At 40.9% G+C, this 274,622-nt stretch overlaps 2 protein-coding genes, 1 long non-coding RNA gene and 2 other non-coding genes across 6 annotated transcripts; 3 read left to right on the forward strand and 2 right to left on the reverse strand.

Moving 5' to 3' along the window:
* Nucleotides 1-2,265: 2,265 nt before the first annotated feature.
* NLK (nemo like kinase) lies at nucleotides 2,266-169,388 on the reverse strand. 2 transcript variants are annotated; one of them, XR_015243973.1, is made up of 12 exons: nucleotides 168,171-169,388; nucleotides 72,816-72,945; nucleotides 63,333-63,388; nucleotides 32,602-32,708; nucleotides 31,041-31,126; nucleotides 26,931-27,140; nucleotides 23,311-23,412; nucleotides 14,321-14,407; nucleotides 7,147-7,345; nucleotides 6,133-6,226; nucleotides 3,952-4,078; nucleotides 2,266-2,823 (listed from the first exon to the last, which is right to left on the reverse strand). XR_015243973.1 is itself a non-coding variant. In XM_025916968.2 (11 exons), the coding sequence occupies exons 1-11, from the start codon at nucleotides 168,626-168,628 to the stop codon at nucleotides 4,024-4,026; spliced, it is 1,584 nt and encodes a 527-aa protein (XP_025772753.1). In that variant the 5' UTR covers nucleotides 168,629-169,388; the 3' UTR covers nucleotides 2,266-4,023. The 2 variants fall into 2 exon arrangements, 1 of the variants encoding a protein (XP_025772753.1); XM_025916968.2 differs by having other exon boundaries at nucleotides 2,266-4,078.
* LOC147574176 (small nucleolar RNA SNORD36) lies at nucleotides 14,031-14,103 on the forward strand. Its single transcript, XR_015244388.1, has one exon. It is a non-coding gene; the product is annotated as a small nucleolar RNA SNORD36 (small nucleolar RNA).
* LOC147574177 (uncharacterized) lies at nucleotides 33,583-34,965 on the reverse strand. The gene is made up of 2 exons (XR_015243974.1): nucleotides 34,588-34,965; nucleotides 33,583-34,107 (listed from the first exon to the last, which is right to left on the reverse strand). It is a non-coding gene; the product is annotated as an uncharacterized LOC147574177 (long non-coding RNA).
* Nucleotides 74,759-74,860, forward strand: LOC112855826 (U6 spliceosomal RNA). The gene has a single exon (XR_015244426.1). It is a non-coding gene; the product is annotated as a U6 spliceosomal RNA (small nuclear RNA).
* LOC147574178 (uncharacterized) lies at nucleotides 168,725-170,365 on the forward strand. Its single transcript, XM_086686623.1, has 3 exons — nucleotides 168,725-168,770; nucleotides 169,376-169,927; nucleotides 170,107-170,365. Exons 1-3 carry the CDS (start codon nucleotides 168,725-168,727, stop codon nucleotides 170,247-170,249), a joined length of 741 nt encoding a protein of 246 aa, XP_086542749.1. The 3' UTR covers nucleotides 170,250-170,365.
* The last annotated feature ends 104,257 nt before the right edge of the window (nucleotides 170,366-274,622 follow it).

Genomic DNA, 274,622 nt, shown 5'->3' on the forward strand with positions numbered 1-274,622 from the left:
ATATATAAATATATATTATTATATATAATTATATATATTCTATATTATTATATATAATTATATATATTATATATTTATTATATATTATATATTTATATATATATTTATATATATATGTATGTTTACGTATGTGTGTGTATGTGTATATGTGTATGTATATATATGTATAATATATATATCCCTAAAGAATCCACCAAAAATCTATTAGCACTAATAACTTAATTCAGGACAGCTAGGATGCAAAACAATACAGATCTCTGTGGCATTTTTATACACCAATAACAAGACACCAGAAAGAGAAATGAAAAACAATACTATTTACAATTGCATCAAAAAGAATAAATTACCAAGGAATAAATTTAACCAAGGAAGTGAAAGACTTATATTATAAAAACTAGAAGATGCTGAAGACAGAAATTGAAGAGGACACAAACAGATGCTAAGGTATTCTGTGCTCATGGATTGGAGAATTAATACTGTTAAAATGTCCCTAATACCCAAAACTATCTACAGATTCAATGGAATATCTATCAAAATTCCAATGGTATACTTCACAGAACTAAAACAAATAATTCTAAAATTTGTATGGAACCACAAAAGATCCTGAATACCCAAAGCAATCTTGAGAAATAACAATAAAGCTGGAGGTACCAGGCTCCTTGATTTAAAACTATACTACAAAGTTACTGTAATCAAAACAGTACGGTAATGGTACAAAAACAGACATACAGATCAATGGAACATAATTGAGAGCCCAGAAATAAACCCACACATACATAGACAATTGGTCTATGATGAAGGGGCCAAGAACATACAATAGAGAAAGGATAGTCTCTTCAATAAATGGTGTTGGGAAAATTCGACAGCCACATGCAAGAGGATGAAACTAGACTATCTTACACCATACACAAAAATTAGTTCAAAATGGATTAAAGTCTTGAATAGAAGACCTGAAACCATAAAATTCCAAGAAGAAAACAGGCAGTAAACTTCTTGGCATTGGTTTTAGTGGCATCTTTGTGGATCAGACTCCAAAGACAAGGAAAACTAAAGCCAAAATAAACTAAAAAGCTTCTGCACAGCAATGGAAACCATTATCAAAATAAAAAGGCAACCTACTGAATGGAAGATATTTGTAAGCCATGTATGTGATAAAGGGTTATTATCTGTGATATACAAGGAACTCATACAACTAACTCAACAGAAAAACAAACAATGCAATTAAAAAATTGGCAGAGGATAAGAATAAAACATTTTTCCGAAGAACACATACAGGTGGCCAACAGGCACATGAAAAGATGCCTGTTTGAGAGACAGACAGAGAGAGAGACAGAGAGAGAGATCCCATGACCCTGGGATCATGTCAATATATTCTGTCTAATATTTATCTCTGAAGAATTAGTTTTAAACTGTTACAGGTGCAACTCACAATCCCGTCTGGTAAGTGATAAAAACTAGTTTTCTTATTTAAGCACTATTCTATTAACAAGGCTTCCTTCTAGGTAATTCTTACACTCAGTAGGTATTCAAAAGTTTATTAGATGAACAAACAAATATGTGTGTGTGTATTAGTAGTTGGAACAGTCAACTCCTTCCATGTCAGGAAAAAAATCCATTCATTTTGCTAAATCAAGAAAAGACAGGGGTAAATCTATGTCATCTACAAACTCAACAGTCATGTTGCCTTATCTACCACAGGGAAGGTATTCTGAAGTCAGGCAGTCTGGTGTCAGGTCGTAATTACCCACCACCCGGCTAGGACTTCTTCCTTAGCTGGAATTACGTTTGGGCTGCTGGGGTGGGGGTGGGGGGTGGGGGGAGGGCAGGAGGCAGAAAGGAAGAGGAGGGTGAGGTCAAGTCCTCAGCAGTCTGCTTCATCTAGAGCAGTCCACTTTTATTTATTTAATGTATTGGACTCTCACGTATTGAAATTTGATCTCACATTGAAAATGGGGTTCTTTGTGCAACAAAACAAAACAAAAAAACAAAAGAAAGAAAACCACTGGCTTAGACTCTAAGGTCTGGAAAAGACTTTCAAACGATATGTATTTGACTCACAATGTCTTTAATATTAGTTAATTAAGTTTTTGATATGTTCTTGGCAATGTAAGGTTTCTGGGAAGATTTTTAAAAACCACAACTAATTTCCTCAAAGATCAAAACAGAACTATATATAGCCAATGTCTTCAAACTACAAAATCAGGATAAAAGCTGTACTGAAGAGAAAACAAAGGAAAGGAATCGAAATAAAAAAGATGACACATCTTTTTCAAATGTCACATTTAATGTTTTCACCACTGTACTTCAAATCTACATTGTACAAAGTGACCAGTAAGTGTGCCACGGTAATTGACCAACCTCTGAGATTGTACCTTTCACACCAGTGTCTTCTTGGGCTCTTTTGATACTAAACACGTTTCTCATTCAAGTGAATTGAAATGCTTCAGTTGGGTTGATTCTCAGGAGCCTCATAAAAAAAAAACAAAGATATTGCACCATCTTTGTTTAGTAATTCAATGTTTGTTTCTTTCACAGCAAATAATTACTTCATTGAAGTTAAAACTTCCAAACATAACTTATTAATAGTCTTCAAATTCAGCTCAGATCACTCAAGATGAAAATACTCTGCTAAATACAGATAACTTACAATAACTTTAACAGTTAATTGTCCATAACACACACCAAGGTTTTTTCCTAGACCAATTTTAAGACGATCCATTAGTATTCCTTGTACAGGTGAAAAACGATCTTCAATTTTCTTGTCTTTTTATTTTTAATATAAAAGTTGGAAGGGACATTCAAGTTTCAAGTCTCCACATTGAACTTAAAAAAAAAAAATAGTCATCATCAGCATGTGGAGGTAAACAAGCCAAGTTGTATAACTCCAGGAGGTAGAGGCCTTCAATTTGTATTCATATATACATATGCACAGAAGAATTCAGTGTTCCAACAGAAAAAAGAATTTGTCAAAAAGTAATAAGTTATTTACTACTGTGACATTTCAAGACTCCCACAGCTTTGCCTAAGGACACAAACACATTTGACATAATTCCCTATGTGCCTTTTTTTGTGGCTTTAAAATTTTTAAAAATTTGTTTTTGTCTTTATTTATTTTTTTAACTGTCCAGTGCAGGAAAAGTCTCACAAAATTTCACAGACCTAAAATGTGCAAGCTAGTTCTCTCTCTATACAGCAATGTTGGGATTCTTTTGAAATTAGCCCAGAAATGAATTATTTACACACATGAAAGATGCATGCTTGGGGGTTCTTTTATGTAAGAAAGAGCAGAAAAACTTCTAATAAAAATAGATTAAATATATATATATATATTTATACTGGGTAAGGAAAACAGAAGTTTAGTCTCTCCTAGTCACAAACTCATTCTCTCTACCCACAACATTGGATTTTAGACAGCACACATCACCGTCACGGCTCTAATGAGAAGCTAATTATAGGGCTTGATCATTAGGTGGCATGCCCCACCCCCCACCCCTCCCCCAGGTGCAGCCACGATCAGCTCATGTGGCTCCATGATTGGTCGCAGGCAAGGTTTCTAGATTCTTTCATTTTAGAAAACCCCAAATTTTCAGGAATGGCTCAAATATCAAAATGGACGACTGTCCTTTGTGTGTGTGTGTGTGTGTGTGTGTGTGTGTGTGTGTGTGAACAATCTCACTTCATTTAAAAAAAGAAAAACAAAACAAAACAAAAACACAAAACCCCAAAATCCCAAATTTGGTTCAATTCTCTTTTGTTCTGAGGTGAGCCATAACAGCTGCACTAAATTCATAAAACATGTGCAACTCTGGGTAAAATATTTTTCTTCTAAAAGCACAACCACTTTACAAGATTAAAAGTCTAGTAACATTTCTAAATATTATTCATATCATACAAGTAGTGGTTGTTAATTTAAAACTTCATTAGTAAAATTACAGTACAAGCATGATTAACCTCCAGAATTGCAAATCCCAGACTCCAGTGGAAAGCTACATTACATCTTCAGTAGTACATTATCTTCCACCGTCACTCCCACACCAGAGGAGATGGGGGCATCTCGGACGGCTGGGCAACAGTGGAACTGGAAGAAAATGGAGACACGGTGAAACCAGCTGTGACACCACAAAGGGCAAGAGGGTGAGTCAGTGCTGCGTGTTTCCCTCTCTGCCTTTAAAAAAATCGTAAAGTCCATTTCTGGATTTTTGTTTGTTTAACTTCTCACTGTTCATTCAAGAATCTGCATCTATAAGTGAGGCAACTGTGATGGGCCTGAAAACGATAGGTCACTGACTCGTGGGCCGCCGAGCAAACCCTCTCACCTTTCCTCTTCTGGAAGGGAAGAGGCTACCCGCCTCACTGGCTACTGTGACAAATGCATGAGATAATGTATGCAAAGTGGTTTCACTGCGCCTAGTTCATAATATGAAGCAAGTGGTAGGTACTGTAAATAATAATGTCTATAATCAACCAGGAAAATAACCTTAAAGGATGCAGAATTATCTATTGAAAAGTAGCCTCTCAAAATACAGTGACATTAAGTGGGGATCTATTTTGAATGAGCCTTTAAGCACTCTTTTATCAAGTATTAATTCAGTAGTAATGGATAATCACTTAGCATTTGTTATCCACAGATGGGTTTTTTCAGTTATTTGACATATCTGTCTAATTTGGCTAACTGGATTATAAACTTGTGGGTGTGTTAAGCACTGTGCTTCCTGGGGCCCGGGATAATGAATAACTGGCACCTGAAATGTACTGAAACACGTGATTGGCTGGGTCACTGACTCTTAGGGGGAAATAATAAAACAAAGTAATTTTAAACCACAGAGAAAAGTAAAAAGCAGCCTAATTCTTTCTCTCCATAGACAAATACATGGAAGAATGAAAGTCACCCTGATTTAAAAAATGTTAAATGAAAATTCTTGACTTTGATTCAACAAATTCAATCAAGTTCAACACCATGTCAAGGCCAGTTAAAAGAAAGCACAGGGAAGTGGGAGGAAGGAGGGGCAGAAAGGCAGGTGGGGTAGAAAGGAGAAGAGTGTGGCTTCTCAGATCCAAATCTGTCCTTCTCTGCCCTGCTTTGTGACACCGGAGCCAGACCCTGCTCACATTACCCTTTGACGCCTGGCTTGTGCTGGGAGGGCGCTGCAAGGCCACAGCATCAGGGGCTCTCCTTCCTGGTTCGGGTGGGTTGTTTTTTGTTTTTTTTTGACATGGAAGGCTCAGTTTTGTTCTACCCAAACTTTCTGGCAAGTTTCTCTGCAACCCAACAGGCCTCTCTGATGGACTAGTTCTGCCCACTCCTTTTGCAAAGTTTTCTCACCACCCTCATGCTGTGTGTGTTCCTATGGCAGCCATATCCTCTCCAAAGAAGTCCACATCTTATTAGCCTTGGGTGGAGGGGCCTCCTTCAAATTCTTAATTTCTTCCTTGTTCACTCTTCCCTCAGTCTAGAGGGAGTACCTGCTTTTTGCATCTGCTACTTTGGGAAACTCCAGGATCTTCTTATGCACCATTTTTTCCTAGGTAATGCTTCTCGCTATTAAATCTTCCCTGTTCCCATTACTGGGTGTGGTTTCTTTCTCCTGACTGGACCTTAACTGATGCAAGGAGTGAGGGGAAAAGAGATGGAGAAGGAAAGGACACACAGACAGACAAAGAGAATGAGGCTTGTTGGATTCTGACGTGGCTATAAAGTTCTTTAAACAAAACTCTACACAGGACACACCGGCACTATACCTATAAAGTAATCGTGCTTCCAGTTATTATTAAGGTGGTGGGGACGGTGGCAGGAGCCAAGATGACCACGTCTAACTTGAGGGCAGTGGCCACCACACTGCCACTGCAGGAGGATCCCTAGCTACCCATGCGCGTGATCAGGCAGTACAGTGGTCATCTGGGAACAAAACTGCTAAAGCGCCACCCAATGCAACCACTGTGAATTGGTGTCCGTGTAAAAATGAATGCTGTCATTTTTTAATTTGCTTTTGACTAAAGCCAAACCTCGTAAAAGAAAACCTTCTTTTTATCTATATTATCCAATCTAAATAAAAACAGAAATATGCTGAACAACCAAATCACAATGGCACCCTTTTAATAACAAGAAAGTAAGAATTACATACACATAGTTACCTAATAAAGCTCTTAAAAGCAGCAGACTGCGGGTTGATGCAGAGAGGCACTCTGTTTCCTTTCTGCTGTTCCAAAATGAACTGGTGAATAATTTCTGTGGAGAAAGCAAACATCATACAATCCATGCCGACCTGCAGGCCTGGGAGCAGTGGACTCTCAGCTAACTGGCCAGCATCTGAACAGCATATCCTACTGGTTTCATTAGATCAAACACACATATCACGTATCGGGCAGAATCCAATGGAACTGTCCCGAAACCAAAATGACAGTGGCTGCTAAACACAGGCAACCCCCTTCTCTGCCAAGTGGCATTATATGGGTTGGAAACCCCATCAGTGGGAGGAGTAAAATGGTCTGTAAATTTGAGAGTGATGCCACTTGGGTTGGCATTATGAGTGAATCTTCTCAATTGCTGGTAATTATTGCCTTTTTGAAAATCACTTAAAAAAAACCCCTCAACTGGTGTTTAGGTACATAGTTTTGGGCTGTTTACTTTGAGGACCACTCCTTTCTAGAATGTCCTAAAATGTCTAAAATCATTCAGAATTTTGGATGTCATTAACCTCCAGCGTGGACCACCCCAATAAGAGATCGTGTCAGGGAACTTTAGGAGTAGACTATCAGAAATTCCCCTCTCTTGTGATCATTCAAGGAATGATTCCCTCAGTAGATGTTTATCCTTTTCAAAGTCTGCATGTTTTATGAAAAAGTCCAGTATGTTTCAGTCAATGAAACCACACTGAGTGAATCCATATTAACTACTTTGAGTCACACTCACTAGGTAAGTCATCTTGGGAAGCTCCTCTGCCTGACCTTCCACTCGTACTACTAAATCGGTGTTTTCACACCAAACAGAGCCTTCTTAGCATATACGCCCTGGCCAAGCAGCTATATGCGAGGTTGTAAAATAAACACATGGAGGAACTTTGGTCACCATCCAGACTCAGCTTTTCATGGCTACATAATGAAAGACGTTATTATCTTACCTGGCCGAGGGCCAAGAAAGATACTCACCTTTAACCTGTCGAACAGAACTGAGGTTCTTCTCAAAAGTGTCATCAAATTTGGGATTGGTGATGGGCTCAAAGTCACTGGTATAAACTCTTCCAGTAGAGGTGGAAAAGCAACATTTACACATACACGTGTGATATCGTAGTCGCCCTTCATCTAAGTAGGGGTGGGCTAAGGCATCCTTAGCGGATATTCTTTTGGACTGAAATCAAATTTAGAGACCAGCACATCAACGCTACAGATAAACATGACTGTCCACACAGGATCTTTCGTAAGACACAGTAACTGCTTTTCACAGCCCATCCTTAATTTACGGCACATCTTGCGTAAAAAGGGGTGACTGAATTTAGAGGCGGGTAGTGTAGTGTTAGAGGGAGTATGTCACTTAGGACAACCGACCACCACACACCACCATAAAGCACTTAGAAGTGACTCTGCTAAGATCCTGAAGAGTTCCCACCTTGAAATGGATATATGCATGGCCAAACATGGCAAATACCATGACATTTAAACATGCAATGCTTTGGAGGGGTAAGTTTACATTTTAAATAACAGTTACATTTCTAAATACGTTTCAGCATTCGGTAGAGATGTGATCATGGTGGCAATTTTACAAAGCTGCTTGAAACTTTTATCCTCTCTGAATACCAACTGAGGGCCAAAGCCTATGTGGAAGCTGCTGGCGTTAGGCAGCAGATAACGGTCCGAATGCCACGTTTTGACGGCCGGCTCTGTCTGTATATCAGTGGCCTGTGGTTTTCTAGCACCTCAGACCAGAATACTTAATATAGTAGTTTCAGGTTTATACAAACCATAAATTTGTTTCTCTATTAAAAAAAAAAAATCACTCCTCCTTTCAGCTTAGTAGACACGCAAGTACATTTTCAAGTATTTAAGGATGGACTCAGTACAGAGTAGAACAAAAATGGACAGTGTGCCCTGCTTCCAATACAATCAAGCACTTCACACAACACAATTAAAAATGAAGAAAGCCATTTTGCACTCAAATGAACCAAGAATAACTGGATCATTCCTTGCTGGTTCTGGTCCCCCAAATAACAAAACGTTAAGTATTTCCCATAAACCTGGATTTCCTAAAAACACTTTTATCACTGATTTTTTGCTATGCTGACGTTAAAAGGCATGCCATGACTTTTCAGGATATGAGAATCACAAAAGAAAGCTGTTTACCCACCACGAACAGACAAATGTAAACCTGACAACCTTAGTTTTATTCCTTTCACTACTTGTCTTATGTTGTATTTGGTGATCCAGCCCTTCTGAAGCCTGACTTACTGGTATATCTTAGCAAGTAAGCTTTTTCTTTTTTTCTAAATGGGTCCACTTATTCCTGGAGGTTCCACTGGGATAAAGGTCTATTGTCAGAACCAAAAGAAACAAGCTTGCTGAGAGTTCACTTTGCCCAGGACTGGGCCTCTTGGAGTCCTCAGTGTCTCTTCCTGGTCTCATGTGCGGACTGAGCTCCCTGGCTTTTGCACACTACAGCTGGTTCTTGGGCAAGTCTATTTCCTTTCCTTTTCTCCTTCCTTCCTTCCTTCTTTCCTTCCTTCCTTCCTTCCTTCCTTCCTTCCTTCCTTCCTTCCTTCCTTCCTAATGTTTATTTATTTTGGGGAGACAGACAGAGTGGGGGAGAAGCAGAGAGAGAGGGAGACATGGAATCCGAAGTGGGCTCCAGGCTCCAGGCTGTCAGCACAGAGCCTGATGTGGGGCTTGAACCCACGAAGCGTGCGATCATGACCTGAGCTGAAGTCAGATGCTCAACCGACTGAGCCACCCGGGCGCCCCTACATCTATTTCTTTTTCTGATTGTGCATGGCCAATTGTGAACACATTGGTGGCAACAGTGATTGAATCTGGGTTTTAATTTTATCATCTGACCATTAAGTCATTTCTGTCAGGTGGCAGATGTCAGAAATTGGGTCCCTGTCAGCTGCCACCAGCAGCTGGAATCTGGTTTTCCTGTATTTTTTTTTTAGTCTGTGGATTCTGCTATTTCCTAAAACTTCAGAATGCAGGGTTGAAAAGATTTTGGTGTCATCCCAACTACTGATAGCGTGCTCTATGTTTGTATGTTCTGTGTGCACCAACATGGCATCCTCTAAAGTGTCTTACCTAAGAGAAGTCTTTGAACAAAAAGTAAATCAAATTCCTAGCATGCAATGATCAACTTTTGTTTTTCTAAACAAATTAACGTCTCTTTAGAACTTCTGAAACAAGGCTAAAGAAAGGAGACTCATTATGTAAAGGGTATGAACACTGAAAAGAAAAACTGCCCTACTCAATTGAGAAAGAGATCACAAAATGACTCAGATTTTCAATATGTTCTTTGGAAGGACCTAATGGTACTTAATCATGTCCTGTATATTCTTAATTACATACCATACATATGTTGTTTAACTGACCAACATTTATAATAGATGTGGATGCTTGTTGCCCTAAATTTTGTTGCTTTATCAAAACTGCCTCTTTTATTTTTTTTTTATTTTTTTTTTTTTAAATTTTTTCAACTTTTTTTTTTTTTTATTTATTTTTGGGACAGAGAGAGACAGAGCATGAACGGGGGAGGGTCAGAGAGAGAGGGAGACACAGAATCGGAAACAGGCTCCAGGCTCTGAGCCATCAGCCCAGAGCCCGACGCGGGGCTCGAACTCACGGACCGCGAGATCGTGACCTGGCTGAAGTCGGACGCTTAACCGACTGCGCCACCCAGGCGCCCCAAAACTGCCTCTTTTAGTTTTAAAGAGATGATAAGATTTTTCTTTTTTTTATATTAAAACATTTTTTAATGTTTTATTTATTTTTGGAGAGGGAGAGGGAGGGAAAGGGAGAGGGAGAGGGAGAGGGAGAGGGAGGGAGAGAGAGAGAGAGAGAGAGAGAGAGAGAGAGAGAGAGAGAGAGAATGAGTGGGGGAAGGCAGAGAAAGAGAGAGGGAGACACAGAATCTGAAACAGGCTCCAGGCTCTGAGTACAGAGCCCGACGTGGGGCTCGAACTCATGAACAGGGAGATCATGACCTGAGCTGAAGTCGGATGCTTAACTGACTTTAAGCATCTGACTGATTGAACCACCCAGGCACCCCAGTAAGATTTTCCATTTTACAAACATAAAATATTTCTAAGTGAACATATTGATGTACTTTGTATACTTCTGAGGGGAGTTAATGTATCATGTTAGGAGATCTCTTAAAAAGCAAATGGGGCAAACTCCTATTCCAGCTGGGTTTCAGAAACAATATCAACATATTAAAAACCTATACAAAGAAATGGAAAGATTTCTAAAACATTATTCTTCTTTATGTATTAAATATGTTAGCTCTTTGAAATGTTTTCTTGCTAGAGTTGTAACTCAAAGATTAAATAAAGCTTTAACTATGAATTAAAAGAATACTTTTTAAGTTACTAGGTTATACAGTAAGAAGCAAAATATTTCTCTTAAATAACTTAAAATTTTAATATTTGGTGTGTAATTGTGGAAGATAAATTATGTGATATTCCTATTCAAGCTGACTCTGCACAAATCAGTCTGAGTTAATAGTTATAACATTTTTAAAACATCTCTGTTTTCTTCCTGATTTTACTGCCATGTACAAATAATGCTACCACAACAGTCTACAAGTTTTGGGTTTGTTTTCTCACAAAAAGCCTAATCATTTTGAATTTGATTTTTTTCTACTGATAAACTAATATCACTTTGTCTGAGATTACAGAATAGCAAAATTATGTATTCAACTACATTAGATGAATGATAACAGGTAAAATGTTTATCTCCCTCTCTCTGCCCCTTCCCCGCTCATGCTCTCTCTCTGTCTCTCAAAAATGAATAAACGTTAAAAAAAATTTTTTTAAATAATAAAAAATAAAAAAAAGAAATTGGTTTTTAGAATGCTACAAATCATAAGGACTTAATGTGTCATTAAATTTTAATCTGACTCTTAGTTAACATTAAGACCTTATTAATAATTAATTTGAGTTAATAACCAGTCCTTGGATACCTAGACAACATAATTTTAATATACAAAGGCTCTTCATTAATACGTTATAGAGGAACAAGCAATGGATAGTTAAAAAAGGTGTGCAAATACCTTTAGGTTGAAGTACGTATGTATTTTTTTAAAGCGTATAAGAATATTTGATGATAGGAAATGTTTGCAAGATAATAGATGTGTGTTTGTCAAGAGAAAAAAGTGACTAATGTTGTCTAAATTCCTAACAATTATTGTTGTGCTTTAAAAATACTGTTTGTAGGGCCGCCTGGGCAGCACAGTCAGTTGAGCGTCTGACTTCAGCTCAGGCCATGGTCTCACAATTCGTGGTTTGGAGCCCCATGTTGGGCTCCGTGCTGACAGTTCAAAGCCTGGAACCTGGTTTGGATGCGGTTTCTCCCTCTCCCTGCCCATCCCCTACTCACTTTCTGTGTCTCTCTCTCAAAAATAAACAAACACTAAAAAGTTAAAAAGAATATTGTTTATAACTATTTATTGCATTTAGATAAATTAAGGTCTCTGGAGGTTTGTTTAATGCCTTCACTATTTGAGTTAATAGTTAATCACATCTTTATAAACTGATTATTACACCCCATCCTTTCCAATACTGTTGATACTATAATAATAAAAGAACCAGAGGCCTTTAACCTCATTCACTAGTGGTTTCCGCTTTCTCCTTATATTTGCGTAAAGGCTTGTACTACAAGCTGAAGAATTAAGTTTTCCATGAGAAACACCACAAGAACCTCAGTAAAGGACTGTTATCAGGTACTCCTGACTACTGAATTCAGGATATAAACTCATGGACATAGCTGATATCATCACCACAGACTAAACCATGTAACTGAGCCAGGATTTCCAGGAATGTTTCAGTCCAGGAGCAGACGTGTGGCAAAAGACAGCTTAACTGAAGATCAACAAAGTAATTAATTAATTATCTCAGACTAACTGGACTAAATAAACGGATTTAACTATGGTTAATGTTCTATTTTTAATGGATATTTTTTAAAAACCTCATTTCTTTTTTTTTTTAAGGAGTGTGACTGGGGGAGGGTCAAAGAGAGAGGGAGACACAGAATCTGAAGCAGGCTCCAGGTTCCGAGCTGTCAACACAGAGTCCGGTGCAGGGCTCGAACCCACGAACCACGGGATCGTGACCTGAGCTGAAGTCAGATGCTCAAACGACTGAGCCACCCAGGCGCCCCTAAAGCATCATTTCTTCTTACTGTATTGCTAACCCTCAACTTAACAGGCTAAAATCAGAACAAAACACTCTTTAAAAATGGTATCTATTTCCAACTGAACCCTCAGAACTGGAAACAGAAGAATCCTTAATATCTGTCATAAACTAATAAAGCATCAGGCCAATTTAAAAATAATTCTGTAAAAACGTAACAACATATATTGGTTGGCCTTGTTCTATCAGGCAATGATAAAAGTGGGTAAATATTATGCAGAGTGACTTAATGGAATTCTTTTTTTTCAAGTTTATTTATTTTGAGAGGGAGGGAGGGAGGGAGAGAAAGAGTGAGAGTGAGAGTGAGAGAGAGAGAGAGAGAATCACTGTGCTCTCAGTGCAGAGACTAATGCAGGGCTTGATCTCTCAAACTGAGATCATGACCTGAGCCAAGATCAAGAGTTGGACACTTAACTGACTGAACCACGCTGGTGCCCCTGGAATTCTTTCTTTTTAAATGACCATGTACTTATTTACACAGGTCCATTAAGAATCTATCTTCTTTTTAACCCGATAAATCTTACCTCCTTCTTATAGATAAATCTAATGTGTAACTTATGACCACACTAAAAGTTTTATTTTAATTAGGTGTGACAACCCAACTCTTAAGGAAAAAGGACTACATTTCACATGTAGAACTATCTAAAAGGCCTCCCAGGAAAACATGCTGGGTGTCCACTTGACGGCTTGGGAAATTCTAGCCTTAGGGTTGTAAAGATTATGAGCTCCTGGCAGGTCAGGATCATTAATAAACATGGGATCTCTGAGAAAGAGGACACCTTACAGCTATAAGTATTGTAAGTAAAACCTGGTACTGGTGAATTACACGGTTCTCGGTTCCTGTTCTAAATAGAATAAAGAGAGTAACTTATTTCTGACACATGAAAGTAAAATTTAAGCTCAGGGCCTTTATAAAACACCTCAGAGGCAGGTGTTTTGAAGCCTGAAGTTCATGTGGTTCTAGTTTTGTTAACCACAAAAGATATATAAAAAAATACGTAAGAGGTCTTTATGGATTAATCAACATCACCTGTTGCATACCTAGTTTAGCTATGTAGATAAACTTGCCAAATAAAACAAAAAAATCAAACTAATGACACTAAATCACTACCTCACTGAGCAAGTTATGTGGTTCAAAGTGTCCTTCATGGTGGGAACTTGTCCACAAGGAGGGAGTGTGGGAACGAGAAGCATCACTTTGTCTTTCTTCCCTTATCACGAAGCACCTCACGTGCCAAAGTTAACAAACAAATGGAAACCAAAAAATAAACACCAAATGAACAAAAAATTCACTCTGTATACTAAGAAGTAGCTGTTTTCTCATTATGAACAGGCCAATGTAAACTTAATAAATGGCAGTTTCGTGTTTTCTTCCCTCTTTTAAATACTGTATTCGGTGTCACTGTATTCAGTGACTTTCTTGTACTCTTGGCAAGTAAGATGTTCTTTTCTAAATGCTTTCATTTTTGAGTATTCTTTGGCAATAGTTTTTGGCACAGACATGAATAATAAATATTCTTTGGGTAAATAAATAAATGAAGACCTGAACTTTGTCTCTGAAGAGTCAAGTCTGGAAATGGCATTTGATAAAGCCACCATTTCAACAACCAAAAGAGTAAGCATAAGCAGTTCCTTCTGGGCAGAGTTTTTCAAATCATGTTAAAATTATTCTCTCCTGATTTACCTTGATGTCAAACTCCTTTTTAAAATACTGAGAAAATTAGGATGATAACAGGTCCCTCTCTTCACCCAGATGTTTATGTATTAATAATCCAACTTCTCTGTGATGAGTGAGCATGATGATACACATGAGACCGGGGATTGAAGTTTCTCTTTGAAAAGTCGTTCTTTACATCGCTCATCCATTTACAGTCAGGATGTTTTTCTTAGAACATTTTTCATTCATTAAAAAATATATAAATATAAACACTACTTACTGGATCAAAGACCAACATCCTGCAAAGGAGATGAACAGCTTCATGTGTAGCCTGGCTAGACAGGGTATAAAGTACAGGAAGAGATGGCTGTAAAAAAAAAAATAAAGAGTTGAAATATGTGAGTCTCTGTATGTCGTAGATATGGAATACAGCCAACTTATTAAGAGGTCAGTACCAAGCTCAGAAGATGTGTGCACACAAGTCTACGTTCAAAGGGAATGGGTATTCCCCTCGCTAAGCAGTCTTCAGAAACAACTGTCACTGACTTCCAGTAGCATATTTTACATTGCATGATTACCCATTGTAGGTCAGAACACAAAGGAGCCTACGAAAACTGAAAGCTAACTCTGTGCATATGGTGCTCCTGCTAGCCTTACTGTAAATACTCTGCAAAGTAGGGAAGACTAAACATGCCTAGAAGTGGGAGACAACAAATAGGTAAAACCTTAGACACATGCAAAGTTAAGCATGTAAACTGTGCAAAGGAAGCATGTAAACTAGGTCTTACATGTCTGCCTACTTCCAACAAAGCCACGTAGGAAAATCCAATAAGAACAGCAGCAAGACATCTTAGAATCATCAGGAGATAATTATTCACCTCACAGAAGTTTTCTGCAGGATCAAGGACTAACAGAGAGAAGATAAGATGAGGGTTCTAATTTACTAATTAGATAAATCAACATGTCTGAAGCCCAGGATCCTTAAGCGCAGAATGAGGTTGGACAAATGATGTGAAGCTAACTTTAGCTCTAAAGTTGTATGAAACCCGATAGGATTACAACAGATAAAAAGCATTATGTGAGTAGAACCCATTTATCACCGGCACTCAAATATTTGTAGATCAGCTTATTATTCTTTGTTGCATTTACATGTTTGCAGATAGAGAAGTATTTCTCGTTAAAAACAGGTAAGTCTGTGGTAGCCCTGAAATCAGTTGTATTAGTCAAGATAAGGGGTGGAGTGTGGAGAGTGTGTTTAATTTACAACTTAATTTACATATTTTCCCTAGGAATTTTTTCATTGTGCAAAAGTAAATAATTTGATATTTTTGAAAGATTCGGATTCTTTGACTGCAAATAGCTGGTATTTTTCAGTGGCTTATGCAGGTTGGCAGCCGAATTCCAGCCAATTCTCACTGACCAAAATATCTCACCATAAGAAATTCTCTCCTTGCCACTTTTTTTTTTTTTTTTTTAATTTTTAAGATTTTGTTTTTAAGTAATCTCTACACGCAGAGTGGGGCTCGAACCTACAACCCCGAGATCAAGAGCTGCATGCCCCACTGCCGGAGCCAGCCAGGCAGCCCTCCTAGAGAATCCAGCCCTCATCCTATTTTTGAGCTGGAGGTATGTTCCAGCTTAGGGAATGAAATACGGGAATGAGTAGTAGAACAGGTGGGTTCTTTTTTTTTTTTTTTAATTTTTTTTTCAACATTTATTTATTTTTGGGACAGAGAGAGACAGAGCATGAACGGGGGAGGGGCAGAGACAGAGGGAGACACAGAATTGGAAACAGGCTCCAGGCTCTGAGCCGTCAGCCCAGAGCCCGACGCGGGGGCTCGAACTCACGGACCGCGAGATCGTGACCTGGCTGAAGTCGGACGCTTAACCGACTGCGCCACCCAGGCGCCCCGAACAGGTGGGTTCTAATTCTGCCTTCACTAGGAGTCGGGTAAGTCACTAGAACCTTGGCTTTCTCATCTATTAAACTGGACCAGCACAGACCAGCCTACCAACCCAAAGCATTGCTAATCATCTGCCACCCACCGAATGCCAGGCCCTGGGCTAAGTGCTGGGGCAACAGAGATAAGCATCAGGTCTCAGACGCGCAAGAAAAACATATGAACAAACAGTTCTAGAGGCCACTGAACGGAGAACAAATTACAAGGCAAAATTTGTTAAGACTTGAGAACAACTGGATACAAGATGAGGAGCTTGTGAAAATCAAATGAGTGGATGTGAAGGCGACCTGAAAATTTACACCTTCCCCCATCTCGTTTTTCTTTACAGAATTACACCCAACAAATACACTAAAAATAAAGCTAAATTTCACTTCAGCCTGGAACAGTCATATTAATATGTCTCCTCCTTTTCTGTGTTCAAATGCATGTTAAGAAGGGGTACAGAGGGGCGCCTGGGTGGCGCAGTCGGTTAAGCGTCCGACTTCAGCCAGGTCACGATCTCGCGGTCCGTGAGTTCGAGCCCCGCGTCAGGCTCTGGGCTGATGGCTCGGAGCCTGGAGCCTGTTTCCGATTCTGTGTCTCCCTCTGTCTCTGCCCCTCCCCCGTTCATGCTCTGTCTCTCTCTGTCCCAAAATAAATAAAAAACGTTGAAAAAAAAATTAAAAAAAAAAAAGGAAGGGGTACAGAGATAAAGAAGTCAGTTCAGTTATGCCAACACCTCTCCACAAAGACAACCACTGATAATTTAGTTCCTAGCACTGGCTCCGCAGGAAAGATGCAATACTAGACATACTGAATGTCTAATTCCATTTTCTTCCCCTCTAATTCACCGGCCATTGTGGTTGAAACCAGCTGGGCCAAGGGTAACAGAACTAGACAAGAAGTTTATATTTCTCATCAAGTGCAACAGAACCTATCTGAATAAAAGAAAAAACAGAATGCGTAGAAATACGCCCTAAATATTTCATTTGGGGAAAAGGTTTTGCTAATTCCCCCAACATTCACACACATTACTCTTTCCCCTTTAAAACATACCAGTCCATTTTCTGTTTGTTCTGCAAGTTTATAAGCCACTTAGCAATGTAGGAGTGAGTGGGTGCCAGTGCTGAATCACGGGGACAAGAAGCGTTGTAAAGAGTGCTCTTATTAAGGACTATGATTGTCAGTGAAATGAAGCAAGAATGAGCTTCTGGACCTGGGTAAGGGGCCCTAAATGATGTATGTGGCAGTCATCATAAGCCAAGTGCAGAGTGCTGATCCCCACAATAGAGTTGGCTAGGCTGGCTCAGCTGTGTGAGTCCTGTCCTGCAAGTTTTTAGCTGGCAGCAAAGAAGCTGTGACCATCAGTCAGCAACGTTAATTAAGTGTGTACAACGGGCAGTGCACTATACAGTAAGCACTCTGGGCTTATAGAAAAGAAATCCCGACTTGAAAAAGAAGTTTGAATTGAATGAACTTCTAACATGATCTATTAAATGTAAGATATGGGTACCTGTCAGCAGACAGGGCTATTTTCACTTTTGTGAAAATATTACATGTATTACTGACACAATTAGTTGGGAACAATCTGAGGAAAAAGGAAATTCTAAACCTTGTAAGAGATGAACAGAAGGACTGAAGACTGATAACAGAGACTTTTCAATCCTACCAGTAGGTCAGTGCCTTAAGTATCAACTTTAAAAAATACTTGGGCCATGGCAGCTAAGACTGCATTCATCCAAGATTTTGAGCTGTAGAGGAGAAAACAATAACTAAAAAATACTGAACAGTGTTTTTGTCTGCCCAGCAGACAAAACAGCATTCCTTGACCTTTGGGGAACCACTCCCTTTTCACTCGTGAATCAAATGGCTGAGCTTGACTTCAATCTCTCAACTCGAAGGATGGGCACCTGACCCAGGTCTGGTCATTCAAATGATATATTCGACTGAATGCCACGACAGGCTCTGGGATAGATACATGTTCTAAAATAGGGATGGGACAGGCAACAGACTGGCTAATCCAACCATACCCCCCCAGGCCTCTTCTCCTTTACCTACCTTTATTAGAGGAGATAGAAAATACTCAAATTTTTTTTTTTTTTTAGCTTGTCTGGCATCTGGGAAGTTACATATTACATAGTTCCAGACAATGACATGTAAGCAGAAATTCACTAGGCAGGCTTCTGGGAAAATTTTCTTTCCTGATAAAGGGGACACACACTACTAGCGTTCCCTCTTTCCTCCATTTTCTTGTTTTCAATGTGAATAGGATTTCTGGACAAGCTACAGCCATTTTGTGACCAAGATAAGCAAGAGGGTGTGAAATTGATGTTCTAAAGATGGAAGAGCAGCAAGAAAGAAAAAAACTAGGTCCTTGATGACATAAGCGAGCTGCCAGACCAGCTCCAGACTGCTTACCTTTGGACCTCTTGATATGAGGAAAAAAATGAACCCCTATTTCTTTAAACCACTGTAAGCAAGATTTTCTTTTTTTTTTTTTTTAATTTTTTTTTTAACGTTTATTTATTTTTGAGACAGAGAGAGACAGAGCCTGAAACAGGCTCCAGGCTCTGAGCTGTCAGCACAGAGCCCGACGCGGGGCTCGAACTCACGGACTGTGAGATCATGACCTGAGCCGAAGTCGGACGCTTAACCGACCGAGCCACCCAGGCGCCCCTGTAAGCAAGATTTTCTATTGCTTATAATCAAACATATTCATAAGTGAATCAGTGACCTTCCAAATATTTTTTTCTAGATCTAACCGGGAAAGTTCTTTCCTGAAGGATTGATATGTTAGTAGAATATACACCTGGACTGCTGGTTCCATTTTTATAAACACACAGGGGAAAACAAAACAGAGAAGGGTCAGATTCCTGGCTTGGAACATCACTTGACTACTTGAATCAGCAAGGCCTGAAGTCAGTTGTAGCTCAACAACTTCATATAAAAAGGTGCAGGAGTCACTAAGTTTCCTTTTCCCCTTAAGCCAGTTGTAACTGAGTTTCACTGAAAAGAGTGATTGATACGCTGTATGGAGATAGGTATATTAATCAACCACACAAGCAAATTAATTTGAGACAGTAATCTGTGACTCAAAGAAAACAGCCGATTTGATTCTCCTTTTGTATAGGAATGGTTATATTTTTTAAAAAGTCCCAACAAACAACAGTAAATATTGCTGTTTGTACAAATATATGTAAATAAAAGCATAGAAAAATATGTCTGGGAAGATGTCCTCAAATTAATCCAGGGGTAACTGGGATAGTATAGGGGTAGCTAGGGATGACGAATTCTCCGTAAAATTTGTATTTTACATGTACTCATATATCATTTGCATAAACAAATAAAATTTAAAAAGTCTGCTGTGAAGGTATATGTGCCAGGCAGCGTATACTGGCTAAGAACAGGTTTTAGAATTAGAGAAACCTACTTTTGACACCTGGCTTATGACCTTAAGCACATTGCTTGACCTCTGTAACCCTCCGTCTCCTATTTATAAAAAGGAACGATGAATATGGTACATTACAGTGCTGTGAGGATTTAATGAACTAATGTACAAGAAGTGGTTCGGGCAATGACGTGTGTGTGCGTGTGTGTGTGTATAAAATTATATGTAAGTACTGTTAGCAATGATTATTGTTAGTAAAGAATGGTTAGCTCCATCTAACTTTGAGTAGCTCCTTAAATGGGAATTACCTGAAAAAAAGCTAGGTTTTTCTTTTTGTAATTCAAACTCAAAAACTTGTATCAAAATGTTAGCATCCCTCCCGAGTTTAAATGTGGTTCATCTAACTTCTACATCAGGTAATCAGAAGTACAGTGAGGTATAGCTTTTGCCCTGTGAAGACCTCCAAGAGCCTAAGCAGCTTCACTGAGAATTATGAGTCCTGTCTAAAAGTTAGAGGTTTTTACTGTGTGCATGCACTTTCATCAGAATGAGAATATAGCTCATTCTGCCTCGATCATACACTTAAAAAAGAAATTCTTCTGAAATTATCTATAGGTTTTTGTAAAAAAAGCTTTTATCATGGTAATACATAAAAAGCATGAACCTTATCTAATACCTTTTCTGCATCAATTGAGATAATCATGATTTTTCTCACTTAAAATGTCAAAAAATACATTAATAGATTTTCTGTAGGTGAACCATCTTTGCACTCCTGGGACAAACTCCACTTGATCATACTACGTTACTTCAAAAAAAAACAACACAAGCTGGGGTGCTTGGGTGGCTCAGTCGGTGTCATGACCGACTTCGGCTCAGGTCATGATGTCGTAGTTCGGGAGCTGGAGCCCCACATCGGATTCTGTGCTGATAGCCTGGAGCCTGGAGCCTGCAGCCTGCAGCCTGCTTCACATTCTGGGTCTCCCTCTCTCTGTGTCCCTCCCCCGCTCACGCTCTCTCTCTCAAAAATAAACATTAAAAAAAAAAAACAAACTTAAGAAAAAAAATCACAAGCTATACCTACCATTTTATGGTGAGAATTTTAATTGTTAATATTTATTAAGTGTTCAGAATACCAGACACTATTCTATGCTCTCCTTGCATGTACTATCTATCTCTTTATCATTATAATAATTTAATGAGGTAGGAATCATTTTTATTCTGATTTTATAGATGAATGAATTGAGGCACACAGAAGTTAAGTAATCTGCCTAAGGTCACAAAGTGAGTTACCGGTAGAGGCAGGATTCACAATTCATTCTGTCTGAAAACTGTAGCGTACGACTCCTGGGACACCATCATCATGTTGTGCCCTGTGGTAAGCCTGAGACTGACACCACAGCCTGCACTCTTAATCACTGAAGACCAAAGAAATACAACAGAGTATGTATCTGGTGTGGAACGCTGAGCTAAGAACTATGTCCTTTGCAGAACAGTCTTGATGTACAGAACCACACAAGCTATAGTGTATATACTGGATTTGGAACCCAATTAATTTTTTAAAGTTAAGAAAAAAATCCAAATGGCTACATACCAATATACTTGTGTGTGGGTGTGTATGTGTCTTCCAATCTCAGGTCTAAGTGGCTGTAATGTGAATGGAGATACCTTTAGGCAGTTGCTAACAGGCCAAGAGGCATGAAGGATACGCATCATGGGTCTAAGGGAAGGGGTAGAGAGTGGGAAGGGAAAAGGCAGAGTCTGACTGATGGCTTAAGTGAAGAGCTTCAAGGGTTTGCTAACTTCTCTTGAGGGTAATGGTGGTATAAAGATCTACTAGCAAATGTGGAAAAAACCTGAATTTCCATACTGGGGGAAAAAATGGAACGAAGTAATATGCTAAGTTTATTTACATTCAATTATATATGATATACAAATCTACCTGGATTAGTGTTCAATGCCCATGAACACCTGATTCAGGAGACCATTTCTGGCACTGGTTATAATAGTATCTAAAGATAAAACTTTAAAGTTTTGTATAAAGTGTATCTAGCCTCTGGGCAAAAATGGTCTCCTAGTTTGTTTCCACCCCACTAGTCTCTTCAAAACCAAAATATTCTAACAGCAAGACTAGCCAGGGCTACCCCTAACTTTTACTGTGGAGTTCTCTTAAGACCATCACTAATCTTAATGATAAACAAAATAATAAACTCTAGGAGGCATTACTGTTAAGAGGCCAATTCATGCAAAAATGTATAGGAAAAAAATTCTGCTTAACATCTTAACCTATTTAACTGGTTAAATAAATATAGAACTTTAAATTTTTCTTTCTCCCCTCCTTCATTTTAGACAATAATATATTTATTATTTTTGTATTTAATTGAAATTTCTAGGTTTTTACAACTAACATTTTTATTTTTATTTTTTTAAAGTTTATTTATTTTGAGGTGGGGGTGGAGGGGAGGCAGAGAGAACGAATCCCAAGTAGGCATCATGGCATCAGCAGAGTGGCTTGATCTCACCAACTGTGAGATCACGACCTGAGCTGAAACCAAGGATCAGATGCTTAACTGACTGAGCTACCCAGGCGCCCTGTATAACTAACAGATTTTTAAAATTTCTAGTAGGAAAAGGACTCACTTGCCAGGAATGCTCAAAGGACAGCAGTTGCTTTTGGTGCAGTATGTTACATTTTCCAGCTGTTCTAGAAGGCAGGCAGGAAACTCCTTAGGAAGCCTTGCTCTCTCAGCTGCTGTTTAGCAGCTCTGACAAAGGATTAATTAGCTGGCAACCACTAGCAATAGTTAAAATTCCTCTAGAGTTGGAAGGGTGGCACCAGGGTATGCGATCTTAATCACATTTCATTACTGGCTGCTTTTAGTCAGGAAAGACCTAAAGAGGTCAGTAAAACAGGAAAATTATTTTGCTAGTTCCAAGGGCATATTCACCATGAGGTATTGATAAATTTCTTTAATATTCCTGATGACGGCCAATAAATAGAACATAATAGATCTTTTGGGTTCCTTATATTAATACAGAACCTTTCTCTAGGTTAAGACTTACTGCGTGCTTTTCTAAGAGAATTAGGACCCGAAATTATTTCATAGTTTATAAAGTAAATGCAATAGAGGGATGTAACCGTAATCTGAGAGTCGAAGTCAGTCTGCCATTTGGTCATTCAGATCAATCAGTCCTGATGATCCATCAGATCATCTAAATGCCCAATTTAAAAGAAACCAAGGCAGAGCCCAGGAAAATTAGCTGCTGAATCTTCTTGTTCAAGCCTCCTCTTTTCTGTTTAGTTTGCTGTTCCCGAGAAAAGTATTTTCCTTGCTCACTCTTCACATCATTAAGCTGTTCTGTCCAAAGTGGATTAGGAAAAGTGCTTCTAAAAAATGCTGCTAAACCAACAGGTGGAGATAAAAGCCGTCTTGTCTTCCTCAACAGTGACTTGTCTGGTTATAAGTAATATTGATCAGTACAAATCTGGCAATCTCTCTCCATACTTCTTTTCTAAAAAAGAATTCTGTGTTAGTGGAAAGAGTACAGTAGAAATAGCTTTATCCTCGTAGTTGGAGTAAGAGGTACCGAGTATTTTGGCTCAGTATTTAGAAAAGACATCTTGATGTACATGTACGAGGTATGGCACTGGAGTGAAAGCTCCACCCCCAGTAATTTTCCCAGACATCAAAAACCAGGAGACAAAAAGCCAGGGGTCATTTAGGTGCTACACAGTATTTATTTTCTCCTAAAGCACTGGGGATTATGGTATTTTATTTAGTTTGACAAATATTTTAACATTTTCTTATTTATGACCATGACATAAAAAATAAATAAAACCCGTAAGTAATGTTCTTGTTTAAACAGTCTTAACTCATTATTCTGTCGGAAGAGAAATCCTGCCCAGATGGTTACCAAATACAGATCCCCACCCTATCATGTTACCTGTTTATGAGGACCCCTGAGTATGTGTGCCTTAGCGCCTTCACAAGCCGTCCTCATTGCTTCCAGTGATGGTGTGCCCAAAAGATCCGTGATCAAATCCAACTACAAGGAAATATGAAATACAGATGGATATAGTAAGATCTCATGGAAACAACTTTCCATTACTCTTCAATCACTCAAGGCCAAGGCCCTAATTTGGAGGGAAAAAAACACAACACCACCTTAAGGCAAATTCCAAATTATCTGATAGGAGCCCCTATGTTCACTTTCTGGACTACTTTTAAAAGGCCAGAAAAATATTTTTATTAGGAATCCAGATGACAGAAATGAACTATGTTTCGGCAAGCATGGCATTCTAAGGCTATAGTAGTTTAGGAGTCTGCATCTACCTACCCTGGGTCTTGATATCATGGTATCTATGATCCTTGCAGAGGTGAACTGCTCTTTTGCTCCTGGCTAATGACTGTTCTTTTCAAACAGTTAAAGAATGGATTCTCATGTTTCCAAAGGATTCAGGCTCATCAAGGAGCTAATCCATAAATCAGGCAGCTGTGATTTAGGAACTACTCAGAACATTCACATCTGAAATGAAAGCTAAGTTATTGATGTGTGGGCCAGAACACCTCATTTACATTCTAGGTATGCTAGAAATCTCTTACACTGGCAGAAAACTGCGGTTCTTAGAAAACTATAATACTGAATAAGACCACATTTAGTTAGCAAAGCACAATAAAAAATGGTCTTCTCACAAGTCTTGGTAGGTCAGACACCACCTCCACAATTTTCTGTAGTGCTAAAACTCTTCCAACTTCATAACCTAATTAGCAATAATATGTCATTCGGATTCTTCCAGGACGGAAAATTCCTACCTACAGAATACTTCATTTTCTGGTACTGGGATTGCCAGATATAAAGCACCATTTTATTTCCTTTTTTTTTTTTTTTTTTTAATGTTTATTTGTTTTTGAGAGAGAGAGAGAGCCCAAGCAAGGAGGGGCAGAGAGAGGGAGGGGGACAGAGGATCCAAAGTGGGCTCTGTGCTGACAGCAGTGAGCCCGATGCAGGGCTAGAACTCATGAACTGGAAGATCACAACCTGAGCCAAAGCTGGATGCTTAACTAACGGGCCACCTAGGTGCCCCTAAAGCACCATTTTTCTGCACTTATCGAAACTATGAGATCTATATAAGGATCACTATCCTCCAGGATAATGGGGATGATCAAGTAGCTTGTTTTCCATAAAAGATCTCTACACAAAGCCTTTTGGGAAAAGTGTGTTGGTGATACTTATGGACCTCTAACTACTAACCTAAAGGCAGAAGAAAATAACTGGCTCATGAAAACAAATGGAAACATTCAGAAAGTTGTCTACAATGGGTTAGATCCATGGATGAGAAATATTTTTATGTACTGTAGCACCTAGGGTTTTCATTTCTCAAAGATACAGAGAAAATGCTACAGAAAATGACTACTTCCATTTAGAAGTTAGCCTCTTTTCCTATTTTAGATCTTGACTTCTCATACTAAAATACACTGATGATAGATAGTGTTATCTGTTACTGGCTACATCATACTGGCAAATTCAAGACGCATGCATTTCTCTAGAAAATAAGGTATCTGAATCCCAGGCCAGTTCCTGCATACATTGTTTTACACACACACAACACACAACACACACACACACACACACACACACACAGTCTTTTCAGTAGCAACCGAAGATCCTGGTTCAATATACAGGATTTGAACACCTTAACTTTTATTTAAGCTTTTCTGTATGGCAGCTGCTTATGTGCAGACATGATGGTCTTACAGGTAAGTCCATTAAAATCTACTCTCTAAAAAAATCGAATAGTGAAGTGGGTACTGTCAATAGTACCCAACATTAAAATTATATATGACAATTTTTTATCACTAGGATCAATTTTTAAGATGGAAATTTGATAAAAATAGACTTGGAATGTTTAGCAGAAAAATAACTAAATGCTGATCATAGCATATACAGTTTCTAATGTATCAGTTAATTCTTTGTAGAAACAATTCCATTTTGGGTCAGGTGCATGAATTATTTACAAAGATACTCAGTAGTCAGGGTGATCTCTTACAATGTGATCAATCAAATCTCAATACTCCCTTGCTCAAAACCTTCATACCGCTTTCCATTACAATTTGGACAGAATAAAGTCCAAAGTCCTTATCAGGTCATCACAGTCAGGCGCTCTTTCTCCCTCCGACCTTGTCTCCTACAACCTCCTCCTTGATTGTGCCATCCCCCCAACATGCCACACTTGTTCCTGCCTCAGAGGCGTAATTATGTGGGTTGTCCCTTTTCCTGGAACACTCCCAATATCTCGCTCCCCATTTCACTTGAGTACTCCTCAAATGTCATCCCTTCAGAGAGAGAATCCTTTAGCACTGCTCTGTTCCATTGTCATCCCCTGGTTCAATTTTTCTTCACACAAGTTATCATTATTTAGGTTTATGTTTATTTGTAGACTTTATTTTCTGTCTCATGTGCAAGTTTCACGAAGGCAGGAACTAACCTTGTCTTATTTACTGCTGCATACCTATCATCCTGGCATAGCACCGCTCTCACAGTTGCTAACATTTGCTGAGAGCTCACTGTGTGCCTGGCCGCGTTTCCAGCTTTATTTGATCTGCACAACAGTCCTCAGAACCTTCTAATTTGCCTGAGAATGACTAGACAGTAAGTGGCAGAGCTAGGACTAGAACCCATCGATTTGATTCTGCAGCCTGAGTCCATCATTGTTACATTATTCTAATGCAAAGTTTATGTTTGCATTGTTAGAATTTATGGATAAAAAATACTTAGGAATTATCGCAAGAAAATATGATAATGAATTAGCTCTTAGGGCAGATAAAGTATCATGAATGGGTTCTTTTTTTTTTTTAATTTTTTTTTCCAACGTTTTTTTATTTATTTTTGGGACAGAGAGAGACAGAGCATGAACGGGGGAGGGGCAGAGAGAGAGGGAGACACAGAATCGGAAACAGGCTCCAGGCTCTGAGCCATCAGCCCAGAGCCCGACGCGGGGCTCGAACTCACGGACCGCGAGATCGTGACCTGGCTGAAGTCGGACGCTTAACCGACTGCGCCACCCAGGCGCCCCATGAATGGGTTCTTAAAACTACCTTTTAATAAGCTTCTAATGTTCTCTGCCATATTTAAATATTGTAGCTCCAAAACAAAGGTTAGAAATGTTTCTAAATGTTCAGATTTAAGGAAATCAACACTTAAAATTTATATTCTAAGCATAAAGAGTAAGTACATTAAGCCACCAAATACATTTTCAAGTTGGACGCATTCAGTTAGAAAGAACAGAGACAATCTAACAACTGAAGATTACACCTGTGCAAACGGTTACATGCATCAGCGCAAGTAATAAAGCCAACACTCCCTCTAATAGGCCGGTAAGTTACAAAATGAATCTCTCTGTAATCTTCAACTTCATAACTTTTCTGAATTTTAAGTGAACCTGAATTTGCTAAAAGCAATGCAGACAGTACAACGAATAAGCCCAGGACATGTGTGCAAGGTGGTTTTTTCCTTTAAATCTGTAATAGAATTGAAAGCTACTAAAGCCTAAAGTAAAATCATACCTGCTGAATGGGACTTTGTGCCTGAAACAGTATTCTTCGTCCTAGTAGTTCTGCAAAGATACATCCGACAGACCAGATGTCAATAGCATTGCTGTAATGACGACTGCCCATCAGGATTTCCGGAGCCCGATAATACTGAGTAACAACTTCCTGAGTCATATGACGGGATTCATCTAATTCCTCCACTCTGGCCAATCCAAAATCACAAATCTAAATAGAAAAGATTATCAAAATATTGTTAAAGAGACACATGTATTTACAAATGGTAAAGTAAAACAAAATAGCCAAAAAGTTAAAATCATGATAGATCTCCAAACTCAGAAGTTTTCAATGATACAGGTAGGGTATATTTGTGTCAATGTATAATTTGATCTTATCGGTATAAGAGGGGGGAAAAACGGCTCAAACTTCCTTATTTCTATATAAAATGATGATCTTAAAAATATTCTTCTCACTTTTAATGTCTTTTCAATTGATAACTAAACCAAAAAGACAGCTCAACGCACATTTCTAGGTTTAATGTAGAAACCAAGCTATGTATTTTCAAGGCTTCTTGAGAAGTATTATAAGAAAAAAAAAAAAAAAAAAAAAAGAGCCAATCTTGAAGACTTCCTGAACTATGTTCACTCTCATTACAGAATACACGTAGTAAAATTTCTTTAAATCAAACTGAGCCCTAAACTTCACATGTATCTATTTTTAAAATACTAATTCACACTCAAATGTGTGAATGTGTCAAAATGTGGCACACTGTAGGATACCAGTGCCACTAGGTTCATTCTTTTCTTCGTGCCGTAAATATTTAACTTAATGCCTCTCAAGTTTTGGACAGCATGCTGGAACCTGGCGACACAACAGTAGATGAGGAAGATTGGTTAATTTACATGCAGACCGAAAAACGAATCTTTTCCTGTTACTTCTGTTTACTGAGAGGCTGCAGTTCCAAGATGAGCTGTTAGTGGACAACAGCAGTGCCACCAATGGCAACTTCTGCTTATTTTCAGGAATTAAGACTTTCTCGAAACTGGGCAAACAAAACAGAAAGGGGGAGCACTGAGGCTAAGACAAGAGAGTAACGGTCTTCCAAACTTTAGCATTCTCACTGATTAACTTCATTGAGTCAGTGTTAGAAGCGACAAAATAATACTGTTCTAAGTTGAGGTCCCAGCCTACGATTTTATTTGAAAAAAGGGTCTGACAGCTAAAAAAAAAAAAGTTGGAAAACCATAGCAAAAACAAAACAAAACAAAACAAAACAAAACAAAACAAAACAAAACAAAACAAAACAACAACCAAACTATAAGTTGCTTATCGGGGTGCCTGGGTGGCTCAGTCGGTTAAGCGTCCGACATCAGCTCAGGTCATGATAGCACAGTCCGTGAGTTCAAGCCCCGTGTTGGGCTCTGTGCTGACAGCTCAGAGCCTGGAGCCTGTTTCAGATTCTGTGTCTCCCTCTCTCTGACCCTCCCCTGTTCATGCTCTGTCTCTCTCTGTCTCAAAAATAAATAAAAACATTAAAAAAAAATTAAGTTGCTTATCAAATCCTCCCAAAGGCTAGGGTTCAAATAACACATAATATTTAAAATGCCATGGTGTTTTAGGATATCTTTTAAAACAAAACAAAAACCAAAGAACTTTAATCCATTTTCCTATCATTCTTGTATTTAGAGTAAAAAAAACCCACAAAAAACAAAACAACAACAAAAAACAACCAACCACCCACCGGACAGAAAATATTTTGTTATAAAGCAAGCCCCTTGTTAAAAACATCAGTCTGGAGTCATTTTTGGCAATTTATCTGGAAGACAAGCTAAACCCAAAGTAAGAAGTTTATATGATCAGATAGCCAAAAAGATAATGAGATTTCCAACAAAATTATCCATTTTGTGCTTAATAGGAAATAAAATATATTCATAATATGAAAGGATATAATTTAAAAGAAATGTTTTATCATAATTATTTTTGATGAATTTGTACATTTGAGAAGGCAGAATTAGTTTGTCCATAGCTTGACATTCCATTCTGGGTTTTATTTTTATTTTTTTATTTTAGCGAGAGAGAGAGAGCGAGAGAGAAAGAGAGAGAGAACGAACCTTAAGCAGTTTCCACGCTCAGTGCAGAGCCCAATGTGGGGCTCCATCCCATGACCCTGGGATCATGACCTGAATCGAAATCAAGAGTCTGATGCTCAACTAACTGAGCCACCCCAGAAGCCCCCTAACCATTCTGGGTTTTAAAAGTAGGCGGCTTGGACAAGTCAAAGGAACAGGGCACAATTTCAATTTATCCTGATCTGTGTATTGGTTTATTCATAATTGACATTTTCCTCTAGTTACTCATTTATGTAGCCAGAAGTTACAACACCATTACTAATGATTTTAAAAAACAGACTTCAGGGGGGCCTGGGTGGTGTAGTTGGTTAAGCCCCCGATTCTTGATCCCGCTCTGGTCATGATCTTGTGGTTGGTGAATCTGAGCCTCGCATCAGACTCTGCACGGATGGTGTGGAGCCTGCTTGGGATTCTGTCTCTCCTTCTCTCTGCGTGTCCCTGGCTTGTGTGCTCTCGTGCTCTCTCTCTCAAAAATAAATAAACATTAAAAAACTGTTTTTAACGGATTTCAAGCAGGTAATGGCATCAAGCATTCTACACAAAATGCTTTGTGAAATTCTCCAACCAGAAACCAAAATAAGAAAAAACTGGCATAAATTGTCATAAAACTGATTTGGCCTGAACAGAATAAAGAATTCTTAAGTTTTTTGTTTTTGTTTTGTTTTTGTTTTTAATTACAATGAGGGTTGTGGGAATAGGTTGCAGATCTCTTCAAAAAGGGGAAAGGTAGCAGGGGAATGAACTCAATGACCTATAGAAAGAATATTTACTTCAGTGGACACTGGGGACAATTAATTTCTCTGTGGAAAGAGACTGCACTATGACACCAGTTGTTTTCAGGGAAATTATGAAAAATAGTTAAAAAAAAAATCTTTCCAGAGTTAAATCAGAAACAGTTCTTGAAGGCTATAATGAAGGGAGAATTTTATCCTAAAGCAGTATATCATACCAGCTTTTAAAGAAAATTGGCCCACAGTTTAAAGAAAGCATTTAAAATACAAAATGATATTCATTTATATACTTGCTTTTAATATTTAGTTTAACTGCCATCAAGCTAAGTAACAATGACAGCTTGATTACTTATAAAGCAGGCAACATTTAAAAACCAGTTTTTTTCAAATATATCAGTTGAAACGTTAACAGTATTTACTGCAGAGTGAAGCACCATGTAATACTGTAGCCACTCACAAACTAAACGGAATTTAAATTTGCTTACACAGGATGGCACAGCTCTAGGAAGGCCCTTATCTCTACCTTCTATGATGGGGAAGGTATGGTGGTTCTCTTCCGATCTAGGAGCTCCATGAATACATCTCTCTATTGGAGGCAGGGAGACGCACATATGTGGATTTTGCAATTGGTGAGCCACTCTAACAAAAAACGGGCAGGGGTGAGGGGGTGGGTGGATGGAGACACTGGGGGAAAGTAAAATGGAAACTGATGGCTTGAGATTTTGGAGCTACTAACTATAATTAATCCTGTAATCAATACCCCCTCAGAGGGGGTAGCAGGATTGGCTACTATATTGTCAAATACATTTAACTCTTTCCTGGCTTAGTACTTTCACTTGTGTTTCCACTTCCCTACTTTACTACCTCAGTCACGCAGGGTATAAAAATGCTACAGGTTTCTTAAAAGCCATACTTCGTTCTCATATAAACAGCTTACTGGTTTTCCAATATTCCTTTTGATGTGTACTTCTTTTAACAATGGAACAATTGAAAAAGAAATCACCTTCTCCATCTTCTTTCTGGTCACGTTGTAATTCCAATTTCAGTGTTTCTAAAACATATGCAAGCTATCATGAAGAAACCATGAGTCAAGACTACAAATCAGTTACTGTGGCCATGACTAGTGACATTGCTAGGGAAACCTGGGTTCTTTCATTTTTGGCAAAGCGATGAAAACAAATTTAACTCTTTCACAAAAACACATTGCTCTTAAACCTGCCTTGACATTCTGAATTTTTCTCAGATACTCAAATAAACTGAAAAGCTACCTTTAGAACACAGTTGCTGTTCACAAGGAGATTCCCTGGCTTAATGTCTCGATGTAAAATGCCAGCTGAATGGAGATATTTCAAACCTGAAATAACAAACGGATTTAATTGCAGATATTTAATTCCTTTCACTCAACCAATGATTTGGGGGGAAAACCACAGAAACAGAGAGTACAGGATTTAAGACTGTTCTCTAAATGATGGCCTAATAAACATTATTAAAAGCTAGACTTAGCCCTACCTCAAAAAACCTGTAATTTTGTGACAGTAAAATAAAGTGTCATCAAAGGCTTGCGCAATCTACAGATCATGCCTATAATTCAAAAGATGATTTAGGTTTAAATATAGATAAGCTTTTCAGGCAATGGAATTAAAGCTGACCATACGAACGTCCTCAAATTGCTCCTAGGTGTGGGTTGGCCACTGGAGCTCTGCTGCTGGTACCGTCACCCTGTGATTCCCATTACCCACCAGGGAGCCTTTCCCAGGGCAGATTTTTACTGGGAAGACAAAAGTCAGCAACCTGCCCAGGTCTGTCAGTAGTATTCTCCACCACTGAGATTCGAGAGGGTAATAATTAATTACTTTACAATATTTCTGACACCTTAAAAGACCGAGGGTTGTAGCACTGCTAAAAAAAGGTCACAGCTTCAAGGCTGAGTCTTCTGAACAAAATACAGTAAATCATGTATTTTTTTCAAGTGTAAAAAAAGATCCAGTATCCAGTATCTTTATTCTGTCCCCCACCACAGAATGTCAACAAATCCACAGAAAGTGAACATCGTGGTTTTAACGTTGTGCTTTCATTCTGTTGTTAGATGTTTTTTAACCTCTATAAAGAATGTCTGAATTCTATAAATCCTAGTGAGGGAGGGGCAGGGGGAGGATATTTTACTAGGTAAGGAAGCTGTTTCAGCTTTAAACAATTAATTCTCCATTTGTAACAGCAAAATTCCGAAGGACACACCTGATGGCCAGAAGAAGCTCCATCAATGTCGGCTCAAACTGCCTCTCCATCAGGTTGGTGCTCTCGAGTGAGCCAGCCTGGAGAATTATTTAGCTGGCTGTTTCTCAGTCTCCTTGATGCTCTGGCTTTAAGAGTCATTTTGTTTTTCTAGAATTGGACTCAGGTACACCAGCCAACACTTTGATCAGGCTTATGTACTGCTGGTTTGAAGAATAAATGTCTGGATGACACAAGTTACTTTTTAATTGAGTTATCTGATGCCAGTCACATATCCCTACTAAAGGCTGTTTAGTGGAAACTTTGTGACAGACCACGGGGTTTGAGAAACCCTCTTGCTTATTTACTCCCTAGATTAACCTAGTCATGAATTAGGGCTTTCTCTTCCATCACTGAAAATAAGAACCATTTGGCCACCCTTAAAAAAGCCTCTTATTTAACATCAAGTATAGAGAATATTATATTTGACCTTGGTCAAAAGAAAAAAGTCTTTAGGGAAGAAGAAAGCCTTGGGAGGTCAGATTAAAGTTCAAATGAAAAGCAAAACATTTCACGTATACAGTGACACTACCTTTTTCTTCAGAAAGAAAAGCTTACCTCGCAAAATCTGATAAAGAAAAACTTTGACATGATCTGAGCTGAGTGGTTGAGGAGAGACGATAATTTTATGTAGGTCACTCTGCATCAATTCTGTGACAACATATCTTGAAGTTTTAAGTTAAGGAGAGTTCAGAGAATTCAGCCCCAATCCCCTCAAAGTAGGCGCTAGGTCTAAAGAATAACTTCCACTCTTAAGGCTGGAGAAAGTTTAAGGAAAGAAAGCTACTAAGACAGTATGACAAAGGTGAGAATTCCAGCCCTCAAAAGATAAAAAATTGCCAAAATTAAAGAATTTACCATTTAAAAGTTAGCAGACATAAACTAAGTGACTCCTCTATAATTAGCATTATAAAAGAAAAATAAGGGTAAATGTTTTTTAAATTAAGTTTTTAATTCCAGTGTAGTTAACATACAGTGTTCTATTAGTTTCAGGTGTACAACACAGTGATTCACAGATTCTACACATTACTCAGTGCACATCAGGATAAATGTACTCTTAATCCCCTTTACCAATTTCACCCATCCTCTCCTATAGGTGGGGACAGTTACCTCCTCCTCTGGTAACTGTCCTCTATAGTTAAGACTCTTTTTGCCCCCTTTGTTCATTTGTTTTATTTCTTAAATTCACTATGAATGAAATCATATGGTATTTGTCTTTCTCTGACAGACTCATTTCACTTAGCATTATATTCTCTAGAGCCATCCATGGTTGTTGCAAATGGCAAGATTTCATTCCTTTTTATATTCGATTATATACATTGCATACCCATTTATATTCCATTATATATATCACATCTTCTTTATCCATTGTATATCACATTATATTCCATTGTATATCCATTTATATTCCATTATATATATCACATCTTCTTTATCCATTCATCTATCGATGGACAACTTGAGTTGCTTCCATAATTTGGCTATCGTAAATAATGCTGTTATAAACATAGGGGTGCATGTACACTTTTGAATTAGTGTTTTTCTGTTTTTTTTGGGGGGGGGGGTAAATACCCAGCAGTGCCAATCCTGGATTGTAGGGTACTTCTATTTTTAACTTTTGGAGGAACCTCCATACTGTTTTCTACAGTGGCTGTACGAGTTTGCATTCCCACCAACAGTGCACCAGGGTTCCTTTCTCTCCACACCCTCGCCAATGCTTGTTGTTTTTTTGATTTTAGCCATTCTGACAGGTGTGAGGTGGCATCTCATTGTAGTTTTGATTTGCATTTGCCTGATGATGAGGGATACTGAGCATCTTTTCATGTGTCTGTTGGCCATCTGTATGTCTGTTTATGTCTTCTGCCCATTTTTAATTGGATTATTTATTTTTTGGGTGTGAAGTTACATAAGTTTTTTATATATATTGGATACTAACCCTTTATCAGATAGGTCATTGGCAAATATCTTCTCAATAAGGGTAAACATTTTAAATGACAGCCAGACCAGGAAGAATGTGAAGATCAAAGAGTCTCGGTGTCTATTCAGACATGTTACTGGAGCATCCTGTGAATCCAAACAAGAGAGGGTTGGGGGTCTCACCCTAGGCCACCAAGGTACCAATGGAAAGGATGACAATCTACCCACCAACTGTGGCTTAAGTTACTTTATAAAGTATAATACTCCTAGAAATGTATAAAATGATTAGTTCAAATCCAAGCCTTCCTCCAATCTTAATAATTTGTTTTGTTATTTAACTTTTTTCTTTTTTTACATTTATGCCTCCCTTATTAAATTTTAAGCTTCCTATGCTTTTTAGTCTTATACCTTCAGGGTTTTGTTCGATCAACACATGGTCGATGACCATAGGCTGGAGCATGGGGAGAAATGAAGATGTAGAATTCAACTCTTGTGAATATAACTTTTGCTGTATCTAGAATAGGACAGAATCTAGGTCTTACTCCTACCCACAGTTAATGATTCATTACACATCTGGGTGAATTTTATGATTTAAATTTAACCTTCCTTAAGACAAGGGGTGAGTACCTTTGACTTTGGGAGATTCCTACAGGCTTTAAATTCTTCCGATACCTCGTGAAAGTTAGTTTCATGTTCTGGGTTAAAACACTAAGGCTCCCCTACCCCTGTATAACTGAAAGCAGGAACAGGCAAAGAAAAAAGAAAAAAAAAAAAAAAAAGAAAGAGAAGAAAAGAAAAGAAAAAAAAAAAGCATAGCTGTTACTGGATTGCAGAGTTATTTTGCTTTCTTACATAGTTCTTCAGATCCTACCTTTCTTCTTCCAGAGCGAGATTATGAAATCTTTTTTAAGGGCAACCCATCTGACACCCTGTAAAACACCTTTTGTGCCAGTACTGACTGTCCCACAGCTAGTCCTAGAAGATATAGTCCATCTTAAGGGGCAGCTGTAGGGGCGCCTGGGTGGCGCAGTCGGTTAAGCGTCCGACTTCAGCCAGGTCACGATCTCGCGGTCCGTGAGTTCGAGCCCCGCGTCAGGCTCTGGGCTGATGGCTCGGAGCCTGGAGCCTGTTTCCGATTCTGTGTCTCCCTCTCTCTCTGCCCCTCCCCCGTTCATGCTCTGTCTCTCTCTGTCCCAAAAATAAATAAAAAAACGTTGAAAAAAAAAATTTAAGGGGCAGCTGTAGTCTTAGTGTGCTTAGCATGAGCTATAAAAGAGGGTCCGGGGACTCGTGTTTTAGCATTTACATGCTCACTTTAAGGGTAAATGCTAGGCATAAAAAAATAAAGATGAGAAGGCGTCTGCCTTCAAAACTTACAATAAATTTTTTTAAAAGTGCTATTAGGCTTTGGTTTTTACTTTTATAAACTTTAAAGACTCTTGTAGTAAGTGGTCATTATCTGGGGAGAATGATTTAAAAACACTTCTAATTTAACGTTTTAGCAAAAACAAGTAGTAACAACTTGAGAGTAGGGAGAACTAATTGATAATGCTTTGACACACAATCAAAACACCCTCCTTGAAACATTTAGGTCAAATGGTTTCTAGAACACCTGACTGTTAGCTTTTCTTCTCTCTCACTGGTTGTTCCTTTTCAATCCTCCTTTGTTTTCTTCTCCAATTACTTAATGTTGAAATGTCCCAGGGTTTGGTCCTCTTGTGTTTCCACACGCACTTTCTTGGGCAAGTGGATCCAATCCTAAGACTTTAAATAGCACACTTGCAGATCACTCCCAACGTTGTATTTCTAGTTAATCCTGTTTCCTTAAGTCCAACCCCGTTCATCAAACTGTCTACTCATCATCTCCTCTGGATGTCTAATTGACATCTCAAACTGTCCAAACATGTATTCTCCATCTTTCCCCCACCAAATCACTTTTTCTAGTTGTAGGCTTTCCACAGAAAACTTATTTTTCCAGCAAGCTGCTCACACCACAAACCACAAACCTTGGAGTCATCCTAGATTTCTCTTTCTCTCTCACTCCACCTCCAATCCATCAGAAAATCCTGTTGGTTCTTTCATAATTTAGCCACAGAATTAGACTACTTCTTATCATGTCCACTGTTACCTCCTATGGCCCAAGACCCCTAGATTTCTAACACACAGGAGACAGAATAAACTTTTGACTGTTACATTTTTATTTTGTCTATACATTGAGTTACTTTATTATATAGAAAACATAATTTTTAGGGTTTTTATATTCTTAGGTTACTTTCACCTGAGGTTTTATTAATCAGATTTTTTCCAAAGAATTATATTCTACTCCATAATGAAGATTAGTGAGGAAATGAGATTTAGCATGCAGAATTTCCTAGGAACAGTTTTCAGTGACATGTTAGAATTGTTCTATAAAATGATACATATCAGTTAAATTATGGTATTATTACCAGGTTTAGATTTAGATTTTATTCTTAATAGCTTATAAATTTTTACATTTATTTAATTTTGACAGAGAGAGAGAGAGAGAGAGAGAGAGAGAGAGAACGTGCAAGCAGGGGAGGGGCAGAGAGAGAGACACAGAATCCAAAGCAGGCTCCAGGCTGTCAGCGCAGAGCCTGATGTGGGGCTTGAACCCATGAACCGTGAGATCATGACCCCAGCCGAAGTTGGATGCTTAACCGAGTCACCCAGGCACCCCTTACATTTTTTTCTTTAGTTTTAAACACACAGAAAACTTGGAAGAATTAAACAGTGATCACCCATATATATATACCCACCACCCAGATTCTATACTTAACAATTTGATTTAGTACATGTTTATCCATGGCTCTTTGCATTCATCAATTCACCTTTTTTTTTTTGGGGGGGGGCTGCATTTCACAGGACAATATTTTTGAATGACAGCCAGATTATGTCACTCTTCTGCAAAAGCTTATTTCATTTAGAGTCAAAGCCAAAGTCCTTAAAACGTCCTTACATGGCCAGAAATGATCTGGCGTCTTACTGCTCTGACCTCCTTTCCTACCATTTTTGCTATTTTGTTATTCTCTAAACATGTTAGACACACTCTGACCTTTGCTCTAGCTGTTTCTTCTGCCTGAATGGGCTTTCCCAGACACCCTGGCTAACTTTCTCACCTCCTTTGTGTTTTTGCTCAAATCTGATTTTTTGAATGAGGCCTACCTTGACCACCCTAGTACCGCACCTTGCATGCTTTATACAACAGCTATCCCCCTGCACATCTCTACCTTTTCTTTTTTCCCTTTAGTACTTATCCTCCATAATTTACTTATTATGTTTATTGTTTGTTGGCCTCCCCAGTCCTGCTCCATGAGGACAAGAGTTTTTGTCTGTTTTGTTCACAAGTCCATCCCAAACTGTCAGAAACAAATGCCTGCATTACAGTTAAGTCTCCTATAAACATCTGTTGAGTAAATGAACTAATATATACTGAGCACCCACTAGATAAACAATACTAGTATTTTAAATATATCATCTCATCTAATTTTCATGGCAATCCTACGAGGGAGGTGTTAGTACTTCCAATTACAGATGAGGAAATTGAGGCTACCAGAAGGCAAGTAACCTATCTAAGGTTACATAGTAGTAGAACTCGGTCTTGACTATGTTTAAGATTGTTTCAATGGCTGGGTTTTATCTTCCCTTCTTTTTTTGAGTTATATTTTTAAAAACTGTAATAAAATATACTAAATGTTTACTGTGTTTTTTTAATAGAAGAATTTCAGTTAATGAATGCAGAAGCAATGTTAGATGAGTAAAAAAAATAAAAATTGCCATTTTTCAACATCTATGGTATCACGGATACAGGCATCAATTATCAATGGCTGCTAAAACCATTTGAAAGGGATGAGACTGATCAGCATCACCTCAAATCACCACTCAACCTAGCAACACTTAATGTGGGATAAGATATTGTATCTCTATTAAGATGCACACCACTGCCCAGAAAGTATTCAGGTCTTAAAAAAACACCTTAATACAACGAATCCTCTAGCTCTAATTACTAGTTTACTAGAAACATGGAGAATAAAAGAGCAAGAGACACCATGAAGAAGCAATCAGCTAAACACAACGTGGATCATTCTTCTGAAAAAATTTTTCCAACAAATCAATGACAAAAAAGGTGGGGGGGGGGGGGGGTTGGGTAGGTGAGGGGAAGAGAAGGTAGGAATGTTTGGGATAAAATAGTCTCGAGATGTAATAATGAAACGCAATATATGGACTGTGTTTAGAATCTGATTCAAACAAACCTGACTAAAAAAGTGATCTTTGAGTGGGACGCCTGGGTGGCTTAGTTGGTTAAGCATCTGACTTTGGCTCAGGTCATGATCTCATGGCTCATGAGCTCGAGCCCCGCATCAGGCTCGGTGCTGACAGTTCAGAGCCTGGAGCCTGCTTCGGATTCTGTGTCACCCTCGTCACCCTCTCTCTCTGCCCCTCCCCCATTTGTGCTCTGTCTCTCTCTCAAAAATAAATAAACATTAGAACAAATTTAAAAAAAAAAAAGACCTTGAAGGAAATCAGGGAATAGTATGGAATTAGCTAATTTTATTACGTGTGATAATGACATAATAGGTTTTTAAGGCCCTTATCAGTTAGAAATGCAAATTTAAGTATAGGTAAAATGATTTGAAGCCTAGGATCTACTTAAAAAAAATACATTTATTTATGGTTGAGAGAGAGAGAGAGAGAGGGAAGGGGGGGAGAGAGGGAGAAGAGTAGGGGAGGGGCAGAGAGAGAGGGAGAGAGAGAATCCCAAGCAGGCTCCACGTACAGCACGGAACCTGACTTGGGGCTCAATCCCACGACCAGGAGATCATGGCCTGAGCCGAAATCAAGAGTTGGATGCTTCACCAACTGAGCCACCCAGGTGCCCTTGAGATCTACTTTAAAATACCTTCAGCCTTCTTTTCCCTGCCCTCAATAAAAAGGGAAAGAGGGTGAGATTGGCAAAATGATGAACAACTGCTGAATGTGGGTAGCAGGTAAATAATAGTTATTATACTACTGTCTCTACTTTTCTGTATTTTTGAAAATTTCCAAAAAAGTTTTTAAAGAAAACCTTCACTGTATAAAACTAGAGAAATACAAGAAAGCCAAGGAATAGAAAAATGACCCAGAATCCTACCTCTTTGAATGAACCTATAACATCTTTGTGAAAATGTTGTACATGCATACATGTATGTATATTTAAAATTGGGACTGTAACATAAACGTGGTGTTGCTGCCTGTTTTCTTAATAAAATACAGCATTTTCTCCTGTTATTAAATATTCTTAAAAAATTAAAAAAATTTTTTTTAATGTCTATTTACTTTTGAGACAGAGAGGGACAGAGCGTGAGCGAGGGAGGGGCAGAGAGAGAGGGAGACACACAATTCGAAACAGGCTCCACGCTCTGAGCTGGCAGCACAGAACATGATGCGGGGCTCGAACCCACAAACTGTGAGATGGTGACCTGAGCCGAAGTCAGATGCTCAACCAACTGAGCCGCCCAGGCACACCCCCCGCCCCTGCAAATTTTTTTTGACAGCGTGTGTGCATGTGCATGCAAGTGTGTGGAAGGAGCAGAGGGAGAGGGAGAGGGAGAATCTTAAGCAGGCTCCAAGCCCGGTGCAGAGCCTGACAAAGGGACTGATCTCATGACCGCAAGATCACGACCTGAGATGAAATCAAGAGTCGGGACACTTAACCGCCTGAGCCACCCAGGTGCCTTGTTAAATATTCTGATGAAGCAGAATTTTTATGACCATAAAGTGTTCAAATGAATAAGCAGAATTCATTTAACCAACCTGTCGTTGTTGAAAATCCAAGTTATTTCTAATTATACTTTAAGCAAACCTGAGATAAACATATCTATGTATCTATATCTTTATGTGAATTGGATTATTTCCTAATATATTCCTTTAAGTGGAATTATGGTGTCGAAGCAGAACATATTACATACGCTTCTTTTTCCCATTTAAAATATCTTGTGAACATCTTTTCATGGTAATCCAGTTCTTTAATATAATTTTAGGTGCTTTAAATAGTATTCCATCTTATGGATTATGTCATGACTTAAGCAATCCCTATCACTGGACATTTAGGTTATTACTGTTTGACTGTAATGTGGCTCTGTGGGAGGGCTTAGAGCTTTACAGTTTTGTGTCATAAGGGGTCTTCGATTATGTATATAGATCCTTTCTCTTGGGTTAATCCATTTCTCTAGAGAAGTCTTCCAAATTTCTGTCTTAGAAGGCACAGGCCAGGCTGCCAGGTTCTGTAGGAGTTGGGGAAGGGGCCAAAGACACAACAGCTCAGCTCATGCTGTCTCCGGGGAATAAAGCTTTGGTCTTCTGCAGGATAGGAAAAGAGTATCTGAATCTTACTATTTCCCTCTTGTATGCACTGAAAATATTTTTCCCCACTAGGAAATCTTTTTGTTCTCTATTTCATCATTTCCACCCACTAGGAACTCTTAATCATAGAGACAAGAAAAAAACTTCTATTGGCACCATTAAGCCTTAATCAGAAGTCCCAATATTCTTGAATTGGTTCCAGAAATATCAAGGGGCAAAAACAAAGAAACATTACACATAAAACAACAACAAAACAAAAACAGAGACACGTCATAACTGCTATCACTGTATTAAATGTTGTCAACTTGAGATTTTACTCCAGGAAAAAAAAAATTCCTAAAGACAGTATGAAGCACTTATCTGTATGGGATGTCAGGCACGTCTGCTGAGTTTGACAACTTTTTGTTCCTGCGAGGATTGAAAAGTTCTTGCACGGAAGTGAAGAGCAGGTTATATTCTACTCTGCCTTTCGTATCTACAAAACTGGGAGCCAAGTTGTGATGCCAGAATCTTTACTGTTAGTAGTGACAGTTGGTATGCATGCAAGTAGCAGAGAGAAAACATCTAATTTTCAAGTTATCGGGTTGAATTCATATTGCTGGCACTTGAAAAATCTTGCTTTGACTTATAAAAGGAATAAACGATACAAAAGCCAAAAACAGAGAGTAAGTATGAAATAATGTCATATGCTTTCTTCTAACAGAGACTACATTTTCAAAGAAAGGGGAAAAGGAAAACACTGGCTGGCTGGAATGGGTACTGCTCTATAACCAGATATTTTAGAAATAACTATTCATTTCAGAAAAAAATTCTTACATTTCATTTAGCATTATAAAACATGTATTTCCTGATCAAGGTGTTGTTCACCCTAAATCTACTGGATTTGAACTGACAATACTGGACCACTTTTGACCAAGAAAAACAATTTCATATGGTTTAGCCCTACCTAACACAGAGCAAAGTATTACCAGGTGTCAAAAAGCAAGGCACTCAAAATGAATATAAAGCATGATTTCAAATGGTAAAGTCAATTCTTCTCTACTAAGACCACATGCCTATGTGTATAATTTCTCATAAAATATAAACTAGAGGGTATTCCCCCTGTTAAACACAAATGACTAGATTACCACGTCACTGTCCTCAGGATCTGTGAACCTGAAAACTCTTTCATTCAACTGCCTGTTGTATTTTTTTTTTTTTCAACGTTTATTTATTTTTGGGACAGAGAGAGACAGAGCATGAACGGGGGAGGGGCAGAGAGAGAGGGAGACACAGAATCGGAAACAGGCTCCAGGCTCTGAGCCATCAGCCCAGAGCCCGACGCGGGGCTCGAACTCACGGACCGCGAGATCGTGACCTGGCTGAAGTCGGACGCTTAACCGACTGCGCCACCCAGGCGCCCCTCAACTGCCTGTTGTAATACTTAAGAAAAGAGGGTCGCCTGGGTGACTCAGTCTTCTGGGCGTCTGACTCAGCTCAGGTCACAATCTCATGGTTTGTGGGTTTGAGCCCCGCATTGGGCTCTCTGCTGTCGGCACGGAGCCTGCTTTGGATCCTCTGTCTCCCTCTCTCTCTCTCTCTCTCTCTCTCTCTCTCTCTCTCTCTGCCCCTCCCCTGCTTGCAAGCACACACACTCTCTCTTAAATAAATAAACATTAAAAAAAAAAAAAAAGGAGTATACCTCTGCTGAATATGACAAGCTGACTTAAAAGAAAATGGGGTAGAGCACTGAGTAATGCAGAGAATTGCTGAATCACTATATTGTACACCTGAAACTAACATAACACTCTATGTTACCTACATTTGAATTAAAATAAAAAACTTAATAAAAACAAAAAACCACACAAAGCTCCTGTCCACCTTTACCATTTTGCTTATTACCTCTGTGCAGAGATGCTTTCCTCTCCTCTAAAATCTTTTCTATTTAAAAATTTTTTTATTTATTTTTGAGAGAAAGAGACAGAACACGAGCAGGAGAGGGGCAGAGAGAGAGGGAGACACAGAATCGGAAGCAGGCTCCAAGCTCTGAGCTGTCAGCACAGAGCCCAACGTGGGGCTCGAATCAACGAACCGTGAGATCATGACCTCATGACCTGAGCTGAAGTCGGACGCTTAACTGACTGAGCCACCCAGGCGCCCTTCCTCTAAAATCTTTTTAAACATAAAAGACTGAAAAATTTTAAATGTATTATTTTTATAAAGTGATTAAATAGGCTACTCTGCAGAGAATAAGTTTTATCAAGCTTTAGTTTAGCAAAGTAAATCCTTCAGGGGAAATACATTTTTCACTCCACAAATAAAGGAGTTTTTTCCTCACAGAAAACAAGCCAACAAACAGGCCAACCTTTAAAAATTTGATTTCTCTGTACAATACAATTCCTGAATTTGAAGATTTAACAGTATAGCTTCAGAAATTTAGAAGCAACACACACCACTTTATGATAAGGTTTCTGCTTTGCTCCAGCAGAAATTCTCTGAAGTCTCAATCCCCAGCATAATGTCTCCCAGATGTCTCAACTAGTTGCCATGCCAACTAAAGCAGCTTAAATTAAATGAGGGCCTGAAAAAGCACCTGCATCTCTCCAGGTCTGTTGCGCATTAAATAAAGCTCTCTTGACAGGGACTCAGAGGTGCCATTAACTTGAACAGCAGCTATCTGATTATTGTTTCTGAGTAATTTAATGAGGGTCTCCAAACAAGAGGGAAAACAGGGTACTCTTTCCCTCTCTTGGTCCTTCTAAATGGGACAGCCTCTCCAACAGCTGGTGTACCCCCTGGGTCAATGACTCTGCTATGGCCTCTTAAGTTACCTTTGGGTAAAGATAAAATATAGGATTAACGTTAGCGTTTTCAGGAGAATATTAACAGATTAACCATTTTCCCCTATTAAAACTCATCGTTAAAAACATGATCATAAAAAACACCACACGGTATGCCAACCTCAGAGTGATTTGAACAGCCCTGTTAGAAAATAAATTGCTGCTGATTGCAGCAATTAGTTAACTAGCTCCGCAAAATATGGATTTCAAAATGTACTGATTTGCTTCAGAAAAATGAATGATGCAAATTAACAATTATAAATTCAAGGGTGGGGGGGGATGCTGCTCTGATGCCTCGGGTGCCCAAGGGAAACAACAGTGTTTCCACGCTGTTTTAAAGAGCTTTTTGTTGCCGATGTTGTTACTATTGCTAATGTGGACATTTAGAAGGTGATTTTTAACGGGGTAGAAAACAGTCCTTTTGCTTTCTCAAACGTTATTAGCCACCGGGGTATATTAGTTAATAGAAATAAAAACTTGGCCAGAGAGGTTATGTGATTTACCCAAGGTCACATTCCGGTATGTAAAATGCCAGAACTACCTCTGGTTTCCCAGCTCTTGGTCCAGGGAGTCTCGACCCCACCAACCTGGTTCCCATAGGAGCCTTCCTACTATCATTCCCATGTCTTACCGACGAGTATCATCACAGAATGCAGATTACTTTGAAATAAAGAAAGGCTGACTTTTTTTTTTTTTGGAGAACAAGAGTGAGCAAGAGAGAGCGTAGGCTCTAAATTCCAATAGCTAGAGATTTAGATCTTTAAACATGTGAGGAAACTGGGGCACCTGCCTGGCTCCGTTGGTAGGGCATGCGACTTGATCTCAGGGTTGTGAGTTCGAGCCCCACATTGGGTGTAGAGATTACTTAAAATCTTTAAAAAAAGATAAATGCGAGAAAACCATCAAGATTTCTTTAGCTCCTACTGAATTTCTAAATTAGATGCACATTCTAATTGGCAATTTGCCTCTATCTGTAAAAAACACATACATTTGGTTTCCTTAAAATGGTTTACTTTAAAAAATTATTTTTATTTTTTTTTATTAAAAAAAGGTTTATTTATTTTTGAGAGAGAGAGAGAGAGAGAGAGAGAGCAAGCAGGGGAAGTGCAGAGAGGGAGGGAGACAGAATCCCAAGCAGGCTCTGCATTGTCAGCACTGAGCCTGATGCAGGGCTTGAACCCATGAACCGTGAGATCATGACCTGAGCTGAAACCAAGAGTAAGACACTTAACTCACTGAGCCACCTAGGCGTCCCTAAAAAAATTTTTTTTAAACACATGAGAAACAATAAAAATAAAAGCAATGAACACTTACTGAGTTCTTACTATGTGCCTGGCACGTTCTAAACACTTTGAATTATCTCAAGGAATTCTCACAACACAAGTCACAGGCTATTATTATAAAGAACTAATTGTTCTCTTTGTGATTTTGAGTCTTTCCTTTTGGAAGAACTGAATCCGAAGATGTCTGAAGTAATTGCTCAAATGCACACAAGTACTCTTATTCATTTCTTCTAGCGCCTGAATTAGTCTTAGTTCTGTCGCTAGTAGGCCAGAGCCTCAAGTAAGAAACAACCCTACAATTTGCTGAGGGATTATCTCAGTTTGCTGAGAAGTATTTTGAGTCTCCTGTATGCCACTTTTAACACAGGTCACTTCATTCAATCCTCCTAGCAACCGGGGACTATTCCCATGTAACAGATATAGACTGGGGGTGAGGAATGTCAGGCTGACACGCTAAATAATTACACCCCTTTTGCCAACAGAAAAATAAGACAAAGTTAAAAAATCACAGAGGCAAGTTTTTCTACCTGACATTCTTTGCCTCTCTTTCCACCTCCTGAATATTCCACTTCCTTCAAGTCTTACTCTTCTTACCCTTCTTTAGTCAAGTTATAAAGCTAAAATTGATATTCAATAAATATTTTCCAGCACCTGTGAATCATATATGCTTACTTGAAATAGCTTCTTGAATAGCTTCATGTTCCCTATTAATTTCTTTAAATAGAGGAGAACTTAAATTAGCTTATGTGTATATGTTAGCCTATTATTCATATATATGTTCACATATATATATATATATATATATACACACACACATACATATATATATAAATATAAATATAAGAGGAATCTCTGGCTAACACACTGCGTGTGGGGGCTGGGCTTGCAGCCCTGGACAAGAAATGGGAGGGAAAAAAAAGTCTGCATTAGAGATAGGCCAGGCCTTTGGTGGGCAGGCTAAGTTGAAAAGAGAAGTTTGAGGGGCGGCTGGATGGCTGAGTCAGTTGAGCATCCAACCCTTGATTTTGGCTCTGGTCATGATCTTACAGTTTGTGAGTTCAAGTCCCGCATCGGGTTCTGCACTGACAGTGTGGAGCCTGCTTGGGATTCTCTCTCTATGCCCATCTCCCATCTGTGTGGTCTTTCTCTCTCTTTCTCTCTCTCAAAATAAATATATAAACTTAAAAAAAAAAAGAAAGTGGGGCGCCTGGGTGGCGCAGTCGGTTGGGCCTCCGGCTTCAGCCAGGTCACGATCTCGCGGTCCGTGAGTTCGAGCCCCGCGTCGGGCTCTGGGCTGATGGCTCGGAGCCTGGAGCCTGTTTCCGATTCTGTGTCTCCCTCTCTCTCTGCCCCTCCCCCGTTCATGCTCTGTCTCTCTCTGTCCCAAAGATGAATAAACGTTGAAAAAAAAAATTAAAAAAAAAAAAAAAAAAAAAGAAAGAAAACATACGTTTGGGAATCATTAGATACGGTAAGAAATAATCTGTACTTTCTATTAAATGAAACCTGCCACAGATGAGATACTGATTTTGCTTTTGGTTATAATCTCCCTTTGCATAGCATTTTTCTTTTTCTATTAAAAAACATTTTTTTTTCATTTCTTTCCTTCTTTTATTTAAAAATCCTGGATACTGAAATTATGGAAGTACGTTGCCAAGAGTTGTAAGTTCAACCTCAACATCATGACACTCTTTAGAATAATGCACATCACTGTCATTAGCAGAGTTTTTAGTGCATTGCACCCAAATTTAACACGCAGAACACACTGCTCGACCCGAAAGTTGCTGAGGATGAAAATATGCTCATGAAGGACAGAGACCAAAGCAGGAAAAAAGCAAAAATAAGGAATCTTCTAACATTCCTTAGAAGAAATGAGGTGGGAATATAGAAGAGATACCAGAAAGGCAGACAAAAGAGAAGTATTTACGACTAAAACAAGTTTTAGGGTGCCTGCATGGCTCAGTGGGTTAAGCGTCTGACTTTGGCTCCGGCCATGATCTCATGGTTCATGAGTTCTAGCCCCACATCAGGCTCTCTGCTGTCAGCACGGAGCCTGCTTCAAATCCTGTTTCTCTTTCTCCCTGCCCCTCCCTGGCTGCTTGCATACACACTCTCTCTCTCTCAAAAATAAAAAAACATTAAAAAAAACCCCCACCAAAACCCAATCAGTTTGGGGCACGTGGGTGGCTCAGTCGGTTAAGCATCCAATTTCAGCTCAGGTCACAATCCTGAGGTTTGTGAGTTGGAGCCCCACGTCTGGCTCTGTGCTGACTGCTCAGAGCCTGGAGCCTGCTTCGGATTCTGTGTCTCCCTCCCTCTCTGGCCCTCCCCCACGCGTGCTCTATCTCTCTCTGTCCCCGAAGTAAACAAACATTAAAAACAAAAAAACAGTTTTGCACAATTTTCTTTGATGCAAAAATGATTATGGGCAAGAAGAACAGGAAATTCATCTAGAGCCTGGCAGTCAACTATACCCTCAATGGTAGGACTCCCTGACCCCTTGCTCCAATTAAAACAAATCTGTACCATGATCAGTATTTGCTTGACCCACCCATCTCTATGATCTATTTTAGGAAGTAATTTAAGAATGCATGATAATCAGCCGCATGCCAGAAAACCTGACTACTCCAACTGTCAAAGGTAATTCTGCAGAAAAAGCTACACAATCACCACAGAAACAAATGCTGACACCAAATTCTGACCTTCAATTAGGAGTCAGATGATTGACTCCTTTTCTGTTTTTAGGAGGTCATGATTATTCAAGCAGTCTCAGAGGCTACAGGACTGGTGCCAGCAGCATCTTTGTGTAACCATCATCATTAGCATCAATAAATACCGACTGGGCACCAAGTGGGTGTAGAGAGCTTGCTAACTCCATGACAACACAGAGAAAAAAGATGGACGAATGCAAGGCAACATACAAGAGGTCAGAAGGGACTGAGATGAGCTGTAAACATCAAGTAGAGAAAACAAGGAAGCAAAAAGATTTTTAATGTACTGTACATGGCCACAGAAGCTTGACTGAAAAAGAAAAATACTTATTGAGAAAAAAAAAAGCTCCTATTTGTCGAGAGTTTTCTATGTGCTAAGCCCCCAGCTTTAAATTTACTTAGCCTCATGTACTCTTAATTGCTCTAAGAAAGAAATCCTATCGTGATTCCCATTTTACAAACTAGTGTGCAGCAGAGTGAATACAAGATCCTGGCCTTTGTTCTGAACTTGTACTGTCTTTCAAAAGATAAACTTTGGGGTAAAGGGGAAGGAAATAATTCTACTTCAGAAGAGAGAAGGCCAGGAAGCTGGTTTTTACAACGAGGAGGTAAAGGAATTCAGGCAGTGGGAGGCGGCGTGGTGTAGGTTTTGGGATGAAAGACTAGGTTAGATTGTCAACTGCTACTTACTGGCTTAATAACATCAGGCAAGCTAACGAAATCCTCAGAGTTTGTTTCTGCGTTTATAAAATAGGGACAATGAAATCTACTACACAGGGTTACCGCCAGGGTTTAGATGTTGTATGTGAATCATATATAAATGTCTGGCAACCGAGGGAACAGGGAGATTACTTGGGTAGCTGTTATCACCATCACTGTTACAGGAGGGAGGAAGGATACTGAATTTATTAAATATCAATATGCCAGGCACTGTGCCAAATGTGTTACATACACTAATTTGTTTATTCCTTGCAACAGAACTTTGAAGAAAAAATATTATCTCCATTTATCATTGAGAAAACTGAGGCTCAGGGAAAAGTATCATGTAACTTTTGAAGGTCAAAAAGCTAAAAGAGAGGAGGGGAAATAAGGAGATGAATTCAGGAATGCCCAATATCAAAGTCCATGCCTTTGCCAAAATGTATGACCATGTTCTTATTTTTCCTGACATTTCCCCCTCCCTGAAGAAAAAAAAGCCAAAAGAATGTTAGTACAAAACAACCCAACCAACCAACCAACCAACCAACCAAACAAAAACCACAAAAACACAAAACAGGCAACCGGTTGAAAAAGTTCCTTTAAGCTACTGATCTTAAAAGGAAAGATTAGGCAATCTCTTAAGGATATCAGTGCTGAAGAGGAAAGTTTTATTCACTTATGAAATGGGGTCTGGTGGTTTTCTGGCACCAAAAAATAGTATGTCGATGATAGTCACATTCTTTCATATGAGGACATAAAAACCTTTTAGATCAAGAAAAGTTTTCTACAGGGCATATAATTTTTGAGAGAGACCTAGGGTTGGCTTTGGACAGACTGGAAACTCAAGGGAACAATTATAAGAGTGCTAATCTTTGTTAGACTTTTGAGACCCTCTACGCAGGGACCCTGGTTCTGGTAAAGGGCTTCTAGTAATAGGTTTCTCAGTCTGGAGCTCAGGGTGGTAAAAATTAGTAACTGATCAGTATTCCACATATCCAAAAACAAACAAACAAACAAACAACACATGCACACAAAACAAAACTTCGCTCAGCTCATACATAATATACTTCCTTTGGAAAACAGCCACCTCGACCTAATCCTATTTTCTACCATCTGATTCTCTTGCCACCTTTAAGCGATGTATCAATAAGAGGAAAAGACTATCAATTAAACATGCAATTATTAAGCCCATTACCAACTGTACAAATCAGTGCTCTTAATATTTAATAATGACACCAATAGAGTATGCAGAGAGCAAACGACCACAGTAAGTAGTACATAAAGAAATTGTATCTGGCTAAAATTCAGATTCGTGCTAGTGTGCTGTAGCTCCATTAAGTTCCCTGAAGTACTGCTCTCAAATAAATTGAGCTGGTAGCAGGAGACTCAGCTGGTCTATGAAGTGGCTAAAAGCCCCACTGCTTCCCCATATCCTCCAATTAAGGCAGGTCTGATATATTTAGTGGCCTCTGAAACCTCCGGGTCTCCAGGTAACACATGCCTCCTAGTGTCTACCAACCTTAAAAAATAGAAATAAAGTCAGAACAGTGGGATATACAAAAAGATCAAATAAACAGTCCTGTGAGCCTCCCTAAATTCTCACACCTGAATTAAATACGTCAAGAGGCTAATAATCAGAAGGTTAACCAGAAGGTTAAGCAGTTCAGGAGAACGATAATGGGGTTATGAGGCTTTTCAGTAGCTCAAATTAGGTGTGGCTTTGTTGTCATCCAATATTACCCTCTAAGAGTTGGAAAGCCTGACAGCATTTCATTCCAACCAGCTGGGAAGTTTTAGAGACATATTTATTTTTTGATGGAGAGGTGAAAAGACTAGATTCAACCTTTCTTTTTTTTTTTGCTTCACCTGGAACACAGGTGTTTCAAAAAGAGCTGGTGTGAATAATTTGCTCTATCTATAGTGATTCTCTTCAAAGCAGAGGGAAAAAAAATTCCAACTGTGAGTTGGAACTTTTAACTGTTCTTTAAAACAACCTAAGGATTTGCTAGTACGCTAAAGCCTGAGTAACCTTTATGCAGGCAGGAAGGGACAGACAATACTAGGGGACGTAACTATAGGACATAAAAAAGCGAATAGTTCTTGGGATGGTGGGCTGAAGGAGGAAATGATGTCATTTCTTTCTAATTAATAGGAAAGGTTTGGTAAAGGTACTGAAAAAAGCACTAAGAAAGATAATGTGGATGCAGTCTGGGTGGAAGGCTTGGAGGTGCTGAAGATTTGTATGCTGGGAAGAGGATGCCAGGTAAGGAGACATGAGGTACTGAGGTTAACAACAGTTCACATATTATTATTTTAAAAAAATCCTCTCTAAAAACAGGCTATGCTTGTTATTGATAGGCCATTATCAAAGTCCATTTGTCTGTGATGAGTACTTGCTAATGTCGTCTGTTGGTTGTTGGCAGTCGCTTGACATGCTTTGCTTGTACCAGAAAACTCATAGGAATTCCTACTGTGTGTCAGCTTTAATAAGTTCTCCTCTATAAGGCCTTCCCTTACTACTTTTATAGCGCTTATTAACTTCCAGGCACTATTTTAAGTCAGTCTGTCACTCTATCCCAATCTATCCCAAAATAACTCTCTGAGGTAGGAACCATTATTATTCTCATTTTATTAACCAGGAAATTGAGGCACAGAGAGGTTACAAGGTCACACAGGTAGTAAGAGGCAAAGCCAGAATTCAAATCTAGGTAATCTGGCTCCAGACTCCATGCTCTTTGCCACTACAACAGATTTTCTATTATGTCAAGCTAGCAGAATGCTGACTAGGTAGGCCCTGAACTATCATAAGGGCTTTGAAATAAACAGAGGATGACGACCCTTGTTCTTGTTTCATGATGTGCTAGGAGGCCATTAAACTCAAGACTGCTACTGTCGGGCAACAGAACAAGGGATGATGAAGAGTATGGCAGGAAGAAGGATGGAGAAGGGGGCTGATTTTAGAGTGCTGTTATTTAGGCTCTAGTATCAAGAATATTAATTTAGGCTCTAGTATCTAGTATTGAGAGCTTTGTAGGGAGAAGAAATGGAGACACTCACTAGTCAGTTTCCTAATGTAACAATCTTCTAAGAATATGAGATAAAGGTCAATATTCCACATTCCCATATCCAGGCCTGCCAAGCAGTCTGACTTCACTTGTTCCCACCTCTCAGACAAAAGAGAAAGAATAAAGCCGATTCTTTACACAGCTTCTACTATCAATAAACACTGGGAGAATTTATAAGCTATTAGGAATAAATGCTTACTATAAATGACAAGGTGTTGTGCAAACATGTCATAAAACAGCACTGCTAAACAAGCACTTCAATAACAGAGAGCTAATCATCCTGGACAGCCCAAGTTGTGTATAAATGTGAATACTTGTGATATGGTCTTATGTAAAAAAAAAAAAAAAAAAAAAAAACAACAACAACAAAAAACAAACAAACCCACCTATCAGGTTCAAAAAACTCTTACCATCTGGAGTTCAGAACTATAGCAGTCTGGTCTGCCTGCTCAAGGGAACTGAACTCTGAGAATACATTTAATGCTTTATGTGCAATGAGTAACTGATTTTGTATGAAAAATTATTAATGATATGTTAAAAGCTTTCAGAGAACAAAATAAGGCTATTTAACTGGTTTAGCTGGACTGGGAGAAGAAAACGGAGAACTTGTGTCAAATTATTTCCTACCGACTGAATATGGACAGAAAGCTTTGAAAACACAATTTTAATGCCTAAACAGTCTTTACTGACTTGAGATAATGAAAACTGGATCATTCTTTCTTCCACTGCGTATTGGACAAAACTAACTCTAAGCCAGACCAAAAAGAAATCTTGCAATATTAAATATTCATCAAATAGGTGTCCATGAATTCTATGAAAAGTCCAAGAATGACAGTGAAAACATGCTTAAACCCACATTAAGCACTAATTCTGAAATCCGGTCATTCCTATTTGAAAGAAGGCAATCTCACAACCATAAATATGTGAGACTTAACAGACTCACATTTTTTTCTTCCAAACTCAGGTCCACAGCGGAGGGAAATTTCAACCTAGATCTCAGATATGTAACTGTCTCTGAAATAAAAATGAGGGCATTAAATAGCATGGACAATGAAAATCTGGTTTATGGATATTGTTGATTTCAAACAATGCTTTCCATGTGGAAGAAAAACAGCAATGCATCACAGAGAGAATTGCTTTCTCTTGTAACAAATGGTCAGCCCTAAATCTCATCATCTTCTTTGCAACAAAAAGCATGGGCGCCTTTGCAACTAGAAAAAAAAAAAAAAAATCAGTGTGTGCTTCAATTAGAATCACTGACCTTTTCTGAAGCCTGCCTGTGCTTCTCTATAGAAATCAATGGAATAAAAGGTCACGTTGTTAAAATGTTTGAATACAACATTCTCTTTCCCAGGCAAAGGCAAATTCCTTTTCTTTTTAGGGCAATTAATCTGTTGTATATAGAATGTCAAAAATTAAAACTACCTTTAATTTGCAATTTAAAACTAATTTTAAAAAATCAATTCTATCACCAGAAAAAAGGGAAAATCACAGGAAAGCTACATTCTACATACTTCATTTTACATATTCTGTCATAGCCCCAGAAGGCTCTATTGGCTAAGTCCTTGTCACTAAGGCTATACAATAGCCTTGCAATAAAACACGTGCAATAAAACAGAAAAAGCATCCTAGAGAAAAAGATGTTACTTCAAATCTCAGTTCTCTTCTTTCCAAAGTGCCCTGAAGAAGTCAAAGGCAAGCTCTGTCTGCCAAATGTAGATGGCAAAGCTTGGCAATTACTAATTTTCCACCATCATAACCCTCCAAAGCAAATGCACATTCACACAAAAACAGAGATTAAGAGTCAAGAAACAAACCAAAAGAAATGACTGGAATAGTCATTATTTTTTTCTGAGCTTAAAAAAAAAAAAATCTTTGAAAGAAGTGCCTTTACCTAGATTATAAACATTTTGCTTCTCCAGTTTTTTTAATTCATGAAGAGAAAGGGCAAATTCTTCGATCACCTCTTAATCCATTCAGAGGATAAATACACTGATCAGTCATATAAACTGCATCATGCTTCTTACTGCCACTACAACAAATCTCAAAACTTTCTCTAAGAGACACCAAGCCTTCAAATTAGATCCACCAACCTTTCCTAACGGGTCTAAAAAACTTACTTCTGTGTCCAGACAATCTGGTTTCAAATACCCTCCTGCCCAACAGAATTTGAGAGCAATTTACTCCAGGCTCATCTATTGTAAAGCTGGAAGAATGATGTCATTAAAACCTGAGAGCGGACTGCAATCAGTGGTATAAACCACCACAAGCAGCATTGTGAAGGGAAGAACAAACCTCTCAATATGCCAAGCTACAGATGCTTCCTTACCTACCCAGTGCTACCCATCACCAACGAAATTCACTTCTGGTTAAAGGTTTTAAAAGACAAAGTTATTATAAGGAACTAGTTATGAAGGGTGGGGAGGATTCAAAATATACAGAGAATAAAAATCTATAAGAAGAATCTAGGAGAAGTATATCAGGGAAGTCTGTTTCTCAATACTGTCTATGGCAGTAAGAGATGAAATAAAATGGCGGTCCATTTAAAGGGGGGGGTCTGCTTCTGTGTCAAGATGTAGGATCTGCTATATGTCAATTATATCTCAAAAAAAAAAAGGTGTAAGAAAAAAAGACCTAATATCTGACATAGAGCCTTATCCATTTGTTCCTACTTGTCCCCACTTTCTAACATTTATGTAATGAATGTTCTATTATACACTTAGATGTGACACCTGTTAGCACTACTCCACACTATTTAATTAGAAAAGAAAGAGCTACCTGGACCCACAAACAAAACAGATACTGCCTAAAATTTTGTGAAAAAATAAAAATACAACTGGAAATACTGAAAATATATTTATTAGACTAATAGATCACTGATCTTGTATGGATCCTATAAGAAAGGACTAGAGAAAATGTTTTATTCTATGAAAATTTTAAGTACCAGGTAAGTCTTCCAAACTCTTTTTTTGGGGGAGGCGGGGAGAGAAGGGCAGAGCAGTTTTTTCTGCTCAAGAAAATTTGGTTACGATCTTTAGTGTTAAACTGATTAATATTAAAATTATTTGAAATTCATCAATCATCCCCAATTGAACCATGAACCCCTTAAAGGTAACAGCAATGGCCATTATGCTTTATACTACCTGCTGGTACCTCTTTCCTGAGGGTAAAGGTCTAAAGTTAGGGCATAAAATGAACACTGAGTATCACAAAAAGTCATCTGGGAAGATGCCATGTTGGAAGCCAATACGTCAAACTCACATTAAATCCGACAGTATAGTGTTCTCTGGTATCGAAGCAGAGTGCTGTTTTCTTTGACCGAACCCTGTATGAAACAGCTGGCTCTTGTTAAGGGGTCATACTGTATAAAACTACCTCTCCCAGCACCAGTATCATGCTCAGTTTGGTGAAATTCTCTCACTAGGGGAAGCCTATGGGAGCTGAAATTACCTGAGGGAACAGCACATTCTTGATTCCGAGCTCATGCTCACTCTGAAAAATGAGCTAAATGAATGGAATTGGACATAGACGAATTCTCTCTCTTTTCATCGTGTTTAAAAAGTCAAAGAATGAACAAAGCAGAGATTTTGGGTGACTGATTCAAGGCCTCGAGTCAAAGACTATACACATGGCTTTAAACTTTGATACTTACACTTTAAATTCTGCCCTTTACACCACTGGTGTGTCAGAATGAAAAAAAAGTTAGAATATATTCTATTTGAGGCAAAAAGTTCCAACTTTCTTAAAGCCTAAACAGAGGATGAATTATGTCTTTTGAAGACTGGTAGATCAATCACAGTCAATTTGGTCATCAAAAAGCATTTATGGTCCATACATGAAGAGCAGCGACATGATTCTGTGGAGCAGTCTCCACTTAAAGAACTAACAAGTAGAGACCAAGTAAGCTGCTTCCATCTCGCCTCCCTTTTCTAGGCTATGGTTGGTCCCGCTGCTACTGCTCAAAGACCTCTTCTTTAAAAAAAAAAAAAAACCATACATACCTGAAATTAATTTCACAATTTCTACCCTCATCGTTTCTAGCAGTCTTTACAACAATCCAGATCTTATTAGCCAAATGACACAAACAGCTGTGCTTCACATTTGCATATTTGAAGTCCCTCAGGTAGTCACGGGTAACTTCAGCCTTCATGCTGGTAATTATTCTGGTGCTTTAGCCTAGTGGATCCCAACCCTGAGGGCACATTCAGATCACTGGGGAGAACATCTTCAAAAATACTTACTGATGCCTAGAACCAAACTCAAACCAATTAAATCAGAAGGTAGGGTTTGAACATTTGTATTTCTATAAAAGGCTCCCTAGGTGATTTTAATGTGCAACCAGAGAGAATCTCTACCTCTCAGTTTCTCAACCATCTGAATTCTGAGGATTTCTGTTATTATTCTACTTCATCTACCTTCGAGCATGGCTCTACTTTCTATCTAGAAGAGGCTATAACCTGTCCTAACTACAAATCCCTTTCTTGGAACACAATCTCCATATTCTAACCACACTACTACTGCTACTGAACCTGCTGCTTGCTATCAGCCCAGCATCTGTCTTTGAATCTTGCCTCTCCTTTCTTGGAGGACGCCAAGTCCTCTTTTGATGTCAACTGCTTCTCTATCAATGTGGCCAGCTATCCTGTGAAGTTCTAGGGCTCTAGGGAGCCCCCTCCCTAATTCTTTCACTTCCTTGTCCTGCCTCTGTGAATCCCCAACCAGCCATCAAAATCAAAGCGCAGGCTGCTGAGTACATGGCTAAAGAGGTGCCAGTAAATTGCCAAGAATCCTTCTGTTCTCCTTTCCCAGTCTGCAACAGTCATTGCCTCTCAGCCCTAAGAGTTGGGTCCTTTTCTTAAGGTTAAAATATACATAATGTGGTGTCCCACTCAACTGGATGGGGGCCCCCAAATGTGGAGCGATGACTGGGGGCGGGGGAGCCGGTAGCGTGGGCAGTGAAAGGATTCACCCAAGTCAGAACAAGGAAGACAGAAGTTTATTGAATACACTGCAAGGGAGCAGTGGGGAAGGATAGAAAAGGAGAGTCTGTCTGCAGTAAGGCAGTGGGTGGGAGCCATATTTAAAGAGGGAAGGTGAGAAGGTATGGGGACTATGGAATTTTCCTTTTGGGTAACTGTGCCTGGTTGTTAGTAATCCATTGGTCAGTGCCTTTGGGTATTTGGAGGTGGGTTGCCTGATGGGCCTGCCTGTATTCAGGCAGGCAGTCGCTGTCAGCCCTTCTGCCTTGATCAAGTTTCCAATGCTCAAGCCTGTTGTCTAAAAGTGGCCTCTACACACAAAATTTACCATTTTAACCATTTTTACACGCACAATTCCATGGCATTACATTCACAATGTTGTGCAACTATCACCACTATCTAATTCTAGAACTTTCTCATGATCCCAAACAGAAACTCTTTGTTAAGTTTATAAAGAGCACTTCTGATTCTGTCATTCCGCATCACAAAAATCTTTCATTGTGCCGTCCAAATGCCTACTGAATACAGATGAATTTTCTTAGTTCAACATTCAAGGCCCTCCATGATTTGCCCCAACTAGCTTAGTTTTTCATTATTTATGCATGCTAAACTCTAGCCAGCTGGATTTGCCATTCCCTAAATGATACTCCTGAACTTAGTCTCTCCATCTGGAATATCCATCCATCTCAATGCTACCTGTCCAAATCCTCATCTTTCAAAATTTGTCTGAAATGTCATTTTCTCCATTAAGTCTTACTGTTTTTTTCTGCCTGAAGCAATCTCTTCTTTTACAGTTCCACACCACCTATCCATATTCTTTTGGCACTTTCTACCACATCTGATGGTTATTTCTTTATATCTTATCTCACTCCACAGACTATATTTCCTTTTAAGGAAAGTGCTAGGAGGCAGCACTGAGTTAAGAGCACTCCCAGCCCACTAAGACCAGTCAGTATGGGTTCAAATCCCAGCTCCGTCATTTCTAAGTGAACCTGGATGAGTTATTTACCTCTCTGAGCTACGGTTTCTTCATCTGTAAAATGGAGATAAGGGTCAAGTATTTAGAACAGTGCCTGGTACACTAAATAAAAAAAAAATTAAACAAATACACGATTCATCTTTGCACCTTCCACAGAGATTGGTACAATGTTATTATGTAAAAGGTAGTGCTAGGGGTGCCTGGGTGGCTCAGTTAGCTGGGCATCTGACTTCGACTCAGGTCATGATCTTGTGGTTTGTGGGCTGGAGGCCCACACTGGGCTCCGAGCTGTCAGCACAGGAGCCTGCTTCGGATTCTTGTCTCCCTCTCTCTCTGGCCCTCCCTTGCTCACACTGTATCTCTCTCTCTCTCAAAAATAAATAAACATTAAAATTTTTTTCTTAAAAAACCAAAGTAGTGTTAATTATTTGGCTGAATGAATAAATAAGGCTGACTAGATACTAAGTGGCAATTAAAGTCAGGAATTCAGCTGGATTGTTCTGCTAACTTTTCCTTTATTTTCCCTTTTGGGCTTCAGAGGTAAGGAGCCAGAATTGGTGACAGTGGGTAAAAGCATCAGGTTTTGTTTTTGTTTTAAATCATTAAATGCTTTTCAAGCAATTCAGCTTGGGAACTTTTTAGTTTCCACTAAGAGACTATTTTATTCGTTCAATTAACAAACACTTATTTAGCACCTACTATATGTCAGGCATTGTTCTAAGAGCTGGGAACACAATAGTGAGCAAAACAGAAAAAAAATTTCTGGTTCTAGGCACATAGTTGATGCTTTTGTTTACGGAATAAATGAAGAGGGAATTCTAACCATATGAGAATCTTCAAAGCTCCTAGGATGCAGATTTCTGTTCCTTGCTGGTACTGTCTGATGCAGAGTAAGAGTGCACTTACATATGCAAATACATATTTCATTTTGTTTGTTCTTAGCTCTTCACAGACTCCTAGGATTCTCTGAGGGTTATAGAGCTGTTTCACAGCACCAAGCAATCATGTATTGTGTATTCTTTAAATTACAAAATGTTCCTATAAAATACAGTATACAAATACTGTCAGTTAAAATTGAATGGCTGCATCTGGGAGCCCAAAACTACATTACTCCTACCAAGGGTTCTCAACTGGTCAAATGGGCATGTAGGCTCCCTCGCTGCATTTATGACAAGAGATTCCTGTTTAAACAATGCCTGCATAAGCCAAACCTATTATCCAAATAGGGACACTTGTGAAAGTAAAAGGAGGAACTTGTTAATTAATAATTATACGAGGACATCAGGTAAAATCCGGGAATCCTTGCAAACCAGGACACATGGACACCCTATTAGACTGCTCCTTTCCACTGGTTTTAGGCCGAAATTGCTTCTAATGCAGATAACCTGCTCTGCCCATATTCTCCTCCGTAAAACACTAAGATAATGTTTCACTATGTGTCAAGTTCAAAATAAACTTTTCCCAAAGCAAGCCAAATTTTTGTTTCCAATCCAGCAGGCATCCAGTACTTTCTAGGAAAGGGCATGTTTATGTATACAATTCAGATTCCTGACTGAAGGACGATAAATAATGATTTTCAATCAAATAATTACAACTGGTTTCTCTTGGGTTAAATTTCAGTAGGCTCAAAGTAATTAAGTGCCGAAGTGTTTTCATACAGGTTTCCAAATAGAAACTCAAAGTGCAAAAGGAATAATGCAATCCTTTAACGGCTAAAAGTTCAGTTAAAAAAATACAGAACTTTTCTTAATTATTAGATTTTAAAAATACGAAAACAGAAAAGCTACAAGATGCAGAGATCATGGTAGAATTTATTGTTCCTTCCATATATGATTCATGCTAAATCTGTTGCATCCTGTAGGTAGATTTGTAAACAGTTATAGTCCAGACATTGTCTTTTTCAAAGTTGCTTAAGGAGCTATCTAAAGATGCACGGTCTTTGAAAACTCAGGCCAAATTTTTGGTGGGCACTGATGTAATCACTTTTTCACAGTTTCAGGAAAAAACAGGATTAACTGCGTAACAGTATATGCTTATACTCTTATTATATATCTGATTACATCAAAATGTTCATAGACCTCAGATTTTCTAAAATGATATGAACTATTCAATCAAAGAGATCTTCTAATTTAAAATGTTTCTGTACTAACAGTTACATATGCAACGTAACATCCCAAGTTTTTAATCTTAGAAAAAAGTGCAATGATGTGGCTCTGTATGTACAGTGGAAGATTAAATTATAATATGATAAATATATACTTCTGACTCTATGAACTGATTCCTTTATCAACTTTAAATATTAAAACATCCATTAGATGCATAGCAACATACTAAGAACTTACCTAAAATGACAGAGCCTCAAACAGACCTCAAAAAGTATCTTCAAAGCACAATTCCATGATCATACATTTAAAACTCAAAATATTATCCATTCTAAAATCTGCAAAGACACAATCCTCCAATTAAAAAAAAAATGTCTAAAACCATGTGTAATGCGTATGCCATGTTTTTCAGATACTACAGAGGGAGCTGCTGACACAGATGAATAATACATTAAGCTGAAATCAAATACTAGCTTGAGATATTATTAATCTTCAATATTTTTGTGTTTTGGTAGTAAGGTTTCTTATTTTTCAGAGGGAAACAGAAGGAATTTTTTTTTGCTTTGGCTACAACAAAAACTTCATATTGATATTAAAAGAGTCACCGAAAGTAGAGCTTATATATAATTAAGGCATTTCTTATATTTCCATTTACTAGCTCTTCTAAAACACAGATTTTTAGTATCCTGTACTCCAGGCTAAGTCATGCCTTCCTAAGAGTCTTTATAATCCTGGGGCAGCTACAGGAATGACTCCTTTTTATGTAAAAGGATTCAGTGTTTTCCAAATAGCACCACCACTGGAAAACACCTATATTCTGTGCATGATTCTACATATAGCTAAAAATTAAACAGGAAACAAGAATAAGTGAGGTTTAGGTTTGAAAGATTCTTCTGTAGCCAACTAATGACAATGAAAGCAACAGGTGTCAATTGTTTAACTTGAAGGTAAAAAATTAAATAAAAAAGTAAAACTTTTAGGAGCACCTGGCTGGCTCAGTTGGGGGTATGTGACTCTTGATTTCAGGGTTGTGAGTTCAAGCCCCACATGGGGTGTAGAGATTACTAAAAACAACAAAAAAAAAAACCTTAAAAAAATAAATTAAAACATTTAAGTAAATGGTACACCAGATGGTTCTGCAAATATTTTACAGCAAAGACTTTTAAACATTCATGAACAATTCCGGAGAGCGAAATTTCACAGAAACATTCTGCCAACTAATGAAATGGGCTGAAATTAGCCACCAACAGGTACTATACTATCTATGTCACTCATAGTTTAGAAAAAAAATTTTTTAACATTTATTTATTATATTATTGAGAGAGAGAGAGAGAGAGAGAGAGACAGAGAGAGAGGCAGAGCATGATTGCGGGAGGGACAGAGAAAGAGGGAGACACAGAATCCGAAGGAGGCTCCAGGCTCTGAGCTGTCAGCACAGAGCCTGACGCGGGCGGGGCTCAAACTCACAAACCTGGAGATCATGACCTGAGCCAAAGTCAGACGCTCAACCAACTGAGCCACCCAGGCACCCCATGTCACTCATGGTTTTAAACCATAACTATGCTAACTTTTCCTCTGCTCTGCAAGGATCTTAAATAATAATGATTCAAGGATCTCCCAGAGTCCAATTATGGTCAATAATGATGAATGATTGAGAACCACTAGCTTACAGAAGCACACAGAAGGTTTTTAAAAGAATGACAAACCCAAGTACAAAAAAAATTAATGCCTGATATAAACAATTCATGCTTAAACTGTAAGACACAAAATGAATATTATGAACTAGCTAAATGTTCAGTGAAGAGAATCTAATATATCTGGCATTTTATTAAATATATCCATACATGCCAATTATCTTATTTGAACACATTCTTTCCCCACAGATGGCTTATGTGCAATAAAGGGTTAACTCAGCAGAGATCTGGGGTGCCCAAATCCTATACGTCCCAAAAGTCTTTAGGACTAGCTCATGACCAGCTCCTGGGAAATAACCTTTGAGGTCTTGCAATATCCTGCCTCATAAGAGCATCTTAGTATACCTGGGGCTTTGGTCACACCAGATAGTTTATGCTAACAATGTGATTTATGGTGACACCTGTTTTTGTTTGCCTGGAGCCTTGGGGCGGCGGTATTAGTTTAACCTCTGGGTGGGGGAAAAAGGAAGAGGGCTGGAGACTGAGCAGCTATGGTCAGCCCTGTGCCTGCTCTGGGCCAACCTGACTGACCTCCAATAAAAGCCCTGGACACTAAGGATCTGGTGAGCTTCTCTGGTTGACAACATTTGCCTGTATTGTCATTCATTGTTGCTGGGAGAATTAAGCAAGATCTGTACAATTCTACTGGGAGGACAACTGGAACTTTGTGCCTGGTTTCTCCTGGACTCTGCCTGTATACCTTTCTCCTTTGCTGATTTAATCTGTATCATTTTGCTGTAATAAACTGTAGCCAAGTAGATCCTTCCTGGATCCTGTGAGTTCTTTCAGCAAATCACGGAACCTGAGGGTGATCTGGGGACCCATGACACAACCTGTAATACAATAAAATTCTTATTTAATAAAGATTTCTTCTAATTTCAAGGTTTGTTGTCAGCAACCTCATTTCCAAACAGGCAGAAATAGCATTACACATTCATAGGAATGCCTTCTAATAAGTAGGCTCCTTTCCCGCTAACTAAAAGGATAAAGTAGGTGACTCCTGACCAGGTACAGAAGTTACTTCTGATGAATGACACAAGTATGGCCCCACTCCCACTAGTTCCCTTCTTCAGCGAGGAGCTGGGTAATTTCAGGAAGTCTATGAAATGGAATCATCAACGCTTTCTCCACAGTTGCTACTACTGATCTGTAGCTGAGGAAGAAAGAACATACATTCTCAAGTCATCTATCCTTAGGATAATTCTGTACTTTTTAAAAAAGCGTATGTCAGAACCATCCAACCTGGCCCAAGATCTCAGGTATACAAGGACACTCTTATCAGCCAGGAGCTGGTCAAGACCCAGTCCTTTCTTTGGAGTGTTCAGGGTTGGAGCACCCCAAGTCCACTGAGTTAAGCCTTTGTTAGTTCCATAAAAGATCTGTGGGTTGAAGCAACACCGAAGATTACAGCATTCAAGAGCTTTTGGTTTATCAGATCAAAACATCCCAGCAGTGGTGATCGATGACAATTCTATCACTTCATAATGTTTCCCAATTCCCCAGTCAGCTCAGCCATTCTCTTTCCCTTAGGGAAGTTCTTAACTGGTCCCAGTTACTAAGGAAATTATCAAAGACAATTGTCTAGTACAGAATTACCTGCCACCTGTGTAAGAATGACATTTTTATCTCACTGCTAAGTCAGAAAAAGTATCATGCTTTTATACTGGTTTCCATTCTAAGTCATAGACCTGGTGTTAATTAAAAGCCTAAAGTGAATAAATTGCACTATCACAAGCTCACCGAATTCAAGGATTTAGGATTCCCTGTCTTTCACTTAAAGTTTTACCAAGTTACATGCAGAATGGTAAATGGTGATGCTTTGCCTAGGGCTAACCTATGTCCCAATTTTTTTTTTTTCCATGCACAGTCCCCGGAGCTATAACTAGGCATTATTTTACAGTTTATTATTATCCATGATACCTGACATACTATTTTTACACGTTAACAGTAGTAATATAATGTTAATGCCTCTATCCTGAGAGTATCATATAGGTAGGAGTTGAAATAAAGACCACAGAGTCAGACTGTCTGGAATTGAACCTCAGTCTCAATATTTACTAGCTCTGTGATCTTGGTCAAGTTTTTTTTTGTTTGTTTTGTTTTGTTTTTAAATCTTTGGTGCCTCAATTTCCTTTTCTGTAAAGTGGGAAGAATCCTATCTTTCCCAGATGGTTGTCATAGGGATTAAATAAACTCATATGATAAAAACTTTTGTAAGTTATGACTATCACCATTGCCACCACCACCACATTCCAAAGAACTTGGGACATCGGACTTACATTATCTCTTTAATTTTCACCTTATCCCAAGTTGCAGAAAAAAAGGGCAGTAGTATCTTCTTAACTGACAGGCAGTTGTTATATAGCAACAAGAGCACTTTCTTGAGTTCCACACAACACAGCTGCCTCACTGGTTTCATCTGCAAAATGGGGATGGTAATAACCTATCTCATAAGGCTGTGTGGAGATTAAGTACTGTTTTATGGTATCACCGTTCAGGATATATTGATAATACTGCTCTCTGCCAGATACTTGGGATTTCAAAATTACCTGGTTCCAGGTACTCAACCACCTTTGCAAGGATGAGATTTTATACGCCTTAAAGCATGAACCCCAAAAGGTGCTAGAAGAACAAATTAATAAAAAATTGTCCCCTTCTTTCACATTCCCTGGTTAGGATACATTTCTTCAAAATAGTCAATGTGTGGAGGTTGGAGTATGTCAAGGGCAGAGAGTACCTAAGAAAAGGGAAAAAAAAAAAAAAGTCAAATTTAGAGAACTAAAAAGGAAGCAAAATGACATAAATGCAAGTAAATACTATTAACTCTTTAATGACTTAAGACTTAGTTACAATTGTCCACTGAGATTAACTAAATTTGCCAGTCAAGAAACAGTCCTGAATATTAAGATGGGTTTGTAAACTTATCATGTAAAAGATACTTCAATCTCAACTAAAATGAGCTACCAGACCCCTTCACGGAGAGTGTGTTGAAAAGAAATGCCCTATTTTTAACAACCAGTGTTGCTCTAAGAGCATGAGGAGCCATACCTACCATTCATTTCTTTATTCCTCTGTTCAAAAAAATGTTTACTAAGTACATTCTACCTGGCAGGCATAGGGGTAGGCCCTCCAGTTATACTGACTATCATCCCTGCTCTCATGATAAGTGGAGAGGAAAGCATTAAACAAACAAGCAAGCAAGCAAACAGTTACACAACTATGTAATTATGACATCTATTATTTGAAGAGAAAAAGTCCAGAGGAATGGGGAGAAAAAGTTTCCCTTGAGTTTAACGCTAAGAGTTGAAGGCTGAATAGGAGTTGGTCAGGCAATGAGTAGGTAATATAAAGGCACTGAATTCAGCAAGAAGGAAGCAGACAAATTCTAGAAACAGAAATGCCAGTGCTTATGGAACATAGAGGGTGGGAGGAAAATAGACTAGGATAAAACAGAAGAGGAAGGCAGGGGATATATCATATAGAATCGCTTTAAATTTTGTTAAGCATTTTGGATTTTATTCCAAGTACAAAAAAAGAAGACACCAGGGTGGAAAAAAGACTTGAAGGCATCTGAAATTCAAGTCCTTTATAAAAGCAGCATACTACCAATGTCACTTCTGCCTTTGAAACATAACAAATAGGCTTTCTTCCCCTACCAGCTGTCCAGCTATTCTTGTAAGTCCCATCTATGATGTCACACTTAAGAATCTGAACCTATCTAACTAATGAGAAATACCAGGCTCAAAGGATGTAGAAGTTATTTAACAGGAAATAAATTGTCACTGCCTAAAAGGTTTGTACAGATGCATGCCACAGTAGATGTCCACAAAATAAAATTCATGGTTACCAATACAAAAAAAAAACAAAACCCAAAAAACGGGAAATAAATTGCGTGGTACAAATTTTTTAAGAAAAACAATTTTTTTATTATGGAGAATTTCAAATATTTAAAACTGCACAGTATAGTATCAAGAATGCTCATGGAATCAATACCCGGCCTTAGTTTCTACATATGGCCATTCTTGTTTCATCTGTCTTTATCTTCTACTCTCCCTACATAATTCTGATGCAAATACCAGACCTATTTCAGCCATACATCAGTACCACTAAAAGACAAAAACTTTTATTTTATTTTTTTAGATTAAAAAAACAATTTTTTTTAATGCTTATTTTTGAGAGAGAGAGAGAGCGAGCGAGCACGTGCGAGCACGAGTGGGGGAGGGGCAGATAAGGAGACACACAATCTGAAACAGGCTCCAGGTTCCAAGCCATCAGTACAGAGCCTGATGTGGGGCTCAAACTCAAGAACCATGAGATCATGCTCTGAGCTGAAGTCTGATGCTTAACTGACTGAGCCACCCAGGCACCCCTATTTTTTTAGATTTCTAAAAAATGTTTATTTTGAGAGAGAGATAAAGTGCACGTGAGAGTTGGGGGAGTGCAGAGAGACCAATGTGGGGCTCAAACTCACAAACTGGGAGATCGTGACCTGAGCTGAAGTTGGGCGCTTAACCAACTGAGCCACCCAGGTGCCCCAAAGACAAAAACTTTTCAAAAATACAATTATCAGATCTAAAAATGTTATGCTTTTTAATACCACCAAACATCCAGTCCTCAAATTTCTAATTTTCTTTTCTTTCTTAAAGTTTTCTAGTCTAAATCAGGAGCTAAATAAGATTTACATATGATGGTTGATTTGTGTTTTAAGTTTTAACCTACAGATTTCTCCTCTTTTTCTTTTCCCCTTGCAATTTATATGTGGAAGAAACTCTGCTCATTGGTTTTTTTTCTCAGCCAAGCATTTGTCACTTTAAAATTCTAAATGTAAACTAAAACCTCCTGTAATGAAAAAGTCTTTACTCACACTTTAAAGCCAGTTACACTTAAAAGTTTGAAAATAGTTAATATGTTTTATAAAGAATCTTGATCTTTCCTTTCTGAATTAAAATGTTTATACTTAGAATCTTGGTACAGATGAAAGATAACAGATTTTCCAGTTTCTTCAAAACATAATTTTTATCATATGAAAGATAAATTATTTCATTCCTATAAGTTTAAAACCCTATAATTAGCTAGTGTCACAAATTCACGCAAATTCATTTCTCATTATGTGATAGAACAATTTTTAACATGAATATTTGATGATGCTTGAAGACGACAGTTAGAAATTAGTGTTTTACCTGACATCTTTCGGACTCTCAGCTCTGTATCTGAACAAATACATTCTGTCTTGGGGGAAAGCAGAATGCAATGAGTGACAGCGTCCATTAGACAAAGCTATTTTACACTTCAAATCTATCTGCTATAATTAGAGGTTATCTAGAGAAAGTGACAACCATACATTTTAAAGCCTGATGGAGAAGAATGAGGCTTTCTTATTCCAGATTTGATGAGGCTTTTTGTAGAAAAGCCATATAAAACAGGGTTAGACATTTGCACTAAAGCATTTAGCTGGGATTGTTAGCTTCAAAGATACAATATTTTAAACTCTGCTTGGAATTTTTTAAACTCCTGTTTTTTATATTATCGTTATTTTATCTCAAAATGCTTATCAGAAAACGGCATCCACTGTTATTTCCAGGGGTCAAAAACAATGCTTAAATAAGCAGAAATGATCCAGGAATCTCAGAAGTGATGTAAATAAGTGAGAAGGAATAGTAGCAGTTTCAAACTCCAGACTTCATGCCTGACTCCCTATATAAATAGCCTGAGTCCCTCTATAACCCCACTATTATTTGTGGGAATAAAGTGTGTGGGATTAGCCTTATGATGTAAATAGGAGGACGCTTGTAAAGACTTTGACTTGTAAAGAGTCAAAGTATCCCAAAATACCACCAACTCTTCAAAGGATTTCAAATACAAAAAAAAAAAAAAAAAAAGGTAAGCAGACTTGTCTAATTAAAAAATGAACTAAAATACATCCTTAAATAATGGGCATTACCAAACAGTGTCTCAGCACATTTCTCAGATCTTTTAAGAACTCGACAAAAGCCCGTTATAGTGGCTGTTTTTTAGAATTTTAACCTGTGATGTTAAGATTTACTATACATTGGTTACATGAGGTGTACATGGCTTCTTTTTCTTAGTCCTTTATCAATAAAACTGCTATAAATAATCCTAATCTAGTTAAGATCACAAAAACTAGATATTTAACTCTTCATTAAATCCCATGTTTAAGCAAAAGAATTTTCCCTTCCCCATTCTCACCCCCAGCAGATTTTAAGTTCTTTAAGGTAGTGACTATGTAATTACTATTATTTTTAATAGAGTTATAATATAAAGTATGAAAATCCTAAGTGTATAATTTGATTAATTTTACACAAAGTATGTAATATGATGAATTTCTACTCCACGGTTAAAATTTGATCAAGAAGTTAAGCATTTCAACATCTCAGAAGGTCCCCTTGTTCCTTTCTAGTCAAAACCCACCCCTGCTCAGAGGTCACCACCATTTTCGTTTCCATCACCACAGACTCGTTTTGCCTATCCTTGAACTTTTATACAAATTAAATCATAAAGAATGACTCAAATCTCAGTTCTCCTTTCCAAAGTGCCCTGAAGATGGCAAAGGCAAGCTCTACGTCTGTCAAATGTAGATGGCAGAGCTTGGCGATCACTAATTTTCCACCATCATGTTTCCACTTTTGTTTATGACTTTTGTCATTTACTGTTATGCCTATGAAATTCATCCCTGTTGATGTGTGGATCAACGGTTCGTCCTTTTTATTGATGTGTAGTACACCATTGTGTGAGTGGAATATAACACAATGTACTTATCCAGAGTACTGCCAGCAGACATTTGGGTTGTTTCCAATTTCTCGGTATTATGAAAAAGCAGCCATGAATACTCTCGTACATGTCTTTTGGTGGACATGTGGTTTGTCCTGAGTATACCAAGGAGTATAACTGCTGGATCACTGGGTAGATGTGTGTTTAGCTTTAGTAGAAACTGCCAGTTTTCCCAAGTGGTTTTACAAATTTATACTCTTAGCAGCAATGTTAAGAAGTTCAGCTGATTTACATTCTTGTCAACACTAGGTATTTTCAGTCTTTTTGATTTTAGCCAATCTGGTGGGTATATTAATATCTCACCATGGTTTAATTTACCTTTCTCTGATGACTAACGACTTTGAACACTTTGTCATATGCTTATTAGCCACTGCTTATTCTCTTTTGTGAAATTCTTAAGTCTTTTACTAATGGGCAAAAATTCTTGATCTGTAGAAGCTCTTTTTAAGAGATGTGATGTTTATGGGGCGCCTGGGTGGCTCAGTTGGTTAAGCATCCAACTTCGGCTCAGGTCATGATCTCGCGATTTTTGAGTTCAAGCCCCATGTCAGGCTCTGTGTTGACAGCTCAGAGCCTGGAGCCTACTTCTGATTCTGTGTCTCCCCTTCTCTCTACCCCTCCCCTGCTCATGCTCTGTTTCTCAATAATAAATAAACATTAAAAAAATTAAAAAAAAAGAAATTTATAAGATATGTGATGTTTAGATACAGAATTTGCAGTCCAAAAATGTCAAGTAAAATATTTATTTCTAATGGTCTTCTCAAATTCTAAATATTTATAGTTGTCTATTACATAATATATTCTGAAAACAAGTTTTTTGTTGAATATATGTCTGAGGTCTGTCTTTTCATTCTCTTCAACTTTTGATGAGCATTAATTTTTAAGGTCAATGGTGTCCAGTTTAGCCATTTTTTTTTAAATGGTTAATGCTTTACTTGCCTCATTAAGAAATCTTTATCTCAAAGTCTTGAGAAGATATTTTCCTGTTTTATTACAGAAACTTTATTATTTTACCTTTCACATGTAAGTCTACAATTTACTTTTAATTAATTTACATATTTGTTGTGGAACAGACTTTGTTCAACTTCTTCAAGACGATCTTGAGTATTTTAGGCCTTTTCAATCTCTATAAACTTTAGAATATTTGTCAATTTCCTCACACTCATACATACAAACCCTGCTGGGTTTTTGACTGGGATTACATTGAATATATAGTCAGTGTCGGGAGAACATGCAGATTAACCAAACTGAGTTTTCTAATTCATGGACACAAGAGAATGTGTTATTTTAAATACATTAAGAATCTGCCCAGAACCACAAATTTTAGGCAGACAGCAAACAAAATTTTCCAAATCCACTGCAAAGTAATCCAGTCTACAGCATGCTTTGGCTTTTCACTCCTCAGTAACAGAAATACTAGCATTAATAATGTCTACAGCTAAACAGCATGTCTACATTTAGAGAAGGGTCCTACTGGTCCCACACTGGTATGATTCTTTACCCTACTTATGAACCCGAGGCCCTGTCTGAGTTAGATCAGATTATACAAAGAAAAACAAATCATTCTTCTTCGCCTCCACTACCTCCTCTTTGTCTTTTCTATCCCTCAAGAATACTCCAGAATTAAAAGACTGGGAAAAAGTAACTCCAAGAGAGAGATCACTGAGGTTATCATTCCAGACTCAGAGATTTCTTTTTTTGCTGTCACTTTCACTTACTCATTCTTCAAAGAGACTGCCTGTCTACTGCATACTTAGTGGTATTGCCTAAGGACAAGAAAAAGCCCCAGATCTGTATTGCTGGGGATCTTCCCAGGAATCAATGGACCCTAAGGGGGCTCTGAATGGGCTTTAGAGGACTAGTGAAAGCCTCAAATTACATAAATATTCTGTGTATGTGCATTCTTCCAAAAGAGGATTCACAGTTTTCATCAGATTCTCAAAGGAGTACAAAATTGAAAAACTCAATCATGCCCTTTCCATGATGGTAATATGACAATTATGTCATTCACGTACATGCGCACCAGTGCATAGGTGGGTGAAATAGAGAATATTTTTGCCAGATTTTATAACAGTTCAGATTCTGCCTAGACTCTAGTGATAAGCCTAAACAACAATCTTTAGAAAGTTAAACCCATTAATGTTTCCCTAAGTTGCTACATCAAGGTGAATCTATCTTTAAGACGATGAACCACCTGTCCTTTAAGAAAAAAAGTGTGTGTGTGTGTGTGTGTGTGTGTGTGTGTGTGTGTGTGTGCGTGTGTGTATCTCAATCAGATCACCTAAAATCAATGAATTTCATATGTGACTTTTTTTTTTTTTTAAAGTAAGCTCTATGCCCAACGTGGGGCTTGAACTCACAACCCCGAGATCAAGAGTTGCATGCTCTTCTGACTGAGCCAGCCAGGCATCCCTGATATAGTGACTTTGAAGGTTCTGTTCAAAAGAAAATCCAAAGCCTCCAGGGCTTTGTAGCTAGTCCCTGACACATTAAAAGACACACAAATTAAAATCCAACCTTCCTACAGTGGCCAGGTTAATCTTTCTAAATGCCATTTTCATCATGGCATTCCTTTCCTCTTCTTTCAATCAAATCTTAATCTCAAAAGGCTCATCTTAAAGTTTACCTCCACCACGTTTAAAGCATATTTGAGCTTCTAAGCTCACAACAATTTCTCTTTTTCTTAATATTATGGTAGCATAATGCTGTGTGGCAGCATTCACACGAGCTTTAAAAACTGCAGCTCCTTGGGCCTCAACCCCAGAGATTCTAATTTAGTGGGTCTGGGATGAGACCCATGAATCTGCTTTTTAAGGATCACCTTGGTGATTATAATATACTTCTAGGTCTGGTTGCCTAGCTTTTTGCCACTCACAGAACACAGACTGTCTTGCATTAATGCTTAACCACGCAGGCAGTCCTCCCAAAGCACTGTAATCATAGTATTTATCACATTACTAAACTCCTTAAGGGTAGAAAGCCCTAGAAGCTAAAGCAGTTTAGGAATATAGGATATGCAGAATAAATGTTTGTTGAATTAATGAACATGGGCTCTGAAGCAAGACAAACTTCGACTCCAATCTTGTGTCACCCTGACCTTGAGCAAGTTATTTAACTCTAAACTTTGGTTTCCTCCTCTGCAAAGTAGGGATAACAAGCACTCTCTGACAAGATTGTTAAGGATTAAATGAATTAATGTATGGAAAGCATCTAGCATACATCCTGACACATAGCAACAAGTGTTAAATACCTGATCCCTCAAAAAAGGGTATTTTAAACTTTTTCTGTATCCTCCATGTGACCTAGTACTGCCTCTATACAGGACACAACTAATAAACATTTGTTGCCTTAACTACATCAAACACCAGTTGCCTCTCAGACTGGCATTCCACACATACCAGGTGTGTGGCCCTGAGATGCTTCTGGAGATAGATCTTGGAGTGTAGCATAAATTCATGTAGAAAATAGTGGTGCCATGCCATCTTCAGCTCCAATTATCTGTCTCACTTTTGAATATTCCTACAGAAGTCACGAGCACTCTCTTATCATAGAGCTCAGGAGCTCCAATTGGTTGCTATGTTTTAATAGGTATGATTTTCAAGAATTCAGTTTGTTTTGGGGTGCCTGGCTGGCTCAGTCAGTTAAACGACTGACTGTGAATTTCAGCTCAGGTCATAATCTCACAGTTGTGAGAGTGAGCCCCATGTTGGGCTCTGCTGACAGGGTGGAGCCTGCTTGGGATTCTTTTTCTCTCTCTCTCTCTCCCTCTCTCTCTGCCTCTCCCTGTGCTCACACTCTCTCAAAATAAACATTTAAAAAAATGAAAAAAGTCAGCACACACACAAAAAGTTTTTTAAAATTTAGTTTCTTTTCTTACACGACTCCCTAACACTACCTTTGACTCTATAGCAATGAGTCATGCGTGAGCAAAGATACCAATATATATAGATAGGAAACTATGCGTCATCCTTCCTTTGTAAAAGAAGCTAAGATAGGTCTGAGTGTAATAACCCATTGAAATCCTTAGTAAGCAAATTCCTAATGCCTCCTTCAAAAAATTTCTTCACCACGGATACCTTTACTTGAGTTTCTAGCAATGTAAATAAGGGTTTGTACTCTTTGATGTTGGGGTGGGACTCAAAGTCGAGAAATAAATAAGCAAGCACTAGACATAATTCTAAATTACTTACAAAATTTGAGGAACAAGTCATAAAAGTGGTATTTTGAAAGTCACTGAAACAAACACATTTTTAGGCAGTTCCAACTGACTGAAAGACAGCAATAACTTTTTTAAAAAGTTTAAGGAAAACGGATTTCAAGAGAAGTCATCAACAAAATGAAATATGCCCAAGCAAGGAGTTTCAAATAAATATATTTGTTTGATATTCCTAGTTTTACCACACACCTCAAACTTTTAAACATTTTCCTCTTAAAATGAGACCTACACTTTGGCCAAAGTTCTAAAGGTTCCTGTGCAAACGAGCAGTCAGACTCACAAGAAATTATTATATTTCTGATAAAGTTTTTCTGTTAGCAATTAAAATAACGTAAGCTGAAAACCAAATGCAGAATGTAAGGCAGTTTTTTTCACGTGAAATTGAAAACTTAAAAGTCCAATGCTAATATCCCCAGGTAAATTTTACATGTATCAAATGTTTAATTCAGGATTAGTTGAGGAGAAGCGATCTCTCAAACCACAATGATTCTATTCACTCGTGAGTCTTGACATTTTTAAATATAGCCATAAATAAGCTAACCTATGTTACTTTAACAGCTATATGGTTTTTTAAGAGAAGAAACTTTTCCTACATCTTTAAGTTAATCTGATTAAAAATATTAAAGGTTAAAAATAAAGTATTTAAAGGGCTGCCTGGGTGGCTCAGTCAGCTAAGCATCCGGCTTTGGCTCAGGTCATGATCTTGTGGCTCCTGAGTTCGAGCCCCGTGTCGGGCTCTGTGCTGACAGCCCAGAGCGCTTCAGACTCTGTGTCTCCCTCTTTCTCTGCCCCTCACCTGCTTGTGCTCTCTCACAAATAAATAAATATTAAAAACAAATAAAGCATTTAAAATCAGGGGCCAATTATTTCCACTTACATCAGTCAGACTACATATTACACTCTCTTTGATGTTAAATATTAGTACAGTTCCTCAGCTAAATAGTAACATTTGCTTTACATTAATTAATATTTATCTGTAGGTCAATACATCTTAGAATTCACTTAAACTTGGTCGTTGTTTACAAATAGGGTCTAAGTTTTCTCAGGTTTCCAAACTCCTTAATAACTTGCACGTTCCCTTTTAACTCTCTTTTGCTCTCTATTAACACAATTAAGCATGCGTAGGAAATAGTTTATTCCAAAGAGGAATTTCACTTACATTATCATGTTTAAAAAAACACAACATCTTCAATTCCCGGAAGACCCTTTTGCAAGAGACCAGATTCTGGAAGACGTTGGGCATCTTTTTGAGTGCTACTCTCTTTCCATCTCTTGGATCTGTTACTGACCTAAAGAAGCAATATTTGGGGAGAGGAAGAGAAGAGAAATCAATTCCAAACTTTGTTCTTCAATGTTTCAGAGCATGACAATTATCTTGATCTTAAACTACTCAATCCACTCAACAATGTTTAAGATATCAGTGAGAAAGAAGATTTTTAAAAAGTACACACCTATAATCAAAGAGAATGTTTAGCCCACCCAATTCATCTGCCATATTTGTTTTTTTTTAATCCTTCTCTAAAGTTATAAACACTTTTTCTGAGAGATCGCTTAGCAATACATCTCCGGTAGGAGGGCTAATTAGTGGTAAAGCCATTTTAAAAATGGGGGCGGGTACAGATTAACAAAACCAAAGTCAAATTAGTTTTATGCTTTATTTTCAGAACCAAATTCAAGATGGAAGAGATGTTAATTCACATGTTAATCACATTTAGTTCAACATAAAGAACACAATCTAATTATTTTGGCTTCTTATATAAATGGACATCTTTTAGTAATATGGATTTCAGTAGCTGGACAATAGCCGAACAGTGTCCTCTCTTCAGAAGTCTGAGTGCCAGCTTAGGCTGTAGCTTCTAGGTTACATAGCTTCCCTTTTGCCCCTTAAAAGGCTCTTAGTATGGTAGCTGCTTCCTGTAGCTTCTTTTAATCGCTCAGTGTCTCCCTTTTTTACCCTTTAGTCTTCTAACACCTATAAAATCAATTCCCTAAATTACATTTCCTTATGTTTGACAGACTAGTATGGTTTCCATTTTTCTGACTGAACCCAAATGATACACATTAAATCAAATTAGTTAAAGGAAACAAAGCACTGAATTTGTTAAAATATGTCCAATTGGCCATTTTGCAAGTGATTTTCTGTGAATTATCTTTTTTTTTTAATGGTTCAGTAAAGGATTCTAAACTCTTTTTTTAATTTATTTTTGAGAAAGAGAGAGAGAAAGAGCAAGTGTGGGAGGGGCAGAAAGAGAGGGAAAGAGAGAGAGAATCCCAAATAGGCTCCACACTCAGCACAGAGCCTGACTTGGGGCTTGAACTCAGGAACCTGCGAGATCATGACCTGAGCCAAAATCAAGAGTCAGATGTTTAACCGACTGAGCCACCTAGGCGCCCCCATGAATTATCTTAAAAAGCTTTTTCTCCTACTACCCATCACCTACGACTGGCTATCCCTGTAGAATTTATTCCTGTCAGATTTATTTTGCCGATTCCTACCTGTCATTCTTGGCGACCATTATCTTTCAGTTCCTGTTTCAGCCATCAATGCTTTGGCTGTCTCTCCCAGACTTGTTTCATTTAAAAGTCTGATCTATAGGTTATCAATGCCTTTATCCAGGTTATTCAATTAAAGTTCAGAACAGGACAGAACAGATCTGCAACAGATACAATACTAGAAACCACCTACGAGACCAGTATCCAATTATTCTTCAAAATTAATTACTTATTTAATTACCCATAATCACTCAGTTTATTTCTTCCTATTGTCCACAAGAAATCAGATACTCATCAAACTGCCTTCCTGAAAATGAAGCATTCCTATTATCTACCAACCTGTCTAAAAACTATACAAACTTCTTTATGAACACCATGACTTTATAAATTAATCTTAGTGATCACTACTTCTTTTCCTATGTGCTCATGGAAACTCTTATATCACGCATTCTAGTATTGTTAAACAGCATGAGGACTCTACTTTCTCCCAATGACTGAAAATTTGGTAAAATAATGAAGAGTTATAATTTTTAAGTCTTCAATAGCTTCAACTGTAATTCAACTAAGAGACGTAACATTCTTGACTATTGCTTAAAAAATACCAACCCAATGCTTGCTTTGGCAGCACATAGACTAAAATTGGAATGTAAGAGATTAGCATGGCCCCTGTGCAAGGATGACATGAAAATTAGGCATATGTCCCATATTAAAAAAAAAAAAAACAAAACAAAAAAAACACAAAAAACCCAGTCCATAACACTCCTAAAAATCCACATAAACCTGGTGAGTAAAATAGGAAGGAAACTGAATATAATATTACATATATTCAGACTGTTAAAAATAATTTTTTCCTTTTAACACACCACTTCTTCTATTTTTAAGTTTTAAGTTCTTTGTTTTTTCAACCTTTATTTATTTTGAGAGAGAGAGCACGCGCGCGAGAGCGAGCACGCAAGCAGAAGAGGGGCAGAGAGAAGAGAATCCCAAGCAGGCTCCATGCTGCCAGCGCAGAGCCCAACGCAGGCCTCGATCTTGCGAACCATAGGATCATGACCTGAGCCGAAATCAAGAGTCAGAAGCTTAGGCACCCCCTACACCACTTCTATAACTAGATACTAGAAGATAAAAATGTCAATGATATAGCAAGGAAGGAAAATTTTGGACCACACATTGCATTTAGTTGTCAATTTCTTTTGAGACTTCTTTAATGTAGAATAGTTACTTAGCATTCCTTTGTCTTTCATGACACTGCCATTTTTGAAGAGGACAGTCCCGTTTTTTTTTGCAGACTGCTCCTCAATTTGGGTTTGTGTAGTGTTTTCTCATGATGAGATTCAGGTTATTTATTTTTAACAGGAATAACTCAGAAGTGATGTCTTCTCAGTGCATCACACTAGGAGGCACATGATGTCAGTTTCCCCCATTTCTGGTGATCTTTGATCACTGGGATGAGGTGTCTGTCAGGTTGCTACACTGCAAAATGACTATGTTTTCCCTTTCTAATTGTGTCACTGTTCTACTCCTCATCAAACTTTGACCCGTTTAGTATCCATTGGCAACTTGTGCCTGAATCAACTAATACTACAGTGGTTGCCAAATGGTACCTTAATAATTGTAGTGTCTTTCTAAATAGCTAGCCTACACAACAATTATTAGTTTTAAAGAATGAGGGAACTCATTTAATACATTGCCCTTTCCAGAGAGGCCTCAGACAGCAATACTTCTTTCCAACGCTGGCCTTCTTATTGGTCCTGACTCTACTGTGGTAAGGAAAGCTGCTCTAAGATAAACCCACTCTTGGCTCAAGGTTAGTACTGTGCCTTGCAATGTTTTAAGGCAAAATTCACAAAGCAGCGTTTTATTTTATTATTCATGCAAAAGCCAGTCATGCTTGTGGCTGGTAACAATATAACTCTAATGAATGTGAATGGCTGTGCAGTAATTTCACGCCATGTTGAGTTTGTTCTCTCTTAACTTGAGGTAGCAGATGCTTTAGTTCAGCACAAACAGTACCACAGAACACAGATAAGTGTGGAAGCCTGTTACACAGGAATTCTTTTATTTTCTTTGTTACTGAAAGGCTTGCTGTGCTTAGTTTCTCTGCTGCTGCAATACCCTGGTTATTCCAACTGTACTTGTTAATGAAGCCCCAGCTGTAGAGATAATGAACTAACATTTAGGGCAACTTTCCTCAGTTCAGAAAAAAAGGAGGCATCCTTTGATCTACAATTCACTTACTGGTCAGTTATTTTCTCTACTGAATACTGGATGCCCTAAATAAAACGGTGCATCTGTCATTTCACCTGATTATCTTCATGAGCAGTCATGTTACACTAAAACAGGTATTTCTTTCCTATGTTTTAAATCAACATGTGATTCTGCAAACAGTGTATTAAAGATACAGTTTTAAGGGTTGTGAAAAAATAATTCTTTCTTATATCTGTCCAGAGTATATATATCAGTCCTTCTCCTACGTTTGGAATACAAGTTCAACTTTTTTAAACAGCCAGAAGAATCCACAAGCCATTCTTCAGAGAAATATAGTTAGCCAAAAGAGTACAAAACCTAAATAGGAAGCTTTTTGGATCTGGTGTGGTTGTTTTGTTCTAGAGCTCCCTTAATCCCAGGAAACTCTGACCACTGCCTCAAATATGCTTAAATTATGGAAAAGTAGAAGGGCTGGAATGAAACAAGAGTGAAACTTATTGGGGACACATTTTGAGACACTAGAACCTTACATTACAACATCTTTAAATCACTATCGCTACACTAAGCAAGAATCTTCAAGAAATTATACGCTCCTCATTTATTTTATGTGAAGAATTTTTTCCCCACATGGGCTAGCAGTTTTAAAGTTCATGTTTCTGATACAGGTTTGTTTTTTTTTCTCTGATACAGGTTTTTAACTATTCAAAGCAAATAAATAATTTATAATGAAAATGTTTCACTAAGATTGAGAAAATCAGGCTCTTCTAATTCTATTCACATAAACTTGTAATCAGCAATCTTCTATTTTTGCTATGCACACTACAATTACTACGTCAACTGTAGCAATAAAGAACGTATCTCAATAACAGAACCTAACCAGACTCTAAATATTTAGATTATTGCCTTTGCATTCACTTTGAAATTCATTTCCTTAAAAGTTATTTTTACTCGTATTTAGATTAAGTCTGCTTGAGAAAACAATAGCAAACTATGAGGTAAAATTTCTGACAACAAATACCTCTAAATAATGTATCTTATTTGTACCTTAGTCCTTATATGTTCAACGACACTGTAAGTTAGGGAATAAGGAATTTATTTTTACATCTCTTTGGTCTTTCTAACCAAAATTTTAACAGGCTACAGTTTGTGTGTACTTTGGCATAATTTACAGAATTGCACACTATTTAGAGGAATAAACTTTCTAGGCTTCCCTGTCTCCACCTAAAAACTCATGAAGAAAGATTCTCATATTTAGGTAATTTGTTCCACTGGCTGGAGTTTTCTGATGTTTGGTTATTGGTTTTTCTTTTATGTTTATTCAAATTTGGTATTTGCTGAGTTGGCGCTCTAGAAGAAATCCTTTTCCTTTTTTTCAAGATCCTCCTAAAGTGATCCCAAATTTGTGAATCTGATATTACAAGGTAAAAAGGCCTTATACAATAGCTAAACCAAAGCAGTGAAATGGTTCGTTCTTTTTCTCATACCCTAACATAGCACTATTAATCAGAAGAAGCAAAATACCTACATTTAACTGAAAGTGTTAAATATGAACTGAAACATCCCCTAACTCTGTGTTTAAACAAGTATATATAGCAATGGCCCCAGCAGGTGAGATATCCCTGGACCATTCTGACCAATAGGGAGATCCCCAGGGGTGCTGATAAGGGAGGAGAAATAAGGAACAGGCACATCATTCAATATTAGGCTGTCATATTTATTTTCAAATACTTGTTACCAGTGAAAAAGATCTAACTTTTAGGACCCCAATTCCCCACCAATAATCATTGGCTAAGTTAAAATATAGGTGGAAAATCCTTTTATACTAATTATTATTGACTTAAGAACATTTTATTGTTCTTCAGACCATGAATTAATTATAATTAGCTCCATCCTTAGTGCAGACGCTGGCAAAGACACAGAGACCTCTCAGTTGCTGTCAAATATCTTTGTGAGGAGTATGACTTGCCTGCAAGAAAGTTGCCACACTGTCTTTTCAATAGGGATTTTCTCATGTTAGAGGGTGAACATGACACAGCCTAGCCTGCCAAGTCTAGGAAGTTTTCATGGCCCACTAGCCACAGTCCTCTCCTAGAAACAGACCCATGAATATTGTATGGGAAAGAGAACCACCTGCAATGAAAAAAAGGTTTCTGTTCAAAGCCACCACAAAGGGAAAAAATCCACAACTGCATCTTCTTCTTACATTTTAATAGTTTATGACAAAAAGAAGTTATAAAAGATAACCCAAACTCAACCTATGTCACACAAAAATGTGCTTGCTTTTAATCCCACTGATGACTTCTTAAAAGATATGTGTTCAGTAATAGGAATACTGAGGAATATAAAGAATTTTTTAATAAAGAATTTTTTTAAATTAAAGAATGGCAATTTTGTTGCTCATTAGGTTTATAAATGTAGAAGACACCAAATGAAAGAAAAGAATGGTTTCATTCACACAGTCGGTTTTTAACAGTATGGTTTTGTTGATGTCAAAAAATTATAATGAATTTAGAAACACAAAGTTCACGTCATTGGAAGAAATGTCATTTTTAATTATTTTTAAATTTTAGTGGCTAAGCTAATATTTTAATAATTTCTTAACATAAAATGTAAGTCCCAATATGCTGTTAGTTAAAAGCAAACTGAACATACCAACCAATATACCAATAAAATGTAATTTTTGAAATAAAAAGGAACATAAGGTTTGGAATTATGGTTATAAATAAAATGTTCCTATTTTTCTAGGAATGTATACTTAAGTATATATAGGTGAAGTGACATGAGATTTAAGATTTGTTTTAAAATATTTCATTAAAAAGCATTGTTGAAATAAATTAAGCAAATGTTGATAATTACTGAATCTAGTGGTTGGTAAAATGGGGTTAAACCATTCAAAAATAAAGAAAATATATGTTTGAAAAAATTTCTAAGTAAAAGCACTGAAATTTTAAAAAATGTTTAAATATTCTTTACAATGTAAAAAATATCCATTATCTTTGATTAAAGCTAACAAAAGCTAAGTAAGCAAGACTTCTACATAAAAAGACTAAAAAAACATTGAAATTAAAGACATAAATAATGGAGAGACATACCATATTCATGGACTAGAAAACTCAATATTATAAAAATTTCAATTCTCCCCAACCTGATTTATAGATGCACTGAAATTCCAATCAAAGCCCCAAAAGGTTTTCTTTTGTGGAACTAGACAAATTAGTTCTAAAGTCTTTATGGAAATGTACATATGCCACAGACTGCTAAGACAGTCCTGAAGAATAAGGTGGGAAAAATTGCTCTACCACATATGAAAAGTTATCATAAAGCTACAACAGCATAGATAGTGTAATTTTGGTGCAATGGACCAATGAAACAGAAATATGACCCATAAACAGATTCTTCAGCTTCAAACCCATCCGTCTAAACACAAATATGTAATACCAGGGCTATGACTGCAAACCACATTTTGGTTTTGCCAACTAGCTCCATGTTAGGCTCTGCCAAAAGGGGGCTTTGTAGGAGACTACAAGGCTGGAGGAAGAAAAGGGGACTTACCCCTTCCTATGGGCTTCCTGTCTGTCTCTTGTTTCTGTGTCAACCTAGCAACACTTCTTCACTCCCAGCAGTGGCAGTGTCTTTCTATAACTTTGTGGCTGAACCCAGTTTATAGTTTCCTCACTTGCAGAACCAGCCTCACTGCCTCTTCTACCCCCAGATACCAGCACTAGTGAGTTAGTATCCTCTGCTTTAGATGTCTGAATTTCTGCTGCATGGGGTTCCAAGTCCTAATAATTCTGACCTCTTCCATGATATTCCTCTAGCCATAGCTAGAGGTGGCTGTTACTTCCATGATACCTTAGTGTTCTCTTATCTTTTTAATTACCTACAACTTTACAAACAACTTTATAGCTAATTAGCATCTCTCCCCACTTTAAACTGTTTAAACAACTGGTGTGGTTTCTTTCTCCTGACTGGACCCTGACAGATACAACATTCTTTCCAATGTATGGTACTAGAATAAGGAGATATCACGTGGAAAAACAGAATGAATCTTCATCTCTACCTCACTTCATACACAAAAATAAATTCCAGGTGGAATGCAGATACAAATGTGAAAAGCAATATCATACAGCTTTTAGAAGATAACATATAGAAGATCTTCAAGATACTGGGAAAGGGAAAGATTTCTTCAATAGGACACAAAAAGCACAAATCATAATGCAGAAGAAAAATTCATTTTTTTTGACTACTTTAAAATCAAGAACTTTTCATTATCTGTACATTAAGAGTAAAAATGCAAGTCATACAGAAGACGCTTGAACACATATATAAGGAACAAAGCATTTATCCAGATACGTGCAGAACTCCTACAAATCAATTTTTAAAAAGGGCTTGAAAGGGCATTTTACAAAATACAATAATCCAAATAGGCAATAAACATATGAAAAGGATATTAGCCTTATTAGTCATTTTGGAAATGAAAATTAAAACCACAGCGAGCAAGTACTATAAAACTACCAAAATGGCCAGTAATAAAAAGATGATACCAAAGCTTTGGTGATATGTGGTGCAATGGCAATTCTTACAGAGTGCTAGTAGGAATTTAAATTGGTACAATCGCTATGGGAAACAGATGGGCTTTATATACTAAAATGAAGACATGAATACACTGTGACCCAGCAATCTGACTCCAAGGTATATACCCCAAAGGAATGTGCACACCTATCACTAAACATACAAGTGTGTTCATGGTAACATTTTTAGTACCCTTAAAACTGGAAACAATCCATATATCCATGAACAGTAGGATAGAGTAACAAAGTGTTGTGTATTCATAAGAAAACTCTACAGTAACTAAAATGAATTACTGCTACATACAACAACACAAACTTTGTACACATAATTTTGAACAAAAAAAAAACCAGTCACAAATAATAATGTAAGATTTCATTTCCATAATATTAAAAATAAAAGCAAATTTGAACTCGAATGTTTAGGGATGTATACTTAGGAGACAGAAACTATTAAAAAAGGAAGCCGTTACCATGAAAACCAGGACAGTGGTTATCTTGGGGGAGGAGACAATGATGGGGAGGGTACAGAGGAGACTTCTGGGTGTTAGCAATGTCTTATATTTCTCACATGACTCATGGCTATAGAGGTGTATACTTTGTGATAAATAAAAAAGTTGTATATTTTGTACACACTTCTGTATTTGTGTTATTATGTAACCGAAAAAGTAAAGATAAGCTTCTCAGTTAAAAATTTAACATGAAAAGGTACTTTAGGTTGAAATTTGTACAATGAGTAATTTTTAAAGGGGACAATTCTGGGGCGCCTGGGTGGCTCAGTTGGTTAAGTGTCCAATTCTTGACTTCGGCTCTGGTCATGATCTCATGGTTCGTGAGCTCGAGCCTCATGTTGGGCTCTGCACCGACAGTGGGGAGGCTGCTTGGGATTCTCTTTCTCTCTCTCTGCCCTTTCCCTGCTTGTGATGTCTCTCTCAAAATTAAAAAAAAAAAAAAAAAAAAAAAAAAAAAAGAGGACAATTATCTTCATAAGGATACACATCTATACAAGCCCAATGAATTTTGTCATATATTTTCTTATACCACTGATTTATTCTGTAGAGAGGAGTATATGTAACATCTTTCATAGGTTTTGGTAGAATTCCAAAGGAACTTACTTTAAAAAATAAACGTTTTCTTCATCATTACACAAGAATATGCTATTAAGAAACATTCCACAGGAGAGTGCTATCAGCAGTATTATAGCAGAACTAAGTCCCACCCCTAATCTAGTCATAATCTCCTAACTTCTTCCATTGTTAAGCAAAATGCTGAAGCAGCTACAATACATAGATGTGCTTCAGGTTTTTAATTAGTGAGCCCTTTAAAAATAACCAAAACCAAAAATATTGCAAATACAAAGCAGGAGGCAAGATTTCCAGCTGTGGCAAACTGAAGAGGTCAGCAAATCCTTTCCCCTCAAAACAGCTATAAAACTGGACAAAAATGTCAAAAACAACCATTTCAGGACTCCAGAAAATAACCAAAGTCAAACAACCAATTCAAAAGTGTTTATTTATGAAAAACTGTGGAACTTTGGGTAAGAACAATGAAAGTCAAGTGGTGTTATTGCTTGGGCTGCTCCTTACTCACCCCCACCCCCCACCCAAGCACAGTCCAGGCTGTTGGCCATGAAAACCAGCAGCTTCACTGCGTGAAGTTGCTGATGTGATCTGAAGTGGAGTATTAAACTCAACTGGAAAAGAAAAGAGAAAGCCTACGGCTCTGCAAGTCTAGGTTGTTATCCCAGCTGGGAAATGAAATAGACTAACATGAATCCAGAAATTTAACAAGGGGATTCTGGAAATGATAGTCACAGTGGGCTAGGTAAACTCTCCACACGTCCCTGGAGAACTGAAGGCTGCTTATGTACTCAGAGGTGACCTGAGAAGGCCTCTGCTCTGCACATACCCATGGCCGACTGAGAGGCTTTCCACAGGTAAAGGGAAGAATGGAGAGGCTCAACAGAAAATAAAAGCTGGAGCATATTTGGAAACTGGATGAGCTCCCTAACACACTCGCAATGGAAAGAAGCCTTACTGGCTCAAGATGTTTGAGCACAACCTTTAACTCATCACCGGCTGACCACTGAGTTACAAAGACACAAAGGGCACCCCAAGAGGGCCAGGCTAACAATTAAAAAAAACCTAAGCAGATTTAAGTGGCTGCACCCCACAGGGGAGGAAGGTTGTGCACCTTAAGTCCTGCCAAATTACTTAAATATAAGCAAACATACACAATAATAGCAATATGTCAATAATGACAACCCTCAGGTGGAAGGGGGACTGGGGAAGAATCAGATCCAGAGTTGTTATAATATATTATCAAATATGTCCAGTTTTTAACAAAAAAAATTACAAGATATGTAAACAAACAGTAAAATGTGACCCATACTCAGGGGAAAAAGCAGTCAATAGAAATACTTTCTGAGTGAGCCCAGATATCGCTTTCAGTAACACTTCAAAAGCAACTACTATAAATATATTCAAAGGATTAAAGGAAATCATGTTTAAAGAATTAAAAAAAATATGGTGACAATGACTCAACAAATAGGACAGCTCAATATAAAAACAAATTAAAAAAACATAAGACCCAAATCAAATTCAAGAGTTGAAAAGTACAATATTAGAAATGAAAAATTCAGTAGATTGGCCCAATAGTGGATATGAAATAGCATAAGAAAGAATCAGTAAACTTAAAAGATAGGTCAACAGAAATTAACAAGAACAGAGAAGAAAAAGTTTGAAAAAGAATGAAGACAGCCTCAGAGACCTACGCAGTAACACAGAGTACACCAACATATACCTAATGGGAGTTCCAGAAGAACAGAGAGAAAAGGGCAGAAAAAAATATTTGAAGAAATAATGGTTTAAAAGTTTCCAAATCTGATAAAAGTCTATAGATCCAAAAAGCTCAAACATCCCATACAGGATAAACACAAGAGTTCTGCACCTAGAGATGTCAGAATCAAAGATATTTCAAGTCCAAGAAACTTGAAAATAATGAGGAAAAACAATACAATTGCGGACTGACTTTTCATCAGATATCATTGAGGTCAGAAGGCAGTGGAATGCCATGTTTGCAGTGGTGGTGGTGGGCAGGCAAAAATTCTATATCCAATGAAAAAAGACCTTGTCCTTCAAAAATAAATGCAAAATGAAAACATTCCAAAATAAGTAATGATGGAACAGAATGTGTTGCCAGATGTGCCTTACAGGTAATAATCTCAGATGGTAACTCAAATCCACAGGAAGAAATGAAAAGCTAGAAATGGCAAATACGTAGGTAAATAGAAGAATATTTTAATTTTATTTTTGTATTAAGTTTTTATGTTAATTCCGATATAGTTAACATACAGTGTTACATTAGTTTCAGGTGCACAATATAGTGATTCAAACTCTACACATTACTCAGTGCTCACTATAAAAAGAATCCTTATCACCTATTTCACCCATCCCCACCCCAACCACCACCTCCCCTCTGGTAACCAACAGTTTGTTCTCTACAGTCAAGAGTCTGTTTCTTGGTTTGTTTCTCTCTCCTTCCCCGACCCCCGACTTTGCTTGTTTTCTTAAATTCCACATGAGTGAAATCATATGGTATTTGTTTCTCCAACTGACTTATTTCCTTAGCATTATACTTCCTAGATCCACCCCTCTTGTTGCAAATGGCAAATTTTAATTAGTCTCTCTCTCTCTCACACACACACACACGTGCGCGCGCGCACACACACACACACACACACACGGGCTGCTTTCATTATTTGGCTATTGTAAATAATGCTGCTGTAAACATAGAATGCATGTATCATTTTGAATTTGTGTTTTTGTATTTTGGGGGTAAATGCTCAGCAGTGTGATTACTAGATCGCAGGGCAGTTCCATTTTTAAATTTTGAGGAACCTCCATACTGTTTTCCACAGTGGCTGCACAAGTTTGCATTCCCACCAACAGTGCAAGAGAGTTCCTTTTTCTACACATCCTCTCCAATACCTGTTGTTCTTGTGGTTTTGGTTTTGGCCATTCTAACAGGTATGAGCTGATTATCTCATTGTAGCTTTGATTTGCATTTCCCTGATGATGAGTGATGTTGAGCATCTCTTCATGTCTCTGTTGGCCATCTGCATGTCTTCATTGGAGAAATACCTGTTCATGTCTTCTTCCCATTTTTAACTGGATTATTTGTTTTTTGGGTATTGAGCTGTATAAGTTCATTTTATATTTTGGATACTAATCCTTTACCAGAGATGTCATTTGCCAATATCTTCTCCCATTCAGTAGGTTGTCTTTTAGTTTTGTTGACTGTTTCCTTTGCTGTGCAGACGCTTTTTATTTTGATACAGTCCCAATAGTTTATCTTTGCTTTTGTTTTCCTTCCCTCAGGAGACATATCTAGAAAAAAAGTTGATACATCCAATGTCAGAGAAATTACTGCCTATGCTCTATTATAGGTCTCATATTTAGGTCTTTAATCCATTTAGAATTTATTTTTGGGTATGGCATAACTCAGGGGTCCAATTTCATTCTTTTGCATGTAGTTGTCCAGTTCTCTCAACACCATTTGTTGAAAAGACTGTCTTTTCCTCATTGCATATTCTTTCCTCCTTTGTCAAAGATTACTTGATCATAAACATGGAGTTATTTCTGGGCTTTCTATTCTATTCCACTGGTCTGTGTGCCTGTTTGGATGCCAGTACCATACTGTTTTGATTACTACAGCTTTGTAGTATAACTTGAAAGTTGGAATTGCGATACCTCCAACTTTGTTTTTTTTTCAAGATTGTTTTGGCTATTCGGGGTTTTCTGTGGTTCCATACACATTTTAGGATTGTTTGCTCTAGTTCTGTGAAAAATGTTGCTGGTATTTTGATAGGGATTGCATTGTATCTGTAGACTCTTTTGGGTAGTATAGACATTTTAACAATACTTGTTCCTCCAATTCATGAGTATGGACTATCTTTCCACTTGTTTGTGCTGTCTCCAATACCTTTCATCAAAATTTTATAGTTTTCAGAATACAGGTCTTTCACCTCCTTGGTTAAGTTTATTCTGAGATATTTAATTATCTTTGATAAAACTGTAAATGGGACTGCTTTCTTAATTTCTCTTTCTGTTGCTTCATTATTGGTATATAAAAATCCCACAGATTTATATACATTGATTTTGTATACTGCTACCTTACAGAACTCATTTATCAGTTTATCATTTATCAGTTTGTGGTAGGGTCTTTAGAGTTTTCTATATGTAATATCATGTTGTCTGCAAATAGTGAAAGTTTTACTTTTTCCTTACAATTTGGATGCCTTTTGTTTCCTCCTCTTGTCTTACTGTTGTAGCTATGACTTTCAGTAGTATTTTAAATAACAGTGGTGAGAGTGGATATCCCTTATTCCTGACCTTAGGGGAAATGCCCTTAGATTTTCACCATTATGATGTTGGTGGTTTTTTCTTTATATATGGCTATTATGTTGAGGTATGTTCCCTCTAATCTTACTTTGTTGAGAGGGTTATTTTTTTTTTTTATCATGAATGGATACTGTACTTTGTCAAATGCTTTTGCTCCATCTATTGAAATGAAAATGTTTTTTATCTCTCCTTTTATCGATGTGACGTATAACACTGATTGCAAATATTGAACCACCCTTGCATCCCAGGAATAAATCCCACTTGATTGTGGTGAATGATTTTTTTAATGTATTGTTGGATTTGGTTTGTTAATATTTTGTTAAGGATTTCTGCATCTATGTTCATCACAGATATCGGCCTGTAATTCTCTTTTTTGTAGTGTCTTTATCTGGTTTTTGTATCAGGGTAATGCTGGCTTCATAGAATGAACTAGGAAGTTTTCCTCTCTCTTTCATTTTTTGGAATAATTTGAGAAGAACAGGTTCAAATATTTGGTAGAATTCACCTCTGAAGCTGTTTGGCCTTGGACTTCTGCTTGCTGGGAGTTTTTAAATTACTGATTCAATTTCATTGCTGGTAATCAGTCTGTTCAAACTTTCTATTTCTTCCTAATTCAGTTTTGGGAGGTTATATGTTTATAGGAATTTATTCATTTCTTCTGGGATGTCCAATTTGTTGGCACATAACTTTGCAAAATATTCTCTTACAAACTTTTGTATTTCTGTGGTATCAGTTGTTAGCTTTCCTCCTTCACTTCTGATTTTGAGTCCTTGCTCTCTCCCTCTCTTTTTTCTTGGATGAGTCTGACTAAAGGTTTATAGATTTTGTTGATCTTTTCAAAAAACCAGTTCCTGGTTTCATTGACTTGTTGTGTGTGTATGTGTATGTGTGTGTGTGTGTGTGTGTATACATATATATATATATATCTTCCTTAATCCAGGTTTTGGATTTTGCCTATTGTTCTTTTTCTAGTTCCTTTAGATACAATGTTATGTTGTTTATTTGGGATTTTTCTTGCTTACTGAGGTAGACCTGTATGGCTATAAACTTACCTCTTAGAATAGCTTTTGCTGTATCTCGAAGATATTTGGACTACCATGTTTTCCTTTTCATTTGTATTTTTTTTTTATTTCATCTTTGATTTCTTGGTTGACTTATTCATTGTTTAGTAGCATGTTATTTAACCTCCGTGTATTTGTGTGCTTTCCAGGTTTTTTCTTGCCATTGATTTCTAGTTTCATAGTGTGGTCAGAAAAGATGCATGGTAGGACTTCAGTCTTTTATTTAAAAAAAAAAATTTTTTTTAATGTTTATTTATTTTTGAGACAGAGAGAGACAGAACATGAACGGGGGAGGATCAGAGAGGGAGATACAGAATCTGAAGCAGGCTCCAGGTTCCAAGCTGTCAGCACAGAGCCTGACGCCGGGTTCGAACTCACGGCCCATGAGATCATGACCTGAGCCGAAGTCAGATGCTCAACCGACTGAGCCACCCAGGTGTCCCAGGACTTCAGTCTTTTTGAATTTGTTGAGATTTGTTTGTGGCTTAATATATGATCCATTCTGGAGAATGATCCATGTGTATTTGAATGTGTATTCTGGGATGAATGTTGTGAAAATACCTGTTAGGTCCATCTGGTCCAATGTATCATTCAAAGCTACTCTTTCCTTGTTGATTTTCTGCTTGAATGATCTATCCATTGGTGTAAGTGGGTGTTAAAGTCCCCTACTATTATTGTATTACAATTGATTATTTCTTTTATGTTTGTTATTAACTGCTTTACATATCTGGGTGCTTCCACGTTGACTGCAGATATATTTATAATTGTTAGATATTTTTGTTGGACTATACCATTTATGATTATATAGTGTCCTTCTTTGTCCCTTGTTACAGCCTCTGTTTCAAAGTTTATTTTGTCTGATATTATGTATTGTTACTCCAGCTTTCTTTTCACTTCTATTTGCATGACAGAGGATTCTCCATCCATTCATCTTCAGTCTACATGTGTTTTTAGATCTGAAACAAGTGTTTTGTAGGCAAGAATATATTGTTGGGTTTATAACATATATAGAGTATATATTTATATATATATTTATACATATTTCATTATATTATTTTGTAGAAGTTTATGTACATATGTCTTATTACATATATATATATATGTATATATGACACAAAAGGGGAAGGAAATTGAGCTATATTAGAATGAAATTACTGAATTTTATCAGAATTAAGATAGTACTGGGGCACCTGGATGGCTCCGTTGGTTAAGTGACTCTTGGTTTGGGCTCGGGTATGATTCACTGTTTGTAGGTTCAAGCCCCACGTGGAGCTCTGTGCTAGCAGTGCAGTGACTGCTTGGGCTTTTCTCTCTCTCCCCCTCTTCCTTTGCCCATCCCCTGCTCATGTGCATGTTCTCTCTCAAAATAAATACAATTTACTTAAGAAAAATCAAGATAGTATTAATCTGAAATAGATTGTTCAGAAGCAAAGATGCAGGGGCGCCTGGGTGGCACAGTCGGTTAAGCGTCCGACTTCAGCCAGGTCACGATCTCGCGGTCCGTGAGTTCGAGCCCCGCGTCGGGCTCTGGGCTGATGGCTCAGAGCCTGGAGCCTGTTTCCGATTCTGTGTCTCCCTCTCTCTCTCTCTGCCCCTCCCCCGTTCATGCTGTCTCTCTCTGTCCCAAAAATAAATAAACGTTGAAAAAAAAAAAAGAAGTAAAGATGCATACTACAATCCTTAGATCAATAAAAAAAGTAATAAAAAGCCAAGAGGATTAAAAAAAAAAACAGATGAATTAATCAACTAAAAAAGTTTAACATAAAAGAAGTACAATTTTGAAGCACAAATTTAACAAAAAGAAATAAAGAATGTAAAAATTAAAAAAAGTGAGATATATAGAAAGCAAACAGAAAAATGGCAAATGTAAATTCAGTTATATTAATAATTACACTAAATGTGAATGGATCTAAACACTTCAAATCAAAAGGCAGAGATTGTCTGACCTTAATTTTTAAAAAATTCAACTATGGGTGCCTGGATGGCTTAGTCAGTTAAGTGTCTGACTTCGTCTCAGGTCACCATCTCACGGTTTGTGAATTTGAGCCCCACATCAGGCTCTGTGCTGACAGCTCAGAGCCTGGAGCTTGCTTTGGATTCTGTGTCTCCCTCTCTCTCTGCCCCTCCCTTGCTTGTGCGCTGTCTGTCTCTCTCTCAAAAAATAAACATTAAAAATTTTTTTTTAAATTTAACTACATGCTATCTACAAAAAACACATCTTATATGCCATATAAATAGTGATTATAAGAGAGTTAGAGAGGTATATTAATATAAAGATTTATTTACATATATATAAATCCTGTCTTTATATCACACACACACACACACACACACACACACACACACACAGTGTGCTCTTGGTATTGGGGGTAGATTCCCATGATGCATCACTTACATACAACACCCAATTCTCATCCCAACAAGTGCCCTCCTCAATGCCAATCACCCATTTTTCCCTCTCCCCCACCCCCCATCCACCCTCAGTTTGTTCTCTATATTTAAGAGTCTCTTATGCATAGCCTCCCTCTCTGTTTGAAACTATTTTTTCCCCTTCCCTTTCCTCATGGTCTTCTGTTAAGTTTCTCATGTTCCACACATGAGTGAAAACATGGTATCTTTCTCTGACTGACTTATTTCACTTAACAAAATATCCTCCAGATTTATCCACATTGTTGCAAGGACAGGATAGATTTTAAGATAAAAAATGTTACTGTAGACAATAAGGGATATTTAATAATGGTAACAAAGTTAATATACTGGAAGACACAACAATTATTAGCATATACATATTTAAAAACAGGGCCCCAAAATTCACAAAGCAAAAATTGACAGAAAAGAAAAAAAGACAATTCTATATTGGACAATTGTCTCCAGTCAATTGTATTTGCGGGTTTTAATACTCCACTCTCAAAAACAGAACAACTAAACACAAATTAAGCAAGGATAGAAAAGATTTAAATAACAACATTAACTAACTTGACCTGAGTGACATTTACAGAACACTGTACCTAATGAGGACGGAATACATATTTTTCTCCAAGCACCTTTAGAACCTTTTCTAGAAAAGTCTAAATGCTATGTCATAAAACATGTTTTGATAAATGGAAAGGACTGAAATCAGTCAAAGTATGTTTTCTCAGCCCACAACAGAATTAAATTACAAATAACAGAAATACATTTTGGAAATCCTCACATATTAGGACATTAAACAAAACATTTCTAAATAATCCATGGGTCAAAAAAGAAATCAAAAGGGAAATTAGAAAATATTTCAAATTGAATGAAAACTAAAACATAATATCTAAGAATTTACTGGATGCAGTTAAAGCAGTGCTTAGAGGGAAAAATTACACCTTTAAACAGCTATATAGGAAATAAAAGACTCCAGTCAGTAATTAATACATATATATATCAAATTAAACCCAAAGCAAGCAAAAGGAAATAATAAAATCAGAATGGAAATAGTAAAATAACAAATCAATAAAATCAATGAAATAAAAAGTTAATTCTTTGAAAAGATAAAAAAAAAAAAACCCTGATAAACCTTTAGCTTAACTATTTTAAGGACAAAGATACAAACTGACAAAATCAGGAATATAAAAGGGGACATCACTGCTGACCCTACACAAATTAAAAGGATCATAAGGGAATGTGAAGAACAACTTTGTGCCAACAAATCAGGAAATTTATATATCATAGAAAAAGTACAAGAAATATATATTACTGAAAAAGTCTCAAGAAGAATAGAAAATCTAAATAAACCTAGAACAAAAAGTGAATTAGTAATTCAAAAAATTCTCTCAATAAATACCCTAGGTCCAGATGGCATCATTTGTCAATTACATCAAACATTTAAAGAAGAAACAGTACCAGTATTTCACAAATTTTTCCAGAAATTAAAAGGAGACAACTTCCCAATTCATTCTGAGTCCAAAGTCAGACAATGACATCACAAAGGATGAAAACTAAAACTCAGTATCTTTCATGAATATAGATGAAAAATCCATAAGCAAATGAGGAGGAAATCAAATCCAACAACATGAAAACAACATCAAATCCAACCTATGACAAAAACATTCAACAGGGGCACCTGGGTGGCTCAGTGTCTGACTCTTGATTTTAGCTCTTGATTTTGGCTCAGGTCATCATCTCAAGGACAGGCCGACAGTGTAGAGCCTGCTTGGGCTTCTCCTCCTTCTCTCTCTGCCCCTCCCTCATTCACGCTCTCCCTCTTTCAAAATAAATAAATAAACTTAAAAACAACAGCAACAGGGGCACCTGGGTGGCTCAGACAGTTAAGGGTCTGACTTCAGCTCAGGTCATGATCTCACAGTTCGTGAGTTCGAGCCCCGCATCAGGCTCTGTGCAGACAGCTCAGAGCCTGGAGCCTGCTTCAGACTCTGTGTCTCCCTTTTTCTCTCTGCCCCTCCGCCACTCACAGTCTGTCTGTCTCTGTCCCTCTCAAAAATAAACATTAGGGGCGCCTGGGTGGCGCAGTCGGTTAAGCGTCCGACTTCAGCCAGGTCACGATCTCGCGGTCCGTGAGTTCGAGCCCCGCGTCGGGCTCTGGGCTGATGGCTCAGAGCCTGGAGCCTGTTTCCGATTCTGTGTCTCCCTCTCTCTCTGCCCCTCCCCCGTTCATGCTCTGTCTCTCTCTGTCCCAAAAATAAATAAACGTTGAAAAAAAATTAAAAAAAAAAAAACATTAAAAAAATTTAAACAACAATAACAACAAAACACATTCAACAAACCAGAAATAGAAGGAAACTTCTTCAACCAAAGGGCATCTATGAAAACCACAGAGCTAATGAACATCTTACTTCATAATAAAAGACTGACTGTTTTCCCCTAAGATCAGAAACAAGGTAAAGAGGTCTACTGTGGTCATGTCTATTTAAATTTTACTGGAGGTCCTGTCAGTGGAAAAATGCCAAAAAAAGAAAGAAAAAAAGGTATCTAAACTGAAGAAAAAAATAAAACTGATTTTATTTGTAGATAACATGATCCTCTATATAGAAAATCCTAAGGAATACACAAAATACTACTGGAACTAATACTCAGGTTTATCAGGGTTGTAAGATACCTGATCGTTACACAAAAACTCATTGCCTTTCTATATACCAGCAATGAACAATCTGAAGATGTAATTAAGAATTCATTCACAACAGAATCAAAAAAGAATAAAATATATGGAGAATACATTTAATGGAACTGTAAGATGTATAGACTGCAAACTACTAAAAACAATGCTGAGATAAATTAGAGAAGGTTTAAACAGATGAACATTTCATACCATTAACTAGAAAACTCACAATTCTTCCCATAGTGACCTAGAGATTCAATGCAATCCCAATGAAAACTAGGATCTTCATATATCACTGACGGGAATGTAAAATGGAACAAACACTTTGGAAAAACATTTTGGCTGTTTCTTAAAAGGTTAAAATAAATGTACCATATGACTCAGCATCTCCATCCTTACATATTCATTTTTTAATTTTTTTAAATTTATTTTTGAGAGAGAGAGAGAGAGAGAGAGAGAGAACATGAGGGGGTAAGGGGCAGAGAGAGAGGGAGACAGAAAATCTCAAGCAGGCTCTGCACAGTCAGCTCAGAGCCCAACGTGGGGCTCAAACCCACAAACCTGTGAGATCATGACTTGAGCTGAAATCAAGAGTCAGACGCTTAACCGACTGAGCCACCCAGGCGCCCCTCTTATGTGTTTACACAAGGGAAATGAAAACATTTCTTCACACAAAGACTTACATGTCAATATTCATAGCAGTATTATACCCCAAAACTGGGGCCAAATCCACCAACCAGTGAGTGGAGAAACAAACTGTGGTCCACCTATGCAACAGAATAAAAAGGAACAAACTACTACTTTATTAAGCATGGATAAACCTCAAAAGCATTATGCTAAGGGAAAGATGCCAGATACAAAAGACCACATAATGTATGACACCATTTATAAAAAATTTTGGAAAAGACAAATTTACAGAGACTGAAAGCACCGCAGTGCAGTGGCTGCTCAGGTTTGGGAGAGGAATGCGGGATTGACTGTAAACAGTGAAATCTCTCTTGAGGTGACAAGATGTCCTGAAATCGGGTTGTGGTGATGAATGCACAACAGTGAAATTTACTAAAAACTCACTGAATTACATATAGTAGTTCCCTTTTATCCACAGTTTCACGTACCTGCGGTCAGCTGCTGTCTGGAAGCAGATGACCCTTCTTCTGACATAATGTCAAAAGGTCAATATAGTAGCCTAAAGCTACATCACAATGCCTACCTTTGTCGTTTGCCTAGCTCCATGTCACCACGTAGGCATTTTATCATCACAAGAAGGATAAATACAGTGCAATATTTTGAGAGAAAGGGAGAGACCACATTTACATAAAGTTTTATTACAGTATAATTATTCTATTTTTATTATTAGTTGTTGTTAATCTCTTGCTATGCTTAATTTATAACTGAAACCCTATACCTGAAACTAATATTACATTATTTGTTAACTAACTGGAATTTAAATAAAAACTTTTAAAAAGCTGAAAAAATTTAAACATAAACCTTATCCTAGGTGTGTATGTACAGGAAAAAATAATATATACAAGGCTTGGTACTATCTACAGTTTCAGGCATCTACTGGGGTCTTGGAACATACCACACCCCCTGTGGATAATGGGGGACTACTGTACTCATCATGGGTGAATTTTATGGTATATAAACCATGCCTCACTGCAGCTGTTAAAACAAACTGTCACCTCAGAATATAAGCAGTTTATAATATTCTGATTTTATGTTGTCTACTTTCTTCCCTTGATATTTAGCTTTCCATTTATCCACACAGATCGCATATTAACCACTTCTTCAAAGAAATACAGAAAAATTGACATTTCTTTCTCCCTTTTTCTTTTTATATCGGTGTTTTGTTTAACTTTAATTCGTTTGGAAATTCCTATAATGTATGCAATGAGGTATTGGCTTATAACAATAAACCATGAAACAATTTTTGGAACTGCTACTTTGTTCTGTGGTTTACTTGTTTATTTTTCAACCAATACTATGTGATAATTACCACTTAATAGGTCTTACAACTTTTTCATATATACTTTACTGCTGTTTTATCAAATTCTTTCAAGCAGCTACCGTCAAATTTAGCATATTAGAATCAACTGGTGGGCTTTAGGAAAAGAAACACAAAAACCAAAGTAATTCTATTTCATTAAACTTGTGTCAAGGCCTAAAACTTTGTATTTTTAAGAGCTCCCAGCTGAGTCTGACTTTTATCAAGATTCAAGAACTACTGCTTTAAACAGTGCATTTATAATTTTAATGTACATAAGAATCACCTGGGATTCTTAAAATCTTAAACTGTAGATTGAGTCACTATGTCTGGGGTGAGGAATTGAGATTCTGCATTTATAACAAACTCCCAGGTGATCCTCGTGGCAAGGCTTTAAGATATGTCAGTATCTTGGGGCGCTTGGGTGGCTCAGTCAGTGAAGCAGCAGACTTTGGCTCAGATCATGATCTTGCAGTTTGTGGGTTCAAGCCCCATGTCAGGCTCTGTGCTCACAGCTCAGAGCCTGGAGCCTGCTTTGGATGCTATGTCTCCCTCTCTCTCTGCCCCTCCCGTGATCATGCTCTCTCTCTCTCTCTCTCTCTCTCTCTCTCTCTTAAAAAAATGAATAAAAACATTAAAAAAAATATGTCAGTATCTTACTTGGCTAAATATTAAATATACTAATATACATCCAAAAAACAAATAATCCAGTGAAGAAATAGGCAAAAGACATGAATAGACACTTCTCCAAAGACATCCAGATGGCCAACCGACACATGAAAACATGCTCAACATCACTCATCATCAGGGAAATACAAATCAAAACCACAATAAGACACCACCTCACACCTGTCAGAATGGCTAACATTAACAACTCAGGCAACAACAGATGTTGACAAGGATGTGGAGAGAGATCTCTTCTGCACTGCTAGTGGGAATGCAAACTGGTGCAGCCACTCTGGAAAACTATGGAGGTTCCTCAAAAAGTTAAAAATAGAAGTACCCTATGACCCAGCAATTGCACTACTAGGTATTTATCCAAGGGGTACAGGTGAGGTTTCAAAGGGGCACATGCACCCTAATGTTTACTTACAGTAGCTCTACTGACAATAGCCCAAGTATAGAAAGAGTCCAAATGTCCATCTGTGGATGAATGGATAAAGATGATGTGATACACACACACACACACACACACACACACACACACACACACACACACACACACACACACACACACACACACACTGGAATATTACTCGGCAATCAAAAAGAATGGAATCTTGCCATTTGCAACTAAATGGATGGAACTGGAGGGTGTTATGCTAAGTGAAATTAGTCAGAGAAAGACAAACATCACATGACTTCACTCATATGAGGAATTTAAGATACAAAACAGATGACCATAAGGAAAGGGAAGCAAAAATGATATAAAAGCAGGGAGGGGGACAAAACATAAGAGACTCTTAAATATGGAGAACAAACAAGAGGGTTGCTGGACAGGTTGTGGGAGGGGGGATGGGCTAAATGGGTAAGGGTTAGCATTAAGGAATCTACTCCTGAAATCATTGTTGCATTATATGCTAACTGGGGTGTAAATTTAAAAAATAATTAATTAAAAAAATAAAGATATGTCTATCTTAAAATAAACAAACAAACATAGTGAACAGGGGATTTTACTACATTTGGCTTTCCCATTAGCCAAGGTATAACTTTCCATTTATTCAAACTTCTTTTTTCGCTTGCCACTGAAGTTTTATTTTCCACATACACATACAATAACCTACTTAATGTGTACCACTGTAAATACACGCACACTGTTATATATCATTAAAATACAGTAACATACTTTTAATTTAAAATTTGCAACTTCCCTAGATTCAACTGTTATGCTGTTGAATTCTTTAAGTTTTCTAGGTATATAACTATCATTTAGATTGTTATAATTTAATTTGCTTCTTGCATATATCTGTACCTTGTTTTGTCTTACATTTATACATTGGCTGATATTTGATAACAGACAGCATTTGCTTCATTTATTTTTGTAATAGAAGATGCCTTTACTTTTTAGCTTTGGTTAATGTTGACTTTCAGTTACAAATATATATAGAAAAATGATTTCCCTTTATACTTTTTAGAGTTGTCAGAAATGGGTGTTGATTTTTATAAACTATTTTTAGAATATTTAAAAATATTGTGGGGACATCATGATGTCCACTAAATTTCTTTTGAAATTTACTACATTATAAATCCTTAGGAGCAAAGACTCTACTATATGTATCTTTAAAACTTTCCAATGCCTAGAACAATACTTTCTCTATCCTAGGTCAATGAATGTTGGTTTAATTGATTTTACTGTTTCTCTTAATAATGAAAAGAATTATGTTAATAGTTTTCCTTACATAGAAGCAATCTTGAATTTCTACACTAAATTTCACTCAGTCATGGTGCATATTTTTTTTAAATGTTAAATACCTTTTATGTCCCATTTCATTATTTTATTTATAGTTTTTTCATCTATGTTCATCAATAAGATTAGTCTTCATTTTTATGTTTGGCCTTATCAAACACCATATCTAACTGCCTTACAAAATAAACCAGTATCCTTCAGTATTTAATAACTATTTATATGATATAGGTATTATATGTTGAAAAATATTCACCAGTGATCTGGGAAAATTTTCTTGGGTTTCCTATTGCAACTGACTTATCTAGTGTAGTGTTTAAAATTTTTATAGTCTAGGGGCGCCTGGGTGGCGCAGTCGGTTAAGCGTCCGACTTCAGCCGGGTCACGATCTCGCGGTCCGTGAGTTCGAGCCCCGCGTCAGGCTCTGGGCTGATTGCTCAGAGCCTGGAGCCTGTTTCTGATTCTGTGTCTCCCTCTCTCTCTGCCCCTCCCCCGTTCATGCTCTGTCTCTCTCTGTCCCAAAAATAAATAACGTTCAAAAAAAAAAAAAAAAGAAAATTTAAAATTTTTATAGTCTAGTTTCTAAGTTTTTATAAAAAAATTATTCATCTCAGTAGTTCTCATCTTAATTTTATCTACATTATTACTGTTTTCTTAGGTCTTTTTGAGATTAACTAGTCTATTGTATATATTTATATAATATATGCATATATATTTTTTTCCTGTTGAAATAACCATATAGAGTTGAATAAAACTCTTAAGCTTAGCTTCGCCAGGCTTATGACCTGAATAATTGATAATGGGGTTTTTAAATGTCTTTCAAGTAGTGTAGGTGTGTCTTTCCCTTTTTCATCTAGTTGAAAACATGCTATGTTTTGCTACTCATTTCTAATATTATTGCAACCATAATCTGAGGATGCTGTATATAAAATTTGGGCTGAAAATGTTTATGAAGAAATGGTGTGTATTCAAATTTGTGCATTTAAAATAAAGCATATTTCATTATTTCAAAAACTTATTTTATTAGAGAGCAGTTAATTGTTGGTTCATGTGAACTGAAATTCTGATGGTGAGATATTGTCTCCTACTCAAGTATTCTTGGTATATAGCTGTTATATTTATTAGGTTTTGCTTTCCTGTTATGTAATCTGGAACACATCTGCTGGCATAGAAGCAGCACACTGTGTAAGATGTATCCCAATTTTGCAAATGAAATTTTGGGATAAATACTATATATATATTTTTTCCTTATATATGAACTAGAAATTATTTTAAAATGATAATGTATAGGAAAACGGTATTTCACCCATAAACATAAAGCATTCTATTTTATTTTTTAAAATTTTTATTAAAAACATTTTTTTAAATGTTTATTTATTTTGAAGGAGAAGAGAGACAGAGCATGAGCAGGGGAGGGGCAGAGAGAGAGGGAGACAGAGAATCTGAAGCGGGCTCCAGGCTCTGAGTTGTTAGCACAGAGCCTGACACAGGGCTCGAACTCATGAGTGGTGAGATGATGACCTGAGCTGACATCAGATACTTAACCGACTGAGCCACCCAGGCACCCCCAATGTTTTTTAATTGAGAGAGAGAGAGAGAGAGAGAGAGGGAGAGAGAGAATGAATATCTTAAGAAGGCTCTACACTCAGCACAGAGCCTGACATGGGGCTCAATCCCACGACCCTCAATCCCACAACTAAGCATGCTTTAGGGACATTCAACTGACTGAGCCACTCAGGTGCCCCTAAAGCATGCTATTTTAGTTGAGGATACTTTCTGAATATGCAAAAACATTCTAAAGAGTAAAAAAAAAATTAAGGAATCAGTCTTGTCTGAGGTATGTTTTCTTTTTTTTTAATGTTTAATTACTTTTGAGAGAGAAACAGAGCATGAGGCGGGGAGGGACAGAGAGAGAGGGAGACACAGAATCCAAAGGAGGCTCCAGGCTTTGAGCTGTTGGCACAGAGTCCGATGCAGGGCTCGAACTCACAAGCCATGAGATCATGACCTGAACTGAAATCCAACGCTTAAACAACTGAGCCACCCAGGCACCCCTTGAAGTATGTTTTCAATGAAATAGGTACAGTGAGGTGCACAAATCATTATTCTATATACTTTACGGTAGGTTCTTCAACCACAATACAAACACTTTAGATGTAGGATAAACTGTGGAAAACATATTTGGAAAAAATGCAATGGCATATATTGTAATTTATTCTGCCTCTGATTTTTAGTTATTTTAAACAGAACAATAAAGGAAATTAAGCAAATCACCCACAATAGCAACATCAAACATTGCAAACAGTAAATTTTTTCATACGTTGGTGTTCTAACACAGGGCTGTACGCGGCCTTGGCTCTGTGCACTGAAGCCTGCCGGCATGATGCAGGGAGCAAAATGGCTCTAAATGAGCAAAGTGATCATTGATTAGTTAACTATGTCTACCCCAGTCCCACCTGGGAAGATTGGGGGAGGGGGCTCAAATGTGGCTAGTAAGAAATAACAAGGGCTTTTTTCTATGGTCCATCTATGGGTAAATTATCAGGTCTTCTTCATGCCTCACTTAAAGGGTAACGGGATGTGGCTGCTCAGACACCCGGCAGGGATGTATCTGATGACTGAGACCTCACTTTTTCTCAAATCTGTTTTTTACCAGCAAATGACACTGGCAACCCTTTGAAGGATAATCTATATTTTCTCACACTTGAAGAGAGAGCCAGCTAGAGGAAGGAGATTAAAAACACCATCCCAGGTTTAGATCTGAAGCATACCAGCCTTTGGATCATAGACAAATTTATATATTTTATATTATCGGTTAAAAAATATAAATATAAAATATATATACACACACACATATATATGTATATGTAGGTTAGTATAATATATAGATTTCTAAAATTGCAAACTATAAAATCTCAGGTAAGGAAGGATGCATTTGCTTCAGCTACAGCTCATTAGCCAGGTTAGAGAAGCCACCTGTTTTACCACAGCTAGAATTTCAGGTGTATATTACAGGGTAGGAGGATTTTTAATCCTCCTTTGGGATATGAATTTGAAAGGCTGCATTGGGTGAAAGGAGGTGCCTATTTCCTTTCCCTTTGACTAAGACAGAAAACCTTGAACCAAGGTGAAGATTCAAAGTAGCAATCAGAGACAGTCATGCAAAATATGGCTGAATACAGGAAAATGGTCTGCTGCCTGGCATTCTACTGAGGACAGAAACACTTAACAAAACCACCAGAAAAACGTATGGTTTTAAATCAAGCAGAACTAAAGTGAGATTCAATGGTGCAACAGTTTCAGTAGTGGGAGTTCAGAGAAGGTGGCCATAAGAAAACCATAAAATAGATTTAGAACTAGGACAGCATCAGATTGTTCTTAGCTTCTTTCTTTTGCCACTTAAATCCAAAATACCATCCCAGGAAAAAAGAAAGGCTTTCCTGAACCTACAGGGTTCCATATAAAAAGATTTCAAGACTATTACTACCACCTCCTACCAAATAAATGCAAATTACTTCCACATGGATCCTGAATCTCTCCTTGAAAGCCTTGCTCTGCTTGTTCTTAGTTTCACTTCAGGAAAGATGAAACCAATCATCAAAGTCATGAGGATGAGAAATGTCAGGTTTGTTGGCCAAAACAGTCTATCTGAAAACTATCACTTACAACATCAAATAAAGGTAACTAAAACTTAGTTCCTGTCTTTCATTGACTGGAAAAGTTCCACTACGGTAAAGTAAAAATGAATGTTTATATATAGCAATTTGTTACTGGTCACACAAATCCCCAGGAGAAACAAACCAGAGAAATAATCAGGTGCCAAGGTCTAAATGAGGAGAAGGTAGAAAAGCTCTATTCCAAGACCCTATATCAAAATGCCTGTTTGCACTTAGAGACTATAGCAGTTTTGGTGAACAATGTAATAAAGTGAACACCAGGCAGGAAACATTCATCACTTAAACAAAGGGTCAACAGGGAATCTCAAGTTGAAAGGGAATTCTGAAGCATTTCACTAATTTAAATAGCAAATACAACACAAAATGATAAATGTATGAGTCAAAAAATTAGCAGGTAAAGTGGTCAGAAAATTCTTCTATGAGCTTATTAATCTTAAAACTATTCCCCTTGGAACTTTAACCTACAAACCTGCTAAGTTTAAGAAGATGTTCGTTTTTGCCTGTTTTCAAAATTATTTATTCAGAATTTGGCTTCAAAAGTTCAACTGACATATTAATTTGATAAGCAGATAAAATTTAAAATCAAAGCATATTTCCAAATCCATTATTACTTCAACCGTGAATACACATGAAAAATTCCCTTAATTAAATCTTTACGATTTTAAATACCCAGTGACTATCTGAAGAAGTCCTTGTTGAACAATTTTTAATATATGACTGAATAAAAACAAATTTCAAAAAAAATTTTAACATGAGGAAAGTTCTATAGTTCAGAAAAAAGGGTAAAGCACAGTCTTAGAAAGTTGAGTGCAAAAAGATTTTAACTCACTCTAAAAAGGGACGTGATGCATCGTCTCAATGGTGGCTAGTTTACTAAACTTTCTTTTTTTCCAGGGACCTACCTAGGATTCACCCTTGTCACTCTTCTCACACAACATTTTTAACACTATATATAAATTTTCAGGAAACAAAGTAGGAATCACATATTGTAAAATAAAATTCCCTCCACTTCACCATTGTTGAGGCAACTTCTAAGCTCCCTGATGTTGGACCAAAAGCCAAAAGCGGTATTTTCCTTTTCAAATGGCAAGGTTTTTTTTCCTCCAAGATTTTATTTATTTTAATTTATTTTTTAAAAGAGAGAGCACACACACATGGGAGTGGGAAGGGGCAGAAAGAGAGCGAGAGAATCCCAAGCAGGCCCTGCAGAAGCCCCTGAAGATTTTATTTTATTTAAAAAAAAAAAAGTTTATTTATTTATCTTAAGAGAGACAAAGAACGCAAGCAGGGGAACAGAGAGAGGGTGAAGGAATCCCAAGCAGGCTCCACGCTCTCAGCATGGAGCCCGACACAACGCTCGATCCAAGGAACCATAAGATCATGACCCCAGCCAAAATCAAGAGTCAGATGCTTAACCAACTGAGCCACCCAGGCACTCCTAAAGATTTTATTTTTAAGTAATCTCTACACCTAGCGTGGGGCATGAACTTACAACCCTGAGATCAAGAGTCACATGCTCTACTGACTCAGCCAGCCAGATGCCCCTCAAATGGCAACTTTTAAGTATACAGCTTAAAAGTTCTCTGAAGAGTTTGTATAGCACATGAAAGCAGAATAAATCTATATAATATTAGAAGTTTTCTACTACTTTGCTTTACAAAGAAAGCCTTTTTCAATGTCAAAATCATACTAAAGATGAAAAAACTAGTAATATGGAAAAAAGATCCTCAAAGATCCAAGATAACACAGGAATAAATCTAATAAAGGATGAGGGACAGATAGGTAACAGATAAATATAGATATATAAAAATGCAACATTTTACCAAAAACCACAAAAGACAACTTGAATAAACAAACTTAGAATTAAACATTCCTAAAAGAGTATAGCAGACTTTATATTCCAAAAATGGCCACCAATCCTACATTACTAATGGAAGTCTTCAAAACTTTACCATTGCTTTTAGGAGAGAAGGGCCCTTTCTTCTTCCCCTGAATCTGAGGGAGGCCTGTGACAAATAATGTTATTCAAATGCTAAAATTGCCCCAAACATAAACCAATCCAACAAAATTCTCTTTTGACCCTTGGAGCTGAGCTACCATGTAAGAGGCCTGGCTGTCCTGTAGCCACCATGCTGAAGTGACCACAGAGATACCTGAGGAGCCCTAGCTGTTCCAGCCTAGGCACCATTTATGTTGAGGAAGGAAGCTTTTAGGTGACTCCAACCTTCAGCCTTAGAGCTGTCCAGGCTGACCTCAAATGAAGTAGCAACTAACTATCCCCACTAAGTCCTCATCAGACTACAGATTCACAAGTATGGTTTTTTTAGCCCTAAGTTTTCAAGTGGTCTTACAAAGCCATAATTAAGTGGGAAAATCTTATTAGCATGTAAATTACTGATTCATCTGTAAATTGAACAAAATTACAATTAACACTCTAACAGAATTTTGGAGAAAACCTGACAAAATGACTCCTTGGGGCTCAAAATGCATTACATATAATAGCTACACCATAAAGGAGAAGATGTTTTGGAAACCATATTGCCAAGACTGTGACATTTTCCGAAAAGTACATTATTAATAGCAGGTGAGCTGTGGAAAGATAAGGATGTATACTGCTATCCCTGGAGCAACTACTAAAAACATAATGCCAAGAAGTATGGCCAAAAAGGCAAAAAGGAAAATTGAAATAGAATTCTAAAAATATGGTTCAAATGATCCCAAAGTGAAGCAGCAGGCAAAAAGGAGCTTCAAAACAAAACAAAAAAAGAAACAAGAGATGATAGAAAACAAATAATAAAATGGTAAACTCAAACCTTACCATATCACTAATTATGTTAAACATTAATGAACTAAAACTTCCAATTAAAAGGCAAACACTGTCAGAATGGATAATAAAACAATACCCAACTATATGCTGTCTGTAAGAGATACAGTCTCACCATCAAGACAGGCTGAAAGTAAATGAATGGAAAAGGATACATCATGTAAATAATAAGCATAAGAAGTCTGGTACGGTTTATATTAATATTAGGTCAAACAGATTTCAAGACAAAATTTATACAGGACAAAGAGAGACATTTTATATACATTAAAGAGCATTTCATTAGGAAGACATCAATCATAAGTATGTATGTGTCCACTAACAGAACTTCAGATAAATGAAGCTAAATTTACAGAACTAAAGACAGAAGTAGGCAATTCCACAATTACAGTTGTGATTTTAATCTCTTTTATTGGCAGAACAGCTAGACAAAACATCACAAAAGACATATCTGACCTTTCCTTAATTGGTATTTAGAGAACATCAGACCACAAAACAGCAGAACAGATATTCTTTTCAAAAGCATATACTATGTTTACCAGGATGGACCATATATCCTAAGCTGTAAAACAAGTTTTAATAATTCCAAAAGATTAATCATATAAAAAATATTCTCTGGTCACATGGAATTAAATTAGAAATCTATAACACTAAGATCAAGAGAAAAACACAAATATCTGCAAGTTAAACAACATACCTCTAAATAATCAGTGAGTCAAAGAAGAAATCACGAGAGAAATTTGAAAATATTCTGCACTGAAGAATAATGAAAATTCCACAGAGCAAACACAACAACCTGAATTTTCACCTTAAGAGGCTAGAAAAGGAATAGCAAATGAAATCCAAAATAAACAGGAAAGAAATAATTAAGATAAGAGCAGAAATTAATTAAAGAAAAACAATCAACAAAAATCAATGAAACCAAAAGGTGGTTCTTTAAAAAGACTGATAAAATTATTAATCCTCTAGCAATACTGGTCAAGGGAGAAAAAAAGAAAGAGTAAAAGAGGCCACAATTTATCAGTATCAGGAATGAATAAGGGTATATCATTAAAGATCCTATAGCTATTAAAAGTACAAGGAAATATTATAAAAACTTTCACACTAATAAATTTAGCAACCTAGGTGAAATGAGCAAAGTCCTTGAAAGACGCAAATGATCAAGTGACTGAAGAAGAAACAGATAACCTGAATAACCCTGTATCAATTAAAGACACTGCATTCATAATTTTAAAACTTTCCTTAAGGAAAACTGAGGACACAGATGGCTTCTTTGGTATAAAAAACAGAATCAATTCTACAAACTCTTTCAGAAAATAAAGGAGAAGGAAATAATACTTAATTCATTTTATAAGGTCAGTATTGTCCTAATATCAAAGCAGACACGGACATCACAAGAAAACACATAAATAGCAAAAATCCTTAACAAAGTGTAGCAAATTGAATCCAGTGGTATATACAAAGGAAAATTCATCACAATTAAGTGGGGCTTAACCTGGGAATGCAACATTGATTTGACTTCTGAAAATCAATGCAATTAGCCATATTGGAATAAAAAAGAACACAATCATTTGAATAAATGCAGAAAAAGCACGTGACAAAATTCAATACTGTTTTCATGATGAAAGGTAGATGGTAATTTCCTCAACCAGATGAAAACTGACAGTTAAAATCATATTCAATGATGAAAGGCTCTGTGTTTTCTAAGATCTGGAAAAAGGCAAGGATGTCCACTCTCAGCACTTCTATTTAATAGTATGTTGGAGTACCTAGCCAATGCAATAAGGGGAAAAATAAAAGGCAATGGGTTAAAATTTAAGAAGTAAAGTTGTCCTCATTGACAGATGACATGATCATGCAGTGAACTTTACGGAACCTTCAACAAAACTATTACAATTAGAGGCGCCTGGGTGGCTCAGTCAATTAAGCGTCTGACTTCAGTTCAGGTCACAATCTCATGGTTGGTGGGTTCGAGCCCCACACTGGGCTCTGTGCTGACAGCTCAGAGCCTGGACCCTGCTTTGGATTCTGTGTCTCCCTCTCTCTCTGCCCCTTCCCTGCCCTCACTCTATCTCTCTCTCTCAAAAATAAACAAACATTTAAAAAAACACAAAAACTATGATAATTAATGTAGCAAAGTTCCAGGATATAAGGTTAATATACAAAATTCAACTGTATCTGTATATACCGGCCATGAACAATTAGAAGATAAAAATTTTAAATAACCCATTTACAATAAAATAGGAAAAATAATATACTTATGAATAAATTTAATGGAAAGATGTGCAAGATCTATACAATGAGAACTACAAAACACTGCAAAGAAAAATGAGAGACAACCTAAGTAAAGAGAAATACCATGCCCATGGATTCATGTTCACTGGCTTTAACGACTTAATATTGTTCAAATAGCAAACCTTCCAAAAGTTATTGTTAGAGTCAATGCAATCCCAATCAAAAGTCCTGCAGACTTTATTGAAGAAATCAACTGTTGATTTTAAAATTCATATGGAAATGGGGCACCTGGGTGGCTCAGTCGGTTAAGTGTCCGACTTCAGCTCAGGTCACAATCTCGCAGTCTGTGGGTTTTTTGTGCTGACCGTTCAGAGCCTGGAGCCTGCTTCAGATTCTGTGTCTCCCTCTCTCTCTGCTCCTCCCCCACTCATGCTCTGTCTCTGTCTCTGTCTCTCTGTCTCTCTCTCTCTCAAAAATAAACAAACATTAAAAAAGTTAAAAAAATAAAATTCATATGGAAAGACAAAAAAGACCTAGAATATGCAAAACAATTTTGAAAAACAAAGTTGAAGGACTTACACTACCTGATTTCAGGACTTATTACAAAGTTACAGAAACCAAGATGGTCTGATATTGGCATAATGATAGACATATAGCCATAAAACAACAGAGTAGAGTCCAAAAGCAGACACAAATGGATATGTCAACTGATTTTCAACGAAGGGGCCAAGGTAATAGAGTGAAAGAATTTTTTCAAACAGTGGTGCTGGAACAATGAGAGAACCAATGGAGAACAATGAACCTTGACCCCTATCTCATACTATAGACACAAATAATTCAAAATTGATCACAGACCTAAATGTAACAACTAAAGCTATTTACTTTCAGGAAAGCAAAATAGAAAATTTTTGTGACTTTGGGTTAGGCAAAGATTTCTTAGGACACAAAGAGGCACAAGCTATACAAGAAAAAGAGGTACCCAGGTGGCTCAGTTGGTTGAGTGTCTGGACTCTAGATTTCAGCTCAGGTCATGATCTCACAGTTCGTGAGTTCAAGCCCTGCACTGGGCTCCATACCGGTAGTGCAGAGCCTGCTTGGGATTCGTTCTCTCATCCTCTCTCTGCTTGCTCTAAGTAAATAAACTTAAAAAAAATTTTTAACGATGAAATGGGACTCCACCAAGATTAAAACCTTTTGCTCTTCCAAATAAACTTAAGAAAATGAAAAGGCAAGCCACCAAATGGAAGAATATATTTTTAAGAACATCTAACAAAAGACTTGTAGCTAGAATATATATCTCTCCTTCAACCCAATAGTAAAAAGACTAATAATCCAATTAAAAATGGGCAAAAGATATGCACATTTTATAAAAGATATGCAGATGGAGAATAAGCCCATGAAGATATTCAAAGAAATGCAAATTAAAACCACAGTGAAATTCCACTACACACCCACTAAAATGGCTAATGTTTTAAAAGATTGACATTTTTAGAACTAATCACACTATATTGTAATTATGAGTGTTTGTTCCAATAAAACGTAAGCTCTAGAGGAAAAAAGACTGACAATAAGTGGTAGCGAATATCTGAAGCAACTTAACTCTCATACATTACTCGTGGAATTGTATAGTGTAGAGAGACACTTTGGAAAACAGTATGGCAGTACCTTATAAATTTACGTATATTCTTCACATGTAACCCAACAATTCCACTTCTAGGTGTTTATCCAAAAGCAATGAAAATATATATCCAAAGACTTGTACACATTAGTTTACAGCAACATGTTTCATATGAGAGACAAAAATGTGCAATCTCTGGGGCGTCTGGGTGGCTCTTTTGATTAAGTGTCTGACTTGCTCTCAGGGTTGTGAGTTCAAGCCCTGCATTGGGCTCCATGCTGGGCATGGAGCCTACTTAAAAAATAAAAAAAATGTGCAATCCAAAAGCCCATCAAGTGATGAATAAATTTTAATGCATCCATATTATAGAACACAACACAATATTACAAACAAGTGAAACATTATTTAAAAAACAATTTTTTTAATGTTTATTTATTTTTGAGAGACAGAGACAGAGTGTGAGCGGGGGAGGGGCATAGAGAGAGAGAAAGACACAGAATCTGAAGAGGCTCCAAGCTCTGAGCCGTCAGGACAGAGCCCGACACGGGGCTCGAACTCACAAGCCATGAGATCATGACCTGAGCCGAAGTCGGACGCTCAACCGACTGAGCCACCCAGGCGCCCCAACCGGCGAAACATTATTAAACAAAACAATGTGCATGAATTTCAAAACATTATGCTACAAGAAGCCAAATACAAAAGACCATCTACTATATGATTCCATTTGAGACTCCAGAATAAAGACAAAACTACAGTGACAGAAAGCACATCAGTGGTAGCCAGGGGTTATGTATGGTGACCAACTGCAAAGGCACAGGAAGAAACTTTTTGGGGTTAGAGACCCATTCTAGGTCTTGACTGTGGTAGTGGTTGCACAACTGTATATAACTACCAAAATGTATGCAACCACCAAAATTCAACAAACTGTGTAATTAAAATGAGTGGATTTTATTGTATGTAAATATAACTTTAATTTAAAAAAATAAAAAAACGAAGGAAATGGTATTCTACTTCATCAATAAAAGGAATGACATTAACATTGAACCATGAGTTATATTTTCCTCCACAGACTTAGCAAAAATTATACTACTGTTGAAAGGCACTAATTAGTACAATATTTCTATAGAGTAATTTGGCATTGTATACACCAACTCTTGGAAAATAAGTGGACTTTTTTTTTTTTTTTAAACTCTTCAACGTTTATTTATTTTTGGGACAGAGAGAGACAGAGCATGAACGGCAGAGACAGAAGGAGGCACAGAATCGGAAACAGGCTCCAGGCTCTGAGCCATCAGCCCAGAGCCTGACGCGGGGCTCGAACTCACAGACCGCGAGATCGTGACCTGGCTGAAGTCGGACGCTTAACCGACTGCGCCACCCAGGCGCCCCATAAGTGGACTTTTTGACCCAGCAATTCTAGTTCTAGGAATTTTCACTACAGAAATAATCAGACTAAGTAAGACTATATACAAAAATGGCACTGGAACACTTTTCATAATCATGACAAATACTTAAGAAAAAAAGCCCTGTATGTCCAACAATAGGTGACTAGTGTTAAATAATGAAATGTCCATACAATTAAAATGATGTGACCAATAACATACACGTGTCCTTACTGATGTATGACACACTCAATGTTGGTATTCTTCCCCTTTACCGCATTCTATGCCGGTACCTTTCACGTTTACCCTCCACTTGTGGGAGTTATGATACAAACTAGTAACTAATAACTACCATGATAGTCATATTTCTATCATTAGAAGAAAAAGAATTAATCACTCCTGCCCTGTTTTATACTACTTTGGGCATATGAGGCTATAGTTTCTATTTAACTCTTATGATGACTAATAGAAAAGAAAATTTAGACTCAGTATTACCACAAAATAGTATTATCACAAAAAATGTGACATGAGCAACTGTCTCATTTCCACAAATTTAATTAGTTATTTTAATAATTTGCTGACAGTATGCTCTGTGATAAAGGAGTAATAGAAGGTTCTAGTATACACTTTCTAGGTTTGTATTATTTGGGCCTTGATTCCTTATCTGTAAAAAGAAAATGGCAGGGTGTGGGGTTAGGTCATTTCTAGTTCTAAGGAAGATTAATCTATTAAAAATCTGTCAACACTTTAAAAAATTACAGACCTGGCAAATGCAAAGTGCCAAGAAATAAAGCTTTGTCAACTAGTCAGGTATACCTTGTAAATATTCAGTTAAAGGGAAAAGAAAAGGGCTAGGATCCTTATTAAGTCCTGACAAATTTAAATCCAGACCACATTCACTATAACATAAAATAGAAATTCAAATCTGTCAAGGATACTAACAAAGGCAGGAATCACAACTGAAAAGTAATATATCTTCAATGGTCTCCTAGTTGCTAAAATTTAAAGTCAATTATCTTACTTGAAGACAGTGAACATGTATGAGCATCTGTCATTACAACCACATCAGCATCAGATAAAAAGATGTCTAATAGTTTCACAACTACAGGTAATTTCAAACTGAAAAGAACAAAATACTACTAGTTACTCAAGGCTAATAATTTATTGTGCCCACCTTAAAATAATGTTTCCTAATACAAGTAGGTTCATTTATTCAAATCAAGTAAGGATAATTCATTTATAAAAATGAAATATAGGGCATCTGGGTGGCTCAGTCGGTTAAGTGTCCACACTGAGCATGGAGCCTGCTTAAGATTCTCTCTCTCTCTCTCTCTCTCTCTCTCTCTCTCTCTCTCTCTCTAGCCCTCCCTCCCTCCAACTGCCCCTCTCCCCTGCTCATGCTCTCTCTCTCTCTAAAACAAAACAAAAAATTAAAAAAAAAAAAAAGAAATACAACTTGCTTCTCCACCTAACAAACAGTACCAAGTCTAACAAATTAATCCTGCAATTAAGCATATCTTAATTCAAAGAAAGTAAATGACCTATGTAAAATGTTTATAAACTTAACTGTAAAAAAAGACCTGTCTAATGCCAAATCAAAGAAAACAAGTTAAATAAATACACATACAAATGTAACTCATTTATTAAATCTTCTTCTTTGAGAGAGAGAGCGTGAATAGGGAAGAGGGGCAGAAGGAGAAAGAATCTTAAGCAGGCTCCACGCTTAGCACAGAGCCCAATACAGGGCTTGATCTCACAAACTGAGATCACGACCTGAGCCGAAATCAAGAGTTGGACACTTAACAGACTGAGCCACCCAGCTGCCCCCTAAATATTCTTAATAAAGGAAACAATTTCACTTAGGAGAATAGCCAATTATGAACAGCATTAGTATAATTTCAAATGTTCATAATCAAGTAAATATCTTGCTATCTGAATATTCTTTTGTGCAGCTGTCTTCAGAAGTTACACAATAAAAATAACTTGTAGTATGGTACTTGTACTTTGGTGTCAGGTTTATAAGTTAAATTATAACCCAAACCAAACTGAAATACAAGCAACTGGCCCAAGTACCATTCCATTAGATGGAAAAATAAAACTACCATCAAGTACGGCTGGAGACGGTGGTGATGAGACATGGTGCTGCAACATACAAGACAGAGCAGACAAAACAAAGCATGAAACAAGGGAAAGTCTCCATCCTACTGCTGTTTAGACCCCACAGTGTTTGATTTATGTATTCTACAAGGCAACTGCTCGGAGAAGAATGCACCTCTTATTTTCTAGCAGAAAAGGAAACGTTTCTTTATCTGCCAATAATAAGGGATTTCTTTTCTTTAAAAAAAATTTTTTTTTGTTTAATCTTTATTTATTTTAGAGAGAGAGACAGAGACAGAGTGTGAGCAGGGAAGGAACAGAGAAAGGGAGACACAGAATCCAAAGCAGGCTTCAGGCTCGGAGCTGTCAGCATACAGCCCAATGCGGGACTTGAACTCACAAACTGTGAGATCATGACCTGAGCTGAAGTTGGACGCTTAACCAACTGAGCCACCCAGGCACCCCAATAGTAAGGGATTTCTTTTTTTTTTTTTTTTAATTTTTTTTTTTCAACGTTTATTTATTTTTGGGACAGAGAGAGACAGAGCATGAACGGGGAAGGGTCAGAGAGAGAGGGAGACACAGAATCGGAAACAGGCTCCAGGCTCTGAGCCATCAGCCCAGAGCCTGACGCAGGGCTCGAACTCCCGGACCATGAGATCGTGACCTGGCTGAAGTCGGACGCTTAACCGACTGCGCCACCCAGGCGCCCCATAGTAAGGGATTTCTTAAACAGCTTCCCTGCCCGTTTCCCTCAGTGATTTGTAAAAGTAAATTTAAGAAAAATTAAAAAAAAAATTTTTTTAGTGTTTTTATTCATTTTTGAGACAGAGAGAGACAGAGCATGAGCAGGGGAGGGGCAGAGAGAGAGGGAGACACAGAATCTGAAGCAGGCTCCAGGCTCTGAGCTGTCAGCACAGAGCCCGACGTGGGGCTTGAACTCATGGAGTGTGAGATCATGACCTGAGCTGAAGTCGGATGCTCAACTGACTGAGCCACCCAGGCGCACCCCCCCCCCCAAAATTTATTTTAATGTTTATTTTTGAGAGAGAGAGACACAGAGACAGAGACAGAGCATGAGTGGGGGAGGGGCAGAGAGAGAGGGAGACACAGAATCTGAAGCAGGCTCCAGGCTCTTAGCTGTCAGCACAGAGCCCAACATGGGGCTTGAACTCACAAACCATGAGATCATGACCTGAGCCGAAGTTGGACGCTCAACTGACTGAGCCACCCAGGTGCCCCAGTAAAAGTAAATTTTTATTAGGGTCTCATTTCTTTATTGAAGAAAATGAAGATGTCTCAATATTCTTTTCTCTCTGCTGTTTGGAAACAGAGGTGCGAATGGGGAACTAGAGAAGTGTCTTCAAGATCTACATAGGCTTTTTACTAATTTTTATCAATGGACAATTGAAGGTTTCTCTTTTGAAGTCTAGGTGTCAGAATTCCAATATTAAAGTTCAGGTAATCTTCTCAGTCCAAATGCAATGACTGACACACATTTTCTCCTCCTTCAGCACTCCTTTGACTATACCCCTTAGTTTAGAGATCTGGGGCTATACTGTAGGAGGATTTAAAATATTTAAGAACATCACATTTTCAAAAACTCAAGTCTACACCAATTGAGTCACGATAATAACAGTTCTCCAAAGTTTTGGTCAGCCTGCACTTTCTAGGTTTAATTATGTAAACTAGGCTAAAAGTAAAGTATATTATACTTTTGTCTCATATGTAAAATTATAATTTTACATAGTAGAATCAAGGACTTATGCATTTTCTCATCTTCTTCAAAAACTAATTCCTATTTTTTTTTTTAACGTTTATTTATTTTTGAGAGAGCGAGATAACGCATGCATGCACAAGGGGGGGAGGGCAGAGAGAGAGCACACGAGAGAATCCCAAGTAGGCTCCACACTGTCAGTGGAGAGACCGATGTAGGGCTCAAACTTACGAACCATGAAATCATGACCTGAGCTGAAATCAAGAATGAGACACTTAACCAACTGAGTCACCCAGGTGCCCCACTAATCCCTATTTTTAGTGAGTCAGTATAAGTTCAGAATGCTATTTAAACTGGATTCTTCTGAATCAGTAAAGTAACTACCATTCTTTTTTAACTTTTTCAAAAGAAGTATATTCTTGACCTATAAAAGAATGCTTGTGCTGACAAGTTCCTGAATATCACTATTTAATAAGTAAGGCATCATCGTAAGTGTACAATTATACTTCATTCATAAGAGAGACTTGGATGGAGAAACAAAGGAGAAATTTTGGGAAAGTTAAATTCTCCATTCTGGTTTGATGGTTTTAAGACAAGTGCAACAGTTAGAACATACAACCAAGCAACCAAGAAAAAACAACAGGAGCGTACTTGGGGAAAAGATGACTTTTCTATTTTAGAAAATCCTAGAACCCTTAGAGTGTCAGAATGCCATCTAGCTATACTAGTGATGTAATTTTTCAGTGTAATTTTAAGGACTGATGCAATGGGGGTGTGTGGGGGGGGAAGCACCTACTGGAATAATCATTTCAACTATATTTAATTACAGAAATTTTGGAATCATAGAATACTTTACATCCTGATCAAGAAAGTGAATTTTACTGCCACCTTGCTTTATAAGAAAGCCCCTGAAGACTGGAGTACACAGTTACACTACAATCCTTAGCAGTGGGATCCCTGATTCTAGAAGCGAGATGTGGAGAGAGAGACGGATCTTTCCCAGAGAACTCTAAATTTCTTCCACAACTGTGAGTTATAGTCTGAGGGGAAAAAGTAAAACAATTCAATCACATGTAGAAGCTAGTGATCTGAGTTAGAAATGGCATGAATCAGATACGCTGCCAGGTAGAATGGTCTGCAAACTCTTCCCTAGGGTTCAGGCCACTGTCCAAGTTGACCACCCTTCCAGTTTGATGGGGGTAATGCACTGCTTAGGGGAGACAGAGAGGTCAAACAGGGGGCCTAGGACAGGGAGGCAGCAACAGCAGTGTGGTGTAACATTTAATCTCACCATAGAGAACACACAAGTCTCTTCTCTCTTGAAGACAATCCTTTCCTAGCACATGTAGCAACAATTTCCACCTGAGATGGCTCATGGCTATTATTTGTGCCTTCCCAAAGTTCTTTGTCATCTTATCCTGAAAAAACAACAGGTTCATCCTCTACTATACAAAAAGACTTCTTTGGACATTTTAAAATTGAAACTGGGAAAAGTCTCATTTCCTCTTTGGTTAAAGATGAGCTGTAAGAATGTGTACTGAGCTGCCTTGGCCATGTGGAAAAAATAATTCAAGAAAATAAACACAATTTGCAAAGAAACAGGAGACAAGAATCAAAAATATTCAAGTCTTACATTTCAGATATACATACAGATATACAGATGAATCTACTTCCATCTATCTTGAAGTCCAGTTATGGTGAGCCAACAACTCTTTTTTGCTAGTGAGTTGAATTTTTATAATCCCAGAGACCCAGATCATATACCAACTTTTACTAAGTACTCACTTTCACCTGTATAAAAATTTTAGCTTTTGTACCTCCCTCCTTTTCCTTCCCAGATCACAAACACTATAATTTGCTCCTCCAGCACAGCCCTGGGAGATGACACTGTGTAAAATAATCCTTTTCAGACATTTAATTTTTTCATCACTGACCTTACACATTATAAACTACCATGGATACAAATTCAGTAGCTCCTTTGTCAAGAACTCCCCTCATCTCTCCCAAAAACCATGTCTCTTCCTGGTATGTAAGCCTTGAACTTGGTCAGCAAAGGACAAGTGGTTATAGCTGGGTTAATCATGCCCTATTTATAAATATATCCATGACAGTCTTTTTGAAGGTGCAAAAAAGAAATACAGTCTTATTGAAATGTGTTCTTGCTTTTAGGGTCTTAGAACAGAAACAATCTAACACCAACTTTCAAGCTACTTGCATCTGAAACTACTTTTGGTTTTGTTCTGGTGGTGTTTTTGCTCAGAAATCTGAAGAAAGAATCTAACCATTCCTTATACAGCAAATGCTAAGGAGTTGTGAAAAATTATAGCCTTTTCAGAGAGCTTAATTTCACCACACATAAACAAAAATAAATCATTTTGCTTGTTCAGAAGTTATTAAGTATCATCTGATGAGAATATAACTGCTACTGGCAAAACTTGCAAATCTATCATATTCTAGTAAAAATATTACAGCTCCTTTCTGCTACCCTTGTTACTGAGCAATAGCCACTTTTTGCAATCTTTCTTGTCATTCTCTTTTTAGAAATGTCGGGTTGAAATTCTAATGTGTTCTAATGCAGACCATATCCTGACTTAGGCAGTCTAACAGCTGAATAAAGCCTGACACAATGTTCATCAATTATTAACACTAGCAGAAACCATTAAAGAGTCTAGTACAACATCAATAAATTAGCTGAACAAATGAAATAAATGAATAGTGAGAGTCTTTGATGTGCAATTTTCATGGGAAAGATTGTTACCTTCATTTTTCAAAAAGGAAAATTGATACACAGAGAAGTTAACACATTTGCCTTGGGTCACAGAGAATACATGGCAGATATGGGATTGGATTAAAGTCTGCTGGACTCTACAGTATGTGTTCTTTTTTCTATACCAGGCTGCTCTCTCTGAACTCTGAAGTTCTATGAAGCAGCAATTATTAAGCTTTATACCTTCTAAGGGACCCCTTTGACCACAATTACATTTCACAGAATTCTCCTTTTTATTATAAATCGCTCCTTTTGGCATGCCTATGGAGTAAGTTAAGGGGAATATGTAGTGAGGACATGGAGGGAGAGTTAATGGGGACCGCCCACAAAAGTTCTACTTTTAGAAATGCTATTCTATTATATATAGATCAGCCTACTTTAGGAGTGCTCAATTTTGGTTTCATTAAGTATGTATGTATTTCAGAGCCAGAACTATATTTAAGAGACCCATTGTATATTTTACCAGCATCTGGTCACAAGAATATTTCAAAGAAACCAAAGTCCTTTGTTTCATTAACATACGCTGTTCCCCCCGCCCTAACTCTCTTCTTGGCCAGTTATTCGTTAGTTGGGAGAGAGCATTTTTCAGAAATCTGGTTTAGGAAAACTGTAAAAATATAACAAAAATTACAAATATAACAAAAACCATTTAGTTTCTTAGCTGTTTCTACACAAAGACAGGACAGTCTGTTTCCTTTCACCTTATCTCCCTGTCACTTGTTACACAGTAGGTGTTTGTTGAAAGGGAGGGCTTTACTAATGTCAACCTGGTTAGAAAACAAGTTTTATAAAATACTGTTCACTGAGCTCTAAGATGGAATAATCTTCATTAGGTAAGGGGAAATCCTAAAATAATGTTCCAAAATATTTATGCAGTTAATGGAAACAAGAAAATTCCCTTGCAAACTATGGCTTCCTCCAAAGAGAAGAAATATCACACAAATGGAAGAATTATCACATACTGAGTAAATGTTCTAGATCTGTTATTTGTTGTAAAGAAACATGTGTATCCATAAGTTTTCTGAAATTGCTAACATGTTAAATGTTGCATTTCGAGGATCTAAATTCTTTTTTGAAGACAAAAATGCTGACAAACCTATCCATTTTCTTCCCCTCTATTCTCCCATTCCTGTTTTTATTTGTATTTTCCCCAAGCTATGAGCACACACCAATCTTGATGTAGTAAGATCAGAAGCATGAGACCAAAGAAAAGTTGTTCCTGATAGACGTTTTGCTTTAGAAACGAGAAGCAGCAGGTGCTGTGCAGGTGCCACGTGTCACCAATCCAAAGACATTTTGCTTTCTGGCAACACATTCAAGAAAATCTTGTATATTGTTAGTTATCATGATTTCTAGGTCTTTCTTGTTCAACAAGGGGAGCCTACCTGCCAACATTTCAAAAAATAATAAAATGACATTCAGGACATAGAAGACAGGCTAGTTGTCAAAAAAAAAAGAAATCCGATGCTGGCATGACATAGGCTTTTTGTTTTGGAAGATATATAACAACCACTCTACTAAAAACGAAGCTGAGAAGGGGACATTACCCAATATATGATCTGTCTTACTTGGATTACATGCCATAAAACTTGCAATGTGTCTTCTGGGATACCTCAAAGTAAAATCAACAAGGGTTTCCTACAGGAAAAAGAATGGTCGCACAGAACAGATAGTCTTATTTTACAAAGTACTATGAAAATTTTGGTTATTACTTTTTAAAGGAGACTATTAGAAAACATGTCTTACATCTATGGGAATAATTTGGTAGATTACTGAAATGCAACTAACCATGTGGACAAGATTTACGTGGGAGTAGTTATTCTACATTTAATAAAACAAAGACATAGAAGCTATAAGAACTGTACAGACCTTTGTTCAAACCAGTAATATTTCAGACACATATGTAAACATAGAAGACACTCATATACTCATTGCCCAGATAAAATGTTTGCCATTGCTGCTTCAGCTACCTACTGTCAAGACATTAAATGCTATGGACCCATCAAAAGACTGCCTGTCCCTCAATCTCTCCCTCCCCAGAGTTAACCATTATCTTGACTCCAGTGTTTGATACATTAAGACTATAGCTAGCTAGCTATATCTATATCTATGTCTATCTATAATTATTGTTTTAAAAGTTTACACAAATGGAATCATACTGGCCTAGGCTTTTACATAACTTACTTTTCCCCAGTCAACCTTGCTTTTAATATTTATCTGTGTTGATCTGTCTAAATCCAGTGCACTCATGTTATATAGAGCATAATATTCTACTATATGAAAAACCAATAAGTCTAAAGATCCAAGAAATTCACTGAACCCCAAGCAGAAGAAACATGAAGACAATTACACCAAGATACATCATAACTAAAATGCTTAAAATGGGGGCACCTGGGTGGCTCAATCGGTTGAGTGTCTTGACTTCGGCTCAGGTTATGATCTTGCCCTTGATGAGTTCGAGCCCCACGTTGGGCTCTGTGCTGACAGCTCGGAGCCTGGAGCCTGCTTCAGATTCTGTCTCCCTCTCTCTCCGCCCCTCCCCACTCATACTCTGTCTATCTCTCAAAAATAAAAATAAACGTAAAGAAAACATTTTTAAAAAAATAAAGTAAAATAAAGTGCTTAAAATGGGGTGGGGGGTGGGGAAATTGAAGGTAGTAAAAAAGTACAAGCTTTCAGTTTTAAGTAAGTACTGGGGATGTAATGTACAACATGATGACTATAGTTAACATCTGTATGGTATATTAGAATTTAAGAATAAAGATATTACATACAGAAGAACAAAGATAAGGATTATGCATATTTCTCATTTAAAACAATGCTATCTAGAAGACAATAGAACAATATATTTGTAAGTACTTAAATGAAAAAAAACTGTCACCCTAGAATTCCATACCTAACAAAAATAATTTTCAAAACTGAAAAAGATACAGGCTTTTTCAGATATGCAAAAACTGGAAGTATTCACTGCCAGTAGACTTGCACTGTAAGAAGTGGTAAAGGAAGTCTGTAAGCAGAAGGAAAGTGATACCAGATAAAAACTTGGATCTGCACAAAGGGCGAAGAGCACAGCAATAATACCACAGGTAAAGACTTTTTATTACATAAATCTCCTTGAAAGATAATCAACTATTTCAAGCAAAATAACAACGTAGTGTGGGGTTTAAAACATATGTAAAACAAGAGCACCAAGATCAGAAGGGGGGAAATGGAAGTAGACTACTGTGAGGTTCTAATGCTATCCATAAAGTGTATAACCTCAACTGAAGGTACCCTGTTGTAAGTTACAAGATATATACAACAAATTCTAAAGCAACTTTTAAAATAACAAAGCAGAGAGTTACAGCTAAGACAACAAAAAAAGATAAAATGGGAGTGATAAAAAGTACTCCTAATCCATATAAAAAAGTTGATACACTGGAATTCATCAAAATTAAGAACTTTGGGGCACCTGGGTGGCTCAGTTGGTTAAGCATCCGACTTCGGCTCAGGTCATGATCTCACAGTTCGTGAGTTCGAGCCCCGCGTCGGGCTCTGTGCTGACAGCTCGGAGCCTGGAGCCTGCTTCACATTCTGTGTCTCCCTCTCTCTCTGCCCCTTCCCTGCTCATGCTGTGTCTGTCTCTCTGTCTCAAAAATAAATAAACATTAAAAAAAAATGTTTTTTTTTTCAAAAAATTAAGAACTTCTTTTCAAAAGACACGTTAAGAAAATAAAAGGTCACCAACTGAAAGAACATATTTGAAAATGATACAGCCAGTAAAAGAATAAAAACCTCTTAAAACTACACTAAGATACCACTACATACCTATTAAAATATCTCAAATTTAGGGGTGCCTGGGTGGTTCAGTTGGTTGAGCGTCTGACTTTGGCTCAGGTCATGATCTCACAGTTCGTGGGTTCAGGCCTTGCATAAGGCTCTGTGCTGACAGATCAGAGCCGGGAGCCTGCTTTGGAATCAGTGTCTCCCCCCACTCTCTGCCCCTCCCCAGCTCATGCTCTCTCTCTCTCTCAAAAGTAAATAAAAACTTAAAAATAAAATAAAATGTCATCTTTTTGTGGTGATGCATATGTTCAGAATCTTCACTGAGGTGATGGTTTCATAAATGTACACAGATATCATTCTTACCATATTATACAATTTAAATATGTGTAGTTCAGGGGCTCCTGGGTGCCTCAGTCGGTTGAATGTCCGACTTTGGCTCAGGTCATGATCTCATGGTTCATGGGTTTGAGCCCCGTGTTGGGCTCTGAGCTGAGCTCTCAGAACCTGGGGCCTGCTTCGGATTCTGTGTCCCCCCCCCCCCGCCCCTCCTCTGTTCATGCTCTGTCTCTCTCTCTCTCTCAAAAGTGAATAAGCATCAAAAAACATTTAAAAAAATAATAAATATGTGTAGTTCACTTTAGTAAAGCTGTTTAAACCTGTGAGAATGGCTAGAATCAAAAAGATAAGAAATAACAAGTGTTGGCAAGAAAGTGGAGAAAAACGTGTACTGTTGGTGGGAATTTAAACCGATGCAGCCACTGTGGAAAACAGTATGGAGATTCCTCAAAAAAGTAAAAATAGAAATATCATATGACCCAGTAATTCCACTACTGGGTATTTAAAACCCAAAGAAAACAAAAACACTAAATCAAAAAGATATAGGCACCATTATGTTTATTATAGCAATATTTACAATAGCCAAGGTATGGAAGCAACCTATGTGTCCACTGACAGATGAATGGATAGAGATGTGGCATTAAATCCAACGGAGTGTAAGTCGGCCATGAGAGAGAGAGAGAGAGAGAGAGCACATGCTTACCATGTGCAACAACACGGATGGATCGAGAGGTTATTATGCTAAGTGAAGTAAGTCAGAGAAAGCCAAATACCACATGATTTCACTTATACATAATGGAATCTTAAAAACAAATGAATAAATAAAAAGCAGAAACAGACCCATAAAAACAGAGAACAAACTGACCCCCTCCCAGAGGGGAGGGGGGCAGTTCGGGCAAAATGGGTGAAGGGGAGTAACTTCCAGTTATGGACTAAGTAAGTCACAGGGATAAAAGGTACAGCATAGGGAATATAGTCAATGGTATTGTACCAGTGGATTGTAAGGTGGCAGATGGTAACTATACTTGTGGTGAGCACAACATAATGCATAGAGTTACCAAATCATTATGCTGTACACCTGAAGCTAATGTAACACTGTGTGTCAACTATACTTCAATTAAAAAACAAAACCAAAAGCACTTTAATATTACCCTGTTAGAAAAAAAAGTATAAACTTCCTGTTAGAGGTGAATAATTCTGAGGATCTAATGTGCAACATGGTGACTAGAGCTGATAGTACTGTATTTGTTTAAGACTTCTTTTTTTTTAGTTTTAGTTCATTTTTATTTATTTATCTTTTTCTTTAAGTAGGCTCTATGCCCAACATGGGGCTTGAACTCACCACCCTGAGATCAAGTGTTGTATGTTCTCCCAACCATGCCAGCCAAGTACCCTGATAAAACTGTATTGTGTAACCGAAATTTGCTAAGAGAGAACTTAGGTGTTTTTACCAAAAAAGAAAAAAAAAAGGTGTATGAGGTGATGGATGTGTTAACTCAATTGTGGGAATCCTTTCACAATATATACGTATATCAAATCATCACATACATTTTAAATATATTACAATTTTATTTGTCAATTACACCTCAGTAAAGCTGAAAAGAAAAATCTTCACCTGTTTTCCCTCATCACATCATGGGTGTTGGTATGCTGAGTGCTGTGTACGTACTGTGGAATGAAATAAATGCATACTCATGTGATGTTTTACTTCTGTCATTTCTGCTGTCATTGAAAACCAGATTCTCAATATGTGAGAAAGGAGATACAAGTCTAAGACCGGAGTTTTAGTAATTTCAATTTGAATACCAATTTGAAATTACAGTATGAACTCCTAATATCATTTTATCTTAAAAAGATCTTTCCACTGAAAGAGCCTTAGAAACAATGACCAATCCATAAGGAATGAGTACCTTTAGCATCCGGGGAACCCTGGAGAAATGTACAGGATAAGCCTGGGACATTTTGTCAGATCCAGCCTAGGTTTATGCTGAAAGGACTCAGGAGCCCAGAGCCAAGATAGTATAATTTTTACATCAATAAAGAGAATAACTGCCATGAAATTAACATATCAAATATGTTTAAATTCATAAATTAATAATATTAATTGGTTGCTGCTGGAGGATGCTAGTGGGCCAATTCATCATTTTTAAAAGATAAAGGGAATAAATCATGCATTTATCCTACTTTTCCTATACAAACTGTATCAGTCAATAGGCAATCAAAGAGAGAACAAAGTTTTACTCATAGAAGCACTTCAGGGGCTCCTGGGTGGCTCAGTTGGTTGAGAGTACGACTCTTGATTTCGGCTCAGGTCATGATCACAGGGTCACGGGATCCAGCCCAGTGTTGGGCTTGCACTGAGTGTGGAGACTGCTTAAGATTCTCTCTCCCCGCTGCCCCTCTCCCTATCGCTCAGAACCTGCTTGGGATTCTCTCCACCCCCCATCTCTGTCCCTCACTCTCTCTCTCAAAAATTAATTAATTAAAAAAGAAGTGCTTCGGCTGATAAATGAAGAGGAAATAATAGATTTAGAATATCTCCATTTTGCAAACCCTAGCAGATCAGTGTATCTAGGCATTAATCATTAATGTCTATTAATATCACAAAAGGTAAGACAACTCAGTATTATTTGTCTCCTGATTAACTATGCACCACTACCTAGTGAAGTAGTCATGCCCATCCATGAAAAAAAGAAAAAACAAAATACACAAACATGAATGGGATCAAGCTTCTACATCCAAGTACCAATGAACAGAAAACAAAATAGAACAGAATAACATGCCAAACCAACATGGACACAACTAGTAAATCTCAGTAAAGTCTAAGATATAGCCACCTAGACTCCTGAAAATTAAATTCTAAGGGGAAAGAAGGGAGAAAGAAGACAGGGAACCACTCCCTCGATGTGGGCATTCTCAGAGTACTCTAACCTTTTCCCTTGGTGACCTCAATCATATTAAGCTATAAACCTATGACTGATGACCAAATCTTTTGAGCTAACACCAAAGAGGTGACATGTCTGAAGTGCAGCCCCATCATGGGTTATAAATTCACGGTACTAGGGGTGCCTGGCTGGCTTAGTCAGAAGAGTATGCGACTCTTGATCTCAGGTCGTGAGTTCGAGACCCACATTGGGTGTAGAGATTACTAAAAATAAACTTGAAAAGATAGTAATATAAATAAATAAATGAATTCATAGTACTAAAAGGCATCTTAGAGATCATCTAGTCTAACCATCTACCTAATACATTCATCTAGTGCAAACAAGGTCACTTTCTTCCTCAAAATCTCTGAACCAGCAAAACAAAAATGAGTAAAATATTTTCTTTCTTATCCTACCACTTAAAGCCCAATCTCTGCTTCTAGTTATGCTTCTCTTCTTCTCTACTACACATATTCTATGCCACTGCCGAACTAGGTAACAGCTATCCCCAAATATGTCCACATGCCCTTGCCTCATTTGTCTCCCTACCACAGATAGCACCATCTTCCACTTCCACTAGCTGAAATAGTCCCATAAATGGGATCGTGAATGGTTTTCTTTTCTGATTTACATTTCTATATGTAACAGAAATGGTAAATGATTAGCATTCCTGTGGTATCTTTGGTATTGAAGATACAATATAAAACACACAAAAGAACCAAGATATAACCAAATTATCTTCCCAAGTTCAGTTCAAATACCACTGGTTAATACCTAGATAGCTCTAATTCATCTCTGACCCATATTTCCCAAACTATCTCTCATTTGGCACATATAGACAGCCTATATACTACGTTTAAGAAAATCAACCCAGATAATTTTTGAAGTTATAAACTCTAGGCATGCTAGAAATGAAAAGTAACTTTCACATGAACGTAAGGTGCTTAGCTTTTCTCTCTGGGTAAAAACTCGCTTATTTTGTCTAAGAGCAAAACACCCATAATCCTTGCAAGAAGTATTTTGCTTGCAGTTATACTCAATATCGACTTAACTCTCACTTAAAAAAAAAAAAGTTTATTTATTTATTTTGAAAGAAAGAGTGAGCACAAATGATTAGGGGCAGAGATGGAGGAAGGGAATCCCAAGCAGGCTCCGTGCTATTAGTGTGGAGCCCTATGCAGGGCTTGATCCCAAGAACTGTGAGATCATGACTTGAGCCAAAGTCAGATGCTTAACCAACTGAACCACCCAGGCACCCTTAGCTCTCATTTTTAAATGAGATAAAAAACGGGGTGCCTGGGTGGCTTAAGTCGGCTAAGTGTCCAACTCCTGGTTTCAGCTCAGGTCATGATCTTGCGGTTTCACAGGTTCGAGTCTCCCATCAGGCTCTGCGCTGGCAGTGAGGAGGCTGCTTGGGATTCTCTCTCTCAGTCCTTCCCCTACTCGTTCTGTCTCAAAATAAATACTTAAATAAAAGTGTAACCAAGTCTTTCTAACTTCATTAGAAGTCACTCTTTGTTGGAATTCAATTCTAAAGTTAAGGCAAAAAACCAAAAAAAAAAAAAAAAAAAAAAGAGCTGCACTGTTTTTTTCAAGGGAGCAATGCATTCAGCTAACAGGCCTCCCTTCTCTTCTGCAGCTAGTGTGTCCATGTGATTCAGTTTTTTCCAATGAAATACAGATGGAATTATTGTGTGATTTTCAAGAAGGATCCTTAAAAGGAAACTAGTAATATGCTTTTCTTTGCCTCTAAGAGGGGTAACTGGGTGACCGGGGAGACAGACTAAAGACAAAAAATTTGTAAACCTCTGTATCTTTTGAATGTTGAGACATGTAAATATCTTACTTATTCTTTTAAAAAACCACACATTAAAAAAAGACTATACTGGGGGCACCTGAGTGGCTCAGTCGGTTAAGCATCTGACTCTTGATTTCAGCTCAGGTCATGATCTTGTGTGTTTGTGGGATCGAGTCCCACAGTGGGCTCTGCACTGACAGTGCGGAGCCTGCTTGGGATTCTCTCTCTCCCTCTTTCTCTCTCTGTCCCTCCCCCCACCTTCTCTCGCTCTCAAAATAAATAAATAAAATATTTTTTTAAAAAAAGACTATAGTGACTTTAAAAAACTTACAGGTGTAATGAAGAAAACTGGCAATTTCAGTATTCAGAGTATCAGAAGAGTAGACATTCAACAAAACAGTATTTTCTAACTCAAGAAACCTATTTCATCCTTACAGGCTGGTGAAGGCATGCTCCAACATTTACTGATACCTCCCATTTGTTAAACTTTTTAAAATACTGTATCTCATTCAATCCTTATGATAACCACGTAAGGTAGGTTCTTTCACCTTTACTTTACAGATGAAAAAAACAATACTAAGAGGTATTAAAGAAGGTGGTCATAGTCACACAACTACTAAATGCAGAACTTAGATACAAGCCAAGTTGCTGCCTCTGAGACCAATGCTAAACCGACTACATGTAACACCAATGGGCCTTAGTCTTCTCAAATACTGGCTTAATGGATCTTCTACACAGTCCTAACCTATTGTATCACACTACAGTTCATTCTTTCCACATTTGTTTTGTGCTAGGCATTGTGCAATAAACAGTTCTCAAAAAAAAAAAAAAAAAAAAAAAAAAAGCTATCAACTGGGGGAAAGATCCAGGGAGCACTCAACATATCTTACACCTCTTATCTGTTGCTACTTCTCTATATTCTCGTCATATCTGTATATTACTTAAAGGTCAAAGAATTTTCAGGGTTATGTGGTAATATGAAATCCCACCTCTAATGGGGTGCCTGGGTAGCTTAGTTAAGTGTCTGACTCTTGATTTTGGCTCAGGTCATAATCTCACGGTTTCTGAGTCTGAGCCCCGTGCCAGGCTCTGCGCTGTCAGTGCAGAGCCTGTTTGGAATTCCTCTCTCTCTCCCTCTCTCTCTCTCTCTCTGTCTCTGCCCCTCCCAACTCTCTCACATGTGCTCTCTCTAAATAAACTTAAAAAAAATCTATGTCACACAAATCAATATTTAATTACTACAAAACCATTAAAAAAGGAACCCTCAGACAATAATAACACATCAGAGTTTCTGATAAGAGCTTTTAAGAAATGGATGTCTACTTCCAGACATTAGAATTTAGCAGGTCTGGGCTGGGAAGTGGGTATCTGATGCACTGCCCTGGTTAACATTGACTACAATGGCTTAGACTCTGTATTTCAAATTTATGTAATAATCAGGAACTGCAACTTTTTCCTTTCTGAATGTAACTTCCTATCAAAATCACAAAAAAAATCATATTCTTTTCTATTCCAAAAAAATATTTACTTAAAGTAATTAAAATCTTCAAACACAAATTGATGTTTAGGGGTGTTATCCAAAGAAGGATGATGTGTTAATTTATTAATTTGACAAATATTTATAAATCACCTATAAGGTGCTGTTCGTTTTAGGCACTGTCAACATACACAAAGGAAACAGACACCCATCCTGACATCAAGAACTTTTCAATCTAGTAATTACACAAATACAATCAGATTTTAGAAATCAAGCATCTTCATTGGTGCAAATAATTCTGAAAACAGATGGAAGGCTTAACACAAGACAATTTTCTACCTATCAAACAGTTCAAGGGATGGTACAGACTTAATAGTGTGGGGAAAGGTAGATGTAATATATAACAAAGATGTTCTTTTTTTTTTAATTTTTTTTTTTGACGTTTTATTTATTTTTGAGACAGAGAGAGACAGAGCATGAATGGGGGAGGGTCAGAGAGAGAGGGAGGCACAGAATCTGAAACAGGCTCCAGGCTCTGAGCTGTCAGCACAGAGCCCGACACAGGGCTCAAACTCACGGACTGTGAGATCATGACCTGATCCGAAGTTGGATGCTCAACCGACTGAGCCACCCAGGCGCCCCAAGGATGTTCTTTTCCTCTGCTTATCTCTAAACCACATGACTATTATTTCAAATAGTGCCCTGCACACAATTTTTATGATCAACCCAAAATACTTCTTAGAGCCACAAAAGGATCTTTGGCATTAAAGTAGCACAGTATGACCCATTCTAATGGTTAAAATTTCCCTTCTATAAGACTGTTCAGGTGTAACTTTTAGGATAAATGAGAAAATTCTAAGATGTGCACCTGCATATGTTACTTAGTCATTACAAACATGCTAATCCTCAACGTTTACATTTTAAAGCTTTTGCAGCCAAAAGTACTCTACTCAATTCAAAAACTGACAGGCTTTTAAACGAATGTGGGTGACCATCAACTTTAGAGGTCAACATTAAATTCTGCTCTTCAATTTCATCTCAGAATCCAAACTGATCCTGCAATAAGAAGAGCTACAGGAAACACAAGGGATTGTGTTTCCCTTTTAACTCCATCTTCCCCTTTTCCCAGCCTCCTATTCATTAGGACAGGGAAGCATCCTGATTTCAGACAAAAAGAACTGATAAAAATTAGATGAATACTATTAACAGAAACTCATAATTAGGCACCTGGGACTTGTAAAGATGCATTCTGCCAAAATATTCTCTTATAATTCAGGTATCTCAAATGAATCTTATATGCTATGCTAGCACTCTTTTTTCTTTTTAATAGCTAATAATGTTTTTAAAATACCAGATTACACAGAAAACTATTTTCTTTGGCTGAGCCTGTTGGAAAGAGCCAGTTCTAATGTGTTGTAGATGCAACATTTCTATATAAAGAGTTACTTTAAAAAAAAAATAGCATGAATTGGGGTGCCTGGGTGGCTCAATCAGTTAAGCATCTGACTCTTGATCTCGGCTCAGGTCTTGATCTGAGTCGTAAGTTCAAGCCCTGTATTGGGCTCTGCACCGGGTGTGAAGCCTACTCATAAATAAACAAACAAACAAATAAATACATAATTGGATAAATAAATAGATAGATAGATGGACGGATGAATGGATGGATGGATTTGGGGGTGGGGGAGAGCTTCTCTTTGTACAGATGGCAAGTTTTCAGTGATGGGTGGTGGTGGTAGTGGTAATCAAAGCATTCCTAACACATGCTTCTGAAGGGTGAATCTGGCATAAAATTTGCTTGGAAGGGTCAGCATCAAATGCAAATCTGATAACAGATAACTTTCAAATCAACATAAGACCCAAATATCTTTGCTCCCCTAATATTATACAATGTTGGTGTATGTGAAGGGTTAAAAAGAGAGACCTCAGGGGGCGCCTGGGTGGCTCAGTCGGTTAAGCGGCCGACTTCGGCTCAGGTCATGATCTCACGGTCCGTGAGTTCGAGCCCCGCGTCGGGCTCTGTGCTTACAGCTTAGAGCCTGGAGCCTGTTTCGGATTCTGTGTCTCCCTCTCTCTGACCCTCCCCCATTCATGCTCTGTCTCTCTCTGTCTCAAAAATAAATAAACGTTGAAAAAAAAAATTAAAAAAAAAAAAGAGACCTCAGGATAAAGCTCAAAGGTAAGCTTTATTCAATCTTGCCCCACAATGGGAGAATTTCCTCCAGTTCTTTGTGGTTTGTATTTGTTGGAGAGGGGAAGGCAATGAGGGAGGGTGTACATTCTAATTTTTAAAATTCACTTAATGTTGTATTAAATTCACCCCCTCTCCAAATGTACAACCATTATCACTTTTCTTTAAGAATCCAGGTCTAGGGGCGCCTGGGTGGCGCAGTCGGTTAAGCGTCCGACTTCAGCCAGGTCACGATCTCGCGGTCCGTGAGTTTGAGCCCCGCGTCGGGCTCTGGGCGCATGGCTCAGAGCCTGGAGCCTGTTTCCGATTCTGTGTCTCCCTCTCTCTCTGCCCCTCCCTGTTCATGCTCTGTCTCTCTCTGTTCCCCCCCCCCAAAAAAATAAATAAACGTTGAAAAAAAAAATTAAAAAAAAAAAAAAAGAATCCAGGTCTAAAAGCAAAACTGATAACCTCAAGGAACCAAGTTCCTTGAATAAAAAGCATGATATATTAAAAACATTAACTTTGGGGTGCTTGGGTGCCTCAATCAGTTGGGTGTCCAACTTCGACTCGGGTCATGATCTCATAGCCCGTGGGCTCGAGCCCCGCATCAGGTTCTGTGCTGACAGCTCAGAGCCTGGAGCCTGCTTCAGATTCTGTGTCTCCCTCTGTCTCTGTCCCTCCCCCACTCGTGCTCTGTCTCTCTCTCCTTCAAAAATAAACATTGAAATAAATTAAAATTTAAAAAAACATTAACTTTAACCAGAGAAACCTTTAGAAACAACTAGTTCTAACATTTGAATGTTTTTCTGTTTTCAACAGATTTTCAGAATATTTGACAAGAGTATATACTATGCTAATCTGCCAACCAGGTCTATGAGATACTGCAAACTAACTGAAGAATTAAGTGCCTGCAGATGCTACAATTGATACCAGTCCCATCCTGCTTCTCATGAAGTCTCTCCACTTCTTTAGTAACATGAACATACCCCTGCATTTGTAAGTGTGCTATGTTCCAATGATAACCACAATTTCCCCCCTAGCTAGGCTCAATGACAAATTTAAATTTAAATAATTACCTAAGATTGTCATAGTCCCAGCCTTGGGAGTGGAGGCGATCACTTTCAGAATCTAATGCAACTTAATAGAGCCTCTTCTTAAAAAGTCCCCTCCCCCCCCCCAACACACACACAAACATGCACAAAGTACTGCACACAATTTCAGGGATTCACAGATCTTCTGAAGCTGCTGTCTTAGTATAGTCATAGTATAATCCATAATATTGAGAAAACTGGATATCCACATGCAAAAAAAATGAAGTTGGACCCTTATCTTATCCCATATACAAAAATTAACTCAAAATGTATTAAAACTCTAAATATAAGACCTGAAACTATGTAACTCCTAGAGGAAAACATAGGGGAAAAGCTTTATGATATTGGATTTGGCAATGATTTCTCAGAGGACACCAAAAGCACAGGTGACAAAAGTGAAAATAGACAAATGGGACAATATCAAACTTAAAACTGCACAGTAAAGGAAACAGTAGAGTAAAAGATTCAACCTACAAAATGGGAGAAAATATTTGCAAACCATATATCTGATAGGAGATTAATATCACAAATATATTTAAAAAATTCCTATAACTCAACTCAAAAAAATAACCTGATTAATGGGCAAAGGACTTGCATACACATTTCTCCAAAGAAGATATACAAATGGAAAACAAGCGTATGAAAAGATGCTCAATCAGTACCACTAATCATTCAGGAAATCCAAATCGAAACCTCAATGAGATATCACCTTACAGCACTAGGATGGCCACTATCAAAAAAACAAGTACTGGAGAGGATGTGGGCAAACTGGAGCCCTTGTGCACTGTTGCTGAGAATGTAAAATGGTACAGCCGCTATGGAAAACAGTATGGAGGTTCCCCAAAAAAATTAAAAATAGAATTATCATATGATCCAGCAATCCCACTTTTTGGTACACATCTAAAAGAATTGAAAACAGGATCTCAAAGAGCTACTTGCACACTCATGTTCACTGAAGCATTATTCACAATAGCCAAGAGGTGGAAGCATCCATCCATCAACAGAATAGAAAGAAGATAAAAGGCGCCCCTATATAATTTTTTTTTTTAATTTTTTTTTTCAACATTTATTTATTTTTGTGACAGAGAGAGACAGAGCATGAACGGGGGAGGGGCAGAGAGAGAGGGAGACACAGAATCGGAAACAGGCTCCAGGCTCTGAGCCATCAGCCCAGAGCCCGACACGGGGCTCGAACTCCCGGACCGCGAGATCGTGACCTGGCTGAAGTCGGACGCTTAACCGACTGCGCCACCCAGGCGCCCCTATAATTTCTTTTTTAATAACAGTAACATGAAGGGCGCGTGGGCGGCTCAGTCGGTTGAGCGTCTGACTTTGGCTCAGGTCATGATTTCACAGTTGACGAGTTCAAGCCCAGCATCGGGCTCTGTGCTGATAGATCAGAGCCTGGAGCCTGCTTCAGATTCTCTGTCTCCCTCTCTCTCTGCCCCTCCCCTGCTCTTGCTTGGTCTCTGTCTCAAAAATAAACAAACATTAAAAAAAAATGAAAAAAAAGGGGCGCCTGGGTGGCACAGTCGGTTAAGCGTCCGACTTCAGCCAGGTCACGATCTCGCGGTCCGTGAGTTCGAGCCCCGCGTCGGGCTCTGGGCTGATGGCTAGGAGCCTGGAGCCTGTTTCCGATTCTGTGTCTCCCTCTCTCTCTGCCCCTCCTCCGTTCATGCTCTGTCTCTCTCTGTCCCAAAAATAAATAAACGTTGAAAAAAAAATTTATAAAAAAACAAAAACAAAAACAAAACTAATAACATGATCATACAATCCAGCTACCAAACTCCTTGGCATTTACTCAAATGAGCTGAAAACTTATGACCATACAAAAACCTCCACATGAATGCTTACCGAAACTTTATTCATAATTACCCAAACTGGGAAACAACCAATATGTCCTTCAATAGGTGAATAAATAAATAAAACTGTGATAAACCCCTACAAAGGAATATTATTCAGTACTAAAAAGAAATGAGCTATCAAACCTCAAAACGATGAGGAAACTTAAATGCATATTACTAAGGGAAGAAAGTCAATATGAAAAAGCTGCATATTACATGAGTCGATCTACATGACATTAGGGTAAAGGCAAAACTATGGAGACAGTAAAAAGATCAGTGTCAGTTTGGAGAGAGGGAGGGATGAACACGTGAGGCACAGAGATTTGGGGGGCAGTGAAACCATTCTGTATGATACTATTAGGTTGGATATGTCATTACACATTTGCCCAAACTCACAAAACATACAACACAAACAGTGAACCCTAAACCATATAACTAAACCACAGTGAACCATATAAACCATGGACTCCGATGATAACGTGTCAGTGTTGGTTCATCAATTGTGACAAATACTCCACACTGGTATGGGAAATGGATGGTGGAGAGACTGAAGGGGAAAGTGAAAGAAATAGTTGGGAACTCTGTACTTTCAACTTAATTTTGCTATGAATCTAAAACTGTTTTAAAAAATAAAATCCATTAACTTAAAAAAAATAGCATGCTCTATTTTATAATATAATCAAATATTTTATAGACATTTTTATTTCAGTGCTTGAAAAAAAAAGATATGTTATTTCAGGCAATCTTCCAACAGATATATTTTAACTTTCTTTACTAGATAAGTAATGATCTGAACTCCCATTCAGCTACCTTTACCAAAAATAATCACATACCATTTCTAGAGGAAAAAAAAACAATAACATGCAAAAGCAGACTAAAGCAGTACTCTATTTCGTAATTTTAGGAGACTGAACAGAGGTATTAATTACATTAATAAGCTTCATTCAATGCCATTTATTTGCTTATTCTTTTCAATTTTTAATAACAACATGCACTTCACAGTAGAATGAACACCTTTAAGAACTCTGTTCCATAAATCTGCTTGAGAAAGACTGGAATTTTCTGTGAATGTGTATTTGTTAAAAAGATAATCTTTCAAAACTCATAGGAAGGAAAGTCTGATAGTAATATAATGTAAGGCTATGATAAAACATGAATATCTAGAATTCATTTATCATCTCCAGTATGAGTGAAGAACACATCACTGACAAGAAGAAGCTTAGTTTCCAAACATTTTCTTATTAATTCCCTCCATATTAATGCAAGGTTTAATATAATAGTATTCTCTGCATCAAACTGATCAAGATGACTGATCTTAATCTCTTGATTAATGTTTAAGATTAATTTACAGTGCCAGATGCCCAATAGACTTAGAAATTCTTATAATTTCAATATTCCAAGACAATTCTCCAGAATGACTTTTGTCCCCAAGGGCTGGCAAACAGAGGAACAAAAGGAAAGGAGGTTTGTATCTAGCATAAGAAGTACAAAGCAAAAAAAGGTAAGAACTGGAGAAGAAAGGAAAGGGGACAAAGGTACTAAGAGAACGCATCAAGAAGAGGAAACAAATGGGGCGCCTGGGTGGCGCAGTCGGTTAAGCGTCCGACTTCAGCCAGGTCATGATCTCGCGGTCCGTGAGTTCGAGGCCCGCGTCAGGCTCTGGGCTGATGGCTCAGAGCCTGGAGGCTGTTTCCGATTATGTGTCTCCCTCTCTCTCTGCCCCTCCCCCGTTCATGCTCTGTCTCTCTCTGTCCCAAAAATAAATAAACGTTGGAAAAAAAAAAAAAGAGGAAACAATTAAAAAAGAATTGGCATAACACAAAGTATTAGATTAGTATAATTTTATGTGTATTTTTGACTATAAGTCTCAATCTTTCATGCTACTCTGTTACTTCAGAGGCAGAAGAAATAGGGGGAACAAGCAAAATATGCAGTGGTGAGAGGAGTCCAGTTACCACTTTGGACTCAATTTGGTTAAGAGAAGACAAATGTTTGAGTAAAATGCGTGCACCAATAACAGTTAACCCTCTCCACCCCCCTTTCGTTCCTTCCACTATTTTATAAACTATAGATTCTCTGCATTTTATTCACGTAATTAACTCAACTTAAAATACATACACACAGATGTACAGAAATGAGGGCACTTTTCTACCTTTTCCATTCTCAGGCAACATGACATGAGAAAATCACCTTTTCTGTTAGAAAAGAATATAGCTCTCTCACATTATTTCAGCTGATCAGTAGTCATTAACTTTAAATTTTTTTTAATGTTTATTTATTTTTGAGAGACAGAGCACTAGTGGGGGAGGAGCAGAGAGAAAGGGAGACACAGAATCTAAAGCAGGCTCCAGGCTCTGAGCTGTCAGCACAGAGCCCAATGCAGGGCTCGAACTCATGAACCGTGAGATCATGACCTGAGCCAAAGTCAGATGCTCAATGGAGTGAACGACCTAGATGCCCTAATAGTAACTAACTTTAAAAGTCATTCAGGGGAGCCTGGGTGGCTCAGTCGGTTAAGCATCAGACTTTGGCTCAGGTCATGATCTCACATTTGTGGGTTCAAGCCCTGCATCAGGCTCCGTGTGGACAGCTCAGAGCCTGGAGCCTGCTTCAGATTGTGTGTCTCCCTCTCTCTCTGCTCCTCCCCTGCTTGCACTCTGTCTCTATTTGTCTCTCAAAAAAGAAAATAAAACATTAAAAATAAAGAAAAATAAATAAAAGGCATTCAAATGTTTAATTATCATTATCACCTCTTTAAAAATCCAGTCTCTAAATCAGAAATAACTTGAAAGAGCTCACAATCCTTCTTAGGCCCCAAACACTAGAACCATCACAAATGGGTCGGCAAAACGAAATTCTCCTTTCCCCAAAACAACTCACCTCATTTAAGACACATATAAAGAAAGGAAAAAAATGGACTTTCTACTTTGCTACAGAATTTGTTTCCATTTGCTGTTTTCACTACATTGCAAAAAGGTTTTTTGTTTTTTTTTTTTAATTTTTTTTTTCAACATTTATTTTTGGGACAGAGAGAGACAGAGCATGAACGGGGGAGGGGCAGAGAGAGAGGGAGACACAGAATCGGAAACAGCCTCCAGGCTCTGAGCCATCAGCCCAGAGCCTGACGCGGGGCTTGAACTCACGGACCGCGAGATCCTGACCTGGTTGAAGTCGGACGCTTAACCGACTGCGCCACCCAGGCGCCCCAAAAAGGTTTTAAAAGATGGATTTTATTTTCTAACAAAAAGATGGATTTCATTGTTGGGTGTTTTTAGCCTTTATATACCACCCCATTCCAAAACAAATGAGAGGTAGCTAAGAAAGAAACATATAGTATATGTTTTAAAAAATAACAGAAGAAATAAGCAGGAAGGGGAAAAATAGGTAGGAAAGTTCTGAAGTGAGGATGAGAGGGGCTGAAGGCGGTCTGTTTGCAAAATATAAGCTAAATTATTCTACATTCCTTAAGCAAGAAGGCTGTACAGCTGGTTATGAGCTTTACAGCAGCCAAAGCAATAGAGGAAAACTTAAGAATAGTTTCTGAGTTGAGGTATTTTCACTCAAATGCCCAATTCTGTCAAACAAGGCAAATAAATCCATGGGCTCAATAGTTAATGTCAAAATTCCAAAGGGACTCAACAATAAAATACAGAGATGAACTTGAGGCACAGATTATACAAGGACATTGTCTAAGCAATGCCAATAAGAAGTTACGACACAAGTTGTTCTTGCCTAATAAAGAATACTTAGCTGCTGCAGGGAAACAGCCCCTCAACTAACATGGATGGGGAAAGGTTACTTTCATTTCTGTCAAGTGATTACTTACACCTGATTCAGAATTTCTGGCAACTACAAACGCAGCCTGTTTAGTGGTGGATATTTTACAAAAGCAGTTGCTCATTTCATCATAAATCACCTTAGAGAAAGAAGATTTCTACTGAAATAACATCAGGAGTCAGGCTGTGTGAATCAGTTAAATGCTGAGAGTCTGTTTCTGGATGTTTTAAGAAACTGTTTTGAAAAAACAAACAAACAAAAAAAACCACAAAAAACTATTTTGTCTGCCCGATCATATAATGCAAACAGGCTAATACAGCCAATATTCTTCCTTATGAGCAATGTAAAGTTATACCATATTTCAGTAAGTATAAGATGCCACTAATGATAAATGTGCCCTTATTTTATGTACCACCAAAAAGAAAAACAAACATGCTGTTTATTAATCTATGGGTTATGACTGATGGTAAGAAACATCTCGATTGTGGAGATAGTAAAACAAAAAGTGGCTATTCAAAACACGTTTACATGTGAAACACACTCCTTGAGCAACATGAGCCAGCTTGCTGTCCATTCCCCAACCTCTGGTACTGGCCTTTCCTCTTGCCTTCTCTGACATGTGCCTCCTCTATCATTGAGTCATCCTAACCTCTGTTCTAGTTGGTCTTCTCACCAACCTGACTGTTCTCTCCTAAGTGTTCTTCCTTTCTCTTTTTCATACTACTACTTCTTTTCCACATCTATACATCTTCAAATAAGGAAAGAACGCTAATCAGAAGGGATATGTGTTTATAAAATCAGCTTCTCCAATGGACACCCACTCATTTTTCTTATTGCCACAAATGTATGTAATAGACACAAAATGACCCTGTAATTCACCATAGAAAAAGAGAATTAAATTCAGGCAACAAAAAACAACACCATACATGCCCATCCCCATCCCCTCAAAGATAAAGGTCATTTATCTTCCCCTTTTTCATTTAAAGCAAAAATTTTTGGGGGCGCCTGGGTGGCTCAGTCGGTTAAGCGTCTGACTTCGGCTCAGGTCATGATCTCGCGGTCCGTGAGTTTGAGCCCCGCGTCAGGCTCTGTGCTGACAGCTCGGAGCCTGGAGCCTGTTTCAGATTCTGTATCTCCCTCTCTCTGACCCTCCCCCATTCATGCTCTGTCTCTCTCTGTCTCAAAAATAAATAAAGGTTAAAAAAAATAAAAAATAAAAAAAATAAAAAAAATAAAAAAATAAAACAAAAAATTTTTTTAACATTTATTTATTTTTGAGAGAGAAAGAGACAGAGCATGAGCAGGGGTAGGGGCAGAGAGAGAGAGAGAGAGAGAGAGAGACAGAGAGAGAGAGAATCCGAAGCAGGCTCCAGGCTCTGAGCTGTCAGCAAGGAGCCTGACACGGGGCTCAAACTCATGAACTGTGAGATCATGACCTGAGCTGAAGTCGGACGCTTAACCAACTGAGCCACCCAGGTGTGCCCCTCTTTTTCATTTTTTAAAAATAGTGCCCAAAAGGCAAAATTTCCCTTGATGTTCCAGACACAAAGGCTGCTTCCAGAAAATTCTATATATTCCATAATATTTTTTGAGTTTTATTTATTTATTTATTTATTTTTAGTAATGTCCATACCCAATGTAGGGCTCAAACTCACAACCCCAAGATCAAGAGTCTCATGTTCCTCCAACTGAGCCAGCCAGGCACCCCCACATATTCTATAATTTTAAAGTAAACTAGAATTTAGAATTGGGATCTAAATCTCCATTTGTTCCAAAATCATACCATCCCAGTCCCTCTGGGGATTATAAGACAAATAACATTTTAATTATACTTTAATCTCTCTTAAATATAACCAGCCCAAGCAACTTAACAAACACTAGATAAAATTATTTGATCGTCAATATGCTGAACAAATTCCAACTGCTTAAAAAGTTTCTAAAATAAACAGCAAATTAAGGTACAAAGTCCTAGCTAAAATCTTAGTATTTCAAGATTCGTTATAAAGATTCTGAGAACTCAATTCAACAAACTTTAGTGATAGAGACATAGAAATAAATGAAATCCAGAAACATGCTAGGGATGTAGAAATAAATAAAATCCAGTCTCTTTCTTGGTGTATACAGGTATATCTCCCCTTTAAAGATATCTATCTATCTATCTATCTATCTATATATATATATCTTGATATATCTATATCTCGATATATCTATCTACAGATATATCGATATATAGATCGATATATCGATAGATACATAACATGGAAACAAACATAAGAGATTAATTCATTCTGTCTGGGGGTATAGATGACAGTGGGAGTTGAGCCAGAAGGGGAGAATATCTAGAGAGAAAAAATAACATCTGAAGTAAAGAGTAGGGTGCTTTTGCCACCATGGAAGCAGAGGAAGGACATTCCAAGCTTCGAGACAGGTCTGAATGTGGAATTCATTTTTCCCCTTATACTATACCTTGTCACTTGCCGCACTTCAAAAACAAATAGCGTATACAGTAATAGGATATCAGTTTGAAAAACATACCTAGAATGCTAGATAAAATCTATTTTAAAATATACATATTTTGAAATATATGGCTAACTTTGAGGGGGAAGCAAAGGAAGTCCTGAGGGCAGAAACAAGAAAGCATATATTCACAAGAGTAAGACACATGATAGCTAGAGTTTTCCCTGGAGCTATGGCCAATCCTTGGGGGACAAAAGTCTTGGTTTTAATGGGCTATTTATTGAGTTGAGGCTACCTCGGGCCCTACCATGGAGACAGAATGGATTAACACCTATATAATGGTAAAACTCCCCCTAAAAGCTATATCCTTAAAGGGTGAAATAGGAAAAAACTCATTCTGTAGAGGGAGATGATGAGAATAAGGGTTTTTATTGGCACTGATTCATGGTAGAGAAGTTTAAACATGTCTTCACTGAGAATTCTTAACCACAAGTCTGCCTGCACCCCTGTGGTGCTACAATTCAAACCAGTTGTGTGGCCTAAAAAACTAAGGTCAAAAATTTACTTAAAAGTAGGTGATACCTCTAGACACTCAAATTATCTCTGAAAAAAAAAGATCTGATTCTTAGCCTCTAAAAATTACAACAAAGTTCCTAAGGCCATAAGCTCGCATTTTTAAAAATCACAAGAAGCATCTATGAATCAGAGCCAACGAATAGCAAACTACAGAATTAGACCAACAAAGACCGCAGGTAATAGAAGGATAAAATGCATAATGTGAAATAAGCATTTTTAAGATGAAGAAATAAGACAGGGAGAAAAGTATGATATAGGAATATGAGACTGTTAAAATTGACCAGATTTAGGGGGCACCTGGCTAGCTCTGTTGGTAGAACATGCAACTCTTGATCTTGGGGTTGTAAGTTCAAGCTCCATGTTGAATGTAGAACTTACTTTAAAAAACAATTGACCAGAGGCACCTGGCTGGCTCAGTCAGTAGGGCACGCTACTCTTGATCTCAGAGTTGTAAATTTGAGCCCCACACTGAGGGTAGAAATTACTTAAAAGTAAGATCTTTAAAAAAAAAAATTGATGAAATTTGAAAGTAAACAAGATTACCACCTATGGACTTCAAATATGCATTTTAGGGGCACCTAGGTGGCTCAGTTAAGTGTCCGACTTCGGCTCAGGTCATGATCTCGCGGTTTCATGGGTTCAAGCCCCACATCGGGCTCTGTGCTGACAGCATGGAGCTTGCTCAGGATTCTCTCTCTCCTCCCTCTCTGCCCCTCCCCCACTTGTACTCTCTGTCTCTGTCTCTCTCAAAATAAATAAATAAATAAACTTAAAAAAAAAGTAAAAGGATAATAAGAAAACTAGGTAACCATTTCCAATTAGGGTGCAGAAATTTATAAAACATTTCTCCCTAACAAAGGAAAAAGCAGTACCATAGTTTCCCGGTTGGTTGTATGCATCAAAGTTAACAAGTCAAAGAAATATAAATAAACTAAATTCCAGAAAGGGATAAGGGCTTGCTAAGAGGGAAAACATCCAAAGCCTCTTTCATCCTGAGACAGTGAGAGCAAGAGCAAACTGACCACTAAGAAGGTTAAGGAGAAAACAACAAACTTTTTAGCAAACTTTTATTTGCTGAAACTGGGTTGGTTCGATTGACTAAAAACTTGAGGATCTCCAGAACCAACATCTGTACATTTCCTGCCCATCTTTTCTCATAGGACCTTCAGGAAGATACAGTACTAGGACTAGTGAAAGAGATCCCCTTCAAGTGCCACAGTGCCTTACCTGAATATAAGGTTGTGGACAGGGCAAGAGGGCCTACAACTAGTTAATGAGATTAGACAGTGAAATTCAAATAAAAATACCAATTCCAATAACACTGGAAAATATTAACTACTTAGGAGTAAATATAATAAAATGTGCATAAGACCTCTATAATAATGAAAAGTCCAAACCACTGCAAAGAGAAATTGAAGGCAAAAAATAAGTGGAGATAGACCAAATTCATGGATTGGAAGCCTGAATTTTGTTAAGATGTCAATTCTCTTGTACTTGATCTATATATTTAACATCATCCTAATAAAATCCCAACAGAATTTTCTTTTTTTTTTTTTTGAGAGGGGGTGCTCCTGGGTGGCTCAGCTGGTTAAGTGTCTGACTTCGGCTCAGGTCATGATCTCGCCGTCTGTGAGTTCGAGCCCTATGTCAGGCTCTGTGCTGACAGCTCAGGGCCTGGAGCTTTGGATTCTGAGTCTCTCTCTCTCTCTCTCTCTCTCTCTCTCTCTCTCTGCCCCTCCCCTGCTCATGCTCTTTCTCACTCTCAAAAATAAACATAAAATTTTTTTTTAAAAAAAAGAGAGAGAGCACACACACATGTGAGTGGGGAAGAGGGGCAGAGAGAGAGAGAGAATCTTAAGCAGGCTCCACGCTCAGCACAGAGCCTGATCCAGGGCTCAGTCCCACAACTCTGGGATCATGACCTGAGCCACCCAGGCTCCCCTCAACAGATTTTTAAATAGTAACTGACAAGTTAATTCTAAAATGATATAGAAATAAACAAAGGTTCTAGAAAAGCTAAATAATCCTGAATGAGACCATGAAAGTTGGAGGACTTTCACTATCTGATTTCAAGAGTTATTTTAAAGAAGTGTTCGCAGTCGAGGGTGATTTTGTCCCCTAGGGGACCATTTTGCATTTTTGGTCGTCAGAACCAGAGGGATGCTACTAGCACCTAGTGGGCAGAGGCCAGGGATGCTGCAAAACATCCTATCATACATAAGAGAGCCTTTACAACAAAGAAGTATCAGGCCCAAATGTCTACAATGCTGAGGTTGAGAAATACTGCTCTAAAGCTACAATAATCAAGACAGTATGGCATTAACACATGAATAGGCAAAAGGACCAATGAAACAGAATTAAAAGTCCAGACTAGATTATATTTACACAATCAGGTGATTTTCCACTACAGAGCAAGGCTATTCACGAAGAAAAGGAAAGTCTTTTCAACAAAAAGTACTGTAAGACCAGGCTACCAGTATTAAAAAAAAAAAAAAAAAAAGATACAAAAGAACCTTCAAACCTTTATGCTATTCCCATATATAAAAAAGTAATGAGATGGGACATAAAAACTAAAAGTATATAATTTCTTGAAAAAAAAGCAAGGGAGAATACTATCATAACTTTGGAGTTAGGCAAGCAACATGGATGAATTATAAAAACATGTAGAGTGAAATAAGACTGGCACAAAAGAGTACATACTGTGAGTCTATCTATGTAAAATCTAAGAACAAGTAAAATTAATCAAAGATAATAGCAACAAAAAAAGTCACTGCCTAGGGCAGGAGGAAGAGAGTGCATGTTGGTGAACTTTCTGAAGATACAGATTTCACTGGGGTGATGCTTGCTTACCTGTCAAAACTCATCAAACTATATACTTAAGTATATTCTGATGCATATAAATTACAATTGCAATAAAAATTAATTAAAAATAAAAACTGGCAGCTGTATTAAAAGATAAACTTTGTGGGAAAGTAATTTCTAGAGATAACAGTGAATACATGTTTATATTTTTAATCAAAAATGTTTCTAATGTTTATTTTTGAGAAAGACCAGAGACAGAGCATGAGTGGGGGAGAGAGGGAGACACAGAATCCGAAGCAGGCTCCAGGCTCTGAGTTGTCAGCACAGAGCCCAACATGGGGCTCAAACCCACGAAGTAGGAGATCATGACCTGCGCCAAAGTCAGACGCCCAACCGACTGAGACACCCAGACACACCGTGAATACATGTTTAGAGGCTCAATATAATTAGGATATAAATTCTAAACTGGTACATAATAAAAGCTTCAAAACATTCAAAAGCAAAGTGAGAGAACTAAGAGAAATAATAAAAATTCACCAGAGTAAGATTTTGACAATATATTTATCACTACTTATCAATTGAAAGACTATACATATAAAAATATTTGATTACATAAATATTTAATCATATAAAGTACATAACATTTAAATAACACAATTAGCAAACTTTAGTGAGCATACACAAAACATTACACTAAATAGCTACAGAGTAAACATGTTTCAAATACAATAGAATATTTATAAAAAGGGATCACATGCTAGGCCATAAGATAAATCTCAACAAATTCCAAGAAAATGGTATCGTGCAGACCACATATTCAAATCATAACAAAATAATGTTACAAGATAGTAACTGAAAATAAGCATCAATTTTTAAAATTAAAAACACACTTCTAAACAATCTCAGTTAAAGAAGAAATGAGATCTACACAAATATGGCTACCTGGTTTTTCTAAAAGGTACAAAATCAAATCTATGGAGAAAGGACAGGATCTGCTTTTCAACAAATGATGATGGAAAAAACTAAATATCTGTATGTTAAAGAAAAGAAGGTTGGTCTAAACATTATACCTTATACAAAAACTAACTCAAGCATGGACTACAGACAGATCTCAACAGAAACCATAAAACTATATAACTTTTAGAAGAAAACACAGGAGAAATCTTCATGACCTGTCAGGCAGAGTTTGTAAGTATGACACCAAAAGCAGGATCCATAAAAGAAAAAAACTGATCAAATGGACTTCACCAAAATTAAAATGTATCATGAAAGACACTATTGAGAGAATTTTAAAAAAGAAAGAAAAGAACTACAGACTGAGAGAAAATATCTGCAAATCACATATCTGAAAGAGGATGTATTTCCAGAATATATAAAGACTGTTCAAAACCCAGTATTAAGAAAACAAACAACCCAATTTAAAAATGGGCAAAGGTTTGACGAGATACTTTACCAAAAGGACACAGAGGTGGCAAATAAGATAGATACTCAATATCACTAGCCAAAAATGTGCCCACTGAATTTGGTACCTAGCTGCTAGTTTGTCAAAGCAGTTTGAGCTGTACGATATGTAGAAGAAAGGAGCATATAGTGGATTGGGAGACAATAAGAAGTGAAGCAAAGACAATAATTGAAAACGAATTTGTCAAGGAGCTTGGCTGTGGAGGGAAAGAGAAGTTAGGTTGGTAATCTAAAAGATGATAAAGATTGAATTTAGGGGTGATCCTTGAGCAAGTTTATAGACTAGAGGTAAAGGTACTGTAGAGAGGCAGAGGCTGAAAACCTAAGATAATAAAAGGACAAAAAGCCCCTGGGGGAGAAAAAAATAGAAGAGAAAGGATCTAGAGACAACTTGAAAAGTGGAGGAAAGCTGAATAATGTTGACATGCATATCTGTCTGTGGGTGGAACAGGAAGTTATCCAGTTCCTGCATCCTTTAGTTTTATTTTCTCCGTGAAATAGAGGATGAAGTCATCTGTGGAAAGTGAGGAAGAGGTGGAGTAGGAACTTGAGGAGAGTGATAGAGGTTTGAAATAGCAGTTGTGGGCAGTGGAGAAAAGAACTGTCTTGAGACAAGTGTAAGACTCGCTAACAAGGAACACTGAAAGTTCAGCCAAGGGTATAAACCATGAACTGTCAAATTGCCATAATTTTCTAAATGTCTAGGGATGAGACTCAAGCAAGTAAGGAGAAAGGTACTTGCACCACTGCCGGCCTGTAATAAAGGTTGCAGTCCATACTTGGAGTAGCACTGACCTAGACTACTACAGTTGCCTTCTTCTAGCTTTTAGACCTGTTCCTACTGCAAACCATTCACCTCAGTACTGTCTGAGCACATTATAAAAATAAATCTGATCATATGATCTGGTTTAACTCATCCAATAGCTTCCTAGATTCAGATAAAATCTGAAAGTATTAAAATGGCAAACAAGATCCTTCTTGATCTTATCTCTTAGCAATCACTCTCAACCACCCTACCTCATCTTTAACTTTTAGTCATAATAAAGTAATTCCAGGTGCCCAGACATACCATGGTCTCACATGGCCCCATTACTCTGTACACGAAATGCCCTCTGTTGGTCATCTCTTGACCTTTCCCATCAAAATTTAACTCAGATGTCCCTCCCCCAATTGGCCTAATACACACACACACACACACACACACACACACACACACACACACACAGCACTGTGTAACTATAGGGGTTATGATTCACAATACAATGCTGTAAGAAGTGTCCCCTTAGAACTGTACAAACAGATGGCCCAGGTATCCCACCTACATCTTTCCACAGCAAGCATCCTGTGCCTATCTGTATGTGTATCTTAAATGCACTCTGTTTACAAAGATTCAAGTACAAGCTTCTTCAAGGTAGGGATTTTGTGAGAAAAACTTTCTTGGCCTCACCAACTACACTAGGTATCATAATCTCTGTTTTCTTCCATAAAAAAAAAAAAAAAAAAAGATGATAAGCATTAACAGACAATGATAAAAAACACCTAATATTTAGTCTACTATGGGCAGGCACTATATTAAGCATTTTACATACATTATCTCATTTAATTTTCAAAAGAACCCAAGACAGAAAAGTGAACTAAGGCACAAAGAGCTAAAGCAACTTGCTTGAAGTCACACAGCCAGTAAGTAGCAGAATGTGAATGTAGGTAAATTACCCAAGAGATTTTTCAATGTCTGCCTTCCCTACTTACCATCATATAAATTTTGTTGCCAGTACACCCTCAGTGCTCAAAGTCTAGGACACAGGCCTTCAATAAATGTTCACTAAAGATAGCTATAAATTCATACTTTTACATTTAACCCTTCCACATTTCCACTTGTCAATTTCTGCCCATCATTCTTAGAGTGCTCTCCCTGAATACTTGTCATCTACTATGTTAACCATCTTTCCTAGCTCCTGTTGATTTGGAAATTTGATAAGTCTTCTAGGTTATTATCCAAATTAGCAATAAAAATGTCACAGTCCTATATTTCAGTTCATAAAATTATTTTTGACATTTTAAACCTGTACATTCACCCAACTACTTAACTGAAATCACAGCTATTTAAACTATTTAAAAGGTTGGGGTGCCTGAGTGGCTCAGTCGGTTGAGTATCTGACTCTTGATTTCAGCTCAGGTCATGGTCACAGGGTCATTGGATAGAGTCCCACATCAGCATGCTCAGCATGGAGTCTGCTTAAGATCTTTTCTCTGTCAGTAAAACACACACACGTGCGCACACACACACCCCAAAAAATTTGCCTTGTTCAATAAATAAATAAATAAATAAATAAATAAATAAATAAGTAAGTAAATAAATAAAATTAAAAGGTTAAAGAATAGACCCATTACTTTGGTAGCGGTTTCCATAAAACCTTATTTTGCCTTAACTTTTCTCAAGGCATGCAGTTTTTCAATAGGTAATCACTCCTTTCTCATTTCATTCAGTTTTTAATGATTTATTAGTCTCCAAATGCACTTCTCAGGGTTTCTCATTATAATTCCTTCCTGTGAACCCCCTATTTGTCATAAAAGCTCCAGAAGAAAGAGTGGGGAATAAGATGTTCCATATTACTAACTGAACTTTTATGAGAGTGAAGGGATAAATCTTTCACAAGTTAACTCTACAAACAACATCTTTAGAGAAAGGAATTAGGAACTTTCTTTATAAAGACAAAACATAAAAGGACTTCATACTGTAAAATTATCTCCCCTTTCAGGAGAGCATTTTAGCAAATACTTTTAAAAGAACAAACTTTAATAAGAAAGATACAATAAAATGATTTGTTTTTACAACCCAAACCCTGAGAAATAAAATGAGAAAATGAGTAGACTGAGGAAAAAATGACATGCATACATAAATCACCTTCAATTTTATTTTTCCTCTTGGAGGCTATATCAAGCTTTATAACTGGAGTGTACCCTTTTCAGACATTAATATTATTCACCTGTGATGTTTATTTGGGGGTAGACTGTTCTTGTTGTGTTACCAAACTGAGAAGGTAACAAACAGGAAAAAAAAGATAAGGGGTGACTTGATTATCGTCTTAAAGATAAAACAACTGTCAATCTGTCATAATTTAATAATTTTTGTTGAAAGCACTTATTCCATAGCTTATTGTGTTAATTATACCACACACGGCTTTAATATTAAACTTTGCATCATTATCCAAAGACACCACAGTACATTTTCGTAAACTTGAGAATGTTTACCTAAAACATTGTACAATTCCAGGTTTTGATTTTAGTATGGATTTTTTTTTTTTATCTAGAAATTTACTTTGAGAATCCTTATTCACCTGCAGAGACTTTTTAAGTGTAATAGAAAGCTTTAAAACATTCAGTGAAAGAGAACTAAATGAAAGGAAGTGGGCATAAAGTTAGTATTACATACAGAACTCTTCCAGGCAGAAGGGCAAAAAGGGCAGTTAACACTCAGAAATAAAGTCACTAAATGAAGACTATGGAGTCACCACTACAGGGATTCTTAAAAAAAAAAAAAAAAAAGTCAAAACTTGCCCCATCTCTGTTTTCTCTCTCTCTTGAGTTTTGCTACCCTAACCTAATTTATGCAGTTTCAAGAGGCATCATCTTTCAAATCTTGCCCACTAAATTACATGACATTATTTTCTAAAAATTTAATTTTATACTAATTTGATAAATCCAATCTATCCCCGTATAGCTAAACTGAAGGAAGGAATTATCAATTACTAGAGCATTACTTGGGTATACTGGATGAAATGATCTTTGTGTCTCTTCTACCCCTACAACCACAAAATAACACTTCTATGGAAATAAGCTGCATTTCTGGTTTTTAGGAAGAATGGACCTCTTTAGACACTTCCACAAACCACAGAGACCCCACAAACCATGTGATAACTTCCATTACTCGCCAATTCAGGTTAGGAACTCAAGTGATACTGAAATACAACCCAAAGTAGTTGGTGCTACTTTTGTCACTAGCACTGCTGAATCATAACTAAGACACCAGAAAAAGCATCTCTGGTATCATGCAAAGTCATTTTTTTTTAAATGTCTTTCTTCAATTTTCTTCCTAACTATAAGATTATAAACGCCTTTCAAAAATACCTCATAGAATTACAGAATGGTAAAACAGTGAAACTGGAAAAACTAGTACTTCAACCTTTAATTCTCAACCGCTTTAATCACTGGGCAAGTCTGTAAAACTAACTGTTCCTCCCACCATCTCTTATAAACCACATCCCCACAACACTCTGCTAAGAATCAAGTTATCTGAGGATGCAACTTTTAAGTAACAGCAGCTGTTCAGTACTGAAATTCAGGGGTTATCCCCAAAATGAAATTCCCCAAAATACTCAGATTCAAAAAACAACAGAATCATTAGTTTCAATAAAAAATAACTAAGTTTCTTTTAATAGAAAAGAATGATTTTTATTTGCTACAGCAAACAGGGTGGTGAAGTTTATGCAAATACCTTTGAAGGTATCATGGACACCATAAAAAGTCAGATACAGAGAAATTTAAACGTATGCCTCAAAGAACCATTTTTATATTTAACTTAGTTTGGCATTTCCTCCACCTTGAGGAGCTTGAATAAATGGGGCAACCATGCTCTAAAGTATACAGATTCTGTATAAACCCTGATTCATCTGTTCTCTCAAAGATTCCTTAAAACGTTGATGAAGAAAAATTCTTCATCTCAATTCTTTATCATATTGGTTAATTAGAAAAAAGACTGAAGGTTTAAAGTTACTGTATTCTCTATTTATACTTTTTTTTTTTTTTAAGGAGCTCCAGATACTCTAAAGCCTGCTTACCATTTGTATAAAGTACCCAAATAAGCAAAACTAAACAATATATTGTTGAGGGAATTTGGGGGGTGATAGAACTGTTCTAAAACTGGATGATGGTGACAGGCACATAATTGTATACATTTACTAAAACTCAATGAACTATATATTTTAAATGGGAGAACTTTATAGAATGCAAATTATACCTCAATAAGACTCTTTTAAAAATAAAGTATCAAGATAATGACATGACAAATCACAAAGGAGGAAAAAATATTTGCAAAAAAACCTATCTAATAAAGTATTGTTATTTAAAATATACAAACAACTGTTTTTTTCTAATTTTTTTTTTTAATGTTTAGTTATTTTTGAGAGAGAGACAGAGCACGAGTGAGGAAGAGGCAGAGAGAGAGGGAGACACAGAATCCAAAGTAAGTTCCAGGTTGTCAGCACAGAGCCTGATGCAGGACCCCAACCCATGAACTGTGAGATCATGACCCAAGCCAAAGTCAGATGCTTAACCGAGCCACCCAGGTGCCCCTACAAACAACCCTTAAAACTCAATAATATGAAAATAAAAACAACCCAATTAAAATATGGGTCAAAGACCATAACAGACACCTCACCAAAGAAGATATACAGATAGCAAATGAGCATATGAAAAGATGCTCCATGTCATCAGGGAAATGCAACTACAAGATACCACCATATACTGCTCAGAATGGCCAAAGTCCAGAACACAACAGTATCAACTGCTGACAAGGACATGAAGCAACAGGAACTCTCATTCATTGCTGGTAAGAATGCAAAATGATCTGGCCACTTTGGAAGAAAGATTGACAATTTCTTACAAAACTCAACATACTCTTACCATACAATCTAGCAATCATGCCCTTTGGTATTTACCCAAAAGAGCTGAAAACTTATATCCACACAAAACCTGCACATAAATGTTTACAGCAGCTTTAATTATAATTGCCAAACTTTGGAAGCAACCAAGACATCCTTCAAGTAGGTGAATAGATAAACTGTGGTATATCCAGACAATGGAATATTATTCAACATTAAAAAGATATGAGCAATAAAGCCATAAATAGATGTGGAAGAAACTTAAATGCATATTACTAAGTAAAAGAAGCCAATCTGAAAAGGCTATATACAATATGATTTCAACTACATGATATCAAAAGGGAAAACTATGGAGGCAGTAAAAAGATGAGTGGTTGCCAGAGGTTAGGGGAGACGGATAACTGAACAAGTAAAGCACAGAGAATTTATAGGACAGCAAAATTATTCTGTAGAATACAATGTCATTATTATACATTTGTCAAAACCCACAGAATGCAGAACACCAAGAGTAAACCCTAATGTAAACTACACACTTTGGGTGATAATGATGTACCGGTGTGGGTTCACTGACTGGAACAAATATATCGCTCTGGTTCAGGATAGTCATAGTGAGGGAGACTATGTATATGCAGGATCACTGTTATGGGAACTCTGTACTTTTTATTCAGTTTTACTGTGAACCTAAAACTGTTCTAAAAAAATCAAGCCTATTTAAAATAAAAACAAAAATAAGATAATAAAACAAGCTCAGCCAGGATGCAGGGCAAGTTCAATATACAAAAATCAACTATACATAGACGCAGTGAGCAATCCAAAAATAATTAATAATTCCACTTACAATATTGTTAAAAACAATAAGATACTTAAGAATAAATTTAACAAGATGTGCAAAACATACTCTGAAAACTACAAAATTGTTGAAAGAAATTAAAGATCTAAATAAATGGGAAGATATCCCATGTTCATGGATTGGAAGATTTAATATTGTTAAGATGGCAATTCTCCCCAAACTGATTTACAGATTCAATGCAATTCCCTATCAAAATCCCATCTGGCTTTTTAATAGAGATATTGATAAGCTAATCCTAAAGTTCATATGAAAATCCAAGGGACCCAGAATAACCAAAACACTCTTAAAAAAGAACAAAGTTGGAAGACTCACATTTCCCTATTTTGCAACTTATTACAATATTATAGTAATCAACATTGTGGTACTGGCATACAGAGAGATTTATAGGTCAATGGAATAATACTGAGAATCCAGAAATGAACTCTTACACTGATGATCAAATGATTTTCAACATTCCCATTCAATTGGGAAATAATAATAATCTTTCCAGCAAATAGTGATGGGACAACTGGATAGCCACATGCAAAAAAATGAAGCTGTACTCCTACCTCACATTACACAAAAATTAACTCAAAAGGGATCACAAACCTAAATATAAGAGCTAAAACTACAAAATTCTTAGAAGAAAATACAGGTGTAGATCTTCATGATTCTGAGTTAGGTAAAACGTTCTCAGATATGATACCTTCCACTTTCAGGGGAAAGTACAAGCAACAGAAAATAGATAAACTGGACTTCATCAAAATTAAAAATCTTTATGTTTATTTTTTAATGTTTACTTTGAGAGGGAGCGCACACACAAGCAGGGGAGGGGCAGAGAGAGAGGGAGAGAGAGAACCCAAGCAGGCTCCATGCTTCATGTGGAGCCCAATGTGGGGCTCGATCTCACAACTGTGAGATCATATGACCTGAACCGAAATCAAAACAGTCAGACCTCTAATTGACTGAGCCACCCAGGCACCCCCATAATTTTTATGCTTTAAAGGACACCATCAAGAAACTGAAAAGACAAACCACAGAATGGAGGAAGATATCTGTAAATCATATATCTAATAAGGGACTGGCAACTAGAATACAAAAAGTACTTGGGCTCCTGGGTGGCTCAGTTAGTTAAGCATCCGACTTCAGCTCAGGTCATGATCTCACGGTTCATGGGTTCGAGCCCCACATCTGGGCTGTGTGCTGACAGCTCAGAGCCTGGAGCCTACTTTGGATTCTGTGTCTCCCTCTCTCTTTACCCCTCCCCCGCTCACACTCTGTCTCCCCAAAATAAATAAATGTTGAAAAAAAATTTTAGAATACAAAAGAAGAACTTAACAACAAGAAGACAACCCAACTTAAAAATGTGCAAAGGACTTGAATAGATATTTCTCCAAAGACGACATACAATTAGCCAACAAGCACATGAAAAGATGCTCAACATCATATTACTGGGAAGTACAAATCAAAACCACAATGAGGTACCACTTCACACTAAGATGTCTATAATCAAGAAGACAGGAGGTGCCTGGATAACTCAGTTGGTTAGGTGTCCAACTCTTGACTTCGGCTAAAGTCACAATCCCAGGGTTGTGGGATCGAGCCCCGCAATGGGCTCGGCACTGAGCGTGAAGCCTGCTTAAGGTTCTCTCTCCCTCTGCCCCTCTCCCCACTTGCGTGCTCTTGCTCTCTCTCTAAAAAAATAATTTAAAAAATTTAAAAATTAAAAAAAAAAAGAAGACATAGTAAGCATTGACAGGGATGTGACAGGGATGTGGAGAAACTGGAACCCTCTTCCATTGCTGGTGGGAATGTAAAATTGTTCAGCCACTGTGGAACATAGTTCAATGGTTTCTCAAAAAGTTAAACATAGTTACCAGATGCTAGGTGACCCAGCAATTCCACTCCCGGGTATATTCCCCCAAGAGAAATGAAAACGTAAGTTCACATAAAACTTGTACTTGAGTGTTCATAAACAGTGAACCATGAACAGTGTTCATAAGCAATAGCCAAAAAAGCAGAGACAATTCTAATATCTAACTGGATAAGAAAAATGTGGTATATCCATACAATGAAATATTATCAGGCATTAAAAAGGATGAACCTTGAAAACATGCTAGATGAAAGAAATCCATCGCAAAAGACCACATATATTGAATGATTCTATTTATATGAAATGTCCACGATAGGCAAATCTACAGAAACAGAAAAGATGAATGGTTGCCAGGGGCACAGGGAATAGAGAGTGAGTTGCTAATGGGTATGATGCTTCTTTTGATGGTAATGAAAATGTTCTAAAATTAAAATTAAAATGTACTCTATGAATATATTAAAACCATTAAATTAGACACTTTAAATGTGTGAATTATATGTAACCTAGAGTTATCAAGAAAGCCATTTTTTTTAAAGCAGGTAATAATACATAAAATTTAGGATAGTTGTTTCTTCTTGGCAGGGCAGATAAGGCACAGAGATGGAATGGGGAGGTGTTTAAGGGCAGCTTCAACAGTGTTGGTTTTATGTTCTATTCCTTAGGCTGCATTGTGGATACTTTATTATTTTTCATAACCTTCATCACATATCTTTTACGTATCTCTTAATTAGCTCTGAAGCCTTAGGCAAGTCACTTAGATCTCTCTGAGCTGTAGCTTCCTCCTCTAAAAAAGAGGGACACTATGGTGTACCTTGTTAGGGTTATTCTTTATAAGGAACTCAGGTTTTCTTTCAAGTAGAAGTTATTATAAAATCCAAAGTAAAAATCGGCTACACTCTTACCTCACTAAAATAATCATTGTGCTAGATATCCTTCCAGACTTTCCTGGAACATATGAGTAATTCTTTGTTTTAAGGTGACAATCTTTGACACTGATTTTCACTTAATAAATTGTGAGTATCTTTCAAAGATAACTAGTCTACTATTCACAGACATTTAGGTCGCTTTCCTTATAAATATATCTTTGCATCTCTAAGCTCAATGATTTCTCACACAAAGGGTATGTGCATTCAATTTTGAGAAACTCCTCTCCCAGGAAGTCTCTAGCCATCTACACTATCATCAAAAGTTTTGCCCCCACATCAGGGCTCAGTCGAGCTCTGCTCTGAGCATAGGGTCTACTTAGGAGTCTCTCCCTCCATCCCTCTCCTGCTTGCTCATGCACACACATCTTCTCTCTCTCAAAAAATAAAAATTAAAAAAAAAAAAAGTTTCAGAGTGTTTACTTCACTACATCTGCAATAACTGGAGGAGTTATCACTTACTTTAAAATGTCAATCTAACAAGTTAAGAGTGATATCCTATTTCTGCATTTCTTTACTAATGAAAGTGAGAGTCTTTTAAAATTTTTAAACAAATTTTATTTCTTCTGCAAATAGCCCATTCTCTAGCTTTTGCCCATTTTCAGTTAGGGTATTCACCCTTACTTCTTGTTGATTTTAAAAGATCTTTTTTTTTTAATGTTCATTTTGAGAGAGAGACAGAGACAGAGCATGAGTGGGGGAGGGGCAGAGAGAGAGGGAGAGAGAGTCCGAAGCAGGCTCCAGGCTCTGAGCTGTCCGCAGAGTCTGACACGGGGCTAGAACCCATGAACCGTAAGATCATGACCTGAGCCGAAGTTGGACACTTAACCGACTGGGCCACCCAGGTGCCCCAAGATTTTAAGAGCTGTTTAAGTATTAAAGATACTAACTTTTAGGGGCACCTGGGTGGCTCAGTCGATTGAGCGTCCGACTTCGGCTCAGGTCATGATCTCACGGTTCACGGGTTCGAGCCCTGCGTTGGGCTCTGTGCTGACAGCTCAGAGCCTGGACCCTGCTTCAGATTCTGTTTCTCCTTCTCTCTGTCCCTCACCTGCTTGTGCTCTGTCTCTCTCTCTCTCAAAATAAATAAACATTAAAAAAAATTTTTTTTAAAAGATACTAACTTTTGTCTTTCATACATGTTGCCAATATTTCTCCATTTCTCCCCTGGCTTATGTATTTTTTTCTTTTAGGCTTTTTTATGTTGTATTTTACCAAACACACATCTTAAATATCTACACAAACAAATCTGATATTTTTCTTGCTTTGACATCAAAGTAATAAGTCTTTCCCTCCAAGATGATAAAAATAGTTATCCATATTTTCTTTTTTTTTTTTTTTTTTGGCTTTCTTTTTTTTTACATTTAAACCTTTAATCCACTTGGGACTTTTTGTACATGATGAATACAGACCCAACTTCATCCCTCCCCACCACTAGTTAAACATCCCAACAAAGATTTAATAAACCAGTGGTGTGCTAGAGCTGGTTCATACTGGCTCCTGAGAGATTATTACATTTTCTGGCATTTTGCAAGCTGACTGTGAAACACAGGCATTATTAAAAGTTAAATTATACAAACTTAGAATGAAATAAATCATTACTAAAAGAAAGGTAACAAATACTCAGAAATCATTGCTTCCTAATTATTTTATTTATTTTTTTTAATTTTTTTTTCAACGTTTATTTATTTTGGGGACAGAGAGAGACAGAGCATGAACGGGGGAGGGGCAGAGAGAGAGGGAGACACAGAATCGGAAACAGGCTCCAGGCTCCGAGCCATCAGCCCAGAGCCCGATGCGGGGCTCGAACCCATGGACCGCGAGATCGTGACCTGGCTGAAGTCGGACGCTTAACCGACTGCGCCACCCAGGCGCCCCTACTTCCTAATTATTTTAAATGACTTATGCTTGTAAGATTAACATCTACTTTATCTGTAGGGTAAAAATACTTTATAATGGTGTGCTACTATATTTCTTTTTCCAATTCAAGCGTTGATGACTTCACATTGGTTGCTTGAAACTGGCCATTATGGGGCGCCTGGGTGGCGCAGTCGGTTAAGCGTCCGACTTCAGCCAGGTCACGATCTCGCGGTCCGGGAGTTCGAGCCCCGCGTCAGGCTCTGGGCTGATGGCTCAGAGCCTGGAGCCTGTTTCCGATTCTGTGTCTCCCTCTCTCTCTGCCCCTCCCCCGTTCATGCTCTGTCTCTCTCTGTCTCAAAAATAAATAAACATTAAAAAAAAAAAAATTTAAAATAAAAAAAAAAAGAAACTGGCCATTATATGGGGCGCCTGGGTGGCGCAGTCGGTTGAGCATCCGACTTCAGCCAGGTCACGATCTCGCAGTCCGTGAGTTCGAGCCCCGCGTCGGGCTCTGGGCTGATGGCTCAGAGCCTGGAGCCTGTTTCCGATTCTGTGTCTCCCTCTCTCTCTGCCCCTCCCCCGTTCATGCTCTGTCTCTCTCTGTCCCAAAAATAAATAAACGTTGAAAAAAAAAAAAATTAAAAAAAAAAAAAAAAAAAAGAAACTGGCCATTATAGGAGTATTTACACCACAGGAACTGGGCAGCCCCTACAAACCAGGGCCATTTTATTTTCCAGAGACCCTGTGAAACATATACCAGCACACCACTGAAATAAGCCATTCTTTCTCACTAATTTTATTTTTTTAAGTTTATTTTGAGAGAGAGAGAGAGAGAGAGAGAGAGAGAGAGAGAGAGAGAGAGAACACGCACCCACGCACGTGGAAGAAGGGCACAGAGGGAGAGAGAATCTCAAGCAGGCTTCACGGCACAGCCCAGAGCCCAACTGGGGTCTTATCGCACAACCATGAGATCAGGACCTGTGCTGAAATCTAGAGTGGGCCACTTAACCAACTTAACCATGCAGGCACCCCTCTCACTAATTTTAAAAAGGATGGCTCGTACATACTAATCTGTCACTTATTCATAAGTTTATAGAACAGAATGTAGAGCTTAGAATTGCCTGTATTTTTTTTTTCTGCATGCATTTTTTTTTTTCCCAGCATCGCAGAGGGCTTTGGTATTTTGATATAAGAGATGAGACTTTATTTTTTTTTTATTTTATTTTTTTTTTAAGTTTTTTTTCAACGTTTTTTATTTATTTTTGGGACAGAGAGAGACAGAGCATGAATGGGGTAGGGGCAGAGAGAGAGGGAGACACAGAATGGGAAACAGGCTCCAGGCTCCGAGCCATCAGCCCAGAGCCCGACGCGGGGCTCGAACTCACGGACCGCGAGATCGTGACCTGGCTGAAGTCGGACGCTTAACCGACTGCGCCACCCAGGCGCCCCTAAGAGATGAGACTTTAGACATAGTTTCTATTTTTCTAACATGAGGTCACAGTTCTGTACTGAGAATGTATTTTACCTAAACAATTCAAAAGCATTCTTAACTTAAAAGTAGATTATAGAAAGCAGCAGCAAAACAAGGACTATTTGAGGGATAGTTGGTTACCGTATATTATTTTTAGATTAGGGCTCTTTACTCTTAAAAAAAGAAATCCAAACACCACAAAAAAACAAAATCACCATCAAGGGGTAGTCTGAATGCCACTCTAAGTGTTCCCTCATCAAAATTCCTGTGTTGCATGAGAAGTAGGGCTCTACATAATGGCAAAAGGGTCAGTGATACTCTTCTTTGTGACAGTCACCATCCCATCAAACTTAGCATTAGCAACTTTCAATGTAACAAAGAACAGTAAGTACCCACCCATGACCATATTCCGCGCTGCAGATACAAATGAGACATGGCCCCAGCCTTCGAAACTCATTATTTTCAGTGTATCAGTGGGTAGAAAATGTGTCAGAGTGCTTATAAGCATTTGCTTTTATTAGCATCGAGAGGGGAAGAGAGACAGAAACAGATGATTTTGATTTGTCTTCTAAGAAACAAGCATCTACTTTAAGAGGAAAAAAAAAATCAAGAGCTAAAAACTAGTTATTTAAAGTTTTTCCACCTACAGAGAGAAGCTGATACATGCTGATAACCAGATCTTCAGCATCTACACCAGTTAAACATCACAGTGTCCCTATTTTAAATGTCTTTACTGCTGAGGTACTTTAAGAAGTCAATGACTTATTTGCAGATACTGACATCAACTGTATCAAGTAAACCAATATCTGCTGCCTATATATTTCCTTACCTGTCACAAGCCATTTAGATTTAAACTCCAGCTACTTCATTCTAGGTGTTTACGTTATGAAACTATGTAATACTGGGTAGACTCAATAAAATAACCCCTTTTTGCACATAAACCGAAAGACTTGACTTTTAAAGACTTGTCACTTGGTTTCTAGTAAGCATAATATCTTATATTGTAGCCGAGGGAGCAAACACAGCAGCTGCCCTATTCATAGACACAGTTGTGCCTTGATATACACAGAGCAAGGATTTTAACCATTTCCAATCACTAATATCTTAGACTTTAAAATCTATTTCTTAGGGATTTGTGCTATATATAGAAATAATCATTACCCTTTGGGAAACAATGGCTCATTTACTGAAAATGAGTTTAACAAAGGAATTATTTGGTACTGAAAAATACAGAGCAGTGAATTGGGTGACACAAATCACAGCATCATCAGCTCATGTGACTATCAGGGTAATTTACTTAGGAAAAAAAAAACTACAGCAACTTAAATTTTAGCTTCAACAATGTAATATCCTCAATCACGTCCTCTGTCACAAAATTGTGAAACCAGAAATTAGGTTATTGTGAAAATGTCCCTTTACTCCCAAACTGAGATAAATATCACAAAAAAAGAAAAACTTTGCAGAATGGAATATTTCTATCCTGCCTGAAGCCTAGTTTTGACTGGTATATGTTTCAGCTACACATTTGGTTCACACTGAATTTTCTTTTAAGTATTAGGAGAATAAATAGCATTCCAAAAGTCACAAGCTTGAAAACCTCCAGTTCCTTCTCTAGTTGGGAGAGCTTACAAAACTTAATACATGGAGCAGCAAGCAAATTGATGCAGTGACCATAAATTTCTTAACACTGTAAGTCTAAATTTAATCAAAACCCAATCTCAGCAAACTCTGTAGAAATAGCCTCCAACTGGATAAAGCAAAAGTCACAAAATGTTAATCTAGAAGAATGGTTTATGGGTATATATCATTATACAATTCTTTCCAATTCCCCGAGGTTTAAAATTTTTCAAAAAATAAAAGAGGGGGACATGATAGTCTCAAGGCAAATATACAACATAATTACATCTATCATGAAAAGATCGAGTTGTTTTCCACCAAAAGGCTTGTGGCTCATGACATTAAACTTTTACCAGAAACCTTAGAGTCACTGGCACACAAAAAGCAACCAATGGAGTACTCTATTTTTTTTCAGAAGCACTGTTCTTGGTTTCATTCACAGAGTTTTTGTTTTTTATTTGTTTTGTTTTGCTTTTATAAGAACACTTCCTCCAGTTTCACTGGGCATTAAGGTGAACAGGTATTACTGGTAAAGCAGCAAAAGAGCAAAGGTTCTGGCTCAGCCTCTAACTAGCCGTGTGACCTTGAACAAATCTCTTAGCTTCCCTGGGTCTCAATTTTCCCATTTATAAAATGAGGCAGTTACTCTAGATGCATTCTAAAGTATCCTCCAACTGTCTAGTTCCTTTCAAGATAGAGCTCTAGGATTGTGAGAATGAAAAAATTAGTCCTACCCCGCCTCTCCCCCCCCCCCAAGGCCAAAATCTTTGTAATGTTAGTGAAACAAACAGGATACAAAATTGTAAATACCCAATGCAATCATGATTCCAACTCATAATATTACAAACACAAGCATTCCAGGTAAATAATTGGGGGAAAAAATACACCAAATGCTGTCAGTGGCTATCTGAGTTGTAGGTTATTTTTCAAGTTTCCTATAATAAACATATTACTTTGATAATGGGGTGGGAAGAGGAAGTTAAAGAGAAAGGGGGGAAAAAGAGAAAGGAAAAACCTTCCTTTTATGGGCTAAAGAAAATTTTACATTTGGAAGGCATTCTACAACTTGAGTGAATTTTTCAAAAACTGTTGGAGCTAATCAGAAAAAAAAAAAAATTTCTGCAGTAGTCACACACCTAAGACCTATCAACAGCCCGACAAAAGCTGTTAGTTATTTGCCCTAAATTAATAAGCTTTCAGAAGGGGCTCTATTTTTTCACTCAAACTGGTAATAATAATAATAATGATAGTCAATATTTACATAGGGCCAAGCACAGTTCTATGACTACATATACCTTGATTCACTTAATCTACAGAACAACCCCTATGAAATACATATACTATTACTATCCCCATTTTACACACTATGACCAAGAGGCACTCAGAGGTTAAATAATTAGCCCACAGCTAGGAAGAGGGCAGAGTCAAGATTTAAATCCAGACTGTAATCATAGCACTGGCTCTTAACTACCAACCCATACAGTCCCTTTGTACTTAAATCCTGTCCTCCTCTGGTCATTCTTTAACTGCTTTTGTTCTCAAAGTTCTTCTGGACTACTTTTCTTTAAACCTAAAAGGAAGAATATGGAAGCACTGGGATAAAAAGACTGGCCAAACTTTTAATTTGCTAGCTTAAAATTATGATTCATTTCAAAAGCATTACTTCAAAGCTACAAGGAGTATAATTTAATCTCCATACATATCACTAGGTAAATAATACTGTCACATCTGAGGAATTAAAAAGCATTAATTGCTAAGATTAATATTGGAATTTGTTATTTGGAAATACCCTTTTAATACCAGGAAGGTGCTTTATTGATTGACATTACTTGTCCTCAGGAATCTTCTGGGAAAAGAGCCCCTAAAACTAACTGTTGTACCTTTCTAAAATTTCTAACATATTGAAATGTTATTTTAAAACACTTGTAATTAGTTATTTTGATTTTTAAGAGAATACACATCAATATTTTGAACACTGGCTTTGATACACACCCAGTTAACTTCACAATAACCCAATTACTGTAACATGCAGAACCTGGGAAAAGGAAAACAGAAGAGGCCAACCAATTAAACATGGTTGAAGGTTCTCATCTAATTCTCTCAGGCGATTCAAACCCAAACCAAGTATACATGTGTCCCTTTTTCTGCACAGTATCCACATTACTTGCCAATTTTTATGGCTTCTGGATTACTCTGAATAAAGCTCAATTTTCCCCACATCTGTATTATTAAATTTTTAGCCCTGTCAAGGTAAATACAGAAATCAATAGTTTCCTATTTTACACAACTAAAATGAGAGGGAAGTGGAGAAGAAAGGGGGGAAAAAAAAAACTTTGCACCAGGCTGCCTGTTAACTTAGATGTGCAATGAGATAATCACCCGATAATTGCACCCTTTGGGTACTTCTGTACTGGTAAGATAATAAGGTGAAATAAAGTCACCTGGTTTACTTCAATTTACTTACACAATTTGCAAATCTACAGCTCTCTGCCATGGTACATTAAGAAAATTAGCATGTAAGAAAAATCACCTGCTTATGTAAATTGGAGGATGGTTTTTATCCATGCAGACAGAAAAAAAAATAGCTGCAATCTGGGTCAAATGACTAATTTTATCTATTTGTTCAAATGTCTCTCTTCACCTTTTCTCTGTAGCTCAAAGCAGGAATTTTAGGTCAAGGAAAGGATAAACAAAAAGTTTCTGTGTTGTCCATTCCCCTGTTAGGTGTCTGCTGCCTGACACTACTGAGCCTTATACTATTTAAATTGAAAACAAGACTTGAGAACTTTATCTAGATAACAAAACCACAACACTGAGAGAGGAAAGAAATCAATGGGGGATATCTGATCTAACCGGGAAGGAAAGCAAACATGGCAAGGATCAGGTACCAATTTTACCTTTCTGCTACCTTAAGCAAACAAGGGTTCAGAAAAGAAAAGGAAAATACTCCAAATAATTCAGGGCAGTTAGGACAACTTCTCTATGGAGAACATTATTCCACTTTGTTCTATGAACGCACCTGGTCCAGATCTTCTGAGTCTGATATAAGTTAGATGAATGCATTCTTGGTAACTAATGACTGCCTTCCCAGCATCCATTGCTGGAATTCATCACTCCCATTTATAACTGACTCCATCTCCAGGTCCAGAGTGGACCTGATTGCTCCAAAAGTAATCCTATCTCTACAGACGACGATTAGTTCAGAAATCGGTATACAACAATAAAGGCCAAAGAGACTCTAAAACCGTGCTGGTCAATAAGGTAGCCAGTACACTTTGGTGTGTGTGGGGCGGGGGGGAGGTGGAGAAGAATGTAAAATACCTAATTAATAATTTTTATAGTAATAACATGTTGAAATTACAATACTTTTGATACATGGAATAAAAATATATTACTAAAACTAATTTCACCTGTTTCTTTTCACATTTTTTAATACGGTCACTAGAACATTAAGATCACATATGTGGCTTGCATTATATATCTACTGGATAGTGCTGCTGGTTTGTTGAGGGCTCTGAAAATGCTCCCTTCCTATTGTGGCAGAGCTTTAGGAAGGCACGCTCCTGCTCTATCTCTGGGCATTGTAAATTGCCCTAGACGGCTAGGGCCTTAAAGCTGTGACACAGCTCATTTTGTGGGAGGTTAATCTGCAAACTAGTAAATTCCCTAGCCAAATTCAGAATTTAAAAAGAGATTCCTAAAAACAAAACATTGTAAACCAACTTGCTAATGTAAGCACTGACCCCCAAATCATTTTACCTGATTACTCACACACACACAAAAAGACAAAATATTTAATATTAGATGTTATTTAAAATTTTAAAAATCACTCCAAATATTTAGGAAAGCAAGAAAATCTAAAACACTAAAAGGTAAAGTATTACCAGAAAAACAATATCAAATTTACATTCAGGAAGGAATTGATTGCCCACTTGCAAATAGGTAGGCTCTTCATAACTAAATATGTACAATCCTTACCAATGTCAATGAAAGAAAATAAATCTCTTGAACAGCTGCACATTTAAAACCTGAAACTTTAAATTTGAAAACTCCATGAAAGTTACCACATGGGAATAGGGTTACATTTATCTCATTCTTCCTTTAAACAATTTTAGAAGCTATCCAACATCTGTACTCCTGAAAAAAGTTGTCATATGGTCACTAGCAGGTTGGACTTTCCCAAAAACAAAGCCATGATGCTTTATAAACATTGACACAATTGTATTAGAGAAACTTAGGAAACACAGGATTTTATAAATGAGGAACCAAAGAGCCAGAAAATTTAAATAACTTTATCAAGGTCATAGGGTTGTTGGCAGCAAGGCAGGACCAGAATCTTGTCTCCTAACAAGTTTAGTTGAGTACTCTGTTACCCTCTCATTAAAAAAATTCTTCCCGAAGAAATGGCACCTTGAACATGATAAACATCAAGTTCTATGGTTTATTAAACTAGAAATAAAAACTTGGGATTTGGGAGAATTTTATTAATGATAAAACAAAGTGCTGCTAACATTTAAGACATTCTTTAGAATCAAATATATACATTTCATGTATACATGAGAGAGAAAAAAAAAAGCACACACACATTCTCAAATGTGTGTTCTACCTGCTAAATTCAATAGCCTTTTCTCCACCCTCATTTTCTTTGACTTTTTTATCTGCACCAAAGATCACTCCCATCTTCCTAACAATCTTCTGCCATGCACAAGCAGTCAATCACGATGAACACATTTTCCTATCTGACTGCCCTTTAGTTTTGCCTCCAATAATTTCTTCCACCTACAACTGAGAACATTCCCCAAGGCTCAGGCCTCAGCTATCTCCACTCTTTTATATACATAGATACAAATATCTGAACAAGTCTCTCAAAAACTTTCCACAGTTGCCATTCCCAGTGTTTCAACTTTATTTCATTACCTGCCCCAAAGGAGCCTTTTCAGACATTTTTCCCCCAGACTCCTCATGAAATTTTAATACTATAGATAAGCTATATATTTATATATGTGCTTTACTCATAAAAAGAGTAAGATTTTGCCCCTCTCCCAGTACCAGTGGGATCTCTTCAGCAGAACACTCCAATTTTAGGGTCTAGCTCTAGTTTGTCTCCCTCCACCCTATCACCTCCCACCTCCCCACTACACTTTATATTTCAGCAACTCCAGCCCTACGGTCTCCTGCATATGAGCCCAACTGTCTAGAACGCCCTTCATCATTAGCTGACTCTTATTCTTAAAACTCAGTGGAGGTATTCATGCCTTCCAGAGAAATCCCTCCTCTATGTTCCCATAATATGCAGGGAATATCTCTATTGCTGCATTGATGGCAATGAATTATAATCATCCATTTACAAGTCTCTCTCCCCCGCTAGATCATAATCTTCTTTAAATCCCTAACATCCAGCACAGGGCCTGGGAAATAGTCAATAACCAATAAATATTACTGTGAGAACAAGTGATAATACATCTTTATGTTTTTATTTAATGATTTCAAATTTAGTTTCAACTCTCCATCAAGACTCCCTGAATGCAGGGATATATTATTTTGCACACTGTTTACTTAACTGTAAGCTCCTTCAGGGCAGTATCATGACTTAAACATCTCTGTATCCCAGTACAAGCACAGGACAGATAACAGCAGAAGCTTGACCGTTTGCAAAATTGTTTGTAGAATTAAATATCCTCATTATTACCTACAATAGTTCTGGTCCACTGCAGCAGGTTGACAATAAAAAACACACTGACTAGTGAGTTCCAACAATGTCAAAACCTTCTGATAGTAGATATAATTCAATTAGTCAAACTAATTCAAAACACCGATATGAAACTAGGTTTAGATAAAGACTGCCAATCATAATCAATGACAGACATCACTGTACACACTCCCTCTACTCACACCATTGTCATTAACTGTTAAAGTGCAACTCAATATCGTTTCCTTAGTTTCCTTTTCATAATGCCAGAGTGCTAAAATTTTTTCTAATGTCTTCTGGCTAGGTACCTTAGAACTACCAACTAAGTCTATGATGATGTGTCACATGCTTATTGACAGTATCACAACTGTTGCCTCAGGCACTCTCTGTATTACCCCTAAGCAACAATTGGATCAAACTGACAAACTGTGTTAGTTAGGAAATCGTTGTTGATCTGCATTAGATGACCCAATCAACAAATAATTCACTGGACTACTGTGGATGCACAAATCAAAAGTAAAACCCAGGGGCAACTGGGTGGCTCAGTAGGTTGGGCATCGGACTCTTGATTTTAGCTCAGGTCATAATCTCATGATTGGTGGGATGAAGCCCTGTGTCGGGCTCTGCCATGACACCGTGGAGCCTGACTTCAGATTCTCTTTCTCTCTCTCTCTCTCAAAATAAACAAATAAACTTTTTTTTTTTTAAGTAAAACCCCAAAACAACTTTATAATGAAAGAGCTTCTACCCAGTGACTTCTTTCCATTTGGTTGGATGACAAATGGAAAAGTTTCTTTGGCTTTGACAATTTCCATCAAAGAAATCAGATCGGCATAATAAAGAAACATACATTATGTAAACAATGGATTCTTGAACTGGTAGGACATCAGCAAATCTAATAAAAACCGCCAAGAATAGTCACTCAATTCTACAATACAGAAATCAGGGAAAACTCTCACACTCCAAGTTGTGAAGATAATGAAATATTCCAGAACTCCATTAGAGGACAGCCTTTTATATCATGGAACATTTCTACAATTGTCCATGCTTTGAGGGTAAAGCTCCAGGAACCCCAGAACTTAGATTCAAACATATATTCACTTAATACATTTTGCAAATATTCTTCTTCTAGCAAGCATATGAAGAGTAACTTTATCTGCCCCCATTTCTTTTCCAGGACATGCACCAGTGGTACTGAGTGATGGCTAAAAAAGTTGCATGTGAGTTTGAGGGATATTGCCGTTTTAGCTAGTTTGAAAAGGCAATTCTTTCTGAAATGTTTTTTTCTTAATAAAATATCTTTATCTTCTTTCCTTCTAAGCTAATAATCAATGGTGTAACATAAAATTTCTGCCCAAGAATAAAACGAGTTTCTTTTGTTGTGCTGTGAATAAAACAAATGAGTTCTTTTGTTGTGTTGTCGTTTTGTTTTATTTTTGGTTTTTGAATATAATTTGGAAAAATCTTGTCAGGAGTCTAACCACAAAATGACTTCCAATGTTACAATGCCATGGAGTTTGTATCACCAAGAAACCAGTTCAGTATCATTAGACTGTATTAATTTTATTCTCTCTCTTTGCTTTCTCTACTTTATGACCATGAACCTGCAGTTTCTAAAAGTAAGTTCGTTTGTAGTTAAAATTAACAGTATAGATTTCCACATTTCTAGTTTCACACGGATGCTTTGTTATGTCTAGAAGAGCAACCGTTTCCTTTTTATGGTGCAGGCACTGCTTCTTCAAAGCTCTTTTCACAAAGCAGCGCCCCCCCACCCCCACCCCAAAGAATCCAGCTGTGGCAGTTAATCCTGGCTGTTAGAAAAACTTCTCAATACTACAAATTCTTAACCTGTAAAACACAGTTAATAACAGAATACACTTCAGTATGCTCTTTCTGATGCACATAACTCCAGGATTTTCCCCAAACATATCCCAAAGCATTCCCCATTTTTCTAAATTCAAGTTGGCTGTTTGAGGAGTAAAAAAGTACCACGGAAAACATCAGAAAAAAAATGGTACCTCTAATTTTCACAAGATGAGCAAGCTAGACAGTATCTGCCATGCATGAGGATTTACGCTGAATAATTTTTCATTAAATCGCACATATTTCCCCCACCTCACTAGGATCTTCTTTAGCAATTCACACTCTTTCATCCAAACACAAGTAAAATGAGCTTCCACTAAAGCTGAACTTTGACGATAAGGATGTCCTTCATTTATTACATTCTGAGAAGAAAAAATTAATTTCCTTCCCACAATGTAAATCCAGAATACTTTCTAAAACAGTGCAGATGAACTGACTAGAACACCTACCAAGTCCACACAAACATGTATTTTATATATATTTTAATGTGTTTGTTTTAAATTATTAATAGCACATATATAGCATATAGCACAACTAAGGGGACACTTTATGGTATCTGAAGTCATGCCTCCAAAAATAGTCTGCACGTTGTGATTTCACTTGATAAACCTGGCCATATACGAAGCCACTTCTGCATACATTAACACAACAGTTTTTTCTACCAACAATAACTACAATAAAAACAGCCTTCATTGAGTGCTTACTGTATGCTAGACAGTGTAATCATTGGTTTACAAAGATTACCACATTTTTACCGGTCCTCCTTGGAGAGGTGCTATTATTATCCTCATTTTATAATGAGGAATAGAGAGGTTAAACAATTTAAGATGACACAGCTAGTAAGTAACTAAGTATCACTACAGTGATGCTTAAGTTTTGAAAGACTTACATAAAAGTAACCCGCTGAAAGAATTAGAATAATAAAATTCAAATTTCTCCAACTTTACTTGGAGTACAAAGGCAACAGACCAAATGAATCCCAAGATATTTGATCTTTCAATTAATCACATAAGTTAAAAACCAAAACACTACTAATATTCTACGTAGAAGCTTTTCCCAGACTCATTATCAAGGTGGCACTATGTGCCATTAATTCAATCAATATTTCTGGTTGTCAATGTCAAACTGCCTGGGTTTAGCAGTCTTCAAACTTCCCTCACGTGGTCAACTTCCTCCAACTCTCAAAAACACGCACTTCATAAGCCCCTGAAGCTTTATGCTGTAATACTTTGTCCCAAGGTTGTCACAATTTTAAGCACTGCATATTCACTTTCCTCTGGCAAATGTGAACTACCAACAAATAGATATTAACATTATCCTCACCAAATGACTGAGGTTTCTGTTTGTGGGTTATTTTGTGTTTCAGTTTTGCATTATGAAAATGTCCAAATGGACATTTGGAGCCTTGACATGTGATAAAGAAGGTCAAATTATATATGATGCTTTGATGACCCATGAACAACATTCTATCATTAGAATGAATGTATCTCAGGCTACCCCATGACCATATTACCACGTAAACTGGAACCCTTACTTTGAGATAAAACACAGCAGACAGTCGTTAATGAAACCTTAATTGAACTGTCAAAGCACCATCTTTACCAGCAAGCAAATAGGTAATTCACTACTTTTACACAACTGTCCAATACTGATAAGTTATTCCACTAGTTAAATTCAGCTCAGAGATAAATCAAGGCTGGTAGACTAAACTGTTCAGTTATAAATCTGACTGGTAAAATGCTACACCACTTCCACAAATATCTTGCTGTGTCTACATACAGGAGAAACAATATTGTTCAAAATTACATGCAATGTTTTCAGACATCAGTCAGTAATTTGGGGTGCACGTTCAGAAAAAGATATGAGAGCAGATACAGTGTCCTTTTGTGTGGGATGCCGGAAGAAAAATACTTGCAAAATGCGTTAAATACATTAGAGAGGCACCTGGGTGGCTCACAGTTAAGCGTCCGACTTTGGCTCAGGTCATGATCTCGCGGTTCGTGAGTTTGAGCCCCAAGTCGGGCTCGGTGATGACACCTCAGAGCCCGGAACCTGCTTCAGACTCTGGGTCTCCCTCTCTCTCTGCTCCTCCCTCTCAAAAATAAATAGACATTTAAAAAAAATTTTTTTAATATATTTGAATCTAAGTGAATCTTATGATGCCCAAGTAGTTATATGATGTTTTAATCAAATGATGTATCGCTGGGAAAATATTTTTATGTCCCATTTTAATCATTTTAGAAAACAGTTTCAGGTTCATTAGATATTTTTTGAATTAAAAAAAAATTCTGGTCTAGTTAGTTAAAAAGTAAAAAAATCTTACTAATATCTTTAGCTTGGGTTTCAGAATACTAGTGCGACTCACTCTGGTCTGGTATTCAAATCTCCAGTTTTAACAACTTTACCCAGGTCATACACGTGGCAGTTACGTTCCAAATATAATAAGCAATTCAGACAACAGGTCATCGATATGTAAATATGAAAACAGAAAAGCATTTGCATACTAAAACACACACCTGGAACTCTTCCTTTTTTTCATTCTGAATTGTACTTCACTTGTAACAACTGATTGGAAACACTCAATGCAGCTAACCACACAAACTTGGTTAAAGAAAGAAGGACCTGACCGGGGAATCAAGTAATCAAGCAGCGAACATGCCACGGCCCTGTGCAAAGTGCCGCGGAGGAAAAGAAGTACCCTGGTAGGCACAGTCCATATCCTCGAGGGGCTTACGAACGTAGTGAGACAAGGCAAACACAAAACACCCGGTATACAATAGAAGATGGTGTACAGAATGAGGTACTCTTCAAGTACGGGGAGCCAACTCTGTCGGTGACAGAAGGCGTTCAATCAATGACAGAATCTAGAATGGACTCAAATCAAAAACATTCAGTTTTTCATACATATGTAACTCAGAATAGCCTCTACCAGAATGTTTGCTATGGAAGATGTTTCAGCATTCCCAGCTCCTCACCTTCCTCCCCTAAAAAAAAAAATCTTTTCCTTTAGCCCTGACTTGAAGTGAAAACTCTACACGTCACATCACCGTGTGAGAGAAATGTAGAACCGTCTTTAGAATATAGTCAAGAATGCTGCAATCCACTTCCCTTTCAGTATCTCTAGTTCTTAACACTGTATGTACAACGTTTAAATAAGAGAGAGCATCAAGGTCTAAGAAAATCCAAACAAAGTCCAGGAAATCAATGACAAAATTTAAAGCAAGGAACCACCTTGTCCCGGTCCACACACCCCGCCCCCCCAGGTCCCACACCTCTGAAATCCTCAAGGGTTAGGCAAGGAATGGAAGTTCACAGTGCAATCCCTGGGGATAGGATACGGTGCAATCCGTGGGGACAGGATACGAAAGAGAAGGCAGGAGCAGACCGGTCCCTGAGCGGAGCGACTGAAGAGACACCATTACTGGCTACACTCTTTCCCACCAGGAATCGCATACACCTTGGAGAAGGGAGCACTGCAGCAGCCACCTCCTTGGAGAGCTAGCTGGGAAAACACTGGACCCTACTAGTTTAAAAAAAACAGATCACTTAGTAGCCTAGATTATAAAATGTGAACTATAAATAAAGATGACCAGATATAATGCAAACATGATTCTCACGTCAATTACAGCGTGAAAAACAATGACAAAAGGAGACATTTACCAGGCTAGTTCCAAAGAGTTCATTTTCCTGTAGCGATGGGGGCTTTTCTAGACATGAACAACTATCTATTTTTGAACGCACTGAAAACATCAATTCATCTGTCCACACCAGAATACTTAATCCTTGAGAAAAAAATTCTGTTTGTTCTAGTTTTGACAGCAACAGGGCCTACAACGATAAATTCATTTTATTACAAACTACTAATCTTCCTAAGAAGAGTAAATAGACAAAATGTTGCATCTAAGAAGCGCTTGGACTTTTTCAAACATCCTAGCACTAGCAAAAGTAGAGCAGTTTCCTATGTTTGAAAAGTATACTTCCTACTACGGCAGCCAACCAAGGGATAACAGCAACTTAAGAGGCACTAAATGACACTAAATGACACTAAAACATTACACTGAATGTGGGCCACGGCATAGCTACAGTCTACTGACCTCATTTGTGGTACTCATGTGTGATGCTATATTTAATGCATTCTTATCAAAAAAGCTAAAGCTACATACTTCCCAACTGCAGCCTTAGGGTTTAAAATAAACCACTCAAGCAAGGGCTTAACTGGTTCAAGTATGAACTCTATCTTCCTTCTGGGGATCAAGATTACAAATCGAAGAATGAAAAGACAAAAAGGGACATCAAAGTAGTTATGCAAAGTCTAACCCAATGACGAGACTAAGATTAAGGAATCAAAGGTGGGGTCATTGGTGACATCCGCTGCAATCAGGCAACCGATTCAGACTAAATCAGACCTAAGAGATGACCAAGGTCTGTCGGGATACACGCTTCACACATTCATCTATTGATCCTACATCCGTGGCTCGCTTAGGTTCTAAACAGAAAGTCTGGTAGACGGCAAACGTGTGTTACTCATCAGACGGCGTTCTACCAAAATGCGCCAGGACTCAAAAGCACAAACTCGGCCAGCCAACACGTTGGGCCTCTTCACCGGTGGCGGTGGCTTCCTACAGTTGAGTCGCTCCGCGGTGGGTCACCATGGTGGAAGCCATGGCGGATGGCTCGCCCAACCTCAACGTGAGAAGAAACCGCGAGAAGTCGTGTTTTTCTGTGGATACTCACCAGACAACACCAAAGGCTCCATATCCAATAGGTCTATCCGGCTCAATATCCAGCTGCTGTTGTGGATGATGCGAGTGTTGATGGTGGTGCGCCTTAACTGTGGCAGCTGCGGCAGCCTGTACCTGAGCTGGGGCTGCTGCAGCTGGTCCAGGAGCCTGACCCGGTGCCGGTGATGGGAAATATGGCTGTTGTTGCCCAGGGTTTAACATGGCTGCAGCTGCGGCCGCTGCTGCGGCCGCCGCAGCTGCCGAAGAGGTATGCTGCTGGACAGGGTGTACAGCAGCCGCCGACCCCGGATGAAGATGGTGTTGAGGGTGGTGGTGGTGGTGAAGGTGAGGAGGAGGGAGGTGTGGAAGGTGGTGGTGATGGTGGTGGTGGTGACCTGCTGCTGCTGCAGATGTGCCGCCATTGTAAGCCGCCATCATTTTTGCGTTGGCTCTTGCGCCACAAAGAGACATTCAAAAAAATGCCCTTTGATTGGAAAGCAAACTGGGTCAAGCTGTCATTTGGCCATTTAAAAATGAAGAACAACCACTCACTCCACCTCAAAAAACATGGAGCGGAAACTGGCTTTAGGTCTTCATCAGTCAATCCAAACAAGTTAGAGGATCTTGGTGTTTAGTTTCGGGGTGAGCGTGTGTGGAAGGGTGTGGATTGCCCAAAAAAGAAAAGAAAGGAAAAAAAGAAAAAGAAAAGAAAAAGGAAAAAGGGACCCCTTCCCCCCAGGTTTCCTGCCACAAGTGGGTACTAAAACTCCATCCTTAATTGGGGGGAGGTTCCAACTTTGAATGTGGGAATAAAGGCCAAACCTCCCGACCCCCTGAACTCCACGCACGAAAAGGATCAGGAAACACGCCACCCTTGGAATCTTGTAAGAGGGTTGACTCATCTACCCCTTCCATTCCCACATCCTTTTCTAAACACCTACCACCTCCTCAAAAATACAATTTTAAAAAATTCCAACCACCCCAAATTCAAAAGATGGGGGGAAATTTCCAGGGAAACCAGCTTTCCCCCCCGCTCGAACTCTCAGGCCTTCCTACATCTCCCCCCACTCCTAGTCAGGCTGACCTGATTGGAGGGGGGTACTAAACTTTCCAGAAGAGAAAAGAGCCAGGGAAGGAGGCAGGAGGGATAGGGTGAGCAGAGCAGGCGACAGGGCAGGACGGAGAGGAGAAAGAGAACCGGGGCAAAGTGAAGGTAAGGAGGTGCAGGGAGGAATGAAAGAGAGGTGGGCAGCACTCGGACGCCCAGACAGAGGGAACCGCCCCGGGATGAGGTTAGGGTCCCGGGGCCAAAGAATAGGAGCCCCGGGAGGCGGGCGGGGTGCAGTCGGAAGCGGGCTGACTCCTGCCCCCGCCGCCGGCTGCTTCTGCTGAGGAGGGTTGGGGGGGAGAGCGGGTGGGTCCCCCCGCGCGACGGCCCCCGCAGGGCTCAAGGCTGCTCCGTCTCCCCCCCTCCCCCCCACCCGGCTTCCCGTCCCCGCGGCCGCTTTCTCCTCAGTCGCTGCCGGCCGCTTTCTCCTCAGCCGCCGCCTCCTCCTCAGCCGCCGGTGCCGCCGCGGCCGGACTCACCTCCCCTAGCAAAGCCGGATAGAGCGGAGCCAGCGGCGGACACGCGCAACCAGCCACCGAGGCCCCGCCCCCGCCTCACACTGACCGGCTGCCCTAGCCAATCCACGCCCACCTGTCTGCGTCTGCCTCCAATCCTGGGCCCGGAGCTTCAGACAGGCGCACTGTTCGGCCAGTGGCAACAAGGTGTGGGTCTCCTGGGGAAATCCCGCCCCCGATCCGGGATGGGCAGATAGAAAGACCAATCAAAAGGCAGAGTCTGGCCTGACCGACAAGACTAAAAGCGAATTAAGAACCAAAGATCTCCGTGACATTTTCTTTCGCCTCTCTCCTCTTTTCTTTTTCTTCTTTTATTTTTTTGGCAGGAGCAGGAAGCTGCGTGCTAATCCCGCCCGCAAAAGCTGGAAGAGAGGGTGGAATAAAAGAACCAATCATGAGCCGGGGACCAAGAACAGAACAACCAATCCTTGGCTTGAAGATGAAGTGGGAAGGGACCGGGGCCAGATAGACACTAGATTTGACAAATGGAAAAAACGATTGATCTCGGTCCCACCCTTCAGATCTCCTATAGGTCAGGATTGTGGAGAATTCACTGTCGTATCAGCGGCGACCTCTTTGGGGGCGGGGCCAAATAAAGGGGGTGTGGTCTAAAGAAAGGGGGCGGGACTGAGATGAAGAAGGCGGAGTCCCAATCATAGATGGTCCTTTGATACGAGCCATATCCTATCCCTTTTTAAGTCATCAAGTGTGGAGAAGAAATAGGGGGAGCAAAAAGGGATGTCGAACTAACGAAACTCAAGGTCCAAGGTTACTCAACAAGACAGTCACAGAAGAAACTCAGTAGACTGATAGTTCATAGCCTATGGCTGGTCCTCCATGGTTGATTCTGATCTTGGCAAAAAGAGGTGCTGTCTCCAGCGTTCACAACTCCACTCTCCATGGATAATAAGGCTCTCCTTAAATTAAATACAAATTAAATACAAGATATAAATTAAAGCAACAAGAATAATAAACTCAACAACAAAGATCGTAATTTTCTCCTGTATTTTCTAAGTTTTAGAAAATTGAAATCTTACTAAAATAACCTTTTGCTATCACATAACCTCACTTATTTGAATTTACTTTTCTTTTAAAATATGAAATAATAAGCTTACAGAACCTTGCCCTTATGAAATCTTCACTCAGAACCCTGGAGATCATCTTTGATTTCTCTTTGCCTGCCCCACTCCTTCCCTTCTAATCAATCATCAAGTCTTAAACACTTTTCTTTTTTTAATGCTTATTTATTTTGAGAGAGAGAGAGAGAAACTGGGGAGGGGCATAGAGAGAGAGAGAGAGAGAGAGAGAATCCCAAGCAGGCTCTGCACTGTCAGAGCCTGAACTTGGGGTTCAGTCCCACCAACTACGAGACGGTGACCTGAACTGAAATCAAGAGTCGAAGGCTTAATGGACTGAGCCACCCAAGCACCCCAAAGGTCTTAAACACTTTCAAACACTTCTTAACACCCGCCTTTCTCCAATTATCACAATATTACCCCAATTTATGCCACTATCATCTCTAACTCATCTCCCTGCCTGTAGGCTAGCACACCCCTATTTCATCCTCCACTTAGAGTATAGCAATGTTTTAAAAACACAAGTCTGACCATGCCCCTACCTTTGAAAAAAGTCAATAATAGTTCCACTTGATCTTCTTCGCCCCTTGTTCAATGACCTTAATCTATCACCTCCTCCCTCTATACTTCAGACATTCGGAACTTTCAGTTCCACAAATGGTTTGTTGCTTCCAAACCTTCATGAATATCTTCAGCCCCAAACACTCCCCAACCACCCTTCACTCTTCTAATATATCGTTCAGATGAATTTTACTTTTCATATGCATTTTACCTTTTTTTTTTTTTCTGGAAAGTTTTTCCTGAGTCTGTTGTAGAGTATGTATCTCTGTTATCTATCTTCATTACACTGCCTCCCTCATAGCAGTGTATGAGAATTCTATATTTTAATTGTTTACTAAGTTTGACCATGCCAGAAAGCGTGTCTGTCCCACTCGGTGTTGCATGCCAAGTTCCTGGGGCAGGGTCTAAAAGGTGAAGGCACTTAATGAGGAGTTGCATGAATTTACTGAGTGCAGGAGTAGTGGATACCAATCCAAGCTCTGCCATTTACTAGCTCTGTGACTTATGCAGTTTAAGTAACTTTTCTGAGTCTCAGTTGCCTCAACTGACTCTGAAGATAATAATATAGGTGATGTATTTAAAAGTTCTTGGCAAATAGTAAAAGTTCAATGATGTTAATTCTCTTTCCTTGTCCCCACCCTCTCATAATATTTGGAATGCCTTTCCAACTTCTCAATGCATTTCAGTCTCCTTCAAAGTGTAGTGTACTGGAAGCTTCTTAGAAATGCAAAGTCTCAGGTTCTACCTCCGATCTACTGAATCAAAATCTCATGGGCAAGAATCTGTTTAATAAGCCTGCCAGGTGATTCTTACACACAGTAAAGTTTGAGAAGCATTGGTCTAGAAGAAAAGGGCTGAGTCTTCTTAAATCTTGTTTACTTTGCAGCACCAGAAAGCACTCACTACATGTGAAATAAAGAAATACATCCAGTCCTCCAGAAAGTGATTGCATACGAAGAACTATTTATTCCTGCCACAAACATTTATTGAGCAGCCACTATACCTAGGCATGATGCTACGTTCAACAATGGGGGAGATGAGATACATGACCTAACAAGGTCTCTGCCATTCAGGAGCTCTAAGTCTAGTGCAGGAATATCCAAAATGGTGTGTGCACACTCCCTGTGGTGCACAAAGTGAGCCATTAGACTCCGGGAAGGAATTAGTACAACTTCTATTTCTGCTTAATTTTTATTTCATCTTTTAAAATGTCTATTTGGTCAGTGCTTTATAATGTACATAATATAGTGTACATGTATATAACTTATAAATAAACAAGAATACATAAATTGGGGATTTGCGCTAAAAAATTTTTACCAAAAATACTGAGAAATCACTGGCTTGGAACCATTTCACGTTCATGGTTTAGATCAACTCTCCAATAGAAATATGAGAGCTGCGCATGAAATTTTAAATATTCTAGAAGTCACTTAAAAAGCTAAGAGAAATAAGGAGAATTATTTTTAATATACTTTAACCCAATATATCCCAAATATTGTCATGTTAAACATGTAATCAATATAATCAATACAAAAAGAAGTTTGTGTGTGTGTGTGTATATATATATATATATATATATATATATATATATATATATTCTAATACTAAGTCTTCAAAATCTGGTGTATATTTTGCATTTACAGCACATCTCAATTGAATTGAAAATTCAATTTCCTCAGTCAAACTAGTTACATTTCAAGTGCTCAATAGCCTCATGTGGCCAGTGGCTACCATATTAGACAGCACAGACCAAGATCATGGATTTGACTCCCTACTCTGCCCCTTGTTGTGTGATCTTGGGCAAGTTCCTTAACCTATCTTGCTCTGAATTTCCTTGTTCATAAAATAGAGAAGATCCTTGATTTTTCCAGTTGTGAGGATTCAAATTGACAACTATAGAAAGCACATAGCCTGGGGCCTGCCAGGCTCCTCATCAGTGACACTAAGAGAGGTGGTTATTATTAGTATTACAATCCAAGGCAACGTGTCCTAAGTGTCAGATGAGAAATACACTTTGGGCACTGCTCAGTTCATGTCCCCAGCATTCCATCCACGTGGGTCTGGCCTGACAGACACTCAATTCCCCTTAAACACATCACCAGACAGTATAATATCCGGCCCTTTCCATTCTGTTCCATTTTCAGGAGCTGAGCATGATGAACGAGAAGTCGGAAGTGAGTCAGCAGGATAGCACTTAGAGCCTAAAAAAGCAAGCAGGACATCAGAATGCATAAGCAGGAATAGAATGTGCAGGAAGTGGGAGGTGATCTTCCCTTTCTTCCAAGAACTGGCTCCCCCCTTGAGTTGTCTGTGGAGACTTTGTAGAACTTGGGCTAGGGCGAGAGGTGGGGGTGTTGTTAGAGGACTACAATGGGAGCAAATCACATTCAGCAGAGCTGGGTGCTCGACGCATGTTATCTCATGTGATAAATCATCACTAAATTCCATTTTGCAACTGAAGAAATAGAGTCAGGAAGCCAAAGTAGCTTGCCCAACCTCACAAAGCTAGGGAGTGGCCAGCTCCATAGGGCACGCGGCCTTTCCACTGCCCCATACGGCTGGAGGGAATGGCCAAGGAAGTGGCGCTATAAAGTACAGGGAAGAAGAGGCAGAAATGCTTCCGCTTTCAAGTCTGGTCACCCAAGGTCTCTGTCATTGTGTCCATGATACCTTTTCAACGTTGTTATCCAAACTCCCAGTGGTAGGCAGGTAGGACCACCTCTGGCCTTTCAGCACCCACACCCTTCTCAGGGATGCTTTCTCCCAGCTCTGACTCCTTCCCACAGGCCCAGAATATCCTTCTACTTCTTCTTCTACCCAAGTTCTACTCACTTTTCAAGGCTCTGCTCCTGGAACCTTGGATCTTTCTTGAAGCCTTTCTCTTAAACCAGGCCCTCTGCCCTTCCCTGAAGCACTTAGACGTGCAACATCTGCAACATTTCTTTGAAACATGTGATGCTGAGGAAAAGTTTTCAGCCGTGTGACTTTGGGCACGTAATACCTTTGAGCTTCAGTTTCTTCATCTGTGAAATGGGGGTAGTAGGAACTACTCTGAAGTGTAAAGTCATATCTACTTTGAAGGGATATTGAGGGGATTAAGTACATTAATATATGAAATACCTAGCACAGTACCCAACACCGAGTAGCCACTCAATACAGGTAGCTCTCTTCCCACTTCTATGTATTGTTTACTGATCATTTTCTCCCCCTAGTATCTCCATTTCAAGTGCTCTTCAGTTGGGGGAGTTGAGGTTGGGGGATGATAGGTGATACTGAAATCTTAATAAATTGTAAATTGTTTCTCCCATTTCCCCTCATCTATTTTTCTGTGGTCCTTTATCAGCCTTGTGACAGGGCACAAAGCTGTCAGTGCAAAGGAAAGCCAGAGGCTTGATAAAAGAGAGTGTGAGGAGGACTGTAAACCTTTGAGTATTTGGTGGTACTGTGGGACAAAGAGCAGGTCCACAGTCAACTACAGGAAGGCAGAACAAGGGAAGCCAGACAGGACAGTGGAAGACTCAGTCTGGAGCCCAGTACAACATCAGTAGTCAGTAGCAAGTAAGATAGATCTGGGGCATGGTAACAAGCTGGGGACTGGGGAAGACCAGGCAAATTCAAGTGCGTGTGTTGTCCAGGCCTTCCTCTGAAGTCTTGGGACTTCTTTCCCTACTGCCGGGCCTCCACTCAACTCAACAACACAGCTTAAGCCCCATGAGAGTTCCCTCTGCACGTATCTGAGGACTTCGGCTTCATCTTACCCCTCTCTGTCTTTCAGCCCCTGGGTGGGATACTTGTCCCATTTCCAAACGCCAGGACCAAGTCTTAACCTTGACCCACATTTCTGGCCAGGAGAGCCAGACCATGTCCAATACTTTTCCATTTCCCAAATGAGTCAGTGATGAATATTTTATCTTAAAATTAGTTTTTAAATAATGTTTAAAACTGTATAATAAAATTGTTAAGCTTAACATTTATATGTGCCCTTTATTCCTTTGACTTCTTAAGTCAGTATATAAACGTATAACTCACACGCATTGGACATATGATAAAATAAGGCATGTTTCAGAATGTCATACGGGAAATGTACTGTGGATCCCTTTTCAGCGTGGACTCTAATTACAACAAAGATACTTTTTACTAACAGGTGAATATAGAGCTTCACATAAAACTTCCACCTTTCCACCCCTAACACATCAAGTTACAGGGCTCAGACTCCAGAACGGAACAAAGGTTGCCCTCTCTCAAAGTCCCCCAAAGATACCGGTTCCTGGTTAGAAAGAGAGCTGAGTCTTAAATAGCCATTCTTAGAATTAGCAGGTAAAACCAAGTTCTCTAAGACTCTACTGAGCACGGTGTAGGCAAAGACAAAGACTGATTCCCAAACTTTGCTGCACAATGGGATCACCCGGGAATCTTTAAAATCTACTGATGGCCTGGCTTTAGCGGTATGCTGGTAAATGTTTAACAATTCGCACTTTAGGATAAAGAGCTCTGGTCTGTAGCCCATTTTTGTGGGCTCCTTCCACCATGGTTGAGTTTAAGCTCCCAGTATGACTTCACTGAAGGTAGAGGTGGGCAGGGACATACACCATAGGGTCTCTTGAGCCAGATGGCAGCTGTCTGGCACCCACCCCATTTAACTGGGATAGGGTGTGATCTGGGCATCAGGATTTTTAAATCTTCCCAGTAGATTCTAATGTGCAGCAAAACCTGGGGCTTCTGGGCTAAGGGGCCTCATAAGGAAGGGCCAGAAGCAAGAAATAGGCTACTTGGTTGCCTTTCAGTGGCAAATATAACCGCAGCTAGATTGTAACACTTGCCTCCTCAACTAAGTACATTTCCTCCTGCTGGGCCAGCCTCCAAGGGAAACCAGATCATCAGCAGATGGTCACTTGGTGGGCCGGGTCTCAGAGCATGGGGTGGGTGGGAGTAGGGACATGGAGGGGAGGCTGTTGAGAGAGCAGAAGAGCCAGGGACACTGGGCCAATGTAACTGACTGGAAATTCCTGGTGGCTCTAGAAACACTGATAAAGTCCTGTTCTCAGGACACCCTTCCAGGGATGTCATGACCCTTCTGTTAAAACCATCTTTATTATGGGGAGCCTGGGTGGCTCAGTCGGTTAAGCATCCAACTTCAGCTCAGGTCGTGACCTCGCAGTTCATGAGTTTGAGCCCTGCATCCGGCTCACTGCTGTCAGCTCAGAGCTTGGAGCCTGCTTCAGATTCTGTCTCCCTCTCTCTCGGCCCCTCCCCCATTTGCTCTCTTTCTCTTTCTCTCTCTCTTTCTCAAAAATAAATAAACACTGGGGCTCCTGGGTGGCTCAGTCAGTTGAGCGTCCGACTTTAGCTCAGGTCATGATCTCGCGGTTCGTGAGTTTGAGCCCCACGTCGGGCTCTGTGCTGACAACTCAGAGCCTGGAGCCTGCTTCAGATTCTGTGTCTCCCTCTCTCTCTGCTCCTTCCCTGCTCATGCTCTGTCTCTCAAAAATGAATAAATGTTAAAAAAAATTATAAAAAAATAAACATTTAAAAAAATTTTTTTTAAAAAACCATCTTTATTCTGACCAGGTGGCAAGCACTTGATTTGCTTAATTCTTAATTGTTATACCTTCATCTGTCCTGATGGAAGCGTACCTAAACCTCCATGTTTTCTTGTAGAGATGACTGGCTGAGCCCTACCTCTGCATTCCCCGAGTCCCTTCTGCTGATTTCTGTCATGGACTTATCACACAGCTTTACAGATGTTTACCTGGCTAAAGCTCTGGGAGTGCCCTAAGGGTGGAGACCATGTTCCTATTTTCTCCACATCCCCAGTGCCCAGTGTTGGTTCTTCAGCTGAAGTAAACGGAACTCGCCCATCACATTATAAAGCATTTAAAACTTACTTTTAAAAGCACAAATAGGGGCGCCTGGGTGGCTCAGTTGGTTGAGCGTCCGACTTCGGCTCAGGTGATGATCTCGCAGTTCGTGAGTTCAAGCCCCGCGTCGGGCTCTGTGCTGATGGCTCAGAGCCTGGAGCCTGTTTCAGATTCTGTGTCTCCCTCTCTCTCTGACCCTCCCTCGTTCATGCTCTGTCTCTCTCTGTCTCAAAAATAAATAAACGTTAAAAAAAAAAATAAAAAAAAATAAAAGCATAAATAAGGGGCACCTAGGTGGCCCTCAGTCAGTTAAGCCTCCAACTCTTGATATCATCTCAGGTCATGAGCTCACGGTTGTGGGATCAAGTCCCACATTCTCTCTCTCTCTCTCTCTCGCTCTCTCTCCTACCCTGCTCATGCTCTCTCTCTCTCTCTCTCTCAAAATAAATAACTTAAAACTTAAAAAAATAAAAATAGAAACACAGACAATTCACCAACAGATTTTTGTTTCAAAAATTCAAAGTTTGCTATTTAAACAAAAATCTCCCTTGACCCTCTCATCCAATCCTTCTCTTCTCAGAAGTAACCACTATTATCAGTCAAGTGTAGATCCAAACTAGACTGTTTTATATGTATTCATGCACATGCCCATTGAGAAATATATGGGGGGGGGTTGGAGTATGTTTTAAAAATACATGCTATTATATTACATTTATAGTTTTATAACATGTTTATAACATGCTTTTTCACTTAACAATGTATTTTTTTATTGATCTTTCCATAATAATCTGTTAATCGATTTTTGTTCTTTCAAAATGCTGAATTCAAAAGGAAACCGTGAGACAAGAATTCAAGTGCAAGTACTTCAAGTGAGAAGTGATTCCAAAAAACCAACAGGGAAGTGGGGAAGTGAGACAAAGACAAGAAGGAAGCTAGGAAAGGGTGTTTCATTTAACAAGGCATTACCATAGGTAACCAGAGTTCAAGTGCACTGGGGAATTCCAGGAGCCACTATATAACATGAATGTAAAACCCCTTTTCCTAAAGAGAGCTGGAGTATGTATCCACTGATTCCCCATCTACCATTGGCTGAGGGCTACTTCAGAGAAGCATTAACTTCCCAGTACTTATGGCTTGCCATGTGCCTAGGCAGAGAGAGCTCTGGTGGCCAGAGAAAGTCCTCAGTCTATGCAGGTGTTAGCTGTTGGAAGTCTGCCTGCATACAGAAATATGGTAAGTTCAAGGTTTTGCAGGTAGAGTGCTGACAGGGTCTGTCTTACTTTATTGAATAATTTCCCATTTAAGTTGTTTACATGTTTTAGCTTTGACAAACAAGACTTCAACAAATGTTTGGTATTTTATTGAGTCCATAGGTCAATCTCAGAAGAATCAACATCTTAACAATATTGACTCTCCCAACTTATAAATATAGTATATCTCTCCATTTATTTAGGTTTTCTTTAATTTCCCTGAGCAATGTTTTACACTTTTCAATGTATAGGTCTTGAACATATTATGCTAAATTTATCTGGAAGTATTTCAAGATTAAAAAAAAAATTTTTTTTGAGAGAGAGAGAGAGAGAGAGAGAGAGAGTGAGTCAGGGAGGAGCAGAGAGAGGGAATCCCAAGCAGGGCCCCAGGCTGTCAGTGCAGAGCCCAATGCACAGGGGGCTCGAACCCACAAAATGAGAGATCATGACCTGAGCTGAAATCAAGAGTTGGACACTCAGCCTACTGAGCCACCCAGGTGCCCCTCAAGATTTTTTAATGTTATTGTAAATGGTATTGGTTTTTAAATTTCACTTTTCACTAGTTCATTGCTGGTATATAGAAATACAATAGATTTTTTATAGTGACATTGTATTCTATGACCTTGTTAAATTCATTTATTAGTTCTAGTAGCTATTATTCTAGATTCTTGAAGATTCTTTAATCTTATTAATCTATAAAAACAGTTTTATCCTTCTTTTCCAATATTTAAGACTTTTATTTCTTTTTCTTGCCTTATTGCACTGGCTAGGACCTTCAATGAACTGCCGAATAGACGTGATGACAGTAAACTTCCTTGTCTTGTTTCCAATCTTAGGAAACTGCTCTATCACTCAGTCTTTCAGCATTAAGTGTGACGTTATTGGTTGTTTTTTCATAGGTATTTTTGGTCAAGTTAAGAACATTTCCCTCTAGTTTTAACCAGCAAATATTTTAGTTCCAAGTATTTTTGTTTACATTTCACTATGCTAAAAGGTTCTGGGACTCTAGGTCTTGGCTCTGTGCTTTCTAACAGTACAATATAGACAGCATAGTTTTGGAGTCAGATGGGCTTGAATTCTGCCACTTTCCAACTATGTGACCTTATTCAAATTCTCTATCTTCCACCTCAATTTCCTCACTTATAAAATTAGGATAGCTAATTAAATTTCCAAGTTTATTGTGAACGATATTTGGTCTGCTTGCATGTATTTGATACATAGTGGACATTCAAAAAATATTATTACCCTCTTTCCATCCCCTGCCTTCTCTTTGTAGTATGCTTTTGACTTTATCATGACATTTATAATGTCTGCCCAAATTTCACAATAGCGGTTTTTAAATGGGTATTGTCAAGATCTCATCAGTGAATGACAACTCCATGGGTCATAGTAACATGTGACATCCAATCAGGTACTTCCCTTAGCTGACTGCAGATTCCAAAATTATTCCCAGGCTAAGACTTCCTGGGATTAACATGTTGTCCCAACCACTACAAAAACAAATGTACTGTTCCAAATGATACCTAATTATATCACGTTCAATGCTTTTAATAGTATATCCAGAAAGAATGATTCACAAGTCTTGGCTCCAGTTCAGATGTACAGAGAAACTTTATTATTAGTTCATACACATGTCTTCTTAGGCCTGGAGTTCTCCAGCTCTGAGCACAGCAGGAGTTAAGAATACTAGGGCAACAAGTGTAAAAATGATGTTATAACTCCCCAAAGGGTGATTCCAAATGCCAGCCCCAGAGCAAGAGCCTGATAAAGTGTCTCACATAGACTTCTATAGGACAAGAAATATAAGGATGATTTGTGAGTTCTTCATAAAGCTAAATGTATTGTCCCTTGTTCTAAGATTCTATCTCTCCTACCTTTTTGGTGTGCAAATGTCCTTATATTGTTATTTTATGATGATGGTTATTTATCATCCTCATTTGGCAAAATAAACTCACAAACTTATCTTTTTTTTTTTTATTTTTAATGTTTATTTATTTTTGAGAGACAGGGCGTGAATAGGGGAGGGGTAGAGAGAGGGAGACACAGAATCCGAAGCAGGCTCCTGGCTCTGTGCTGTCAGCACAGAGCCCAACGAGGGGCTCGAACTCACAAACTGTGAGATCATGACCTGATCTGAAGTCAGACGCTTAACCGACTGAGCCACCCAGGCACCCCTCACAAATTTATCTTAATCTACCACACAGTACCAGTGAAAGAAATGTTCCTGGCCTGAGAATTAGCAGAGAATATATTTTCCAGGAGAACCTGAGTATACCTAGATTTGTGCTATGGTAACAGACTGTCCACTGTCGTTATTACTCAGGGCGACTATGGACCTGCTTGGAGTCACTTCAGAATTCTAGCCTCCACTCTCCAACTAGGGGTGTCAGCCCCAGTGACAGAAATGCAAGGGGCTGGATGCAGAGAGCCTGTGATGCTCTCGTGGATTGAGGTCAGCTTCACCTGACCCCAAAAAAGCATAATTGTCAATATTGTAGCTGTGAACAGTAGGATATATAGGACAAGTTGAAACAAACATAAAAATGGATAAACAGCAAGACAAAGGACCCACATCGACATGTCGAATATTGGGAGTGAACCCAGGATTTGTGGAAGCCTGGTGTAGAGTTTTAGAGACTGAAACAAGAGTGAGAAGAAGCTCAGCCAACTTGGCTGAGGCTTAACCTTATAAGCCTCCGTTTCCATAGCTGCTAAGTGGAAATGATCACCCTGCCTTGTCTCTCTGGAGTGTTTGCCTGTGGATTGAATGATAATGGATAGGAGAGTGCTTTGCAAACTACAGCGTCCCAGACAAATTTAAGAAATGGCTCTCTTTTACTTTGTTGACAATGGAGAAGGCAATATTTCTAGACGCATGACATAGCTCCAGGCAATCTCTTTACTGAGAAGAGATGATGGAAACGTACATGGCCTGTAGGCTAAATACTGTCAGAACATGTTATCACCAAATAAATCTGGATAATCGTATTTTTAATGCCATGTTCCCAAACCTAGTAACTAGGCAGAGAGCTCAGCTCTGACGAGATGCTGGATGCAAAGTGGGTCTGAGGTTCGCAAAAGGACAGCCAGGGTCTGCATCATCTGCTCATACCTCCATATTCTAGGTAAACTTCTCAGACCATATTTTTAAATTAAAAAAAAAATTATGTATTTGTGTGAGAGAGAGACAGACAGAGTGTGAGCAGGGGAGGGGCAGAGAGAGAGGGAGGCATGGAGTTAAACAGAGCCCGACACGGGGCTCAAACTCACGAACCAGGAGATGGTGACCTGAGCCGAAGTCAGACGCTCAACCGACTGAGCCACTCAGGTGCCCCTCTCAGAACAGATCTTGACTGCAAGGGTATGCTGGTGTGAATTCAGAAGCTGGTTCGTCTGAAGACCTCTCCTAGCATAAGCAGATTTTTCAACCAACAACAAATTATTTGAATTGCTCTGAAGTCCATATGGTTGGAATACATTCACATCATAGTCATCTCTTTAATAACAACAGTCGTTTTTTCCAGCGATCTATGTAGGGGGACTATTTTAAATGTTTTAATATATGACTTTGTTAATCCTCCCAATAGCCCTATGAGGTCGGTGCTATCATTATCTCCATTTTTAAGACGAGGAAACTCAAGTACAGTGAACTAAGTGCCTTACCCAAAGTCACACTTTTTATAAGTGTCAGAGACTGGATTTGAACAAGGCAGTCTCACCCAGGTTTAAGCTACACTGCTCCTCTATTTTTTAAACACATGCTCTATTCCAGGCACTGGACCAGTGAGCTACAGGGATTAATAAAATCAAATCTGTGCCCTCAAAAAATTCTCAATCTAGTGGGGAAGAGGGAGGCACAGATAATTATAACACAATGTAGTAAGGACTACGATAGATATGTTTATCCCTCTCATCCTGATTTATTTTCCTCCAAAACATCCTACGTATTTACTTGTTTATTTATTATCTGTCTCCCTCTACTAAAACTATAAACTCCATGAAGGCAGGGTTTTTGTTTTGTTCACTGCTATATCCCAGCATCTAGAGGAATGCCTGTTAAGTAAATATATTTAGAAGCTGCCTTCAAGGCACAGGAGTGGAAATTAAATAAAAAAGAACAGAGATGTCGCAAAATATCTCATAATTCTTCTTTGGTGATCGGGATTGACAAGATCTTGGTGAAATGGACTGTGCTGAAAAGCCTCAGGGAGAAGAAAGGACATCAGCTAGAACTTAGGCAGGGAAGTTGCCCTTTAGATATCCTGGAGTTATTCTTTGTGTATGTACCTATACCTTCCAGTCCATCCCTCGCCCCCACTTCCGCATCCCCTCCAGCCATATTGAGCAGGTTGTCTTTTTCCACAACTGACACACCCTCACTCATTCGGTTCCCCTTCACTAGAGAGTCCTCCCGCTGTGCTCCCTCCCCCCCTCCCTGTCCCTCTGCTTTACCATCCCGGCTTAATCCTTAAAGTCATATCAGTTGTTGCTTCTTCATTAAGATGACACACTTCTGGGTTCCCATAGCCCTCTCTAAAACCACTCAGTACTAGAATCATAGGTTTGCTTATCTCTGACCCTGCACTGAAGGCTCCTTGAAAGCTGAGTCCGTGTCTTATGCAGCCTGGATTTCCAAAACCAAACACTTTAGCTGGCATAAGAATAACAGTCATGACATGTTTTTGAATGGTTCAATGGAAGAATTGATCTCTTTCTCTCTCTCTACCCCCCCACCCCTCATTGCTATGCTCTGATTCCAATACCCCTTCACTAAGCTTATGAAAGTGCTCCACATGGAAGTTGTTCAATCAATTTTGAATAAAAACAAACATAAAATTATGAAGAATGATACCATGGGAGTATTTGTACTACTTGTATTTGTAAAACACGTTACGAACCTATACAAGGCAACGGAGTTGTGTGCTAATTGTGCAAGAGTGAACAGGCAAATCAGTGAAACAGAATAGAAAACCCCTAACAGGGGCGCCTGGGTGGCGCAGTCGGTTAAGCGTCCGACTTCAGCCAGGTTACGATCTCGTGGTCCGTGAGTTCGAGCCCCGCGTCGGGCTCTGGGCTGGTGGCTCGGAGCCTGGAGCCTGTTTCCGATTCTGTGTCTCCCTTTCTCTCTGCCCCTCCCCCGTTCATGCTCTGTCTCTCTCTGTCCCAAAAATAAATAAAAACGTTGAAAAAAAAATTTTTTTTAATAAAAAAAAAAAAAAAAAAAAAAGAAAGAAAACCCCTAACAAATAAAAGTACGTATTTCAATGAAGGTGGCATTTTTCAATCAATTAGGAAATGATGGATCATTCAGAAAATGCTGGGACAAACTGATTAAAAATGTGGGGTGAAAAGAAGAGTTAAATCCCTATATCATACCATTTGCTAAAATAAATAAAGATGAATTTGATAATAACTCATCTGATTGTTTACTACATGCCAGACTGATACAAGCAGTCATAAGCCTTTAACTAATTTGAGCATCACGACAATTCTAGGAAGTTGGTATTTTGCTTTTTTTTTTTTTTTAGTTTTCTAAAATATTTTTTTTTATTTTTTAAAATTTACATCCAAATTAGTTAGCATATAGTGCAACAATGATTTCAGGAGTAGATTCCTTAACGCCCCTTACCCATTTAGCCCATCCCCCCCCCACAATCCCTCCAGTAACCCTCAGTTTGTTCTCCATATTTATGAGTCTCTTCTGTTTTGTCCCCCTCCCTGTTTTTATATTGTTTTTGTGTCCCTTCCCTTATGTTCATCGGTTTTGTCTCTTAAAGTCCTCATATGAGTGAAGTCATAGGATTTTTGTCTTTCTCTGACTAATTTCACTTAGCATAATACCCTCCAGTTCCATCCACATAGTTGCAAATGGCAAGATGTCATTCTTTTTGATTGCAGAGTAATACTCCATTGTGTATATATATATATATATATACCACATCTTTATCCATTCATCCATCGATGGACATCTGGGGTCTTTCCATACTTTGGCTATTGTTGATGGTGCTGCTATAAACATGGGGGTGCATGTGTCCCTTTGAAACAGCACACCTGTATCCTGTGGATAAATGCCTAGTAGCACAATTGCTGGGTCATAGGATAGTTCTACTTTGAGTTTTTTGAGGAACCTCCATTCTGTTTCCCAGAGTGGCTGCACTAGCTTGCATTCCCATTGGTATTATTCTTTTATTTCTATTTTCAGAAAACTGAGGCTCAAAGAGTTTAAGTTGATCAAGTTCTTATAGTTAATAAATTGAGAGAGCTGGTATTCAAACTCAGGGCCAGCTAAACCCTGTAGCCCTTACACTCTTAACCAATACACTATAGTACCTCTCACTAAAGAATGACAACACTTGAAAACACAGAACAATTAACCACTGAAAGAAAATGTTGAGGTCTCATTAGCCTCCTCTGGTCTGTGACAGTTTCTCAAGCTTTTCTTGTTCTTGAGGACCTCGAATGTTTTGTTAAATTTTTGTTTGTTTAGAATGTCCTTCAATTTGTGTTTGTCTCGTATTTTTCTCAGGGTGAAACTCGGGCTATGAGTTTCTGACAGGAAAAAAACTTAACATTGAGGTAAAGTGCCATTCTCATCACATCATATCAAGGGCACAGGCTATCAAGATAGCATATCACTGTTGATGTTGACCTTGGTCACCCAGCTGAGGTAGTGTTTGCCAGATTTCCCCATTGTAAAGGTACTTCCTACACCCCTCCTTCCATACTGTACTTTTTGAAAGAAAGTCTCAAGCCCATACTCAGGGTGGAACACAGGTCTTCTGTAGCCATTTGACACAGCTTCTTGCCTTCCTTAGCAAGGTCCCTTCACCTCAGGACAGCACCACTTTTGGAGCCTCCACTATAAGATCACTGTGGCTTGGCTTTCGGGATTTTTTAGGGGGTGCTATTTAGAAGCCTTTACAAACCAGACTTAGTTGTAGAGGGCCTTGTGTGAACCCCTGAGATTAATAGTGGGAGAGAGAGGGTACCACTGTGCAGATTTCCAGAGCTTGCTGGTGACCTATCTCTATTCTAGTTCCAGCTCTCCCCAGCTAAGCCTGTATCCTCTGTCTTGTGTGTCACCCTCACCGGTATGCATATAGTAGGGCTCAGTACATGTTTATTGCCTGGTGGATTTTTTTAAAAAAATGTTTATTTATTTTGAGAGAGAGAGAGAGAAGCAGAGATAGAATCTCAAGTAGGTTCCATGCTAACAGTATAGAGCCCAATGAGGTGCTCGATCCCACAAACTACAAGATCAATGACCTGAGCCAAAATCAAGAGTAGGACACTTAACTGACTGAGCCATCCAGGCACTCCTGGCGGATTTTTTAACTTGAAGGTACTCATTTACCCAACTGATCCCCCAAGGCTTAATTTATGCTGGCACTAGTCAGCACACTTCAAAAAAATGGCATTGATATATGTTCACTTAAATAAATTAATGTACCCATCTTAACGGTTCTCTTTGGCTATATGAACAAGCTCACATTCCAAAGCATGTGACCCTAACACAGAAAAAACAATGCTTCAGGCTCTATGATGTTACATTTGCCGTGAGCATTAGATGAGATGATGTAAAGCATGTTACCCAGTACCTGGCACATATTTTGCACTCAGTAAATATTAGCTATTGTTATGGAGAAGGACCAAGTGTTTCTTTTTCTTATTTTACTTGGCATTTGTCAAGTGACTCAATAGGTTGACACATCTTCAAAGAAGACATTTGAATGGCCAACAAACACATAAGAAGATGCTCAACAGCATTAGTCACTTGGGAAATGCAAATGAAAACCACAAGAGGTACCACTTCACACCTGCCAGGATGGCCGTAATAAAAAAAGACAGATAATAACAAGTGTTGACAAGGATGTGGAGAAATGGGAACTCTCTTCTATTGCTGATGGAAATGTAAAGTGGTTCAACCACGGTTGCAAGCAGTTTGGTTAGTTCTTCAAACACTTAACACAGAATTCTCATTTGACCCAGCAATTCCACAAACACATTGGAAGGCATATACACAAATAAATTGAAAACTAGCTATATACACAAACAAATTGAAACTAGTACTCAAATAAATATTCACCGTAACCAAAAGGTCGGAAAAAAAAAAACCCAAATTTCCATCAGTGAGTGAGTGGACAAACAAATTGTGGTATATAAATGTAATGTAATATTATTCAGCCATAAAAATGGATGAAGCACTGACATATGCTAGAATGTGAATAAACTTTGAAAACATTATGCCAAATGAAAGAAGCCAGACACAAGAGATCATATATTGCATGATTTCATTTACATCAAATATTCAGAAGAAGTAAAAAAAAAAATAGAGACTGAATGAAGATCGTGGTTGCCAGGGCTTGGGAGAAGGGAGAATTGGGAACATCTGCTTAATGGGTACAGGGTTTCCTTTTGGGGTGATAAAAATGTTTTGGAAGATAGAGGTGGTAGTGGCACAACATTGTGAATGTACTATACGCTACCCAATTGTTCACTTTAAAATAGTTCATTTTATGTTATGTGAATTTCCCTGAAAAAAAAAAAAAAAAGAGTAGGAGTGCCTGGGTGGCTCAGTCAGTTGAGCGTCCGACTTTGGCTCAGGTCATGATCTCATGGTTCGTGGGTTCGAGCCCCGTGTTGGGCTCTGTGCTGACAGCTCGGAGCCTGGAGCCTGCTTCGGATTCTGTGTCTCCCTCTCTCTCTACTCCTCCCCTGCTCACACCCTGTCTCTCTCTCAAGAATAAATAAAGATGAAAAAAAAATAGTCCTTTTAAGAAGGAAGTCATTTGTGCCACCTTTAGTAGTTTTAGATTAGGTTGAAGAGGCAGCTTAAGCCATGTCAGGTAAGGCCTTAGATTAAAGCTTCATGGGATGCCAAATCATGGTCATCAAAAGCCACTTACCATAAAGGCCGAAAATATGGACAGCACTTTCTCTCCCTATAAAAAAGGAAGCCAGAAGGTTGCTTAAAGGAACAAAGAAATAGCCTCAGGGATAATAGATGGATGGATGCTTACTGATACCAGTCTTGGGTGGCCTGATTCATTCTTCTCATGGTAGAGGTGGTTTCACCAATGGTCCATGATGTTCCAGGTCTGATTGTTGAGTCTCCCTTGGAGACGGGCACTACCAATCCCTTGCTTCAGCAACTTTCTTTTGTCTATGTTTTCTTGACTGACCAACTTTCTCTTACCTCTACACTACCCACCTGTTCACTTTGCCCCATTCTTTAGGCTTGTTAATATCTTCAGTTATGCAGAGGAGTCACCCTTGTCTCTTACAAGTGATTATGTATATATGTCTACTCCCATCCATTATCTTTTTAAAAAAAGTTTTTATTTTATTTTAGAGAGAGAGAGCATGAACAGGGGAGAGGGGAAGATTGGGGGGGAGAGAGAGAGAGAGAGAGAGAGAGAGAGAGAGAGAATTCCAAGCAGTCTCCATGCTCAGCATGGATCCTAACACAGGGCTTGATCCCACAACCCTGCGATCATGACCTGAGCTGAAATCAAGAGTTGGATGCTCAAAAAAAAAAAAGGGGGGGGGGCACCTGAGTGGCTCAGTAGGTAAGCATCCGACTCCAGCTCAGGTCATGATCTTGTGGTTAGTGAGTTTGAGCCCCACATTGGGCTCTGTGCTGACCGCTCAGAACCTGGAGCCTGCTTCAGATTCTGTGTCTCCCTCTCTATCTGCTTCTTCCCCACTCTCACTCTGTCTCTCTCTCAAAAATAAATAAACATTTAAAAAAATTCAAAAAAAAAAGAGTTGGATGCTCAACCAACTGAACCATCAGGCACTTCCCCCCACCCACTATCTTATTTAAGATTGTGTGTGTGTGTGTGTGTGTGTGTGTGTGTGTGTGTGTGTGTTAATGAGCACCTCATTTATAGACTACATGTAGCCACAGTACTCTCAAAGTAACCCAAGTGGTTGGGTAATTCTCAGTTCAGTGGTTTTCAGTTAGGTCTAGAAGTGAGAATATTGTAGCAGTGGAAAGAGAAGTGAATCCAAATCACTTAGGGAGATTTTTTGAACTTTACATGGTTGACATTCGACCTGCTGACAACTCTGATAGTCCAGAGGGTTGGGGTGGATTGAGAGGACAAGAATGAGTATTTGGGATAAACTCCAGAGATGATTCTGAAAATCTCCCTCTTTCTTCCCCATTCTTGTGAGAACTGTCATATGTTTCAAGGGAGCCACTGATTGTGGCTGGGAACTTGAGATACACAGACCCTTTTATCAAAGGAACTACACCTTTAATCTGTGATTCCAGAGCCCAGCTGCTTTTGAAGAGACAGGAAGATCCCACCAAACTTCCTTGGATACTTCTCGATCAGCCAGGTCTTTGCCACTATTTTTGTTTCAGAACCACCCACCTAGTTGAGGCTTTCTTTCTCAGGAAAAGCATTTATCCACCAGAGTTCTCACCCACCAGAGAGTGGGAAAGAAGAGGACTGGTGTAAGTGGGAGTTGCAAGGCAAGAGAAATATTTTTCCCCTGATGACTGATCCCCCCCTCCACCACCACTCCTTTGCAACAGGAAAGGCTGACTAAAGGGTTTTGGAAAGCGAAGGAAAATGAATGAATTCACAGTCATTTTTGTGATGGTAGAAGGTAAAGAAGCAGGCTAAATATTCTATACAAATGGTCAAATACCCCAGATCACTTGGCATCTGAATTGGCAAGATAAGCAGAGTGCAATGCCAGCTTCAAATTGTTCCAATTACAGAGGGTGATGCTTGTCAACGGAGGTGATTCTTTTCCACGGGAGATTTGGAATATGTGCAAGAGGAAAAGGAACCAGTGTAACTGTTGGAATTCTAACAGCTTTGAGTTGGCCATTTGATTGTTTGGGTCTGGACAACAGTAAGGTATGAGTGGTTTTTAGCAGTGAAATTTTATATCTATCAGAAGGTCAGTAAGATGCTTTAGCACAATCTACCGGAGCGTGTTTGGTGATAGTAAGAACTGGCTCCCTTGCAACCCTTCTCCCGCAATCTCTCTTCCTAAAGTCAAAAGCCACACTAAGAGCTTCACCCTGACAGGTGGCCAAATCAACACAGCAGTGACTAAGTGCTATAGAACTGCAGCTTCCAAAATGGAACTGATTCCTTTGGCAGACATGGCCACGTGTGGCAGCCTGCTCTCAAGCTAACCAAAAATCAAGAAGTGGTTGTTTTCTGCTGAGTTTGGTTTGTAAATTGTCCAGATGTGGTCTACAGAAATCTTTGTTTGGTGCACGTGATATTTTTAAATTTTAATTTGAACTAACATTTAGAAATCCCTGTTGCTGGCCTTATTATTTTTTTTTTTTTAAATCAGAACCTCTGGTAGCTTGCATTTCTGTATAGCAAGGACTGACTGGAACTGAGAAGCAGCATCTCCCTTTAGACCATTCACCTTCGTCCCCACTACATATGTAGAACATAGATGTGTTGTTATACCTGTTTGAACTCAGACCCCCTTCAGTGTGCAGGCAGCAGCCAATGTGTCCCAAAACACTCAAAAATGAAAAGAGGAAGCATCACTACCTTATCTAGAAAAGCCCAAAGAGAACCCCCAATTGCAAACCCCCTCAAGTTGTAATGGGGAAACACATGGGAAGTTCCCCGGAGATTAATTAACAGGTCCTCCTGGAAGATATACCAGATGGTAAAGAATGTAGTGGCTGCTCTGTAATAGTGCAGAAGAGGTGAACATGAATCCCTGAGAAAATGGTTATTTCTTACCTCCAATAAGTTAATTTCTAGGCTCATTGGACATACAGTAGCTCTCAAATGAAGTGAGTTTGTTGGGGTTAAGAATATGCCCCTGGTATCGACACATTGCCTTCTGATTGAGAACCATTGTCCTAACCAGTCTCTAAGTGCTATGTGATCATTTCCACAGGCATTGTAGTTCCTTGCAGTGCCTTGGCTCCGAGTCTTCTGAATAGTGTTTTATAGCTAGAGGCAGAGGGGGAAGCCTGAGGCTTATAAAGGTTGCCAAGAGAAGTGGTTCCTGAACCTGTCTGTGCATCAGAATCCCCTAGAAATCTTTTAAAATTCAGATTCCTGGGCTCTGTTCCACACCCACTGAATTAGAATCTTTGAGGGTGCCTGGGTGGCTCAGTCAGCTGAATGTCCAATTCAAGATTTTGGCTCAGGTCATGATCCCAGGGTTGTGGGATCAAGCCCCGCATCAGGCTCCACACTGAGCATGGAGCTGGCTTAAGATTCTCTCTTTCTCTCTCTCTCTCTCTCTCTCTCTCTCTCTCTCTCTCTCTCTGTCCTTTGCCCTTCTCCCCCGCTCTTGCGCTCTCTCTCTCTCTCTCTCTCACACACACACACACGCGCACACACACACACACACACACACACACAAACTGATCTGTTTGAATCTTGCCTTTGCCATTTGCAAACAGAGTGGTCTTGAGTAAGTTACAAACCCATCCTCAAGCCTTAAGTTCCATTCACTTCTGTGCAATAGGGATACTAATACTTACCTCCCAGAGTTGCTTTAAGGACTTGTTGAGATAATATGTATAAAGCATCTGACTGAGACTTGGGTACATAGTAGTTATGCAGTAAATTCTAGCTCACCTTCCAGAGGTGGGATCATCTGAGTACTCTTAGGAAGTCTTTATCAGGACTCTTCCTCCAGGCACCCTAATATCAGAGTGCTGATATCGGCCCAGGACTCAGGTGAAGAGGTGAAAGACCTCAACTTAAAGAGGCCTGAAGACAATACACAGGACTTAACATTTTGGCTTTATATGTCAACTTTTAAGTATCTACTCTTTTTGTTAATGTATGTATCATTCAATTTAGTTCCCTTAAACAAAACAAAAATATTCCCTATGGCAACAGCTACTATTTTTTTCCTTCCGTAGTCCATGTCTGTCTCTGGGGGATAAGAGAGAAAAGAATTATTTAAGCTGTATACTCTCAATGTAAGTCTAGAAGACCAAGTCCCCCCAGATATGCCTTTAATCCCTTGATACTTTGTGAAAAGCCAAGGCAGCTACACAAGCATTTTCTTAAGGCATGGAAAACAAAGCCAGAGAAAATGCAACTATAAAAGACATTAATTACAATCCAGTAAAGGCTCATTAAAAAACTTTTAAAAGCTATACTGTTTGCAAAACATAAACTTGATGTCAGGATCAGCCTCAATAGATAACTATGCAACATTTCCTAAAAAGTTGGACAGTGGTACAGGTTTGGAAAGTTTACCTATCTGCAGGTAATTGATGCAGGGCTTGAACTCACTACCTTGAGATCAAGACCTGAGCTGAGATCAAGAGTTGGACGCTCAACGGACTGAGCTTCCCAGGCACCCCTGAGCAATTTTCAAAAGATGTTTAATCTGGTTTGTTTGGAATCAGGTACTTTCTGGTATTACTAAATGCCACACGTATGGACTCTAACTCAAATGCTTAATTAAAGCTGTGGCAAGAAGAGTAAGAAGGCAGGGAAATCCTGATCAGAACCATGGGCAGAGGCCAGGTTCCGGAATTAGAGTAAGGAAGTTCTGGGGAAGGAGCTGTCCACGCCCTTGGTGCTGATACCCCCAGCAGGGAACCCACTGTGGAGCTACAGGCAGAAGCAGGGTATAGGACAATCTTGCAGTCCTGGAAGGGCCTTACCTAGTGAATTTATGCACCACAGATGGGGGCAGGGGTATTCCTAGATCAGGATGGAATGCATTTGGATCAGGTAAGGCCGTCAAAGCCTGATGCTCTTGCTCTGCTCAGATATAGAAAATTACACACAAATACCACAAAGGGCTTGGGATATCACATAGGGGAAGAGTATCACAAAGGGGAAGGGGAATAGAACCAATATTTGTTGAGCACCTAATTGCCTCTGGTAGGTTCTTTACTTCAAATCATTCATTTTACCTTTAAGAGACAAGTATCATTACCCTCATTTTCAACTGGGGAAACCAAGACTCAGAAAGGTTAAGTAAATTTACCAAGTGTCACACAGCTAATAAGTGGTGTGTGTCCCTCCTTGAAATCCAACCTTTGCATATAAAATTTGTCACACTTCCAAGCTTGTATCCTTTTACCAGCTGATGTTTACCTAAGGCTGAAGTCAAGACCTAAGGGAAACCATGCCTATTACATCGAAAGGAGGGTGGCCCTGGGAAATCAAATTCAGGAGGCAGGCATTGAGACCAGAATCTGAAGGCACCATGATAACTCCATTGTCTCTTTTCTTTCTGATAGGGACATTTGGTGAAAATAATGCTCATCTTCTTCCTCAACTAGAAACCCATCACTTGTAATCACTAACAAGATGTTTATTAGTAAGAACAGCTCTGCCAATAAATGGAGGTGATCTCAACTCTGATATCCTTCCCTGCATAGAGAGCACTGGGGCATTTAATATGTCCCAAATGGACGAATTCCTCACTTCACCCTACTTGTCCTCTTGCCTTCTCTGTCTCAGCCATTTCACTGAACCAAGCTGCAAATCTGGCATCCATGTTTATGCCTTCCTCACACTTGTTCTCCTAACCCTACCAAAATTGACTGGTTGGTGTTATTCCATATATCTTTGCAATTGTTCCATTTCTTTCATTTCTACTGCCATTGCCCTGGTTTAAGTCATCACCATCTCCTTCCTGGACGATTGCAGTAGCTTCTGAGCTGGTTTAGTTGCCTCCAATTTTGTTCCCCACTAACCTCTCAAAATAATAAAAAATGCAAAGCTGATTATGTTATTTCCCTACATTTAATATAGTGAGCTCTGAAGCCAGACTACTGGGGTTTGAATCCCAGCCTTGCCATTTACTAAGTATCCCTGCACAAGTCACTTAACTTTCCCATACTTTAGTTTCTGTGTCTGTAAAATGATAATAATGGCACCTACTTCAAAGAGTTGTTATTGAGGATTAGATAAAATAGTACCAGTCATTGCCTTATTTCCGTGGTTCCCTTTACAGCAAAACTCCTTGAAAGAATTGTCTATACCAACAGTCTCCAATTTCTTTCTTTTCTTTATATTTCTATTTTTTAAACTTTTTTTTGTACAAAATTTCAAATATATGCTGAAAAGGAAATGGTTTAATATATTCCCATGTGCCCATCGCCCAGTTTTCAATAATTATTAATTTATGGCCAATCTTGTTTTGTCTCCCACCTCTTCTCCTAGATTACTTTGCAGCAAATCCAAGACATATAATTTCATCTGTAGATATTTCCTTAGGTATCTTTAAAGACGGAAATTCTTTACCAAAAACCTCAATATTATACCACAACCAAAAAAAAAAATAACAACAATTATTTAATATAATCAAATATCCAACCACTACTCAAATGTTCAATTATTTCAAATGTCAGGCTTTTTTCTACCAGTTTGTTTGAATTTAGATCTAAATAAGTGTCATTCACTGTAATTTGTTCATTTACCCTCACATCTCTTAATGTGTAAGTTTCTCCCTCCGTCTCTTTTTTTTTCACTTTTGCAATGTTTTGTTAAAGAAACCAGCCATTTTTCCTGTAGAGTTTCCCATGGACTGGATTTTCCTGATTGCCTTCCTGTGGTGTTGCTAAATGGGTTCCTCTCTTCCTATGGCTTTTGTAAATTGATAGTTAGATCAGGGGCTTAATCAGATTCAGGTTCCTTTTTGTTCAGGAGCACATATATTTTTATAATGCCAATGGTAAGCATTGTTAAGATCCATTTATTCATCAGAGTCCACAAAATAATGATATTCTAGCATTCCTTCCCTTTTTGCTAGCTGAATACTATAAGGAGAAACTTCTCATTAACTATTTCGTTATCTGGAAGAAAAAGAGGATAAATATTTAAAAAAATTTTTTTTTTAATTTTTAAATGCAGGGGAGCCTGGGTGGCTCAGTCGGTTAAGCGTCTGACTTTGGCTGAGGTCATGATCTCACAGTTTGTGGGTTCGAACCCTGCATCAGGCTCTGTGCTGACAGCTTGGAGCCTGGAGCCTGCTTCAGATGTTATGTCTCCCTCTCTCTCTGCCCCTCCCTCACTCACATGCTGTCTGTCTAAAAAATAAGTAAACATTAAAAAAAAAGTCACCTTGGGGAGCCTGGGTGGCTCAGTCGGTTGAGCCTCTGACTTCAGCTCAGGTCATGATCTCATGGTTCGTGAATTTGAGGCCCACATGGGCTCACTGCTGTCAGTATGGGGCCTGTTTCAGATCCTCTGTCCCTCTCTCTCTCTGCCCCCCCCCCCACTCACGCTCTCTCTCTCTCTCTCTCTCTCTCTCTCAAAAATAAAAACATTTTTTAAAAAGATTACCTTTAAAAAAATTTTTGAGACAGTGAGAGAGAGAGAGAGAGAGAGAGACAGAGTGAGAGAGGGGCAGAGAGAGACAGAGAGAGAGAGAGAGAATCCTATGCAGGCTCTGCACCATCAGCACAGAGCACAACCCCTGGATTGCTCAAACTCACCAAACATGAGATCATGCTCTGACCAAAGCTGGATGCTTAACCAACTGAGCCACCCAGGTGTCCCAAAAGTCACCTTCTGAATGAGCCTACACCTGACTTCCCTTTTAAAAACTTGACTTTCCCTAGCACCATTATTATGCCCTCTTCCTACATCACTTTCCTCCATTATACTTATCACCATCAATTTGCCTCATTTATTTTGTTGTTTTGCTACCCGAACTTGAATGTAAGCTGCCAGACAGTGGGATTGTTATCTGTTTGCTTTGTTCAGCTGTGTTTCCTACAGTCAAGAACAGAACCTAACACGTGGCAGTGCTCTAGGGCCAGCTTCATGGGTACACAACCGGAGAACTTGCACATGGTCCACTTTCAGAATGGGGAAACCCATGTTTGGAGGTTAATGCTCTGTGGTCGCCATCTTGAAATTCTTAATAGTTTTTATCTTTGAGTCTGTGTTTAAAAAAGAAGTGTGATGGAACAGCAGAGCACGCTCTGGGGTTTGAAGTCCCAGTTCACAGGTGAGCCTGCCTCTATCACTCCCCACCTCTTCGGGATGGGTTCTTGCCTACCTGATCCTCCACCCTTACCCAGCAATCGCTGCCACTCAGTGTCCCAGAGGAGACTTCAACATGGGCACAGGGAAGATCAGAGTCAGGCATATGTGTACCTATGGTCCAAGTCGCAGGGCAGGGCACTAGACACCCGTGATGGTTTGTACTTGCACTGCCAGTATCTCTGCACTGTTGGAGTGCAACATTAAATAGCAAACATTAAATAGCACTAAACAGCAAATAAAAAGTGACTAGTGGAGAGAGAGACTACAGAAGAAAGTAAAAAGTTTTTTCTTGCTTTTGAACAAGGGCCTCCACATTTTCACACTGTACTGAGCCCCACACATCATGTAGCTAGCCCTGTGGTGCTCAATAAATATTTGTGGGATGAATGAATGAATAATATATGTAAAGCTCTTAGATGTATCTGGCATGTGGTAAGCTTTGAATAGATGTTAGCTACTATCAGCTATTGCCTTATTAGTGGCCACTTCTTGCTTCAAGTTTAACACTCAAGTTACATCCAAGCATAGTTTTCTTCCACTTCTTGATGTTTCTGGCATGTGTGTCTTTGCTTATTGCCTTCTCTGTTGGGAATTCTCTTCTTTTTTCCCTCTCCTCTACTTTCATTTACATGGCTACAACTCAACTGAATTTTCCCTTCCTCTCGGAAGTCTCCTCTGCTCAGATTCTCTGGGTCAGATTCTCCCCTCTGTGCTCCCTTAACACTTTCCATTCTCTTCCTCTATCACGCTCAGTTTTTCCAAAGTGAGTCTGTGTCTGAACTCCATCCGAAGGCCCAGGACTTCATGTGGTAGGGTTTGGAATATGGTGTGCCACTAGCCAGGTTAAGTATCTGTTCTGCCGGGAGTGAGCCCCCTCCCCAGCCCTCTGTCCCCTGAGTTAAGTAGTTACTCTTCCACTCTTTCATGCGGTATCTAGAACCAGGTTGGTTGCTCTGTCGTACTCCCCAGGGTCCTAGGAGGGCAGGAACTTGCTTGAACCACAGCCTGCACTGGGATCTTGACACTCATTTCTTCTGGAACCATGGTGCGGTTCTGTTTAACACTGAATTTTGTTGCCTTTAGCTTTGTGCATTTTATTTTTTGTGTGTGCTTTTTAACATCTCTGAGCCTTAACATCTTCATCTGTGAAATGGGGATTAAGAGGGTCTATCAGATAGGGTTGTTGATAGGTTTAAATAAAGAATGGCAGCCCATAGTAGGAGCTTGGAAAATGTCTGCTCTCTCTTCTGCCAGATGTATCATTAGCTACTGGTATGGACTGTTTCCGTTGGCAAAGGCATCTTGGTTTCCATGCTGCTATAAACACTTCTAAGCTGCCCTAGCTCCAGCCTGTATGTCATGCTAGTCATACCTCAGTGTTAGTGATATCTCCCTAGTCAGTCCTCCTGGCCTCAGAGAAGAAGAAAAAAAAAATCATTGTTTTGGCTCAAGTGTGATAAACAGTGATTGACAGGCCTGAAAAAGAAGCTGTTGAATAACAAGAAAAAAACCTCTAATTATTCCCCTTAACCTGTCTGTTATCCCGTCTGTTCAATTCATTCTTTGACAACTGCCTCACCCCCCACCCTGCTTTAACTGTTTGTTTAGGAATAAATCATTTTGAAGAAATGTGTTTTCAAATAAATTTGTTAAAGCTAAAATGTTGACATTTGGGAAACTCTCTGTATTCTGAATCTGAGCTCCCCTGTCCTCCACTGAGAGACTGGGAATCACACTTGCTGGGGAACCATTGGTGAGGACAGCTAACAGGGTGCGCAGGTCCTAAAGGAGGAGACCAACTTCTAGTCCTGGATCCTTCACAATTAGCTGAGTGACTTTTGGGCAATCCCTTACCCTCTTGAGACACAGCTTTTTCATCTGTAAAATGGGCACACCCCACATAACTCTTAGAATAATGGATGTAAAAACACGTCGAAAGGGCAAAGGATTATTATTATTATTGTTATTATTATTACATTGGGTTCAAAATATTAATCAATTCAGTAAAAGAAAAAGAATGACTGACCTTGGGCTGGTTGCCCAGTTACTGCTTTTGGAACTCAGTCTCTGACCTTGACCTCTCAGCCAGGATCCTCTGCATAGGTCCTCACATCTCTGTAGTGAAGATAGCCAGTGCACTTCAGGAACTCTCCTGGGCTGGGCTGGGGCAGGATGAGGGTGGAGGAAGGGAGGAAGAGGAAAGCTTTTAGGAGAAGAAAGAAGGTGGGGGAATCTAGGATTTTACTGTGGGAGATCAGAACCACAGGTTTTTTAGTCCTTATGGTTATTGTTACCCTGGCCATTTCACTTACTCATCCTCTCCACTATTGCTGGGCCCCAGGGACCCACAAGTTACCCTGACAGTCATTGTCTGTAACCTAGGCATCGTTCAATTCATGGAGTGCGTTCTCTTGGTAGTGAATCGATTGCGGTCTGCCTGAAGTCCTGGTGGGTGATGCTAAGGGGAGGAGCCTGAGTCAAGAGTGGAAGTACCTATCCAATCATAGGGTCTACTGTTTGGAACTGGACTATTTGAATCTTCGTGATGAATAAGCATTTTCCAGGAGGAACCAGAAGTGAGGATAGGGTATGCAGGTCAAGGAAACAGCCGGAACAAAGGCATGAAGGTGTGAAAGAACATCAAGGAGGTGTCAGTACCGTGGCCTATCAGGTACACAGGGTGTCTGTGGCAGGGTCATGGGAGGTGAAGTCAGAGAAACACAGGAGCCAGATCATGGGGCCCTTGGGGCTATGCTAAGGAGATTTGACTTAATCCTGTAGGTGACAATGAAGGAGATGGATGAGTTTTAAGGAAGGGAGAGACATGGTTGGATTTGTGGGTCTGGCAGGTATGAGAAGAAAAATCAAAGGGACAAGTCCTCCTAATTTCACCAGCTCTTTGCCTATTCATAAGCATAGCCTCATGGGTCCTGGATGTAGATAAGCCTGGAATTGCTTGTGGTCATCTGGAAGCCCAACCGTAGTAGCAAAGAATGAGACCAATATAGACAGGGAAGCAGAGCTGAGAGATAGACAAAGAGAGAGTGAAGTCCCTCAGAGACATCATTTGAGCCCCTGAATCCAGATGTGCCTGAAGCTACCTCTAACCCCACTCTATTCCACTCCATTCTTCTGAGCTGTATGAACCAACAAGTCTCCTTCTTGGATTAAGCTAGTTGTGAGTTGAGTTTCTAGTCAAGCTATCAAAACTTTCTGTGCCTCAGTTTCCTCCTCTGTAAAATGGGGGTAATAATATTACTTACATCATAGGACTCTAGTATGAATTAAATGAGATTTTATGGATATAGATAGATATAAATACAGATACGTACACACAATAGTACTGTGTCTGGCACGTAGAAAGCACTCAATAAATGTTAGTTATTATTATAATAATTATTATCATCATCATTATCATTATCATTAAACTCCTGGGCTTAAGTCCAAAACCATCAATCTGAGCCTACACACCCTGTTGATAGTAGAGGGACAGCTGTACTTTCCATCAGCTCGTTCTCCAAATGCTCAGGATTTGGCAGTTGCTGGTAGAGCATTTTAATGTGGCTCAGTGTTTTCACTTCTGTCATTTTGTTGTACCTGCCCCCTGAGGTGGCTGAAGCAGAGAAATCCCAGAGAAGAAATACATAAAATAAGAAGCTGTGATAAAACCCTCTTGTTATTCTCTGAGTTCGAGCTGTTTTTTAGGTATCTTTTGGTAAGCAAGAGAAGATTTGGCACCCAGTGGATCAAACATAGGTTGTGGTCCCCGGAGGTGACAGATTTGGTGGGCTGGGGCCAGCAGGGGACAGGGAAAATATGGGGAGGCTTGGCAGACAGCAGTCAGGGCAACAATGCATTCTGGAAACAATAGTTTTCAAATTCATACAACAGCATGAAGATCACCCATCAATTAGAGCCATAGATATTCAGAAGCCAGCTTAGAAAACTCTAAAGATTATTTTTAACTACACACACCAGACAGCCAGGCTGTCTCCTCTGGCAGCTCTGTCAATCTCAGCAAGTTTGAGTTAGAGTCATGGAAGGTGACAGCAGGGGAAATGGTGGACCAGGACAGCATTCCTCTTGGGTGTGCAACAATTGAAGAAAAAGCTTTAGGCTAGGCAGACCTACCCGTGAACCACACCAACATAGCAAGTAAGAAGCCCTTTTCTGGGGGTGGGGAAGGGAAACCCCTTTCTATTATCACTGTTTATCCAGGCCTTCAGCCTGCTCCTGCTCTTCACTGATGAATCTTATAAGTTCCCAACCCACTGGCTTTGTCTCTTGCTTTCAGCCCTGTTCCGCCCCCTCCCTTTTTTTTTTTTTTTTCAATTTAAAGATGAAGTTCAGCATCTCTACTTTGACCTTCAGTGGTCTCATGGATGGGCTTGCATCTCCAGTTAGTCTTTCTTGGATAACACCCTACCTGGCTGGAACTTCATCATGCAAAGGTATTTCCTGACCCTCTTCCCACTTTCATACCAAGAGGGTACTGGACAACATTTCTACTCTTTTTTTTTTTCAAGATTTTTTTTTAATGTTTATTTATTTTTGACAGAGACAGAGACAGAGCGTGAGCGGGGGAGGGGCAGAGAGAGAGGGAGACACAGAATCTGAAACAGGCTCCAGGCTCTGAGCTGTCAGCACAGAGCCCGACGCGGGGCTTGAACATACAGACTGCGAAAACGTGACCTGAGCTGAAGTCGGACGCTCAACCGACTGAGCCACCCAGGCATCCCTCAACCTTTCTACTCTTACTCCTTCTTCCCCAGAGAGTGTGTTTCAGTAGGGCCGGGGTGAAGACCTGGTATCTAAGTTTTCACAAGTACCTTAGGTGATCTGATATAGGTAGTCTATGAATCATGCATTCAGACACACTTCTTCCCAGCTTCCATGAACATTCTGTTCCTTATCTTCACTATTTGTACAAGGAAATTTTTCTCTTTAGTCAAGGACTTTTAGGTCATACAGAAGAAGTAATTCAGCTTGCAGAGATTTGGGAAATTTGTTAACTCCATGAAGCCAAGAGGCCACAGAAGAATGAGTGATATGGCATCTCAAGTTCATTGATGAAGAGACTTACAAGGATTCTATAGATAAGATTTTGCCCCTATCTTGTCCACTTCTTCCCTATTCAGTCCCTGTGTCTCATAAAAACCCCTATCCCATGATGAAGAATAAGAGAAAAAACATCCAATGGTTCTCTCTGGCCCTTACACTCTTTCAGATTCCTCACAATGGATTAAATCACTAATCTTGCCCTCAATTCGAGTGTTTTTTGCCAGTCTTAAGACCACCACTGTGCTTCAAAGACCCTCAAGTTACCTACATTCTGTACACTAGACAGGGCAACTTGGGTTCTAGCATGGTCATAAAACACTTGAGATGAAGAAAAGTTAAGTTGTAGTAGACTTGGTATGAAACAAAAAATATAAGATAGTCACCATGTAAACAATAGGTAATTTAAGGCCATTCCATCTTGAGGAACGAAGCTGAGATCCTTGCTTCAAATACAGAGAGAAGGGAGAATGATAGTTTTCTGCCTGTTAGCATGCTTTATCCCATTTCTGTTTGATGTTCAGACCTTTATGTAGTTAAGATTCTGTAGCATTAGGTCACTGTGACTTGTAATACTCAACTATCATGTTTGATTCTCACAACCTTTTGACATAGGGTAATTAATTAATTTGCAAATATTAATATAAGCTCTTACCATGTGCCAAGTACTCTGCTAAGTCTTTAATATGTACAGAAGTGGTTACATCAGACAAGATCCTTGTCTCCTGACCCTCTTCCCACCTTCCTACCAAGAGGGTACTGGACAACCATTCTGCTCTTTTTTTTTTTCAAGATTTTTTTTAATGTTTATTTATTTTTGACAGAGACAGAGACAGAGACAGAGCATGAGCAGGGGAGGGGCAGAGAGAGAGGGAGACACAGAATCTGAAACAAGCTCCAGGCTCTGAGCCGTCAGCACAGAGCCTGACGTGGGGCTCGAACACACACACCTCGAGATCATGACCTGAGCCTGCAGTCTGGAGTCTACAGTCCAGGGGTTCATTTCCTCACAGGAAAATCAAGAATAAGAGAAGATAAGTGACCTGCCCAGAGTTGCAAAACAAGTAGTGGCAAAGCCACAACTGGAAGCCACGACCCTCATTCTTTTTTCTGTGTTTTTTCCATTACTGTTTTGGTTACTGAGATCATGGTTTCTTATCTTGATATCTTGAGATGCATGTACAGAGACAAAGGCTTTGAATAGCTTTTCCTGCAGTAGAGTCATGAGGTCCTGAGCGCCCCCTTCAACCCTCACTCCTCTGAATTATAGAGTCCTTGATGCTTTCTACCTGAAGTTCCAGTTCCTCCAAACTTTCACACCAATCCTTATGGTCAAGGGTTTCCTCTATCTGCAGTCTCAGCCCATTGGCCAATGGCGTCTGGAATTAGTCTTACTTCTGAAGGCCTGGATATGATGTGCTTGGGTGAACCTTAGATTCCTGAATTCTTAGCAAAAAAAGCTTCCCATTCCCTTCCCTTCCTTTTCTTACTTTTCCATCCTTCCACCCCTAACCCCACCACGCTGGTACTGTTCTGCTGGGGAGATGTGTAGAGGGCCCCAGCTCTCTGTGGGAATTCAAGCACTGCCCTAAATCCAGCTTATTTGATTGGGGTCATAACACTCTACTTCATTCTTGGAAGCTCTTTTTCCAGAATGGGAAAAAAGGGACACTAAGTCCTTCTGGCCTGATTTTTGCTGTGAAGAGACAAGTTATCTGAAGCCAGGAAGCCCGATTTCACTTGGATTCCTTCTGCCACACTCTAATCTACCAAGGGAAACCTTGGTGCCTGTGCTAGCCAAACCACAGGTGAGCATGAATTGGCCATTTTGCATGTGGTTATCCCAGGAGGCATCCAGGGATTCAGCTCCCCCAGCTTGGTTCATGCTCATTGACACTTCAGCCTGCTTCTGACCAGGCACGTGGCTGTGGTCGCAGCTCACTGTATGGCTCAGCCTGCCTGAATGAGGTCCAAGATGGATTTTCCTTGACCCATTCATCCCCTTTTCCCTTGTGATCAAATGCCTATGTGTTCCCTGCGACAGCAGAATGAGACCCCGTAGCTTATACTGGGCCACTCCTAGAGTCACATTGCCTCATTACAGTGATCATTTCTAGCTAAGCCACCTCAAGATGATGTGTGCACATCAGCAGAATTATTTGTAGGAATTAAATGACCCAATGTAGGGAAAGCTGTTTGCATGGTGTCTGAGATACAGGGAGTAATCAATCAGCAATTTGTTCAGCATTGGCCCTAGGATCTCAAGTGGATCTAAGCTTGTGGGAGCACAGTTCAGGAGCCTGGAAGACAAATTAGCCTGACAACATATGGATAGGGATGGAGTGAAGGAGCAAGGGATTCCAATGAATAATTTTATCTTTGATATTCATTTTATCACTATACTTAGAACTTCTGTGGGACTTCCTGCAAGCCTAAGCACTCACATATGTAGTTCCCCCCAAATGTGTCCCCTCTGCTTTTCACAGACAGGTTGGGAAGATCCTTAAAATGAAACATATCTTTCTTTTGCCAAATGTATCCTCCACCTCTCCCAAATCATATGAGATGTAGTTACTGCAAAGTGGGAATCAGCAGAAACAAAAATAAAGAGACCATCATAGTAAAGAGAACAATATTCTGGAGTCAGATGGTTTTGTTTTTAAATTATTCGCCTGTTCTTTATTAGCTATGTGATCTCGGGCAAGTTACTTCACCTCTCCAAGCCTCAGTTTCTGCATCTTTCAAGTTTGAGATGTTTGACCCAGCATTTAGAAGGGGCTAAACAATGACAAGTGTCAACTATTATACCATCTTCTTGGTAGGTGACTCCAAAAGTCAAGTAGAAGAGATTGTAAAAGCTATTGTGTAGAGAAGAAATTAAGCTTTAAGAAGAGAGGAACAAAGTTAGCGTGTATTTTTTTTTTTTTGAGGGGCTGATTGTGGTAAAGAATTAGTCCCACTCATGCTGTCTAGTATACCTCTAAGATGGTCCCCAGGGATATCCAATATCCAATCTGTTGGTGTTCCTGCCCTTGTATAATGCCCTCTTTTTGAGTGACTAGCAAATATTCTAGCAAAAATATTCTAGCAAATAGAATTCAGCAGAAGTGATGGAGCACTTTGAGATTAGGTTATAAAAAGACTGTGCCTTGCACCTTAGATGGGCTTTCTCCCGCCCTCTCTCGGATCACTTGTGTTGGGGGATGCACAGTGCCACATGTAAACAGCCCTATGGAGATGTCCATGTGGTATGGCAAAGAATTAACATCCCTAAGTCCAACAAGCATGTGAGTGAGTTTGGAATTGAGTCCTTTGGTTCCAGTTGAGCCTTCAGGTGAGACCACATCCCTGGGCAAAAGCTTGACTGTAACCTCATGAGAAAACTTGAACCAGAGGCACCCAGCTAAGCTAAGCTACAACCAGATTCCTAGAGAACAGACACTGTGAGAAAATAAATGCCTTTAAACTGCTAAACTCTGGGGATAATTTGTTATACAGAGAGATAATATAGCATCTTTGCCACCTAGGCTTTTAATGTTGTTCTCTTCTGCCTTAAGGCTTCTCCAAGGGTCCACTCAGCCTTGTGATAATTACAACTGGGAGACTGGAGTATACTGAGGGTACTGGAGTTGCAAGAGAGTGCCTGGAGCAGCAGGAAGTAATTTCATCATGATCTCATCCCTCAGAGCATGGCTGGGGAGGAGCACAGAGGCTGGAGAATAAAGCCTCCCTGTGGTACAGTCCAGCTGGGCTGGGCAAGGCCTTTGTGTCAAGCTTGGGCTGAAAGTATTATTAAGTTAAATTAAATTAATTAATTAGTTTGTTTTTAAATTTTTTTTTCAACGTTTATTTATTTTTGGGACAGAGAGAGACAGAGCATGAACAGGGGAGGGGCAGAGAGAGAGGGAGACACAGAATCGGAAACAGGCTCCAGGCTCTGAGCCATCAGCCCAGAGCCTGACGCGGGGCTCGAACTCACAGACCGCGAGATCGTGACCTGGCTGAAGTCGGATGCTTAACCGACTGCGCCACCCAGGCGCCCCTGTTTGTTTGTTTTAAGTTGGCTCTATGCCCAGTGTGGAGCCCAATGTGGAGCCTGAACTCATGATCCTGAGATCACAACCTGAGCTAAGATCAAGAGCTGAGCACTCAACCAACTGAGCCACCCAGGCACCCCTGGGATGGAAGTTTTAAAGACCTTGGACTTTCCCTTGGCCAAGATGGGGCTCCCATCAGGTTACGTGGGACAAGATCAAAAGTGAGAGGGATTTTAAGTAGCACTGCAGAGACCGGAAGCACTGCCATTAGAGTCCAAAGGGCCAGGCTCTGCTATTTACTAGTTGTGTGACCTTGAACACATCGTTTGACCACTCTGAACTAAATATTTAAAATAGAGATTATAATGGTATCCACTTCGAAGGTTTATTTTGAAGATTAAATGGGATAATGTAGGTAAAGCTTTCAGCAGAATGCACGTGAATTGTTGATAACCGCTATCATTCCTGAAAGGAGACCAAACTGGATGTCCTGCCTCAATCGTCTATGCTGGGGCCTAGGCAAACGGTAGGGACTAGCAGGGTTTTCCAAAGCAGGGTTGTGGAGGGCAGTGTGATGAGCCTCCCCCTGAAAAACAAATGCATGAATAAAAGGCCACTGTTGATACCAAGAGCCCACCCTGAAAGGGAATTGAAACTTAAAGAGAATTCATATGAAAAAGTCCTGTGGTCCACTGAACATGGGATAAGTTTTCAGATGTAGCCTACCCCTCGTATGACATAAAGAAGCTTATCTAGACAGCTGATTCTAAGAAATCAATGAGCATAAATAGGTAAGGGTTTTCATCTAGAAGTCATGACTCATGGTCCTCCAGAGGATTCACACAGGAGCAAAACCCGAGAGAGTGAATTCACACCTCATTGATGTCAGTAATTTTACACTGAGAAGAAAATATCAGTCTAACGAGTTGGAAAACCAGATAATATTAGAAGAGAAGTGGTATTTCGGAAAGGATACTAAAGTATTTGTAGAAACGATTGCAGAAAACCCATAATTATAAAGAATATACATGATTGATCACACTTGAGTGTAAAGGTTTAAGAGGATGCATGAACTGAGTAATAAGAACATATATGGCCACTTCCAACAGTACGCAAGGGTTATGTTCCTAAGTCCACCACAGTTTGAAAATTCTACAAGTGTTGAAGTTGCAAATGTGAATTTAACATAATTCTGAAGATGAAATACTGTGTAACAAGGCCATACAAGAGTATATGACATGATAATGTCCACATATGATCAGGCCCTAACGTGTTTGAAACATTAGTAGGTAGAAACAGAAAAAGAGCTCATTTGCTATTTACAGGTCATCATTTTCCATATCTGGATTTAGAGATCTTAATTCACCTTTAGGGAAGATTGCTGCCTTAAGAAAAATCTCAGAATAGCTCTTTAATTATCCAGATGTGAGACATTGTACTCACTCATTGTTCTTGAAGGAAATAGTGACATCATCGGTAAACTGACTAGATATTGGTAAGTAAATTACAACACTATAAAGCTACCATTTATTGAACACTTATGATGAAGTCATAAGGCTCCCTTGAAATGCTCATTAAATGTGCAGTTTCTGAGCCCCTCTCTGGAAATCTCATTCACTAGGCCTGGCAGAAAAGCCCTGGAACTAATAGGCAGGCTAAGCATTCCTCAAATGAGGCTGTGACTTCAGACCACAACCCTAAGCTTGAGGACACTCTATGGCAGAAAAAACAACTTGTCCAAGGTCATGCAGCTAGCAAGTGGTGGAGTAGGGGGCAGAGCCCAAATCTGTCTGATTTCTCTCTGCTCTAGCCTGAAAACCCCTGCATAGTGGGGGTATGGATTGTCCTCTCGGATTGATATCGCAGAGCAACATGGAGCTTCTAGAGAGACCAAGCCCACTGACCACACTGGGTAGGCCATAGGCATCGGTCTTAAGAAGACTGGAGGCTAAGGTGTCCCAGTCTGTGAGTACCTAGGCACAAGTCTGGCCCACAGAAGACAAGCCACCCACACCACTGTCCTCTTCTTCCCACCACAGCCTCCAGAAACTACTGATTGAACTGATTATCATCACAAAGAGGCCACCATCCCAGACCAGCAAGGAGACTTCACATTCCCTCGCTCTCCTTCTCCTTCTACCAAGAAAGGAGTAAACGCAGCGTCGGATGACTTGGTTTCTAGTTCTGTCTCCAGCCAATGACTTGCTACAGTCCCGGTGAGTTATTTCGACCTCAGCGTCCTCCCATTTTCTCATGCAATCAGCGGAGACGCTCCTCAAGCACACATGACTTAAATAAACTTTTTGACATGTTTTTGCTTTCTGTGTTCCCAGAATCTACCGCGGTGCCTGGCACACGGTGGGTGGGCGTGCAGTGAAGGTTTGTTGGTTGCACGACTGAATCTATCAATGACCGTCTGGGTGTGCATAGGTACCGGCAACTCTGCCCCCTTAGGCATCTCCCTCTCTGGTCTTAAAAAAGTCCCTGCTTCTGCACCTGATGTCATCAGCCACGACACAGGAGGTAACTTCGGCACAGATACTTTCTGCTTAAGGGAAGTCCATTGTGTGAAAACTTACAGTTATGGGAATAATAAATGATGATGATGGTGGTTCTTTTAAACAGACATCTGTGAGGGAAGATAAGCAAGATCTCGCCGTAAAGGCCTTACAATTGCGGGTAGAGCCTGGGAAAGGCTGTTAAGAATACAAACGATGAAGGGCTATCGCAGAAGACAGGAAATTGTTTCTTAAAGTCATGATTATGCTTTAAAAAAAAAACCAAACCCTGCTAACACTTGGTGTGTCTTTCTTTGCATATTTCTTCCTTGCAGAGATTGTAATGCATATATATTTTTTAATCTTGCTTTTTAAAAAATTCTAGGGGCGCCTGGGTGGCACAGTCGGTTAAGCGTCCGACTTCAGCCAGGTCACGATCTCGCGGTCCGTGAGTTCGAGCCCCCGCGTCAGGCTCTGGGCTGATGGCTCGGAGCCTGGAGCCTGTTTCCGATTCTGTGTCTCCCTCTCTCTCTGCCCCTCCCCCATTCATGCTCTGTCTCTCTCTGTCCCCCCAAAAAATAAATAAACGTTGAAAAAAAATTCTATATAACATAAACGTTTCCCTGTGTTGTTATAAACTCTTCACAGATATCAGGTTTAGTGGTTGAATAATATTCCATTTTATGGATGTACCACAATTTATCTAACCTTTCCCCTGTGGCTGATCATTTAACTTCCAATTTTTCCCCTGTTATAGGTAAGTAATTCTGCAAAGAAGATCACTGCGCATTAAACCTATTTCATGTCTAAGATTATTTCTTAAAGATAGGTGATCAAGGGCTGAATGCTTGATCTCGGAGAGGGATATGCTTGAATTCTTGAAAATACGTCATGGCTGATTTGGGGGATAATCTCATTTCTCTTGAGACTTCAGGCTCTGGATTCAGACAGGCTGCGTGCAAACCCCTACTCAGACATTTACCTGTGTGAACGTGGGCACCTTGGCTGAGCGTTCCTGGAAGTCTCAGTTCCTTAGCTGTTCATTAGGGGTGATCGAATCCTCCGTAGGGGGCTGTGGTGAAGATGAAAATTTGGTATTTGCAAAGCTCAGGGCTTGGCAGAGAGTATGCTCCATAAATATCAGCTACACTTACACTTAATTAATTTGTCAATCTGATTATCAACAAGGATGGACCTTTTCACTCACATTTTTCGTGTGTTTACATTTGCACAGGTGCGTGTGCGTGTGTACGGCATGAATTAAGACATACTATTTTAAAGCCAAAACAGCTAAACCATAAAGGACTTGAAAAGAGCATACTTATCAGAGAACCACCGCACATATGGCTCTTTTCTCAGGGCTCATATTGCCCAGAGGAAAGCAGGTACTGGTGCCCTTTATTGTCTACACAGCTTTCTCCTTTCTAGTTTTAAGATCTTTCATTTCCTGTCATTTTCCTCTTTAAGTGATTCCTTTAAGACTAACTACATTCTTAAGTATGCTTTTCATTACGTCGCGGGATCCTGCGGGAACCTATCACCAACTGTGGAGCAAATTCAGAGGGAAACCTGGAATTTGATTTCCAGAAATCTGTGGTACCCCCGACCTCTCTAGAAGCACATTTCTCCCTCAAGCGAGAGCTCCCGGGGCAGCCCTGGAGGGACGCAGAGCAGTTCCAGAAGCCTCCGCGGCTTCCCCTCCCGCTGACAGCGTCTATAAATCCATTTCCTGTCTTGTAATTATGTCTCATGTAGTAATTAGCCCCTTCATATCAATGAGGCCAAATTTCCCTGTGTAATGGAGTGAAGCTTGAGTGTAGGAGACAGAACTCCTTGGGGGCAGGGAGGATCATCCCCTTTGCAGAGTCCTACTGTGTGCGCGCTCTGCGCGGGGGCCCTTCGCACACTCCATTTCATGTAATCCTCACGCTGGCCTTTTCTTCTCCAGAACCTTCACCTTTGCTCTCCTCGGCACAGCGCAGCTTGTTCACACTCCCCATCCGCGGAGGCTTCACTCCCTTCTGGAATTTTTACCTGTGCCACGGACGCTTCACAGCCCCGGGGCCGGCAGCATGCAAGGAGACAGCGTTAGGGGGGGACGGAGGCCCCCCCCAAGGCACTTCGGGGTCCCAGGAGCCTAGAGAGCCCACGGGGACCCTGCTGTGGGGGGAACATATGGGACATCCCTGCAAGTCCTTGGGAGGACAGGGCAGGGAGGCACCGGCAGACACAAGGGTGGGGGTGGGGGTGGGGGGCTGCTCTTGGCCTTGTGCAAGGGGCTGGGGGGGGTGGGACTCCCTCTCAAGTCCTTCTCTCCCACCCTCCTCTGACAGCCTCCCTTTTCCTTTTCCTCTCCCCTCTTCTTACATGTCTCCCTCCCATAACCAGACTGTGTTGGGGGGAGGGGCGGGAATCCATAATGCTTTTGTTTGAAAAAGAATTTGTGTGGGAGAGGAGGGTGGGCATAAATTCTGAGGAAGGCTAAGAAAAGAGTAGGAAGGACATTGGATTAACCTTGAATCCTTGAGCAGGCTCCTGAGTTCCTGCTGAGTCCTTTCGATTCCTGATCTTTAAAAAGGGGGTCATCATCATCGCTGTCTTACGCCTCTCGCTGGACTGGGGAGTAGGTAGACTATGCCCCATTTTGACTCAAGCATGTGCTGGTTTTTCAGCGACCCATCTGGGGAAACATGTATAAACGCATGTTTACCTGTGTGTATGCACACACCCCTGACTTGACATACACAATCAACTCTGTATTTTTGTCTTTTTTTTTTTTTTTTTTTTTTCTGTACTCCAAATTTGTATTTAAATTCCAGCTAGTTAGGGGCACCTGGGTGGCTCAGTCGGTTAAGCGTCTGACTTCAGCTCAGGTCATGATCTTGCTGCTCGTGAGTTCCAGCCCCCGGTCGGGCTCTGTGCTGACAGCTCCGAGCCTGGAGCCTGCTTCCGATTCTGTGGCTCCTTCTCGCTCTGCCCCTCCCCCACTTGTGCTCTGTCTCTCAAAAATGAATAAATGTAAAAAAAATTAAAATTCCAGCTAGTTAACATACAGTATAGCACTAGGTTCAGGTGTGGACTTTAGTGATTCGTCACTTATGGACAACACCAGGCGCTCATCACGACAAGTGCCCTCCTCAATCCCCATCACCTATTTCACCCATCCCCCTGCCCACCTCCCCTCCAGTAACCATCAGTTTGCTTCTTGTAGTTACCAGTCTGTTTCTTGGTTTGCTTCTCCTCCCCCCTCCCCCACCACGTTCATTTGTTTTGTTTCAGCATTTTGTCTCTTAGTAATTTAAAACCACCACATATAATAATTACTAGTTACCACTTATTAACCGCTTGCTCTGTGCCAGCCCCAGTCTAGGCTCTGTAAAAATTCTCTATGGGAAGGTATTGTTAGCCCCACTTTACAGATGAGAAAACCAAGACGCCAGGTTAAGACGATCCCCCAAGGCCATGGATCTAGTAAGTGTTAGAGCTGGAACTTGAAATAGGCCTGAGTTCTGAGTCTTTAGTCTCAATCATTATGCGGCTCCTAAGAATCTGGGCTTTTCCATAGCCAGACATTTTTGGACTCAGAGGGAGGATATTTCCAAATACCATTTTTCCCCGGTCTGACTCCCACCTTCCAGTCCCAGTGTGGCTCTGGTTCAAAGTGATCTAATGCTTGAAATGAAAAAGGCTTTGGGAGTGTGCCTTGACTTTCATCTCTGTGAAGACCTAGGATGTTTCTCCAGCCCCCTTCCCACCACCCAGGGGAGAGAGAACCTTAGCCAAAGCTTCAGGCTCCGGACAGGGGCCCTGGGGGCTCTGACTGGGTGATGGCCTTACCACACCAGAAGGTGGCTGCATGCTGATGGGATGCTGTTGTCTCTCTCTCTTCTCCATATTGCATTGCAAAAGCACCGTGTCCCCTATACCTTCTCCTTGACCTGCCTCTTCCTTCTTGTCACGGTGCCCTCTTTTTCTTATTATACAGAATTCTAGAAAGGTTTGCTACATGTCCAGCTTCTGTGCCAGGCAGGAAAACCCTTTCTCCATCTTTCCCAGTTCAAAAAGTGAGCTGGCAATGGCTGAAAGGTAGGAGTAAAAGCTTGGGCTCTAGAGCCATGGGTTCAAGTCTTAACTCTGCCACTTTGCTGTGTACCTTGACCTCTCAGGGTCTTCAGTTTCCTCCTCCTTTTTTTTTTTTTTTAATATTAGAGAGAGAGAGAGAGAGTAAGAGAGAGAGAGAGAGTATGAGTCGGGGAGAGGGGCAGAGAGAGAGAGAATCTTAGGTAGTGGAGCCCCACGCAGAGCTTGATCCCACAACCCTGGGATCACGAACTGAGCTGAAACCAAGTCAGATGCTCAATTGACTGAGCCACCCAGGTGCCCTTCATTTTTGTTAAAAGAAGGGCCCAATAATGCCTATGCTGTAAGGCTGTTGCTGGTATTAAATGCACATAAAGAATTTGGGACAGTCCTGGGGGACCTGGGTGGCTTAGTCAGCTGAGCGTCGGCTTCGGCTCAGGTCACGATCTTGCGGTCTGTGAGTTCGAGCCCCGCGTTGGGCTCTGTGCTGACAGCTGGGAGCCTGGAACCTGCTTCGGATTCTGTGTCCCCTTCTCTCTCTGCCTCTCCCCCACTCATGCTCTGTCTCTCTCTCTCTCTGTCTCAGAAATAAATTTTTAAAAATTTAAAAAATTAAAAAAAAAAGAATTGGGGACAGTCCTGGTATATACTAAGTGCTCAGCAGCTCTCATTTAAAAAAAAAATTTTTTTTTTCCAACGTCTATTTATTTTTGGGACAGAGAGAGACAGAGCATGAACGGGGGAGGGGCAGAGAGAGAGGGAGACACAGAATCGGAAACAGGCTCCAGGCTCTGAGCCATCAGCCCAGAGCCCGACGCGGGGCTCGAACTCCCGGACCGCGAGATCGTGACCTGGCTGAAGTCGGACGCTCAACCGACTGCGCCACCCAGGCGCCCCTCACACGATTCTCATTTAAATCACACTGCAACCCAATGAAATAGATGTCATTGTTATCCCCGTTTTACAGATGAGGAAACCGAGGCTCATGAAAGTTAGGGTCACACAGCAAGTAAGCGAGAGAGCTGGGATTCAACCAGGACTGCCTGACCTCAAAGCTCATGCCTTTAACTCCCTCATGGCACTGTCCCTCAAAGACCTCCTCGTGAAAAAAGTCCCAAATGTCTTCCTCATCCCCCTTCTGGGGCTTCCTAAGGGAAACCCTGCAGTCCGACTGTGGCTGCCGTCGGCTCATGTCTCGTGAGGAGAGGTTGGAGCAGTGTGGTGCTGGTGACCTTGCGATGAGCTGGACCCTACGATTGCCAGGGTCCCCTCCGGCATTAATGCTACTTGTCAGGGGCTTGGAGTAGGGGTGGGGGGAGTCTGTCAGAGTCAAGATGTGATTTGAAAGATCTTCAGGGATGAGAACAGACAGAGCAAAAATAAACTTTTGCATTAATCCATTATCCTAATGATCGTCCTAAAGATAAGCTTGATCAGATATGAGCGTCGCTGAGATTGATTTGCCTAAAATAAGAATCTCATTTGCATTTTCCTGATTTTTTTCCCTACTTCATTTAGCCACATCAAGACAGCTGCAGCTCTTACCAAGGACAGGCATTTGAAATAGATGGATATCGCCTACATATATTTATGGGGCACAGGATCCTTCCCACCCACTGTGTGTGTTGTAATCTCTCTGACAGAGGAGAGGAGGAAAATTTAGGGAGCTTCAAAGTGACGGCTTTGGCTTGCTAACGGAAGGTCAGCATTTTCAACTTACCTTTGATCACATTTTTAACTTATGTAGAAGATACATATCTGTGGACCAAAGAATATGCGTGGGTAAAGTGGATTGGAGAAGATCCTAATAGTCTCAGGTCTGAGTTAGAAGATTAATTTCACATATATCTTTGCCTTAACTATTCATGTCAAACCTGAGGGCAGGCATTTTTATTCCCATGTTGCAGATGAGAAAACTGAGGCCCAGGGGGTTAAGGTATATGAGTTAGGGGGCACCTGGCTGGTTCAGTCAGAAGAACATGGGACTCTTGACCTTGGGGTCATGAGTTCGAGCCTCACGTTGAGTGTGGAGATTACTTAAATAAATAAAAACTTAAAAAAAAAGGTATATCAGGTGCCTGGGTGGTTCAGTCGGTTGAGTGTCCAACTTTGGCTCAGGTCATGATCTCGTGCTCTGTGAGTTCGAGCCCCGCGTCGGGCTCTGTGCTGACAGCTGGGAGCCTGGAGCTTGCTTTGGATTCTGTGTCTCCCTCTCTCTCTGCCCCTCCCCTGCTCATGCTCTGTCTCTCACTCTCTCTTTCTCAAAAATAAATAAGAACATTTAAAAAAAATTTTAAAGGTATATAATTTAGGCTCTATGTTTTGTCAGTAAAGACCCCTCAACTCCCAACCCTGAGTCCCATACTTCACGACTTCCAGGCCAGGGTTCTCTGCTGTTGGAACTAGATGTCTGTGAGCAGCTCTGGGAGGGACCACTTCTCTCAGAGAGTAAGATTTGGTCCTGGTCTTATAGACGAGACTGTATCTTCCATCATTTGACCTTCAGTGACCCTTTGGAGGAGAGACAAGGCCAGTACTAACGATGAGCACCTGTACATGCTTCCTGGCAGAGCTGACCGTGGATAATAAAGACCCACGAGGCCATAGCATCGAAGCTTCAGAGAGATCCCCACGATCCCATTCCCGTTTTCAGCTGGGGAACCAGTCTTCTCTACAGCCAGACCCTCTTGAACTTGATTGGGTGATTAACGTTTGGATTGGAAAGTACACGGACTGTGGAATCCAATAGCCGTGACTGGAGTCCTGATCTTGCCATTTATATCAGCTGGTGTTCATAAGGGTGCTCTCCATGCAGAATTTAATTTATTACATTATTTAATTTAGTACATTATTCCATTGAATCCCACAACACTGCCACAAGGAAGATTCTGATGTTGTCGTCCCCATCCCATACATAGGAAAACGGATTCACAGAGGTAGAGGCTAAATAACTTACCCAAGCTAGACAGGTAATTCCGATTCCAAATGTTATATATTTAAAGAAAACCTTTAACTTAAAAGCATAGGGAATGCGTTCCTTGACTCAAAATTCAGAAGATCTGCAGGGGCACCTGGCTGGCTTAGTGAGGACAGCACGCGACTCTGGATCTCAGGGTCGTGCGTGAGTTCGAGCTCCCATGCTGGGGGGGAGAACTTAAATAAATAAATAAATAAATAAATATCGTTTTACATTAACAGAAATTCAAAAGATGCAAACAAAAGAAGACTGAAAAGCCTCCTTCCTGCCCTGTCCCCCAGCCAGTGAATCCACCTTCCTGGAGGCAACTGATTTTACCAGCGGTATGTTTTCTTCCAGGGACTGGTTACATACATACAAGCGAAGAGGCAAGTCTATTGTTTCTGGTCTTTTTTTTTGGGGGGGGGGGCGGGGAGTTGGGGGGGGTGGGGCCCATACATATTTTTTAAAGAGCTATTGTTAAATTTCTATATATAGACGACAGTACAGTATTGATTTTCGTACTTTTTATACAAGAGTAGTATTTTTAGTTAAACATGCTATATTCTTTCAAGTTTCCTGCCTTTGCTCTTGCTTTCCCCTCAAGACAAAATGTGTGACTTCTCACACTTCTCCTCTGGCAAGCTGCTTTTCGGGCACGGACGTCATTTCCTCTTGAGAAATCCTCCTCAACTACCCCCTCACCCCACTTACAGTTATTCATTTCCTTCTTTGTAGCCTCACATTTTTCAGACTATACTATAATTACTTTTAAGCTAAATTTATTCCCAAATAGTTTGATAGGTCTGAAGAAGACATTCATTCATTCAAGAAATACACATCTGTATATATATATATATATATATATATATATATATGTATATATATAATTTTGTAATATGTAATATTATGTATGTAATATTTAAAATATATGTAATGTTTAAAATATGTAAAATAGATGTAATTTTTTGTGAAGGTCTGCTCTTTTTAAGTGACAGCATATTAAATATACTACTACTCTGCTTCTTACTCTTTAAAAACTTTTTTTATAGAAAAAAAATCACACATACACAAAAGTAGAGACAATAGTGTGAACTCCCACAGAGCCATCAGCCCCCTTGAACAGTTATCAGACATGGCCAGTCTGTTTTATTGACACCCCCCAGCCCTACCCCCTACCCATGATTATTAAAAAAAAATTTTTTAACGTTTTATTTCTTTTTTGAGACATAGAGAGAGACAGAGCGTGAGTAGGGGAGGGGCAGAGAGAGAGACATAGAATCCCAAGCAGGCTCCAGGCTCTGAGCTGTCTGCACGCAGTCCAGTGCGGGGCTCGAACCCATGAACTGTGAGATCATGAGACAAAGTCGTATGCTCAACTGAGCCACCCAGGCACCCTTACCCTTTATTATTTTAAAGCCAATCCCAGACATCCTATAATTTCATCTGTAGATAATTCAGCGTATATCACTAAAAGAAAATGACTTCATGGGGCACCTGGGTAGCACAGTCAGTTAAGTCTTTGAGTCTTGATTTCAGCTCAGGTCATGATCTCACAGTTCATGGGATCAAGCCCCAGGGGGGGCTCGGTGCTGACAGCACAGAGCCTGGTTGGGATTCTCCCTCTCTCTCTGCCCCCTACCCTGTGTGCTCTCTCTCTCTTTCTCTCAAAATAAATAAATAGACATTTTTTAAAACGAAAGAAAAGAAAATGACTTTAAAAAACAAGCCCAGGAGTGCCTGGGTGGCTCTCAGTTGGTTAAGCATCTGACTTCAGCTCAGGTCATGATCTCCCGGTTCGAGCCCCACGTCAGGCTCTGTGCTGACAGCTCAGAGCCTGGAGCCTGCTTCGGATGCTGTGTCTCCCTCTCTCTCTCTGCTCCTCTCCTGCTCATACTCTTGTTTTTCTCTCTCAAAAATAAATAAGCGTTAAAAAAAAATAGCCACAATATCTATCACATGTAAAAAAATATATCAAAAACTATCCAGTCAGCATTCAGATTTCCCCCGTGGTCTCTCTCTTTCTCCCTCTCTCCCTTTTTTGATAGAGGCTGCTTTGTTCAAATCAAGAGTCAAGCAAGGTCTACACTTTGCATTTGGTTGACCCCTCATTCTTTATCACCTAACAATACTCTTGGAGATCATTTTATACCGGAATAGAAAGAACTACCTCTCTCTTTTTTTTTTTTTCCCATGGCAGAGTATTCTTTGTATGGCTGTGCTATATAATTCATTTACTCGGTCTCCTGTTGGGGGACATTTGGGTCCTTCCAGACCTTTTGCTATCACCAACAATGCTTCCTGGGGTAACTTCGCTAAGCACGTCACTTTGCACACGTGGGAGTGTGTTCGCGAGACCAATTCTTGGAAGTAGAATTTCTGCGTGAAAGGATGTGTGTGTTTGAAGTTTCAAAAATCGTTGCTGGGGCGCCTGGGTGGCGCAGTCGGTTAAGCGTCCGACTTCAGCCAGGTCACGATCTCGCGGTCCGTGAGTTCGAGCCCCGCGTCGGGCTCTGGGCTGATGGCTCGGAGCCTGGAGCCTGTTTCCGATTCTGTGTCTCCCTCTCTCTCTGCCCCTCCCCTGTTCATGCTCTGTCTCTCTCTGTCCCAAAAATAAATAAAAATGTTGAAAAAAAATTAAAAAAAAAATCGTTGCTGGATTGACCGTCCCAGAGGTGGTACCGAGCAATCAACACTTCTGTCAGCCACGCTTTCCCTATCCCCTCCTCAGAAGCACCCTCTCAGACCTCCGGCTATGTGATTCCCTTTCCCTGCAATGTCCTGTCTCACCTTGCCCATCTGGTGAACCCCTGTTCTTTAAGGCTCAGCTTACAGCCCCGCCCGACCCGGATTTGGGGTTGGTGCTCTCTCAGCGCTCCCAGAGACCCCTTTTTGTAGCACACGCCACACCTCACGCTCGGTCTTCTTTCTTGACTCGTCTCTCTCCTCTACTGGTCGGTGAGGTCCTTAAGGGCGTAGCCTGAGGCACTTGATAGGTGGTCTATACAAACTGGTCCATAATCTCGGGGTCTCGTCCAATGGGAGTTCAGAGATTTCTGCTGTTTCCTTGGGCGGCGTGAACCCAGAGTCACGCCTGTATCACCCGCTTCTGTCACCCACTGGTGCCCGAGTAGTGGAGCCCAGAAAACTCCCAAGCTCCATGTTGCCCAGCCCCAGAAGCCTGCAGCAGATGCCATCGTATCACTGAGGCTGGGAGGTCTGATTATCCTAGACCCACAAACTGTTTATGGATTCTAGCGTTTCAAATTGCTTTCTATTTAATCTGGGCTGGAAGACCTTGATTTTTGTTGTTGTGAAATCTAGGCTCTCTTCCCGCCCCGCAAATGAAACTGTCATCCTCCAAATTATGATTATCTGGATGGGCAGGAGCAGCATTAGGCCCCGGAAGAGCAAGTGAGGCGGGGCAGGTGGGAGTAATCCCATGTGCCCGAGGTGGGGGAGGGCCCAGCAGATGGCTCCCCAGGCAAGCTTTGAAAGCCAGGATTAAAAAGTAATTTTCAGCATGCTGAAAATGGGACTGCAGATTTGGGTCACCACAATTAACTCTCTCCCGGCCGTAGGCCAGAGCCTCGGAGTCAAAAGGAGGTGCCCTGCCTAGGACAGATGCTAGGGGACAACCCCCTGATTCCGCCTCCCTGGGCTTCATGGAGAACATATTGTGGGTCTCTTCTGGAGGAGGGAGCCTTCCTAGAGACAAGGTTTCTACTTACCCTGGAAATGTGGGCTCTTGTGAGAGGGAAGTTTTCCAAGTCTGCGGGAAGCTTTGTGGCTGGAGCGATTGAGTTTTTATCAGAGGCCCAAACTGGCGTCTCAGCCTGTTATCAAAAATACCTCATGGGCGCCTGGGTGGCTCAGTGGATTAAGCACCCGACATCGGCTCAGGTCCTGATCTCGTGGTTCGTGAGTTCGAGCCCCGTGAGGGGCTCTCTGCTCTCCTCACGGAACCTGCTTTGGATCCTCTGTCTCCCTTTCTCACAGCCCCTCCCCTGCTCATTCTCTCTCCCTCTCTTTCTCTCTCTCAAAAATAAATATATAAACTTAAAAAAAAAAAAAACCCTCAGGTATTTGCCCCACAAAAGATGAAGTACGACCTTGCCAATTCCTTTCTGTGCTAGAGTTACCTGTTTCCCTGAGCAGGATCTGTCAGTAACTGTCCCTGTTACCTGCCTCACCCCCGACAAGAATTCCTTTACCTTAAAGCCAATGCATTAAATTCTTTTCCTTGAGGAATCATATCCACCCCTCTCCCCACACTCTTGGATTGTGGAATTGCAATCAATGGGGTTTCCCTTTTCTCTTTGTTTCCCAGAAAACTCAGAGCCGAATTCAAAAACGAATTCCTTGGTCTCCATGAACGCATTTTATTTTTCCACTTTTCTTGGGATTCTCTTCTAATTGCCATATTCTGTGGGTTCTGCTTTTGCTTTTCTCTATTGCACTATATTGCTGGATGTATACCCTGTATGTTATATCAAATCCTTTGTGCGACTAGAATGTAAGTAATTAAATGCAGAAATAATCCACACTTTCATTCATCAGTGCAACTTAAAAAATTTTTTTTTAATGTTTATATTTGAGAGAGAGAGAGAGAGAGAGAGAATGAGTGGGGGAGGAGCAGAGAGAGAGAGAGGGAAACACAGAATCTGAAGCAGGCTCCAGGCTCTGAGCTGTCAGCACAGAGCCCCATGCGGGGCTGGAACCCACAAACCATTTAAGAGCCCAAGTCGGAAGCTTAACCAGCTGAGCCACCCGGGCCCCCCTAGTACAACTTCTACGATAGGTACCAGTTAGATGCTTAATACACTAGTAGATGAGTGGCTGACACAAATAAAATACATTTAAGCATTTAGCACATATTATATACCAGGTACTACGCCTACGACCTTTGATGTCATCTATTTTAATTTACGTCTAGCAACAATCTTATGACATAAATAATTAAGTGAGTTGGAATACAGAAAGCCCTTAGCCCAGTGCCTGGTACATTAAGTACTAAATAAGCGGTAGCTATTCTTATTAGCTATCATTATTCTCATTTTTTTTCAATATATGAACTTTATTGTCAAATTGGTTTCCATACTCATTACTCTTCATTTTAAAAGAGGAAACTGTAGTTCTGCAAAGTTAAATTACGTTGTTGTGAGAGTTTGATGAAAATAATGAACCAAGGGCCTGGCAGATAGTAGGCAGAACAAGCATTTGAGGTGTTTTTTTTGGCTCTCCAGGACCCGCTGGCTTTCAGTAACAGTCCGTCTCTTTCTCTTTGGGAAACTCTACTGCCTACGGCGTTTACTGTTCCTGAGCTCTGGGCCAGGCTTCCTCCCCTACTCCGGGGGAGGAGCATGTGACCCCAGCATGGCCAATCAGTGCTCTGAATTTACCTCATCACAGTCATTGGCTCGGAGGTACGGCATGTGACTCAGATCGGTCCAATCCGAGAGGCTCGATGCTTGGGGGCATCGTTGAGAAGAAACGTAGCCTCCTTTCTGCTTAGCCTGAGCCCGACCGTGCGTGTATGACTGGGGTTTGGGCAATAATTTTCCTACTCTGAGTCAACAGCCTATTTGATAATGGAGACAACAAGAGAATGTGGACTCGGGGGGTGGAGAGAGTGAATATGGATCCTGAAGATGTCATTGCCCTAGGTCAAGGCACATCTGAAGCCAATTAGATCCTGTTCCAGGATAGCCAGGAAATTATCTTTTTTGCTTAACCCAGTTTGAGTTGGGACTCAACCACTTACAACTAAAAAGATCCTTTGCTTACACAGGCCTTCAATACATTTTTGTTCCTTTACTTTTTCCATTTAATGGACTTGCCCAAGGTCACAGCCAGCAAGCGGCAACAGCGATATTTGCACCCAGTTCTGACCCCAAAGCCCATGTAGATCGTGTCCCCTGCCTCTAAGAACTTGCATTGTACTGGGGGTGCCAGACCCACACAAATGAATCCAGGTGGATGATGAGCCAAGGTGGGGACTGCTTGGCCATTGTGCAAAAGCTGTGGGCATAGCGTTTCTGGACCACCCTCCCCCTGCACTCTCCTGCCCGGCATCTGTAACCGGTCTGGGAGAAGCACAAATGCTGATTCACAGACATGCCAGCTGGCTCTGTGTGTTTCTATGCAAGGAGCTGATGCTTCCCCTGCGTAGTTAGAGGAGAATTCTTGCCTAGAGCAGAGCCTGGATGAAACAGAGACACAGCCACAGCACTGGCCTCTGACTCACCGTGTGACTCCTTTGGTTGAGTCATCTCTCTCCTGAGATGGGCTTTCTCATCTGCAAAATGAAGCTCCAAAAATGAGGTACAAATGAGATCTCTTAGGTCGTGAAACTGGAAGGGTTGCTGCCGGGTAGTCCCACCTGCATAATTACAGGACTCGGCCTCCCTTCTCTAGCAAATCTGGGAGTCCTTGAGGGTGTCTGTGAATGAGTCCGTCCAGTCTTACGTCACCTCCACAGCTCTGGAAAGACCCTCTGCTCCCAGCGGAGCTCAAGGCCTCCTGTTGCACAGCAGCCCCCGCTGCCCAGAGTGCCATCTGTGTGTGGCACTGCCTGTCCCTGGACTGCCCCCTTTTAGCGGGCTGCCTCACCGCCCCAGACCTCTGATGAGGAAGGGAGCTCCCTTTCCCAGTCCTGTTCTTGTGGAAAGACTCTCCAGGGAGTTGCCCGCTACGCGTGTCAGGGTAAGCTCCTAGGAAGAACAACAGACAGCTATTGGAAGGCTGGGCGTGATCCTGGTCCTACAAGTTTTGTTACTTTTAGGGCATCTCCCTCTTAAGGGAAGGGCACCAAGCTATGCATAGGAGGATGAAAGGGCCAGTGTCCCCACTCAAGGACAATTTCAACAAGTATGAAAGATACTATTGTTACAGGCAGCACATGCAAAAGAAATAAGCCCGGCGAAACAATTCTGTAAGCGAGCTGCTCACCCGGTTTTGCTTACTCTGGGCAACAGAATCATAACCCTAACGATCAGCGAGGGCTGTCTCCCCTTCAGGACACAACAATGATTAAAAGATGGTGCTGGTGTTTGAAAACCAGCTCTCCAGAAAAAAAAAAAAATGTATTATAGACTTGATATAATTTATATGTGAGCTTATTGTAACATCTTATAAATGTTATAGACAGAAAGGGAATGGAGCACACAATTTCCAAAGAGAAGATATGCGAAGCATTATTGCAAATTCCATATAGGCAATTGATTTTCAAGATGCTTGACCTTTGTGGAACTCTTGTGTCCACAGTGAAACTATGGCTGCAATTCAGGCATGATTTGACAAAATCAGACTATGAATAAATGCTTGATTACTATCCTATTCAGCAAAGAAGGCGTTCAGGTCACTAGGTGGGTGAGTATAATTCCAATGTGAATATTGGTTGGTATTTTCATTTCTGCTAAGGAGTAAGACAGAAGAGAAACAACAAAGATGTCTTTCGGACCTTCATTTGTTCACTAATGACATAGTGACTTCTTGAATATTAATACCTGATGAATTAAAAAAAATTTAATGTTTTATTTAATCATTATTGTTATTTTTTTGAGAGACAGAGAGAGACAGAGCATGAGCAGGGGAGGGCCAGGGGGAGGGACACAGAATCTGAAGCAGGCTCCAGGCTCTGAGCTGTCAGCACAGAGCCTGATGTGGAACTTGAACTCACGAACCAGGACATCATGACCTGAGCTGAAGTCGAACGCTTAACTGACTGAGCCACCCAGGCACCCCGTTACCTGATGAATTTTTGAGGACAGTGGCTTTTCCCTAAGTGATATTATTAGCCATGTGGGTGAGGAAGTGAGTCTGGGCAGCTGTGGATCTTCTAGGCCAGGGCTTCTCAAAGTGTGGTCCCTGGACCAGCAGCATCAGCATAACCTCAAACATTTTGGAAATGCAAATTTTGGGGTCCCTTGCCAACCTATTGAATTAGAAACTGTGGAGACAGGGTCCTGAAATCTCTTTTGGATGTTGCTGATGCATATTCAAGGTGTTTCTGACATGCCCTCAAGTTTGATCTTCTTTTCTAAGGACTAATAGTTTGAGTAGCACTGCTTTTTTGTGTGTCCCACATTGTTCTCAACCCGTGGCTGTGGGTCATGGACTGTCGCATTTTTTTTTTTTTTTTTGAGAGAGAGAGGGTGAAAGTGAGCAAGGAGCAGAGAGAGAAAGAGAGAGAGAAGTGGGGCTCACCCAAAGTGGGGTTCGAGCTCACCTGATGTGTGGCTCGAACTCACGAACTGTGAGATCGTGCCCTGAGCTGAAGTCAGATGCTTAATGACTGAGCCACCCAGGCGCCCCTGGACAGTCAGCTTTTAAATTCAGTATCCTTGGGGTGTCTGGGTGGCTCAGTCGGTTGAGCTCCTGACTCTTGATTTTGGCTCAGGTCATGATTCCAGGGTTGTGGGATCGAGCCCCGCATCAGGTTCCACACTAAGCATGGAGCCTGCGTGAGATTCTTTCTTTCTCTCTCTCTCCCTCTGCCCCTCTACCCCACTTGCTTGCTCTCTCTCTCTAAAATATAAAATGGAAAAAAAATTCAGTATCCTTGTTAGTACTTTCAGGTGTGCTCAAGGTGCAGCGGTTAGGAAAAGATCGTGGGTTTGAATTTTGTCCTGATGAACGCAGGTAGTTGCTGAGGGGTTTTAGGCAGAGCAGTGACATGATCTCTTTTGTTTTTCTCCAAGATCGTTCTGGCCGTAGTGTGGAGCATAGAGAGAAGGGAGCCAGCCTGGAGGCAGGGAGACCATGTCGGGGCCTGTTGTTAAACCAAGGAAGAGGTGATGCTCTGAACAAAGGCGGTGGTGGTGGCTGGAGAAGAAAGAACGGCCCTGACAGAACTGAGGAGACTGGGTGGATCTGGCATGGGGCTAGTGGTGAGGGAAATGGGTGAGTCCCCGATGACCACCATGTTTGTGACTTGAGCCAGTGGCGGATGGTGGAGCCATTCATTGAATAGGAAGCAAGAGGAAATGCAGTTGGTGGCAAGGAGAGGTCAGAGGAGACAAGATCATAGGTTCGGAATTAGACAGATTGTGATATGATTTGGGCTCCTTTGGGTCTTGGCATTCCCATTCCCTGTATTTCCCCTGAAAGCTCGGAGCCTCCACAGGTTTTCCAACGAGAACCATGAGGCTCGGTCTGAGGGCTGTGGGATCTCTGTGGAAATAGGTAGACGTGGTGGAGAAGGGATGACACCCAGCGATGCGATTTTTGGTCTGCTGCTCCGAAGACTCACCGAAACAATAAAACCACTAATTCTGTCTCCTAGTATACCAGGAAATGGAAGCTTTGCAGGAAAACCAAGTTGTATTATAATTATAGGCTTTTAAATAAGTATCACGGGTGATATTTAGCACCAAACAATGAAGTGGTGAGGACCTCATTGTTTTTTGTCCTGTTCACAGAGTGAAATCAGACTCAGCAGAATTCAGGGGCTTTTAAATAGATTTGGAAAGTGACTCTGAGCCAAGGTGCCTGCCACTTTACAAAGTAAATTATCAAGGCAATAAGAGGCTAGAACTTCAGCCTGGGGAAATGGTTAATTGCTTTGCCCTCTAGTTATTGTTTTGGTCCTATGCCTGCTGTAGAGTGTAGCATTCCAAGAGAAGAGCTATAAATTTCATGGTGGGGGGGGGGGGAATCCATGCGGGGTGGGGGAGGTGGGAAAGGCAAGCAGTTTATTGATGCTGAAGTTAATTATCAATCATGGGAAATAGGGAACTTTGATTTCTTATTTTTTGTTAATTTTTTTAATGTTTGTTTATTTTTGAGAGAGAGAGAGAGAGAGAGAGAGAGAGAGAGGTTGAGAGAGACAAAGCGTGAGCAGGGGAGGGGCAGAGAGAGACAGAGACCCAGAATCTGAAGCAGGCTCCAGGCTCTGAGCTGTTAGCACAGAGCCTGACACGAGGCTTGAATTCACAAACCATGGGATCATGACCTGAGCTGAAGTCGGACGCTTAACTGAGCCACCCAGGAGCCCCTATTTTTTTTTTTTTAATATCTTATTTCTTTTTGGGAGAGAACACACGCAAGTGGGGAAGGGGGGGAGAGAGAGGAGGGCAGAGGATCCGAAATGGGCTCTGCGCTGAGAGCAGTGAGCCTGATGTAGGGCTCGAACTCACAGAACCCATGAACCGCGAGATCATGACCTGAGCCGAAGTAGGACGCTCAACCAACTGAGCCACCCAGATGCCCCAATAAGGACCTCTTAAAGGCAGTGCTGTCTAACAGACCCCTTCCATTTTGACTTCTTCCTGTGTTCTTGACTTTGCTCCCCTACTCATACATACACATGTGGACCCCATCAGCATTGTTTTAGATGCATGGATGCACACAGGGTCCTTAGCTGTGGACATTATTAATCCAGGTCCTTTACAAAGAGGACGCTTGGCTTGAAGAAGCAAATTTCATGAGGAAGCAGACAACTCTATTGATTTCACACACCCCGTGTCACCGCGCCCCCCCTCCCCCCCCCCCCATCCTGGGACTCTTGCGGCCGTTGCTATTTCTTGATCTCTTGTCCTGGGCTTTGAGCTGCAGTACCAGTCATGCTGGCCCTGTCCTTACGAGCTGACAGGCAAAGGCTGGTAGCATTCACACGACTTTGGCTGCTGGGGGCGGAGGCGGCGGCTGCGGTGTTACCTGGTGGGTGGGGTGCTGGAGAGACAGGTGGGTTCTTTCACACGCTGGAAGTTTGTGAAGGCGTTTGGAGCTCGGGAGCTGTTTGTGTCTTCGTCCTGCAAGCTGGTGGATGGCTCTGCTCAAACACGGGCCGGTTCCCCAGCACACGGCTCTGCTCGAGTGCTCTGCCTCAGGGAGCACCTCCCTTGCAGCCCCGCTCGTCACCCGGGCTTCCTCTCCCGCGTGTCCTCTCTGGGAGTGAGGCGTGAGGACTGCTGGGGCCGTTTGGACCGGGCTGGCACCAGGAGTCGCAGGCGGGATGTGCCTGAAGGCCAGGGATCAAGTCAAGGGAGGTCACCTGAGGGCTGGGCGGGCCGCTGGCTCCCGGGTCCAGGGGTCAGAGAGGCAGCCAGCGGGCCCTGCGAGTAGCGGGAGTGTGAGCTCAGCTCCACCGGCCCAGGCCACGCGCTGCTGGCCTTGTTGGCACTGCCTGCGGAGTGGGTGGTTGTAGCTGGCAGGCTGGTGATGTGCAGACGAACCCGGTCTGATTCAGGCGAGGGTGGAGGCACCAGAACGGCATTTCCCACAGACTGTGCCACGGAGCACTGAGTCCGTGGAACCTAAAAGGATGAGAGGGGGTTCTGGGATTCCGTAAATGGAAGAAGTAACTCCGTCGTTACATAAAGGGAAACAGATCTCTTTCCTGAAAAACTTCTCAAGCTTACGATTTGCTAAGGAGCGTGGTAAACCCTAAGGCAGGGATTAGAGTATACAGTGTCTCTCAAACCCGTTGGACTGTGGAACGCTTTTTTGGTGTCGTGTCTCTTGGGGTGAGGGTTCCATGGAACAGACTTTGGGAAACATTGCTTATACTTCCCTTGCGTGCGGAGTCTGGGTGACCCGGCCGGGTGCTCAGATTCTGGTACCAGGAGGGTGGATTTTGAATCCAGCTATTGATGGGGCTACTCTAGATCTTTAACTTTGGTATTTCCTTTCTTTCTTTCTGGTTTTTTTATTGTTTGTTTGTTTGTTATTAAATTCTGTATTTAAAACATGATGTAAATTTAAAATTTTAACAATAACAGGGATGATTATATAATAAAACTCATATAGGTGTCCATTACAAGGTTTCAGCATCTTAAATTACTTTTTCCCATGTATTTTTTTATTAAAAAATGTTTTAACATTTTTATTTATTTTTGAGAGATAGAGAGAGACAGAGTGAGAGCAGGGGAGGGGTAGAGAGAGACGAGACACAGAATCCGAAGCAGGCTCCAGGCTCTGAGCTGTCAGCACGGAGCCCGACGTGGGGCTCGAACCCATCAATGGTGAGATCAGGACCTGAGCCCAAGTTGGACGCTTAACCGACTGAGCCGCCCAGAAGTCCCTTATCCCATTTGTTTTTAACTTTGGTATATCTTGCAATACCAGTCAATGAGTATATGTCACAGGGAGTCTAGGAACTCAGATTTCTCTCTCTCTGTCTCTCTCTCTCTGCCCCTCCTCTGCCGTGTGCTCTCTCTCTCAAAACAAATTTTAAAACTTGAAAACAAGACTGAAAAATCTTAAGCTGCTTTGCTCGGAATCACACAAGCGACCTAAGGTCGTAAAGGAAGAGAAGTAGCTAAGAGATGCCTGTCTGCAGCAGTGTTGGGGGTAACTGTTGAGTAACCGAGAAGGCAGAACTGGCGTGAAAACAAATCTGCGGGGAACATAAGGCAACATCTCAGGGAGCAACGCCGTGTGGTAGTAACGAAGTGGGTTCTAGGGTTGGAGAGACCTCATCCAAATCCTGGCTCAGCCGTTCATCGGGTGTGAAGTCCTGGCAAGTCTCTTAACCATTCTGAGCCTCAGTTTCCACATCAATAAAATGGGGTTAATAATAGTACCTACCCCCCCCCCCCGCCCCCAGGGTATGTGTGAGGAATAAATGAGACAGCACCTGTCGATCGCTTAGCGCGTGACCTGCTACAAATCGGGAGCTCAGTGAGTATCTTCTTAAAAAGTTCTGATCCAGGAACAAATACATGTCAGCTGACAGAACGGACCAGGGAACGAGTGTGCACAGCTATCTATACACCCTAGGCAGGTGGACAGGGGCAGAGTGACTAAGAAGATGGATGGAGTTACCCTGGCACATTCAGGACGGCGAAGCTGGAAAGAGGGCGAGAGGCATGATATAGAATTAGCGTTCTGCTTCTGCCTCTAGGCCAACCTGGCTTCAACTTAGCTTTGCCATTACCAGTCAGGGTACCGATGGAAAAAAACCCACAAACACGCACAGCAAACTCTAACTTGTGCCACTTAGAATCGAGAATCCCTTGATGTGCCGGAGAGGTTTTGCACCTGGGCTGGGGGCTGGGGGAGGGATCTCTGCCTCTGAAGCCTGGCTTCCACTCATCAAAGGGAAAGAAAAGGTCACTGGCATCTGGGGATGCCTGGAACCTAGTGAACTGAGCGGTGAGGTCACCGATTCACCCTCTGGCTGTAGAGACCCATCTCAGGAGGTGATTCATATCCTAATGGAGGGGAGGAGGGGGCCAGATAATGAGCAGCTGTTTCCCCTGCTCTCCCGGTAGGGCCCTGCCTCCAGGCCAGGGGCAGGCAATGGAAGGAAATGATCTGAGGGTTCAATGTGAGGCCTGAATGGGGTGAAGCGGTTTGTGCCACATGAAGGGAAACAGGGGTGCGGCTGGCTTGGGAGTTATTAAGGTCGCACCTGGCCCATTTTTCAAAGAGCATCTTCCTTCACTGGCTTCCCGACCTGGTGCTCTGAGGGGTGATAGGTGAGGTGAGGGGGCTGCAGGGCTGTTTCGTATGGTCTTTGGAAGGGCATGCCGCAAGCCCCGGAAAGGGTTCTTTCTGGATGTGGAGGATGTATGCTCAGGCAGTTTTTAAAGCAAACCAGAAATGGTATCGGTAGCCAACTTACTATGTTATAAGCCTTGCCACATGCTAACAACTCTCAGCCCTCACAACCCTCCGTGGTGAGTTGTCTCATTAGCCTCATCCTGCAAATGGGGAAACTGAGCCGAGGACAGGTTGCGCAACTTGCTAGAGGCCATATTAGTATTAAGAACCAGGATTTGAACCCGGGCTGTAGGTGCTGGTGCTGTCCCAGCACTGTACTGACACGGAAGTCAGTGGCGGGTTAGGTGAACCACATGGGGAAGGCAGGGTATGGCTTGGTCTGAGCTCTGGGAGGCAGAGTTGTGGGAGGTGGTTGGCTCAGGAGCGAGGTCAGGCCAGAACCAAGTACCTAAAGTTCAACTGTCTTACAAACAGAGGCCAAGAGCCTCAGAGGCGGCTCCGACTCATTTTACGGAGTATGGTCCTGGCGATTTCTTTCAGTTGCCCCAGCTCCAGGCATGATATTTGGGTGACGGAGATGAGGCTACCTCCTGGTCCTGCCATGGTCCCGTATGCGTCAGAGGATTCTGATTCCTGGGAAAGAGGAAAACAGCTTTAGACACAGGCTTGGCACGGCGTGCGATCCAGTTCCAAACCACAGTCACTGTGTGACTTTGGGTAAGTTATGTCACCTCTCTGAGCCTCACTTCCCTCGTTTGTAAAGACAAGGGTAATAATATGTATCTCATAGCATTATTAGGAGAGTCAAATGAGATGACGTGTGTGCATTACACGTGCTTGGGCACGGTAGGCGCTTGGTCAGTAGGTTCCTCTGCATGCTTGCTTTCTCCCTCTTTCCTGGAAAATGTGATTATCTGGGCTGAATAAAAAATGAGCATGGGAAAGGAGGTGCAGCCATAAGGGCCTGCGGCCGCCCTCAAAAGCCACGGCAGTGGAGGAAGTTATTTCTGATTCCAACTGTGCTTGGAGAGGACTAGGGGGCACGGAAAAGCCCGCTGGCCCTGCCTGGCTGCTTCTCTGTGGTCGCAATCACCATGACATTGGTTTTGCCCTGGGAACTGACCCCCGAGGCTGCACATTCAGGAGGATGGGGCCGAGGCGGGCCTGAAGGGACAACCGGGGACCCAGGCAGGAAGCTGGACCTTCAAGAGAGAGCTGAGACCCAAGGAGGTAGCCCCGAGGCCCTGGCCAGAAAGGCAGGACAGGGTGGTGACTTCTGCTTGGCAGGAACGCAAGCTTATCTCTTCACTTAACTTCTCTGGACATCAGTTTCTTCATCTGTATCGTGGGCAAGAAGTGACCTTCCTTGTATGTGGCACGCACTAAGTGAATATTATTTCTCTTTCTTCCCCACTTTGTCCTCCTTTCCAAACTCTGCGAAGGGAGGATCAGAGGCTGCCAGCGCTAATGTGCATGTGATTTTGTATAAATGTGGGGTGTCTTTTCAGCTGGGGAGGTGGAAAGGCTGCCAGGGCCCCAGTGTTGTCTTCACTTGCTCTGCTCACCGGGCCTATTTCTGTTATCTGTTGCTTCAAAATGAATCATCCCCGTAAGTCGTGGCTTAACACGAGAACAATCATTTTGTTATTATCTCTCCTGGTGCTGTAGATGAGCTGGACTTGATTATGTGGTTCTTGTTCAGGATCTCTTGGGCAGTTGCGGTCAGATGGTAGCTGGAGCTGGAGTCATTTCAAAGGCTTCCTCATTCACATGACTGGCATTGATCCTGGCTGTCAGCTAGCATGCCAGCGGGGGCCATCCCCCAGCCACTTGCGTGTTGCGTCTCCACGTGGTCTGGGCTCCCTCACAGCATGGCAGCTGGGTTCCAGGAGTGGGAGTTCCAAGAGAACCGGGTGGAAGCAGAAATGTTACTTCTGCCCTGGTCACAAGTCAGCCTAGATTTGAGTGGAGGAAACTGAGAGCACAACTCTCGATGGGAGACTCATCAGCGTCACAGCATAAGGACACCTGGGATGAGAGACCTTGTTGCGGCCATCTTGGAAAGTACAATCTACCACACTGCCCAACCAGGAAGAATTTCCAGAAGGAAGGCTGTGGCTTGACTGCCAGGGGTGAAGTTGCTAGTGCACAGAGAAGCACAAGTCCCTTGAGAAGAAGCTTTGGGTATGAGCTGGGGGAGAGGGGTTCTGTCACTGCTAAGCTAGTTCTTGAAACTCTGGGATTCCAAAATTGGATTAGATTCTCAGAGGCGGGCAATGGGGCAGAAAAATGGAAAAAGGGGAGAACAGAGCCTGGCATTATGGGAACCTGTTAGGTTTAGGAAGTAGCATTTAGTGTTTCTCTGGTGATGTTCTGGTCTTCTTCCTTAAGCTTCCTTAAGCTTCCTTAGCCTCCTTAAGCTACTTGAGGAGGGCCCTAGGAACCCAGGGGATGGAGAATACACTTGTGTCAGAGGTCAGTAGGCACCCTGGTGCCAGGTGAGTGTGGCTTCAGCCTTCTCCCGGCATCCCTGTCCCACCCCCAAAGTAGATGGCCATTCCTAAGCCTCAGGAGGCAACAGGCTGGTCTCCTCTCCAATATGTATGCTTGGGACAAGCCCACCTCCCGCAGAAATAGAAATCACCATACATGGCCACCATCCCACCTATTCCTAAAAGCCTAATAAGTATGAGAGTGAGTTTGGAATTAGTCTTACAGAAATAATTCTCCGGGTAGAAACAGAATGAAATCTATGGAAATATACATGATCGCTCCACCATGAAAAATAAAAGAGGGAGCTCTCCCTGCTCCACCCCCCTGTGAATGAGGCAGAGATTAATCTTTTGAAATCAAATGTATAAATTATACATGGTTGGGAACTGGCTCAGGCAGGAGGTGTCTGATAGGGTGCTGATGGAAATGAAAATGAGGCTTGAAAGATCATTTCTGCTTTTGAATCAGCTCCAGCATTGCTGGTGCTCCTGGGCCCCCCTGGAGGAAACACCCTGACTTATCAAATCAGAAAACACCCCATCCCCAAACCCTTGGAACACACACCTTCAAAGCAATTGCTAATGTTTTGGATGATATTTCTGTGCGTCACCAGGAATAATAAAAAGGCAATAAAAGTTTGAAGGCCCATATTTTTGCTGCCTGATGGCTGATGTAAATCAAACCCACCTCTTCAAAGGGCTAGACAGAAAGTTTTATGGAGTGGCTGTCGCCTGCCAGGAAAATGAAGGTGGGGCTACGTCTGGGAACAAGTGTCACCTGTAGTCCAGCCACGGCTGTGTGACCCTCAGCTGCTGTTTAGCCACTCTGGACTTACTGCTCTACCCACTCGTGAACTCCCCTATCCGTTCAGTTAACTTCCTGAGTCCCTTACCATGTGCCAAACACTGTGCTGCACATATATTTGGTGCCGAATAAATGAAATGAACACAAAGATGAATACAGCAAGTCCCTGTCTTCAAGAAGTTCCTGGCCAGAGAAACAAAAACAGATGAATTGCAATACCACCTTGTTAGAGTCAAACCAACGTGCTTTGTTTTTGGTTTTGTTTTTCAATTTTTTTAAAGTTTACTTATTTACTTCTGGGGGAGGGGCAGAGAGAGAGAGGGAGTGATAGAATCCCAAGCAGGCTCCGCACTGTCAGCACAGAGCCCGGTGTGGGGCTCGAACTCACGAACCAGTGAGATCATGACCTGAGCTGAAACCAAGAGTCAGACGCTCAACCGACTGAGCCACCCAGGTGCCCCAGAACCAACATGCTTTGATCAGAGGGTTTGAAGATGGACAGGTTTCTAAAGGAATAGAGGTTGTTTTGCCTGACAAAGAGGATTACTCCCTGCTAAAGATCGTCTGGCCAGAGCTTCACCATGGGTCCTCAGAGAGTCTTTAAGATGACCTCTGCTGAGAGGGTAGGAGAGGAAGTGAGCTGAGATTGAACAGGAGATTTTTTTCCCCCAATATATGAAATTTATTGTCAAATTGGTTTCCATACAACACCCAGTGCTCATCCCAAAAGGTGCCCTCCTCAATACCCATCACCCACCCTCCCCTCCCTCCCACCCCCCATCAACCCTCAGTTTGTTCTCAGTTTTTAAGAGTCTCTTATGCTTTGGCTCTCTCCCACTCTGACCTCTTTTTTTTTTTTTTTTCCTTCCCCTCCCCCATGGGTTTCTGTTAAGTTTCTCAGGATCCACATAAGAGTGAAAGCATATGGTATCTGTCTTTCTCTGTATGGCTTATTTCACTTAGCATCACACTCTCCAGTTCCATCCACGTTGCTCCAAAGGGCCATATTTCATTCTTTCTCATTGCCACGTAGTACTCCATTGTGTATATAAACCACAATTTCTTTATGAACAGGAGATTTTAGATGGGGCAGTACAGAATTCGGCCATATGTATTATAGGTGTGAGAGAGAGATAGCAATGGTTGATGTAAATCCATGAGGTCAGGGACCCTGTCTGCATCTCCAGGGACTTCTATAAGGGCCTGGCTCAACGAAGGCACGGTTTTTCTCCAACAAATGAATAACAAATGGTCCATTGTGTAGCATTATTTCAGGATACAACAGATCCTGCCCTGCTTGTACAAGCAAGGTATACACTCCCCTAACATCCTGGCAGGGGAAAGATGTGACCCTTCCCTGCCTGGAATGTCATTATTTGGACCCGTCTGAACTGATGGCTCACTCCCTTTTTAAAATGATGTTATTCAGGGTATAATAAGCATACGGCAAAGTGCGTAACTCTTAAATGAATAGCTCAGTGAATTTTACATACGTCCACACCCATGTAACTACCAGCAGATCAAGATATAGAATAATTCCTGCTGTCCACAAGGCTCCTCCGTGCCCTTTCCAGCCCCGTGGAGGGAACCCCTATTCCAACGTCTCTGCTAACTCTTTCTGTAGACTCTACCCCCATATTCCCGCCCTACGAAGAGAAAAAACTTAAAGGTGAATCTTCATTTATCTTCCTTCTAGGGGAAAACAGATTACCGGGTTGGTTTTTAACTCTTGGCATCAGAAAACACGGAATCACTAGACGTTAGGCAGGGGTTTTGCACATCTGGGTCAAGAGCTCATACCTTTTCAGGAAGTAGAACTTCTTCTTGACATCAATTTATTCCACAGACCCCATATAAGAAGAATGGCTGCCTTTTTAGTGTCTTTTAGTTAACCAGTGGTCAGCAGGGGCTGGGAAGGGGAGGGGACAATGGGGAGTTAGTGTTTAATGGGTAGAGTTTCAGTTTGAGAAGATGAGTGGTGATGGTTGCCCAACAGCGTGAATGTATTTCATTAACGCTGCTGTATTTTACACTTATAAGTGCTTAAGATGGTAAATTTTATGTCATGTATATTTCACCACAAGAAAAATAAAAAAGATACAGTATCACCCAACAAGAAAATATATCAAACCTCCTATGCATTCAGCGGGTGTCTTAAAATAGAATTTTATTAATAACCATCGATTCGATGTTCTCTTGTTTTTTTTTTTTTTTTTAAATTTTTTTTTCAACGTTTATTTATTTTTGGGACAGAGAGAGACAGAGCATGAACGGGGGAGGGGCAGAGAGAGAGAGGGAGACACAGAAACGGAAACAGGCTCCAGGCTCTGAGCCATCAGCCCAGAGCCTGACGCGGGGCTCGAACTCACGGACCGCGAGATCGTGACCTGGCTGAAGTCGGACGCTTAACCAACTGCGCCACCCAGGCGCCCCTCGATGTTCTCTTGAAAAACAATAGTACATGTGAGCGTGAGGCTCTCCTTTGCCCCGCCCACAGCATCCTCTGCCCCGCCCACAGTACCCTTTGCCCCGCCCACAGTAGCCTTCGCCCCACCCATAGACAATGTAGAGTACATGCAAAGATTCCTAAGTCTTAGTTAATGGCTGCAAGATCCTCACCTCCTCCCAGTGTCTGAGACCCACAGGTTAACATTAACTGTTCATTTCAGTGCTCCTCGGTTGAAGACACTGAGGCTCAGAGAAGGGAGTGACTTGTCCAGGGCCACATAACCTGTCTGTAGCAGAGCCAGGATAAGACACCTGCGGGCTTGAGTCCATCTGGCAGGTGCTCTCGTCTCTACGCCAATGCTGTTCCACCCCAGCTCAAGACCGCATGCGCTCTCCTGAGCCTCCGTCTTCTGTTTCCTGCAAACACTTAACCGGATGTGATTACCGACTTGGGGACTCCTCACTTGCCATTTCCATCAAGGCAGGAAGGAGGATGTGCAGCCGAGAGACGGGGCCTCCCGATTCCTTCGTCATTTGACCCTGAAGCCCGCTGGGGACGTAGGGGCTGGTACAGACTCATTCTTATCATCAAGGCTGTGTTATGGCTCTTGTGAACAAGGACAGATTCACCTGGAGCCACAACGTTCAGAGCCCAAGGCTGGGAGTCCAGTTTCAGAATAGAGGTGCTGTCAGAGGCGAGAGTGGGTGCCTTGGCTATTTTGGCAGGAGCTGACAGTAAGGAATTCTTCTCTCGCACAAGCTGTGCAGCGCGTTTTGTACTGTGGGCTGCGTCTGCCTCCGCCTCTCTCTTTCCCAGGCGCGGTGGACGCCGTTGCTCCCCAGCCCCCCTCCCCGACACTGCTAATGACAACCAGTTAATTCAGCATAATTGGGTTCATTACAAGCCCTTAGATTGGTAACAGTCTTTTCCCGGAGTGCAGAGCAGCCTTCCTGAACTTTCTCAAAGGGACAAAGATCTGAGCCTGGGTGGAGAGAGAGGGTGAGTCCTGCTGTATGTGCCCAGTTGGGTGTGAGGAGCTGGTGGGTGCCTGAGACCGGCTGGGCTGTGCTCACTCCAGCAAAACACATCCTTCCCGGTGCCCCCACAGCCCCGGTTAAAAATACGATGGAAATGGGACAAGGCAAGACATCCCAGCAGGAACATCAGGCCACCCTCGGCGCCTACAAATAGGCACCGTCCTTGTGGGGCTAGAGATGTCCGTTCTGTGCCGAGTGGGCCTGACCTGATGGCCGTGGGTGTTCGTGCAGGGGCCGGTGGGGAAGGAGGCCATGGCTGTGGCTGAGACCCAGCGAGGCTAAGCAGGCAGCTGGCAGGGTCTGCCCTACAGGCCTGGTCTTCAAGGGGCAGGAAATGATTAAGAGAGTCCAGACTCGCCCCAACAGGGTGGGGCCGTGGAAGGAATGCTGGGCCATGGGAACAGGCTGGGGCAAAGGACCAGGAAGGGTTTCAGAACTGGGCAGGCCAGGACTGGACTCGGAGCCCATGGTCTGACTGCAGCCTCCTTGTTCGTCACCGTCTCTGATTAAGAACAAGATAATGACACCTCGTTCACTGGGTTGTGAGGAGGCAAGCTGGCGATGGGAGGCCAGGAATGTGATGGTTCAGGGAGGAGGCTTGGCAGCCTGGGCCGCGGTCCTGGCTCCACCCCGGGGTGGCCTTGGGCAAGTCACTTCCTCTCTCCAAGCCTCAGTGTCCTCGTTTGTGGAATGGGAATAACAACAGCATCTGTTTCACGGGAGTAAGTGGGGATTAAACTAGCGCTTAGAAGGGTCCTGACACACAGTAGGTACACAATACACATGGGCTGCTTTTATTAACGATGTGTGTGCAGTGCCCAGCACCCTGCCTGGTAGAAGCATCATGAAGGCTCTGAAACTGTTTACCCATCCCTCTCCCTGTGACTTTGTTTTGTTTTGAAGTAGGCTCCATGCCCCCCATGGGGCTTGAACTCACGACATTAGGATCAAGAGTCACCTGCTCTACCGACTGAGCCCGCCACGTGCCCCTCCTTATTTTTGAAGAAAGATATTAATCGCTACCAATCTCAGGGCGTTTCTGTAAGGCTCTTCTGGAGAACCTGTCCTAAGGCACTCTCCCTCTGTCCCTCGGGCCCTACTGCAAGGAGGCAGACTTCCATCGAGGCCTTTGAACGTGTGAGGGTTGGTTTTTCTCCTCTCGGGAGCGGGGTCAGTGAAGACTGTGGCATCCCTGTGCCTCTGCACCTCATCTGGCGCCTGGCACATGGGACACCCGGGGAGGGTCTGCGGGGTGAGCCCGGGTGGGCTGGAGGCAGGGTTAGCTGGATATGGGGGAAGACGCACGTCAGAATGAGCAGGAAGTTACCTGTGCTGGTGGGTGGCCGGCCTTTGAGAGGGGACCAGCCAGGCTCAGGCCCGATCCTGCCTCTCTCCTGGATACTGGAGTCTCTGAAAGCCCCAGGACACGGTGGACGATATAGGCTTTGGATGGAGGAGAGGGGAGAATTATGCGACTATCCTATCTCTGCTCATCCCTGCCAACCCTCCACCTGACCCTCCACCCTTGGCTAATAGTCACCAAGTCGGCAACGTTAAAGCCTCCAGGGGAGCCGCTACAAATCCGGAATGCCCAGGCGTCACCCCAGACCAATTAAATCAGAAATCTCTGGGGGCAGGACCCAGGCGCGTGTATTTTCTTGTCAGGTCCTCAGGTGATTCCAGTGTGCCGCCCGTATCAGATGATCTAGGGAAAGACACTATTTCAGACTCTCAGGAACTGCAGGATTGAACGATGCGTCTCAACAGCCCCACCGATTCAGCCTCCCAGCGTTGCTGTCTTAGAAGGGAGATCATTCCTGCCACTGGGCGTCCAGTCTGTGCAAATCCCCCAGCTGGGTGCTGAAGGGAATATGGCAATAACCTGCAGAAGAGATCCTAATAACAACATTCGTGGAGTGCCTCTTGTGTGCCGGGTACTGAATAGACATTTGCTACCACAAAGCCACTTCTATAAAGCCCTACTTTAAATTTTTTTTTTTTAACATTTATTTATTATTGAGAGACAGAGAGTGAACAGGGGAGGGGTAGAGAGAGGGGGAGACACAGAATCCAAAGCAGGCTCCAGGCTCCGAGCGGTCAGCACAGAGCCCGACGCGGGGCTCGAACTCACAAACCGCGAGATCACGACCTGAGCCGAAGTCGGTCGCTTAACCAACTGAGCCACCCAGGCGCCCCTGTAAAGCCCCGCTTTAGAGATAAAGGAGGTAGCAATGCTGTCAGCCCCCTGCCCGTACACGCCCTCGTGCTCCCAAGACTGACTACAAACGTCTATGAGTTTGGGGGTTTTATTTTTACATTTTTTTCTGGCCAGGGGAGCACGCTAAGACCACTCATAGAATAAGCTGGAACTCTCTCTTCAACGAACAGGGCACAGAGAGTTGGTGGATAGCACCCCAGTTTTTCACCTCCCAACTCAGACAGCTCTGATGTGTATGCTGCACCAGTGACCTTGAACTTTGATGCATATCTGATCACCTGGGGAATATATATATTAAAAAAACCTTTGATGCCCAGGTCACATCCCAGACCAATTATTTCTGAATCTCTGTACGTGGAACTCAGGTATCTGTACTGACTGCAAAGTTCAGCCAAGTCGTACACCCGTATTCTCCATTGCCTCCCTGGGGTTGTCCAGCAGGCTTGGAATCCAGTTGCCCAGTGTGGTAACTTGCTTGGTAAAGCGCCCTATTTGGGGGTGCCTTTCTCTGTCTCCCTTCCCCATTTGCTTTTTGGCACTTCCCGGGATGGCCTCCCAATAAACTTCTGATAGCAAATCCTGGTTTCAGGGTCAGCTTCTGTGGGAATCAAAGGAAGCAGACGTCTGGAAAGCCTAAGTGTCTCACCTAGAGTTTTGCGGCCAGGCTATTTGAAGTCCCGCTCTCCGTAGACCTTGTGGCATCATGGAAGAGACAAGTATTCAGAAAACTACAATGTACAACAAAAGGCAACGAAAGATCAAATAGATCTTCAAACAAATGCCAGATCAACATTAAAAAACAAACCAACCAACCCAGTCCAGCAATGAAATGCGATGTGAGTCAAGAAAGACCACACAGAGTCAGAATCATTTATACTAGGCAAGTGAGAAGGATTTCTCTAAGAGGAATCTGGGCAAGGTCATTGCCTCTATTGGACCAGCAGAAGCAGAGGGCAGATCTGGACCCGAGACAGAGCCTAGGGCCGAGCTGGATGAGTGAGTGGTCGGGAAGTTCCTCTGGCCTCCCAGTCCCCAGGGTCCTTTCTCAGCCTCCTACATTGGATCTCTCTCTAAGGAGTCATGGTTGGACAAGAGTCATCTTCTTTCTTTAATCTTTTACCCAGAATGTGAAGGTAAGGGGCCAACCCGGAGTCGTATTCGGGAACATAGATGGAAGGAGGAGAAAGAGGCCCAATGATGTCAAGTCCTGATGGTGAACTTGGGTTCTTGATGAAGGTCAACCATTCCACAGAGACAAAATACCAGGGGTTAGGGGTCCATCTGATCCCGCCTCCCTTTCCCCTTTCACCACCCACCTCTCTGCCACTCACAGCACTAATTTCATGGTCCAAAAGGCTGAGTCTGCACCTGCTACAGGGCCTTTGCCTGCCTTGAGAAGCCTTTCTTCAGATCTCAGAATGGTCCGTTCCCCCCATCACTCAGAATTCAGCTCAAATGTCACTTCCTGGGAGAGGTCCTCCTGGGCTACCTTCCCCCTTGTGCCCCGCTCCCACCCCCCCAGCCTCTCTCACGTCACCTCATCTTATTCTTTATTGCACACAACACATCTGAAATTCATCTTAGGTGTGCACCTGTTTCTTCCTTATCCTGCCAGCCTCCCCTTCCTGGCTGCGTGAGAGTAGGTGGGGACATCTCTCTCCTGTGTGTGTCTGTCCCCTCAGCTCCTAGAATAGTGAATGATTGGACCGGGCAGGCCCAGAGGGCTATGCAGTGGGGCCTGGTGACAAGAGGGGGTCTGGGTGAATTCTGGGGGCGGGAGGGAGGGTGAGCTGTCTTTGCTCTTCCAACACTGCGTTTGTGACGACAAGCTGTGCTCAGGCGGCCTGGCTGGTCTAAATGAGCAGTTCCTAATAGTGACTAATCAATACGGATAGAGGAGCTAAATCAGGTTAAGACCCAGCTCTCCTGGGTTGGTGTCATGCCATAAATGGCTTCCCAGCAGCCCAAGGTCAAGGGTGCCGCTCTTACCCCTTCCCCCTCCCTGTTTCCATCCCCCACTGCCTACGAGGGGCTCCTCCCCACAGCCCCGGGACGCCCACCAGCCCGCACACATGTGTGCCCCAGGCCATTGCTTTCTGTTGCCCAGCCTCCCCCTCACCCCCCGCATTAGAATGCCCTTTCCTTCTGCATTTTATTTCCGTGCCCAAGGTCTGGGGTGGTCACGCACACGCTGACATTTAAAGACCCAGCCGAGAAATCAATCTGTGTGGTCTGTCCTTCAGCACCTCAGGAACCTGTGTGGCTGAGCCGAGCCTCATCTGGCTCGCACCCTATCGATTTGTAATGGTATCTGTGGGTTGCTGAAATTACATGTGGAACCCGCTTGGAGAGAAACAGGAGGCAGTGTAGCCGAGTGGTTGGGGGCCTCGGGAGCCACACTGCTCGGACTTGAACGGTGGCCTGGGTCATTTGCTCCCCCTCTCTGAGTCTCAGTCAAGGGAGTCACCTGGGAGTATCTACGGCTATAGGACTGCAGGGACGATGGAATGAGTTAAACATACAGCACTGAGAACGACCCGTGCGACACCGTGCTATATAAGCGTTAGTTATTGTCTTTGGGCTGGGGACAGAAACGGTAGTACCCACCTCCCAAGATTGTTTTGAGGACGAAATGAGATAACTTATGTAGAATCCACCTGGGCATGTTGTGAACACTCAGCAGACCTTTGTGCTGCTGAGTGACTTAAGGAGACACAGTCTGGTGAACACAAGCCAAGGCCAGGGATCCCTGAAATAATGATAATCATTAGGAATTACAAGAGGGTTCGATGGATGAATTCAGAAACGACCCAACATTTCAGGTAAGCCTGCCATGAGGCTAAGTGGAAGTCAGGCGGTGGGAAGCCGCTTTGTCTCAGGGAGCTTGCTCTGTCTGCAGGGAGATGGGAGGCCATCTGGGCCCGGGGGGAGGGGGGGTCACGTGTCCCCATGTGACTCCCTGAGCCTTATTAGTGAGCTGTGGGAGGTAGAAATCCACCCCCAAGGAGCTCCGAGCTCCCAGTCTCAGATACAATGTCCTTTTTATATCTACCCTGTGTCTGGGCCAGGACCTGATCATATGCCTGTTTGGATTGAGGGCAAAGGGGAGAGAGGGCCAGGACAGAGAGGATTAAGAATTACCCAAGTCCCATAAACATGACCGGAGCCAGCCCTCGGGACTGGAATGTAGCAGAAGACAATGTGGCAAAAGCGTGGAGGAATGCTGTGTCTGCAGGAGGGGCGGGGACCAGCCCGAACCCCGGGGGCTGTGAGTTCTACACACGTTTGCCATGCAGGAAAAATCCTGGAGGTTGGAGCGGAAGTGAGGCATCTGAGGTCTGAAGTCACATAGCTAATAAATGGAGGAGCTGGGATTTGAACCTGGGTTCGTGGATTCCAAAACTTGTTTCCCTGCTGATGCGGGCTAGTCAGCAGTACCTCGATGGACTAGAGACAAACAGAAATCTGCCGGGTTTACCTGGCATCCTGCAAGGGGAGGGTTCACCGTGTTGGGGAGATGCCAACATTCAGTTCACCTGGGATGTGGGTCAAGATTATTGTGGCTGTAGCTTTGTGGACAAAACTTCTAGATGCTCTGTTCCCTTGACTCTCGTTCCGTGACCATTTTCAGATTATAACTTAGTTCCCAGGGACTTGGCAGCAGGAGAAGGCATCCTGGACACAGACAGACCTGTGCCTGTTCCTGACAAGGCCACTTCCCATCGTGACTGCCAGGTTTCGGGCCGTGGGGCACCGTGGGGTTAGACTGGCCTCCCCACTCCTTAAATGGGATTTAATACGATCTACCCTGAGGGAGTTACTGTAAGAAATGCCCGACCCGGTACCTGGCACCCAGGAGGGGCTCAATGAACGGTAGACATTTTTGAAACACATTAGCACTCTGATTTGTCAGTCAGTCTTTTGTGAGTTGGTCTCTTAGCCATTGGGTAGCAATAGAATCAAGGCGAGAATTCCATCAGGTTCTAGAGATCTAGCCTCCAAGCTGCTGACCCTTGGCAATGGCCTGAGAGAAGCCAACAGGCCGGGCCAGACTTGGCCTTGAAGGATTTGGGACTTAGCAGGCCACCGTGGTTGGTATCCCTGGGAGCCAAATCCCTTGGAGGGGTGGGAGGGGGTCTGAGGGAGATGGTGAGCACAGAGGAGTATTTAAGGGGGAGAACTGAGGGCCAGAGCTCGTATGAATTGCCAGCTAGAAGAAGACCCCAGGAGGCCAACCAAGTCAAAGGCAGGAGGCCTGGGAACCCAGGAGGCCTGGGAAGCCAGGAATGGCAGGGAAGCCACAAGTTGGGCCGGCCTTATCCTCACCAATCACGGGCACACTCACAGCCCCTGGGGAACTTTGTGAAAACAGATCCTGGGCCCATCCTTGCAACTTCTGATTGGATCTGGGTTAAGGCCCATGAAATTATATTTCGGAAACATTCTCCACTGAGGCGCCTGGGTGGCTCAGCTGGGTAAGCATCTGACTCTTGGTTTTGGCTCAGGTCATGATCTCACGGTTTGTGAGACTGAGCCCCATGTCCGGCTCCGTGCTGACAGTGTGGAGCCTGCTTGGGATTCTCTATCTCCCCCTCTCTCTCTGTCACTGCCCCACTCACTCTCTCTGTCTCTCTCTCAAAAATAAACTTAAAAAAGTAAAAAATCATAATTTATTGAGGTAAAATTCATATAACAAAATTAACCAGTTTAAAGTGAATAATTCAGGGGTATTCAGTACACGTTATTGTGCAACCAGCAACTCTATCTAGTTCCAAAACATTTCCATTACGCCAAAGTAAAACTGCTCTCCCATTAAGCTTTCTCCCAATAACCTCCTACTCTAACCCCTGGCAACCACCAATCTTCATCTGTCTCTGTAGATTTGCTTATTCTGGAGATTCCATTTCATTTTATACGATTTCACAGAAAAGGAATCATACAATACGTTATCTTTTGTGCCTGGCTTCTTTCACTTAGTATAATGCTTTGGAGGTTCATCCGTGTATCGATACTTCATTACTTTTTATGGCCGAATAGTTTTCCACTGTATGGACATACCACAATTTGTTTATACACTCATCCGATGACAGACCTATGGACCGTGTTCACCTTTTGGTTGTTGTGAAATTGCTGCTATGAATGTGTGTGTGTACGTGTAGTTGTTTGAGGGTTCTCTTTTCAGTTTCTTTGAGTATATACGTAGGAGTGGAATTGCCAGGTCATAAAGTGATTCTGTGTTTAACTTCTTGAGGAACTGCCAGACTGTTTTCTACAGCAGCCGAAGCATTTTATATTCCAAGTGATACAGCTGTAAAGCTTCCAAAGTTATGGAGTGCAAAAGAAGAAAAAAGTAAGGTCTTAAACTTTTTTTTTCTAAATTGGAAAAATTTAAATTTTTGCCTAAAAGCTAAGCAGGCTCATGGTGCACAGCTTGACTGGATCTTCTGTTTCGTGGCTGGCACAAAGGGCGAGGGCTGGCTCCCCACCTTCCTCCTGCCCACCTCTTGCTGGCCCCTTGCCATTCCTTATAACTTCTTATTATCGACTTTGAATAGAAGCTTTCAGTTGTCTGTTCTTCCTCTTTTTGTTGAAGGGCTGTTGATGGGATAGGAATTACAGCCTTAGCTGCTGTTGTCTGTGTTGTCTGACTACCTGGCATGTTGCTGGCTGCACTTCCTTGGGAATGAATCCCCTAAGTGCGCATAGCAAATGATGAAAACCTGGCACATAGATAAGGAGGCAGGCTGTGCTCCGCTGACGTGCCTGGGGAAGTGATCAACTGGGCCCCGTGTGCCATACCCAATGTCCCCAAGCTCCAGGGCCATTTATCCACAGGGAAACAACTGGACTTTCTTCTTCTCCTACCCTCCCCCCTCCTCCTTCTTCTTCCTTTTTGTGCAAAAATGTGATTTTCTTAAAGCACTGAGATAGGACCCATGGGTGGAAAGAGCTGTTCAACTGGACTTCTGTTAGTCTTTTCCTTCCTTCCTTCCTTCCTTCCTTCCTTCCTTCCTTCCTTCCTTCCTTCCTTCCTCCTTCTCTTCCTCCCTCCATTTCTCTTTCTCTTCTTCCCTTTTTCTTTCTTCCTTCCCTCCATCTTCTTTTCTTTCTTTCATTCAACAAACATTTATAGAATGAAGCACCTAATCTGTGTCAGGCACTGTTCTAGATATTTTTATATGAGATATATTGTGCAAGACTCATAACAAGAAGGTATTATTGTCCTCAGTTCAAAATGAGGAAATGGAGATTCAGAGAAATTAAGAAATCTTCCTAAAGTCACACAGCCAGTAAATAGTAGACCCAGGGCTTGATGCTGGGTTTCTGTGTGGCCTGGGTTTTTTAGAGTGCCTTTATTCTTCCTCCTTTTCCTTCTTTCCTTTCCTCTCTGTCTCCCTTCTTTCTGCACTTATCTCCAGCATGCTCTGTTTGCCAGTCACCCAAGGTAGACACTGAAGATGTCACAGTGAACAAGATGGACAAGAGCAAACTCTTTCTGATTGCTCTTTCATTGAGTCCTGTGACCCCTGGGCATCATCTCAAACCTATTTAATTTCTTCTCAAATGTTCTGTTTCACATAATGAACAAAGGTAGCAGATTAAAGAACTGTAGTGTTGAAGATGAATTAAATTCAGACCCTGGGTTCGTGCCTCCTTCAATAGACTCCTCAAAGCTCATGCCTCCAGATGTGATCAGCAAATCTGATCATGCCCCTCCCTTGCTCCCAAACCTCTTGCGGTCCAGGGCCCTACAGACATCCCTGTGACATGAGAAATGGTAAAGACCCGAGTGGGGCTCTCCATCTGAGCGGAACCGTGCGGAAAGGTCGGGGAGAGCATTTTTAAAAGTGCTTTTCTGTGCATAATTTGAAATTCATGGATGAAGTGGCAGCAGGGCATCAGGCACGGAGGCATTTCTCCAAATTGAAAAGCAAGGCGAGGGCTTCAAGGCTGAAAGACCACCTCTCTTTGGAAGAAGATGCCCTTAAGACGTGCACACACCCAGTTCATTTGTGCCCAGCCATCGTCCCCTGCCTGTATCATCATTGCTTGGGGTTTTGCATATTCAGGTAAGTTTGTGCTTATGTTATGCAAGTAAACATATGCTGAGGGTAGCAATGTTTATTTTAGTGGGAGCATTTATTTTAATAGTTGTCTAAATCACACCAGGATTGCATTTATCGCATCATTAAGGATCTGAAGGGGTCACTGAAATATTTAAGTTCGATTTGGCTGCTGCAGTTTATGGAAGATATTAGATGCTCTCAAAGGTCTATTGTACTTCTGAGCAAGGCAGAAGGTGGCAAGCTTGATCCCACCTCCCTGCCCGCTCCCGGAGCTCAGTATCTACATTTTATTTTATTTTCGAATTCTTTAAGTTTATTTATTTATTTTGAGAAAGAGAGAAAGAGTATGCAAGCAGGGGAGGGGCAGAGAGAGAGAGAGAGAGGGAGAGAGAGAATCACAAGCAGACTCTTGGGTTATTTTTTAAATTTTTTAATTTTTTAATTTTTATTTTTTATATGTAACTTATTGTCAAATTGGTTTCCATACAACACCTAGTGCTCATCCCAACAGGTGCCCTCCTCAATGCCCATCACCCACTTTCCCCTCTCCCCACCCCCCATCAACCCTCAGTTTGTTTTCAGTATTTAAGAGTCTCTTATGGTTTGCCTCCTTCCCTCTCTGTAACTTTTTTTTCCCCCTTCCCCTCCCCGCCCCCCAGTCTTCTGCTGAGTTTCTCAGAATCCACATATGAGTGAAAACATATGGTATCTGTCTTTCTCTGCCTGACTTATTTCACTTAGCATAACACTCTCCAGTTCCATCCACCTTGCTACAAATGGCCAGATTTCATTCTTTCTCATTGCCAAGTAGTATTCCATTGTATATATAAGCCACATCTTCTTTATCCATTCGTCAGTTGATGGACATTTAGGCTCTTTCCATAATTTGGCTATTGTTGAAAGTGCTGCTATAAACACTGGGGTACAAGTGCCCCTATGCATCAACACTCCTGTATCCCTTGGGTAAATTCCTAGCAGTGCTATTGCTGGGTCATAGCAAATTTATAGCAAAAATTAATTTTTTGAGGAATCTCCACACGGTTTTCCAGAGCGGCTGCACCAGTTTGCATTCCCACCAACACTGCAAGAGGGTTCCTGTTTCTCCACATCCTCTCCAGCATCTATAGTCTCCTGATTTGTTCATTTTAGCCACTCTGACTGGCGTGAGATGGTATCTCAGTGTGGTTTTGATTTGTATTTTCCTGATAAGGAGTGACCTTGAGCATCTTTTCATGTGCCTGTTGGCCATCCGGATGTCTTCTTTAGAAAAGTGTCTATTCATGTCTTCTGCCCATGTCTTCACTGGATTATTTGTTTTTTGGGTGTGGAGTTTGGTGAGCTCTTTATAGGTTTTGGATACTAGCCCTTTATCCGATATGCCATTTGCAAATATCTTTTCCCATTCCATTGGTTACCTTTTAGTTTTGTTGATTGTTTCCTTTGCAGTGCAGAAGCTTTTTATCTTGATAAGGTCCCAATAGTTCATTTTTGCTTTTAATTCCCTTGCCTTTGGAAATGTGTCAAGTAAGAAATTGCTGCGGCTGAGGTCAGAGAGGTTTTTTCCTGGTTTCTTCTCTAGGGTTTTGATGGCTTCCTGTCTCACATTCAGGTCGTTCATGCATTTTGAGTTTATTTTTGTGAGTGGTGTAAGAAAGTGGTCTAGTTTCATTCTTCTGCATGTTGCTGTCCAGTTCTCCCAGCACCATTTGTTAAAGAGACTGTCTTTTTTCCATTGGATATTCTTTCCTGCTTTGTCAAAGATGAGTTGGCCATACGTTTGTGGGTTCAATTCTGGAGTCTCTATTCTATTCCATTGGTCTATGTGTCTGTTTTTGTGCCGATACCATGCTGTCTTGATGATTACAGCTTTGTAGTAGAGGCTAAAGTCTGGGATTGTGATGCCTCCTGCTTTGGTTTTCTTCTTCAGTATTACTTTGGCTATTCAGGGTCTTTTGTGGTTCCATACAAATTTTAGGTTTGCTTACTCTAGCTTTGAGAAGAATTAAAGTAGCCTTTTAAAATATGTATGTATGTATGTATGTCTGTATGTATATATGTATTTATTTATTTATTTATTTGAGAGAGAGAGAGAGAGAGAGAGTGCGTGCATGCACATGTGGAAGGGGCAGAGGGAGAGGGAGATAGAGAATCTTAAGCTGGCTCCATGCCCAGTGTGGAGTCCAATGGGGGGCTTGATTTCACCACCGACCATGAGATCATGACCTGAGCCAAAATCAAGAGTCAGACGCTTAATGGACTGAGCTACCCAGGTGCCCCAGTATCTACATTTTAAAGTGAGGGGTTGTAGAGAGCAAGCAGGCAGACGTTAGCAGTGTTCCTGTACTCCTGCCAATCTCCTCTTGTGGTCCAGATTTGGAATCTAGAGACCCAAATTCCAGGCTCTACGCTATTCGGTTGGGGGACCTTGGACAAATCATGTAAATTTCCTATGCCATTTTCCTCAGCTGTTAAAAAAGAAAAGAAAAGAGGGAGTGATTATAACACTGTCCTAAGAAACGTCACAAGGTTAACTAAGTGGCTTTTCCTAATTCCCTGTGCTTGCTCTGCAGCTAAGGTTCAGACTGAGCTAAACCAGGAGCCCTGAAGGCTGGTATATTTGCTTCCTGCGGCTGCCATCACAAATGCACACAAGCCAGGGCATGGTGGGGGAGTGGTGATGGTGTTTGAAACAACAGAAACTTATTTTTCAGAGTTCTGGAGGCCAGAAGACTGGAATCAAGGTGTATCCATAGGGATGATTCCTTCTGGATGTTCTGAGGGAGAATCTATTCTGTGCTTCCCTCTGAGCTCCTGTAGGTCTAGCAACCCTTGTTGTTCCTTGTCTTCTAGACATTCTGCTCCAATCTCTGCCTGTCCTCACAGGCTTTCCCCCTCTCTCTCTTTGTTTTAATTATCTCCTTTCTCTTACAAGGACACCAGGGATTAGATTTAGAACCCACCCCAAACCAGGATGATCTTATCTTGAGATCCTTACCTTAATCACATCTACAAAGACTCTGTTTCCAAGTAAGGTCACATTCACAGGTGCCAGGGGTTAGGACTGGGACATACCTTTTTTGGGGGAAGAAGGAGACACAGTGCAACCCATTACAGAAAGGAACATTTAAATCCTTTCCAAGGGAGGATGCTAAAACTAATGGTGAGGGTGAGAATCAGATTGGTAAGGGTGAGGGGTAAGAGATGAAGACCATGGAGGTGGGGTGGGGGGATTTTATGTGGTGTTATCTATGAGGTGCATGGGCAGGACTAGCACCTCTGCAAATCCAAACTGAACCAGATTCCACTTGTCTGGTGATAGATTAGAGATCCAGAATTCAACACCTACTGGTATTAATTTCTCTAACAGAGGCAGTGATAAGAGCATGGACTCTGGATTCAGCCAGCATGGGTGTAAATCCAGGTCGCATAACTTCAGGCAAATTACTTCATACCCCGCTTAGGTTGGGTTCCCTCAAAGCAGAACCTGGGACAGGCTTCCAGTGTATTTGATTTATTGAGGGAGTGCTCTTGGGAGAAAAGGGGTGAGGGAAGCAGGTGAGGGGTGGCAGATGGATCTGAGCAAGGATGCAATCCCAGCTAGACCCTTTCACCTGACCCCACAGGTAGCTCTGGACCATAAATTGTGCCATAGAGTTGGTCCCACCTTGTAGAGTCCCATCCTATGACAGTCATTGGTTGACAGCTGCCACAGTGGGGGTAAAAGGAGCATGTAACTTTGCTAAGTGAGGCCATTGGTGAGTGTCCATTCAGCCAAGGACATTTCTCTGGAGATGGGGGAGGCTGTGAGTCATTAGAAGCCAACCCTTTTAATGCTTGGAGAATGGGGCCACCTACCCAGGAAAGGGGGCAGACAGTATCCATTACATTTAACTTTGACAACTTTCGTTGCCTCACGTATAAAATGGAGCTAATCATAGTGACTACGTCATAGGATTGCTATGAGATTTAAATAGGTTAACATATGTGATCATATATAGATGTTCAGTAAACCATAGCTATGACCGGTGTATTTATTGCTGAGTAACAAATCGCCCCAAATTTTAGCAACTTAAAACAACAAATATTTATTAGACAACTTGGTTCCTCAGGGTTGGGTATCAGGAATGGTGTAGTTGGGTTGTTTTGGTTCACGGTGTCTCATGAAGTTACAATCAAATGTTGGCTGGGGCTGCATCATCTGAAAGTTTGACTGGGGCCGGAGGGCTTACTTCCAAGATGGCTTCTTCACTGGCTGTTGGTAGAAAGCCATAGTTCCTTACCACATGGACATCTTCATAGGTTGCTTGAGTGTCTTCATTATATGGCAGCTGCTAGCTTCCCCCAGAGTGAACAACCCAAAAGGGATAACAAAGGGGAAGCTGCAATGCCCTCTATGACCTGGTCTTGGAATTATATACCATCATTTCTGCTATTTTCTGTCTGTTAGAAGTGAGTCACGAGGTCCAACCCATACTCAAGGAGAGGGAAATTAAGTTCCATCTCTTGAAGGGAGGAAATGATTTGTGGAATTTTAAATCTACCACAATTAGCTATTCTTAATTACCATAGAAGCCTTGGAAACTTGTGTTGCTTCCAAGGGAAATTTGTGTTTGACAAATGAACACACAAGTGGGCAATGAATGAATTTCAAATGATGGATCATTTGGCATTTAAGTAAAGTAGCTGTCTTTGAAAAGGAGAGACTTCAAGGGCCCATCGAATGACATCATACCTTCCATTTGCACACCAGCAGTCATCCCTGCCCCCCAAATTCCACTTCTCTTAGTGTACCAGAAGAGCCCAAGAATCTGTATTTAGAAACTCAGTAGGTGAATGTAATGTGAACCCCTGCTGTAGGCAATCATTTTACCCTTCCTAAACACACACACACACACACACACACACACACACACACACACACACACCAGCTTCTGATTCTATTTTGCTTGATCTTCTGATTTTCTGGCTTCCCACACCAAATCCGGTCCTCTTCAGGCTGCATTTCTGGTTTGTAGAGACTTGGTTTTTCCATGTGGTTTTTGGTTTTGCTTACTTTCTTGCTACCAGCTCCAAGGAACCCCCCAGCTCCTGACTGGACCAGCCTCTGCCCACCACCCTCTAAGGGGCCAGGAGGATTCAGGTTTAACCAGCCTTCCTGTCCTCTCTCTCTGCTCTCTCTGCATACCTACAACTTCCATTCTTTGCTACTGGGTCTCTTGGTCAGGTCTTCGCCATTGGACCAAAAAGAGGGTGGGAACAATTATTCAGATAACTCAGACACCTATTCAAGCAAAAATGATGATTATTTTTTCCTCCTGAGCGATCCAGATAATTGTTTTAATTCCCAGCTTCACTTTGTCTCTGGGGCTCTGACCTCTTCATTCTATGACTCTAGTTAAAATTTGGTCCCAGTGATAAATATTTCTGATCTAATTGTTTCCTTTACTCATGTTCCACGGGGTGGGTATTTGCAGGGAAGAAGATCTGTAGGTAAATGAGAGTTCACTTCAATCAATATTACATTGGGAAATATTAGAATCAAAAGGAAGCTGTCATGGTAGACCCACTATCTAAATTTCACTTTCTGGAAGGCCCTGCTCTACTTCATCCCTCCCCAACCCCTGACACATGCAGCAGCAAGGAGCAAATTACCATTTATTAAACTCTAATTATCTTTCCCATTTTCAATACCGTTCTCTGTGTATGTGTCAGCACGCAAGCCTGTACTCCACTGCCATTAAATTAGCAATAAGTCTTGTTAGCATCGCATCCATATTTATAGACAGGGCTGGGGGATGCTGCAGTGACATGGTGCAAAGTTGGATGCCCTTAATAGAAGGTTAGGGACGTGTCCTCACCCTACAGCAATCCAGGCACGTGGCAGACATAGGGGATTTGAGGGGACCTAACAAAAACTTACGCTGTTTGGAGACCGTGTCAAGCCTTTCAGGAGAGTCTATAGAAAAGTTCAAGCAGAGACATCTCACCTTTGGAAAAAAGCCCATGTTTCTTTATTTGGGTGTCACGGAGCTCGGGAGGCTGATGGGAAATGACAGTGTCCTATTCTGTTGCTCACAGAACAACAGTTCAGGAAGTGTATGGCAGACCCCGCTGTGAGCTGGCTGGGTTTGTACCACTCCTCCCGACCAGGATGTCCAGGCTGGGCATCTGCCCGAGCAACAGGAGCTTATCACAAGATTCTTCTGTAATCCTATACGAGGTGATCCTCGAGTGGTTTCAGGACAGTAATCTGGGACAGGCCACATATTATCGGTAGGGGAAGGTTAGCTTGCACCTAGCGGGCCAGGGTCCGTGGATAAGACCGATCCAATGGCTCTGGCTCAACAAACCCAGGTCTGTATAATTACAAAGTCCGTGCTCTTTTCACTAATGCTGAGCATCTCGCCCTGGAAATCCAAGGCAGACGCATACTTCCTGTTTCCCACTGTGGAACTTTGCCCTGCCTTCTGAAAAGCATGTGGATTCCCAATCACCATCTTGTAGCCAAATGCTGTCCAAAGAGGAGCAAAGCGACCTGCTCGCTCCACGGGGACCCACCTCTCCCGCCCCAATGCCACTGCACCTACCAGGTGGTTCCCCCCTACCTCCCCCGCTGAGGAAGCTTCGTGTTTCCCTGGCTGTCCATCCACTCTTTTTGGCTGCCAGTCAAGTTCAGTGGCCTCTGGGACAGTTCCCTGATGAGACCCCGGGTCTTACCTGGCCTCCCACCTCTTCTCATCTTAACTCATTAGATTTAGAATCTGGGCTCTAGAAGGAACAGAAGGAAGAAGCTGGCCCAACACTCTGAGTTTGCAGACAGATCTGTGACATTGAGGCAGGGGCGGGGAGGGTGTTCAGAATAATCCAGTCCCCCCTCGCAGACACCTGGGGTCCCTTCACCTATTGTTCAGCACGGCAGGCAGCTCCCCGCAGCGTGATCACCCTGGGCTCATTAACAAGCTGTGCTCATTTGCATATCTAAATATCCCTGAACATAGAAAACAGAGCTGATTCTATCCTTCTCCTAATGTATATACAGGAAAAGGGCAGGGAAGAGGCAGACAGGAAAACTGGATCATACCCTCCTTCCTCTGTCCCTCGTATTCACCTGTTGGTCAGGTGTTTTTGTTAAACCAGCTCATTCTTTCCTTGCAGACACAGCACTGATAAGCTTTCTCTTGCGGTTACTCTGTTTCCTTTTCCTTTGGAAAAGCTGTGATTCCTCCCCATTTTCCCCTCCCCTATTTCCACCTCTCCTTCTCTGGCTCCACTTGTGGGAGAATACCCCTTCCCCTCTTTCAAAACGCAACACAAAACACCAGAGCCTCTACATCAGCTTTATGCAAATGTATAAACACACCCACCCTCATTCAGCATGCTCCGAAACAGGAACTGTCTATCTATAGATCAGCCTGATTACAGTTCATTTTTATACAGCTTGAGAAGCGTGAAAAGTCACAGGCTGGGGATAAACCAGCTCGAAATCGTCATACGGATGATCATGACACACGTAGATCATTTATTCCAGAAGCGCCCTGATGGGCCCCCAGGATCCACCCTACAGATTTCTTGTCAGTTTATAGGAAAGGCTGCTGCCCTAATGATGCCTTCTAGGGCAGTGCTATCTTAATGGGGGTGGAGGGAGCACCCATGTCTGCCCAGCTGCCACTTTCCTGGGAAAACAGCTTCCAAACAGTGGACCTCCGGGCAGGAGGGCCAGCCCTAAAAGATAAAGTGGCTGGGAGAGAAAGTCTAGAAAGTGGTGGGACTTACTCCCAGCTTTGTCACTCGCTCTGCAAGCATTTATTGAGCCACCTGCCGCGTGCACAATCCTGTGCTAGTTCTGATCACATGTATTCGACGAATGGCAGTAAGTGCTTGCTAAGCGCCCGCCACTGTTGTGTGTGACAAATACTAACTCCTATAATCCTCATCATGCTCCTGTGAGACGGGCACATCATTATCCTCACTTTACAGGTGAGGAGACTGAGGCACAGAGAAGTTAAGTAACCTGCCCAAAGTCGCACAGCGCATTAGCCTCTAACCCAGGTGGTTGGCTCCGGTTTGTGCCCTCAGCCACGTAGCTGGGACAGTGACAGAATGCAGAGATGACTGTTTCTTCCTCCTCCAGCATTCATTCACCCTTCCTTAGACAACACCGTCCCTATTCTCTTTTGGGGAATTCACCTCGCCTACATGGTTGGGGTGGGTGTGGCCCCCATTCCCAGCTCCTGGGGGTGGATCTTCATCAGGTTAGACCAATCAGCGATCAGCATATCTTACCCCCAGCCACCTGATTGGTCAGGGACAGGCACATGGCCACAGAGAGCGAGTCCTCTGGATTCTGAAGGAGGTATGGGGAGGGGGGAGGCAGAGGCCGGAGCGGCGTGGGGGGTGGTGACTTCTCTCATCTATAGGGCAGTGTCGTGTGAGGCAGAGCGGAGCAGCTATCCTGTGGGGTTTAAGAACGAACAGCAGGAAGGCAGTGCCGAGAGACAAAGAGACAAACCAACTCCTCGGTGAAACTGTTGAACTTGGGTTTTGTTAAAAACGATATTCTGTAAGATAAGAGATAGTGGGGTTGTCCTCTTTAATGGCCAGCATTTTGACTCTACCACGCATGGCTCTGTGGCTCTGGGTGCCCATTTGTAACAGTAGAAGGTTTCTCTATGCTGGAACTTTTAAAAATGTTTATTTATTTTTATTTTTTGAGATGGAGGTGGGGCAGAGAGAGAGAGAGAGAGACTCCTAAGCAGGCTCCCCGCTGTCAGCGCAGAGCCTGATGTGGAGCTCGAACCCCTGAACCGTGAGATCGTGACCCGAGCCAAAACCAAGAGTCAGACGCTTAATAGACTGAGCCACCCAGGGGCCCCTGAGCTGGGACTTTTTGAAAGTGACAGAAGGATTTGTTCAGGGTAAGTGAGCTCACATTCTGAAATGAGACCTAGATGTAAAGTGTGATACATTATTTCTAGGCTGTAAGTGACCGAGCCGTATGGTGGCTCCTGCAGTCGCCTCCCGCCCCCGCCTAAGAAATGGCAGCCCTCCTGGCCTGGAATGGCTATGGGAGCAGTTCCTGGTCAGCCAGAATCCTCTTTCTGGGTTCCCACTGGATTGCCCGGGGCTGTCTGAGCTTGGCCCCAGCCCTCCTCTCCCTCCTGGACATTTATGATTAGAACCAGGCACCAAGCATTTGGTTCTTTACTTGCTCAATGCTCAGATTTTGAGAACTGCCCTCAGGCCCCGTCTCTGGAAGGCTGTTTCTCTCTTCCTACCCCCTCCAGCTGGGGCTGCGGGGCTCACGGTGCTCAGCTTCCAACCGGAAGACCCTAGGCTTGCCCTCATCCCTACAGTGTGGCCATGAGGATCAGGTGTTGTGGGGGGCACATCTTACACCCATGTCCCCTCCAGGAGTTACTCTCTGCTAGGATCCAGCCTGCAAACGGATCTCCGGTTGTGCAGAATCACGGAAGGTGGTGAGGTAACCGACTGATCTGAAATCAGTCACGCCACATATTCGGTTAAAGCTAAACCAACAGAAATGATTCTGAATATTTTATTCCTCTGACGCATCATCATACCACTTTACAGGTCTTCAACATCGTGCTCACTTTTTGTCTTCAGGATACCCTGACTCTCCCTGTTTTCAAATGTATGTACCATCCGTTTGCAAATGCAAGTTATCAGTTGTCTTGTTTGGAGTTTTTTGGTTTTTGTTTTTGTTTTACAGGTGGGAGGCCTGTCTCCCCAAGGGACCACAGAGCGATTCGTGGAACTTTGTGTGTGTAAAGGGAGGTCTTAGAGACCTCCATAAGAAAACCTGCATGTAAATTAGTGTGTTAAGAAGCTGGTATGATGGTCCTTGGGCCCTGGCAGGCAAGCATTTTCTTTATTCTTCCCTGTAACACAGGTCTTAAAAACAGTAGAGTACTGATTTAAAATTTAGAGTCTGGGGGCACCTGACTGGCTCAGTTTGGTTAAGCATTCAACTTCAACTCAGGTACTGATCTCGCAGTTCATGAGTTCGAGCCCCGCATCAGGCTCTGTGCTGACAGCTCAGAGCCTGGTGCCTGCTTCAGATTCTGTGTCTCCCTCTCTCTCTGCCCCTCCCCCACTTGCACTCTGTCTCTCTGTCTCAAAAATAAATAAACATTTGGGGCGCCTGGGTGGCTCAGTCGGTTAAGCGTCCGACTTCAGCTCAGGTCACGATCGCACAGACCATGAGTTCGAGCCCCGCGTCGGGCTCTGGGCTGATGGCTCAGAGTCTGGAGCCTGCTTCTGGTTCTGTGTCTCCCTCTCTGTCTGCCCCTCCCCCGTTCATGCTCTGTCTCTCTCTGTCTCAAAAATAAACGTAAAAAAAAATTTTTTTTTAAAAAATAAACATTAAAAAAATTTAAAATTTAGAGTCTGTGGGATGTTTTTCCCCCACCTAGCAGAGGCAGGAGCCAGTGTATTTGAGGTTCAATGGATGAGTCTTCTTTTTTTTAATGTGTATTTGTTTATTTTTGAGAGAGAGAGAGAGTTAGAGAGAGAGAACAAGTGGGGAAGGGGCAGAGAGAGAGAGGGAGACATAGAATCTGAAGCAGGCTCCAGGCTCTGAGCTGTCGGCACAGAGCCTGATGGGGGGCTTGAACACTGTGAGATCATGACCTAAGCTGAAGTCAAATGATTAACCAACTGAGCCACCCAGGTGCCCCTTAAGAAAGTCCTTTCCAGGGGGTGCCTGGGTGGCTGGTCAGTGAAGCATCTGACTTCAGCTTGGGTCGTGATCTTATAGTTTGTGAGTTTGAGCTTTGCATCAGGCTCTGCCCTTCCTTCTCTCTCTGTTCCTCCACTGCTCACAGTCTCTCTCTCTTAAAAAAATAAATAAAGATTAAAAAAAAAAAAAAGAAAATCCCTTCCAGGTCTGGTATGTTTCCAGATCCGTAAGGACATTGCTCATTCAAGGCTGTTTGCAAAGATCTAAATGAAGACTGTTATTAGACAAACAAACCCCACACCTTTTACTAATGTAAGAAACAAGGAAATAAATGGCCTGTTGTCTTCTGTCCGGCTAACATAGTGTGAGCACTAGAACTCTGCTCTGAGATGTAAGCTGTAATCAGTCCTCCAGCCTCTTTTCTCCAGGGGTGAAAACCAGTCCTCTTGCCAAGCAAGAAGTAATACTTCTTGCTCCCGCATTTGCCCTGGAGAGGTCCGCACTGTGGTTGATTCCTCTCCCGCTGTGATGAGAGTCCCTGGCCCTGGTGTTAATATGCGTCTCTAGGTCCGGTCCTCTTGTCCAACCCTTCCACCCCAGCGCCATGTTCCTGCTCTAGGACTCCAGCGTGTTACCAGGTGTTTCCTGCCAATACCAGCCAAAGATGCATGGCAGCTGATACCCACCAGCGTCTCTGCTGAGGCTGCCGGTGCCCAGTGTTGAGAGCTGTTCTATCTGTGCCAAGAAGACTGCCTCCTGCTGCAGCCAGACCCATTTCTGAGTCATCGCTGGTTGTGGTCTAAGCTTCTAGAACCCAGGCTGGGGTATCTTAGGCAATACCTTTTGCTGGCTTTCTTCAAACCTCATTGCAACCCCTCCCCCCTTGACCCTGGAGCCCACTTGATCCCACCCAAAGGGTCAAGACTTTCCAGCTAACCTGCTGAAAGACAACCTTGGCTCTACTCCTATCACCGCCCTGTCCCTTTGTCTTGGAACGAAACTAGGTTGCCTTAACTGCCTATAGTGGCTTTAACTCTGTTAGCTGTGTGACTTCCACAAGCAGTGTAACCATTCTAGGTCTTATTTTCTCATCTGTAAAATGGGAATAATGCTTATCTCATTGGGTGGTTGTTGAGAATTAAATGAGACCAAGTCTTCCTCGTGCCAATAGATATTATAAGTTATTCTTTAGGAAACTCTTCAGCCCCGAGCCAGTTTTTTGAACCCATCTAACTCCTAGGATTTTTTTTTTTTTTTACATTTTTGTTTCCATGTGTTGAACACTTTCCACGTGCCAGCCACAGCACCGAATGCCTGCATTTCATTCTCGCATTTATTGGTCACAACAGCCTACGAGGTAGGTGCTATTGAAAGCTGTGGTTCAAGGCTGGGTAAATTGAGGTCCATAGAGATCAAGTGGGCTCTCCCAGGGCCATCCCTCTGGTAGGTGGTGGAGTCAGTGTTTGAACCCAGAACGAACAAACTCCAAGGCTTTAGTCTCAAGCTAGTACCTTGCTGCAAGGATTTTTTTTTTTTTTTTTTTTACTATTAGTAATGAAGAAAGTTTTGTAAGGTCATATTAGGTTTACCAGGAAATCCCTAAGGCAGGGGGCCCCGTCCTTCAGCTGTCTAACGTACTCTGCTTGTCCAGATAAAGGCCTGCCCTGAGAGTGCCTCTCTCATTTCCTGATTCAAGCCAGGGAAGTCATGTCACCCTGGGCACAAAGAGTGTTCCCTTTCCTTGGTCCTTCCCAAAACTGGCCTTGGCCCTCCACTGCTATGGGCAAAAGTATAAAGAAAGGGGACAGATAGTTCACAATTCCCTTAAAAAATTTTTTTAATGTTTATTTTTGAGAGAAAAAGAGAGAAAGAGAGAGAGAGAGAGAGAGAGAGCACAGGTGGAGGAGGGGCCAAGAGAGAGAGAAAGAGACATAGAATCTGAAGCAGGTTTCAGACTCTGAGCTGTCAGCACAGAGCCCAATATGGGGCTCGAACTCACAAACTGCGAGATCAGGACCTGAGCTGAAGTCTGTCACTTAACCGCCTGAGTCACCCAGGTGTCCCTGCAATCTCCTTTTTTAAAAAAATGTCTTTAGGGGGCGCCTGGTGGCTCAGTCAGTTAAGCAGCCGACTTCGGCTCAGGTCGTGATCTCACGGTTTGTGAGTTCAAGCCCCACATGGGGCTCTGTGCTGACAGCTCAGAGCCTGGAGCCTGGAGCCTGCTTTGGATTTTGTGTCTCCTTCTCTCTCTGCCCCTCCCATGCTCATGCTCTGTCTCTCTCTGTCTCCCAATAATAATAAATACAGGTTAAAAAAATTTTTTTTTAATTTTTAATGTTTATTTTTTTTGAGAGAGAGAGACAGAGTGTGAGCAGGGGAGGGGCAGAGAGAGAGAGAGAGGGAGACACAGAATCCGAAGCAGCTCCAGGCTCTGAGCTGTCAGCACAGAGCCCAACTCGAGGTTCGAACCCACAGGCTCCACCCCACAGACTGCGAGATCATGACCTGAGCTGAAGTCGAACACTGAACCAACTGAGCCACCCAGGTACCCCAACGTTAAAAATTTTTTTTTCTAAATGTCTTTAGGGGTACCTGGGTAGCTCAGTGAGTTAAGCATCTGACTCTTGATTTCTCCTCAGGTCATGATCTCATAATCCGTGGGATCAAGCCCGGCGTCAGACTCTGCGCTGAGAGTGCAGGGCCTGCTTGGGATTCTCTCTCTCCCTCTCTCTTGGCCCTTCCCCCACTCTCTCTCTCTCTCTCTCAAAATAAATTTTAAAAACTTCAAAAAAAGTATTTAAATTTACATAGACAGATTTTTAAAATTAAACAATTGTGCTTTGCTTTAGATTTTTCAAATAACTTTTTGTTTCAATGTGATTTCAAGGTCACAGAAGTGTTGCAAGAAGAGTATAAGGAATTCCCACACACCCTTCACTCAGATTCACCAGTTACATTTTGCCCCATTTGTTTTCTCGCTCTCTGCATTTTTTCCTAAACTATGAAAAAGCAAGGTGGAGACATCATGCCCCTTTTGTTCCTCTATACTTCGGTGTATGTTCCCTGAGAACAGCCACATGACCATGGTAGTTACCAACATCAAGAAATTTTGCATTGACACAAGAATGCCACGGGACACCCGGGTGGTTCAGTGGGTTGAGCGTCTGACTTCGGCTCGGGTCACAATCTCGAGGTCGGTGGGTTCGAGCCTGTCAGCGCAGAGCCCGCTTTGGATCCTCTGTCCCCCTCTCTCTGCCCCTCCCCTTCTTGTGCTCTCCCAAAATAAATAAATCATTTAAAAAATAATGTTGTCCACTTGACAATTCATATTCAAATTTTTCCCAGTTGTTACCACGATGTCCTTTATAGATATGAGTCCAGGTCTGTAATGCATTTCACGGTCACTGGCTGCACTGAGTGATCACATTCCTTTAATCTGGAGCAGCTCCTCAGCCTTTCTTTTTATTTCTTACTTGGACATTTTTGAAGATTAAAGGCCACTTTTGCAGCATAATGTACCCAAATTTGTGCTTCTCTGGTGTTTTCTCATGATTAGATTCAGCTTATGCATTTTTTGGCAGAAACATTGCTGAAGTGATATTGTGTCCTTCTTAGAGCAACATATCAGTGGGCACGTCATGTTAGTTCTGTATTGGCGAGATTAGCTTTGTGTTTGTTTTTGTTTCACCGTAAAGTTACCATAAGTTATTTATTTATTTTTATTGATGTATTTTGAGAGTGAGTGAGAGAGAGCATGGGTAGGGGAAGAGCAGAGAAAGAAAGAATCCCAAGCAGGCTCCACACTGTCAGCGTGGAGCCCGATGCGGGGCTCAAACCCACGAGCTGTGAGGTCATGACCTGAGCTGAAATCAAGAGTTGGATGCTTAACTGACTGGGCCACCCAAGTGCCCCTCAGCTTTTTCTTCTGTGCCAGAACATCCCCAGCAGCTCTGCTATTAGGCCTAAAGTGAGACCTGAGCTGCTTCTAGAAGAAAATTCTAGTCTCCTCCTCAGTCAATTGCCTTCTTTCTCTTCTTTTTATTTTTTTCTCCCTTTTTTATCAAGGCATAATTTATGCACATCATATATATATATATATATATATATATATATATATATATATATATCACAAGTACAACCTGATGCATTTTTGTATGTGTATATGCCCATATAACCACCTCCCAGATCAAGGCACAGAATATTTTTGGCTCCGTAGCTGGTCTTGCCTTTTTATTCTAGATGTAAGGAGAAGCCATTGGAACGTTTTGAGCAAGGCAGTGACCTGCTTGATTGATGTTATCAGAGGCTGGGTTGCTATATGAAGAGTCAACAGTGACAGGACAGGGAGATAGGCTGGGAGGTGACCCACAGTGGGGTTTACCCAGAAGCAAAGCCGGAATCAAGCATTTAAGTACAAGAAGTTTATTTGAGGGGGCGCCTGGGTGGCTCAGTCGGTTGAGCGTCTGACTTCGGCTCAGGTCATGATCTCGCGGTCTGTGAGTTCGAGCCCCGTGTCGGGCTCTGTGCTGACAGCTCGGAGCCTGGAGCCTGCTTCCGATTCTGTGTCTCCCCTTCTCTCTCTCTGCCCCTCCCCCACTCATTCTCTGTCTCTCTTTCTCTGTCAAAAATAAACATTTAAAAAAAAATTTTTTTTAAAGTTTATTTGAGAGGGATCCCAGAAAGGCCAGGAGAGGGACACCTGGGTGGCTCAGTTGGTTAAGTGCCTGATTTCAGCTCAGATCATGATCTCACTTGCTCTAGGTCTGAGGAAGTTGGGGTATTTACACCACCTGTCTGCAGTCATTGGTCGAGGGCAGGTGCAGGAGTGGCTGGCAGGGTGTGCATTCTCCAGCCCGGCCTGCTGTGTGTACAGCAGGGTCCCACCGGCAGAGAGGTGCAGACGCGCGGGTGTGGCCCGCAGTGGTCAGGCCCAGGAGAGCGGGCGCGCGCTGCAGAAGGCGCCGCAGGGAGCCGGGCACACGGCACGTGTTGGGGGGCAGCTTGCCCAGCCTATGGGAGGCCGGGGGGTGTGGAAACATGTCCTTGCTGCTGTGAGGGCAGTGGAGGTTCCACTGGGGAATCTTGCAGAAAGAAGGTTCTGGAGGGGCGCCTGGGTGGCTCAGTGGATTGAGCGTCCAACCTCGGCTCAGGTCATGTGAGTTCAAAGCCCCGCATCTGGCTCTCTGCTGTCAGCACAGAGTCTGCTTCAGATCCTCTGTCCTCTTCTCTCTCTGCCCCTCCCCGCCTCTCAAAAATAACTATTTAAAAAAAAAAAAAAAAAAAAGAAAGGAAGCTGGAGAGAAAACTAGAGACTCATGGTCGCCATACCACTTTTTTGAGAGGCCGTCGCTTTAGAATCCCACTAGACTCCTGGAGGTGATTGGGAGGTGGGATAGGAGTGTCTTCGCAGGGGCCCTGTGGCTCTGAAGGAGTTGGCCGGGATGAGAACAAGAGAAACGTGTTCCCTTCTCTATCCCCAGGCCTGGAAAAACTGTTGCATTGTAATTGTTTCTCTCTGTGACTGGCCTGGATCTCATGCTTAGACCATACATTTTCTGCCCAGTTTGGACTTCTGAATGTGGGTTCCGGTTTACCTCCCCAACCTCTGCCCTTAGCTCGGTCCTCTGGACTCAAAGCACCACCTCTCTCCCTACACACACCTCTTTCTCTGTCGTCTGACCCGGTCGTGACCTCCTGCCGGCACATTGCCTTATCTTGCCAGCCTGGCATAACTCCCAGAAAGGCTGCCCTTGGCTTGTCCTATTTCATTTCTCTCCCTAATTTGACACTGACATTGACAGATAAAGACAAGAGAGAAGCCAAACCCCAGGGCGTAACTGGTATCATTCAAGCTCCACCAAATTAATTCTCAGGATCCAGGATCATGCCAGCCTGGAATATGAATCTTCGCTGCTTGCTATGGAAGTGGAGAGTAACTTCTGGAATTGTCACGGAGAGGAGAATTTGCCCAACCAGAAAATCCCAATATTGAGATCTGGGGCTCCCAAGTCCAGGTTCTGGGGGGAGAATAGAAAAAGCTTGACGTCAGGGAGGAAGAAGAAAAGATAGAAAATGCAAAGCGGTGCAAAGATGAGATTGTCTGTATTTCCTATTGTGCCCAAGCAGGGCCCGTGGCCTGTGTGAGAACGTTCTTATTCCAAGAGGAAAGTAACACCTAGGAATGTCTTTCTATGTATTTACTATCCCACATCTGCCACATGGAATTGTCTTCTGCCCAAAAAAGAAGTCACAGTTAAAAATTCCTTGGTCTGGGGCACCTGGGTGGCTAAGTCGGTTAAGCGTCGACTTTGGCTCAGGTCATGATCTCGCAGTTCGTGAGTTCGAGCCCCACATCAAGCCCTATGCTGACAGCTCAGAGCCTGGAGCCTGCTTCAGATTCTGTGTCTCCCTCTCTGTCTGTTCCTCCCCTGCTCGTGCTCTCTCTCTCTCTCTTAAAAGTAATCAAGATTTTTAAAAAATATTAAAAATTCCTTGGCCCTTGGGGTGCCTGGGTGGCTCAGTCAGTTAAGCATCTGACTTTGCTCAGGTCACGGTCTCACGGTTTGTGGGTTCAAGCCACGCATCGGGCTCTCTGCTGTCAGCGCAGAGCCTGCTTCAGATCCTGTGTGCCCCCCTCCCACCCCCTACTCTTCCTCTGCTCATTCTCTCTCTCAAAAATAAATAAACTAAAAAAAAAAAAGAATTTCTTGGCCCTGGACTTCAAACATCTTTATCGTGGCACTCAATTTTACTAAATTTTAATACAAGTTAATATTAATATAAATTCATCTAGAAATGTCTATTCTTTTTTCCCCTTTTTAAATTTTTTTTTTTTCAACGTTTATTTATTTTTGGGACAGAGAGAGACAGAGCATGAACGGGGGAGGGGCAGAGAGAGAGAGGGAGACACAGAATCGGAAACAGGCTCCAGGTTCTGAGCCATCAGCCCAGAGCCCGACGCGGGGCTCGAACTCACGGACCGCGAGATCGTGACCTGGCTGAAGTCGGACGCTTAACCGACTGCGCCACCCAGGCGCCCCTTTTTTCCCCTTTTTAAAAAAGTAACCTCTGTGCCCAACGTGGGGCTCAAACTCACAACCCCGAGATGAAGAGTCACATGCTCTATTGACTCAGCCAGTCAGGTGGGCCCAGGAACATTCTTGAAATGCAAAGAAACACCTACTAGGAGAGGATTCTAGCAAATTCGTAGGGGAGCCACTTGAAGGCCCCTTCACAGGCATAGTGGAAGTAGAATTTGGGGGCCCCTGAGAGAACTTGTGGCCACAAGGGACATTCCTGGAGTCCTGGATTTGACCAAACTTTGGCAACTTAACACTTGCTGGCTGCCTGCCCATGTCAGTTGTGACTGGCCTTGGGAGAAGTACCCATCGTCTCGGAGCCTCCTTTGATTGTCATCGCTTTTCTGACAAGCCTTTATCTAAATGCAAATGGGATTCCAACTTTTTGATTAGGGTATTATATAGTCATCCATCCCCGAAAAACCACAATTAAGCAGCGATTTTATTTCTGACTTGACATTTCTTTGTTTGGAAAGTTCATTTCTTGTGTGATGCTCTTGATGGGAGTGGGCAGGCGGGGCCATCCGCTGTGTGTGTTGGGACCGCTGCCCAGTTTGCGTAGATGGAAAGGTGCTGGCTTTTTATCATCGTGGGTAGGGGGTGATAGTGAAGGGGGGGGGGAGTGTGGCGGGGTATGATATTCTACCCTAAAATAGTTTTCGAAAACATATTTGCAGCTAAATCTGGCCGTGTTTGTGGGACTGGGTGGAGGTTTACTTAAACTGACAAGGCAAAGCTTTATCTCAGGATTTTGACTGCAGCTGGGTCATACACACTGGGGAGACCACAGGGACAGTTACATGCCTTCTGGCTTACCACATACCAGCTGGGCAGCCTTGGGCAACTTACCTAGCCTCTCTGGACCTCCAGCTCCTCATTTAAATAATATCACCTAAGGGGTGCCTCAGTTGGTCAAGCGTCCCACTCTTGGTTTTGGTCGTGATCTTACAGTTCTGTCAGTTCGAGCCCCACGTTGGGCTCTGTGCTGGCCGCCGTGCGGAGCCTGCTTGGGATTCTCCCTTTCCCTTTGTTCCTCCCTCACTCGTGCTCTCTCTGTCTCTCTCAAAATAAATAAATAAACTTATAAAAAAAAATAAATATCACTTAACTCCTAGGGTTGTCTGGAGATTAAATTCAGAGTTGACATTTGTGGGGTGGCGTCAGTTAAGAGTCCAACTCTTGGTTTTGGCTCAGGTCATGGTCTCACAGTTCGTAGGTTCTAGCCCTGCATCGGGGGCTGTGTTGAGAGCAGAGAGCCTGCTTCAGATCCTCTGTCTCCCTCTCTCTCTGCCCCTCCCCTGCTCTCTCTCAAAAATAAATAAATATTAAAAAAAAAGATTTTGGGGGTTTAGGTAACGGTCCTTTGTATAAAAGTTTTCATCTTAAACAAAGGGCGATAATAATGACAGCAGCTCATCTCCATCAAACACTTCCTGTGTACTGGGAGCTGTTGTAAGTGGATTGCATGGTGTTTGCCCCGTTGTCACAACTCTGTGAGGCTCTATGAGGTAGGTACGATTATTATCACTACCTTACATGTGAGAAAGCCAAGGGACATATAGGTTAGCTAGCTGGCCTTCACGTCTAATGAATGCCAAGCAGTTACACAATAATGTCTTTTTACAATTCTAATTTTAGAATATTAAGTAGGATAGGAGACGGTCATATAATCACAAGCAGTGAGGTTCCACAAGGCAAGCCTTCCCCTTAGCTGGAGAGCCGACAAGGTCCCATGCTTGCTTGATAAAGATTCTGTCTTGATGTCTGATCTGAGATATTCAATTCCATTTTCTTAATGGCTGTCAATCAGTTCCCCACTGTTTCCCCTGAGGCTGGACCCAGCAGGGGTGTCATCAGCACTTAGCCGTGGCATTAAGAACAAAGCCTGATGGGGCAGTTTGTTTTTCCCCAGTGAGGTGGCCCATCCCTCAACACAGTCAGGAATGCGCTCACATGTCGCTCAGTGCTGAATGAATTGCTTCCCAAATCACTGAGCTTCCCAGAGCAGACAGCAGTGAGAGGCGAGTTCAAATGATGCCCACCATCACCTTGGGTCCCAGGGATTTCATTCACTCGTAGGACAGCAATGTACAATAGAAATGTATCACGAGCTACATACATCATTTAAAATCCTCTATTTTGGGGGCACCTGGGTGGCTCAGTTAAATGTCCGACTTCAGCTTAGGACATGATCTTACAGTTCATGAGTTCGAGCCTTGCATCAGGGTCTCTGCTGTCAGCACGGAGCCCACTTCTGATTCTCTCTCTCTCTCTCTCTCTCTCTCTGCCTCTCCCCTGCTCATGTGTGCGCGCTCTCTCTCTCTTTCTCAAAAATAAAAATAAACTTAAAAAAAAAAAAAAAAAGGCCGGAGGGGCGCCTGGGTGGCTCAGTCGGCTGAGGGTCCGACTCCAGCTCAGATCACGATCTCACGGTTCGTGGGTTCGAGCCCCGCATCGGGCTCTATGCTGACAGCTCGGAGCCTAGAAATGCTTCAGGAGGCACGCAGGATATGGATAATCTGTTTTCCCAGCTTGGGTCGCTGACAAGAATCTTTGCTTTGTAGGTCCAAGCTGGCAAGTGTTAAAAGCTTAATTAATTACTAACTTTGTAAATGAGGTCCAGGAATGACCAGCAAACTCCCCCTCTCTGCCTCTCACTCAACACACACCTCTCCTGATTAGCACCAACTATGATCATTAACACTTAAACCAGTTGGATTTAGGCTCTATCTACTGGAATCTTCCAAACCCCTCAGCATGTAGCCAGTGTGAACAAGCAGAGCGCTTCTGTGTTGCAAGTTCTAATAACATGCTCAGAGTTAAGGTTTTTGTTTTTTTTTGTTTTTGTTTTTGTGTTCTTACAAATATTTGTTTATTTTTAAGTAATCTCTAGAGGTCTTAAACTCACAACCCTGAGCTCTACTGACTGAGCCAGCCAGGCACCCCAACAAATACATATTTTAAAAAAGAAAAGAGGGGCGCCTGGGTGGCTCAGTTGGCTGAGCGTCCAAGTTCGGGTCAGGTCATGATCTCACGGTTCGTGGGTTTGAGCTCTGCGTTGGGCTCTGTGCTGACAGCTCAGAGCCTGGAGCCTGCTTCAAATTCTGTGTCTCCCTCTCTCTCTGCCCCTCTCCTGCTCGAGCTCGGTCTCTCTCCCAAAAATAAATAAACATTAAAAAAAATTAAAAAAATAAAAAGGAAAAGAACTTCTCTTTGTGTCAGGTACTCTGCTAGGTACTTTAACAAACATTATCTTAGAAATTCTTCCAGAGAGGTTCTGTGATTCCTCTTTTCATGGTTGAGGAAAGTGAGGCTCAGAGGGATAAATCCTTTGCTCAGGGTCCCACACAGCTATTTGGGACTTGCACCTGTGTCAGCCTCAGTCCAAAGTCCAAGTTCTTTTCACATTGCTCTGGGCTCCCAATTCCAGGCTCTCTACCACGTGCTTGAACGGGGTGCACAGAACTTCAGAAAACGTCGTGCCGACCTTGGAGTTCATCCAAATGGGGAGAGAAGTCAATCACGCAAGCATACTTGACATGCGGCCTCGCATTGAGCGTTTGGTGCGGTGTCATTGGAGATATTTCTTCAGAGTCAGGGCGAGGGAGGCTCAGCAGAGTCTTCCAGAGAAGGTAGGACTTTAAACCATGCAGACGAGAATGGTTAGGACCTGGAGAGAGAGGAGAACCTCCCAGGCAGCGATCCCAGGTGGTGGGACCAATGCAACCGAGGCCAGGAGGCAGCCTCCACTCAGAGGTTTTCCTCCACTCTTTCCACCGCTGAAATCCAACCTGTTCTTTCCAGGCCCGGTTTAAATAACCGCTTGACTCCTTCCGGCTGAAATATGTGTCCATCCCCGAATCACTCAGGACACCGCGGGATTATTTCTATCACTGCTATCACCGCATTGAAGGTGTATCTTGTGTGTTTCCTTCTGGAGGTCGGGGACCTGGCTTTGTCCACTTGTGGATCCCCAGAGACACCACAGTGCCTGGCACATAATGAGCACTTGATAAAAAATATTTTTGGGCTAACTCAATATTTCTCACCATGATTTTCCTCTCCTCCGCGCCTCTTGCTTATCTGGTTTGTACCGTTCTATATCGGTTGGGATACACCTGAAACAGCAAAGGCCAATATGTCCTTGATTTCAGTAACCTGGCTTCCCTGGAGGAAGGAGAGTAGAAGCAATCCAACCTGATGCGGTGCCTTCATGGTGCGGGGGGTCCAGCTGGGGTCCGGCTAGTGAGTAACTCTGTTGTCCTCTGAGTACGTGGCTTCTATGTGCATGGCTGAAGTTGGCTCACCACCAACCACATCTGCATTCTCGCCAGCAGGAAGGGGTGAAGAGGAAAGGGAAGACACACAGCTCTCTTTTGAAGCGTTAAACGCGACGGTAGCAACATCACATCCACCCACATCCCATTTTTAGGAGCTAGTCGCGTGGCCAGATCTAGCCACAAGATTGTCTGGGAAAGGTAGCTTTTATCTGAGCACCCAGTTAAGACTAAATTTCTGCCCGGAGAAGGAGAGAGCAGATACGGCGCGTGGGGAAGGCAAGGATAGGTAGCAGTGTCTGCCCTTTCCTAGGCTGCCCTATCGCAGGTGTCCAGACAGTCCGTATGAGATGCTTGATCAATTGTTTTCTTTTCAAGGTACGTTTACTATAGAATTATCGCAATTGTCCCATCATGGGTTCTTCCCTCTGTAGCTTGCACAGCCTTGATCTTTTTAAAAAACGTTTTATTTATTCATTTTGAGAAAGAGAGAGAGAGAGCATGCGCACACAAGTGGGGGAGGGGCAGAGAAAAGGAGAGAGAATCCCAAGAAGGCTCCACGCCATCAGTGCAGAGCCCCACGAGGGGCTCCAAGTGATGAACTGTGAGATCACCACCTGAGCCGAGATCAAGAGTCGGACGCTTAACCGACTGCACCAACCAGGCGCCCCAGCCTTGATCTTAAAGCATGCCTTACACCTAGTTGCCCAGTCAATAGTGCTGAATGAATATACAGGTGTAGAAGAGAAGATCTCCATTATGCCATTACCTAGTCTCGAAGGAGTGGGATTTATCAGTTGCATTGAGCCAAGAGCACAAATAAATCAGCATTGTCACAAAATGTTGGAGCGGTGAGGGACATAGTGGGTCACAGGCATCCTCTTGCCTTCCCTCTCTGGTGGTGCCCTTGAACCAGGGAAGTGTCAGATCTGAGACTAGGTAGCTTTACTCCCAGGACACATGTCAATATCAACCGTCTATCACCATCTTCTCCCCCTTTCCTCTGACTCTCCTTGGCAAGGAGGACCCACTTCCCCTTCGTAATTTTGGAAACACTTCTTTTGAGTTAGAATGCCAATATTTGGAGAGAAAAAGAAAATAGTCACAAATATCAACACTTTGTAGGGAGTCCTGAAACTGACCTCCCTGGACGTTTTGGTCATCTGGTTTAAGTGTAGAGGTGGAAATTGCTCATTCTTCTTATGAAACTGGGTTACGTTTTGATGATGCCAGGGCCAGCTGGCCCCCCGCGAGGTCTGTTACCATGGCAAACAGTAAGGTCACCTTGTGATTACCCACTTGACCTGAACTTGTTATGGCTAGACACGCCGAGGGCAACATCACCCAGGAAATCAGAAACTCATAGACCCACCCCGATTTCTGGTTTGTCACATTTTCTCCAGCCTCACGGACCCAGACAGGGTTTCCAGCTCTTTTCATATTCATATCTGGCATTTCCTTGTTCTGGCTCTCCTGGGGCAGGGTTGCTTTCAGAGGATGCTCCCCTCCCTCCCCCAATCCAGGAAGGGCCCTGGCCTCTATGACAGCAAATCCATTGCACCACTTAGGTTTAATTAGAGCACAATGACGGATGATTAGTTTACACATCAAAGCACTGAAACAACTCAACAAATTGGCTCCATCCCAAAGCCCAGCATAGGAGCTGGCCTTGAACTCCGAGGCTCTGCCCGCGGGGGCTGGGGAGCCGGCCGATGAAAGCTCGGGAGCCCCACGAAGAGGCCCACGGACGGAGTTCTCTCTCTCTAGTGAAGAAACGGATCCCAGCTGTTTCCAACCTTAATTGTGCCGCTGTGCCTCTCACCTCGGCTTTCCACCTCCAAGTCCTCTCTTGGCTGTCCCTTCCCCATCCTGGGTCGTCGACTCTCAGTTAGTTATCCGGGGACCGACGGTCAATCCAGGGGAGAGCCCAGCCCTTGGCTAATTCTCTTTTTTACCCTGTTACCCTCCAGGTGGGATTTTGACTGTTGGTTTGGACACCTACCAAGGAGTGAGAGAGAACGCAAATGAGCTGATCTTCAAACCGGGACACTTGACTACCAGCTGGTGGTGTTTTGATTGAGGTTTGATGGAGGAAAGAGAGAGAAACCACAGATCACAATGAGGGAAGCAAATTCTTCCTGGGTGTCCTTCATGCACACTCTCACCATTCCTTTGGATGACCAAGAGCCACGTGAGCACGTGACAGCACTCGACCCGAGACTGTCTTTGTCTGCATTACGTATTTCAGAGCCCTTAGTGTCATGCTGGGGCCCCAGAGAGGCTGCTGATATGTTGGAAGGCATAGTTTGGCTCCGCTGGCTCAAAAGAACTAACAATCACTCAATTCAGTGAAAAACAAAGCAGACAAAACCCCCCGAAAGGTCCACCCAGTAGTTGAACCGAATTGACCTTCTCGGTCCACACGCAGGCTCATCAAAACAACCGGCGTGTCCTGCCTCAAGGTCATGCCGTCAAGTCAGTGGCACAGCGGACACTCGAATCGAGGTCTTCCTTCACAGCCCTTATCCCTCGGGATTATGTGATCCCTGTAATTGTTGGGAGAAAATGGGGCTGTGACCACAGAAAAATCTCATGGAGCACAAAGGCTCAGGCCTCTCCCCTGAACAATTGATGGAGGCACAGTGCATGGTAGGAGTCCTGTTTCCTCGCTGGGGGCCTTGGGGGTGAGCGGGCATCAGCTTCAGCGCTGTGATGTGGGCAGACAGACGGATGCTGCCTGCCTCTCGCACAGGACAGTGGGCGGGAGCTGTACTGGGTTCAGAATGCTGTAAGCAAAGCACTTCAGAAGGAGGATTACGCCGCATTATTAGCATAAACCAGGAACCTATTGATCTGGCTGATTAGAAAACCCTTCCAAGGCACTGGGGTAATTAGCACAATTTACGGAGTAGCGGTTATCAGCTTCATTGCTTAATTAACAATGTAAATATCTTCCTAAATGACATTTTATAATCATGATCAGATCCTCCAGCGTTTGCCCCGGTTGCTGCTAATTCCTTCCCAGATGTACGGATAGCTGCCTTTTTCCCCCCCGTGCCTAACCTCACTTTCCTGCAGCACACACGGTAAAGCATTCGCACCCGGCCCACATCTCCTTTGTGTCTTACTGGGGGTCCAGTCTGCCTTCCACTTTCCAGCGCAAAATATACAGTCTGCCAATTGAATTGCCAATTAAAAGTACTTAATTAGACGTGAAAGGGGAGTTCTGTCATGTTCTGGATTCTGAACTATTTTTTATTTATGTGCTTAGCAGGATAAGTCATCTTGAATTAGCATCACATTTTTCCCTCTGAAGAACATGTGAGAAATGAGGCTATTAGGAGGAGAGGTTTAACACAATATTTGTGTATACCAGTCATGGGTGCAGAGAATCAGCCCCAACGCATATGTCGCTTTGGCAAGCAGGGTTACTCTTCATATTTATTTTACTGCCTTATCATTTCTTGTTGAATTAATGTTTGCAATAGAATATTTGGCCTGCCTAATCAAGCATGTGTGCCGGGAATTTGATTGTTTCATTTATTTATTTATTTATTTATTTATTAGTAGTAGTAGTTTTTTTTTTACTTTAAATTCATCTAGTCTCTCCAGCATCAAGGCCATACTGAAAAGATTCTTGTTCGACAACGAAGTTCCAAAATGGCATACACACAAATGCAAATCTTTACGGAGCCCCCGGGCGTGGAAAGGTCAGAGGCTCCCGTAACCTTCGCTTAGAAAGATGTCCCCAAAGCTCTCCATTACTGGAGGCCTGATGATTTCAGTCAGTGGATTATCATTCACTTCTGATCTTTTTGCTCCCACTAACCACACGGTGGCCAACGCAGATACACATATACAAAGTATGTGGTGGGGGGGGGGGGGCGTGTAGTCCAAACTGGTGCCTATTACATTGGTAAAATGGTAGGGCAAAGATGAATTTTGGAGGAATTTGCAGTGGGGTTTAATCAACCCTCTTGCCCTTGCTCCCCATTATCATTGATTTGTGTGATAAGTGCCAATTATATGTGTCATAAGTATACTTCCTTTTGCTGAAGACAAGAGATCTTATGTGTGATGCAAATAAGGGTTCTCAGAATGCTAATTTCGTAATGAGCCCATGCATTCTTCAAGGAGTTTATAGTCTAGAGGGGGAATAAAACATGTGCATAAATAATTATAATGCAAAGTAGGAAACTGGCACGTCCTGAGACGGTACAGAAGGAATTATGGCCAAAAGAGGGTGGAGAAATAAATTATCGTTGAGAGATTCAGGAAGGCCTGCTTGAAGGTTGGGGAGAATTGGCATAAAAGCAAACTGAGAGTCCTGGGTGTGGTTTCCAGACGAGGCGGAGAGCAGGAAGAAAACAGAGGTGGGAGAGCATGAAATTTAAGCGAGGAACAAGATGTTTCCCACAGCCATTGCAGGGCGAATGTGAAGGAAAGCCCCACAGATAAGGCTGTGGAGGCAGGACAGGGCTCTGCCACGCAGAACCTGGAATCTGCACCGCTCTCTATAGACCAGAGACTGGCAAACGTTTTTTTGCAAACGGCCAGAGAGTAAAGATTTTAGGCTTTGGGGAACGTGTGGGCTCTGCTCCAGCTAACTCAACTCTGCCACTGTAGCACAAGAGCAGCCACGGAGTGCGGCGCCTGGGTGGCTCAGTCAGTTGAGCGACCCACTCTTGGTTTTGGCTCCGCTCCTGATCCCTATCTTGTGGTTTCGAGAGTTTGAGCCCCGCATCGGGCTCGGCGCGCGCTGGCAGCACGGAGCCTGCTTGGGATTCTCTCTCTCTCTCTCTCTCTCTCTCTCTCTCTCTCTCTCTCTCCCTCCCCCCACTTGTACGGTCTCCGTCTCTCTCAAATAAATAGACTTAAAAAAAAAAAAAGCGGCCACAGACAACACGAAAAAGAATGGGCGGTTCCAATAAAATACTGGACACTGCAATGTGAGTTTCTTGCCACTTTCCCATGTCACAAAATATTCTTCTGATTTTTTTTTCCTACTGTCGCCTGCTACTGAGATGGGCAGGGATATGAAGCTATAACGATCTTCTAACCTCTGAGTTTTTCTTTACTCCATCAGCAGAGAGCCAAGCGTTGACTAGCCCGCACCCACCCCGGGGCAGACAGCTATGAAGTCAGGGCGCCAGACTCTGATGGCGCATGCGTGCATCAGCAACGTGCTCTCCTCGCGGCTGTGGGCCAGGACCGAGCTTCAGCTCACAGCACTGGGGCACCTTGAGGGCTGTGGGCTCCCGGTAGGCTTGACAGTATTTGGTAATAAAAAACAAATACTTGGGTCAAGAATTTTGACAATACGTGTGGGGGAAACACGGTACACAGACCGTCCTCTACTTTTATGAACCCACACTTTGGTATGCTACACACGGACATCCCTGAACCACATTCCCTGTGCTGCATTAGGTCTTTCCGTACATCAGCAGGCTAATAATAACTTCCATCCATCTCTCGTGTGAGGTTATATAGTTTCCAGCAAGTGGTTTTCCTCCGCCCCAACCTCCTCCTGCCCCCAGTGCCCCTCTACGAACCCGACCTCCGGGACTAGCCTGGAGTGTAGACTGGTGGTCCCGCGGGAAAACCCACAGCCCCTGCCGGCTCTCCTTCCCACCCAGATTCCCCCAGGGAATCTGATCTGGAAGGAATGTTGAACTACCGTTTTCCTTTGTGAGCTGGATCAAAGCAGTGGTCTATCTCATTTCCACATACACCTGATATAACAAAGGGGTCTTAAAAACAGAAAATAAAATGTTTTTTTCCCCCCTGATTTAGAATTACATGTTTACGCTGGAATAAAAGGGGTCTCATTTATCTCCTTCTCCTTCTGTTCTCTGCCCTCTCGTCTCTCACCCATAAAAGGATTTCATTTTTCCCCCCCGAACAATAGCTACATTGAACAATATATGGTAAGGAAAAGGTTACTTGGGTGACTCACTTAATTTTACAATACTTCTAGAAGGTGTGGTCAGCTGACCCAAAGGCTGCTGGGAAGTTAGGGACAGAGAGAGGGCCGTTGCTCATGACAATATGGAAGCCATTGAAAGCCTTGTGAAGAGCAGTATCAGTGGCATGAAGGTGGAGACCAATGGAACGTCCTGAAGGACGCATGAATGGGTGAGTGACTGAGGAGGTGAGACAGCCTGTGTAGACAACTTTAATGATGACTTCTCGTCATTTTGACCTCAGTTTAAGTGCCACCTCTTTGGAGTCAGCTAAAGTAGCCATCTGGTGACTATCATGTGCCCATATTTTATTTCTCTACAAAGCACTTACAATCTGATCCTATCTTCTTTCTTTCTTTGTTGTTCTCTGCCCCTAAGACACCACACATATATGATGGTAATGTGGGGTTTTGTTTTTGTTTTTTGTTTTGTTGTTGTTGTTGTTGTTGTTGTGTGTGTCTCCAGAACCTAAAAGTCTGCTTGGTACCTCAAAGATGTTCTATACACATTTGTTGAATGGACGGATAAGAGTTTGGCTATCATGGAGAGCAGAGAAATAGCCCAGTGCTTTTCATATTGTCATACGCCTCCAAACCAAATATTGGGGATCTCGTTAAAATGCAGATTCTGATTCTGCAGCTCTGGGGTGGAAGATTCTGCATTTCCTAAACAGGCTCCCAAGTGAGGCCAGTGCTCCTGGTCCATGAATCACATCTGGAGTGGCAAAGCCCTTAGACCACATTGGGTGTCGCTTGGAATGAACAGGTGAAGGAAAGGACATTAATGGAGCAGGAGAGAGGGGATAACTGTAGAAGCAAAGATTTTAGGAAGGCAGAGGGGACAGAATCCAGAGAACCAGCAGAGGGACTGGTTTTTCTTCCTTTTTTTTTTTTTTAATTAATGTTTATTTTATTTTTCAACGTTTATTTATTTTTGGGACAGAGAGAGACAGAGCATGAACGGGCGAGGGGCAGAGAGAGAGGGAGACACAGAATCGGAAACAGGCTCCAGGCTCTGAGCCATCAGCCCAGAGCCTGACGCGGGGCTCGAACTCACGGACCGCGAGATCGTGACCTGGTTGAAGTCGGACGCTTAACCGACTGCGCCACCCAGGCGCCCCTATTTTATTTTTGAAAGACAGAGAGTCAGTGGGGGAGAGGCAGAAAGAGAGGGAAACAAAGGATCCGAAGCCGACTCTGTTCTGACAGCAGACAGCCTGATGCAGGGCTCGAACTCATGGACCATGAGATCATGACCCGAGCCAAAGTTGGACGGTTAACTGACTGAGCCACCCAGGCACCCCGGGACTGGTTTTTCAAAGGCAGAAGGAAACTCCCTAGGAGAGAGGGAGAAGGGGAGAAAAGAAGAGGTAGCTCTCGACTGACGGTGTCTAACTTTTCAGTGAGGTCATCAGCTGAGAGTGAGGGTGGAGGTGGGCTGTGGGAGTTCCGAGAGACAGGCAGCATCCAGTATGCCTTTGCGTTGAGATCATAAATGTAAAGTAAAACCCGTCAGCTCTGTGTCATTTTCTCAGCACCAATCTATGTGGGTGCGGGATGGGGAAGGAGTTAACTAACAGGAACTGGAGGAGAAATACCCTGGGTCCCATGCCCTTCGGTGGAATAACTGAGGCGAGGTTCCACATTGGCTCCCCAGCAAAGGGAAGTTCAGTTGCCCATGGTGATAACTTGCTGGGCAAGCTTCTTTCTATGTATGGGCTGCCTTCCCTTCCCTGTCTCACTTCCCTTCCTGGATGTTTTCTAGGATCACCTTCCAAGTAAATTACTTGCTCCCAAACCCTGGCTTCCAAGTCTTCTTCTGGGGGAATCCAAAGTAAGATATATGCCATTATTATTTTTTTTTTAATTTTTTTTTCAACGTTTATTTATTTTTGGGACAGAGAGAGACAGAGCATGAACGGGGGAGGGGCAGAGAGAGAGGGAGACACAGAATCGGAAACAGGCTCCAGGCTCTGAGCCATCAGCCCAGAGCCCGATGCGGGGCTCGAACTCACGGACCGCGAGATCGTGACCTGGCTGAAGTCGGACGCTTAACCGACTGCGCCACCCAGGCGCCCCAAGATATATGCCATTATAAGCTGTAATGCATCCCATGGAGCAGGGTACAGGCTACTCTTTAGGGGGGGAAGTGTTGTCTGTCCCAGTGCCAAATGGGAGTAGGGGCATCATGAAGGTTGAGAATGACACCTGTGAGTTGGGATCTAAAAAAGAAGCAGAAAGGAACATGGCGCATTTGAGGGTCAGAAAGGTCACTGTGGGGGGCGCCTGGGTGGCTCAGTTGAATAAACGTCTGATTCTTGGTTTTGGCTCAGGTCATGATCTCGTGGTTTGTGAGACTGAGCCACGCCTCAGGCTCTGCGCTGACAGCGAGGAGCCTGCTTGGGATTTTCTCTCTTGCTCTCTCTGCCCCTCCCACCCTTGCTCTCTCTCAAAATAAAAAAATAAACTTAAAAAAAAAAAAAAAAGGCCATCGTGGCTGCAGCAGGGGACCGGGGCCATGAAGTGAAGCCTAAGAGGCCAGACCCTGCAGGGTCCTGTAGAACATGATAAGGAGGTTGGCACATCGGTGCAGAGAATATAGAGAGGCCATTGAGAGGTCCGAGGCAGCCAGTGACAAGATCAGATCTGCCCCCAGTAAGAAACAGAGAAGGGAAGAAGAGGGGCAGTGGGAGAGAGGAGGTCCAGAGGCCTCTACGGGGACCCAGAGCTTGGCACAGAGTTTTGCACATGGTGGAGTCTCAATAAATGTTGGTTGAAGTGGAAGGTAACTATTAACCACATATTTGATTGACCAGAACACCCTATTTCCTGGCCAAAACGAGTAATGGTTTTCCTTAATTAACGGTGCCCCGCTTAACTTTATCAAGCCTTTCTCTTCAGAACAGCATCGATCCAATGACTCCCTTCTACCTTTTCTCATTCTCCACTGTCCTGTTT

Source organism: Puma concolor, chromosome E1, assembly GCF_028749965.1.
Source record: "Puma concolor isolate L17-30 chromosome E1, mPumCon1.1.hap2, whole genome shotgun sequence".
In the NCBI taxonomy this organism is placed as follows: Eukaryota; Metazoa; Chordata; class Mammalia; order Carnivora; family Felidae; genus Puma; species Puma concolor.

What these genes read in the sequence shown, in the direction of transcription:
- NLK (XM_025916968.2), bottom strand. Translation starts at nt 168,628, where the DNA reads ATGTCTCTTTGTGGCGCAAGAGCCAACGCAAAAATGATGGCGGCTTAC. An exon ending in ATTGACTATTTTGAAGAAAT is followed by an intron (nt 32,709 to 63,332) that starts GTATCCTAACCA and finishes TAAAACTTCAAG; the next exon opens with ATATGTTGTCACAGAATTGA. An exon ending in GGATGTTGGTCTTTGATCCA is followed by an intron (nt 7,346 to 14,320) that starts GTAAGTAGTGTT and finishes ATTTGATTTCAG; the next exon opens with TCCAAAAGAATATCCGCTAA.
- LOC147574178 (XM_086686623.1), top strand. Translation starts at nt 168,725, where the DNA reads ATGGAGCGGAAACTGGCTTTAGGTCTTCATCAGTCAATCCAAACAA. An exon ending in TCATCAGTCAATCCAAACAA is followed by an intron (nt 168,771 to 169,375) that starts GTTAGAGGATCT and finishes AGTGAAGGTAAG; the next exon opens with GAGGTGCAGGGAGGAATGAA. An exon ending in GTTCGGCCAGTGGCAACAAG is followed by an intron (nt 169,928 to 170,106) that starts GTGTGGGTCTCC and finishes TTTTTTTGGCAG; the next exon opens with GAGCAGGAAGCTGCGTGCTA.